Below are 288,358 nucleotides of genomic sequence, written 5' to 3'. Positions count from 1 at the left end.
TTTGGTTAACCTATCCAATTCAATGGAATTGCAACCCTCCACATGCACAGTGCAGTCTTCCATCACATGTACAGCTGATTCTCAAGATCTTGCACACTAATGAGATGTTATTGAGCCCACACTTCTACACTGTCTGAGCCAAGAACTACATGCTTTCTGGTAAGTTTTGATTACAATAATGGGTGGGGTGAATATATTTTATATGACATACATTATTTTTTGTTAACTAGTAAATAGTAGCCTACAGCAAAATCATTTCTAACTCTAATCTAACTGCTTAACTATTTATCTGTACATGGAACTGTATTTGAGTTTTTCTTCTTAATCTTTACAGGAAAATGCCACAGGCACTATCTGATGTGTGGAGACATTTCACTGCAGCTAATGTAGAAGGAAAAGCTGTGTACATTTGCAAACACTGTGCCAAATCATATGTAAAGAATGCAACAAAGATGCAGAATCATCTGGCCAAGTGCATAAAGTTTCCTCAGCGCTCCCAACAAGCAACCTCTGACAAGTCCCTCTACTTCTATTTGAGGTGAAAATGTTAAATCAGACACCTTATCGATAGCAACAGCTCATGGTCCTCCGGAATTCCATTTTTTTTTACTCAATGAAACGTAGTCAGAGAAATACTGACAAATGTCTTCCTCGAGCTGTGTATGCAACTGGTTCACCTCTGATGCTCACAGGCAATGTGTATTGGAAGAGATTTCTGAATGTTCTTCGCCCAGCAACCACCCCACCAACCAGACATGCTTCATCTACTTATTTGCTGGATGCAGAGTTCAACAGAGTTCAAGTGAAGGTCAAGCAAATCATAGAGAAGGCAGACTGTATTGCAATAATCTCCGATGGGTGGTTGAATGTTCGTGGGCAAGGAATAATTAACTACATAATCTCCACACCTCAACCAGTATTCTACAGGAGCACAGACACAAGGGCCAACAGACACACCGGTCTCTACATTGCAGATGAGCTGAAGGCAGTCATCAATGACCTTGGCCAACAGAAGGTATTTGCACTGGTGACAGACAATGCTGTGAACATGAAGGCTGCTTAGTCTAAAGTGGAGGAATCCTACCCTTACATCACACCCATTGGCTGTGCTGCTCATGCATTGAATCTGCTCCTCAAGGACATCATGGCACTGAAATGGATACACTCTACAAGAGAGCCAAGGAAATGGTTAGGTATGTGAAGGGTCATCAAGTTATAGCAGCAATCTACCTCACCAAGCAAAGTGAGAAGAATAAGAGCACCACATTGAAGCTGCCCAGTAACACCTGTTGGGGTGGTGTTGTCATCATGTTTGATAGTCTCCTGGAGGGGAAGGAGTCTCTCCAAGAAATGGCCATATCACAGTCTGCCGATATGGACAGCCCCATCAAGAGGATCCTCCCAGATGATGTATTTTGGGAGAGAGTGGTAAGCAGCCTGAAACTCCTGGAACCTATAGCAGTAGCCATTGCACAGATTGAGGGAGAAAATGCCATCCTGTCTGATGTTCAGACTCTGCTTGCAGATGTAAGAGAAGAAATCCGTACTGCCCTGCTCACTTCACTGTTGCTCCAAGCAGAGGAAACTGCAGTTCTGAAATACATCAAAAAGCGTGAAGACTTCTGCCTGAATCCCATACAAGCCGCAGCGTACATGTTGGATGCCAAGTATGCTGGCTAGAGCATCCTGTCTGGTGTAGAGATCAACAAGGCCTATGGTGTCATCACTACCGTGTCTCACCACCTTAGCCTGGATGAGGGCAAGGTTCTTGGCAGTCTGGCGAAGTACACTACCAAGCAAGGGCTTTGGGATGGAGATGCAATATGGCAGTCGTGCCAACATATCTCATAAGCCACCTGGTGGAAGGGACTTGGTGGATCCGAGGCTCTTTCCCCTGTTGCCTCCATCGTCCTGAGAGGAAGACATCCAAAGCTTTAGTTTGTAGACTATCATTTTACAGATGTATGTTGAAAATGTTTTTGAGAGATGTAATGGATCATTGGGGATCATTCAATATTCCCTTTCTTTTGTTGTTCAGTGAAATCATCCCATGTGAAGAGTCAACTCATTTAATTAAAGTTCAATTCGTAACAATTTTTTTTATTTTTTTTTTTCTATTGGAAGGATTTAATCATTTGCAATTATGTCTACTTATGATCAGGTAAAAGGTTTATGTCTCCCTATGATATGGTAAATATATCCAATGCAAAAAACATATACATTTAAATGGTATTAATTTGCATATATTTCAGTTAATTCCCATATATTCCCGTTAATTCCCATGGAAAGTTTCCACCTCTGTATATTCCCCAAAATGTGCAACCCAATTTGAGATGATTGCTTGATGTTGAATATGTCCTCTAAAATGTCTCTGGTCACAACACTGGCACAACTACACACACACTAGTAAAATAATGACGAGGCTGGATAATCTCACAATAATAGCAGAAAAAATACATTTCATCATCTAGTTTTACATTTCAAAACAGAATGTGTGTCTTCTAAGCTGAGCTGCAGCGGCCACCAATATGTTGCATAAAGGTTGAAGGAGTAAAGAGCGAGATACATTACTGTATTCTATTTTAGGGACAGAAAAATATTTTGTTTGGTGGGATAGTTTATTTTCTGCAGAGTAATACTTTTTTACCATATGATTGATGCAAAAATTAGGATCTATGACTTGAGTTTCACATCAGTGATTTGAAACAAACATGGGCATCAAAATAGACAAAACATTTAAAAAAAAATGAATTCCGGTCATTAATACTAAATAACAAGCCTGTAACAGTGTTGATTTTTATATTTTCCATTCACACAGTCTTTATGAAAATCACTGTTATTGAGACATTGAGACGAGCCCCCAAAACCCATTCTCTGAAGAAGCACCATTCTCTGAAGAAGCACCATTCTCTGAAGAAGCACCATTCTCTGAAGAAGCACCATTCTTTGCTTGTTTTAGATTTTTCCGTGTAAACCCATGCTTTCCTCTACGGATGATTATCAGTTTAGCTTGGTCCAGTTTGTTGTTAGGGGATGTCTTCCTCTGATTTCGCTCTGCACTCTTGGTCCTGTCAAAAGCCTTGTCCTAGGACAGAGATTGACACAGACAGAGGGTTAGGGTTACAGGAAGGGATGTTAAGGCAGAACCCATTATTGAAAGACAGCAGAGCATTCAAGTTCCAGATAAAAAGTCAACAGAACCCCTACCTGTCTCTCAGCAGCTTGTCTTTATAGTTTCCTGTCCAGTCCAGTTGTGGGTAGGAGGGAGGAATGGGATGGACTAACTTCATTGCATCTGTTGTATGTACCACCACAAACAGACATAAACACAAGAACAGACAGACAGAAACAGATTTGTGTGACAGGAATAGTGCATTTGTGTTGTTGCTAATGTTGCTAACGTGTAGCATATTCACCTATATGATGGGGGATACAGGGGAGTTTTCCTCTGTCCCTAGGTCCTCTTCTGAGAGCACTCCACTGGAGAAGCATCCCTGGGGTTATACAATAGGTGCACCATTACACATGACCAGTGAAGCCTCTATCTATTTGACACACAAATATAACCTACCTGGTAGTCTCGACCCGAGGAAACAGCAGTGACTAGGTTCTGTTTTCAATTACTCTTTTGGCAACTTCAATAAAGCTTTTTTTTTTTTTTAATCCGGGGAGGGCCCTCTTCAGACAGACAACTCTCCCAACAAATCACGAGGAAAAGAACGTCACATTCCTGAAATCTCTTCCAATACACATTGCCTGTGAGCATCAGAGGTGAACCAGTTGCATACACAGCTCGAGGAAGACATTTGTCAGTATTTCTCTGACTAGTTTGCAGGCCAAACCTTTGCAGTGGTTTTAATTGATGTAAATTAGCCACTTGCAAAATGAACTCATTCAAATGAATGTCTGTGATCTCCATCTTGCTAGGTAGTATTTTATATTTTATTCAAGCGGATAAGGTAGTGACATAGGCAGTGACGTAGCTCCTCTATGCCAAACTGACGTTCTATTACGTATAAACGTGTTAAGCCGGAACATTAGAAAATTGTGGGAGACAACCAGGATGTCTAAACAGACTACCTACATGGGCTTATTTGGGCCCTGAGGCATGAGGGGTCTAAAGGCTGGTCCATGCCACGGTGGGACTGCCTCTCAAGCAGGTTTTCCTCAGTCTTAGCCTGGAGATGGAGCAGGGGCCGGACTGGAAGCCCAGCGTGGCAGACGGATACTCCTGCCCTCTCTTTGGCTCTCCTCCATAAGGCCTTTGCATCATATCCATTCACCAGCCCCATGGTCATCTAGAACAAAGAAATACAGTAAAACAGGAGAAATCATTAGCACTTGGAATCCCCTCAAAATTGCTTTGTTACTGCACTGTCTAAGATATCAAAGTGTAGGTAGGCCTACCTCAGATGATTCTATTTTGCTGCTTTCACAGCCAGCAGATGAAGTGGAGACCAAAGGTTGCCTGGAGGAAGGAAAAGAAAAGGACATAAAATCACAACAAATCTACACATCAAGATGATCTCTCACATGACATAGCTTAGTTTCAGATGAGGGTAACCTGTGTCTCTCTCTGTCGTGATCAGTCCCTCTGTATCGCCTGCTGGACAGATGGACCTTGGTCAGATGGTCGTGTGCAGAGTGGGGTTTCTTGGCCTTTTCCCCGATCTCTGTGACCTTTCGTCTGACCTCTGTTGCCTCTGTGACTGATGGGGGTGATGAAGGAGTCTTAGGAGGAGGCTGACGGCTGGAGGAGTACAGACACCTGATAGACAGCCAGACGGACAGAATATAGCAAAACTGTGGCTTGTGATATGGACCCCACACACGGGAAAGAGCATTACTTGAGATGGAGCACTCTTAATAAAGTCCACCCTGTCAATGGATAGATTCAGTCACACAAGCTACGTTAGAGATATAATCTGATTGTCTCTCTTCTCACCTCTGTGTGTACGGGTACTCGTCGCGAGCGGTCCTCTTAGTGACGGACCGGCTCTGAGAGCGCCCTCTGGTGGTGATGGCCGTTACAGTACAGGTGTAGGCCGTGTTGGCGGCCAGACGGCGGGCAGTGTGAGCACGCGCCGTGCCCAAGTAAGCCACGCGACCGTTCAGCCTCAGCTCGTAGTTGAACAGGCGACCCAGCGGCACCAGGGGAGCCCCCCACATGATCTGCAGCTCATGCCTGCCCAGCACCACCATGGTCAGGCCGCTGGGTGCGTGGTCCTGGTCCTTGGCTGTACGGACCTCCACCTCCGCACAGGGGCCCACCTCTTCCCCAGGCCCCACTGCGCACACACCCAGCTGGAAAAGGGTTCCCGGGGACAGACCACCCACTACAGCCCTGGCAAATAACATAATATAAGTTTGGTGTTATGGTTAATATTCCAGGCTTTTGTGTGGAGGAGGATGATAACTCTTTACTCAAAAGGAGCTGTTTAAAAATGGACATTGATTGTTACAGCATCATTTACCTCAGCTCTGTTGTGGTATCTAGTAGTGTTTCCCCACGATACAGCTGATACACCTGGGGCTTCAGCTCACCCGCCGGCGCAACCCAACTCAGTTGCACATGAGAGGCTGTGCATCCAATCACGCGCAGCTTCTGTGGAGGACCAGGCCTTGTCCCCGTCTCCTCTGATTCTATGACCAATAGCACGGGCTCGCTGCAGGGGCTGGTGTCTCCATCGGCGGTAGAGTGGATCAGTCGGAGTGAGAACTCATGTCCAGGTTTGAGGACTGATACCGGTAAAGTCACGTGACATTGGGTTCCACGATACAGAACTGTCTCTCTGTCCAGAAGGCTGAGGACAGTAAAAGAGACCACATATCAGCTTATTGCTAAAAAAAATACCTTTTAGTATTTGTTCGTTATTTCTGCAATTCTATGTTAAATGCCAGTATGCCACAATGTGAAATAGGTTGTTTGTTATCACACTTTGATATTTTCTGGTTTCCTCTGAGAATATTATGAGGGTGTATTTGGTGAAAGGGTCCCTATAATAAAACTCCTTAACATTCCTGCATCCAGCTGACCTGTAAGTGACCTCTAGGCCACTCTCAGGGAAACACTTCTCCCATGACACAGTGCAGGCCCCAGATGGGAGGCGCCTAGTTGTCGGGGGCAATGGCTTGACTAGTGGCTCCAGCTTCCTAAGACATGAGGTCACTTCCTCCCTGAGATCCTTGCCAATGGAGGGAGAGCTGGAGAGAGACTGGAGGAGAGAGTCAGAAAGGGATTGAGACAATGTAATGAATGCAAGTAAGATAATTTCATTTTCATGAATTGCTTTTGTCACTTTAATGTACAGTTATACCACCAACAATTGATAACTGTTAATGGATATTGACATATATAATACAACTTTTATATAGCAATATGATTGATGTAGTAATAGACATCCTATTGATATTGAAAAAAAGATCTATAGGCTATGTAATAACTGACCAACCAAGCAAACACTGCATTCCAGGCACATTAGCATAAACTGGTTCAACATAAATGCTCCAGAGAGTACTGTAATAAGACAACCTTCAGCCGCTCCCTCAGAGACCTGTGCTCTCGCACGTGTAACACTCCAGCCGGTCGTGACACGAATACTTTCACTGCCCTGTGAGACAGAGAGAGGGACGGCAGGGTGAGACGGTGTGCTTCAGCTAGCTACCTAACCTGACTTCACTATGATAGATTGAAATATTTTCCATGTTCTCTAGTGGTACAGCGAGACTATTAATGCTTCTTGATCATGGAAGGAGTTAAGCCCCTAGGCTGTAAGATGGAGGAGTGAGTGACATACGTACATGGCAGCAAACCAGGCACTGTCCTGGTCCTCTGTTTGTAAGCGGTAGAGAAGAGCATCAAGAAGGCTGGGAAGGGATGGGCTACCCAGCACCAGAGCGTGTCCATCTTCTTCTGTTACTAGGCAACTCAATGCAAAACAGGCTGTCTGTCCTGCCTCTGGCCCAGCCACCTCACTCATAAGGGCTTGTAGACTCTGAACCTGGAGAGATGAAAATTACAAGACCCTTTTGAATGACAGAGCTTGGTGTGGATTCAAAATCGACTATTTATTCCACCATCCACTGTTCTCCTCAACAGATGTGTATGGTGTCTTACCAGTTGGTACTCTGGCGCAAATCTCAGAATGAGACTCCTGCCTCTTTCACTTCCACACAGACGACCCAAAGCAAAGGCTGCATTCATAGCAGTGTCTATTACAAGTGAAAAACAGCCATTAGAAGCATGCAGCTAAACGTTTATCAGTCAAACAAGAAAACCTGTCACTGTCAACATTTGACGAAACATCCCGACTAGCGAAGCAATAAAACCATTCCTACTGGTATTTTGGGTTCAATAGTGCAGAGCATTGGCAGCACTATGTTTTGCCACACAAGACCTTATCCCCCCTGCGTCCTTAGCTCTGACCTGTATGGCTGTGTGCCAGGCATTGTACCAGGCAGCCCAAGGTGCTGGGGGCTGAGGAGTGGCGTAACAGGCCTTGGCAGGCCACATCACACAGGGACAGCCTGGCCAGGATCAGGGCAGCAGAGTTCACCATGCTCTCCGGTCCCTGGTCCAGCAGGGTCAACAGGCTGGTCAAGACCTGCCCAAACACAGCCTGGTCTCTCTGTAGCCACCCACGTCCAGCCGAGCTCTCAACCTGAGAGAGAGGGATGATTCAAGACAGAGAGGGTCTCTGGTAAGGCTGCCCCACACACTCTCTTTTACACACACACACACACACACACACACACACACACACACACACACACACACACACACACACACACACACACACACACACACACACACACACACACACTATTACCAAAGAGGCTAAGGCACCAGCAGCATTCATCACAATGTCTGGATCATGTCTGGTTAGGAGCTGCCCTAGAGTCCCAACAAGGCTGTTGCTGCCCTTTGAAGCCTTGGCCTTGAGCTGCTGCACAACCTCCTCTCTCTCCACCAGGACTCCAAGAAGATAGGCTGCGGTACTGCAAAGCCTGAATGAGCAGGGGGAAAAACATTAACCACCGGTCAGTGTAAAGGCTGATATTAATATGCGTTTAGAGGTTTACGTAAATGCGTCTCGGAACCATGGTTGTGTAAATTACAAACAGCAGTAAACATGATTTTCTTTAGTAGTCACATTCAGTGGTCACGTTAAACTCAGGCATATTCAAGGGCAGCCAGCCTCCATATCACTTATTGGAGTTCAGGGTGGGGACCTTGCTGTTATGGGAACGCAAAGCGAGTCCCGTACAAGGCAGGGAAGACTTTCTCTCACTGCACTGGAGAGGATGGACAAACGTTTACTTGGAGGAAAGACGTGCATTTTGCCTTAGCAGCACAAACGTTGATGTGCAGGGACTAATTACTTCTTTATTTCAGTAAAATAAAACATTGTACTGTATAGGTACACATACAAACACCATAATGCATCCTTGATCACAAGGTATGTTTGCATGACACACCTTTAGGAATAGAGTACATGATGGGTTGTTTGAGAGCTCAGGTGTAAACAGGGCAGTTATTTTGACAAAACTGTAACGTGTCCACAAGTAGTATCAACCTGTACTCACCATGAGTCTGTTGAGCTGAGTAAATGTTCTAGTGTCCTGATGTAGCGCTCTCTGTTAGGAACCTTCAGTATCTCCACCACCAGCTGCTTTCTGCTCTCCTGAGCAGACCTACTCAGAACTTCCAACGCAGCCTTCACATGAGTGGGCTCTGGACACAGGAGCATGGACAGTGATCTCTCTGAGGGACATTGGCAAGGACAGGCCATCAATTGTCAGGAGTAGTTTTACTTCAGGACTTCAGTACCTTTTGGGGATAAAAGGGAGTCCCGAGTTAGGATTTGGTTATGATTGCCTGTGTAGCTCTCCGACGCGGTCTGTTCTTACAATAATACAAATGTAATTATATGAACATATAAGCTTGAAATACTCACCGGGTTGGTGCTAAGTGAGTTTTTTTTATACATCCATATAAGCTGTCCAGTAAGTAAATCATAGTCCACTGGGCACAGTGGAGCAAGCCATCCTTTAGCATTCCGGTAACACTATTTGAGCCTCTGGGCCAATTGTAACTCAACTAAGACAGACTTTTGTGACATTTTCTAGTAGCAGTCGTAGTGTTTCTCTAGCAATTTTTCCTTAATCCGCTATTTCACATAGGCTCTAATTCAATATGGTGAGGGTTTCTCACTCCTTTGCCTGGGTTGGCTTTGGGAATGTGAAGGAGAGGGAGGGGATAAACATCACAAGCTCCTTGTGCTCCTATCTCTTGTCCCAGAGAGCTGCACCGTACCAGACCAGCCCACTGATCACCATGGTGACGTTGAGTAAAGGTTATTCATTCCACTTTACTGAGACACACATTAAACTGTCCAGGCTCCTTTATTTGTATGCCCCGTCTGCTGCCTCTTTAACTTTTTCTTCTAGTTTATTCGCACCGCTGCCAATGGAAGTAAAGATCTAATTTTACAAGCTCCACAATAAATTCCCGGCTATTATTTCCTGAGCCTAACCCTCATATGCAGCACCTTCGAATTGCCTCTGTCACACTGTTATTGTATCAGGCTAAATGAACACGCAGACCATTTCCTCAATATCTAAATGAACAACCAACAAACATTTTTGAGGTGTCATACCATGAGGGCACCTTAAACTCCCACAACAGTCATACATCCATGGGAAACATTTTATTCTTTTATTTGATCATTTTACAGTGAAACGAGATAGCTAGTTATCCCCAACTGTACTCCTCTTCAGATACTGTAGCTTTTTACTCTGTGATTAATGCTTTCATTCTGTAAAAAAAAAAGTATAATAATTTTTTACACCCAACAGTCAACTCTCCCTACCTCTAAACTCCCCCCATCTCTATGAAAAAGGTAACGGTGGGGTGTGTTAAAACTATTCAGTGCACAGTGTTATGAACCAGTCCACATAAACTACCAATGTGCGCTGCATGTATTATGTCAATCTGCTTGGTACATGCATTATCTGTGAGCGTGTCAGGATTCCTCATCGCCACCTAAGACACAACAGGAAGACAAACTTTGAGCAGGTGTTCACCCATCACTCTTAGGGAGTGATCATTGGGCATAGAACAAATATCTCTGATGACTGACGTGTAAAAAAAAAACTATGGAATTGAATTCGGGCCATTTCATACAATCCCAAGACCCGAACTGTCCAAAGGCCAACCTGGGTTTCCCAAGCTTTTCCCCAGTATATCCCTTGAACATTAGTGACAGGGACTGTGTTTGTGGGCATCTGGAAAGGCAACCGACCAATCGCAGATTCATTCAGGGATGTTTAACACAGGAAAGTAAATGCCTGATCAAGCCCAAAGTTGATGACCCCTTCACAAACCTCCCAACAAAGAGGGACACTTATATATATATATATATATATATATACACATACATACACACACACACACACAGAACAAAACACCCTTCCCCCCAATGTTCAGCACTTCATCCATGTCCGTCAATCCAAAATGGCAGCACACACACAACACTGCTAGTGCGAAACAGCAAAGTAAATCTATCTGCTGTATGTTGGTCTTAGAGCATAACAAGGAGATGACTGAGTGTGTGCAGCAGAGGTCCAACAAGTAGTACAGTGAAAAGGTCCATGTCCCATTGTACCAGGTGAGCAGCAGGTACTGTCCTCCCTAGATCCCTGTACACAGCATTACAGGTTGGTGGGTGGCAGGAAGGAGAAAGCTGATGACGACAACTGTCGATAATCAATTGCTGTCCAAAAGAAGCAATTTATCCCTGTGACATCATCTTACTCAAACATACAAATCCATAGCAGCAGGTAGAGCTCGAGGAGGATCTCCCTCTCCGAAAATAATGATATATACACTTCCCCACCATCCCCATTGACATATAAAGAAAGTATATGGATTTTTTTTTTTTTAAACCCTACCAACCAACATTGTCCTCTCATCATTCTCTGTTGGCAGATTTTTTTTCTTTGCACTTCATTCCCAATCTTCCCCTATCCTGGTAGTTGATCCAGAGATCATCGCTCTGGTTCAGACTCCAGGGCCAGGACTCTTTTGCGCTCGCGGCACTGCTTCTTGTGGGCGGGCCAGTCCCTTTGCTGGCATTGAGAGCCACAGTAGCGAGCCACCTGACAGCGACCACAGATGTTGAACTCTCTAAGCTGTGGACGGATGGAGACAAAAATCAGACTGGTGGAAAGACACCTATATGGGTTTGGTGACACTGTTCTGAGACTACCATATTAAAACGCCTAAAAATAGCAACAATATCTATGTCAGCCTCGGAAGTAAATGGGATCACAGAAATCCTCAAAGCCATGTACTTCAATACTCCCTTGCTTACAGTGAAAGTATATGGAGTGTGAAAACAACTGAAGGTAACTGACTATATGATGGTAGCAGTACGTACTCTCCTCTCGATGAGCGAGCAGGGTGGGTAGTGACACTCGTAGTAAGTACAGGAGCACTCCTCCTCCTCCACCAGCTCTCCGTTAGCGTTGTAGTAGCGGGTACGACTGAGCTCCAGGTACTGCTCCTCTACGGGGTCAGCTGGTACCTGCTGGATGGCCAGCCAGTACAGAGACTGCTCTCTACAGGGGGAGAAATAAAGACCATTAACATACCTTTATGACAAGTGAAACATTTAACGCACAAGTCATACTGAGCTAAGTCTGAATATCCTCGTCTTTCCTCAGTAAAGACGTTGTATTTTCCTCAGTAAAGACGTTGGATTTTCCTCAGTAAAGACGTTGGATTTTCCTCAGTAAAGACGTTGGATTTTCCTCAGTAAAGACGTTGGATTTTCCTCAGTAAAGATGTATTTTCCTCAGTAAAGAAGTGATGAATGCTAGGAGAGCTGAATGTAGCTCTAGTAATTGTAGTGGAGAAGTGCACAGCTGTAATACCTTTGTTTGCTGGAGATTTCCTCTGGTTTGGGGCTCCAGCCCAGGGGGACCAGTCGCAGGTTGTCCAGACGGTTATCCACTGTGACAGAGTTGATGTGGACAACTTGGAAGCTGGGAGCTATGCCTCCTCTGTGCTTCTCCCTGGAGAAACATTGAAATCGCCTTATGACAACCAGTCTGCCAGCATCACACACAATATGAACAATGGATAGTTTGTTTGATAAAAGGCAAAAAGCTGCCCTTACCAACAGACTACGATGATGTATTCAGGAGTAGATTGTGGGGATGGGACATCAACTCACCAGAGCAGCTCGTGCAGTGGCCTGCCAGCCCAGCGCCCTTTGCCAATGTCGAAGGCATAAGCAAAGATCTTTGCCCCATTGCCGTCTGCATCGACATCCATGCGTGCCTGAAAAAATAATGGTGTGACATTTTTACATCCCAGACCATTTCCTCAAGAAAAGTCCAGTTGTTCTTTTGTTTTGTTTACTGGGGCCAGTCTAGTGTGGGAATGGTCTTTGACTAGAATGACCCTCCCCACACCCTCCTCGTAAATCCCCACACTCTTACCTCGAAGGCATAGTTCTCCACCAATGGTATGTCCTGTTCATCGATCAGTGTGTACTTTGTCTGCAAAAGAAAGGACAGATAATGCCACCTGGAATGTGGGTTAACACTATTATTGTGTAGTGTAAAGGTCACAACAGTGAGGTGTGACACGACACTGAATCATGTGATGGTATGAGGGCGTGAACGTTACTTATAATAAAAGGGTTAAATGGAGAAAATTGGACTTCATTGAAATGAAATTGGAGGGTCCTTTTACCTCAACCCTCCCTGAAACTATGAAAAAAAAGAGTAGAGTGGACAAGAGTAGGGCTGGAAAGATATCCTTGATAGTAAAAGTATTCAGACCCCTTGAATTTTTCCACATTTTGTTACGTTGTCTTAATCAAAAATTATTTATTTTCCTCAAATCTACACACAGTACCCCATAATGAAGCGTAATGAAAGCGAAAAACAGGTTTTTATAAATATTTGCACAGTTATTACAAAGCAAGAACAGAAATACCTTATTTACATAAGTCTACAGATCCTTTGCTGTGAGACTCGAAATTGAGCTCAGGTGCATCCTGTTTCCATTGATCATCCTTGAGATGCCCACCTGTGCTAAATTCAATTGATTGGACATGATTTGGAAAGGCACACACCTGTCTATATAAGGTTCCACAGTTGACAGTGCATGTCAGAGCAAAAACCAAGCCTTGAGGTCAAAGGAATTGTCCGTAGAGCTCCGAGACAAGATTGTGTTGATGCACAGATCTGGGGAAGGGTACCAAAAAATGTCTGCTGCATTGAAGGTCCCCAAGAACACAGTGGCCTCAATCATTCTTAAATTGAAGTTTGGAACCTGAAGGACACTCAGACCATGAGAAACAAGATTCTCTGGTCTGATGAATACCAAGCGTCACATCTGGAGGAAACCTGGCAACATACCTAGGGTGAAGCATGGTGGTGGCAGCATTATGCTGTGGGGATGTTTTTCAGCAGCAGGGACTGGGAGACTAGTCAGGATCGAGGGAAAGATGAACATCACAAAGTATAGAGAAATCCTTGATGAAAACCTGTTCCAAGGAGCTCAGGACCTCAGACTGGGGCGAAGGTTCACCTTCCAACAGGACAACGACCCTAAGTACACAGCCAAGACAACGCAGGAGTGGCTTCGGGACAAGTCTCTGAATGTTCTTGAATGGCCCAGCCAGAGCCCGGACTTGAACATCTCTGGAGAGACCTGAAAATAGCTGTGCAGCGACGCTCCCCATCCAACCTGACATAGCTTGAGAGGATCTGCAGAGAAGAATAGGAGAAACTCCCCAAATACAGGTGTGCCAAGCTTGTAACGTTATACCCAAGAACACTCGAGGCTGTAATCGCTGCCAAAAGTGCTTCAACAAAGTACTGAGTAAAGGGTCTGAATACTAATGTAAATGGGTGTTTATTTTATACATTTGCACAAACAAAATTCAAAAAAAAAGTTTTTGCTTTGTCATTATTGGGTATTGTGTGTAGATTGAGGGGGGAGGAAGCAATTTAATCCATTTTAGAATAAAGCTGTAAAGTAACAAAAATGTGGAAAAAGTCAAGGGGTCTGAATACTTTCCAAATGCCCTGTAAATGTCATGCAATTCTACATAATTTTTAAATACCGCACAATTTACCAAAATTACTGGCTAAGAATGGACATAGATAAACACATAGGCTTATCATATTTCTCCAATGCAAAATCAGTGTCTTGTTTGCAACAAAACTGTCCCCGTTTGCAAATAATGAAATTTGAGACGTCATTAGGAATCTGGGCATGGTACTTTCAAAAGTTAGGTCTACCTTTCCACCCCAGACAGAGGCCTACCAAGGCAGAACAATGTAAGCTTTAACTGCTGGCTACTCTTCTACTGTGAATTAACCCAACGAGAGGTTACAAGTGTTAAAAAAAAGTTTATCAGCAAGAGCAGAGCATGCTGGGGCTCACGGTTGGAACATCCATTGCATGTGTAATGCAGCCTTGTTTTATTTATTCCTTCACCATCCCAGCAGCTATCATAGAAATATAACTTTTCTCTGTGCTTCTCCGAGCATGCATTTCATAGCCTAGAACTAGACCACACTAAATAGCCTATAGGCCTGCTGTTAAGTTCAAACCCAGACTAATTTAGAGGGTATTGCATAGGACTACCTATTTTTACCAATGACCTGCCACTGGCATTAGACAAAGCATGTGTGTCCATGTATGCTGATGATTCAACCATGTACGCATCAGCAACCACAGCTAATGAAGTCACTGAAACCCTTAAGAGTTGGTCTGTTCTGGAATGGGTGGCCAATAATAAACTGGTCCTGAACATCTCTAAAACTAAGAGCATTGTATTTGATACAAATTGTTCTTTAAATTCTAGACCCTAGCTGAATCTGGTAATGAATGGATGAACAAGGACACTAACTGACTTGCTGTTACCTTAGATTGTAAACTGTCATGGTCAAAACATATAGATTCAATGATTGTAAAGATGGGGAGAGGTCTGTCCGTAACACCACAATCCTGCAGGCTCTAGTTTTCTCATATCTTGATTATTGTCCAGTTGTACGTCCAAGTAGTGCAAGGAAAGACCTAGTTAAGCTGCAGCCACCCTTTGCCTTGATGACAGCGCTGCACACTCTTGGCATTCCCTCAACCAGCTTCACCTGGAATCATTTTCCAACAGTCTTGAAGGAGTTCCCACATATGCTGAGCACTTGTTAGCTGCTTTTCCCTTTACTCTGCGGTCCAACTCATCCCAATTGGGTTGGCGTCAGGTGATAGTGGAGACCAGGTCATCTGATGCAGCACTTCATCACTCTCCTTCTTGGTAAAAAAAAAATCCTTACACAGCCTGGAGGTGTTGGGTCATTGTCCTGTTGAAAAACAAATTATAGTCCCACTAAGCGCAAACTTGATGGGATGGTGTATTGCTGTAGAACGCTTTGGTAGCCATGCTGGTTAAGTGTGTCTTGAACTCTAAACAAATCAAGTGTCATCTGCAAAGCACCCTCTGACCATCACACCTCTTCCATGCTTCAAGGTGGGAACCCCACATGCGGATATCATCTGTTCACCTACTCTGCGTCTCACAAAGACATGGCGGTTGGAACCAAAATCCAAAATTTGGAAAGGACAGATGTCTACCGGTCTAATGTGAATTGCTTGTGTTTCTTGGCACAAGTAAGTCTCTTCTTATTGGTGTCCTTTAGTAGTGGTTTCTTTGCAGCAATTCAACCATGAAGGCCTGATTCACAGTCTCCTCTGAACAGCTGATGTTGAGATGTGTCTGTTACTTGAACATTGAAGCATTTATTTGGGCTGCAATTTCTGAGGCTGGTAACTAATGAACATATCCCTCTGCAGCAGAGGTAACTCTGGGTCTTCCTTTCCTGTGGCGATCCTCACGAGAGCCAGTAATCATAGCCCTTGATGGTTTTTGCGACTGCACTTGAAGAAACTTTCAAAGTTCTTGAAATTTTCCAGATTGACGGACCTTCATGTTTTAACGTAATGATTGACTGTCGTTCCCCTTTGCTTATTTGAGCTGTAATATTGCCATAATATGGACTTGGTCTTTTACCAAATAGGGCTATCTTCTGTATACCACCCCTACCTTGACACAACACAACCGATTGGCTCAAACGCATTAAGGAAAGAAATTCCACATATTAACTTTTAACATGGCACACCTGTTAATTGAAATGCATTCCAGGTGACTACTTCATGAAGCTGGTTGAGAGAATGCAAAGAGTGTGCGAAGCGGTCATCAAGGCAATGGGTGGCTACTTTGAAGAATCTCAAATCTAAAATATATTTTGATTTCTTTAAAACTTTTTTGGTTACTACATGATTCCATGTGTTATTTCACAGTGTTGATGTCTTCACTATTATTCTACAATGTAGAAAATAGCAACAACAACAAACAAAAAAACCTGGAATGAGTAGGTGTCCAAACTTTTGACTGGTATTTTATTTTATTTATATATTTCTTTCTCTCTCAATCATTATACATTTGGTTAACCTTAACTAAATGAAAATGATTAAAATCTAAAAAGACAAAATTCAATTCGAGTGTCCTTAGATTGTGGGAAAAGGCCGCCCTTGATTCGGAATTATTCAAGTGCGGCCTTTCGAGCTGTCATGTTACCGAATGCTTCAAACAAAGCATTCAAGGGTCACTTGAGGAGTTTTGTTTCCTGAATCAAAGGGAATACCCTGCCATTTCCCTCAGAGGATTAAAACTTATGGTACCCTTTGCCAGCGCATCTCTTTGTGAAGCTGGATTCAGCAGTGCTCTCATCTGCATTAAAACCAAATATCGATCCAGGTTCGATTTGACAGCAGAGATGAGGTGTGCACTGTTGACCACACCCATTGACTTTGAGAACCTGACAACATGCATCATACACACCCATCTCATTAGTGGTGGTGAGATATGAGACATTATGTAATTGACTGTCATAGCCCCACATTAAAAGTACGTGATTGTGAGCTGAGAAGACAATCAGAATTACTGCTTGAATGTTTTGCAATTGACTGCCATAGCCACAAATAAAAAAAGTTAACATGGGCTGTTAATTACAACAACAAAAAATCACATGGATATTACACGCCCAGCAGAGAACGAGGGGCGGCATCGGGCACACATCAATATGTAGCAACTAATTATAAAACAGAAATATCTAAAATGTCATTAATTATATGACCCTCCCCTGGACTATATATATTTTTTTAACTCCCTTTGCCTTAAAAAGCACAAGGCAGGTAGCCTTGTGGTTAGAGAGTTGAGCCAGTAACCGAAAGGTTGCTGGATCGAATCCCCGAGCTGACAAGGTACAAATCTGTCGTTCTGCCCCTGAACAAGGCAGTTAACCCACTGTTCCCCGGTAGGCCGTCATTGTAAATAAGAATCTGTTCTTCGCTGACTTGCCTAGTAAAATAAAACAAATTAAATAATGACCCTTCCCCATTTTCCTTCAGGTAACCATTCTCCAAGTGTCGACCCATCCCTATTTAAGACCACGAGTCAAGTTAGATTTGCTTTGAGTAAGTTAGCAATCACGAAACAAGCATTTAGGGAAGGCATGGCAGTGGCATGCAACAGCACCGCATTGTGGTGTTGACTAATGTTCCTGGGGGTCACTCCATAACACGTGATATGTCCAAGTGGTTCTCATTTATAAGTGACACACCCATTTCAATGTTCACCAACTGCCCTCGGTGCTGAAACTATGGCTAAAAGCAAGAGCGTACCTAAATATTCATGTCACCGTTTCAATTCGTCAGGTAAAAGTAGATAATGACGTAGCTACTGTCGCTAGCCTAAATAAAACGTTAGCTAGCTAGAAAAAACCACGAACGTTAGCTAGCTAGCCCTAGTAACATTACATGTCAACAATGATGACACATAGAATTTGTATCAGCCGTCAAGTTAAGATAAAAAATAAGCTAGTTTAAAAATACCGTTGTCGGCTAAAATATGCCGGTGCTCAATCACGTTGTAAGGGGTTCCTGGACGGAGCGTGGCAATGCAATGGCTTCCTCATTAAGACTAGAGCCTTGGCATAACTATCTATACCAGTTAACAAACGTACATTACAATTGATGTACCATTACTAATGTGTGCATTTAGATATTTTAACTTTCAACATTCAAAGACATCGTTGCTTCCAGAAATTAACTAGCTACGAACGTCGGTGAAATCTAGCTAGCTAGCTATTAGTAATTGGCTTGAGCTGGGCGGCTTCGTGAGAAAACGAATTTAGCGAAACATTTGGGCCACCTTACGTTAGCTAGATAGCGAACTTATGCATGCTTCTTTTCCTACAGGTATTCCAAATTAAAACCTTTTCGATGCCATCACCCATCTCAACGAGCCATTTTGTACGCGCTTTTTGTGATCCCCTCCCCTTCTTGTCGCACATGGCAGCCCTCGGATCCAGCTCACCTTCCCGGCCACACGGCCAAGTCGAACAATCCCAAGCTTGAAATCCGACATTGGAAGACCAGTCGATCAATGGGCAAAATATGAGGCGATCTACACGTTTAAAACTCGTCAGGGCGACCCCCCAGCCCCGATGTACCGCCAGTTAAGTTAAACAGGGTCAATCGTTGCCCGATTCTGGTCCTCCCCACCCGCTAACAAATCTCCATGACACGCCGCTGGATTTTGGGGAGGTACAAAGAGCCTAAAACATTTTCAACCAATGAGAATAGAGCTTTGAAAACCTTTGGTCCAATCCAAAAATCTGAACATATTTCGCGTTCTTGTAATTCTCTTGACGTCCTATCCGATTCGCCAATCAAGACGGGGATTTCTTTGGAGCGACACCCAAGCGCCATCACGTTAACGTCTGTGCTATTTGGGATCCTTTGGACGTCCATGCCCTAAACCTTAGTAACCATAACTCTTACCTAACATTAACCATGCCAGTTAACCAATGTACATTACAATAATAAGGATCCCGGATAGCACTGACAATTACATTTCCATAGAGGACCACAGTGAGTCTTAATATCCATAACACCTAGCGGTCAAACAATGAAATGGTTCCAATTGTTTTTCCACGATAATTTTTTTTCCCATAGGGGTTTTAGAAACTTCAAATAAGAGCTATGTTTCGTATAGACTTACACTGGCGTGACAAGGTTACTTACCAAGATATTTGCGTATATTTACCCGCAAAAATGAAATAATGTGGCTATCAAAGAACTTAAAATGCCCGGATGAACTGGACAAGACTGCCACATCGAGGCAAAGGTAAGAATCTCTGAAATTGTCAAAATTTCTTTAAATTGACAATTCTGTTTACTGTCTTGTGCAAGATCAAACAGTTGACACAATACCTGTTTGCAAAAGTTCAGCTAGAGATGAGATGCAGGGATTTGTAATCTTGCGTCTACTTTTATGCTAATTACAATTTTTGTATCTGAGAGTAAATAGAGCCGACTATATAATAAAAGTCACCTTGTCAGAGAGAGATTTTCATGGTTATCAAAACGTCATGCCAGGGTAAGCCTACACAAAACACAGCCCTTAATTTAAATGTTTCTAAAATTCCCTATGGGAAGACTAATTGGAACGATTTCCCTGTTTGACAGCTAGGTTTTATGGGTATTATGACACCTCCATTGTGGGGCTCTATTGCTTCTTCCTCTGTACTGGGGTGTTCAAGACAACTGGGAACTCGGAAAAAACGAGATCAGACTGAGAATAATCGTGACGTCAGTGGTCTTCAGATCGGAGAAGACTGATCTCTGGGTAGAATGATGTCAGAGTTTCTGACTTGTATTTCCCGAGTTGGATGACAGTTCAAACCGATTTTTCCCAGTCGGAGCTCTTTAAAAAAAAAAACATGTAATATTTTTTTAATCTTTATTTTATTTATATTTTTGTATTTTTTCCAGGGGATGGATCAGCTTTAATATTGCGGATATATTGTTGCTTCCATCAATGTAATTGTCTGCATCATTTACAATCCCCCATATATCTATATAAATACCCAAAATATATCTATATATATATACCCAATACATATACACACACATAGATAGATAGATATATAGATATATAGATAGAGAGAGAAAATTGGGGGAGAGATGGTAGGGTTTGCGGGGAATAATAAAGGAAAATGGAAAATATATTCTAAAAAGTCGTGTGTGTGTGTGTGTGTGTGTGTGTGTATATATATATATATATATATATATACACACACACACATGAATATACAAATATTTTTAGAATATATTTTCCTTTATCATTCCCCGCAAACTCTACCATCTCTCCCCCAATTGGCGTAAACTAATAAACAATAACACTTAAGCTTCTACTTCCAGCGTATACATACTATATACATTTTACAGACACAATCTATTTTACAATGGTTATATTTTGTTTGTTTTTAGTCCTGACCTTCCTCTATTTCTGATGTCCATCCAGTTTGATTTCTAGTTGTCATATATTTGTAACTGTGCTATTTTATAAAAGTTCTGAACCTTTTTACATTTTACAGACCCTGTATGTTTTACATTTGTTATCTTGTTGTTATTAGTCCCACCCTTCAGCTCCATTCATCTACCTCTTAACACCATCCATATTGGATTTCTATTTACCATATATTTGTATATAACTGTGCTGTGATGCGTCACAAAAGTACTGAACCTTTCTATTCTCATAGTTTCTACAGATTGTAAATTAAAGATAATAATTTTAGCAAAAAATGTTATTATATTATTGATCGATTGACTATGACTTTTCAAATCACCCAGTATTGCTATCTGCAGCGTTAGCTCTAGGTAAATGTTGTAATGTGTATATATATATATATATATATATATATATATATATATATATATATATATATATATATATATATATATATATATATATATATAAAATGTGTGTGTGCATATAATAATACAGTTGAAGTCAGAAGTTTACAAACACATTTTTCAACCACTCCACAAATTTCTTGTTAACAATCTATAGTTTTGGCAAGTCGGTTAGGACATCTACTTTGTGCATGACACAAGTAATTTTTCCAACAATTGTTTACAGACAGATTATTTCACTTATAATTCACTGTATCACAATTCCAGTGGGTCAGAAGTTTACATACACTAAGTTGACTGCCTTTAAACAACTTGGAAAATTCCAGAAAATGGTGTCATGGCTTTAGAAGCTTCTGAAAGGCTAATTGATATCATTTGAGTCAATTGGAGGTGTACCTGTGGATGTATTTCAAGGCCTACCTTCAAACTCAGTGCCTCTTTGCTTGACATCATGGGAAAATCACAAGAAATCAGCCAAGACCTCAGAACAAAATTGTAGAGCTCCGCAAGTTTGGTTCATCCTTGGGAGCAATTTCCAAACGCTTGAAGGTACCATGTTCATCTGTACAAACAATAGTACGCAAGTACAAACACCATGGGACCCAGGGGCGAAAATCTGATATCAACTTTGGAGGGGACAATTACATGAAATTTTCTCAAGAGCAATTCCTGAGGGGGACACCAAAAGTAGTGCTGTAACACATAGCCTACATTGTAATATGGTAAATGTATATTGAGGAACCAAAGAAATAAGGTGTTTGCCGTACTCCTAACTACCGGTACCCAAAACTACACAACTAATCACAACAGCAATACCATTGCCTTTAACAAATCTTAGTTCAGTCACCAGTTTAAGTTGAGAGTGGGGGTATCCATGGCATTTTCCAATTATGTTCCTATTTTACAAGTCAAAAAAATTGAGAACCTTTCATAATGTTGCCAAACAAAGACTCAACAAACTTACCTGAGACTCCCTGTCTCTGCCAGTCTGTCCCTGCATATCTGTCCCCAACTCTGCTGTCTGTGTGCCATCTGTTGCCTGCTCTGCCTAATGACATTATTGTGAAACATTTCCATTAGAATTTAATTTCTTTCTTATTAACATTTTTATCAACTAGTCTTTGAGATATTAGGCTACTAGGGTTCTTACTATGCGTTTTGGTGTATTGAAAAATACTCTGATGTCCGTCTTATTTTTATGCCATTTTTCTACCTGGCTGGCTGGCTGGCTACATATACAGTGTGTAGGTTATTTACAGTAGGAGATGGGCTTCTATCATCTTCAATCATTCTATTTGGGCTTCGATCTAAAAGGTAGCTAGCAAATGTGAAACGGATTAAAATGACAAGAGTTGACAGCTGTATGAGTTCACCATTTACACAGCATATGCTGCAACCTTTTGTAATTTTAATAGTTTGTTTCATATTGGCTGGCTTCCAACAATAGCTGAATTTGCAAAGCTAGCGAGCACCAATTCAGTTTCAGTGGTGTTTGCTATAATCTTTGCTACCCGGGTAAAATAAAGGTGAAATAAAATAAATAAATAAATGTTCCCTTGCGACAATTTAGCTTTTGCAACGAGACCATTAAATATATTTAAGACAATGGTAGAAGAGAGTGTAGTTCTGTTCAGTTTGGATTTCAGTTTATCGCTAACCTTATCACATGGACTTTGAAGCACTAACTTACATCATCTGCATGCTGATCTTGGAATAAATTGACGATAGCAAAGATTCCATCTTTGACGACGCCACATAAATGGAATAGGTACTAGCTAGCTTAATAGTTAATATTTGCGCGCTAGCTCTGCATATTCAGCTAGTGTGTGTGCGCGATTGACTGGATTAACCTCACGTCAGTTACGTGCATTGAGTGCCTTTCAGACAGTAGATACGACCTCTCTGTTACCTAGCAAGCTAAGGAACTGGCAGTGGATCAAACCATTGTGAGGCAAAGGGTGGGGGGGGTCGCAATCTTTTGAAACTTAAAAACGCGCTATTAAGTGTCTATAATCAGCACAATTGCTTTCATTGCGTATTATTAATATTATTTAAATTACATAGTTATGTTTCAGTGATATATTGGGGGGGACAAAACATATTTTTCCCAGGATGGGGGGGGGTCGTGTCCCCCCCGTCCCCCCCGGGATTTCCGCCCCTGATGGGACCACGCAGCCGTCATACCGCTCAGGAAGGAGACGCGTTCTGTCTCCTAGAGATTAACTTACTTTGGTGCGAAAAGTGCAAATCAATCCCAGAACAACAGCAAAGGACCTTGTGAAGATGCTGGAGGAAACAGATGCAAAAGTATCTATATCCACAGTAAAACGAGTCCTATATCAACATAACATGAAAGGCCGCTCAGCAAGGAAGAAGCCACTGCTCCAAAACCGCCATAAAAAAGCCAGACTATGGTTTGCAACTGCACATGGGGACAAAGATCATACTTTTTGGAGAAATGTCCTCTGGTCTGATGAAACAAAAATAGAACTGTTTGGCCATAATGACCATCGTTATGTTTGGAGGAAAAAGGGGGAGGCTTGCAATCTGAAGAACACCATCCCAACCGTGAAGCACGGGGGTGGCAGCATCATGTTGTGGGGGTGCTTTGCTGCAGGAGGGAGTGGTGCACTTCACAAAATAGATGGCATCATGAGGCAGGAAAATTATGTGGATATATTGAAGCAACATCTCAAGACATCAGTCAGGAAGTTAAAGCTTGGTCGCAAATGGGTCTTCCAAATGGACCACGACCCCAAACATACTTCCAAAGTTGTGGCAAAATGGCTTAAGGACAACAAAGTCAAGGTATTGGAGTGGCCATCACAAAGCACTGACCTCAATCCTATAGAAAATGTGTGGGCAGAACTGAAAAAGCGTGTGCGAGCAAGGAGGCTTACAAACCTGACTCAGTTACACCAGCTCTGTCAGGAGGAATGAGCCAAAATTCACCCAACTTATTGTGGGAAGCTTGTGGAAGGCTACCCAACACGTTTGACCCAAGTTAAACAATTTGAAGGTAATGCTACCAAATACTAATTGAGTGTATGTAAACTTCTGACCCACTGGGAATATGACGAAAGAAATAAAAGCTGAAATAAATCAGTCTCTCCACTATTATGACATTTCACATTCTTAAAATAAAGTGGTGATCCTAACTGACCTAAAACAGGGAATTTTTACTAGGATTAAATGTCAGGAATTGTGAAAAACGGAGTTTAAATGTATTTGGCTAAGGTGTATGTAAACTTCCGACTTCAACTCTATATATGTGTGTGTGTATACAGTGCCTTGCGAAAGTATTCGGCCCCCTTGAACTTTGACCTTTTGCCACATTTCAGGCTTCAAACATAAAGATATAAAACTGTAATTTTTTGTGAAGAATCAACAACAAGTGGGACACAATCATGAAGTGGAACGAAATTTATTGGATATTTCAAACTTTTATAACAAATAAAAAACTGAAAAATTGCAAAAAAATTATTCAGCCCCCTTAAGTTAATACTTTGTAGCGCCACCTTTTGCTGCGATTACAGCTGTAAGTCGCTTGGGGTATGTCTCTATCAGTTTTGCACATCGAGAGACTGAAATTTTTGCCCATTCCTCCTTGCAAAACAGCTCGAGCTCAGTGAGGTTGGATGGAGAGCGTTTGTGAACAGCAGTTTTCAGTTCTTTCCACAGATTCTCGATTGGATTCAGGTCTGGACTTTGACTTGGCCATTCTAACACCTGGATATGTTTATTTGTTAACCATTCCATTGTAGATTTTGCTTTATGTTTTGGATCATTGTCTTGTTGGAAGACAAATCTCCGTCCCAGTCTCAGGTCTTTTGCAGACTCCATCAGGTTTTCTTCCAGAATGGTCCTGTATTTGGCTCCATCCATCTTCCCATCAATTTTAAACATCTTCCCTGCCCCTGCTGAAGAAAAGCAGGCCCAAACCATGATGCTGCCACCACCATGTTTGACAGTGGGGATGGTGGGTTCAGGGTGATGAGCTGTGTTGCTTTTACGCCAAACATAACATTTTGCATTGTTGCCAAAAAGTTCGATTTTGGTTTCATCTGACCAGAGCACCTTCTTCCACATGTTTGGTGTGTCTCCCAGGTGGCTAGTGGCAAACTTTAAACAACACTTTTTATGGATATCTTTAAGAAATGGCTTTCTTCTTGCCACTCTTCCATAAAGGCCAGATTTGTGCAGTATACGACTGATTGTTGTCCTATGGACAGAGTCTCCCACCTCAGCTGTAGATCTCTGCAGTTCATCCAGAGTGATCATGGGCCTCTTGGCTGCATCTCTGATCAGTCTTCTCCTTGTATGAGCTGAAAGTTTAGAGGGACGGCCGGGTCTTCGTAGATTTGCAGTGGTCTGATACTCCTTCCATTTCAATATTATCGCTTGCACAGTGCTCCTTGGGATGTTTAAAGCTTGGGAAATCTTTTTGTATCCAAATCCGGCTTTAAACTTCTCCACAACAGTATCTCGGACCTGCCTGGTGTGTTCCTTGTTCTTCATGATGCTCTCTGCGCTTTAAACAGACCTCAGACTATCACAGAGCTGGTGCATTTATACGGAGACTTGATTACACACAGGTGGATTCTATTTATCATCATTAGTCATTTAGGTCAACATTGGATCATTCAGAGATCCTCACTGAACTTCTGGAGAGAGTTTGCTGCACTGAAAGTAAAGGGGCTGAATAATTTTGCACGGCCAATTTTTCCGTTTTTTTATTTGTTACATTTTTTTCAAATATCCAATAAATTTCGTTCCACTTCATAATTGTGTCCCACTTGTTGTTGATTCTTCACAAAAAATTACAGTTTTATATCTTTATGTTTGAAGCCTGAAATGTGGCAAAAGGTCGAAAAGTTCAAGGGGGCCGAATACTTTCGCAAGGCACTGTATGTATATATTTATATTCCGGTCTCTGACATTGCTCGTTCTGATATTTCTGAATTAATACATTTTTCAGGATTATGTCTGTATTGTTTATATATATTTTTATATTGCTAGGTATTACTGCACTGTTGGAGATAGAAACACAACCATTTCGCTGCACCTGCGATAACATCTGTAAATCTGTGTGCGCAACCAATAAACTTTGATTTTATTATTTATAAAGTAGTTTTTATCCTATTTTGCCTAACCGCCACCATGGGCTATGCTACATGTTAAAATGTTTGTGTTGCTTTTTTTACTGCAAATATTTGTATCCCCTTTTCCCTTTTTGTGTCTTTTTTCTGTCAAGGGAAATATACATTTGATATTTAATTTATTTAGGCCTAATTAAAATTAGCCAAAAGTGCCAGTACGGTGCATTCGGAAAGTATTCTGATGCCTTGACTTTTTCCAAATGTTGTTTCGTTACAGCCTTATTCAAAAATTGATTACATTGTTTTTCCCCCTCATCAATCTACACACAATATCCCATAATGACAAAGCAAAAACAGGTTTTTAGAAATGTTGTTTTTATGTAAATATCACATTTACATAAGTATTCAGACCCTTTACTCAGTACTTTGTTGAAGCACCTTTGACAGCGTTTACAGCCTAGAGTCTTCTTGGGTATGACCCTACAAGCTTGGCACAGCGGTATTTGGGGAGTTTTTCCCATTCTTCTCTGCAGATCCTCTCAAACTCTGTCAGGTTGGATGGGGAGCGTTGTTGCACAGCTATTTTCAAGTCTCTCCAGAGATGTTAGATCGGGTTCAAGTCCGGGCTCTGGCTGGGCCACTCAAGGACATTCAGAGACTTGTCCCAAAGCCACTCCTGCGTTGTCTTGGCTGTGTGCTTAGGGTCGTTGTCCTGATGGAAAGTGAATCTTCACCCCAGTCTGAGGTCCCTTTGTACTTTGCTCCGTTCATCTTTCCCTCAATCTAGTCTCCACATCCCTGCCTCTGAAAAACATCCCCACTGCACAAAGCTGCCAGGTTTCCTCCAGACGTGACGCTTGGCATTCAATCTCATGGTCTGAGAGTAATTTAGGTGTCTTTTGGCCAACTCCAAGGGGGCTGTCATGTGCCTTTTACTGAGGAGTGACTTCCGTCTGGCCACTCTACCATACAGGCCTGATTGGTGGAGTGCTGCAGAGATGGTTGTCCTTCTGGAAGGTTCTCCCATCTCCACAGAGTAACTCTGGAGCTCAGTCAGAGGGACCATTGGGTTCTTGGTCACCTCCCTGACCAAGGCCCTTCTCCTCCGATTGCTCAGTTTGGCCGGGCAGCCAGCTCTAGGAAGAGTCTTGGTGGGACCTTATATAGACAGGTGTGTGCCTTTCCAAATCATGTCCAATCATTTTTATTTAAGACAGGTGGACTCCAATCAAGTTGTAGAAACATCTCAAGGATGATCAATGGAAACAGGATGCACCTGAGCTCAATTTCAAGTCTCATAGCAAAGGGTCTGAATACATATGTAAATAAGGTATTTATGTTTTTAATTTTTTATAAATTAGCAAAAATTTCAAAAAAAATGTTTTGGCTTTGTCATTATGGGGTATTGTGTGTAGGTCGATGAGAGAAAAAATGATTTAATCCATTTTGAAATTAGGCTGTAAGATAACAAAATGTGGGGAAAGGGAAGGAGTCTGAATACTTTCCGATTGCACTGTATATACGCCAACAAATTAACATTACTGTGGGGTTTGCACAAAGGGATTTACCTCCAATATCATCAGTCATGTGCATTTGTCTCAAGAAATTGGCATCATTGTCATATAGGCCTATAGACTATATTTCAGCCTAACCAATAGGCTAAATGTATCCTACATTTTAAAATCCTGTAGTCAAATATATTGCCCCAACTATGGTTAACCTATTTAGCCTATTCTAAACTATGATACATTTAGCCTAAAATTAGACTAGAAAGGGTCATTGATGATTGAGGATGTTATGAGGTCAAATGACAATATGGAAACACTGTGTCATCTTACAGGTAAAGAGGTAAAAACAATGGTAGGCTATAACAAGTGCAGGGGAACCAAAAACCTTATCATTGAAACGGCCTTGTTGCTGTAGTTGCTAAACTTGCTTTTCAGCTCTGACCTCTAGTGTCGGTGTTACTTCCGTGTTCATACCTTGATACACCTGTGTTATAGGTGCGGTAGATAGTGATACTTAAGCCACCTGCTACGTTCTATTGCTATTACACTTGTAGACTATTTTACGTATCATGAGCGCCGAGCCAGGATCATGTCATTCAACACCTGGGTGCTCTTTACAGGACGACCGAGACACTGAAGTAGAAGTTACAGAAAGTTCGAGAAACTTGAATATGGATTTACAACAGCCCATTTTCTCCGCGTTGAATGTACTCCGGGATGAAATTCGATCGGCGAAAGAGGACTCCGGGTTGTCTGGAAAGGCTGCGGTGACCTCCTCCGACTCAGAATCGGGTATATTCTCCGGTGAATCGGAACTTTGCGTGGAACATGAATCAGAGCTGGACTGGTTCTGCTGCTCCGAGCAGAAACTCATATGCTCGCACTGCACCATAGTGGGATCCTGCCAGGGACACACGGTGACAGCCCTGGCCAACAGAGTGACAGCAGTCAGGGTGAGTGCCCCGACTTTTCCTGAAAGGAAATTATCTCTTGTATAGCACTATATTAGAATATACCACCTATAGGCTCAGTAATACCAACTCATTTTTGAGCAGTTACAAGCTGATGCTTGTGTGTCATATGGACCTTTGTCACAGTGAATGGGGCATGGGGCCAGGAGACTGTTGACCTACAGTTAGGAGTTAGAATTGACCAGGCAAACTGAGTTTACCTTAGGGCACCTGGAGTACTACAGTACAAAGGGCCAGCTGGTTTGTGTTAGGAAAGTGTGTGTTCACATGCCTGGTGGGTGTGTAGGGTGTGCCACACTTTTTTGACACCACACTGAGGAGTTTCCCCTGTTGATTTCTCATGGAATGTGAGGAGACAGGAATTTCAAGCTGTTGGGAAGATACGGGAAGCCTTTACATAAATAGTGTCCATATAAGCAGCATAAATTGTCATCAGTGCTCTTCCAAGTTATTATTATTTCAGGATACACAATGACATGTTGGTGATGGCAGTTCGACACTACAGGAATAGGCCTGCCTTTTGAAACTGTACCTGATCAACTCTGTGGTTTTCAAGTCCAACACTGCTCTTCTTCATGCCAGTCACTGTGAGTGTTGTCCTGAACAGAACCAGCTGGTTGACGTGTGTGAGAAAATGCAGCTGCAGGCCCGGCGCATCGAGCACTTTATCAACAAGACTCTGACTGCCAAAGAGCGGGCACTGCAGGTGAGCACCCAGGCTCTGTGACACATACTCAGTCCCTTATGTGCTCTCACTCCGCACAGCCTTGGAATCACAAGCTCTACACACAGATATGTAATGGATTCCATCATATGTCTTTTTGCTGTGACTCTTGCCCCCTCTGCCGTGTGTCCATGCAGGTGGAGGCGAGCGGGGCTCGGGAGCGAGTGGTGGCACAGGTCAGTGTGGTGAGGGAGGCGGTGGAGGAGGAAGAGCAGCGGCTGCTGGAAGCGGTGCAGAGGGAGGAGGAGAGAGTGGAGCAGTGCCTCCTCACTCAGAGAGCCCACTGGGGCCAGGCCCTAGCTATGCTCACACAGACACGCACACGCCTGGTGCACACTCTCACAAACACACCGGACTTACAGCTGGCGGTGAGTAGGGGAAAGATGATGGCCACAGGGAGGGACAGAGGATGGGAAATTGGAGAATACAGTGGTGGAAAGAAGAAGAATGAATAGAGAGAGGGTCAAACAAGACTGAATGGAATGCGCAAATGATGATGATGATGATTAACCCTAACCCTAACTTCATGTCCACACCTTGGCTCAACCCTAACCCTAACTTCATGTCCACATCCTGGCTCAACCCTAACCCTAACTTCATGTCCACATCCTGGCTCAACCCTAACCCTAACTTCATGTCCACATCCTGGCTCAACCCTAACCCTAACTTCATGTCCACACCCTGGCTCAACCCTAACCCTAACTTCATGTCCACACCCTGAGCTCAACCCTAACCCTAACTTCATGTCCACACCCTGGCTCAACCCTAACCCTAACTTCATGTCCACACCCTGGCTCAACCCTAACCCTAACTTCATGTCCACATCCTGGCTCAACCCTAACCCTAACTTCATGTCCACATCCTGGCTCAACCCTAACCCTAACTTCATGTCCACACCCTGGCTCAACCCTAACCCTAACTTCATGTCCACACCCTGACTCAACCCTAACCCTAACTTCATGTCCACACCCTGGCTCAACCCTAACAATAACCCTGATAATTATAATGATGATCATCAACGCTAACTAAGTATCATCATCATAGCCATAACCCTAACACTAGGTTCATGTCCACACCACTGCACAACCCTAACCCTAGCCCTGATCATTCTGCTGATGATGATGTAATTAAGATCAATTTCATTGTCAGAAATTAATGTTGACTCTGTGTCCTGTGTTTTCAGACCTCTGGCCAAGAAATAGCTGACAGGTAAAAAAAATGTTTCATCCATTTTTAGTATTTTTTGCAAGTAGTAAGAACACATAGTTAAATAGTTCACCCACTGAAGCAATCCTGCCGGTGAAGTTGTTCATTAGCCAGATTCACATGAGCTCTCTCTTGTGTGTGGCGATCAGGGTTGAGGATGCAGAGGGGGTGGGTGAACCCTGTGACACTGACCGGCTCAACCTGAATGCAGGTTGCAGTGACAGCAAACTCATGAGGGGCCTGTGGGCCAGCGCCATACTGCTGGGGCCAATTGGTAACTAGTACTACTGCTTTTATCCATATCTCCATGATACAGGTCAGGACAACCTTGATTCGTTCAGGTTACAGTTGTTCCAAATAGTTGCAGTTATGCATTGTTGCCAGTTGTTCAGACACTATTACTATGTTATTAACAAAGCATAAGTGCTTAATTAAGGATGAATAAAAATACATTCTTCTCTCCCCTTTAGCTTATGGTTCAGCACATCTGACATTTGACGAGCGCACCGTCAGCTCCCTACTGTCCCTCTCAGAAGACCTTTGCACTCTGACCTTCCTGCCTAAGAGGTCACGCCAGTCCCCGCCCTACGACCCGGCGCGCTTCGACAGCTGGCCCAATGCACTGGGCACCCTGTCAATCTCCTCCGGCACCCACAGCTGGGTGATGGACGTGGGTGAGAGCGGGGCCTTCAAGTTGGGGGTATGCTACACCAGTATGGGGCGTAAGGGCTCGGGCAACGACTCCCGCCTGGGCTACAATGGCCAGTCCTGGGTGCTCTCCAAATACGATGGGGACTTCTCCTTCTGCCATGCGGGGAAGAACACACCCCTGCATGTGGTTCACAAGCCCAAGAGTCTAGGGCTACTCCTGGACTGGCCTAGTCAGACCCTGGTATTTTATGACCCAGACTCCAGTGCCGTGTTGCACTCTGTCAGACACGCCTTCAGTGGCCCGCTGCTGCCTGCATTCGCCGTGGCTGACCGCAGTGTCACCATACTGCACTGACCTCTGACGTAACCGTCTGTAGTGCCATTGATATAGAATTACGGATAACACTTTCATAAGACATATCTTATGAGTTGATAATATAACATTGTAAGGGCCTATTAATGCTTATAACAAGTAATAATGCATTATACCTCCTGATTAAATCTGACTGAATTACTAATATTTGTACCTAATTCTAATAGAATAGAATACTATCAAAGCTTCACAATGTATTTGAATGTAATCAAATTTCTGTCTGCATTGATGAGGTATGCAGTCAGTTCTCCTTTGTTGAGGAACACATTTCTAATTTATTCTTTGTTTATCAGAAGTACTGCTTCTGTATAGGTTTCTGTAGATCAAATTATACAGTAGTCCTGTGTCCGTGATTCATTTGTTGTGAAGTCTGTCCCAAACTCTTCATTTAAGTTTTAGAAGTATGCTATTTATATTTATTGTACTTTTATGATCTGATAATCATTTTTGATAACTTAAGTGAAGTGAATGTTTTCTACCTTTTCGAGAGACACCTGTTTGCGGAACTGGTTGATCCAGAAGTTGCTCAGTGTGCTACCTGTCAAATGTATTAAAATATTTTTGATTGTCTGATATGCAATGTATGCCTCTATTGAGTGAGTATGAACTCACATCCCGCTTTCCATCCATTCCTCAGTGGAAAGAAAATTAATGAAATGCCCGACGCAATACAGACAACACAATCTAAAAATTAACAGCAGGGGGCAATGTAGTGTTTTTTTTTTTTTCCATCAATGGTGTCAAAAGTATAGCCTTTCTGCTAATGTAGGTTCAAGCTTTTACCTTTGCGTTCACGCTGAATATTCTGTTTCACTTTGGACCAATCTACTGTGGGTGCCAAGTTATGGCAATGCATGATCAATGCCATAATATCACTAGTACTTTTGTTTTGACTGAGGTTCAGAGGGAACCAGGAGAGGGCAGCATAATTGCAAATATATTTATAACTCTCCCAAGATAGTTAATCGGTGTCGTTTTCAATGGGAGAAAATGAAGCATAGTGGGCAGAACAACGAAGGAGGTGGGCAACGGCAGAGCCAAGCGCGAGCTAACGAGATCCTAGTGGCGTGTTAAATGATATATCTGCATATTTCCGTTAGGGAACGCCTTTTCTGTAAAGTGTGCTTGTGCAATTACTCAATTCGCCGTTGCACTCCTTGTAAACAATGCCATTTTTTTTTGTTTTTGGCAAAGGGTCACGTCTACTAAACCTAGTGGACTCTGTCCATAACATATTCTAGTTTTAGGAACAGAATACTGTATTGAGATCGGCCTTTTCTTCGATGAGAAAATCAGCAGAATGTCGACCCAGTTCCATCTCTCCATACTCTCCCACCGCCGGCCACTGGTCTTCCTCTTCTTTTTTAAACTAATTTCTGAAGTAAAAAAAAAAATAGTAGGCCATAGCTGTAGTTTCATAGGGTTAAAGCTACAATATAACTTTTGGCCGACCTCAACAAAATTCAGACAGAAATGTGTGTTATAGATCTGTCATTTTCAGATCTGCGTCCATAATGGGTCTGCGGTCAAGCGACCACCCCTTATCACTGTCAAACGCTCCCTAAAACACTTCAGCGAGCAGGCCTTTCTAATCGACCTGGTATCCTGGAAGGATATTGACCTCATTCCGTCTGTAGAGGATGTCTGGTTGTTCTTTAAAAGTGCTTTCCTCACCATCTTAAATAAGCATGCCCCATTCAAAAAAAATTGAACCAGGAACAGATATAGCCCTTGGTTCACTCCAGACCTGACTGCCCTTGACCAGCACAAAAACATCCTGTGGCGTACTGCATTAGCATCAAATAGCCCCCACGATATGCAACTTTTCAGGGAAGTTAGGAACCAATATACACAAGCAGTTAGGAAAGCTACGGCTAGCTTTTTCAAACAGAAATTTGCATCCTGTAACACTAACTCCAAAAAGTTATGGGACACTGTAAAGTCCATGGAGAATAAGAGCACCTCCTCCCAGCTGCCCACTGCACTGAGGCTAGGAAATACTGTCACCACCGATAAATCCGCGATAATTGAGAATTTCAATAAGCATTTTTCTATGGCTGGCCATGCTTTCCACCTGGCTACCCCGACCCCGGTCAACAGCCCTGCACCCCTCATTGCAACTTGCCCAAGCCTCCCCCATTTCTCCTTTACGCAAATCCAGATAGCTGATGTTCTGAAAGAGCTGCAAAATCTGGACCCCTACAAATCAGCAGGGCTAGACAACCTGGACCCTCTCTTCCTAAAATGATCTGCCGAAATTGTTGCAACCCCTATTACTAGCCTGTTCAACCTCTCTTTCGTATTGTCGGAGATTCCCAAAGATTGGAAAGCTGCTGCGGTCATCCCCCTCTTCAAAGGGGGAGACAATCTAGACCCAAACTGCTACAGACCTATATCTATCCTACCCTGCCTTTCTAAGGTCTTCAAAAGCCAAGTTAACAAACAGATCACCGACCATTTCGAATCCCACCGTACCTTCTCTGCTATGCAATCTGGTTTCTGAGCTGGTCACGGGTGCACCTTAGCCACGCTCAAGGTCCTAAACGATATCATAACCGCCATCGATTAGAGACAATACTGTGCAGCTGTATTCATCGACCTGGCCAAGGCTTTCGACTCTGTCAATCACCGCATTCTTATCGGCAGACTCGACAGCCTTGGTTTCTCAAATGACTGCCTAGCCTGGTTCACCAACTACTTCTCTGACAGAGTTCAGTGTGTCAAATCGGAGGGCCTGTTGTCCGGACCTCTGGCAGTCTCTATGGTGGTGCCACAGGGTTCAATACTCGGGCCGACTCTTTAATCTGTATACATCAATGATGTCGCTCTTGCTGCTGGTGATTCTCTGATCCACCTCTACGCAGACGACACCATTCTGTATACTTCTGTCCCCTCTTTGGACACTGTGTTAACTACCCTCCAGACGAGCTTCAATGCCATACAACTCTCCTTCCGTGGTCTCCAACTGCTCTTAAATGCAAGCAAAACTAAATGCATGCTCTTCAACCGATCGCTGCCCACACCTACCCACCCGTCCAGCATCACTACTCTGGACGGTTCTGACTTAGAATATGTGGACAACTACAAATACCTAGGTGTCTGGTTAGACTGTAAACTCTCCTTGCAGACTCACATTAAGCATCTCCAATCCAAAATTAAATCTAGAATCGGCTTCCTATTTCGCAACAAAGCATCCTTCACTCATGCTGCCAAACATACCCTAGTAAAACTGACTATCCTACCGATCCTTGACTTCGGCGATGTCATTGACAAAATAGCCTCCAACACTCTACTCAGCAAATTGGATGCAGTCTATCACAGTGCCATCCGTTTTGTCACCAAAGCCCCGTATACTACCCACCACTGCGACCTGTATGCTCTCGTTGGCTGGCCCTCGCTTCATATCCGTCGCCAAACCCACTGGCTCCAGGTCATCTATAAGTTGTTGCTAGGTAAAGTCCCTTCTTATCTCAGCTCACTGGTCACCATAGCAGCACCCACCCGCAGCACGCGCTCCAGCAGGTATATTTCACTGGTCACCCCCAATGCCAATTCCTCCTTCGGCCGCCTTTCCTTCCAGTTCTCTGCTGCCAATGACTGGAACGAACTGCAAAAATCACTGAAGCTGGAGACTCATATCTCCCTCACTAGCTTTAAGCACCAGCTGTCAGAGCAGCTCACAGATCACTGCACCTGTACATAGCTCATCTGTAAATAGCCCATCCAACTACCTCATTACCATATTGTTATGTATTTGATTTATTTTGCTCCTTTGCACCCCAGTACTGCTACTTGCACACTCATCTTCTGCACATCTATCACTCCAGTGTTTAATTTGCCATACTGTAATAATTTCGCCACTATGGCCTATTTATTGCCTCACCCCCCTTATCCTACCTCATTTGCACACGCTGTATATAGACTTTCTCTTTTGTACTATTGACTGTATGATTGTTTATTCCATGTGTAACTCTGTGTGGTTGTTTGTGTCGTACTGCTTTGCTTTATCTTGGCCAGGTGTCACGTCCTGGCCAGTAAAAGGTTAATTGTTTTTGTAGTTTGGTCAGGACGTGGCAGAGGGTATTTGTTTTATGTGGTTCGGGGTGGTGTGTTTGTGTAAAGGGTGTTTGATTTAGTATTTCCGGGTTTTTGGTTGATGGTCTATGTGTTTGTATTCTATGGTTAGTCTGGTGTGTGTGTTTCTATGTTTGGTTAATTGGGGTTGGGACTCTCAGTTGAAGGCAGGTGTTGTCTATCTGCCTTTGATTGAGAGTCCCATATATTAGGGTGTGTTTGTGTGTGTGATTTGTGGGTGATTGTTCTGTGTTGAGCTTTGCTTTGCCAGACTGTTTGTTAGTTGTTCGTTTTTCGGTTTTGTTATTTTGAATGTTCATTTTTGAAGATAATTAAAAATCAAGATGAGCATTCACGTACCTGCTGCGTTTTGGTCCTCATTCACCGACAACAACCGTGACACCAGGTCGCAGTTGTAAATGAGAACTTGTTCTCAACTAGCCTACCTTGTTAAATAAAGGTGAAATACATTTTTTACAAATAAATAAAATTGAAAGCAAGTCTAAGAAGTGGTAGATCTGTTCTATGTGCACTATTTCTATTCTTTCCGTTCTTAAATTTAGTTTAGGCATTTTGACTTTCGGTTTTGTACCAGCTTAATTAAGAACAGCTGAAAATAAAATATTTTTGCTTATGGAAAATATATTTCATAGCCGTTTAGATGGTACAATAATTCTCGACACTATACTTGCTTGTTTTGTCATATAAACAAAAATTAGGCAAACTATTAGGATTTTAGCAACCAGGAAATGGCGGAACGATTTCTGCATAGTGCATCTTTAAATAGCTGACTAAGGGCCCTCAAATAAAATTGTATTTGTTACATACGCCGAATACAATGGGTGTAGATTTTATCATGAAATGCTTGCTTACGAGCACTTCCTAACGACGCAGAGTTAAAAAACGATACAAATAAAAATAGTAACATCAAGAGTACAAAACAATGGGAGGGAGTACAGGGAGTACCAGTTCAATGTGAAGGGTTGCGAGGTATTTGAGGTAGATATCAAATAACATTTTATTGGTCACATACACATATTTAGCCGATGCAATTGCGGGTGTGGCGAAATGCACACACACAAAATATTTACATGACGGCAGGGTAGGTGTGTGTGTATGTGTTGTGTCGGTATGCGTGTGTGTGTATGTGAATGTGTGTGGGTTTTGTGTGAGTGTGTACAGTATATAGTGTGTATACTGTACATAGTCTTATGAGCGTGCATAGAGTCAATGCAAGACAGGGTCAGTGCAGATAGTCCAGGTAACCATTTAGTTAACTATTTTGCAGTCTTATGGCTATTTAGCAATCTAATGGCTTGGAGGTAGAAGCTGTCTCACCAATGCCTCGGAACCGTTTGCTGTACAGTAGCAGAGTGAACAGTCTACCGCTGGAGTCTTTGATAATTTTTTGTGCCTTCCTCTGACACCGCCTGATATAGAGGTCCTGGATGGCAGGGAACTCGGCCTCAGTTATGTACTGGGCTTCCACACCACCCTCTGTAGCGCTTTGCGGTCGAGGGCGGTGTACTTGCCATACCAAGCGGTGATACAGCCAGTCAAGATGCTCTCGATGGTGCAGGTGTAGAACCGAGGGCCCATGTCAAATCTTTTCAGCGGGAAGAGGTGCTGTTGTGCTCTCTTCAAGACTGGCGGTGTGGGTGGACCATGTTAGGTTCTTAGTGATGTGGATCGTAGGATGGGTGCGTGCTCTCCCCTCTTTCGTCTGTAGTCCACAATCAACTCCTTTCTTTTGCTGATATTGACGGAGAGGCGGTGGTCCTGCCACCACACTGCTAAGTCTCTGACCTCCTCCCCATTGGCTGTCTCATCGCCATCAGTGATCAAGCCTACCACCGTCGTGTCATTAGCAAACTTGATGATGGTGTTGGAGTCGTGCGTGGCCACGGAGTCATGGGTCAACAGGGAGTACAGGATGAGACTAAGCACTCACCCCTGATAAGCCTCCGTGTTGAGGGTCAGCGTGGCAGAGGTGTTGTTGCCTACCATCACCACTTGGGACCGATCCATCAGGAAGTCCAGGATACAGTTGCAGAGGGAGGTGCTTAGTCCCAGGGACCCCAGATTAGTGATGAGGTTTGAGGGGACTATGGTGTTGAACACTGAGCTGTAGTCTATGAACAGCATTCTCACATAGTTATTTTCCCTCTTGTCCAGGTGGGAGAGGAAAGTGTGAAGTGCAATTGAGATTGTGTCATCTGTTGGGTGTGGTATGCGAATTGGAGTGGGTCCAGGGTGAGGATGTTGATATGTGTCATAACCAGCCTTTCAAAACACTTCCTAATTATAGATGTAAGTGCTACAGGGCGATAGTCATTTAGCAAGAATTTTAGACCACCAATCTGTTGGAATATTAAATTAGGGATTATATTCCAAATGCAATCTTTATTTCTTAAATAGTGTTGTGTCCATTTGATTTTAAATATTATATTAGAGATTTTAAAATCCAGAGCATTCAACCCCCCTCACTTTGGGTGCTACACATTGCCTCTTTTCTTAAATAATGAGGTTTATTCCTCTGTCATGACGTTGGCCTGTTGGGGGAGGTTTATGACCCCCATAAATACCTTTCCCCGTTTCTCTCTCTCTACTTTATAGAGTTGACTCTTGTAAAGCCTTTGTAACATAGAGAGTCTGGTAACATCAAAAGGTGGGAAACGGAACCATATTTCGGTAATCCAACCAGTTGAAAATATGCGTTGGTACTTAATGAATATGATGTCAGATCAGTTGTTGTCTGAGTGTCACGACTTCCGCCGAAGTCGGTCCCTCTCCTTGTTCGGGCGGCGTTCAGTGGTCGACGTCACCGGCCTTCTAGCCATCGCTGATCCACTTTTAATTTTCCATTTGTTTTGTCCTTGTCTTACACACCTGGTTTCATTCCCCCAATTACTTGTTCATTATTTAACCCTCTGTTCCCCCATGTTTGTTTGTGAGTGATTGTTTGTTTGTAATACGGTCCGTTATTGTGGGCTCGAATTATTGCGTTGTATTTGTGATTATTTTAGTAAATTACGTTTATTACTCATATCTGCTGTCCTGCGCCTGACTCCTCTACACCAGCTACACACAGGCAATATTACACTGAGACATTACTACTAATGATAGTATGACATAAACTGTATCTTGAAAAGTCTACACATTCTAGTTATCAGATTCACATGGAATTGTTGTGCAGGTTAAATGTTTAAATATGAAACTATTTGTGAAAAGATGAAATGTAATTTTAGCTTCTTAATGAGAGAACGGTTTGTCATAGAGAAACCCGCCCAAGTGAACAGACATTCGTTGTAAACTATGAAACACGCCCTTCTCTTCACCACGATATAAGCCCGTTGACAAAAATCCAACTTTCTGTCCCAAGGACGTGAGGACTTGCAGTCCCTGCGTTAAAAGGACGAGATCACCTACAGAACTAAGCCAACCTCAGCGTGAGCTCTGGTTGAACGACAAGAACCTAACAAAATTAGCATCGAATTTCACCGTGAAGATGACGATCCACACGCCGAAAGGATGAATTTCGACTATACCAGCCAGAATATAGCATGAGCTTAAAGTATGGCAACTTGGTATGAACTTTGAACTCTTATTCACTAAAGAAGTGATACCTCCTAGCCGATTGAGTTAGCCGCAGCAACTGTAAACGTGGGCTAGGAGAGGACGGACAGAGTATCCATTCTACCATGCTCCAGTTCACCACTAGACATTCTTCAGAGGACAAGAGATCCATGCTGGACAACCCAGCCTACTATCTATGACCAATCTACCGAAGCGCAGCTCAGAGTAAATATTTATTGCATTTTCCTTTTCCAAATGGGTGGTTATTTAGAATGCTTAAGATACTGTATTTACGATAGCATAGCTGCCTACGGCCCGATAGAGACACAAAACCTTTTTGTTCCTCAGTCTTCCCGCTCTTTCCCTCAAACCCAACCCCCTCTCTATGTGTAACCAGCCATCATATCTGTTCCGTCCGCTAGGGACGTTTTCCTTTATGACATAATTTGTAATCAATGTATGATCCATTCTGTGTAGATGTAATTCTGTGTGATTATTTAGGTATTTAGTAAATAAATAATTAAACCAAATTTTGTATTGATGATTCAACTTGTTAGCCAGGGTTCGTGAAGATAACCAAGAATTTACAACTTTCAGATGAGACTGAATAAGGTGACGATTAATAATTGACTGCTACTGATGTAAAAGACTACCAGGTCTTTAAGAGTTTATTCAGAAGATAACAGCTCTATAAACATTCTTTCGTGGTGCCCTGACTTTCTAGTTAATTACATTTTCTCTGTAATATTAATTACAGAGAAATGATTTTATAGAATAGCATGTCATATCACTTAATCCGGCATAGCCAAAGACACGACACCTCCAAATGAAGTTAATTTAGTATCAACCATATTAGTTACTGACAGAGGAACATCCAAGGCAAGGGAGGTATAAACTAATCTGGACAGACCTTCAGATTTTGACAAAAGTACACATCCAGAAAAAGAAAGAACTCTTAATAACCAGGAGTTAAATCTCTTTCCAATTTTCTTTACATTTAAGTTGGCCCTTTCTTTCTGATCTTTGCTAACTTTAATACCAAGATATGTGATCACATCTTTTACAGTGATATTACATACTGAGTTTAAGTCACATCTTTTCAATTCACATTTCCTAATATTCAGAGATAAACCAGATACATGTGAGAATGCATTACAGGTTTTTACTATCGCTTACACACTAAAAGTGGTACTTGAGGCACACTCAGTGAAACCATTAACTCATGTCCCTAATCTTCAGACCAAATCTGCAAAACTGCAAGCAGATTATCTGCTTTACCCTCAGTTTGCAATTGTAAAACACACTTTTTGCAAAACACTAAACACAGTTCTCTACATTAGAAACATCATTCAAAACTAACAAGTCTTGTGCTTCGTTTGGAAAGCACTGCCATTCAAATTGCCACACTCATTTACCGATTACCTAAACCCAGCGCTCACATGTGAAAACACTTATAGCTCATTTCTTCACTTAGAAATCAGAGCTTGAGCACTATAAATAGGCTTCAGGTTGGCTTTCTTGGTTTGGACAATAATGGAGGCCAATATTGAGTTTGAGTTTGAGTTTATTTTATTTTTACAGGGACAGTGCACATTAATCAACGTTTCAGTAAAAGTGCCGGTTTTAGCCAGCCGGCTAATTTTCAACCGCAGTCCCTGGGCAGGTTATTAAAAACAATTACAATATAGACAATCATTGAACAGTGAGCACACGCAGAGTAACATAGGACAAGCAAGACATAGCATACAGACAGAGCAACATAGACAGCAAGAGAGCACGCAGAGCAACGACAAAAGCCGCTCCATAAAAACAACAAAGTGTTTCCACACCTCACAAGCTACAGACAACAGACAACATGGAAAGCGGCAATACACAGCTAGGGATTATGTTCACAAGTCTGATTGACCTTTAGCCATGTCTTCATGTATTTTGTGAAAGTGTGATATGTGGTGCAGTTATGTGTGTCTGATGGCAGTGTATTCCAGACATGGGAAGCTCTCACAGAGAAAGCAGATTTACTAAAGGTGCTTTTCCTTAAGGGAACTATACAGTCACCTCTCATGGCAGACCTTGTGGATCTGCTGCCATATGTTTGGGTTTTCTGTTTTACAAAAATACTGAGTGGAGGGGGAGCTAGGCCATTTAGGATCTTGAATACAAGACATGCGTCGGTGTATTGCACAAGATTTTCCCAACTCAGGAGCTCATGCTTTCTGAGGATGTAACAGTGATGAGAGAGAGTTAGTAGAAGAGGAGTGAGAGTAAGAGGGGGACAAGGACAAGGACAAGGACAAGGCCTGTGGTGACATAGACGAGGGGGCATGCCAGGGCTGGACATGCTACTCCAGATTCTACTTCCCCCGCTGTTTAGCCAGACAGAACATCGCTTGGGATGTTGATGAGGTGCTCTGGCCAGACCCAAATATCAAATCAAATCAAATTTATTTTTATATAGCCCTTCGTACATCAGCTGATATCTCAAAGTGCTGTACAGAAACCCAGCCTAAAACCCCAAACAGCAAGCAAAGCATGTGAAAGAAGCACGGTGGCTAGGAAAAACTCCCTAGGAAAAACTCCCTAGAAAGGCCAAAAACCTAGGAAGAAATCTAGAGAGGAACCAGGCTATGAGGGGTGGCCAGTCCTCTTCTGGAGAGGATAGGAGACAGGATGCACCCTAATTGTTTTTTTCTTTATAGTAACAATCCTATTTGTTTATCTTCTATTGTATTTGTTTTGTCTGTTACTGTTCACCCCGAAATCTGGATAAAAATACAATGTTTTGAGAAAGAAATACATCCCCCCCCCCCCCCCTTGCATTTCTGTTGATAGTGTAAATATATAATAATTATGCATACATACTGGATATATTTGTGCACATACAGTTGAAGTTGGAAGTTTACATACACCTTAGCCAAATACATTTAAACTCAGTTTTTCACAGTAAAAATTCCCTGTCTTAGGTCAGTTAGGATCACCACTTTATTTTTCAGAATGTGAAATGTCAGAATAATAGTGGAGAGAATGATTTATTTCAGCTTTTTTTTATTTCATCACATTCCCAGTGGATCAGAAGTTTACATACACTCAAATAGTATTTGGTAGCATTGCCTTCAAATTGTTTAACTTGGGTCAAGCGTTTCGAGTTGCCTTCCACAAGCTTCCCACAATAAGTTGGGTGAATTGTGGCCCATTCCTCCTGACAGAGCTGGTGTAAATGAGTCAGGTTTGTAGGCCTCCTTCCTCGCACACACTTTTTCAGTTCTGCCCACAAATTTTCTATAGGATTGAGGTCAGTGCTTTGTGATGGCCACTCCAATACCTTGACTTTGTTGTCCTTAAGCCATTTTGCAAAAATTTTGGAAGTATGCTTGGGCTCTTTGTCCATTTGGGAGAACCATTTGCGACCAAGCTTTAACTTCCTGACTGATTTCTTGAGATGTTGCTTCAATATATCCACATAATTTTCCTGCCTCATGATGCCATCTATTTTGTGAAGTGCACCAATCCCTCCTGCAGCAAAGCACCCCCACAACATGATGCTGCCACCCCTGTGCTTCACGGTTGGGATGGTGTTTTTCGGCTTGCATGCCTCCCCCTTTTTCCTCCAAACATAACGATGGTCATTATGGACAAACAGTTTTATTTTATTTTCATCAGACCAGAGGACATTTCTCCAAAAAGTAGAATATTTGTCCCCATGTGCAGTTGCAAACTGTAGTCTGGCTTTTTTTATGGCGGTTTTGGAGCAGTGGCGTCTTCCTTGCTGAGCGGCCTTTCAGGTTATGTTGATATAGGACTCGTTTTACTGTGGATATAGATACTTTTGTACCCGTTTCCTCCAGCATCTTCACAAGGTCCTTTGCTGTTGTTCTGGGATTGATTTGCACTTTTCGCACAAAAGTACGTTCATCTCTAGGAGACAGAACGTGTCTCCTTCCTGAGCGGTATGATGGCTGCGTGGTCCCATGGTGTTTACACTTGCGTACTATTGTTTGTACAGATGAACATGGTACCTTCAGGCGTTGGGAAATTGCTCCCAAGGATGAACCAGACTTGTGGAGGTCTACAAATATTTTTCTGAGGTCTTGGCAGATTCTTTTAGATTTTCCCATGATGAAAAGCAAAGAGGCACTGAGTTTGAAGGTAGGCCTTGGAAAACATCCACAGGTACACCTCCAATTGACTCAAATGATGTCAATTAGCCTATCAGAAGCTTCTAAAGCCATGACATCATTTTCTGGAATTTTCCAAGCTATTTAAAGGCACAGTCAACTTAGTGCATGTAAACTTCTGACCCACTGGAATTGTGATACAGTGAATTATAAGTCAAATAATCTGTCTGTAAACAATTGTTGGAAAAGTTACTTGTGTCATGCACAAAGTAGATGTCCTAACCGACTTGACAAAACTATAGTTTGTTAACAAGAAATTTGTGGAGTGGTTGAAAAACGAGTTTTAATGACTCTGACCTAAGTGTATGTAAACTTCTGACTTCAACTGTACATGTAGTGTGAGTGCTATGACAAACTGAAGTGGACTCCGACTGTACACTGAACATACACTGTAAAAAATGACCCACGGGCTTAGTAAATATTGCAAAAGAAAATCAATGATTTTTACTTAAAATAATAGGTTCCTGGTTTTACTTACATTTTTGAATATAGTACTTCATTTATATGTGTTGAAAAAAACGGGCATTTGCAAATAAAAATCCAAGGTAATATGCTGCTAAATTTGAAGGAATATTTCTAAGTAACAACCACCAACTTAAAAATATGATATTCAAATGATCATATTGTGTTGGACTGGCATGCTAGATCTAGTAATGAACGTCAATTGTGCTTGGAACATATCAACGGATGTCGTCTTGATCTTTCTCCTCTGGAATGGCCATGCGGCAGGTAAGGACCAAATTATAGCTTGGAATGTAGTTTGGATCTCTCTACACATCTTTCAACGAAATGTCAAAAATAATCATTAAATAATATTCTTCAAGTACGAAAAGCCTTTAGCTATCTATATTGCCAGAGTACGTTAACGTTATATATTTGCACGTTGATAAGCTAGCTAGTTAACGGCCATGATATCTGTATAGTTAGCTAGTGGTGGGCATGCGAGTAAGTTAGCAGTGCATTTACTCGCCTCAGCGCTGTTTATAACTTTTGTCATTTTTGTGTAAGTTTTATATTAACCGAAATAGCTATTTAACATATTACCTAGCTAGCTTACCAAAAAAATGCGTCGTCAGCAAACATTACAGTAGAACTGAACACATCTGCCCATGCAAGGTAATTTTGCCTGCTAGGCAAGCTACCCAGGAAGAGACAGGTAGGAACAATACGTAGCTAGCTAACTACACCTAGCTATCTAACTACACCTGTCCTTGCAGAAACCTTCTTGTTGTTCACGTATTCACAACATGTTCAAGGCAGCACAACAAACGTTGACCTTGTGCTGTCGTTGTCTAGTCAATATCTAACATTAACAGCCAAACTAGCTGAATGAAATAATTGGACTGGCTAGTAAGATAGATAACAAGCAACTCTTCCAAGTCAGCGTGGATTTCTGTTTTTTAGCTATCTAAAGCTGAAGTCATTTGAGTGTTATTTTCCTGACATTGTCATAGATTTTAATACAACTTCTCTTCTTTAGGTATAATTCAGGTATTCAGACGTTCCTGAGTATTGGACATACCATATTTTCCAGAATTCATTGACAAGGTATGTCAATATATTCAAACGTCTGTGTGTTTTCATTGTAACTCGCATAAGGGCTTATAGGGCCCTATTATTTCCACAATGCGGAAAACTCAGACGGAATCCAGAAATTTAAAGAGAATACAGGTACCCCTCACACAGGATATTTTTATTACAGTAACCCAACATTAGTGTGAATAATAGGTATTAGATATATACTGCATTGTTAAATCAACCAAATGGATTGAACACGTTAGGCAACAAAAAGTTAACACGGAATTCAGGAAAAAAAACAGCATTTGTGGGGAAAAAATAACAATAATTTCATAGGGCCCTATTAGTGTTTTACTCAATGCGTTGGCGCACAGGCAGGTATTGACAACGTGTGACTTCCTTATTTTAGAATGAGATAGCATTTGGGGGCAGCGGGTAGCCTAGTGGTTAGAGCGTACTCAGTAAGCTGAAAAGCTAGTTGCTAGGTGGTATAGGAGCTACAGTTTACATGATGCTCTTTTTCAGGTGAAGTCATAAGAGACATTGTCAATTCCTGGTTAAAAAAACAGCTTTGTTTTAAAACTTACTCCATATGCACTAGTGGATTTCTGAGATTATTTGTAGTCAGGTGAAAGCTATCTGGATGTAACTTTACCTAAGGAGGAAAGGTGGAGTTATAAAAGAATGCTTATACCTGTCAAAATATTATGTCCATATGGGCTTCACTAGTGCAAATGGAGTCAGGTTTAAGAGACAATTTGGCGTATATTTTTTAACAATATCTGCAATGTATGTTTTGAAAACCCATGTTTTGATTCATCTAAAACAGTTTGAATGAGGTTGTATTTGAGCTAAAGTTCATATTGTGCTACGTGTGAAGTCTATTAAGATAAATCGTTAATTTACGTTTCTGTTAAAATATCGCTTTGATGTTAAGGGGCACACAGACCACCGGAGAATTCTTGCCAAAATGTACAAGATGTGAGGTCAAAGTGCTAATCCCAAACTAAACCTAAACTTTGTGCAGTTGTGAAGATCTGAAATCTTTTGTAGTCAGGTACATGCTATCTGGATGTAACGTTACCTAAAGAGGCAAGGTGGAGTTATACCCAGAATGCTTACAGATTACACAATAATGAGCTCTCCACAAATGTTTGAAGATTAGGGTTTAAGGGGCAATTTGAGATTGAATTTTGAAGAAAACCTTTATTCAAAATAAAGGTTTTGAAGTTGAACACTGTTTCTTTTTTATATATTCCCTTGTATAGAAATAGTAATTTTTATTAAATTATCCCAAGTATATTGAGGTAACTATTTGCATCAGCTTTTTAAGTGTAGTTGTGAGTATATATTTGAGTAGTAGGAACCCAATTTAAATACATTTTACTAACCTGAGTACCATAAGTAACTGAGCAAAAAACATTTGTAGATTAAACATAGAATATCAATTACAATACTGAGTAAATTCAGCAAATTAAACTTAGAATATTAGTTCTGTAACTGATTGACATATTTAATGTATAAAACTTATAACATTAGTTTTCGGACTTAAAGGACTTAAGCAGGTCAAACTATAAAAAAAAAAAATGTTCTGAACCTGATAAAATTAAATTGAATGAAAGGAATTTGAGATCCTGTTTGCACATAATATACACTGCTCAAAAAAATCAAGGGAACACTTAAACAACACAATGTAACTCCAAGTCAATCACACTTCTGTGAAATCAAACTGTCCACTTAGGAAGCAACACTGATTGACAATAAATGTCACATGCTGTTGTGCAAATGGAATAGACAACAGGTGGAAATTATAGGCAATAAGCAAGACACCCCCAATAAAGGAGTGGTTCTGCAGGTGGGGACCACAGACCACTTCTCAGTTCCTATGCTTCCTGGCTGATGTTTTGGTCACTTTTGAATGCTGGCGGTGCTTTCACTCTAGTGGTAGCATGAGACGGAGTCTACAACCCACACAAGTGGCTCAGGTAGTGCAGCTCATCCAGGATGGCACATCAATGCGAGCTGTGGCAAGAAGGTTTGCTGTGTCTGTCAGCGTAGTGTCCAGAGCATGGAGGCGCTACCAGGAGACAGGCCAGTACATCAGGAGACGTGGAGGAGGCCGTAGGGGGGCAATAACCCAGCAGCAGGACCGCTACCTCCGCCTTTGTGCAAGGAGGAGCAGGAGGAGCACTGCCAGAGCCCTGCAAAATGACCTCCAGCAGGCCACAAATGTGCATGTGTCTGCTCAAACGGTCAGAAACGGACTCCATGAGGGTGGTATGAGGGCCCGACGTCCACAGGTGGGGGTTGTGCTCACAGCCCAACACCGTGCAGGACGTTTGGCATTTGCCAGAGAACACTAAGATTGGCAAATTCGCCACTGGCGCCCTGTGCTCTTCAGATGAAAGCAGGTTCACACTGAGCACATGCGACAGACGTGACAGAGTCTGGAGACGCCGTGGAGAACGTTCTGCTGCCTGCAACATCCTCCAGCATGACCGGTTTGGCGGTGGGTCAGTCATGGTGTGGGGTGGCATTTCTTTGGGGGGCCGCACAGCCCTCCATGGGCTCGCCAGAGGTAGCCTGACTGCCATTAGGTACCGAGATGAGATCCTCAGACCCCTTGTGAGACCATATGCTGGTGCGGTTGGCCCTGGGTTCCTCCTAATGCAAGACAATGCTAGACCTCATGTGGCTGGAGTGTGTCAGCAGTTCCTGCAAGAGGAAGGCATTGATGCTATGGACTGGCCCGCCCGTTCCCCAGACCTGAATCCAATTGAGCACATCTGGGACATCATGTCTCGCTCCATCCACCAACGCCACGTTGCACCACAGACTGTCCAGGAGTTGGCGGATGCTTTAGTCCAGGTCTGGGAGGAGATCCCTCAGGAGACCATCCGCCACCTCATCAGGAGCATGCCCAGGCGTTGTAGGGAGGTCATACAGGCACGTGGAGGCCACACACACTACTGAGCCTCATTTTGACTTGTTTTAAGGACATTACATCAAAGTTGGATCAGCCTGTAGTGTGGTTTTCCACTTTAATTTTGAGTGTGACTCCAAATCCAGACCTCCATGGGTTGATAAATTGGATTTCCATTGATTATTTTTGTGTAATTTTGTTGTCAGCACATTGAACTATGTAAAGAAAAAAGTATTTAATAAGATTATTTCTTTCATTCAGATCTAGGATGTGTTGTTTAAGTGTTCCCTTTATTTTTTTGAGCAGTATATTTAGTTTGTAATGCACTAAAAGCGAAGTATATTATACTTAAATGATCCTCCTTGTTGAATTTACTTAAAAGGCTGATGCAAATAGTTACCTCAATTTTTTTAAAGTAAAGGGCACAATATTTTTTACAGTGTAGTAGTGTTTTACATTTGTCACATCCGTGTGTAGTTGGCGTGTATAAGACCTAATCATTTGATGGTTTGTGTGTATAGTTTTGATGCAAGAACACAATTTTCAGGCAAATTAAAATAGTTTTGAATTAAGTGTTTGGTTTTGCAAGAGATTTGAGGTTTTGTGTGTAGAGTCTAGAGAAATGGAGCCATAGTTTCAGAAATCATGTGGAAGCAATTGTCAAACTGTAATGCACTCAATAGCTTTCCTGACTTCATTATGAACTTTAAAAAGAATGGTGGTGTCAGCCAATTGTGAACACTTTACCTCTTTATCTTCTGAATACCCCTAAAGGTATCCTTATTGATATGAAGTGCAATAACTTGTGGGACAAATAAAAATAAGGAAGGAGATATTGGGCATCCTTGTTTCATTCCGAGTCTAATGTCAAATCTCTGAAGTTCCATGGGATCATTTAACAGAGCTGTTACTATTATTGTAAAGTGTCTTAATTACTTCCGGTTTGGAGCGAGCAGTCGCACCACGCTTCGCTCCACAGGTAATATTCCACTTCGCTACATTACAACGGCTTGATTTGTTTGATCTGAGCAATTCTTCTTAGCTAGCTACATAGCCGTCTTTGTATCAAAGATAATTGTGTAGTTTAGAGTAACTGAGTAATTATCGAGGCTAGCTATCTTCGTCCTCCTAACGTAGTCAACACTGCTAGCTGCTAGCTAGCTAGTCATCACTGTTAGCTAGCCAACTTCTACCGACTAACAGCACCGCAGAAACTATTACATTACAACGCAACGACTTGATTAGTGTGGTGTTAGTGTTAGTTAGCCAGCTACATAGTTGTCTGTGCTGTCTCTGTATCTAAGATAATTGTGTAGTTTGAGTTTGAGTATTATCGAGGTGTGCTAGCCAGCCGCGACGCGGCGCCAGACTTACTCAACACACCTAGTCATCATTAACCCACTGCCAGATAGCTGTCCGTTACCGACTAGCAGCGCTGTAGTTACTAATACTTCACAACGGAACGATTTGACTAGTGCAGTGTTACCTAGCGAGCTACCTAGTTGTCTTTGTCATAGCTTGATAATTGTTAATTGATAATTGTTAGCTAGCCAGCCATCGAGGTTAGCTAGCCAGCTATTTCCGTCCCCCGCGACGCCATTTTTCCTAACCTAGCCAACTATTACCGACGAGCAGCATTGTTGAAACTAAATACACTACAAGGAACGTCTTGATTAGTGTTATGTTAGCTAGCTAGCTACAAAGTTGCTTTGTATCATGACAAGGTGTAGTACTGAAACTACCGAGGTTACCTAGCCAGCTACACGTTCAAAGTCAACAACGCAGCCACTGCTAGCTAGCCTACTCCACCAGCCAGCAGTACTGTATCATTTTAGTCAATAACATTTTTGCAACGTAAGCTTAACTTCCTGAACATTCGAGACGTGTAGTCCACTTGTCACTCCAATCTCATTTGCATTAGCGTAGCCTCTTCTGTAGTTTGTCTACTATGTGTCTGCCTATCCCTGTTCTCTCTCCTCTGCACAGGCCATACAAACGCTCCACACCGCGTGGCCGCTGCCGCTCTAACCTGGTGGTCCCAGCGCGCACGACCCACGTGGAGTTCCAGGTCTCCGGCAGCCTCTGGAACTGCCGGTCTGCGGCCAACAAGGCTGAGTTCATCTCAGCCTATGCTACCCTCCAGTCCCTAGACTTCCTGGCGCTGACGGAAACATGGATCACCACAGATAACACTGCTACTCCTACTGCTCTCTCCTCGTCTGACTACGTGTTCTCGCATACCCCTAGAGCATCGAGCCAGCGGGGTGGTGGCACTGGAATCCTCATCTCTCCCAAGTGGACATTCTCTCTTTCTCCCCTGACCCATCTGTCTATCTCCTCATTTGAATTCCATGCTGTCACAGTTACCAGCCCTTTCAAGCTTAACATCCTTATCATTTATCGCCCTCCAGGTTCCCTTGGAGAGTTCATCAATGAGCTTGACGCCTTGATAAGTTCCTTTCCTGAGGATGGCTCACCTCTCACAGTTCTGGGTGACTTTAACCTCCCCACGTCTACCTTCGACTCATTCCTCTCTGCCTCCTTCTTTCCACTCCTCTCCTCTTTCGACCTCACCCTCTCACCTTCCCCCCCTACTCACAAGGCAGGCAATACGCTTGACCTCATCTTTACTAGATGCTGTTCTTCCACTAATCTCATTGCAACTCCCCTCCAAGTCTCCGACCACTACCTTGTATCCTTTTCCCTCTCGCTCTCATCCAACACTTCTCACTCTCCCCCTACTCGGATGGTATTGCGCCGTCCCAACCTTCGCTCTCTCTCTCCCGCTACTCTCTCCTCTTCCATCCTATCATCTCTTCCCTCTGCTCAAACCTTCTCCAACCTATCTCCTGATTCTGCCTCCTCAACCCTCCTCTCCTCCCTCTCTGCATCCTTTGATTTCCTCTGTCCCCTATCCTCCAGGCCGGCTCGGTCCTCCCCTCCTGCTCCGTGGCTCGACGACTCACTGCGAGCTCACAGAACAGGGCTCCGGGCAGCCGAGCGGAAATGGAGGAAAACTCGCCTCCCTGCGGACCTGGCATCCTTTCACTCCCTCCTCTCTACATTTTCCTCTTCTGTCTCTGCTGCTAAAGCCACCTTCTACCACTCTAAACTCCAAGCATCTGCCTCTAACCCTAGGAAGCTCTTTGCTACCTTCTCCTCCCTCCTTAATCCTCCTCCCCCTCCCCCCCCCTCCTCCCTCTCTGCGGATGACTTCGTCAACCATTTTGAAAAGAAGGTTGACGACATCCGATCCTCGTTTGCTAAGTCAAACGACACTGCTGGTCCTGCTCACACTGCCCTACCCTGTGCTTTGACCTCTTTCTCCCCTCTCTCTCCAGATGAACTCTCGCGTCTTGTGACGGCCGGCCGCCCAACAACCTGCCCACTTGACCCTATCCCCTCCTCTCTTCTCCAGACCATTTCCGGAGACCTTCTCCCCTACCTCACCTCGCTCATCAACGCATCCTTGACCGCTGGCTACGTCCCTTCCGTCTTCAAGAGAGCGAGAGTTGCACCCCTTCTGAAAAAACCTACACTCGATCCCTCCGATGTCAACAACTACAGGCCAGTATCCCTTCCTTCCTTTCTCTCCAAAACTCTTGAACGCGCCGTGCTTGGCCAGCTCTCTTGCTATCTCTCTCAGAATGACCTTCTTGATCCTAATCAGTCAGGTTTCAAGACTGGGCATTCAACTGAGACTGCTCTTCTCTGTGTCACGGAGGCTCTCCGCACTGCTAAAGCTAACTCTCTCTCCTCTGCTCTCATCCTTCTAGACCTATCTGCTGCCTTTGATACCGTGAACCATCAGATCCTCCTCTCCACCCTCTCCGAGCTGGGCATCTCCGGCACCGCGCACGCTTGGATTGCGTCCTACCTGACAGGTCGCTCCTACCAGGTGGCGTGGCGAGAATCTGTCTCCGCACCACGTGCTCTCACCACTGGTGTCCCCCAGGGCTCTGTTCTTGGCCCACTCCTATTCTCGCTATACACCAAGTCACTTGGCTCTGTCATATCCTCACATGGTCTCTCATATCATTGCTATGCAGATGACACACAATTAATCTTCTCCTTTCCCCCTTCTGACAACCAGGTGGCGAATCGCATCTCTGCATGTCTGGCAGACATATCAGTGTGGATGACGGATCACCACCTCAAGCTGAACCTCGGCAAGACGGAGCTGCTCTTCCTCCCGGGGAAGGACTGCCCGTTCCATGATCTCGCCATCACGGTTGACAACTCCCTTGTGTCCTCCTCCCAGAGTGCTAAGAGCCTTGGCGTGACCCTGGACAACACCCTGTCGTTCTCCACCAACATCAAGGCGGTGACCCGATCCTGTAGATTCATGCTCTACAACATTCGCAGAGTACGACCCTGCCTCACACAGGAAGCGGCGCAGGTCCTAATCCAGGCACTTTTCATCTCCCGTCTGGATTACTGCAACTCGCTGTTGGCTGGGCTCCCTGCCTGTGCCATTAAACCCCTACAACTCATCCAGAACGCCGCAGCCCGTCTGGTGTTCAACCTTCCCAAGTTCTCTCACGTCACCCCGCTCCTCCGCTCTCTCCACTGGCTTCCAGTCGAAGCTCGCATCCGCTACAAGACCATGGTGCTTGCCTACGGAGCTGTGAGGGGAACGGCACCTCCGTACCTTCAGGCTCTGATCAGGCCCTACACCCAAACAAGGGCACTCCGTTCATCCACCTCTGGCCTGCTCGCCTCCCTACCTCTGAGGAAGCACAGTTCCCGCTCAGCCCAGTCAAAACTGTTCGCTGCTCTGGCACCCCAATGGTGGAACAAGCTCCCTCACGACGCCAGGACAGCGGAGTCAATCACCACCTTCCGGAGACACCTGAAACCCCACCTCTTCAAGGAATACCTGGGATAGGATAAAGTAATCCTTCTAACCCCCCCCTTAAAAGATTTAGATGCACTATTGTAAAGTGGTTGTTCCACTGGATATTATAGGTGAATGCACCAATTTGTAAGTCGCTCTGGATAAGAGCGTCTGCTAAATGACTAAAATGTAAAATGTAAATGTAATTACACTTTGAAAATATTGACAAAATAAAAATGGATAAGTCTCACAAATAAAATAATTGTTCAACTGTATCAAAAGCCTTGTAAAAGTCTACAAATAAAATAAAGCTATCTTCCATTGTAATGAGTGCGCTGAGAGTCAGGAAGCTAGTTCAGGGAGTGAGTGTTTTAGTAAATAAAAGAACCAATGAACACGAAAAACAAACAACGCACCGACATGAAAACAGTCAATAACACCTGAGGAAAGAACCAAGGGGAGTGACAGATATAGGGAAGATAATCAAGGAGGTGATGGAGTCCAGGTGAGTGTCATGAGGCGCAGGTGCGCGAGACGATGGTGACAGGTGTGCAGGATAATCAGCAGCCTGATGACCTAGAGGCCGGAAAGGGAGTATATGTGACATCCATAACGTGCTCATTGTAGTCTATCAAGACCAATACTAGTCGAATATTATTACATATGTCTTTATATATTTTTTCTTATGTAACTAGGCAAGTCAGTTAATAACAAATTATTATTTACAATGACGGCCTACCAAAAGGCAAAAGGCCTCCTGCAGGTATGGGGGTTGGGATTAAAAATAAAACATTTTAATAAAAATATCGGACAAAACACACATCATGACAAGAGAGACACTACATAAAGAGAGACCTAAGACAACAATATAGCATGTCTGACCTTCATAAAACCAGACTGGGTATCATCAATGATTTGGTCAAAACCTTTTTTTAAGTCTTTCTGCAAATATAGATGCAAATAGCTTTCCATCATTGTTCATTAATGTGATTGGTCTCCAATTTTCTAACAATCTTTGTTTGGTTTGGGGATTGCCGAAAATAGGCCTTGTGTCATAGAAACAGGCAGGACCCCTAAATCATTTGCCTCCTTAAAAACATTAAATATAAATTCAACAATGTCCTCCTGAAAGTATTACTGGTGTAAAAATGACCATAGAATTCTGAAACATATTTTGAAATATCTTTGGAGTTTTCATTTTCTTTGTTCATAAACTTAATATAGATGGCAGAGAGAAATTCAGAATTTTCTCTCTAATTGTAAAAGTATTTAAAAAAAAATCACCTTCCTCCCACTATCTCCTTGATCTGACAAATGCCCCCTTTGCTCTCTCGTCATACGTTCGGTCCATTTCTAGTTGTAAAGGAAAATAACTGACCCTTTCCTTCTTCATCAAGGTCCTCCATTGAGATTAGAGAATGTATTTCCTTAATAAGTTTCTTCCCTCAATTTTTTAAGTTCAGCCATTTCTTTACCTCTCTTCATGGCTGTTCATCTTATTTCATACTTCATTAATTCCCAATATTTTCCATAAGACTTAAATAGTTGGGCTTTCCTACAATTTTCTTTTATAATATCTTTGGCATCCATCTTGAAATTATCATCTGCCAACAGTCTACTATCGACTTTTCAAATAACTCTGATTCGGTGTATTAACTTCAGAGCCATTAATGTTTAAAGATAAGAATATAACTTTATGATCAGAAAGAATTGATGGTTCAATGGATACCTTGACTACAGTGTTATCTGATTAATTAGAAATCAACCAGAAGTCAATTCTTGACTGTCTGGACATGTCCTTGTTACTCCAAGTGAAGTCCTTTTTATCAGGATATTTAGATCTCCAAATATTGACTAATCCAAGACCAAAACAGGTTATTAAACTCAGGATTAACAATGATGGATCTGTTAGGAGGGGGATATCTGTCAATCATCACATTAGATACAGAATTAAAATGTCCATCTAAGATAATTTTGATATCCTGAAATACACCTATAACTATTCATCTCTTCAAATTCTTGAAATAATATCCTGTTGTTTTGTTTGTTGTTGGATGCATAGATATTCCCTAATAAAAAATGTCACGTTTGAAATATACTGTTAAAATTAACCAACATCCAGAGTGGTGAGTCTTACTACTGATGACCTCCTCTTTAAACGCACCTCTTAAAACTGCTACACCTGCAGAGTGGTGTCTTACTACTGATGACCTTCCCTTTAAATGCACCTCTTAAAACTGCTACACCTGCAGAGTGGTGAGTCTTACTACTGATGACCTTCCCTTTAAATGCACCTCTTAAAACTGTTACACCTGCAGAGTGGTTGTTGCCATATGATAATCAGATATCGTTACCCCATAGATTCTTCCAAAAAGCTAGATGGGAAGAACAAGCATGAGTCTCTTGTAGAAAGTAAAAGTCTGCATTAAACTGTTTGCAATACAGGAAAGTAGTCTTACGCTTAAGTAAATTACGAATACCTCTGACATTAATTGAACAAAGAGATAAAGACAAACTTCAACCAACAACCTTGTTATCCTAATATAATCTTTTCCTAAGGATATGTAAGTCAAAAGGGTTTCCATCCCATTATTAACCCCTCCAACAAAAAACAAGAAATAATGGTCATAAAGTTACCAAATTATTCTTACTCCCACAAGGGGGAGACATTGTGTAGACCTTACAATAAGCAGTTATTCACCCATAGTGTTTAGTTTACCAGTTTTCAGGTCAGCCTTTTCTCATTCAAGTGTTTGTGTACCGTAATTTCCGGACAATAAGCCGCAACTTTTTTTCCCAGGCTTTGAACCTCGCGGCTTAAACAATGACGCGGCTAATATATGGATTTTTCCCCGCTTTCAATTTTTTTCTCTCCAAAAAAACACATTCTGTGACGTGCTCAGTTTTTTGGCGGCATGAAGCTTTCATTAGACCAATGAAATTGCCGAATGGGTTAAGGTCAAACAACTTTTTTGTTTACTGTTTAGATTAAATCGAGCGCTCTCAAACTTCCCATCATTCTGATTACGGTAGTCATTTTGTCACCCTCATCATGGCAAAGACACGGAGAAATGCATATGATGCAGCTTTCAAGTTGAAGGCGATTGATCTGGCTGTTGGAAAAGGAAATAGAGCTGCTGCACGGGAGCTTGGTCTTAATGAGTCGATGATAAGACGTTGGAAACAGCAGCGTGAGGAATTGACAACTAAAGCTTACTGCTAATTTTTTATTTTTTGTTACAAGCCGTGTTTCGTTAAAGCCTATTTATTTTTGTTACAAGCCGTGTTTGGTTAAAGCCTGTGTAAAGTTCATTTGTTTCAATGTACCGGTAGGCACCTGCGGCTTATAGACATGTGCGGCTTATTTATGTTCAAAATAATATATTTTTTCAAATTCAGTGGGTGCGGCTTATATTCAGGTGCACTCAATAGTCCGGAAATTACGGTAAATTCTTTACAATAAAAGGCTGCTTTTCACCTGGCAATTAGGCAGTGTTTAGGCCTACCAGTTCTGTCCAAGTTAGACTCTGGCTCTCTCTCAAATGTTCTGATTTGGCCACATTTCTTTCCCATCGATGATCACTCTTGCACCGACAAAAATGCTGTTTTCTGTGCCTTTCGAGCTGCAGCCACCATCGGCCACCGTTGCTCTCGTGTTACTTTGTCTGCTGAGGAGTCCTCCGTGAAGCTCAATTTTTGCTTGATGAGGAACACATCGTTTTTCGCTCGCCTCCAGAGAAGATCCGTGTAGATCTGTTGGTGAACCGGATGATGGTTGTCCTCGGTCTCTTGTCTTGATACTTGAGTCTTCCCAAAGAATGAACGATGTCCACATTTTCCTGAAGTTTGGCTTTTGATTCGGGAATGACAGCTCCACAGATGTCAAAACTCTGCATTTGATGTCCTCACCCGCCTGCTCTGGAATTCCATGGAGCCTCAGGTTCCACCTGCGCTGGTATCTCTCCGCCTCATTCACCTTTTGCTCGAGTTCAGTCACCTTTTTATTTTTCCTGGCAGATAACTTCCACTTTCTTCATGTCACTTTTGAGGGTTCTCACTTCTCCAAAGATAAAGTCAACTGATTTTTTTTATGGCCTCAATTTTCATTGTATTCTCCCTAAGCCATTTGCCCTTTCATCTATCTTTGCTGTCAAAAGCATCACAATATTGTTTCGCATCTCAAGAAGTGACACCCTATTGCCTTCATCTTTTTCCCCTGGGGCTTGACTGGAGTGCCAGGGTCGTAAGGTAACGGCCCGAGCTGGGGACTGGATGGGCGAAAGTAATTTTCATCACACATAGCAGTATTTCCCCCCAGTTACATTCTGAAGAGGAGTACCCAAAACCATACCATCTTTTGCTGTTAATTGTCCATCTGATGATTTCTCAATTTCTTTTCATTTGGTTTTGGAAGTTTACATGTAGACAAGCTAGTTTTTGAGCTAGCTAGCTGATCTGGCTATCTAGTGTTGTCGCTAACTTAATAGTTTTAGAGGGGAATACATTTAAGAGGGTAATCAATTACTTTGGTAAGCAAACTAAACCATATTCATACAGGGTTTTATGACCTTAGAAATGACCAAATGGTCATATTTGGGTGAGGAAATCCAATTATTCCTTCAGCTACCAAAAAAACACATCTGCACTGACCACCATCTTGCGCGCACCCCAGTTCATTAGTTACCAGCCTCAGAAGTTGCAGCCCAAAAAATGCTTCAGAGTTTGAGTAACAGACACATCTCAACATCAACTATTTAGAGGAGACTGAATGAATCAGGCCTTCATGGTAGAATTGCTGCAAATAAACCACTACTAAAGAACACCAATAATAAGAAGAGACTTGCTTGGGCCAAGAACACGAGCAATGGACATTCAATGGAAAGGTGGAAATCTGTCCTTTGGTCTGATGAGTCCAAATTTGAGATTTTTTGCTATTTGACCAAGGAGAGTGATGGAGTGCTGCATCAGATGACCTGGCCTCCACAATCACCTGACCTCAACCCAATTGAGATGGTTTGGGATGAGTTGGATCACAGAGTGAAGGAAAAGCAGCCAACAAGTGCTCAGTATATGTGGGAACCCCTTCAAGACTGTTGGAAAAGCATTCCAGGTGAAGCTGGTTGAGAGAATGCCAAGAGTGTGCAAAGCTATCATCCAGGCAAAGGGTGGTTACTTTGAAGTATATAAAATATATTTAGATTTTGTTTAACACTTTTTTTTGGTTACTACATGATTCAATATGTGTTATTTCATAGAATGTAGAAAATAGTAAAAATAAAGAAAAACCCTAGAATGAGTAGGTGTGTCTAAACTTTTGATTGGAACTGTATATATATAAACAAAGTTTACATTCTACAAGTGTAAAAAAAAAGTTATACTGTATCAACTACATGGTATGAGATACTATTAATGGATGTTTCTTCTTTGTGGATAATAAAAACCTGCCTTCCTAGAGAAAGAAGAAAATACAGAAAACTCCCCACAATGATAATCAAAGATCGTTCTGTATAAGTGAGTAGTAGTTTGGAAAACTTAAAGTGCTTCACAGAATGTTCCCATCTTAGTGACACATTGCTAGTTCTGACTTCAAACAAACCAGAAAAAAACATCCAAGCAAACTTCAGCTCCAGCTGACTGAGCAACAAGTTAGACTAGTAGTAATTTGCATAATACAGTACAGCATTATCGAAAAAAGGTTTCAACAAAGTGCAAACAATTTATTGATAAGTGACATCTCACGCCAGAGATGCATGAACAGTGCTGTGCTTGTCATGAACACACACATTGTCAAATAAAACTCAGTCAATGATTGACAGTCATTACAGTACCAGGTGGGTGATGTACCATGAGTTATAAGAGAAGGAAATGTCAGATAGAACCAGTCTCAGCGTCTGAATGATACCAGACATGACTAAGCCACCACTTGTGTAACCAGCAGCAACAGGCTCTCTCATGTCCTTGGTTTGCCCAACCTAGGTAATGACTTGGCGCTTGAAGAATGGCAGTGGGTAATACAAGACCCTCAACAAGGTTTTGTTCCAAAAAAGTCCCTTCTATTCAATGTCAGGTCATACTGTACTTAACCATTGTCGAGGGGAAATGATCTCAAGCTTGTTAAGGGGGTAACAATCTCTCTCTGGAAATCCCCTGCCCCCATTGTGAATATAGGCCTTTCCTTCCTTCACCATTATTCACTTTGAAACATGGGGAAGCTTGACACAATTGCCATTATACAGTCAGCCCACAAAATTCCAACATTACATCTCTCCAAAGAGTCCCTGCATCCTCTACCATCTGGTTGCACAGTGGTAGCTCTGACATCAGAGGGGGTGCTCGATGTTCAGCTCCAGTCTCAGGTCCTGCAGACTCTGCTCCCAGCGTCGCTCCTAGAAGATGCTGAGGACACAGCATGCCTGTCGGCCATTCCTCACAGCCCGCAGCCCCAGGGACGTCACCAGGGATTCCAGACGACTGTGGGAGAGCCACAAGGAAACAGTCAGGCCGAAATAATCACATTACTTTACAAATACCAGACTGATGCCAATAGTTACTGTATAACAGAGAAGGAAGCATTTACAGCTGATGTTAATACTCAGACAATACCCCCTTTAAATTCATTATGCCACTTTCAGGAAATTCAGTTTCAGGAAGTATTTCATTTTCATATGCAATTTGATTTCCATTCTAAAAACCTACGAAGTGATGTGTCATTGACGGGACTGAAAGTCCCACCTAATATTAGTGGAAATCCTAGACCTGCAATAGCACTAGGTCAGGGGATCGTGTGGGATTCTCTTGGCTACTTCGAAAAGGGAGAAATAAATGTTCCGGGGAGGGTGCTCTTCAGACAGACAACTCCCAAAAAATCATGAATTTAGGTAGACAGAGCTTAAAAGGCGGGCGGGAATTGTGCTCATAAAAAAGAATCCCCTGGGAAACATGACAGAAGCGGACCCAATGCAGACGCAGATAGCTAGGCTAAGCCACAACTGATACATAAGAGGTCATGGAGCACCATCCTCCCACTAAAAAATGGTCAACTACAGTACGCCCTCAAAAATGTGTGGGGAGCTTTCTAACAAGCAATGACAAGCACCGTTTGTTTGTGGAAAGTGTCAGCAGGCCCGACTACACTTTGTCATTAGAAATTATGTCCGGGGGCCTCCAAAGTGGCACAGCGGTCTAAGGCACTATATCGCAGTGCTGGAGGCGTCACTAGAGACCCGGGTTCGGTCCCGGGCTGTATCACAATCGGCCGTGATCGGGAGTCCCATAGGGCGGCGCACAATTGGCCCAGCATCGTCTGAGTTCGGGGAGGGTTTGACCGGGGGGCTTTACTTTGCTCATTGCGCCTCGGTCATGAGTTGAACAGTGCTTCCTCTGACACATTGGTGCGGCTGGCTTCCGAAGTGCGATATGGAATATTGTTAACATTGTGGGAAGCAACAGTTAACTTAATAGTTAAGATACTGTATCTAGCTGTCAAACATTTAGTTGTGAATTCCATACTGTACTTAGATCACCTGGCGCGTACTGCACGAACAGTGCGTGATTCTCATGTTGTGTTCTTGTAAACCAACACCACGTGACATGTGACTGGGGACTACGCTAAGCTACATAAATATTGTGACAGGTGAAATGAAGAACGCAAAAAAAAATTCTGCTAAAGTATTGCACAAGTTGACAGCAGATATTTATTTACTTAAAGTATCTACAAATATTCAACTGTATTAAAAAAAATGTAATATATAGTTTAAACAGCATTGATGGTATTGAAAAACCATCCTATGGCTTTTTCCAAATACCCCGATTTATGGTATACCGCCCAAGACTAGTATCATCCGCATTATTGTAGAAGTGTTTAGAAACATTCTTATTTACAATACAAGTGACTCCATAATGACAAAATACATTATTTGTATTTATATATATATATATACACCATTTAGCATAAACCCCTCCAACCAGACATGCTTTATCTACTCATTTGCTGGATGCAGAGTTCAAGTGAAGGTGAAACAAATCATAGAGAAAGCAGACTGTATTGCAATCCTCTCTGATGGGTGGTTGAATGTTCGTGGGCAAGGAATAATTAACTACATAATCTCCACACCTCAACCAGTTTTCTAGAAAAGCACTGACAAGGGACAACAGACACACCCGTCTCTACATTGCAGATGAGCTGAAGGCAGTCAATGACCTTGGACCACAGAAGGTATTTGCACTGGTGACAGACAATGCTGTGAACATGAAGGCTGCTTGGTCTAAAGTGGAGGAGTCCTACCCTCACATCACACCCATTGGCTGTGCTGCTCATGCATTGAATCTGCTCCTCAAGGACATCATGGCACTGAAAACAATGGATACACTCTACAAGAGAGCCAAGGAAATGGTTAGGTATGTGAAGGGTCATCAAGTTATAGCAGCAATCTACCTCACCAAGCAAAGTGAGAAGAATAAGAGCACCACTTTGAACCTTTTGGGGTGGTGTTATGTTTGAAAGTCTCTCCAAGAAATGGCCATATCACAGCCCCATCAAGAGGATCCTCCTGGATGATGTATTTTGGGAGAGAGCGGTAAGCAGCCTGAAACTCCTGAAACCTATAGTAGTAGCGATTGCACAGATTGAGGGAGACAATTCCATCCTGTCTGATGTTCAGACTCTGCTTGCAGATGTAAGATAATAAATCCGTACTGCCCTGCCCACTTCACTGTTGCTCCAAGCAGAGGAAACTGCAGTTCTGAAATACATCAAAAAGCATGAAGACTTCTGCCTGAAGCCCATACACGCCACGGCATACATTGGACCCCAAGTATGCTGGCAAGAGCATCCTGTCGGGTGCAGACATCAACAAGACCTATGGTGTAATCACTACCGTGTCTCACCACCTTGGCCTGGATGAGAGCAAGGTTCTTGGCAGTTTGACGAAGTACACTTCCAAATAAGGGCTTTGGGACGGAGATGCAATATGGCAGTTGTGCCAACATATCTCAATCGGCCACTTGGTGGAAGGGACTTTGTGGATCTGAGGCTCTTTCCCCTGTTGCCTCCATCATCCTCCAAATCCCACCAACATCAGACATGGAAGCCTGCGAGGAAGACAACCAAAGCTTTAGTTTCTCGACTATCCAATGCAAAAAACATCTACATTTAAATGGTATTAATATTAATTTGCATATATTTCTGTTAATTCCCATATTCCCGTTAATTCCAACTGAAAATGTACACCTCTGAATATTCCCCAAAATGTGCAACCTTAGTGCTACTTTAAAGAATCTCAATTTGAATACCTTTTGGTTACTACATGACTCCCTATGTGTTATTTCATAGTTTTGATGTCTTCCCTATTATTCTACAATGTAGAAAATAGTTTTACTATAAAGAAAACCCCTGGAATGAGTAGGTGTGTCCAAACTTTTGACAGGTAAAACATTTTTCTCCCCTTTTTCGTGATATGCAATAGGTAGTTAGTCTTGTCTCATCACTGTAACTCCCGTATAGACTCGGGAGAGGCGAAGGTCGAGGGCCGTGCATCCCCCGAAACACAACCCCGCCAAGCTTCTTGACACAATGCACGTTTAACCCGGAAGCCAGCCTCACCATTGTGTTGGAGGAAACACCGTACACCTGGCGACCGTGTCAGCGTGAACGCGCCCGGCCCGCCACAGGAGTCGCTAGAGCGTGATGGGTCAAGGACATCCCGACCGGCCAAACCCTCCCCTAACCTGGACGACGCTGGGCCAATTGTGTGTTGCCTCATGGGTCTCCCGGTCACGGCCGGCTGCAACACAGCCCGGTATCGAACCAGGATCTGTAGTAACGCAGCTAGCACTGCAATGCAGTGCCTTAGACGGCTGTGCCACTCGGGAGGCCCATTGAATATCACTTTGAGCATGGTGAAGTTATTAATGACACAGTACACCCAGTCACTACAAAGATACAGGCATCTTTCCTGCCGGACAGGAAGGAAACCACTCAGGGAGTTCACCATGAGGCCAATGGTGACTTTAAAACAGTTACAGAGTTTAATGGCAGTGATAGGAGAAAACGGAGGATGGATCAACAACATTGTAGTTACTCCAGAAAACAAACATAAATGACAGAGTGAAAAGAAGGAAGCCTGTACAGAATACAAATATTCCAAAACATGCATCCTGTTTGTAACAAGGCTCTAAAGTAAAAGTGCAAACAATTTGGTAAAGAAATAAACTTTATGTCCTGAATACAAAGCGTTAAGCGTTTGGGGCAAATCCAACACAACACATCACTGAGTACCACTCTTCATATTTTCAAGCATGGTGGTGGCTGTATCATGTTATGGGTATGCTTGTCATCGACAAGGACTAGGGAGTTTTGTTAAAATAAACAGAATAAAGCTAAGCACAGGCAAAATCCTAGAGGAAAACCTGGTTGTCTGCTTTTCAACAGACACTGGGAGTCAAATTCACCTTTTCAGCAGGACAATAACCTAAAACACAAAGCCAAATATACACTACAGTTTCTTACCAAGTCGATAATGAATGTTCCTGAGTGGCCTAGTTACAGTTTTTATTTAAATCTGCTACAAAATCTATGGCAAGATTTGAAAATGGCTGTCTAGCAATGATCAACAACCAACTTGACAGAGCTTGAATGCACATATTGTACAATCCAGGTGTGCAAAGCTCTGTGACTTACCAAGAAAACCTCAGCTGTAATCGCTGCCAAAGGGTATTCTAACACTATCGACTCAGGGGTGTGAATACTTATGTAAATTAGATATGTGTATTTCATTTTCAACTAATGTTTTCACTATGTCATTATGGGGTATTGTGTGTAGATGGGTAAGAAACAACATTATTTAATCCATTTTGAATTCAGGCTGTAACACAACAAAACGTGAAATAAGTTAAGAGGTACAGTTGAAGTCGGAAGTTTACATACACCTTAGCCAAATGCATTTAAACTCAGTTTTTCACAATTCCTGACATTTAATGCAAATAAAAATTCCCTGTCTTATGTCAGTTAGGATCACCACTTTATTTTAAGAATGTCAGAATAATAGTGGAGAGTGATTTATTTCCTTCACATTCCCAGTGGGTCAGAAGTTTACATACACTCAATTAGTATTTGGTAGCATTGCCTTCAAATTGTTTAACTTGGGTCAAACGTTTCGGGTAGCCATCCACAAGCTTCCCACAGTAAGTTGGGTGAATTTTGGCCCTTTCCTCCTGACAGAGCTGGTGTAACTGAGTCAGGTTTGTAGGCCTCCTTGCTCGCACACGTTTTCTCAGTTCTGTCCACAAATTTTCTATAGGATTGAGGTCAGGGCTTTGTGATGGCCACTCCAATACCTTGACTTTGTTGTCCTTAAGCCATTTGAAAGAACTTTGGAAGTATGCTTGGGGTCATTGTCCATTCGGAAGACCCATTTGCGACCAAGCTTTAACTTCCTGACTGATGTCTCGAGATGTTGCTTCAATATATATCCACATCATTTTCCTCCCTCATGATGCCATCTATTTTGGGAAGTTGCACCAATCACTCCTGCAGCAAAGCACCCCCACAACATGATGCTGCCACCCCTGTGCTTCACAGTTGGGATGGTGTTCTTCGGCTTGCAAGCCCCCCCCTTTTTCCTCCAAACATAACGATGGTCATTATGGCCAAACAGTTCTATTTTTGTTTCATCAGACCAGAGGACATTTCTCCAAAAAGTACAATCTTTGTCTCCATGTGCTGTTGCAAATCGTAGTCTGGCTTTTTTATGGCGGTTTTGGAGCAGTGGCTTCTTCCTTGCTGAGCAGCCTTTCAGGATATGTCAATATAGGACTCATTTTACTGTGCATATAGATACTTTTGTACCTGTTTCCTCCAGCATCTTCACAAGGTCCTTTGCTGTTGTTCTGGGATTGATTTGCACTTTTCACACCAAAGTACTTTCATCTCTAGGAGACAGAACACGTCTCGTTCCTGAACGGTATGACGGCTGCGTGGTCCCATGGTGTTTATACTTGCGTACTATTGTTTGTACAGATGAACATGGTACCTTCAGGCGTTGGGAAATTGCTCCTAAGTTTCAATCAGACTTGTGGAGGTCTACAATTTTCTTCTGAGGTCTTGGCTGATTTATTTTGATTTTCCCATGATGTCAAGCTAAGAGGCACTGAGTTTGAGGTAGGCCTTGAAATACATCCACAGGTACACCTCCAATTGACTCAAATGATGTCAATTAGCCTATCAGAAGCTTCTAAAGCCATGACATCATTTTCTGGAATTTTCCAAGCTGTTTAAAGGCAGTCAACTTAGTGTATGTAAACTTCTGACCCACTGGAATTGTGATACAGTGAATTATAAGTGAAATAATCTGTCTGTAAACAATTGTTGGAAAAATGATGTGCTAACCGACTTGCCAAAACAATAGTTTGTTAACAAGAAATTTGTGGAGTGGTTGAAACACTTAGGTTGGAGTCATTTAAAACTAGTTAATGTAAACTTCCGACTTCAACTGTATGAATACACTAAGGCACTGTATGTACAAAAAGTGCTGTAATTTCTACATTTCTAAACGGTTCACCTGATATGGATGAAAATACTCTCAAATTAAAGCTGACTGTCTGCATTTTAATGGCGTGGTCATTGTATCTGGAGTAGAGAAAAAAAAAAAAAAGTTCACTGTTCCAATACTTTTGGAGCTCACTGTATGTAATCGATGAATCCTACTTCTATGGTGGCAGACTCACCTAGCATGTTAGTGGGCAAGCCTAGTAAGCTGTGCAGTAAATCGTGGACCTCTCTGCATAACATACGCCAACTCTTCATTATCCACAAACTTAACATCTGCCCTTGAGTCAGGGGTCACCCTCTGAGAAAGAGAGGGAAAGAGAAATAGAGCTAAGCAAATACACTACAAAAATCACCACACTCCCTCTGCAAAGAGATCAATGTCCTTCACAAACTCACATTGTCTTCAAGGAAGCACAAGTACTCTCTCCCTAAGGATCCATCTGGAAGAAAGGCCATCTTGGACAGATCCAATGTGGATAGCCTGATCCGTGGGCGCTCTTCTAACACAACAATAGATGAAACATACACACAAGAGCATTAATGGACAAACACATGTTCCCACAGAACTTATCCCAATTGTAGAGATGTATATTTCAGGAATCAGGATGGACATAAACACTGAGTAGGACAGACAGCAGAGGTTGTGCCATACGTTAGAATGGTATAGCCCTCAGGGTCTCCTCTTATTCTGTCCCGGAGCGTATTGAGGGCCAGGTGTCCTGTAGTCTCGCCGAGAACGGCCACCATGTCTACAATACATGGGGAACAGGGATTACTGTGAGATAAATATGTTCCTTTTTATTGAGAAAAATGCAGTGTATGTTACACCAAAAGAGAAACTTAAGTTATTTCTCACCCTTTTGAATAATTGATATTTCAATTAATTGTTTTAAATCAAACTTTTCATCTAATTTCACTAAGACTGTTTCACACAGTTTTAGTTCTTGTTTTACCAGACCTGGTAACAAAGGATCTAAATGACACAGGAAACCCACTAAATAACTCTGCTTGGTATCGATTACTGAGTAATGAAACTTAATCACCTACTTTGAATTTCCAATGCAGACAGGAAAACGAAACAGGGAACACCCCACCCACACCAAACTCATTATGGATCAGTATTATGGTCTTCCATGAAATAAGTGCCTTTTGCGTCCCTTTGATATTTTTGTTAGAAATTGTGCACCAATATTGGATTTAAAACCCTGTTATATTCAATGAAGTGCCAATTAATATAGAACACATGGATATATGAATAAAGAGTTGTTAAAGTGCCAAAATACAGCATTTTGACATGTCCCCTCTGTGACTTCGAGGAACATTTTTATCCACTTAAGTTTTCCCCATCATTATAAAGCCCTAGTTATTTTGTTGCTTTGAGAAAGTACATTCTGATTATTATTTAATGTGATTAGTGATTCATTTTAAGGTAAAAAAACCTGTCCCTTATTTTAACCCTGTTACAAAAACTGAACTTTCGTTTTAATATGGTGAACCTATTCCTTTTTAAATATTTTTTTCTCAAAAGAAACACTGAACATCTAACAGTCAAATCATAGTGTAAAAGCAGTTGAGCTGGTTCTACTCTTTTTGTAAATTGTCTGGTGTTTTGTTGTGGAAAACTGATTGGGTCAAGCATAACTATTACCCATAGATAGGCAGGCTAGAAATGTTTTAATTTCTTTTTTTTTTTTTTCATTCACTTGCCCCTCCCTGTTGTACACAACAAGCTTCCATTCCCCCTGTCACAAGGGGAGTTATGGCTGGTTTAAGATGAACTTGTCAACCCTGTTACGGTCAACCCTGTTACTTTATTTGCCACTTACTATAGTTATTTTGATTATTTTACCTCTTGAGATGGATATTTTTATTATTTTACCTCTTTTATTAAGTTGAACATGCTTTTTATGACAGAATATTAAAATGGTGAAATCAAATGTTTTTTTTTTTTTTTTTTTACCAAAACATCTTAAAAGCACCGAATTGGTAGAACAACCCATTGCCTGCTCTGGGGTTAATATCAGCGCTCTGGGGTTAATATCAGAGTCATACAAACTGAGTACCATTATATTTAGCCAAACTCTTGGTACAATACACCTTTGGCTCTGTTTTAATAAGGAGTTTGTCAGTGCTAAATACTCTTGATGATGTCTAAAAACTACCTACACATGTAAATGCCCATGTGAACATATCACAACTGGAAGTGGGCATCCTTCTCACCATGTCTGTAGGGGTCCTGCAGGGCTGCCACCCCGGGGCCCACAGCCAGCAGTGCTTTCTGGATGACGTCGGTAGGGATGTGGCCCGGGTAGTCTGTCATAGTGGCTGTCTGCAGAGTCTAGACCACTATGCTGCTGTCGGACACACAGGGCTGTGGGGGAGAGCAAACACCATCAGACATAATGCAGAACACCTGACTCTGAAGCAGTCATTCATCCCATCCACAATGGCTCATCAATTACCACTGCTCAGATGGGGCCACAGGTAGTTTCCAGTGCTCTAGTTTACTGTCAAACAGTGATGAAGTTTCCTAGTAAATGAGTAGTACATGAGGCCAGCAAGGAAATTAGTGTGATGGGAATCTTGAACGCATTTTGAGTTTCACATTAACTGTATGTTTATAAAGCACACATGACACAAAAAAAACATTTTACAAACAGGACATTATTATCAGTGTTGGGGAGTAGTGAACTATATGCAGTTCAACTAGTAATTTAACAGCTTAGTGGTAGTTGAACTAAATTCAAATCTAGGTAGTGTTTTCAGTAGTTAATACGTTTTTTACTGTGTAACTTACTACTGGAACTACACACTACTTTTTTGGCTAAAATAAAATGTGGGTGAAGAACAATCATTTCCTTTCTTTTTCAGCATAACACATGCCAAATTCTCACTTGAAACATATTATAAATTATGACCCCGAATTAATCTGTCTTGCAATTTGTAGTCTGACATTTCAGATTTACATATGATCATTTTTCAGAGACTAGTCTCAGACTAGGACACTGACATTAGTATGATATGTTACGTTTAGTATGGTTACATAAGATAGAAGGTTACTTAAAGCAAAAACGAAACGTCTAGCATGGTTGCGTGTTCTAATTTCATCAAGGACAACTTCAGCATTTTGGTTACTTTGCAACTACTTACCATGTTAGCTAACTCTTTCCCTAACCCTTTTAGCTAAACCTTTTCCTAACCCTTTAACCTAACTCCTTACCCCAAACCTTGCCTCGTTAACGTTAGCTAGCATTAGCAACCTAGCCATCTAGCTAACATTAGCCAAAACAAATGTAAATTCGTAAAAGATCATATGTTTTGCAAATTCGTAACATACTGTACAAATTGCAATTTGTATCATATTCTACAAATTGTAATTCGTAACATATACGGAGTGGATGGACATCCACAAATTAATACATACCATACAAAATGTAATATATCATACTAAATGGAGTATCTCAGAGTTACATACAGATTAATATGAAATGCTCTGTGACCATGATGTTTCACAAAGTATTTTGAATGTAGTGAACTACTTTTTCAAAGTAACTTTAGTTATGTAAACTATATTTTTCTTAAGGGTAGCTTTAGTGTGAATTACTGTATTACATTCTATTGTATCTTAGTCTATGCCGCTGTGACAATACTTAGATTTGTGTTTATTGTGTATATGTTGTGAAATTATTAGATATTACTTGTTATATATTACTGCACTGTAGGAGCTAGAAACACAAGCATTTCGCTACACCCGCAACAACATCTGCTAAACACGTATATGTGACCAATAACATTTTATTTGAATGAATTGGTAGCTTGGTAAACTAGAATAGCTTCGCAAACATTATTATAGCATAGGCATTCAAAAATACCGGGCACAAAACGTTAGGTGGGTGGGGTTTACACCTCACCCTGGTGCGCAGAGTGAGATAAAACGAGTCCAGCATGGCCTCGTCTAGGTGGTGTTTTATATAAATATTGACAGGTTGAGACCGCGTTATGGGGCTTTGAAAAATAAATAAAAGCTGGACAACCACGAGTACAGGCTAAATATGGAATTTCAACGAGACAGCGGTGGGTTGTAGGTGAAGTTGGAGGACGTCGTCGACACACAGAGAGCTGGTCAAACTAAAACGACATTGGCAGACAAAAGAAGATAGATAGTCCTCCTCACTGACTTCTTATCCATACACACACAAGGGTACAAGTCCCACATGTATACCTTCGTAAACAAACAGGCCCTGGCTGGCGAGTACGCGTAGAAGTGACGTTCTATGTAGCGAGTACAGAGAAGACCAGAGCACGCGCAGAACTGTGTATTTTCTTGTGTGTTCCTGTGTAACCTCTTGCTGTGTGGTCACAAAATCCGTGACATGTCCTTCAATTTACGTTTGCACATTGTACAGCGTGGAGAAAGTTCTTCTTCGATGATGTTTAAACGGCGGTTGAAATCTAATATGTTGCATTACCGCCACCGACTAGACTGGAGTAGAACTCCCATATATACTTTGCTTGAATTTTTTTTTTTTAAATACCCTACCATCTAACACTACACTCTCAAAAAAATTATACAAATAAAAACACCCTACCCCACTATTTAAATATATTTAGTCCTACCTCATGCCAACAACCTGAAAGGATGGGACATCACCACTTAACACACCCTGTAACTCTTCTGATCTCAAGTCTCGCACACCCAACTACCTCTGCAGCTGCCACCACAACCTCAATTTTCTGAAACTTCTGTTCCATCCCTGCAGTACAGGTGATAACCATTGCTATAAATGCTAAAAATCCAATCTTACTGAAACATATATCACTTGTTGGTTTATCCCTCTGTACTGGTACAGATCTACTACTCACACGACTCTTCTCAGGATCCCTTCCCCTTGACCCATCTTTCTCTACTTTCTTCACTGCCTCAGCATATGACAACTTCTGCACTACTCTAACCCTGGAAACCTCAACCTGTCTCTCTCGCAACGGACATTTCTGATCCCCAGCCCCATTTGGCACCCCTGCAATTAACACAGACCACTACTTTCCCCAATGCTACACATCCCTTTGTATCATGCCCTTCTGCACAGTTCTCACACCTAGGAACCTCCCTCCTACACACTGCTGCCACATGCCTATAAGCTGGACACCTGTAACAACGTAATGTATTCAGCACAAAGGCTCGTACAGGATAACTTATATATCCTAACATCACTTTGTCGGGCAAAGACTCAACATCAAAACTCAGAAGAACAGACAATGACTCTTCTGTTTCACCACTCTCGCCACCCTGCATGCGTCGCATCAAACGACGGGCATCACATACACCGGGACTCTTCCCCTTCAGTTGGTAAACTTTTACATTTACTTCTACCCCAGTAATCACTCCTTTCAATGGCATCCTTTTCTTGAGAGGGAAACAATTCACATTTCTTTCCCCCATTCGTTTAAACCTCTTACGGCTAGGTGTCCCGCTAGCGTTCCACTACGACAACATCCGGTGAAATTCTTCTTTAACAAACCATCTCCTTTTTTCCCGCCATTTTTACAGACTCAAGCTCACCGTCTTCCTCCCGCTCTTTTCCCCTCCGTATATGTCTCCTTATGATAATACTGCACTACTCCTGACAACCATTTTGTTTTTGCTTTCTCTAGGGACGCCATTTAACCGTCTGTCACAATCTCCATACAATCAGCACGAACCCCTCGGATGCAGCGCTCAACAGTGCATCCCACTTATAATACAGCTTCTTTGTCTTGATGTTCTTCTCTATCGAAAGCTACCACGACACTTATCCATTTCAAACAAGCGCGCTCTTCAGACCACCATACCTGTCTCTGCAAAAGCTCATCCTTCCGCAGCTTCGTTGAGAAAGTTGTCACTACTCAATATAGCTATACATCTCCGCAAACAGCTATGATTTGAAATGTGTGTAGCTAGCCATATAGCCTATCACCTCAGTTTCCAAACAAAAAGCATATGTTTTAAGCGAGAGAACGAGCGTGCTCAACAGCATCATTTAAAAAAAGAAAAACAATGCACCTTTTATTTAACCAGGTAGGCTAGTTGAGAACAAGTTCTCATTTGCAACTGCGACCTGGCCAAGATAAAGCAAAGCAGTTCAACACATACAACAATACACTTCAGCAAAACGTTCGACAAACATAAGCGCCGCAACTCTGTCACCCGGCGGGAGCTCCTCGCTGTTGTGGCTTCCATCAAACACTTCAAGTACTACCTGGGTGGCCTGCCCTTTACTGTGAGGACTGATCACTCTGCTCTCCAGTGGCTCATGTCTTTCAGAGAGCCAAAGGGGCAGATTGCACGCTGGTTGGAGGAGCTTCAGCCGTACGACTTCAGTGGTGCACAGGGCAGGGGCACACCACTCCAATGCCGACGCTATATCCTGTCGGCCTTGTACTGCAGACGGGTGCCGCCACTGTGAGCGTAGAGAGGCTTGTGAGAGAGAGCTGTGTGGGGAGGAGGGGGTCTGTACCACAGTGTGTTGGGCGAGCGGGCCTGTCTGCTGTGAGCTGCGGACTGTTGATGTGGCTGAATGGGGGCAGCAGCAGGGATGGGACACAGACCTACAGCCAGTGCTACAGTGGGTAGAGGCGCAGCTGAGACCCGTGGGAAGAGGTGCCAGTTCTATCACTCGCAACCAAAGGGTTGTGGTCAAAGTTTGAGAGACTGAGGCTGGCTGATGGCGTGCTACAGCGGGTATGGAAGGAGCCAGCTACGGGAGAGAAGAGGTGGCAGGTGGTGGTCCAAAAAGCACTGTGGGAGGCTGTGCTCCAGGGCACTCATGGGGGGGGGGGGGCCTGGACACTTTGGGGTCACAATAACCCTCTGCCACCTCTGTCAGGGCTTTTAATGGGGGCAGCACAAGAGGCATGTGGAGGACTTTTGCTGCCGCTGTGACAACTGCACAGCGGGAAAGGGTCCTCCAGGCCGTTCTCATGCTCAGCTCCAACAGTTCCCAGTTAGGGCTCCCATGGAGAGGGTAGGAGTGGATGTGGTTGGGCGTTCCCCACCACAGACAGTGGTAACCACTGGGTGCTCACGGCCATGGACTATTTCACAAATTGGCCCGAGGCATATGCTCTGCCTTACCAGGAGGTACCAGGACCATCGTCGACGCCCTGACAGCGGGAATATTCAGCAGGTTTGGAGTTGTGGATTCCACAGCAACCAAGGCAGAAACTTTTGAGTCCCGTGTGTTTGCCACCATGTGTGAGAGTCTGGGTATGCACAAGACCCGCACTACTTCTCTCCATCCTCAAAGTGATGGCCTTGTGGAGCGCTTCAACCAAACGCTTAGACAGCAGCTGGCCATCATATCTGCCAAACACCAGTGTGACTGGGAAAAGCACCTGCCCATGGCCCTCTTGGCATGCTGCTCCGCTGTCCAAGACTCTACCTCCTGCACACCTGCCCTCCTTGTGCTGGGCAGAGAGATCTGCACCCCTGCAGAGATTACGTTTGGTCGGCCCCTGGATAGCCCTCCTGCTCCTCAGGGGCCGGAATATGCCCAGAGACTCCAGGACCACCTTCGCCAGAGAGCAGCTGGTGAATGCAGGTGTGAGGCAGAAGAGGAACTATGATGTGCACACCCGGGGAAGGCACTTTGTGGCTGGGGAGCTGGTCTGGGTCTACAGCCCCCTGAGGAAGAAAGGCAGATGCCCCAAGTGGGACAGCCACTGGGTGGGGCCCTGCAGCGTCCTGGAGAGGGTAGGGGGTTGTGTACCAGGTACAGCTTCCTCCCAGGGGGAGAAAGGTGGCACTGCACCGGGACAGGTTAGCCCAATAGAGGGGCTTCTTCTCCTCAAACCCCAGGGACCCCCAAAATCCCCCCCCTCTGGCAATGACATTCCCCAAGCACCCACACCCAGGCACTGCAGACCAGGCTCCAGACAGCCCAGCATTACTATACATTTTGAAAATGTAAAAAAAAAAAAAACTGATGTATTATTAGCTAACTAGCTACAGTGCAGGCTAACTCAAATGAGCTGCTAACGACGTAGCTAGTATGCTATCCAGCCAACTTTACATACTGTATAGCTAGCTAGCTAAGTGAATTAAATATCACCAGCTACCTAACTTCATATTAGCTCGCTATCTTGATGTATTTATCATTGTAAAAAACAAACTTCAAATGCATTTGTAGGTAGCTACCTAACAGCCATGGAGGAGGGTGAAAGGATAGCAGCCCCAACTGTCAAAGTGAGAGTAGGCTATTCTGGATAAGGCAGGTACTTTTGTGTGGTTCCTGTCCCTAGAAGTGAGGACAGAGATGATGGTAACATAATATTCAGTGCGGTGTAATTTGAGTATAATGAAGTATTTTTCTTGTGATATTTTATGTCCTCTGATACAGAGAGCTGTGAAAACTTGTCTGCAGATGAGGTCCCAATGAAGAGCAGTGGTTCTCAGTCCTGGTCTTGGGGACTCAAAGAGGGGCACATTTTTGTTTTTGCCTTAGCACTGCACAGCTGATTCAAATGATCAACTCATCAAGCTTCAAGTGGTATTCATTTGTGATGCTATCCTTGATATGATCCTGCTGTTGCCACATGCTACACGTGTGCACATGCATCTATCTATCTATCCATCCAATGTTATCATTTGTTATAAAATATATTATACTTCAGTAATCCACAATGACCTGGTGATGTAAATGTCTAATAATGACATTTCTTCCATATTCCTACAGATACCTTGCAATTGGAGATTCCTTCAAAATGATTGCCTACAGTTACTGTGTAGGGCACTGCAAGGTTGGGTGACCAGGGCCATCTGGGACTGCCTCTTGGGGGAATTCAGGCGTGTGAAGGCTACCTGTGTCCTGCATAACTTAATGAGGATGGACACGAGGACCAGGAGGGAATATGCAGCTCGCCGCCGCGTGCCAGAGGAGAGGTCTGCTGCTCTGCAGGATATTTCAAGGATGGGGGCCAACAACACAGCACGGGAGGCAATCTTCACTTCCCACTTCTTCAGAGGGTGCTGTACACTGGCAACACCATAGACTACACTATGCACAACCAAAGGCTCTTTTTAAGAGCCATCCACATTGCAATAAGAGTATTCTTCCATTTACTTAGCTATGTCAACTTCAGTTATTCAATTCCCAGTTTCTCTCCCTTTGATTTCTACTTCAGGTAAGTGTGATGTCTGTATAAAAGCAAAACAGGCTATTTTAAGTCACCCATATTGAAAAAATGTAGAACAATTAGACACCCTATAACCCACACCTACACACTAATGTATCAATCTGATTGATGGATTGTGTTGTACAGTAAGCAGGCTCAGGTGTAACTGTGGCTCCTTCCACCTTTAAAGAATAGGCAAAAGGACCAACCATGGACAATAGCAAGACACTTCATTATTTCGAATTATATAACTACGCTATATTGTCAGTTCTCGTGTCTGCATGCTTTTCGGTATAAAGTACTAGTGTGGACACCAGGTGAGGCCACACACACAGATTCCTGTTGAACACCGTCTCTTTAACTAGCTTATTTTCTCAATAACAGTCTCACCTTCACTTCATCCCTCTCCTCCCTTCTCCCTAAATCGTCTAGGTTATATCAGCTGTGTCGGTGAACCCCTCCCGCATCTGAACTGGCTACATACAGCATGATCAGAGGTTAGAGGTCACTTGGTCAGGTCAACAGGAAGTGTTATGCTTAACATTGAAATACAGATAGAGATGTAGTAGTCCCAGAGTTAATGATCCAAGGTCAGTCTTGCATGTCACCTTATGATTATAATGACCGACAGTGTTAGAATAAAAAAAACATAAGGCTTAATAATGCAATCTCTCTCTCTGTCTGTCCTCTGCAGGTATGTTTTGATGTGAGAGAGGTTGCCAACCCCCCAGTCCCATCATCGCCACCTGCTCTGAAGATGACCTTTGGGCCAACTGGGGGCCCAAGGCTGGTTAGAAGACACCATGTAATTGTGATGAACTGAGAGAATATTAAGTTTAGTAGCACTATAATTCATTAATCATATGCGGTCTTCCCTGCTCCTCACTTACCAGTCCCTTTGTCTTTTACACCACCTTTCTGTTTTATAATGCACACCAGATGTGCATTGCAGTACTTCTTTCAATAAAGTGTTTCACATTCTCTGCTGGTTGAAAGTAAGTCTCATTTGATGAAACACTACACCTATCCTGTGTCCTCAGATCAGTGCAGATGAAGGAAATTAGATAGTGAGATGAACCGGTTTTAGAGTATTTACATGACGCATAGCAAGTTTAGTGTACTGTTTATATGAATTACAAATCAGTCTTTAACTAGTTAAATCATATTTATAGTCTTGCATAGTTACAGTATGTAACCATTGATGTCCCAGGACCAACATTGGTAAACACTTAGTGTATAATTGTGATAGATACAGCATCATTCAAAGACTGGAATTGGATATGACTGAAAAATAACGTCTCCCACACATTCATACATGAACTGCACCTTTATATGCCAAGGTAGAGTACATGATCAGTGAATATATTAAATGTACAGGCTACAATGTGGGGATCTAATGCTTGGTTATAACTACATGTATTTACAACTTGCATCCTTGTCACAAAGTTATTATACTCAATCCAAAGGCTTCATTAATGCCAAGTCGATACAACCGGCTATGATAGCTAGGTTCTGACCTTATATTTAAGGTTCCCTACACAGATCGGCTACATAGCTAGCTATACATCCACAGGCATACAGGTATTTTTTTCCCTCCACTACACAATAAGCAAGAAAATAGTTAGCTATGTTACTTCAGCTGCATTGCATGGCAAATATCAGCAAGGCAAGCTTCCAAAATTATACATTAAAATTTGCAGTAAATATACTGCTCAAAAAAATAAAGGGAACACTTAAACAACACAATGTAACTCCAAGTCAATCACACTTCTGTGAAATCAAACTGTCCACTGAGGAAGCAACACTGATTGACAAAAAATTTCACATGCTGTTGTGCAAATGGAATAGACAACAGGTGGAAATTATAGGCAATTAGCAAGACACCCCCAATAAAGGAGTGGTTCTGCAGGTGGGAACCACAGACCACTTCTCAGTTCCTATGCTTCCTGGCTGATGTTTTGGTCACTTTTGAATGCTGGTGGTGCTTTCACTCTAGTGGTAGCATGAGACGGAGTCTACAACCCACACAAGTGGCTCAGGTAGTGCAGCTCATCTAGGATGGCACATCAATGCGTGCTGTGGCAAGAAGGTTTGCTGTGTCTGTCAGCGTAGTGTCCAGAGCATGGAGGCGCTACCAGGAGACAGGCCAGTACATCAGGAGACGTGGAGGAGGCTGTAGGAGGGCAACAACCCGGCAGCAGGACCGCTACCTCCGCCTTTGTGCAAGGAGGAGCAGGAGAAGCGCTGCCAGAGCCCTGCAAAATGACCTCCAGCAGGCCACAAATGTGCATGTGTCTGCTCAAACGGTCAGAAACAGACTCCATGAGGGTAGTATGAGGGCCCGACGTCCACAGGTGGGGGTTGTGCTTACAGCCCAACACCGTGCAGGACGTTTGGCATTTGCCAGAGAACACCAAGATTGGCAAATTCACCACTGGCGCCCTGTGCTCTTCACAGATGAAAGCAGGTTCACACTGAGCACATGTGACCGAGTCTGGAGACGCCGTGGAGAACGTTCTGCTGCCTGCAACATCCTCCAGCATGACCGGTTTGGCGGTGGGTCAGTCATGGTGTGGAGTGGCATTTCTTTGGGGGGCCGCACAGCCCTCCATGTGCTCGCCAGAGGTAGCCTGACTGCCATTAGGTACCGAGATGAGATCCTCAGACCCCTTGTGAGACCATATGCTGGTGCGGTTGGCCCTGGGTTCCTCCTAATGCAAGACAATGCTAGACCTCTTGTGACTGGAGTGTGTCAGCAGTTCCTGCAAGAGGAAGGCATTGATGCTATGGACTGGCCCGCCTGTTCCCCAGACCTGAATCCAATTGAGCACATCTGGGACATCATGTCTCGCTCCATCCACCAACGCCACGTTGCACCACAGACTGTCCAGGAGTTGGCGGATACTTTAGTCCAGGTCTGGGAGGAGATCCCTCAGGAGACCATCCGCCACCTCATCAGGAGCATGCCCAGGCGTTATAGGGAGGTCATACAGGCACGTGGAGGCCACACACACTACTGAGCCTCATTTTGACTTGTTTTAAGGACATTACATCAAAGTTGGATCAGCCTGTAGTGTGGTTTTCCACTTTAATTTTGAGTGTGACTCCAAATCCAGACCTCCACGGGTTGATAAATTGGATTTCCATTGATTATTTTTGTGTGATTTTGTTGTCAGCACATTCAACTATGTAAAGATAAAAGTATTTAATAAGATTATTTCATTCATTCAGATCTAAGATGTGTTATTTTAGTGTTCCCTTTATTTTTTTGAGCAGTGTATTTTAGCTAGCTGGATTCTTTACATCCACTGTTTCACAAGACGAGAGCCTGGTTTGCTGGTTCTCTCAGGAGTCCGTAAAACATTAAACACTAATTACAATTCTATGTAGCCAGTTCAGATGCAGGAGGGGTTCACCGACACAGCTGATATAACCTAGAGGATTTATGGAGAGGAGAGAGGGATTGTGAAAATATGGCAGTGTTGAACAGTAATCTGTGTGTGGCCACCACACCACACTAAGTGGCTGCAGAGTACTTTATGCTGAAAACCATGAACGGACACACGAGGACAAACAATATAGCATAGTTATATGCAGGACTGCTCTTCATATGTAGCCTTAACACACCTGAATTCCCCCAAGTGGCAGTCCCAGATGGCCCTGGTCACCCAACCTTGCAGTGCCCTACACAGTAATTGTAGGCAATCGTTTTGAAGGAATCTCCAATTGCAAGGTATCTGTAGGAATATGGAAGAAATGTCATTATTAGACATTTACATCACCAGGTCATTGTGGATTACTAAAGTATAATATATTTTATAACAAATGATAACATTGGATAGATAGATGCATGTGCACACATATGTGCATGTGTAGCATGTGGCAACAGCAGGATCATATCAAGGATAGCATCACAAATGAATACATAAATACCACTTGAAGCTTGATGAGTTGATCAATTGAATCAGCTGTGCAGTGCTAAGGCAAAAACAAAAATGTGCACCCCTTTGAGTCCCCAGGACTGAGAACCACTGCTCTTCATTGGGACCTCTTCATATGTAGATAGGTTTCATAACTCTATTTGAGGACAGAAAACCTCACAAGAAACAGACTTTACTATAGTCAAATTACACCGCAATGAATATTATGTTACTATTAACTCCATCCTCACTTCTAGGGACAGGAACTACACAAATGTACCTGCCCTATCCAGAATAACCTACTCTCTCACTGACAGTTGGGGCTGCTATCCTTTCACCCTCCTCCATGGCTGTTACCTAGCTAACGTTACCTACAAATGCATTTGGAGTTTGTTTATCACTGTAAAAAAACCACATCAAGATAGCTAACTAATATGAAGTTAGGTAGATAGTGATATTTAATTCACTTAGTTAGCTATCTATACAGTATTTGAAGTTTAAGCTAGCTAATGTTAGCTCGTTTAGCGGCTCATTTGAGTTAGCCTGCACTGTAGCTAGTTAGCTAAGAATACGTCGTTTTCTTTTTTACATTTTTGAAATGTATTTACTTACTTGAACAGGTTCTCCCAGACATGTGGATAATTGGAAACAGGGCAGTAAAGTTTGTTTGTTACCAGAGCGTTTTAAAGGATATTACTATTGAACTATGTACCCATAGCATAACGAGACAGTCATACAACACGCCTACAAGCGAGTCACAATTACTGCTGTCTATTGTAAGTTCACGTAATAAGTGACGTAGTTGTGTTGCAAAGCAACAGAAAAAGTACAGCACAAAAAGCTGTAGTACATTGGGCCTTAATTTGGTAAGTACAACACTTCCTTATTTTTTTGTAGCTTGGATGAATGGTCATGATATTTGGGCTCGCTCACCCCGAAAACCTTTTCAGTATGCAGTTAGCGCACTGCTGAGAAGAAAGTCAACGTTACGCTGTAAATTCATGGCTCCATAGCTAAGCCTAGAGTAGTACGACAGTTGAGCAAGATGTCCACTGGCAGGGAAAAAGGAAATGAACAGACCTACCTTGAAAATGTTTTCTGTACCTTGGCTGCATCTCTACGGTACATGCAGTTTAAAGTCGTTTTTTTGGATCAGCGTGCGTTTGCAGTTGTCAAAACAAGAACATTGTTTCAGTTAGATTTCTCAAATTGCCTAGGAGGGGGAGTTGGACATTGAAGCTGGAGCTAATTTACTTCATTGCTACACACTGTATTAAAGGTGCAATATGCAGAAATCGCTCTGCCATTTACTGGTTGCTAAAATAGTTGGCCTAATTTCAGTCTTTGTGACAAAACAAGCAGTAATCGTGTAGAGTATCATTGTACCAAACAAAACTTAAGAATGGAAGCATAGGAATAGCGCACATAGAACAGATCTACCATGTCTTAGACTGGCTTTCAATGAGAATGACAGATCTATAACATTTGTATGTGTATTTGATCAGGTAACCCAGAAAGTTACATATTGCAGTTTTAAAAACTCAAAAATACTATTTGGAGAATAGCAAAAACAAACAAAAAGGACCCCATCCATTAATTATTATGTTTAAAGGTCTGTGGAAAGGCATATACAATTTCAAGCACTGCTCATTTACTTGTGTAACAACATCACCTTTTAAATCTCTTTTCTCTTTCTCTTGAAGTGACTTCACTTTACAATTTCAAACTATTACAAGAATCCTCTCTCTCTGAGACTAAAAGGATTAAGCGTCAGTTCAATCTGTCCATACTAGAGGTCGACCGATTATGATTTTTCATTACCGATACCGATTATTGGAGAACCCCCCAAAAAAAGCCGATACCGATTAATCAGCCAATTTTTATATATATTTGTAATAATGACAACAATACTGAATGAACAATGAACACTTTTATTTTAACTTAATATAATACATAAATAACATCTGTTTAGTCTCAAATAAATAATGAAACATGTTCAATTTGGTTTAAATAATGCAAAAACACAGTGTTGGAGAAGAAAGTTAAAAGTGCAATATGTGCCATATAGTTTAAGTTCCTTGCTCAGAACATGAGAACATATGAAAGCTGGTGGTTCAATATTCCCAGTACTTCAATATTCCCAGTTAAGAAGTTTTAGGTTGTAGTTATTATAGGAATTATGACACGTCGACTATTTCTCTATACCAGGCACTTTAGTATTGCCAGCCTAATCTCGGGAGTTGATAGGCTTGAATTCATAAACAGCGCTGTGCGTCAAGCATTGCTAAGAGCTGCTGGCAAACGCAATACAGTGCTGTTTGAATGAATGCTTATGTGCCTACTTTTGTGTATTGATTTTAAGAAAGGAATTGATGTTTATGGTTAGGTATGATTGTGCTTTTTTCGCGAATGCTCTTTTGTTAAATCATCACCTGTTTGGTGAAGTTGAAGTAGGCTGTGATTCGATGATAAATTAACAGGCACCGCATTGATTATATGCAATGCAGGACAAGCTACTTAACCTAGTAATATCATCAACCATGTGTAGTTAACTAGTGATTATGTGAAGATTGATTGTTTTTTATAAGATACATTTAATGCTAGCTAGAAACTTACCTTGGCTCATTGCAGCCACAGGGTCCTTTTGACACTGCACTCGCGTAACAGGTGGTCAGCCTGCCACGCAGTTTCCTCTTGGATTGCAATGTAATCGGCCATAATCGGCATCCCAAAAGGCCGATTATCGATTGTTCAAAACTTGAAATCGGCCCTAATCGGTTGACCTCTAGTCCATACTGCAGGTCTGCCTGCCAAGCCACTCCTGTCCTGTCTCTTTTTGAATTATCTGTTGATTTCTAATTACTGCTACTCTATATTGCATTTATTTGTTGTTTTGGCCTGAGGTGAAAGGTTGAATGACAGAAATGTGCTTAGACGACATACAACAAAGTTGGCTTTTAGACACGCTAAACTGTGCATGTATCCCATGTGCAACAGCTGCAAATAAACAAACAGAACAGCTGCCTCTACCCCATATTTCCTGTGAGTTATGTAGGTTACCTATCTTTGCAGCGGCCTGGGACATAGGGTGTGGTTAATCCATCTGCTAAATAATAAGGTTTGATATTTGTTTACACAGGAAGCTGTATGAGACGTTGATGGAGAGGCATGGCCCGCATATCTCTACCCTCTTTGGACTCCTCCCTTCCAGGGATACCCCAGAGTGTGCTGGCTGTTTCCATGGAAGCTAAGTACCAATGCCAGCAGTGTCACCAGGTCCTGAGGAAGCCAGTCCAGGCTCAGTGTGGACATCGTTTCTGTGTCCATTGTTTCAAACTGCTCACCAGGTAGATTACTGTAGCTCTTCACCTCATTCCCACTACAGGCTCTGCAACCCTCCACCCTTCCTCAAGTTCCCCTTACTTTAATTAACCCTTTCTCACTGGGCATGCTGCTTCAGCCCACAAAGTCCTGCTGTAGCTATAGCACTGCAGTGTCTCTCTGTGGTGGGGGTGTTGTTGGTTCCTTTGCTCCCATCAGCATCTCGCCCTTCCACTTACCTCAGCCACTGTCTGGATGAGTCAGCACAGGATTCTGTGTTTCGGTCTGCGGTGGGTGTGTGGTAGGGTTGGGCAGTATACACATTTCCATCCCTCCATACCATGCCTTTGCCATGCAAATATTATCTTAATCCAGGAGTAGATTGTCTCTGCTGCTGTTACCAAGAAGCTTGATCTTGCAAGCTAATGTTAGCCACTTAACTAACATTAGCAAGTTAGCAAAACCCAGCTGGAGAGAATTTATTTGGCACATGTTAGATAGTTAACTTAATAGTTAAAAGATATATAGCTGGCAAACATTTAGTAGTGAATTTCATACAAGTGTAACTTGATCACCTCACTTAAGTTGCGCTGTAGAGATGACTCCCCTCACAAAGCTCCCATTTTGCTCGTTGTGCTTATTTGTAAATAAACGCACATGACTGGTTCAAACCGCTGTTTTGGGAAACTAGTACCGGTAAGCTTCATAATGAAAAATGATGAAGCGCGTGCTGCATGACAGTGAGTGACTCACAAGGCTCTGGTCTCTCATCATTGTGTGCTTGTAAACAAACACCACGTGACTGGGGACTACTGTAAGATGAAATGAAGAACGCTATGTTCTTTATCTCCTAACATATTGCACAAGTAGCTACAAATATTCAAATGTGTATATATATTTTTTTAAATAAATAGTTTCAACGGTTTTGAAAAATCATCCCGTGGCTTTTTCCAAATTCCCCGGTATACGGTATACCGCCCAAGCCTAGTGTGTGGTAGCCAGTCAAATTAACACCAATACTGGTCCAGCCTCGACTGGAACTATCTGGAATGGATCTTACCTCTGGTGGTGCAATACTGGACTAGAGGTCGACCGATTAATCGGAATGGCCGATAAATTAGGGCCGATTTCAAGTTTTCATAACAATCGGTAATCGGTATTTTTGGACACCAATTTGCTGATTATTATTATTTTTTAGATTTTTTTAAATGTATTTTTTTGTACATTTTTTTATTTTAATTTAACTAGGCAAGTCAGTTAAGAACACATTCTTATTTTCAATGACGGCCTAGGAACGGGGGGTTAACTGCCTTGTTCAGGGGCAGAACGACAGATTTTTACCTTGTCAGCTCAGGGATTCATTTTTGCAACCTTCCGGTTACTAGTCCAATGCTCTAACCACCTGCCTTACATTGCACTCCACGAGGAGCCTGCATGGCAGGCTGACTACCTGTTACGCGAGGGCAGCAAGAAGCCAAGGTAAGTTGCTAGCTAGCATTAAACTTATCTTATAAAAAACTATCAATCTTAACATAATCACTAGTTAACTACACATGGTTGATGATATTACTAGTTTATCTAGCGTGTCCTGCGTTGCATATAATCGATGCGGCGCCTGTTAATTTCTCATTGAATCACAGCCTACTTCGACAAACGGGTGATGATTTAACAAGCGCATTTGCGAAAAAAGCACTGTCGTTGCACCAATGTACCTAACCATGAACATCAATGCCTTTCTTTAAAATCAATACACAAGTATATATTATTAAACCTGCATATTTAGTTAATATTGCCTGCTAACATGAATTTCTTATAACTAGGGAAATTGTGTCACTTCTCTTGCGTTCCGTGCAAGCAGTCAGGGTATATGCAGCAGTTTGGGCCGCCTGGCTCATTGCGAACTGGGGACTTAGGGATGCCATCCATTAGATGAAATACGGAACGGTTCCGTATTTCACTGAAAGAATAAACATTTTGTTTTCGATATGATAGTTTCCGGATTCGACCATTTTAATGACCAAAGGCTCGTATTTCTGTGTGTTATGTTATAATTAAGTCTATGATTTGATGGAGCAATCTGACTGAGCGATGGTAGGCACCAGCACGCTCGTAAGCATTCATTCAAACAGCACTTTTGTGCGTTTGCCAGCAGCTCTTCGCAATGCTTCAAGCATTGTGCTGTTTATGACTTCAAGCCTGTTAAAAGGAACCACCAGCTTTCATATGTTCTCATGTTCTGAGCAAGGAACTTAAATGTTAGCTTTCTTACATGGCACATATTGCACTTTTACTTTCTTCTCCAACACTTTGTTTTTGCATTATTTAAACCAAATTGAACATGTTTCATAATTTATTTGAGGCTAAATTGATTTTATTGATGTATTATATTAAGTTAAAATAAGTGTTTATTTAGTAATGTTGTAATTGCCATTATTGCAAAAAAAAAAAAAAATTGCCGATTTGATCGGTATCGGCCTTTGGTTTGGCCCTCCAATAATCGGTATCGGTATCGGCGCGGAAAAAATAAAATAAATCATAATCGGTCGACCTTTACACTGGACCAAGCTGCTCTTGCTGATTCATACTAAATATGTCTTCTCACTGGGAGTTTAACTATGTCACCATCTCAAATTGCAGCTAATTCTGTTTATTTGTGTTTTGTTCATTTCATTATAACACATTTTAGTTCTATTAACTTTGGGCACATTTTTTCTTCTGTGATTATGGGAAATATATTTCACAGTGGTTTAGATGGTACAATGATGCTCTACACAATTACTGCTTGTTTTCACACCTTTAGTCCTTTAAAGTAAAGTGGAACCATGTACGTTTTTATACTTCACCTGCTGCTAGAAATAGAGATATTTTTGCCTCTTCATTTGCTAACTTGAGTAAAAATGGTGCAGTGGAATGAAAAGAAGGTGGAGTGAAGCTTCAGCTTTTCTTAGTTGCAGGATGTCCTGATTATCATCTGATTATAATCGGAGTATGTTCAAGACTGGACATGCATTTTTTAACTTGCAAAGTGACATTGTCAGAGATCAGACTATGTAGAATCTGCACGGGAAAGAACAACAATAAGTTAAAGTGTACGTGGAAGCCTGGAAGATTGTCACGTCCTGGCCAGTATAAGGGTTAATTGGTATTGTAGTTTGGTCAGGACGTGGCAGAGGGTATTTGTTTTATGTGGTTAGGGGTGGTGTGTTTGTTGTAGGGCAGTTGATTTAGGTATTCCGGGGTTTTTGGGCACTGTTTGATTTTCATGTATTCTATGTTTAGTCTAGTGTGTCTGTTTCTATGTTTGGGTTCATTGGGGTTGGGACTCTCAATTGAAGGCAGGTGTTATATGAGGGTGTGTTTGTGTTTGTCTTTTGTGGGAGATTGTTGTGTACACTGCGTTTGTTTGAGCCTGCCACACTGTTGCTGTTGTATTGTTTGTTGTTTTGTTTTTTCTCAAGTGGATACCTTACATGTTTTTATCAGTAATAAACATGAGTGTCCACAATCCCGCTGCATTTTGGTCCTCCTTTCCTCAACACGACGAAATACGTGACAAAGATAATTTTAAATACTGGATGGGCGATTAGTTGTTTTATAAGGAGAAACGGACATTCAACTACAAGCCCTCACTGTCACAGTCTTAACTCATTTAATATGATACATTTCACTACAATTCAGGTCAAATACGTTGTACTTGAAGTGCTGTATTGGTGCTGATGTTGAAATTCAAGGGTCAGTAATTTGGTAATTCCTGGAATTTGTACAATTTTGTAATCCTGTTTCGCTTTAAACTCACTAGAAATTCCAGTTGCCACATGTCATTTTCTCAGAATTGAATGGGGAGTGGTTTCAACATAGAGCTAGCTGGTCATGGTTGGTTATCTAAATGCATACCACATAGTTAGTGGTTTCTAGTGGGACCACAGTATATTTCTGAGTTATGAACCCACACAGAAAACTCAGGGGAACTATTATCTCCATTCACAGCCCTCCTCCGTCTACTGGTGGTCTGACTCCTCCTTCACACTAAAGCCTCTCTCTGTGAATTTAAACATCAACCTTTTAATTTGTTTGCATCTTTGTGTTGCCTTGCATACTGATGCGCCTGTCGTTGTATGTCTTCCCAGTCCCCACTAATTATAGTATTCTTAATACCTATTATTACAATGTCTTTGCAATGGATCTCGTTGGGCAAGTCTTGAAGTGACTTGCCCATTTGTGTTTATATATGTTTATCTGTATACTCCAAAGTGCTATATGTGCTACATAATTACATGATTCATCTTTCTAGTTTAACCCTGTACTCTGTAGCCTACTGGTAATCATTGTAAATGCTGGTAGTGGTTCAGGTGAGGCTAAGAGCCCTCTAGTCGTTGGCCACTGAAATCATTTTGTACTGTAAAATCACATGAAGTGTGTCTCCATCATCAGCTCCGGCCCAAAGCCCTGTGAAGCCTGTCGACAGGAGGAGATTTATGAGGAGCCACAGTCCATTCTCAATAGTAACGAGGTAAGGCTCTGTTCCATTCATTTAACTTCTAACAACATCTCTGGTGAATCATGTTGCTCCTGGCGAAAGAAGGATATGGATTTAATTCACCTAAAGTATTTATTACAGTTCAATGTTTATTACAGTTCAATGCAGTGAATTTCCCTGCATGGGAAGTTGGCCAGATACCCAAGTACAACCTTCAACCAGACCCCCCCCCCCCCCCCCCCACAGTCTGGTTGAACAGTAACAGTGAATGTGACAACTACTGTATGTAATTAGAGTACTCTTTGTTCTTGTCAACTCCCTCAGGCTTTTCCAGACAATGCAGCTGGTAGAGAAATCGCCAGCCTGCCTGCCAAATGTATCAGTGAGGGATGCTCTTGGACTGGTTGCATAAAAGAATATGAGGTATAGTATGGAGTTAATGCTTATGTTTTACTGGGTTGTCATTGGGTGATTCAAATGAGAATATCTTGTGCATGTTTTGAATTTGAGTTATCTGATTGGACGTTCTTCATGTCTCTCGTGTTGAGAGCCAATAGCAAAGCACACAGTAGCAATCTGACATGCTGACCAGACTGCCCCCATTGTGTGTGTGAGCGTTGCAAAATAAATGTACATATACATGTTATTTAATAATTGTATCTGCGTAGCCAGGTGCTAAAATTGAACTTGGTCCCGCCTCTCCCATCTACTCATTGGTTTTTACAAGCGTATACCCACATGGGTGGTTGAAAGATGAACGAGGTCCACACTCCAGCACAGTTGGTGGCGATTAATGCACCTTAAAGTTAGTTGCCAACCATCATATCAAATCCACAGAAGAAGAATGAACAGGAGAGATTAATCAAAGAAAACAAACTAAATAATACCTAGGTTTCACCTTTTAGCTGGGAATTAATTGTCGGAGAACACATGATTTTGTGTGACTCAGAATGGGTGAAAATTCTGCAAAGATCCAGCACACAAAAAAAGGGACTATGTGTATTTCAGGTTAAACATCAACCCATGTTTATCTCCCAGGACAAATTAGCTAGCAATGCAAGCTAGCTAAATGTCCATGAATGTTTCATACACTATGTATTTTATCCTGCACCTAAATGAATATAGTTGGTTCACAGTTGGTTTTAGTATTTTAACCTGCGTGTCATGAAGGCGTCTGGTGGGGACAGATAAAGTCAACATGTGGAGCGGGTTTGGTTGTCATGTGAGAGTGAAACAGGATCTGCCTTTGTTATGTAACTTGGAAAGTCCCTGGAGTTTTTTTAAATGAATCCTGTTAGGCGGAGAGTGGAAAGTACCCAAGACCTGCAGGCTTAATTTACATTCTGTTTACCATCTGTCTTGAGTAGTCTGAGAAATTCATAATAATAATAATACTGCTAAACTGCAAATTATTGTATTGTTGTTAGACTAATTTAACTGTAAATCCATTTGTCCATTGATTGTAGAGACTGAAAACAGGAAGAGGGGGGGATTTTATGAGGAAGCAAACCTTGGCCTTCTGCCAAGAGTTAAACTAACATGTGCTGTTGTATAACAGGGAAGGTTGGGGAGGGGGAAAGTTTTAAGTTCATTGCTCTTTTATTTCTTCAGTTTGATAATTTGTATCTAATCGTAGGTTATAACTGTATGTTTTGTGGGGGATGTTTAAAGACTGTCAACTGTAAATATGTCTGGTAATTCAGTAAAAAGTTTTTTTGGGGTTAATGTGCTTCCTCAGAACTGTGGATAGAATTATATTTACTTTCACAAGGGGGGGAAAAAAAAGAAGTGATACTGTCTATGCTACATTTCTAGGACCGATTCAGCAGAACGTTTTTGTGTTGATGAAGATTGTGCAGTTGAATGTCATGCTGACAACCAACTTGATGGTTAGCACAACTTGTGCTAAAAATGTTTTATCGTGTAGGCGTTTCGTGTTGGTTCAGTGGCCTTTTAATGTTGTCGTTGACTGTGGGAGATTGTGTGATTGGAGTTAGTAACACGTATTCAGTGGACTATAAAAAAACAACCTGTGTTTACTGTATCGCGGGGACTATTCGATGCTACTGCAGTCCGCCACAGGATGTTTTTGTATTTGGAGGGCAAGTTGGTCAGGATAATATCTATGAGGGTGCCCATGTTTCCGGATTTATATTGACATAGGCTTAACCGTTTCGTGAGTTTCCAAATTAGGAAAATACTTTAGACAAGTCGTTATTGTTTTTAGTTATGGTTAAGTTTGGCTTGGGGATATTTTAGAGAAGGGTTGGTAAGGGTATGTGGAAAAACATGCTCACTTACCTGCTCTGCTGCCTTCTTGAGCCTTGAGACTGAATGAGAAAAGACATGGTGGTAGATGGCAACACTCTTCTCCCCCCCCCACCCCTTTCCCCTCCCACCTGCTTTAAAAAAACTCAGCTAGAGCAGGACTGACATTTACTGTAACAATTCATAAGTAGATGGATTCATTTGAATTTGACTTTGTATTTTAACTTTTGTAGTTGTGAGGCACAATGAATTCAGCCCTTGTCACACAGTGGTTGAATAAGCAATTTTGAGTTCTTGCTGCACAACCGCAAGCAGTTTTAATGTGAAGTTTCATGCAACACCAAAACAACCACAATAGGCCATACTCTCACAAACACATACAATGTTTCCAATCTCACACAACACCTTTTTCTATACATTAGCAATATTTAAGTAGAGCAGTGGTTCGTATATGGATCTGTGGTGTCACTTTTAGTTTACAACCATAAAGAGTTTCACATTTTCAAAAAACTATTTTGGCACCACTGTCTAATCATACTTCCTGATCCGTTGTGGCCGTTTTCAGTTAAACTAGATGTACTTCTTCTAAATGCCATAACTGGCTGCTTATAAACTCGTATGCAACAGACTGGTTAACCATCAACCCAACCGTTATTTTAATCTTGCAAGCTATGACTTGCATAGAACTGTGTTTACTGAATAGACAGGTTGTCCCTCTTAAGCCAAGGAAGTAGGAGTAGGCTATAAAACAGCTATTGTTTTGGCTTATCATTGATTTTAAAGGATTACTTATTACTGAGAACCAGTATTAAAATATATGCACTCACTACTATAAGTCACTCTGGATAAGAGCGTCTGCTAAATGACTAAAATGTAAAAAAAAATGTTGCAGTCATGCCAAGTCTGCTCCTTTCATAACACAATGCTTTTTTAAAGATCTTTTAACTTTAAATGCAAGTTCAGAAAGGAAACGCCACATAGAAACATTTATAACCATTTATTAAGCAATGAATAATGCAAGTCTTGGAACTATAGGCTCACTGCACAGGCAAAGCGTCAATATATAATATAGCCTATGGACAGTGAGTGCGGTAAGCTATACCAATCCCCCGGCAGAAACACAGAACCTGGTGGTGCGAGCAAGAAGCCGGCGTATAGTTGAAGTAGCAGCATGATGAGTGAGGGGACCTGGTCAGCTTAAAATAGACCACCAAATAATGTAGGCGTGATTGATACTAGCCTCTTTGGTACCATCTCAGCAGGTGTGTCAGCTGAGACTGGCCACTCAGGTTTCCATTCTGAACTGGCTCCGCTTCATTTCAGAAATATAGCGCCACGAAGAAATATGTTTAACCATTTATTAAAGATGCACTATGCAGAAATCGCTCCGCCATTTTCTGTTTGGAAAAATGTTAATAGTTCGGCTAATTTCTGTTTGTGACTAAACAACTGCATAGTGTAGAGAATCATTGTACTGTCTAAACTGCTGTGAAATATATTTTCCATAACCACAAATATTGTATTATCAGCTGTTTGAATCTGGTGTACAAAACCGAAAGTAAAAGATGCAAAAACGAAAATTAAGACTGGGAAGCGTAGAAAGAAATGGAGCACATAGAACAGATCTACCACTTCTTAGACTTGCTTTCAATGAGAATGACAGATTTCTAACTAACATTTCTATGTGAATCTGGTCGGGTCGCCCAAAAAGTGACATTTTGCAGCTTTTATGCAATGAATAATGCAAGTCTTGGCGATATAGGCTCTGCTCCTTCAGGGTAGCTCACTGCCTAAGCAAAGCGTCAATATATAATATAGCCTATGGGCAGTGAATGCAGTAAGCTATACCAATCCCCCAAAACAGCAGAACCTTACACCAGACGACTCTGTAGCTACGGCAGAAGCGCCATTTAGATATTATCGAATAGACCAGTTAGGTAATCTTACCATCGCAACAATGAATCCTATGTGAGAATGTTAACCATGTGTGGCATAAACTGAGCAACGTGTGACTTCTATCCCTGGTGACGTACCGATGGCATGATGAGCTTGAGGCATGATGATCTTCCTCTTGGCACGTGAACTATCTGCCTATCTTGCCAACACACACTGAACAAAAATATAAATGCAACAATTTTACTGAGTTACAGTTCATATAAGGAAATCAGTCAATTGAAATAAATAAATTACTCTAATGGCCCTCTATGGATTTCACATGACTGGGCAGGGGTGCACTGGGAAGCCATGCCCAGACTATCATAATTAGTTTTTCCCCACAAAAGGTCTTTATTACAGATAGAAATACTCCCCAGTTTCATCAGCTGTCTGGATAGCTGGTCTGAGATGATCCCGTAGGCGAAGATGTCGGATGTGGAGGTCCTGGGCTGGCGTGGTTACACGTGGTCTGTGGTTGTGAGGCCAGTTGGACATCCTGCCAAATTCTCTAAAACGATGTTGGAGGTGGCTTTTGGTAGAGAAATTAACATTCAATTATTTGGCAACAGATCTGGTAGACATTCCTGCAGTCAACATGCCAGTTGCACGCTCCCTCAACTTGAGACATCTGTAGCATTGTGTTGTGACACAACTGCACATTTTAGTAGCCTTTTATTGTCACCAGCCCAATAATGATCATGCGGTTTAATCAGCTTGTTGATATACCCCACCTGTCAGGTGGATGGATTATCTTGGCAAAGGAGAAATGTTCACTAACAGGGATGTAAACAAATTTGTGCACAGCATTTTGTACGTATGGAACATTTCTGGGATTATTTTATTCAGTTCATGAAACATGGGACCAACACTTTACATGTTGCATTTATATTTTTGTTCAGTGTGTGTGTGTACGGTAACTGTTAGATATTGGGGGCATCCTGGGATGTGCTTTTGTATGTTATTGCTGTAAGAGGGAGTTAGCTAGCATGCTCTATAATGGTCGCATTAGCCCCTGCTATTTCAGTTATTTCCATGCTGACAGACAAATCACGAATCTATAGCCATCAACATACTATTGTCCTGCACATCTAATGTGCTTCCTTGTGTCTATCGTCAGAATAAACACCAATCAACTGGGATCGCTGGCTGGACAGTTCTTTCTTTAAAAACACAACGGAAGAGTTACGAAGTACGAACACAATCTTTTATACTGGGGCCGAGACCAGTCTTCTTGTCTTTGCTGGACATCTGTTGCATCAGTGATAAATAATGGATCGCCCAGCGTGGCCAGTGGTCGGCATTGCAGATAGCGTAACATGGAAGAGAAAGCGGTGTTAGTTCGAGCAATGACAACTGGAGTACCTTTACCCTTCGTATTCGTTTTAGAATGAGTTAATAATTGGTTACATAAACTTTTGGCCTCCCATCCCATTCTAAACACCTATCGCCGACTTTGTATTCATGTTACCTGATGAAATTGCTTTACAATATGATCTTGTTGCCATCTGATGCACATTCAGATGTCATAAATCAGCACTGCAGAGCTCTCCCTGTACTATGCCTTGCCTTGGTTGTATTACTTTTGATGATATCTGGAAATGTGCATGTACACCCTTGCCCATCTACTGTTGCTTGCCCCAATTCTGACTTGTGCTCTGATATCTGCTTCACTGATTTCTGCTCCCGTAAAAGCCTGGGATTTCTGCACGTTAACACTAGAAGCTTATTACCTAAAATGGATTAATTGAAAGTGTGGGTTCAGAGCTCCAATCCAGATGTGTTGGTCACTGAGACGTGGTTAAGGAAGAGTGTTTTGAATACTGGTGTTGAACTTTCTGGTTATAACCTTTTTCGGCAAGCCAAATCTTCCAAAGGTGGGGGAGTGGCAAACTTTACCAATGATAACCTTCAGTGCTCGGTTGTCTCCACAAAGCCTGTCTCCAAACAATTTGATTTGCTGGTTTTAAGTATTAAACTTTCAAATAGCTCTTTGTTGCTGGGTGCTATCGTCCTCCATCAGCACCGGCCTGTACCCTACCTGCCCTAAGCTCTCTCCTGGCCCCTTACACCAAGTCTGAATTTGTCCTGCTAGGTGACCTAAACTGGGACATGCTTAAACCACCTGACCAAGTCCTAAAGCAATGGGATTCCCTAAATCATTCTCATATTATTACCAACCCTACTAGGTATGACTCCAACACCCAGAAAAGGCTACTCTTCTTGATGTTATCCTCACAAATAATCCTGGTATCAGTCTGGTGTTTTCTGTAATAACCTTAGTGATCACTGTTTTACAGCCTGTGTTCGTAATGGCTGCTCAGTGAAATGACCTGTCCAGATATGTCATAGATGCTTGCTAAAAAACTTTCATGAGCAAGCCTTCCTTCATGACCTGGCCTCTGTACATTTGGAAAGAATCAGCTTGATCCCCTCTGTCGAAGATGCTTGGACCTTCTTTTATAATATTTTCAGTGGTATTGTTAACAAACACGCCCCCCATAAAGAAAATGAGAATTAAAAACAGGTTCAGGCCCTGGTTCGACCGTGATCTTGCAGAGTTACTCCACCTCAAGAATTGCATTTGGCGAAATGCTCGGCACACGCATACTCAGGCTGACTGGCTCTCGTTTAGGCAAATGAGAAATAAGTGCACTCAGGCTATCCGGAAGGCCAAAGTTAGTTACTTCAAGGAGCAGTTCTCTCTCTGTGGGTCTAACCCCAAGAAGTTCTGGAAAACGGTTAAAGACCTGGAAAATAAACCCTCCTCCTCACAGCTGCCCATGTCCCTTAAAGTTGATGATGTGGTTGTTACTGACTGAGCTCTTTAATCACCACTTCATTTAAGTCAGGATTTCTATTTGACTCAGCCATGCCTGCTTGCCCGTCCAACATTTCCTCATCTCCCACCCCTTTTAATGCGACTATCCCTGATGCTTCTCCCTCTTTTTCCCCTGCCCTGCTACAAAGTTTCTCCCTGCAGGCAGTCACTGAGTCCGAGGAGCTCCTGAAACTTGACCCCAAAACAACATCTGGATCTTTAAGGTTGCTGCCCCTATCATTGCCAAGCCTATCTCTGACCTTATTAACCTGTCTCTACTTTCTGGGGAGGTTACCATTGCTTGGAAGGCAGCCACAGTTCGTCCTTTATTTAAAGGGAGAGATCAAGCTGATCCTAAGTGTTATAGGCCTATTTCTATTTTGCCCTGTTTATCAAAGTGTTGGAAAAACAACTGACTGGCTTTCTTGGTGTCTATAGTATTCTCTCTGGTATGCAATATGGTTTCTGCTCAGGTTATGGATGTGTCACTGCAACCTTAAAGGTCCTCAATGATGTCACCATTGCCCTTGATTCTAAGCAATGTTGTGTTGCTATTTTTATTGACTTGGCCAAAGCTTTTGATACGGTAAACCATTCCATTCTTGTGGGCCGGCTAAGGAATATTGGTGTCTCTGAGGGGTCTTTGGCCTGGTTTGCTAACTACCTCTCTCAAAGAGTGCAGTGTATAAAGTCAGAAAATCTGCTGTCTCAGCCACTGCCTGTCACCAAGGGAGTACCCCAAGGTTCAATCCTAGGCCCCACAATCTTCTCAATTTACATCAACAACATAGCTCAGGCAGTAGGAAGCTCTCTCATCCATTTATATGCAGATGATACAGTCTTATACTCAGCTGGCCCCTCCCCGGATTTTGTGTTAAATGCTCTACAACAAAGCTTTCTTAGTGTCCAACAAGCTTTCTCTACCCTTCATCTTCTTCTGAACATCTCCAAAACAATGGTCATGTGGTTTGGTAAGAAGAATTCCCCTCTCCCCACAGGTGTGATTACTACCTCTCAGGGTTTAGAGCTTGAGGTAGTCACCTCATACAAGTACTTGGGAGTATGGCTAGACAGTATACTGTCCTTCTCTCAGCACATATCAAAGCTGCAGGCTAAAGTTAAATCTAGACTTGGTTTCCTCTATCGTAATCGCGCCTATTTCACCCCAGCTGCCAAACTAACCCTGATTCAGATGACCATCCTACCCATGCTAGATTACGGAGACATCATTTATAGATCGGCAGGTAAGGGTGCTCTCGAGCGTCTAGTTGTTCTTTACCATTCGGCCATCAGATTTGCCACTAATGCTCCTTATAGGACACATCACTGCACTCTATACTCCTGTAACGACTGTCGTGAGAGAGAGTGGACCAAAACGCAGCGGAGTTAGTGTTCATCATATTTAATTATTAACCGGAACACTATACAATTACAAAATAAGAAACTGACAGCCAAACAGTCCTGTCAGATGAAACACAATGACAGAAACAATTACCCACCACACCCCAACGGAAAAACATGCACTTATGTGTGACTCCCAATCAACAACAACGAACTTCAGCTGTGCCTGATTGGGAGCCACACACGGCCCAAAACAAAGAAATACAAAAACATAGAAACAGAACATAGAACGCCCACCCAATGTAACACCCTGGCCTAACCAAAATAAAGAACAAAAACCCCCCTCTATGGCCAGGGCGTTACAACTCCTCTGTAAACTGGTCATCTCTGTATACCTGTCGCAAGACCCACTGGTTGATGCTTATTTTGCTCTTAGGCCTCACTCCCCCTATCTGAGATATCTACTGCAGCCCTCATCCTCCACATACAACACCCGTTCTGCCAGTCACATTCTGTTAAAAGGTCCCCAAAGCACACACATCCCTGCGTCGGTCGTTTTTTCAGTTCGCTGCAGCTAGCGACTGGAACGAGCTGCAACAAACACTCAACTGGACAGTTTTATTTCAATCTCTTCATTCAAAGACTCAATCATGGACACTCTTACTGACAGTTGTGGCTGCTTTGTGTGATGTATTGTTGTCTCTACCTTCTTGCCCTTTGTGCTGTTGTCTGTGCCCAATAATGTTTCTACCATGTTTTGTGCTTGTATGTTATTTAAAAATATATATATTTTTAATCCCAGCCCCAATCCCAGCAGGTCTTTTGCCTTTTGGTAGGCCGTCATTGTAAATAAGAATTTGTTCTTAACTGACTTGCCTAGTTAAATAAAAATGTAAAAAAACAACACGGTGAATGAAAGTGCACACGGGCTCCAACTAGCTAGCTTTTAGCTAGTTGAAAAGCGAAGCACGTGCGTCAAGTACAGAAAATCCGGCAAAACAAAACGCATATGCATCTGGTAGACATCGGGTGGAAGGCTGCAACTTGCGTGATTCGAAGCAGTGAACAATAAAGGCACACACCAGGTATATATTGACAGTCAAGTTGAGAAAGCAGCACAAAAATAATACAAATAATACCAGGCAGAATCATAGGCTGTCAATGTAGATTTTGCCAACCCATTCTCATGTAATGAGAAGCTTTGCTCAAATATGATGCAGGGTGGGGTCTAGTCTAGCACGGTAAGTGGGAAGGCTGGCCATGGCAGACCGATTGGCAGGGAATCTGGGTGCAATTCGGGGAACTCCTGAAATTTTAAAGCGAGAGAGGGCGTCAGCTGTGTTATTTTTTAAGACCCCGGATATGCGTGGCTTTTAGCAAGAAGTTATCTAAAATGCAAGTCCAAGTTAAGCACCTGAGAAGTCTATTGATAAAGGGAACTGAGGGTCTACCCTTATTAATCATATGAACTGTAGCTTCATTCTCAAAGAACACAGAAATCCTTCTCTTAGACCACTGTCTGCCCCAGAGTAGACATGCTATAACAAAGTGATACAATTCGAACAAGGCTCTGAGTACGGGGATTACATTTCAATAGGCCATGTTCCATAAAACCATTCGATTTTTATTTTTTTTAATTAAAACTGCAGAGGGATCAGCCTCAATGTAGAATTCGAGAGAGGCTGATGTTTCCACAAAGTCATTATAAAAGAAAGAAATTCCAATTATCGCACATCATAGACCATAGACCAGAAACGCAGGTCGGATTGGCATCCCTCATCCCTCATCCAGAACAATGACGTCGTGGAGATTTGCCACCGTTTTTGCTAAATCGAAAAGCCTAGACACGTCCATGGGGAATGATACATATGGTGAAATTTAAAATGACCTAAAAGGGACCGTAGTTCACGCATGGTGACATACGGTGTTGACAAAATATTTAATGATGTCTCTAATGCGAGAGCGTTTCTCTCGCGGTAGAGAAGCCTGCATTGACTTGCTGTCTAGGTTAATACCTAAACACTTGAGGGGTATAGTTCTCATCAGAGCGGGGCATGCCAAGAGATGAGAATGTGTCTAAGCTTGGAGATGGAGTGAGCCGGAGGAGAGCTAGGGAAATCGACTACCAAAAAATAGTCTAAATGGTACAACACGAAGGGCAATCTAGATGTCTAACTTTGTTGTCTACGAGGGCTGAAAGAACCGGGTGGGAAGGCTAACTGGACCCAGGCGTGGGCTGAAGCTTAGAATGTTTTACTTTCTTCGCCTGCTTGCCAGTGTTGGAGCACCCACGTTTCTTAGCTGGAGCCTTACCCGGTGGTTCGGCTGGGGCAACCAACTCATCGGAAATCCCCACGGGAGTGGATACAGTGCTTTTTGAAAAGTTTTCAGACCTCTTCCCTTTTTCCACGTTAGTCTTATTCGAAAATAAAACATTTTCCTCAATCTACACACAACACCCCATAATGACAAAGCGAAAACAGTTTTTTTTTTTTTACTTTGCACATTTATTACAAATAAAGAAACATATACCTTATTTATATATAGTATTCAGACCCTTTGCTATGAGACTCACAATTTTGGTCAGGTGCATCATGTTTCCATTGATCATCCTTGATGTTTCTACAATTTGATTGGAGTCCACCTGTGGTAAATTCAATTGATTGGACATGATTTGGAAAGGCACACACCTGTCTATATAAGGTACCACAGTTGACAGTGCATGTCAGAGCAAAAACCAAGCCATGAGGTCGAAGGAATTGTTTATAGAGATCCGAGACAGGGTTGTGTCAAGGCACAGATCTGGGGAAGGGTACCAAAACATTTCTGAAGCATTGAAGGTCCCCAAGAACACAGTGGCCTCCATCATTCTTAAATGGAAGAAGTTTGGAACCACCAAGACTCTTTCTAGAGCTGGCTGCCCGGCCAAACTGAGCAATCGGGGGTGAAGGGCCTTGGTCAGGGAGGTGACTAAGAATCCAATGGTCACTGACAGAGCTCCACAGAGTTCCTGGTTTTGGTTGTCCTTTCTTAACCTCTTCAGTCCCGAGATCCCAGCAAAAATAGGCTTTTCATTTATCTGACCTTCATTTATCTGCATGTCCAGCTCTTATATTTAGCTTCACAATGAAGTGTTTTACGATTTTATTTTCAGGAAAAGCAGGGCTACCAGTAGAAAACAAAACAACTTGACATAAACAGCTGCATTCGTGAGTTTTAATGGCAAATGTCAATATAAAAATAAGGTTTGCCAAAGCAAAAACCTTATAAAAATGAATGTATATGAATGCTGTAAGTAGAGAAATTGTTTGCTCACTGGGAAATGAATGTCCAACTAGTCAGTGACAAGTGTTTGGAGTTTGACAGCAACTATGTGAGCTAATTACGGTACTATAGACACTATGTCCTGGTATTTCCTATGATCTATGTAGAATAACCCCTTCCTTACCTTCTAACCACTGTTAGGTTCTAATCTTTCAGAGTAAATAACTCACGGACACTAGAGAAGCTTAACCAAGTTTAATTCTTCCCAAAGGGTCGTTACAGCTGTAATTCAGACAAAAACCTGTTCTCACCATCACAAGTATATATACTCCACTTTAGACACTCCTCGTTCTCTCCAATCCTTACATCTTATGGTTCCACAGGAAGAGGGTAATAGGATGTAAACCCTTATTACTCCCTCCTGACCTCAACCCCTCCTTCGCCTAATCCACAGATGTCCATCCACTTCCCCTATAGCAATCCTGTGATCTCCTCCCGTCCACCCAACACATTCCAAAGTCATCTGTCTTTCTACAGAGACCCATTTATCTTTCACTCCTTATACACAATGCGTCTGATCTATCATGTCTTTAATATCTCAATGTTCAAAGTTTACCCCGAATCCAACACCACTTGTTTAGCTTGTGAGCACCATAGAGCAGAACATGTTGCATGTTGGTGAGAGTCTCAGCTTTTCATAGATAGCTTTTAGTAGTTTGTAGCTCAAACCATTAGGACTACAGACGTTTTTGTGAAAAAAAGACCTGGCCCGGGCCCCTTCGGGATCCGCCATTGTCTCAAAAAGACTGGTCTCGTTTAGCCCCTGTTAATCCCACAGATTAATGGTTGGTATCTATGGATGCAGAAGAAATCCAATAGTACAACCCAAACGTCTGTAGCTCAAACACATTATGTTTAAAAGGGGTTAAAGTAAAAAACGCACCGGTGTTATGGTGGGACTCATTGGGTTAATACTGCTACACATTTCTGCAAATGGTCAGTGGTAAAACTTTGTTTTTGTTTCCCAGGCACAACACGAGGGCAAGTGTGAGTATGAGCGAGTACCATGTGAAACCTGCCAGGTCCTTATCCTGCGCAGTGAAAAAGAGAGGCATAATGAGAGAGAATGTGAAGCAAGGACATTGAACTGCAAGTACTGCAAAGTCTCCTTCAACTTCAAGGAAATCAAGGTGAGATGCTTATCTGGAGAACACCAATGGCCAACAAATGTACAAGTGGAGACAGTACTCCAGAGAGTCAGATTCCCTGTGGCTCAGTTGGTAGAGCATGGTGTTTGCAACGCCAGGGTTGTGGGTTCGATTCCCACGGGGGGCCAGTACGGAGAAGAAAAAAAAGTAAAAAAATGTATGAAATGTATGCATTCACTACTGTAAGTCGCTCTGGATAAGAGCGTCTGCTAAATGACTAAAATGTAAATGTAATGGTTATGGAATGTGTTGATTCTGAGATGAACTGTTATTCTCATACCAACTCCCACTCCTTATCTATTACAGGCTCATGATGAAATCTGCCAGAAGTTTCCCATGCAGTGCAAGGACTGTGGAAAGAAAAAGATCCCACGGGAAAAGGTCTGTCCTCTACTGTGTCCTTTTAAAAGTCTTCATTTGGCTTGCTTTCTAGGTCAATTAATCATATCTTATCAGCCTTGGTGCTATATAGTTTCTGCTTTCAATAAATATACATTGTTGCCTAGTCAAGTGGAGTAGGCCAGAGCATGAACAGACTCATTTATCACTCTTTAGTAGAAGTAGGTCTCACTATGAAGTCTTCTCATAACAGAACTAAGAAGGTAGTTGCACTTTGTTTGAGTTAGCCCTTTGAACTTAGGTTATTTTATTCTGTCTCAACAGTCATCTACTTTCACATTTGAAATAATGACGGTTATTGTCAGGGTTAAGCCCCAATTTAATCTCCATAACCCTGATCTTTCTCTTTCTGTTCTCTCCCTGCAGTTTCTAGATCACAGCAGATCCTGTGCCAAGTCTAAGACTGCATGTCCGTTCAGTGAGGTCGGCTGCAAGGTTGTGGTGTGTATAGAAGATCAATTATATCTATTCAGATAAGGTTTTATCTACAGTATATGATGATGGCCGCCTTAGATATTTGAAAAATGCATATCTTTGATTGTAATGTCCCAGACAGCTCTTGAATACGGTTTCCTGTTTGTCAGAGGAAACTGGTTTGTATTTCTCAGTATTTTCCTATGACTTGCCCTCATTTGACAGTCAAATGAATCTGGCTAAATTTGTAGTCATTTGGATCAAGAAAAATCCCCTCTTTCCTCTTGTTTTTCTGAGTCACCTTGACTACTCCATGGCATGCAGACAGTGAACAATGTTCTGTTGATTGTTTGGTTTATAGTTAGACCTTTATAATTAGACACTTGTGGCAACTTCTTGGTTGAGGCACAAGTACTATCCAACTTAGTAGTACGTACAGCATGATCTGACATCTACCTGGCCATTGTTGGGGTGCAAAAATCGTCTGTCCTCGGTTGTAACACTCACCCTAACCCTACCGCGTTCCAAACTGCCTCTAAAAGCAACATCAGCACAATAATTGTTTGTTGGTGTAAAGCTTACCTCCATTGGACTCTGTAGCAGTGGAAACACGTTTTCTGGAGTGATGAATCACGCTTCACCATGTGGCAGTCCAACGGACGGATCTGCGTTTGGCGGAATGCTACCTGCCCGAATGCTACCTGCCCGAATGCAACTGTAAAGTTTGGTGGAGGAGGAATAATGGTCTGGAGCTGTTTTTCATGGTTCGGGGTAGGCCCCTTAGTTTCAGTGAAGGGAAATGTTAATGCTACATCATACAATTTCATTTGAGATGATTCTGTGCTTCCAACTTTGTGGCAACAGTTTGGGGAAGGCCCTTTCCTGTTTCAGCATGACAATGCCGGCGTTCACAAAGCGAGGTCCATACAGAAATGGTTTGTCAAGATCGGTGTGGAAGAAATTGACTGGCCTGCACAGAGCCCTGACATCAATCCCATCTAACACTTTTGAGATGAATTGGAACGCTGACTGCGAAACCAGTCCTAATCTCCCAACACCTCATTAATGCTCTTGTGGCTGAATGGAAGCAAGTCCCCGCAGCAATGTTCCAACATCTAGTTTAAAGCCTTCCCAGAAGAGTGGAGGCTGTTATAGCAGTAAAGGGGGGACCAACTCCATATTAATGCCCATGATTTTGGAATGAGATGTTTGACGAGCAGGTGTCCACATATTTTCTTGGGTATTAGACACACCCTCAACAGAGAGACGTCTCAAAAGAGACATCTAGTGTTTGAGAGTAAATGTTCTGAGCTTTATGTGCAGTCCCCTACAATTGAATTCCAGCTTGAATCTCAATATTGAAGGGCATCTAAAATTGACACTGAACAGTATGATACGGACTAGTTAACTCATTGTGCTTAACGCCTTGTGTTGTGTCACCACAGATTGATAATGGGAAGCACAGTGACCACGAGCAGACTAGTGTCATGGAGCACATGCGTCTGATCCTGGCGACTATGTCTCTGGTGCGGCTTCAGCGTCCAGATGCCCCAGGGCTGGGGGAGTGGCAGGAGGACTCTGGGCTGGGCTTGTACCGCGCTCCCGAGGATGGAGCCACAGCTACTGCAGCCACAGATGGGGGAGGAGCCGCTGCCTCTGGACAGACATTTGGTCTTGACCACAAGGTGGGCTTCATTTGGTCTGATGCGTTTGATGAATAGGAAATACTACGGAAGCTATTGTTGTCTTATATATTGTTTTAAAGCTTCCCTTATTTAACAGGACTATGTCAACCAAGCTGTTAAATGATCAAATGGATTGGCATCCTACTTGTTATTGAACTCTTACAGATGGCCTGAATACTACCGTAATTTCCGGACTATTAAGCGCACCTGAATATAAGCCGCACCCACTGAATTTAAAAAAAAATATTATTTTGAACATAAATAAGCCGCACATGTCTATAATCCGCAGGTGCCTACCGGTACATTGAAACAAATTAACTTTACACAGGCTTTAACGAAACACGGCTTGTAACAAAAATAAATAGGCTTTAACGAAACACGGCTTGTAACAAAAATAAAAAATTAGCAGTAAGCTTTAGTTGTCTTTTTGCACTGAGTCAATTCCTCACGCTGCTGTTTCCAATGTCTTATCATCGACTCATTAAGACCAAGCTCCCGTGCAGCAGCTCTATTTCCTTTTCCAACAGCCAGATCAATCGCCTTCAACTTGAAAGCTGCATCATATGCATTTCTCCGTGTCTTTGCCATGATGAGGGTGACAAAATGACTACCGTAATCAGAATGATGGGAAGTTTGAGAGCGCTCGATTTAATCTAAACAGTAAACAAAAAAGTTGTTTGACCTTAACCCGTTCTGCAATTTCATTGGTCTAATGAAAGCTTCATGCCGCCAAAAAACTGAGCACGTCACAGAATGTGTTTTTTTGGAGAGAAAAAAATTGAAAGCGGGAAAAATCCATATATTAGCCGCGTCATTGTTTAAGCCGCGAGGTTCAAAGCCTGGGAAAAAAGTTGCGGCTTATAGTCCGGAATTTACGGTAATCCATACAGAGATGTTGCAGATGCAGTAACACATAATGAAGGACTTGTCTTCGTTGTATTCTCTGTGTTGTGGTCCTGCAGGTGAGAGCACTGGAGAATATAGTGTGTGTACTGAACAGGGAAGTGGAGAGGAGTTCTCTCACTTTAGAGGCCTTCTCACGGCAACATCGTCTAGACCAAGACAAGATTGAGAACCTCGGCAACAAGGTACGTCAACTAGAGCGTACTCTCACCATGCGGGACCTACAACTGGCTGAGACAGACCAGACTCTGCGAGAACTCCAGTTTTGCACCTTTGATGGTGTCTTTGTCTGGAAGATCGCCGACTTCTCACGCCGCCGCCAGGACGCTGTGGCCGGGCGAACACCCGCTATGTTCTCACCAGGTTAGATCTGCCCTGATTATTTTATTCTTATGTTATTCACCAGTCCTTAAGGCCTGCAGTTACAAGTTGACTGGCTTTAACTTGAAAATCCTTCTATTTTCATTTAGGAAAATCTGATTTGATATCTTTCTTTTTATGTCCTTGCTCTTTAGTGTATCATAAGTATACCATACTCTATGGAAATGCACATTTTTGGCAGTCTAATTCCACAAGCATGCACTCATTTTTACCACAAGTGACTCAATAAGTCACAGATGCCCATACTGTGATTCTAATATAGTTCCTCTTATCCCGTAGCATTCTACTCAAGTAAATATGGCTATAAGATGTGTCTGAGACTGTATCTGAATGGGGACGGAACAGGTCGAGGGACTCACCTTTCTCTCTTCTTCGTGGTGATGAGGGGCAAGTGTGACGCTCTTCTCAAATGGCCATTCAGTCAGAAGGTAAGACTTGAGTAAATAAGGGATACAAAGTGTATTGAAAGCATGAGCTTTCCAATAGAATTCCAGGCACTAGAATCTATGCCAAGGTGCATTGAAGCTGTTCTGGCTCGTAGTGGCCCAACAGCCTATTAAGACACTTTGTTTGTGCTTCCTTTATTTTGGCTGTTACCTGTGTCTAACATTAGTAACTACAACAAAATGCATTATAGTAAAAACGAAATATTAAATCTCCGTCCTCTTTCCTCGTTCTCTTCCCTGTAGGTGACACTGATGCTGCTGGATCAGAATAACAGGGAGCATATCATTGATGCCTTCCGGCCTGATGTAAGCTCCACCTCTTTCCAGCGACCAATCAGTGAGATGAACATAGCCAGTGGCTGCCCACTCTTCTGCCCATTGGCTAAACTGGCAGGCAAGAGCTCCTACCTTAGGGATGACACCATTTTCATCAAGGCCATTGTAGACCTCACAGGCCTGTAGTGACTGTGGAAGTCACTACAGTACAAAAACTACAGTACAAAAAACTACAGTACCAAAAACAAAAATACAGTACAAAAAAATGCATGTATTCACTACTGTAAGTCGCTCTGGATAAGAGCATCTGCTAAATTACTAAAATGTAAAGGCTTTTAGAAACTGGAAGTGGTAGTTAAAGGCCCAAAAATGCACAGCAGAAGAACACACAAAATGATGACTTATGACCATAAAATACATTAAATTATATAATACTATTAAATAATATAATATAATTATAAGCAGAATCTAGGCAGTGTCTATTTAGCCAGCTAACAGCATTTGAATGAAAACCTTTTTCAAAAATTCTCTCAGGGAGAGCGCTATCTCAAGAATTCGGTCCAATTTTCAGATCTGCAGGATTATATAGATATTGTGAATTGTATTCATTGAAGGCACTGGGAGTCACATTTGTGGAACCATCAAGTGTGCAGGAGGCACCACCAGTTGCATGATAAGGCATTTACAGGGGATTTCCAACATATTGGTAATCAGATTGCAATGGAGGGTCTAGCCCACCCCATATGGGCCATCTACGATTGGCATATTGTTCACCATAGTTCACACTGTAATATTTAAAGTAATAGTTACAGAGACTTATAGTGGATGTCAGGAATAGATCTCGCATATGGGACAATGGAGCGCCCTTCACTGGTAACAAAAAGAGAGATCAGTAGATTGGACACCATTGCCTTGAATTAATAAGTCTCAACATCCTTTACATAAACATGCAAATTGTGGTGGACTGAACCAATGCTTGAATAGAGGACCACAGTATGAGTCATAATACCCATAAAACCTAGCAGTCAAACAGGGAAATGGTTCCAATCTTTTTTTTCACCATGAATTTTTCCCATGGGGGATTTTAGAAACACTTAAAATAAGGGGTTTGTTTCATGTAGGCTTACCCTGGCGTGACGTTTTGATTAGAGGTCGACCGATTAATCGGAATGGCCGATTTCAAGTTTTCATAACAATCGGTATTTTTGGCCACTGATTTGCCGATTAATTTTTTTTTAAATAATAAAATAAATAAATAAATAACAAACAAAAAAATAGTAATAATAAAAAAGTTATATATATATATAAACATTTTTGCATTATTTAAACCAAATTGAACATGTTTCATTATTTATTTGAGGCTAAATTGATAGTATTTATGTATTACATTAACTTCTATGGGCTAGCGTCCCACCTGCGGGACACAGCCAGTGAAATATCAGGGCGGAAAATTCAAAAACAACAAAATGTCATAATTCAACTTTCTCAAACATACAACTATTTTACACCATTTTAAAGATAAACTTCTCGTTAATCTAACCACATTGTCCGATTTCAAAAAGGCTTTACAGCGAAAGCAAAACATTAGATTATGTTAGGAGAGTACATAGACAAAAATAATCACACAGCCATTTTCCAAGCAAGGACATGTGTCAGTTAAACCCCAAACACAGCTAAATGAAGCACTAACCTTTGACGATCTTCATCAGATGACACTCCTAGGACATTATGTTACACAATACATGTATGTTTTGTTCGATAAAGTTCATATTTATATCCAAAAACAGCATTTTACATTGGCGCGTGATGTTCAGAAAATGTATTCCCACCAAAACGTCCGGTGAATATGCACATCAATTTACAAAAATACTCATAAACGTTGACAAAATATATAACAATTATTTAAAGAATTATAGATAGACTACCCCTGGATGCAACCGCAGTGTCCGATTTTAAAATAGCTTTACGGAGAAAGCACATTTTTCAATATTCTGAGTACATAGCTCAGCCATCACGGCGAGCTATTCAGACACCCGCCAAGTTCGGGGCAACCTAAACTCTGAATTAGTATTAGAAATATTCTCTTACCTTTGCTGATCTTCATCAGAATGCACTCTCAGGACTGCTACTTCCACAACAAATGTTGTTTTTGTTCGAAATAATCCATATTTATGTACAAATACCTCCGTTTTGTTCATGCGTACAGATCACTTATCCAAAGGCATAACGCGCGAGCACGGAACGAGAGACGAAAAGTCAAAATGTTCCATTACCGTACTTAGAAGCATGTCAAACGCTGTTTAAAATCAATCTTTATGGTATTTTTAACGTAAAATTTCGATAATATTCCAACCGGACAATAGCATATTCATTCAAGAAGAAAAAGAAGGAACGGCGTGCTCGTGTGACTGCACATTTCCAATCCCTTTGTTGCCAGGCAGACCACTCAGTAACTGAGCTCCTATTATCTGCCCAGTGACAGGAAAATGCTCAAACCACTTTCTGAAGGCTTTAGACAGCCAATGGAAGCCTTAGGAAGTGCAACGTCACCCCACAGACACTGTAGCTTCGATAGAGAATCAAAAGAAGAACTACAATTCTGACTTTTCACTTCCTGCTTGGATTTTTCTCAGGTTTTTGTCTGCCATATGAGTTCTGTTATACTCACAGACACCATTCAAACAGTTTTAGAAACTTCAGAGTGTCTTCTATCCAAATCTACTAATAATATGCATATTCTAGTTTCTGGGCCAGAGTAGTAACCTGTTTAAATTGGGTACGTTTTTCATCCGGCCGTGAAAATACTGCCCCCTAGCCCAGATAGGTTAAGTTAAAATAAGTGTTCATTCAGTATTGTTGTAATTGTCATTATTACAAAAAAAAAGCAAAAAATTATAAAAAAATCGGTCGATTAATCGGTATCGGCTTTTTTTGGTCCTCCAATAATCGGCATCGGCGTTGAAAAATCATAATTGGTCGACGTCTAGTTTTGATAACTATGTAAATCTCTCTAGGACAAGGTGACTTTTATAAATATACTCACCTGTATTTACCCCCCACTAAATTCTATGCTAATTAGCTGCTAATGTGGCTATCATAAAGGACTACAAATGCCATGATGATCTGGGGAAGACTGACGAATCGAGGCAATGATAATAATGTCTGGATTAACTAATTTTAGCGGAATGTAGTAATGAATAAATTGGCTACATTTCTTTAAATGGACAATTCTGTGAACTGTCTTGTGCAAGTTTTAAATTGACACAATACCTGTTAGCAAAGGTGTAAGCTTGAGATGACGTGCAGGAGCTTGCAGGGATTTGTAGTTTTGCATTATGTCTAAGTTGATGCCAATTAGTAATTTATTTTCTGCAAGTAAATGGAGCAGAATATATTGATAAGTCACCTTGTCCAACAGAGATTTATGTGGTCGTCAAAATGTCCCGCCAGCGTAAGCCTACACGAAACATCCCTGAGTTTAAGTGTGTCTAAAATCCCCTATGGGAAAAAAGAATAGTGTGAAGATGATTGGAACCATTTCCCTGTTTGACCTCTATGTTTTATGGGTATTATGACACCTTCACTGTGGGGTTCTATGGGCCCTCTCGCTCAGCCTATTTCTCACTGATTTTAAAAGATCAGTAGTGTTATTTGCTAATGTTTTATAAAAATGTTTGCTAAACTATTCTTCACTAGCGGCATAATATACTTTTAACATTAATGCTGTTTGCCGGCTAGATAACCACTGCCTCTAAATAATATATACATACATATCTCACACACAGTGCATTCGTAAAGTATTCAGACCTCTTGACTTTTTCCTCATTTTGTTACATTATAGCCTTATTCTAAAACTGATTAAATTGTTTTTTTCCTCATCAATCTACACACAATACCCCATAATGACAAAGCAAAAACTGGTTTTTAGAAATATTTGCAAATGTATTAAAAATAAAGCTTAAATATTACATTTACATTAGTATTCAGATCCTTTACTCAGTACTTAGTTGAAGCACCTTTTTGCAGCGATTACAGCCTTGAGTCTTCTTGGGCATGACGCTACAAGCTTGGCACACCTGTATTTGGGGATTTCTCCCATTCTTCTCTGCAGATCCTCTCAAGCTCTGTCAGGTTGGATGGGGAGTGTTGCTGAACAGCTAATTTCAGGTTTCTCCAAAGATGTTCAAGTCCAGGCTCTGGCTGGGCCACTCAAGGACATTCAGAGACTTGTCCCGAAGCCACTCCTGCGTTGTCTTGGCTGTGTGCTTAATTAAGGTCGTTGTCCTGTTGGAAGATGAACCTTTGCCCTAGTCTGAGGTCCTGAGCACTCTGAAGCAGGTTTTCATCAAGGGTCTCTCTGTACTTTGCTCCGTTCATCTTTTCCTTGATCCTGACTAGTCTCCCAGTCCCTGCCACTGAAAGAGCAGATGCAGCATGATGCTGTAGTGCCAGGTTTCCTCCAGACGTGACGCTTGGCATTCAGGCCAAAGAGTTCAATCTTGGTTTCATCAGACCAGAGAATCTTGGTGTGAGAGTCCTTTAGGTGCATTTTAACTAACTCCAAGCAGGCAGTGGGACCTTACCAAATCATGTCCAATCAATTGAATTTACCACAGGTGGACTCCAATGAAGTTGTAGAAACATCTCAAGGATGATCAATGGAAGCAAGATGCAGCTGAGCCCAATTTCAAATTGCATAGCAAAGGGTCTGAATATTTATGTAAATCAGTTATTTCTGTTTTTCATTTTTTATAACTTTGTAAAAAAAAATCTAAAAATCTGTTTTCGCTTTGTCGTTATAGGGTATTTTGTGTAGATTAATGAGGATTTCATCAATTTTAGAATAAGGCTGTAACGTAACAAAATGTGGAAAAAGGGAAAGGGTCTGAATACTTTCCGAATCCACTGTATATACACTACTGTATGGTGTGCATAAGTACACCACAGCATAGACATATAAAGTAAAGATATGATTCAATACATTATTATTTATATATATATACATTATCATATGATAAATTAATTATATAAGATAACTATGTTATAAAGTGATAAGCTGAGGAAGCTCCTTCTCTTTTCAAATACTAAATGCATCTTTACTCTCAAATAACAAGCTTATTTCTAGATAGTGAGCTCACTCATAAATACCCTTTAGCAAGCTATTATATAAGCCAGGGATGGGCAACTGGTGGCCCGCGGTCCTAATTTGTAGGCCTGCGGACCAAAAAATAAATAAAAATGGTTCGGGTGGGTGCTGTATGTATGGATGTGGGTACGCAGAGCCACAAGGAAACTGTGGACCCTCATTAGTTCTGTTTTTTTGTTGGCCCCACCCTCATCAAAGTTGCCCATCCCTGATATAAGCAATTGTATTGAATATAACAATGGAGTGTTTCTGAATGTTATTTACTTGTGACAGGCTCTCTTTCTTGTGTAAAGTGAAGAAAGACAATATAGATCTTAACATTAACACATGCTACAAGTAGATCGCCTTCACTTAACATTATTCTGGGTCATTCGTTATCTATGTGTGATTTACTGAAGCATTTATGGTTAAGCATTTATGATTACGTTTCTGCATGTGTTCATGTAGATCTAGTATGAATCTTTAATTATCACATCCATTAAATAGAAATACAAAGATTTTTTTGTGTGGGTGTGTGTGTGTGTGTGTGTGGTGTGTGTGTGTGTGTGTGTGTGTGTGTGTGTGTGGTGTGTGTGTGTGTGGTGTGTGTGTGTGTGTGTGTGGGGGGGGGGGGGAGAGATTATGTTCCAAAAAAATGTACTGTTGTACCTGATTAGGACTGTTGCAGTGACATTATTACTGCCACACCAGCAGTAAAATTCCACTTGACCATTGAATCACCTCAAGGTGTTTTCACGCTCGGTCCCTTTCAGACAGTTTTTGTGAACTAAGTGCAGTTTGCTTAATTTTTTTTCAGTGTGCACACTCCAAAATAACTCATACCCCTCTAAAGAGCCCCAGAAGCGAACCGAACTGAGACCATCTCGAGATGTGGTCTGAGTTCGGTGCACTTGAATTCCTCGGTCCGGTTGCCTTTTTTAGGGCAATATGAACACAAAGCCTCTCAGGTTCGCTTGTCATTGTTCCCGCAGCAGACACTAGAATACTGCAACACCGTTTCCTCCAATATAGTAGCCATATCTAGGAAAACCAAAGTTCCAAAGGCTGGGCCTAATATAGTGTATAAGAGGTCATACAATAAGTTTTGTGGTGATTCATATGTTGATGATGTAAATAATATTTGCTGGTCTGTGGTGTGTAATGAGGAACAACCAGACGCTGCACTTGACACATTTATGAATCTACTTATTCCAGTTACTAATAAGCATGCACCCATTAAGAAAATTACTGTAAAAACTGTTAAATCCCCTTGGATTGATGAGGAATTGAAAAAGTGTATGGTTGAGAGGGATGAGGCAAAATGTATGGCAATTAAGTCTGGCTGCACAACCGATTGGCAAACGTACTGCAAATTAAGAAATCATGTGACTAAATAAAAAGAAACTACACTATGAAACAAATAAATTATATAAAGCATGATAGTAAAAAGTGTTGGGGCACCTTAAATTACCTTTTGGGAAGAAAAGCCAACTTGACTCCTTCATTCATTGAATCAGATGGCTCATTCATCACAAAGCCCACTGATATTTCAAACTACTTTAATTACTTTTTCATTGGCAAGATTAGTAAACTTAGGCAGGACATGCCAGCAACAAACGCTGACACTACACATCCAAGTATATCTGACCAAATTATGAAAGACAAGCATTGTACTTTTGAATTCCGTAAAGTGAGTGTGGAAGAGGTGACAAATTGTTGTCTATCAACAATGACAAGCCACCGGGGTCTGACAACCTGGATGGAAAATTACTGAGGATATTAGTGGACAATATTGCCACTCCTATTTGCCATATCTTCCATTTAAACCAACTAGAAAGTGTGTGCCCTCAGGCCTGGTGGGAAACCAAAGTCATTCCGCTACCCAAGAATAGTAAATCCAATCAAAGTTTATTTGTCACGTGCACCTAATACAACATGTGTAGACCTTACAGTGAAATGCTTACTTACAGTTCCTAACCAACAGTGCAATTTTTAAGTAAAAAATAGGTATTAGGTGCACAATAGATAAGTAAAGAAATAAAAAACAACAGTAAAAAGACAGTGAAAAATAACAGCGGCGAGGCTATATTCAGTAGCGAGGCTATATACAGGCACCGGTTAGTCGGGCTAATTGAGGTAGTATGTACATGTAGGTATGGTTAAAGTGACTATGCATGGATGATAAACAGAGTAGCAGCAGCGTAAAAGAGGGGTTGGCAGGTGGTGGGGGGGACACAATGCTGTTAGTCCGGGTAGCCATTTGATTACCTGTTCAGGAGTCTTATGGCTTGGGGGTAAAGATTGTTGAGAAGTCTTTTGGTCCTAGACTTGGCGCTCCGGTACCGCTTGTCATGCAGTAGTAGAGAGAACAGTCTATGACTGGGGTAGCTGGGGTCTTTGACAATTTTTAGGGCATTCCTCTGACACCGCCTGGTGTAGAGGTCTTGGATGGCAAGCAGCTTAGCCCCGTGATGTACTTGGCCGTACGCATTACCCTCTGTAGTGCCTTGCGGTTGGAGGCCGAGCAGTTGCCGTACCAGGCAGTGATGCAACCAGTCAGGATGCTCTCGATGTTGCAGCTGTAGAACCTTTTGAAGATCTGAGGACCCATGCCAAATCTTTTTAGTTTCCTGAGGGGGAATAGGCTTTGTCGTGCCCTCTTCACGAAAGCCCCCTTAACTGGCTCAAGTAGCCGACCAATCAGCCTGTTACCAACCCTTGGTAAACTTCTGGAAAAAATGGTGTTTGACCAGATACAATGCTATTTCACAGTAAACAAATTGACAACAGAATTTCAGCATGCTTATAGGGAAGAACACGCAACAAGCACAGCACTTACAAATGACTGATGATTGGCTGAGAGAAATTGGTGATAAAATGATTGTGGGGGCTGTCTTGTTAGACTTCAGTGACTTTGAGTAAAGCCAGAGTGTCTATGTATGCGGATGACTCAACACTGCAGCGACTGAAATGACTGCAGCACTTAACAAAGAGCTGCAGTTAGTTTCAGAGTGGGTGGCAAGGAATAAGTTAGCCCTAAATATTTCTAAAACTAAAAGCATTGAATTTGGAACAAAACACTCACTAAACCAGGCAGCACGGCTGGCCCTTGGATGTACACAGAGAGCTAATATTAATAATATGCATGTCAATCTCTCCTGGCTGAAAGTGGAGGAGAGATTGACTTCATCACTACTTGTATTTATGAGAGGTATTGACATGTTGAATGCACCGAGCTGTCTGTCTAAACTACTGGCACACAGCTCGGACACCCATGCATACCCCACAAGACATGCCACCAGAGGTCTCTTCACAGTCCCCAAGTCCAGAACAGACTATGGGAGGCACACAGTACTACATAGAGCCATGACTACATGGAACTCTATTCCACATCAAGTAACTGACGCAAGCAGTAAAATTTGATTTAAAAAACTGATAAAAACCTTATGGAACAGCAGGGCCTGTGAAGCAACACAAACATTGGCACAGACATATACACACACAATAACACACACACTGTACATACACATGGATTTAGTACTGTAGATATGTGGTCGTGGTGGATTAGGGGCCTGAAGGCACACATTGTGTTGTGAAATCTGTGAATGTATTGTAATGTTTTTAAAATTGTATAAACTAGCTTAATTTTGCTGGACCCTAGGAAGATTAGCTGCTGCTTTGGCAGCAATCAATTCTAGCTCTTAAAGGGACAGTAGCCTATGGGTGTACAACTTTCAATTTAATCTGCAGTCATTCTTTTGCTATGTATTCTGTTACTATTAACATGTAAATATTATTATCTTCTGATTGCATTTAGGTAAAAGATAAGACATAATTGTAATCTATTAGCTTCCAAAATGTTGTTCAAGTAAACAACACACTGCCATCACGCACAGATGCGTGCGACTCTTGGCGGCAGTAAGAAAGCCATCGACATCTGCGCCCATTCAACATAGCCTTGATTTATTACTTCTAATCAAAGTCACTTTTTGTGGTTCTTATACGCTTACAATGATTTTTTAAATTCTTGCTTGAACAGTCGCTAAGGTTATATTTGGTTATGATCTTGGCAAAATAACTATTTTGGATGCATTACACACCCACTTCTCCCTGCGGCTCCCGACCCATGATTGTTGTTCTTGGTTTTTACTAAGAATTTTACTTCTTCTCTCCCACCACCCCTTCACAGGCAATGTAAATGTAATGGATGCAGCAGTTGTTAGCTAGAATGCTAAAGCTCATTGATATAGGCTGTAGCAAAAGCTAGCCAAAGAGCCATTTTACTGGTTGAAGTTTTTTTAAAGTATAATGTTAACTCAGCAAAAAAAGAAACGTCCCTTTTTCAGGACCCTGTCTTTCAAAGATAATTCGTAAAAATCCAAATAACTTCACAGATCTTCATTGTAAAGGGTTTATACACTGTTTCCCATCCTTGTTCAATGAACCATAAACAATGAATGAACATGCACCTGTGGAACGGATGTTAAGACACTGACAGATTACAGACGGAAGGCAATTGAGGTCACAGTTATGAAAACTTAGGACACTAAAGAGGCCTTTCTACTGACTCTGAAAAACACCAAAAGAAAGATGCCCAGGGTCCCTGCTCATCTGCGTGAATGTGATTTAGGCATACTGCAAGGAGGCATGAGGACTGCAGATGTGGTCAGGGAAATAAATTACATTGTCCGTACCTTGACTAGATTCCTTCAGAGACGTTCAGGGCCTGTTGCATGTATTCACATATTGGAGTCAGATTGATAAATGGAGTTTATTATATTCTACATAATGGTTGGATAATTTCCACACATCTACAGAATGATGACCCCCTCATTCTCAGTGATGGGGATTTCCACCAACCTACACAGGTGCCATTATACAAGTAATAGCCTACCTCACAGTACACGTGACAGAAAAAAAAATGAAAAGACAAATTTAAGATGTCTTTGGTACATACTTTGTCTAACCTATTCCTCAAATTAAACAAATTCTAGTAATCGCCTTTGAGTGTAGACTGTATTATTATGCATACTGGATGGACTGGTTACCTTATGCTACGGTCCAAACGTTCTATCCATGAGTCTGGGAGAGAACATATAGGCCTAAGTGATATTGTTGGTTCATTGATTGTGCAGGGAGGCTTAGTTAGCCTACAATTATAGTAAATTAGTATTTGATTTTGAATAGCTCAGTAATAGAGAATTGTTATATTTCTAAGACATTTTAAGTTTTGTATCATTCACAATTAAAGTTGCCAAATAACTAAATCTGTGTAGGACCTGTTTCAAATAATGACTTTTCACACCCAACATAGCCACACTCGCTCTGGAATGGGAAAAATAACATTTTTTTATTCAGCTAAGTTCAATTATATTCTTACAATAAAATAATGGCATGGAACTTTAGCATATCCTGTCAGCTAAACGAACTAGCCTACATCCCATAGCCAAATAACACAGTAGGCCAACTCATTGTCCTTATGAAATACATTCTCTTTAGACCAGCCTAAAATGTATGTATTGTGGTATATTAAATGGATTTTACTTTTTTTTTTTACGTAGACGTTCCAAAGGCTTGCATCTCCATGAAAACAACGTGTTTAATTAACAGACCATTACCATGAGAAAAGCAGTCATTTGCATGACAACCAGCTGACTAAATTTCATGACTGCCAGTCCTATAGCTGATACAGCTAAATGACTGACTGACTGTGGAGAAAATACAAACTACCTGAGACATAATGGATCTTTTGACAATGAAACCTATTTTGCATCTGTCCTAAAGAAATTGTGGTAATTTAATATGTTGAATCTGTCTTTGGTTGAGTACTTGTGTGTTTGGCTCTGATCATAACTGAAGACAAGGAACTCGCAGATTGAACCCATCATGAAAGTGATAGGAATTTCTTATTTATTACAAAAAAAAGGTCACTCAAAGCTGGCGGAAAGTTGCAGAATAGCCAGTGAAAAAACAAAAAAAAACTAAGACATTTAAAAACAAACTTTTACAACATGTTTTTATGCATGACGAAAGCTGGGATAGGTTGTAGTTACCTTACCTCCAATGAGAGGTCATTTCAGATATCATGATTGCAGATCTGAGGACATCACTGATGTGATGGTACAACCCAACATAAAAAAACGTGAAAGAATATATATAAATCACTCGTATTGACACAGAGCAAAATACTTAAAAACCGAAGACAAGAAATGGGGTGATCTTTGACCATATTTGAGTGTCCACATCTCTCCTCTTCCTTTAGTGAACAAACTATCATTTTCTCTCCTGAAGTCCTCTCCAATGTTTCTTCTCTAGTAGTTCATTCAATAATTGGAAACATGACCATTATATCAAATGAATGCCCCCCCCCCCAGACTCTGCAAAGGTCTAGGAGGAACTTGTCTGTACAGTATGATCTTCACCTTGCTAGGTGTCACCTTAAATAATGAAATTTATGGAGAGGACTGTTGCACCTCCTTCTGGCTTACCCCAGCTCTCACACGTCCTTGGTGATTAGTGATGTCATATGTACCACATTGTGTAGGCAGCCATAACACAGTGAGTTCAAGGTAAAAGTGTGATTTGCCCACACTGAAGATAACTACTGGAGAGTGCGTCACCCATGAGTCTTTCCCCCCCACTATCTCCAGTCCCCTTCCACCTGTCTCAGGGTTTCCCGTTGACAGAGGTGGTCTTCTTGTTGCGGCCCAGCCAGGAGAGGAGGCTGCGTGGGCGCGGGGGGCGGGCGGGCGTCTGGGCCAGGCGGACCATGCGTGGCGAGCGCCACACCTTGATGGTGGAGTCGTCGCTGGCGGAGAGCAGCAGCTCCTGGTCGGCCGGGCTGAAGGCCACAGAGTTGACCACGTCGTCATGCTGCAGCCGCGCCAGGCAGATGTTGTAGTGGCGGTCCCAGATGTAACCGTGTTTGTCCTCTGCGCCACTAGGGGGAGAGCGATAGACCAGTTACTGGTGAATGACTAAAGTAGGTGATTTCTGTGCTCAGGTCAACGTCATAAAACTAATTCTGAACAGGATTATGGTGTTATCAAATGAGAAAATCTGCATATGGTAAGACATCTCCTTAATATAATCCACACAATTTCTCCCTGTTAGTATCGGACACAAACGCCCAATATATTTACACAGACAACTTTTAAAAAGGGATCTGAAATTCTTTATAAAACACAACCATAGCGACCCCATACTGCATGTAAATGTTAGAGCAGACTTGACATGCGTACCTAGCCACAAAGTCTCTGCTGACGTCCAGGAAGATGAAGAAGCACTCGTCGTTGGGCGTGAAGGCTCGGTGGGCCCTCAGGCTCCGTCTCTCCTCCCGCAGGCTTTTCAGGTCAATAACGTGCAGGTCGATCTCCTCGGCAATGGGGGGCGGAGACATGGGGTCAGAGATCACGCAGCCCGCCGGCCACGCCCGACTGTTCACATACAGATACCTGGACAGACAGACAACAGCATGGACATACTTGTTAAAGGTGTACTTGTTCAGCATTAAAAACAAAGTGAGGAAAGCAAGGTGATTTTGCAAGACAAATAGTTACTATGACAGTCATTCAAGGGGTTTCAGGTACACTCCTCCTGCCGCATCTTTGCCCCGTAGCCATGCAACCAAGTTATCCGCCTCTTCACACTGCTACTCATGACCAACACTCACTCACCTGTGGTCTGGAGACAGGCCCATGCCGATGATGTGGCCGTGAATGTCGATCACATGGTCCAGAGAGTCAAAGAACTCGTCAGTGCTGCGCTCCTCCCCCAGGACAGGCCCAGACGTGGTCATCTGGTCAGGCATGATCCGCTTGATGCCGATCTGGTGGGGGGAGTAGGTAAGGCTGCCGGTGGTGAAGAGCAGGTAGGTCTTATCCTCTTCGTCCCCAGGGGCCGAGGAGAGCACGTTGGGGTCTGGGGCCTTGGTGTGGGCTCTAGCCATGAGCCGGGCCCACTTGGTCTCCAGCTCCCTCGCCTCTGAGGCCTCACTGTTACGACCCTGAGGGCACCAGAGGGAGAGGGGTGAAAAGATCAGCAAATATCAAATCAAGATTAGGGATGGGCAGGGTTCATCAAATATCCTAATAGATGTTAGTATTGGATTACTTGAGTGGGTGATAATTTTTTTTATTTTTTGGGCCCTATTTTGACAATGAAAAAGTTGTTACAAATGTAATTACCCTTGTGACATTGTTACCTAAAAGGATATACCATGACATTTGAAATACTTAAATGGCTGCATTGGACTTTTTATCTCAAAGTCAAATAATTTCTGGATAACAATTAAAGTTGCTACATCCATTTTTGGACTTATGAATTAATTATACTCATTGATTTTTAAAAGAATATGTAAAAACGTATAAATGCCTCATGAGCTTGGTTCAACTGTCATTACCCATCAGAACCCAAAATATAAGCTTGTTTTACTCCAATGTTTGTTTACAATTTCTTACAAACTATAGCCTCAAAACATGGTTAAAACTATCATTTTGATATAATGGATGGTCAGTCCTTGCATCCATAGCTCTCTATGAACTTGAGTGGTTACATTTCACCAGGCCCAGCCATCAGCTTTTTACTGAACCAGGGAGACAGCTTTGTTTTCGTTTCTACTGCAGATTGCCGCGTCAGGTACCTTACTGTGAATTTGACCATTTTAATTGAAAACAAAAGAAACACAATTAGCTTCTCAGCAAAGAGCAATTTCTCAAGCATGAATTTTGCTAGGACTGTCAGAGTGGTCTGAGTGGGGAGGGGAAGACTGAAAATGAGATGTTATTGGCAGAGAGGTTTGGAACTTTCTTATCGGTCTATTAATGAATTTACCGGCTGGTGACATCACAAGACAGGCAAAAACTCCATCTCATCAAAACAGGCTGAAATGTCAAGCGGCATTTTCAAACAGCTCTTTCACCAAAAGGGATCATCATTTTTGCAGTATTATTCCAACCTCATTATTGTGGAAATATACATTGAGTGTACAAAACATCAGGAACAACATGCTCTTTGCATGACAGACTGACCAGGTGAAAGCTATGATCCCTTATTAAATCCACTTCAAATCAGTGTAGAAGGGGAAGAGACAGGTTAAAGGATTATTAAGCCACGAGACATGGATTGTGTATGTGTGCCATTCAGAGATTGAATGGGCAAGACAAAAGATTTAAGTCCCTTTGAAGGGGGTATGCTAGTACTGTAGGTGCCAGGCGCACCAGCTTGAGTATCAAGACTGGTCCACTATCCAAAAGACATCCAGCCAACTTGACACAACCTTGGGAAGCATTGGAGTCAACATGGGCGAGCATCCCTGTGGAATGCTTTCGACACCTTGTAAAGTCCATGCCCTGACGAATTGAGGCTGTTCTGAGGGCAAACGGGGATGCAACTCAATATTAATGTTTTGTACACTCAGTGTATATAAAAGACAGTAAATCACATTTGACTGCACTGCGCCTTTAATAAAACATTTTGAATGTAGTTTTTATAACGTGCGTTGAGCTACTGCTGCGCATTTATATCACGTTCACATGCTATCGGAGTTATCGGAAATTCCTAGTTCCAACAGGGAAGTTTCACTTGAACGACCCTCCAAATCAGAATTATAAGTGGACCGAGTTGCGACGTGTCACCACTGACTTTTTCAACCCCAAAAAATGAAACATTTTGACTGCTACAACCTAATCGATATGGATGATGTAGCTAGTTTGACCATATTGTCAATGTGAAGCAAGCTAACTTTATTATTAGAAATGTTACCTAGCTTATCAAGTTTGCTAGAATCTTATTGGTTGAAGAATTGTCCCTGACAAAATGCATATGAATGAAACAATCACATTTGCGACATCACAACTAGGAAATGGGAAGTTCTGAGGAGCACGTGAACGCGGCATTAGCCCCCCAGTCTGCCCTGACATTGGTATGCTATTTTTCCCGTTCCAAATGGCAATTACAGACGCGCACCTAACAGAGTTTGCACAAGACCTGAGACCGATCAATGCAAAACACTCACCAGAAAACCTTAACTGAATCAGTTCCATCATGGTAAAAATCTGACTTCTCACTAGCAGAGAAAAGCAGCCTGTTCTCTGCCATGTGCATTTCTGTCATTTTGATTGGTCAAGAGAATCCAGAACATACATTTATATTACATTTTTTGTAATTTCAACTAGCCGAATAGTGAAATAATGTCCATTCCTCATCGAGATGAAGTCATAAAGTGCATGTGGACAAATGACTATTTTGTAGAGTTTCCATTTGTTACACAGAAATCCATGTTTTCATACTGGCCTTCTCTACTGTAACACACAACCTTTGGGAGTGCTCACCTGTATGACATGCTCCAGCCCAGAGGGGGTGAGCTGAGGGAGGTGGGCTGTTGACAGACCCTGCAGTCTCATCTCCCTCCGGCGCTCTTCGTCGTCCTCCTCGTCCTCCTCGCTGTCAGTGGTGCCCAGGTCAAAGAGCTGGGGTTGGTGACTCAGGGGCTGGCTCTGAGCCTGGGCCTCGTAGTCCAGCAGCAGGTCTGGGGAGTCGTGGCGCCGGCAGTGGGCCACCATCACGGTGCGGATGGTGCTGGCGTTGATGTTCTGGATCTTAAAGAGCCGCTTGACCACGTTGACATTTTCAGACTCCACATCCTGGGGAGAGAAAGGATCATGCATGAACACACATGGCACAGTGAAATACATACAGATCATTAGACTGGAAGGAATCTAAGCAAATATACTTAGAGGGTTGATAGCTCTGACTAGGGGAGAGCTGACATGGACCAAATCTCCAGACAAAGAAACGGATTAATTCACATTAATTCTGTGCGAAACATCCACAATTTAGCTCAGTTTGACCAGTCATACAATGATCCAGTCAAAATGGTCACTATATAAATTGTTCAATAACTGTTGTCCTCTATCAAACATAACATTTTGACCATGTATGGGACCGACCTGAAAGGCTTTGTTGAGCCAGAGCACAGAGCAGGAGGTCATGTTGCCAATCCAGTGCAGGTTACCAGAGATGAGGTGGGTTTCGTTCAGCCAGCAGCCAAACACATCGTAGGGCTTGTTCCTCACACGGGACAGGAGGGTGTAGTTCTCTGTGGAGGAGGACAGGACCAGACACAGTTATGGTTCTCCATGTTATCCACATCGGATAATGATCACTTAAACTCAATCACCGCATGGGCCATACTGAAAAAACAAGAACTAATTTGCGGGCCAGACAGACTGTTTATTTTTACAACTGCGACCCAAACTCATAAAATGTCCACTTATGTACATAGGATGTTCTATATAGCATAACAAATTATAATAATAGCATAACAAATTATAATAATAGCCTACCGTAAAACTTCCATTAATATCCCCAGCATTTATTTACTTAAATCACTGAACACAACAGGCGCTTAAAGACAGGTTTTATTTGAGACAGGCAACCATTTCCTTAATGCACACAGCTTTTCCTAATTCGCATAGTTAATTGTTTAATTTCAGAATTTTAAATCAATTTCTTCATTTCCTGCACCAATGTGCTTATTTTGTCTTAGTATGCCTCTAATTATTCTGTCAAGGAAAGTTATTTTCTCCTCCGACTTTGCCTTTTTGGCCAGTTCTTACTTTTGCCAATAGAGGGCGATCAGACAATTTATACGGGTCTGTACCAGACATGCCATGTCCACAGTTTTTCGGCCAAATAAGGCGACTTTGAAAACGATGTTGCGGGTAAAAATGTATTGCTCGCGGGTTTCGGGTTTTTGGGCTACTTCTAAAATGCACCGCGTCCGCCATGGCGTTTGTCATTATTATATTTCACTGTGACCTGCTGCTGCTGACTATCAGGCAGTGAGAAGGCTGTTACTGAATGAGTGAACGAGTGGTGGGGAAGGCCGGAAGGGTGGGTGTGTGTGTGTGTGTGTGTGTGTGGGGGGGGGGGTTGAGAAAGCACTGTAGTTGAGTCACGGAGATCGAGCAGCACGCGCGCATGTCGTGACATCTATTTACCAGTTGTAGGTAGGCTATTTAGATTGTCATTATGGAGACACCTATTTCCAACCCCTTTTCCAGAAAACAATAAAACTCTAGAACTGATGCACATCAAGAAATAATGGAGACAAAGCACGGGAAAATGACTTTAGGCTCACTAGAGCGCATTAGATACATTCGCTCTGTGGTGGTTTAAAGTAAACTGCATTTTAATGTCGCCTTTTCTTATGGAAACCGTATCAAGCGAAGGGTTTTACGCGTGCTCACTAGTTCTTCGGTCTCGAGAGCTGCGCGAGTGGAAATTTGAAATGAAAGTTATGGAACTCCCTCGAGCTTCTGTTATGGGGAATGAAATGTATTAAAATGTGGAGAATGATACATCTGCATCTGTTGGCCATCTAGTCGGCTATTCATTTATATGCCATTGTAGACTACTGTAGCCTACCATTTAATACAATAAATATGTTGAAATTACAATATCGCAGGAGTCATTGCAAATCAATTTGTGCCACTTCTGTAGCCTACATGGAGCAAACTGATTTAATAAATAGTCTATAACTTCAGTTTGTTGTTGTTGTAGACTTGTGTTATTATGCAGTTATGAAATGGCAATGTTTAATTAAATTGGAAGTTATCCATTGTGATCATGGTGACAGATCTATCGCAAATGTATAATTCTCCACATTTACTGTCGGTTCGTTGTGGATTTTTCCCTGAAATTAGATGTTGGCCTATAGGCTACCTGCATCTAGCACAGCAAACCACAGCAAAGCTGAATTGCAATTATAAACCCAGATTTTAGTCAGTAGCCTATGCCTATTGAAATAAATCTAACAAATAGGCCATTTATAATGGTTTGTAGTCTTAACATCTGGCATATGACTGCCAGAAAATAGCCTAACAATCGTTCATCCAAGTGATTTTTTATTATTTATTTTTCTTGCTCAGAGATTGACATTCTCTGTCCAACTTTCATCACTCAAACTCTCCTGTTAGATGCATCTATAGTAATGCACGTGCAAACAGAATTATCAACGTAATTAGAGCAGTAAAAATAAATGTTTTGTCATACCCGTGGTATATGGTCTGATATACCATGGCTGTCAGCCAATTAGCATTCAGGTATCGAACCACCCAGTTTATATTTATGAATGCTGATTGGCTGACAGCCGTGGTATATCAGACCGTATACCATAGGTATGACAGATTAAATATTAAAGATGCACTATGCAGAAATCACTCCGCCATTTCCTGATTGCAAAAATGCTAATAGTTTGCCTTATTTCAGTTTGTGACATAATCAAGTATAGTGTAGAGAATCATTGCACGACTCTACTAATCCCGGTGTCCGTCCTATTGTCCTGTAGTGGTAATTTACCCGTGTGCGAATCCTTTATCAAATCATTTTGACAACCAAGATGACATTCTCTGTAGGCTATAGCAATGACCCACTGCAACTGAAACTTGGCATCTACATTTAGCCTACAACACATTTCAACTCCTCTATAAGAGGACAGGCTCATTGTAATGGCTGGATGGAATAAATGAAACGGTATCAAAACATATGGAAACCACGTTTGACTCCGTTCCATTTATGTCATTACAATGAGCCTGTCCTATAGCTCCTCCCACCAGCCTCCACTGGTTGTAATAGATATGGTCTGGCTTGGGTGTGTCAGAGCAAATATGTAACTTTAAAGACCTGTTTTGCATGTAAAAAGACAGTGTGAGGAAATGTTTGTTGCCCAACTGTTAGGGTGAAAATTAAGGTGCGCCTGCGTATGTCATTTAGTGCGCCTGCATATGTCATTTCTTCCACATTATGTCCCACACGAGTCACAACGTCGGTGTGTCGTAACGGCATTTTGTGTCCCCAAACATTTCTAATGAGAGAATAACTTGTGTTTTGAATTAAGACATTGGCCTTTAACAAAGGAAATTGGGCTTTGTGATGCACATTCCAGAAAAATGACCAATGAAAGCACAAGAGAAAGAGCGAGTAGAGGAAGAGAGACAAGGAAGGAGACAAAAGCGAGTGAGAAACAGCAGGAGAGAGAGAGTGTGTGTGTGTCCTACCCAAGCTTATGACAGCAATTTCCCCAGAGGAGGAGTGATGAGAGCCCAGGTAGACTCCAGACACCAGTAGCAGGGTGTCGTCAGCGTTGAACTGGGAGAACTGGGTGTAGCCCCAGTTGAACTGGCGCATGCTGGAGCTGTGCACCATGGTGATGGTGCCATCGAGCCGCTCTGTGTCCCAAAGCTGACCAGCACAGGCAGGAGAGAGGAGGATGTTAGATAATGAGAAAAGCAGTATATTGGGGTTGTTAACTGGATTCATCCTGACATTCGTGATTTATAGTTTTAGATTATTATTAATGTACTTGTTTGACATTTTTACTGCACTGCTACGAGCTAGTAACAAGCATGTCTCTGCACCCACTATAACAAGTGCTAAACTGTGTACGCGACCAATAAACTTTGATTTGAGATGTCAAATCTACAGCTACGATGTGCAAATCTCAACAATCACATTTTTGGGCACTACAAACTTGAAACTAAGGTCCACAATGGCTCCTGTGCTGTAATATTGATTTTGCATAACAGCAGTCAATGATCCATTTGGGCCATTATGCTAACATTGGTCTTGGGGCAAAAATGTATCCTTGCAACTGTTGTTGTGGAATACAACATCTTTATTTGGCTTATCCCTGGCCCTAGGCTAAAGCTACGGTCTTCTCCAGTCATATAATGTGACGGACCTTGACGGTGCAGTCTTTGGAGCAGGAGGAAAAGCGGTGTCCGCGATGGGAGAAGGCCAGGTGGAGGACCTGGTCATGGTGCTCTTTCAGAGTCTGGACCTCCACACAGGGGATACAGTCAAACAGACGCTTGAACTCCCTGTACCATGACAGAGAAGCTAGGGACAGAGATAGGAGGAAGAAGTCAAACATCTATGCAAATCGGCGACGACGGTACTTCAAGCCACTGCGCAACAGTTAACACGAGAACACAAGATATCAGTGACTCAGTACTGCAATAATTCATACCTCAAGTAGGAGCTGGACAAGGGCACTGTGTGCTGGCCTGGCACATTCATTTTTACAGTACAATACTTTCCTCCTTTATAAGTTGAAAAATGTCCTTTCCTATGATGGAACCATTAATTTGCTGAAATCAACATAATTTCCTGTATTGGTTGGGTTTAAAATGGAATTAATCCAACCCTACTGCCTGGTGTTCTATGTGACCTACCAGGGTGTCTGGGCACAGAGCGGGGGATCCTATAGTAGCTGTAGAACAGCTCCCTCCACAGGAACTCATCTCTGGACACTGCCAACCACTGTCTGCAGGCCAGGCCAGCACTCAGCACAGTGTCATGGGGGAGACGCAGGAAGATCTCCAGCACCAAGCTGTCTGGCAGGGCTGGGCCATCATCCATCCTGACATCCTGCATGGGAACAGCACAGGTAAAAGTGTTCTTCTGATACATACTTTAGGTCAAAGTATTGTTATTAGGCTTTACTGTAACACATGCATGACTGCAGCACCCTAAATGTGTAAGAACCTGCCCCACAAAATAACCCTACCTCTCACTCGTTCTATATTAAGTATGACAGCTGAGAGTTTGACAGGAGATCACCACATGGCATGTTTTCCCACTGAGGCCCAACAACCACTTCACTGGACTGGTTGCATGATATGAGTTGATTCAATGAAGTGGAATTAACCAGTCATGTTGATAATTAATATTGAATAATGACAACAATGAATGGGGGCTATATCTATAAATTAATCATTTCCTGAAGAACTGCTAGCTAACGTCTATCTTGCATTCGCAAGTAAAATAACCCCCTTCCTGTAAACGATAGCTAGATACTGTAGCTAACTACATTGCCAACAACAGACAGCTATTTTCAACGTAATTAGCTAGTTAGCTAGCGAGGCTAGTTGAGAATTCTCAACTCACGCACCGTACTTCATTTACATATCGTCCGAGTTCAGAATTATCAGCGATGATGTTAGCTAACTCGCTACATAGGCTAGCTAAAAGGAACAGTCACATGAACACTGACAACACCGTTACTGTTTGTTTCGAAATATGTTAGGAATAATACATATCATAAAAGGTAACGTTACCTAGCCAGCTTAGTTACTGGTTAACGTTACGTCTCGGGATGCAAAACGGTCACCTCACCAGCTAGCTAACGTTAGCGACCTTACGTAAAAGCTAACTTAGCTAGCAAATTGCTAATCTAACGTTACAAGCTAGCTGTCATTCGTTCCTAAATGTTACTTTGCAACGTTATCCTTCCATTACCACATTATTTCAATATAAACTATTCTGGTTTTATTTCCACAAAATAAATTCTAACAATAATATAAAACCGTGACCCACCTGCCCTTTGACAATCTGTATGGAGAAAAATCAAATGGCCAGCAGAGGATAGCTAACGTTAGTCAGAAGCGAGAAAAACAAAACGCAACAATCTTCTGCCCCCGGCGAGACGTCTGGCCGCCCATTAAAAGAACCAACAAGTCAATTTCAGAACACTCGCTACATCATAGGAAGGGTAACCCAATCAAATACAGAGTGACAGCCTGCCATTTCCAGTCTGTGGACAACGAATCCCATTGTTAGAGTGGAGACATACAGTGCCTTTAGAAAGTATTCATAACTCTTGGCTTATTTCCACGTTTTCTTGTGTTACAGACTGAATTCAAAATTGATTAAATATTTTTTTCTCTCTCACCCATCTACACACAATACCCCATAATGAGAAAGTAAAATCATGTTTTTTTTTTAGTTTTTGCAATTTTTTTGAAAATGAAATACAGAAATATTATTTTCATAACTATTCACACCCCTGAGTCAATACATTTTAGAATCACCTTTGGCAGCGTTTACACCTATGAGTCTTTCTGGGTAAGTCTCTAAGAGCTTTTCACACCTGGATCGTACAATATTTGCACATTATTCTTAAAAACAAAAATGTCAAGCTCTGTCAAGTTGGTTGTTGATCATTGCTAGACAGCCATTTTCAAAGTCTTGCCATAGATTATCAAGCCAATTTAAGTAAACTGTAACTAGGCCACTCAGGAACATTCAATGTCGTCTTGGTAAGCACCTCCTGTAGATTTGGCCTTGTGTTTTAGGTTTTTGTCCTGCTGAAAGGAGAATTTGTCTCCCAGTATCTGTTGGAAAGCAGACTGAACCAGGTTTTCCTCTAGGCTTTTGCCTGTGCTTAGTTTTATTCTGTTTATTTTTATCCCCAAAAAACTCCCTAGTCCTTGCTGATGACAAGCAGAACCATAACATGATGCAGCCACCATCATGCTTGAAAATATGAAGTGTGGTACTCAGCGATGTATTATGTTGGATTTTCCCTGAACATAATGCTTTGTATTCAGGACATAAAGTTACTTTCTTTGTCTATCTTCCGAAAACATCAGAAACCCTACTTCTTCAAAAACGGTATACTCCCCCCAAAAAATACTAACACTCGCTTTTATCAGATTTTGCTGATAGCTACTTTATTGAGGAAAATGTACTTACTATGACTGAGATCGGTGGTTGTTCCACCTAGCTATCTTAATATGAATGCACTAACTAAGTCGCTTCGGATAAGAATGTCCGTTAAATTACAAACATGTAAATGTAGGTAGCTTGTACAGTCCCAAGAGCTAAAGAAAATTGCTCAGTTATAAGTGAGTGCTCTGTAGCTGTTGGAAGCATGTGCACTGTGCAGACTGCACTGACAAGCCAATGAGAGAATATTCATCATCACAGATGTCTGCACCAATAATTATGGATGAATAATGCAGAGGACACTCACTCTGGCTGTCAACAAATTCCTCTGTCAACAAATAGCTACATGGTTTTGCACATTCCATTTTCCTGTACCCAAGACGACCTTGAGTAGGCCCACCTTTTACACACACAACAGATATAGTATATTTTGTCGCTTCTATGAAGGATCTCTGGTTATTTTTATTTAACCTTTATTTATACAGGGAATCCCAATTGAGACCATGGTATCCTTTTCAACGGTGCTCTGCACAATAGTTCACTAAGGACTAAGCTGTCAAGCTCTGGCCTATTCCTCTCTTTGGATTGGTGGATACATCTCGTTATTTTAATACTTTTTGAATATTCGATGGTGGTGTTGACGTCAACCGCCTGAATTCAATGGAGAGAGATGCTATGCTATGCTTAGCTATGCTACGCTATGCTTGTGAAGAAAAAAATCTTATTGCAAGAACTGGGAGCTCTTTAAATTTGAGGTGTCCAAATACCTCAGAAAATATGGTAGTAATCTTGCTAAGACCAGAAGAGCTGAGGAGGAAAAGGTGATCATTAAGATAACTTCCCTTTCTCAGAGGTCCCCAGCCGGCCTCTCGGGGGAGGAGAAGATGAAACTGATTGAGTTACAAAATAAACTGGATAATATACACTGCTCAAAAAAATAAAGGGAACACTTAAACAACACAATGTAACTCCAAGTCAATCACACTTCTGTGAAATCAAACTGTCCACTTAGGAAGCAACACTGATTGACAATAAATGTCACATGCTGTTGTGCAAATGGAATAGACAACAGGTGGAAAATGATAGGCAATTAGCAAGACACCCCCAATAAAGGAGTGGTTCTGCAGGTGGGGACCACAGACCACTTCTCAGTTCCTATGCTTCCTGGCTGATGTTTTGGTCACTTTTGAATGCTGGTGGTGCTTTCACTCTAGTGGTAGCATGAGACGGAGTCTACAACCCACACAAGTGGCTCAGGTAGTGCAGCTCATCTAGGATGGAACATCAATGCGAGCTGTGGCAAGAAGGTTTGCTGTGTCTGTCAGCGTAGTGTCCAGAGCATGGAGGCGCTACCAGGAGACAGGCCAGTACATCAGGAGACGTGGAGGAGGCTGTAGGAGGGCAACAACCCGGCAGCAGGACCGCTACCTCCGCCTTTGTGCAAGGAGGAGCAGGAGAAGCACTGCCAGAGCCCTGCAAAATGACCTCCAGCAAGCCACAAATGTGCATGTGTCTGCTCAAACGGTCAGAAACAGACTCCATGAGGGTGGTATGAGGGCCCGACGTCCACAGGTGGGGGTTGTGCTTACAGCCCAACACCGTGCAGGATGTTTGGCATTTGCCAGAGAACACCAAGATTGGCAAATTCGCCACTGGCGCCCTGTGCTCTTCACAGATGAAAGCAGGTTCACACTGAGCACATGTGACAGATGTGACAGAGTCTGGAGACGCCGTGGAGAACGTTCTCCTGCCTGCAACATCCTCCAGCATGACCGGTTTGGCGGGGGTCAGTCATGGTGTGGGGTGGCATTTCTTTGGGGGGCCGCACAGCCCTCCATGTGCTCGCCAGAGGTAGCCTGACTGCCATTAGGTACCGAGATGAGATCCTCAGACCCCTTGTGAGACCATATGCTGGTGCGGTTGGCCCTGGGTTCCTCCTAATGCAAGACAATGCTAGACCTCATGTGGCTGGAGTGTGTCAGCAGTTCCTGCAAGAGGAAGGCATTGATGCTATGGACTGGCCCGCCCGTTCCCCAGACCTGAATCCAATTGAGCACATCTGGGACATCATGTCTCGCTCCATCCGCCAACGCCACGTTGCACCACAGACTGTCCAGGAGTTGGCGGTTGCTTTACTCCAGGTCTGGGAGGAGATCCCTCAGGAGACCATCCGCCACCTCATCAGGAGCATGCCCAGGCGTTGTAGGGAGGTCATACAGGCATGTGGAGGCCACACACACTACTGAGCCTCATTTTAAGGACATTACATCAAAGTTGGATCAGCCTGTAGTGTGGTTTTCCACTTTAATTTTGAGTGTAACCAAGGCTGAAGGTTTCTCTAGACTAACATATGGCGCTCTATATTTATATCTTGACAGTAAAATAAGCAAGGAGATAGACCAGATGCTTTTCAACTTTCTGTGGACCCATTACATTAGGAAAACTGTTGTAATGAACACTTATGAGAATGGTGGGCTGAATTTTCTGGACTTTACTACCTTAAATAGTACTTTTAAGATCAATTGGATAAAACAGTTCCTAAGAAGACCCATTGTATTTTATTCCTCATCATGTCTTCTCTACTTTTGGTGGCCTTAACTTCATGTTAGTTTGCAATTATAATATTTACAAAGTTCCAGTGAAACTTTCTGCTTTTCATATGCAGGTTTTCTTGTCATGGTCCTTAATTTATAAGCAGAATTTTTCTCCACACAGATATTATATATGGAATAATCGGGATATATTGTATAAAAATACTTTTGTTTTTATAATATTGGTTCCGAAATAATATCCTATTGGTGAGCCAACTGGTAAAAGCTGGTCTTTTACTCAGTTATAAGGATTTCTTATCACTTTACAAGGTCCCTGTAACACCTAAAGATTTTGCAGTTGTTTTAGATGCCATTCCCTCAGGTGTTGCTTTATTATTCAGGAACGTGTCAAGACCTGACCCTCAGAGCCTACCTTCCGTTGACCCTGTTGACTTATCAGTAGATAAGATTTGTTTCTTTTTTGGTCCATTCAACAACAGAGCGATACGAACCTTGTTTCAGCAGGATGTTGTATATATACCTTATGTCATGCCTTATTGGAATGGATTTATTGATATCTGTTGGAAAAAAGTTTGGATGTTGCCACACATTCCTACTTGTTAACAAAATTAAGGAAGTTTCCTTTAAAATTATTAATAAATATTATCCTGCCAACCACTATGAAGAAAAGGAAAACATCAACTCAAATTACTCCTTTTGTAATGACCACCCATAAACAGTGTTGCATCTTTTTTGGCATTGTATTCATGTAAGAAAACTGTGGCAAGACATTAGTATATTTATAATTGAACACATTTATGAAGATCTTACACTATTGCAGAGAGATGTACTGCTTGGAACCTTTACTTATGATAGAAATAAGCTGAAACATTATGTAATTAATTTCATTATTCTTTTTGGCCATATTTCATATTCACAAATGTAAATTTACAAAATTAACAGCACATTTTCTTACCTTAAAATACAGTTCAATTTCTTTTTGTAAGACAATTAAATAGTCTACTAACAAAAAAAGCTGTTAGAACAATAAGTGTATGTATGTCCAGGGGCGAAAATCTGATATCAACTTTGGAGGGGACAATTACATGAAATTTTCTCAAGAGCAATCCCTGAGGGGGGCACCAAAAGTAGTGCTGTAACACGTTGTAATATGGTAAATGTATATTGAGGAACCAAAGAAATAAGGTGTTTGCCATACCCCTAACTACCGGTACCCAAAACTACACAACTAATCACAACAGCAATACCATTGCCTTTAACACATCTTAGTTCAGTTACCAGTTTATAATGTTGCAAAACAAAGACTCAACAAACTTACCTGAGACTCCCTGTCTCTGCCAGTCTGTCCCAGCAAATCTGTCCCCAGCTCTGCTGTCTGTGTGCCATCTGTTGCCTGCTCTGCCTAATGACATCATTGTGAAACATTTCCATTAGCATTTCACTTCTTTCTTATGAACATTTTATCATCAACTAGTCTTTGAGATATTAGGCTACTAGGGTTCTTACTTTGCATTTTGGGGTACTGAAAAATACTCTGATGTCAGTCTTTTTTCTGCCATTTTTCTACTTGGCTGGCTACACACACACACAGTGTGTAGGTTATTTACAGTAGGAGATGGGCTTCTATCATCTTATCTTCTATCATTCTATATGGGCTTAGATCTAAAAGGTAGCTAGCAAATGTGAAACGGATTGCAGTGACAAGAGTTGACAGCTGTATGAGTTCACCATTTACACAACATATGCTGCAACCTTTTGTAATTTTAATCATTTGTTTCATATTGGCTGGCTTCCAACAATAGCTGAATTTGCAAAGCTAGCGAGCACCAATTCCGTTTCAGTGGTGTTTGTTATAATCTTTGCTACCCGGGTTAAATAAAGGTGAAATAAAATAAATAAATAAAAGTTCCCTTGCCACAATTTAGCTTTTGCAACGAGACCATTAAATATATTTAAAACAATGGTAGAAGAGAGTGTAGTTCTGTTCAGTTTATCGCTAACCTTATCATAGGGACTTTGAAGCACTAACTTACATCTGCATGCTGATCTTGGAATAAATTGACAATAGCAAAGATTCCATCTTTGATGACGCCACATAAATGGAATAGGTACTAGCTAGCTTAATAGTTAATATTTGTGCGCTAACTCTGCAAATTCAGCTAGTGTGTGTGTGAACCCTGCCAACATAAAACAAAACATTGCTATGGCGCGATTGACTGGATGAACCTCACGTCAGTTACGTGCATTGAGTGCCTTTCAGACAGTAGATACGAACCCTCTGTTGCCAACTAAGGAACTGGCAGTGGATCAAACCATTGTGAGGCAAAGGGTGGGGGGGTCGCAATCTTTTGAAACTTTAAAACGAGCTATTAAGTGTCTATAATCAGCACAATTGCTTTCATTGCGTATTATTAATATTATTTAAAATTACATAATTATGTTTACAGTGATATATTGGGGGGGACAAATCATATTTTTCCCAGGATGGGGGGGGGGTCGTGTCCCCCGTCCCCCCTGGGATTTCCGCCCTTCCGTCCCTTATTAAGGTCCTTGTGTAATGTGATATTGTACCCCTTAGCCCCGCCCCCAGCCCAATTGTCCTTTTTTATATATACACACACACACTTGTGTTCCCACATGTACTTCCTGTATTGCTTTGTTGTTAATAAAAAAAAGATGCTATGCTACTATATGCATAGCCATCTTGAGATAACTCCGATGTAGTGTTTTTTTTTCTGAAAGTTGCCGGGATGTCACGTGACCTACTTATGTCAGTACACTCATAACAGCCTAAGCATTACGATACATATATTCGATCAAATAAACATCACGTAGCAAATAAGCTATTACTTTTTTGTTTTTGACCAAATTCGACACTTGACCTCCACACAACATCTCCTCGCTTGGTGACCGAAAAGAACGTTTTTTGGCGTAATTATACCTCCCGCTTCGCCTTTTCCTCTCTGGGATGAGCGGGAGCAGCGGAACTTCCGTAGGGGTGGTAGGGCCAAGAGACCAGGGGCCTTATTTATAAACGTTGCGTAGGCACAAAAGAAAGCGTACGCCACTTTCTAAGCAAACTTGGGGATTTATAAAAACGGGAGACTTACGGGAGAATGTGCGGTCCTCCACGGACACTTTGACCCACAGGTACGCACATTAATTGGAGAAATTATAACCCGCGACTACGATGGCAAAAGCATGAAACTCGAGAAACGCTTTGAAATTGGTATCATTGTGTAAAATAAATCGAAATATTACATATGAGTTCCCTGGAGTGCACACAAAAAAACCATGACTTAGGATAATAAATTAACGGAGATATGTTTTTGCAAAAGAACCCCTCAAATATGTTGTACAGTTTAATCGGGAATCATATTTAATTGGCTCTGTAATTATTAAACCATACTTGCATGTTATGAAATGTATTCTCATAAATAATAAGGTGAACAGTAGGACAAATTACGTTTCAACTGATGCTGTTTTTGATGCTTCAGTCGGGCAGATACGAGTGCACAGTTTCATATATTACGGTCACATGTTCGTTGCGCAGAACTGTCAATGTGATAATGTCCCTGTCATTGTCAGTTACAATCTGGGTAATTACCACACCTGAAGGTGTTACGCAATTGGGTAGCTTTGACAATGAAATGGGTGGGTATAGAAAGGTATGCAATTACAATGCGTAATGACGCACAATGGCTGCATTAGCACGGTTAGAAGATTTGGCGAATGGAAGATTTACTGGCCAATGATGAGTGGCTTATGAGCCGGTTCCAATTACCAAGAGCTGTTCTCTTGGATCTCTGTGCTGTACTGGGCCCCAGCTTTACAGAGAAGCACCCATGTAACAGTATAGCTTCCGTCCCTCTCCTCGCTCCAACCTGGGCTCGAACCATGGACCATCTGCAACTACTTCAAGGTCTGAGCTAGTGACGTCACCGATTGAAACGCTGTTAGCGCGCACCCCGCTAACTAACTAGCCATTTCACATCGGTTACACCCGCAGAAACCAAGCCGTGCCTGTCCCACTTCAACTCCTTGGCAACCTCGTTAATAGCGTCGATGGTGTCTGAGTTCGCAGGACTGCTGTGAGGACACTGCCGCTGGAGGGTTGTGACGCACGAGGTGCAGTGGAGACGCCAGGGCTGGGCGCACTCAGCTCTCACTCAGCTGCAGCACCACCGACCCCGCTGGAACACTCAGGGAGTAAAAACAATAGTAAATTGTTTGTTTAAATAAACGGTTTAAACAACTTGAATGCATTTGGTTTACGTTTTTCAAACGAGGGAATACTAATTACATACCCGGATCATCCGGTGCGTCCTGCATGTCCGTGTCCTCCGTCGCTACTCCACTCAGGTGGGATTCCCCTATACTACTGCCAAGTCGCCCATCAAGGGGGTTGAGCTCCGGTGTCCCCTTTCCTCCGCTCGTGGCACAAAGACTTTGTCTGTGTAAGGCTATGCGCCTTTTGGCCTCCACTTATGTCGGACCACGTCTTTTTTACCTTCTGAGCCAGCAGCATTCACAGCGTCCGCCACATACCCACTAACGCCTTTTTGGCATTTGTAATGGCCCACACTGTGTCCACCAAACAAGATATTTTTTTTCTTGCTTAACCTCCCTTACAAGACTTACAAGGCTTTTTTTTTTTTGCCTTTCTGTTGGGATTTGCCGTCATGCAGTCAGTATGGCTGAATATTAATTAGGGGCGTGTCACTGACTATTTATAGGCAACTATGAGCGTTAAAAGGGTGGGACAAGACGCTCGCTCACGTGGTCAAATGTCGAGCGTGGGACGTGCGTGGGAACTGTGTTATAAATCACAATATTTTTTTGTGCGTAAGCACTTTCTGTGTTTCGTCCGTACGCTACCTTTTGAGTGAATCCTCCGCACAGTTTTGAGGCCCCAGAGGTGGCAGAACGGAGTACTCGGGTCGGGGTGTAAACAGTCTATAACCAAAACCATCTTCTGAAGCCAACCACGCCATGTTGTGACTCAGCGGTAAGAAAATTACGATTATACAGCTACAGCAAATAAATCTAATATACCATAGTTTGGTTTACTCAATATGTAACCAAAATAAGAATTGTATGCACTATTAGATGAATACAATAATTTAACAGTCTAAAGAGTCATTCCTTTTCATGCTCATTAAAACAAGACCCCTATAAGAGAATGGTTTGTATTTTCTTTCTCCATTGGCCAAGGAGTTACAACCTGAAACGTGATCGGAGTGGTATTTTACCAGGCTGTCATATAGCTTTGCCGGTTGTCCTTGTAGGTAGACAAACTTGCAGGATTGTGTTAATAATCTGAACTGTGATCTACTGTAAAGGTCTACTACACAATTTCGTGTATGAAAATGTAGACTGGGCGATTTATAGATGACAAATAGAGCTTTGAATTTCACTGGAGGCAAAATAAAATGATTTGCTCTCCTAGCGAAGGGCCCTAGTATATATCATATAATAATGTTAAACATAGAAGGATGAGCTTAAAACGTTCTGTGCCCAAGAATGCCAAGGTAACCTGTCTAAATCGCCCCATAGCACTCACATCTGTAGCCATGAAATGCATTGAATCGCTCACATCAACACCATCATCCCAGACAACCTGGACCCATTCCAATTCTCATACCGCCCCAACAGTTCCACAGCTTTCTCTGCCCTTAATCTTGTTCTGAACACCTCCAAAACAAAGGTCATGTTGTTCGGTAAGAAGAATAGCCCTCTCCCCACTGGTGTGATTACTACCTCTGAAGGTTTAGAGCTTGAAGTAGTCACCTCATACAAGTACCTGGGGTATGGCTAGACGGTACACTATCCTTCTCTCAGCACATATCAAAGCTGCAGGCTAAGGTTAACTCGACTTGGTTTCCTCTATTGTAATCGCTCCTCTTTCACAAAAGCTGCAAAATTAACCTTGATTCAGTTTACCATCCTACCCAAGCTAGATTTTTTTTGATTTGATTTAACCTTTTATTTAACTAGTCAAGTCAGTTAAGAACAAGTTCTTATTTACAATGACAGCATACCCCGGCCAAACCCGGACGACTCTGGGCCAATTGCGCGCCGCCCTATGGGACTCCCAATCACGGTCGGTTGTGATACAGCCTGGATTCGAACCAGGGTGTCTGTAGTGACGCCTCAAGCACTGAGAGGCAGTGCCTTAGACCGCTGCACCAATCTGGAACCCAATTTTGGAGATGTAATTTATAGATCGGCAGGTAAGGGTGCTCTCGAACGGCTAGATGTTCTTTACCATTCGGCCATCAGATCTGCCCCCAACCCGTCGCAAGACCGCAAGACCGATGCTTATTTATAAAACCCTCTTCGGCCTCACTCCCCCTATCTGAGATATCTACTGCAGCCCTCATCCTCCATATACCACACCCGTTCTGCCAGTCACATTCTGTTAAAGGTCCCCAATGCACACGTCTGCCTGGGTCGCTCCCCTTTTCAGTTCGCTGCAGCTAGCGACTGGAACGAGCTGCAACAAACACTCAACTGGACAGTTTTTAATCGCAATCTCTTCATTCAAACTCAGTCATGGACACTCTTACTGACAGTTGTGGCTGCTTCGCGTGATGTATTGTCGTCTCTACCTTCTTGCACTTTGTACTGTTGTGTTTGCCCAATAATGTTTGTACCATGTTGTGCTGCTGCCATGTGTACCCGCAAAACACCAGTCTCAACGTCAACAGTGAAGAGGCGACCCCGGGATGCTGGACTTAAAGGCAGAGTTGCAAAGAAAGAGCCATATCTCAGATCGGCCAATAAAAGTTAAATATTAAGACGGGCAAAAGAACACAGACACTGGACAAAGGAACTCTGCCTAGAAGGCCAGCATCCCGGAGTTGCCTCTTCACTGTTGACGTTGAGACTGGTATTTAATGAAGCTGCCAGTTGATGACTTGTGAGGCGTCTGTTTCTCAAACTAGACACTAATGTACTTGTCCTCTTGCTCAGTTGTGCACCGGGGCATCCCACTCTTTCTATTCTGGTTAGAGACAGTTTGCACTGTTCTGTGAAGGGAGTAGTATACAGCATTGTACAAGATCTTCAGTTCCTTAGCAATTTCTCACATGGAATAGCCTTCATTTCTCAGAATAAGAATAGACTGACGAGTTTCAGAAGAAAGTTATTTGTTTCTGGCCATTTTGAGCCTGTAATCAAACCCACAAATGCTGATACTCCAAATACTCAACTAGTCTAAAGAAGGACAGTTTTATTGCTTGTTTAATCAGAACAACAGTTTTCAGCTGTGCTAACAATTGCAAAAGGGTTTTCTAATGATCAATTAGCCTTTTAAAATGATAAACTTGGATTAGCTAACACAACGTGCCATTGGAACACAGGAGTGATGGTTGCTGATAATGGGCCTCTGTACACCTATGTAGATATTCCATAAAAATATTATTCCATTTCCAGCTACAATAGTCATTTACAACATTAACAATGTCTACACTGTATTTCTGATCAATTTGATGTTATTTTAATGGACAACATTTTTTGCTTTTCTTTCAAAAACAAGGACATTTCTAAGTGACCCCAAACTTTTGAATGTTAGTGTATATATTTTTAAAGATGACGCAATCTCTACATTGCACTCCACACTGCCCTTTCCCAAAAGGAACACCTATGTGAGAATGCTATTCATTGACTACTGCTCAGTGTTCACCACCATAGTGCCCTCTAAGCGCATCACTATTGCTAAGGACCCTGGGACTGAACACATCCCTCTAACTGGATCCTAGATTTCCTGACGGGCCGTCCCCAGGTGCTGAGGGTAGGCAACAACACATCTGCCACACTGACCCTCAACACAGAGGCCCCTCGGGTGCAGGCTTAGTCCCCTTCTATAATCAGTTTACCCACAACTGCGTGGCCGCGCATGACTCCAACGAACAGAGCGGCATGTCTTGCTCTTTATTGTAATCAGAGGGCTAATATAAATACTATGCATGCCAGTCGCTCTTGGCTAAGAGTTGAGGAGAGACTGACTATTTTTTTTTTTTTTGTAAGAAATACAATTCCAAATTGTTTGCATACTCAATTTACACACACACACTTACCCCACATGCCACCAGGGGTCTTTTCACAGTCCCCAAATCCAGAACAAATTCAAAAAAGCGTACTGTATTATATAAAGCCATTATTGCTCAAATGAACAGAAAATCTGGTTTAAAAAAACATAAAGCAACACCTTACGGCACAACGCCTCTCCCCTATTTGACCTAGATATTTTGTATGTATTTATATGTAGACTACGTTTTGAAACGTATATAGTTATGTTGTCTATTAATGTTCTGTATTATGTCATGTTACTTGCTTTGTGTGGACCCCAGGAAGAGTAGCTGCTGCTTCCGCAACAGCTAATGGGGATCCTAATAAAATACAAAAATCATTAAGCTTGCTAATGACAGCTGGTGGTAGGCCTGATCACTGATGACGACGAGAGCCTATAGGGAGCAGGTTCTGTCACGGTCCAAACACAGCTGTAAAGAGGGCACTAGAATGCCGCTTCCCCCTCAGGAGGCTGAAAAGATGGGCTCTCAGACCCTCAAAGTTATACAGCTGCACAATTGAGAGCATCTTGACTGGCTACATCACTGCTTGGTATGGCAACTGCTTGGCATCTGACCGTAAGGTGCTACAGATGGTAGTGCGTGCATATGTTCCAGTACATCACTGGGGCCTAGCTCCCTGCCATCCAGGACCTCTATAACAGGCGGTGTCCGAGGAAGGCACTTAAAATTGTAAAAGACTCCAGCCACCCAAGTCACAGACAGTTGTCTCTGCTACCACATGGCAAGTGGTACCAGAGAGCCAAGTCTGGGACCAAAAGCCTCCTGAACAGCTTCTACCCCCAATCTATAAGACTGCTGAACAGTTCATCAAATGGCTACCAGGACTATTTGCATTGATCCCCTATTTATTTTTATTTTTTGCACTGACTCTCTTGCACTAGCTCTATGCACTCAATGGACACAAACACTTTTATATACGCTACATCTATCCTGATTGCCTAGTCACTTTTACCCCTACCTACATGTACACATTACCCCAATTACCTCAACTACAAAAGTACCCCTCCTGCACATTGACTCGGTACTGGTATTCCTTCTATATACTGTAGCCTCGCCATTGTTACTTTATTATTTCCTTTTTTTAAGGAAACATTTAACGGTACATTTTTTATTTTTTACAAAGTTATATGTAATAAAACAAAAGTAAGCCTAAGGACCATATTTCAAACTCGATTGTAGCTTTATTGTTGTTATCCAAAAAATATATTTTATTGGATAGGACCATTTACCCTGGTAAATAAGAGCTTTACAGGTTTCTTAACCCAACCTTACAAACATGAGTAAATGTCAGTGCTGAAGCCAGAGTGGCTATTACAGAAGGCACAGAATAAAATAGAAGTAAAATAAAAGTCCATAATTACTCAATTTGGAATAGTAAAAAAATACCCATAAACCAACAAGACAATCAGATAGCTTTTACAGTCCCATTTTTTTCATCTAACATTACGCTAACCCTTCAAACCTTATTTGATATGCTTTACAAGTGGTTACGAGCTAGAAGAATACCATCTTTGGTGAGAATTTGTGGTTGCAGCACATGAAAAAAAAGAGTCCCAGAACAATATTAAGTATCAATGTTATAGAAAAAGAAACTGTAAATGAATGTATGAAGATAGATTGCCTGTTCTCACATGTCAGTTTGGTTTCAGTAGACCCCATTTGTCAGTGTAGTTCAGCCTTGAACAGCTTGGTAAAAAGGAGCTAATCGCATGTCAGTCCGTAGGTCCATCCTTCTGTCTGTTACTCTTTCAGCCAGGTGAGCAGTTGAGGTGCGTAGTAGGTGATGATGATGTCAGCACCTAAAGGGAAGAATATAGAACTAGAGCAGTAGAACTCAATCTTTCTCTATAGAAAACAGAGCACGGTTCCTCCAGACCCAATGACTCCCTTCCCCTCTCACCTGCCCTGCGGAAGGCGGTCATAGATTCCAGTACAGCGGTGCGCAGGTCAAAGGCTCCAGCCTGAGCTCCATGCCATAGCATGGCAAACTCCCCTGACACATTATACACCGCCAGTGGGTGATTGGGGTGCTGGAAGGGAGCAGAGGAGGGTGGTGAGAAAAACAGAGCAGGTAAAAGCAGAAGGGTTTTGTAGTCTTCATAACAACTGATGATAGGCTTGTTTGTGTACCCTTGGATGTGAACTTAGTGTTTGGTTATTTAGCTGAAACTATCGATACTGATCCTGAAACTTTGTAACCATGCAGAGAAAAATGAGTCATAACATACTAACCTTGTCTTTGACCTCCCTCACTATGTCCAGATAGGGCAGTCCTGGCTTCACCATCAGCATATCTGCCCCCTCCTTGACATCTCTGTCCTGAGAGAGAAAAAAAAACCTCAACCACCTGGGTAAATTGACTAGCTCTGACAAAAACACACTCTCTCCCTACCTTTCATACACATGCATGCAATTCACAGACACTCTTACCACAGCTCGCAGTGCCAGGCCCCTTGCACCAGGTGGCAGCTGATAACAACGCCTGTCTCCAAATGCTGGTGTGGACTGTGCTGCATCTCTACACACACAAAAACAGAGCTTCCTTAGAGCATCCTGTCAAATAATAACTGGTTAGTAAATACCTTTTCTGTCCATACTTGGTTTTACAATCATTAGTTACCTGAAGGGACCATAGTAACAGGAAGCAAATTTAGCACTGTAGCTTAGTACTGAAACCTGGGGGGAAGGAGGAAAAACATTACTTTTTTCCCCCAGGTGATTCGGCCTTAATGGCTTCTTCACTAAGGGTTTCCTTATGGCAAATGCTTTCCTTTCCTTATTGAGTTCATATGAATATAAGGTTATGTACAAACTAGTGATCCCATCTGTTACCTTGTTGCCCATGTCGTTGGACATCAGTGATTGTTTGATGGCTCCCACTCGCCCATCCATCATATCAGAGGGTGCAATGATGTGACAGCCTGTACAAGACGAACAAGAGATCTTAAACTATTGACATGGGTGTGGTGCCCTTTTGAGCAGTATCAACATCGGTCCAGTACCCTATTTTTAGAAGTGCGAGTAGATAACAGAGAGGGGAGGAGAGACCAGACTCACCAGCACGGGCGTATGCCAATGCCACTTCTGCCAGACGCTGGCAACTGGCACCATTGTCCAGAGTGCCATCCTCCCGCAAGATTCCTGAGGGCCAATCAGAGTGCAGTCTTATAACACTATAGTGTTAATCAAAGGAAATCAGATTTGCATTAGTTGTAGATGAAAAGATGTGATAGAGTGACTGACCACAGTGTCCATGTGAGGTGTAGGGACAGAGGCAGACGTCACAGGCCATCAGCAGGTCAGGGAAAAGAGAGCTTATCTTCTTCACAGCCAATACTGCCGGAGTATCACCTGTGTCTGCACCCGAACCCCTCTCATCCTGAGAAGAAAGGTCAAAGGTATGACAGTGTGCAAGTGTAACCGATGTGAAATGGCTAGTTAGTTAGCGGCGGTGCGCGCTAATAGCGTTTCAATCGGGTGACGTCACTCGCTCTGAGACCTGAAGTAGTTGTTCCCCTTGCTCTGCAAGGGCCGTGGCTTTTGTGGCGCGATGGGTAACGATGCTTTGTGGATGTCAGTTGTTCATGTGTGCAGAGGGTCCCTGGTTCAAGCCCAGGTTGGGGCGAGGAGAGGGACGGAAGCTATACTGTTACACAAGGTTGGAGTTATAAGCCCTTCAGAGTTGATGTAATGGCAAAAAAATTTAAAACATTTTACGAGTGCATATACTTTACTGTACCTTTGCGATTTTGGCAGGCACACCGAAAATCAGCACACACTTCAAGCCTTTCTCCACAAGGGGGCGGAGCATGCCTTCGAGTTTATTCACTCCATATCTGTGAGGAGAAAAAGAGATTGAGGGGGACACAGGGAATGGACAAACTAAAGTGCTAATTCAATACCACTTTGAGGCAAGCAATTACAAAGTGGCACTTCATTATCAATGCACTGGGATGTATTTGATCTCTATAGCCTAAAATCATGTTTGTTTTGGTCAACAAACCAAATCAGACTGAGTGAGAACTATTAACAGTAATTTCAACACTGACGCATAATAGTACCAAGGCTTAGGCCTCAGTATTACATCGCAGCCTATTTTATTGTAACCAAATGGTGCATGAGCAGGGAGGGTTGTGTGGGACAAACAGCTAACGGATTCTCTTCTTATCTGGATCCACCCTGCCTCACAGTATTTATCTGGAGGTCACAGCCTTGATCTCAATGGTTCCCATCCCCCACTCATTCTCACTCTTTCAGATGACTTTGAAACAAAGACTTCGAATAAAAATCATCTTTCAAAGTCATTTATGTTGTAAAATATGATTACAACAAATTACACATTAACAGCACATTGTGGGTATTCAACTACTGTACCGAGTGTAGATAAGCAATTACCATAGATGAGATAATCAACCACATGAACAAGTTATCTGGAGTCATTACCTGGCCTGGCCTGGTAGACTAGCGATGGGCTCCACTGCATCAGGACTGTCACTGTTGGAGAAAAGAACCAGAAAGCTGCCATGTCATAAAAACACATAGCCACTCAGATACATTTACATTTACATTTTTTTACATTTTAGTCATTTAGCAGACGCTCTTATCCAGAGCGACTTACAGTAGTGAATGCATACATTTTTTTTTTGTACTGGCCCCCCGTGGGAATCAAACCCACAACCCTGGCGTTGCAAACACCATGCTCTACCAACTGAGCCACAAGGAAGGCCAGATACAGCCCACAGTATAACTGACTATGACACAGGGGAATATGTCATTTGTATCACAACATCAAGACGACATCCTTGTGTGTGTGTGTGTGTGTGTGTGTGTGTGTGTGGGGGGAGAGGAGAGGAGACATTACGTGACGAAGATGGGGTAAATAAGATTCTCAGGTCTCAAGTCTGAGGCGCAGCTCTGCCAGCATCTGAGTGTTGCGTGAAAATAGCCACTGTGGAGGAGAGAATCGACCGGCTGCATCTTTGCGCTGAGAGAAAGAGAGAGGGTTGTTAATGTCACCCCCACATTTCTGAGATGCATTGGAATGAGAGAGTGGTTTAGGCTATAACCTGACTTAAACTAAACAATTGGATGACCCTGAGTGACAGCAGTGATAATGCTTGCATTCACACAGCTTGAGGATGAATAATTGCTCACATTTATGATAGCCCATGCCAGATCCCTTTAATTCTAGAATTTCAAGATTGACATTCAAGGTCTACATTTATGAGAACTAAGCTAAATTGGATGTAACGAACGACAGACGTAATGAACGACAGAAAGCTAACTTCGACTATCAACAATCATGTGCTCAAATGGGCCAATGATATGCTCCATGCGCCACACGACTAGAAAACACACTTGCAACTCCTCCTGGTCATATTCCGCAGATTTGTCCACCTTGCAACATCAAAAACGTAACTAGTCAGCATGAATTAACATACAACAATGTTAAATTGACTAAAATAAATACATGGATTTCGGTGTTCTTGCCTTGTACAGTCCGTCTGTCCTCCTTGGCTTGCACTAGACGCAGACACTGAACTGCACAAATTGTTCCGTAAACGTGCAAGTTCCCGCGATAGTACGCGGTAGATTTAAGTGAAGGAATGAAAACATTATGAAAAGGCTAACCTGACACTTGAATCGGAATTGAGGTAAAAACTAAAAGGAGAAAAAAAAAAAGCTAAACCTTGTCATGTCCTATAATAACCCATATTATTTGACACATACACAGATGGATAACGTATATGTAGCTAGTATGAGACGGTAAGGGCTACGAGGTAACGTTAGCTGTTGATTGTGCGAGCGCTGTAACGTTACTGTAGCTCAGCTAACGTCAGCTACTAGGTAGCCTAATGATCTGACAATAACAGCATTTTACCAGCTAGCTAGACCACTGTAACATTATCGGGAATCGTTTGTGAGCGATTGTTGTCCGTTAAAACCATGAATGTAACCAGGCAGTTAGCTAGCTGGCGAACGATTTCAACTGTCACCACAGTACAGTAGTCTTTGATCATGACTCAGTCCCATTACATTACACATAAGTCATTGGACAAAAGGCGTCTTGTAGGGGGGGAGTTTTGTGAAGATCCCCGACGCTCGGTCTGAACACTAACATGCATTGCTTGCGGTACGGTTTTGGACGCATAAGGACTTATCTTTCATATCAGCAAGAAAGAAAAAAAGGTTACATTGATAGAGAGTTGGGCCAGTAACCGAAAGGTTGCTGGATCGAATCCCCGAGCTGACAAGGTAAAAATCTGTCGTTCTGCCCCTGAACAAGGCAGTTAACCCACTGTTCCCCGGTAGGCCGTCATTGTAAATAAGACGCTGTTCTTCGCGCTAATTAGCTATCTAGCATGCTCCGAACACCTGTGTAAGCATTAGGCCATATGTCCACTAGATGCACATGTATTTTGCCATATGTTGTTTTTGACAGATGTCTAGCCCACATTTTCCGTACTTGATGCACATGCGCTTCGCAAGGCTGGAGAATGGTTTTCAGCATGGAGCACATCTTCGACCAAAGCTAGCTAATAATTAAAACAGATGAAAGTTATTCTCCTATTGACCTACTGGTTTCATTGGCTGGTAGAGCTGCCGACTGATTGGGGCGCACAAAGGCTCACTGCGACAGTTAATCTAGTTCGTTTCTATTCCTCTGTCACATTCATCTATAGCAACATCAATACATGTAACTGGTTGTTCCCAAATAGAGTATTACTGATTTCACTAGTTTACCCTCACATTTCTATGTGAATTTGGTCGGGTCGTCCAAAAAGCTACATATTGTAGCGTTAAATTAAGACCTGTTTTCATGAATTTTTACAATATAACGTCAGACAATTTTTTTTTATTTTTTTAATACAACTCCCATCTGATGTTGACATTAGGATACTATTTGAGAGCACTAGTTTGCTCCAAAAGTGGTTATAGCTTTGACTGCATGCTGACAGTGAATTCAGTGGCTAACTACACTACAAACATAATTTTGCCAGGTTCCTGTGAAGCAATTGTAATGTCCATCACAACGTACAAAAGAGTTTCCTGATTAGCAAGGGGTAGTCTGTTTTAATTTAATTTTGTATGAGAAACATTGTTTCGGATCATTTTGAGGGGATTTCACTAGTTATTTAATGGGGAATTGGGCTTGTTTATTTAGAATCGATTCACGTTTAGATGGAGTATTTGGCTGTTTTGGTTGCCAGAACCAATTAGATTCTAAACAGAACATATAAGGTCCTCGGACTATAAGGAGTAACGATGGGCTCCTTTAGTCCATTATTGGGATACTGTCATACACCCTTGATACATTGTAGGCTATTTGTGAAGGACACATACATTTTCACTTCTAGACTAAGATTAGTCTAGAAGACAGAATGAGATTCTAACAATGTTTGCAACGTTTGATAGTTGTTTCAATCAACTTCACGCTTGTTACAATATAGCTTGGTAAAAGGGAAGTGAAGTAAATACTGTCACTTTGTTGATGTTTACAGTGTAACATTAGGTCAATTTCAATACGTAAACTGTTGTCATGCTCTGAATAAAATGTCTCTGTTTCTAAATAAAGGCAGAACAACTTGATTCCATGAAGACATCCTCCACATGTGAAGGTCTTCATTGGCTCACAGTATTTCGTCCTCTCTGCCCCCACTGTCTTCAATGATGTAGGTGTGCTTGATCGTCTGTGCAGCAGTTCCTTGTTAAGGGCCATTTCCTATTGCCTTCTGTGGATTTCTGCCCAGACCTCAATGTCTCCCTTCCCTCACACTTTACCACCCTGAGTCTGGAAACGTCACATCTCCTGAGTCGAACCAGTGAGTCTACCCCATTCGGTCCCTGGTTGAACAGTCCACCAGAATCCACTCCCTCCACCTTAAGGCCATGCTGTTCTCCCTGCGGGAGCTGGTCCAATGGCTGGGCTTTGCCACGTTCGAGCTCTTCCTCCACCTGGGGGCTCTGCTGGTCTTCAGTGTGCTAGTAGCTCTGCGGGCTGACCTGTTTGCCCCTGGCATGAGCTGGTGGCTGGTCTTCGCCCCTCTGTTTGCCGCTGATGGTCTCAGCACCTACTTCACGGCCATTGTATCCATCCGGCTGTACCAGGAGAATGAGAAAAGGCTAGCAGTGCTGAGGCTGCTGTGGGTGCTGATGGTGCTCGGCCTCAAGCTGGTGTGTGAGGTGCTGCTGTGCCAGAAGTTGGTTGAGCAGGAACAGGCACGCGACCTGTGGTTCGGTCCTATCATCTCACCGCTCTTCATCCTCCTGCAGCTACTGATGATCCGCGCCTGCCGTGTCAACTGATTCCAAGGGCGGTGTGATGAGGGCAGGAGTAATTTATCAGCCATAGAAGATCAGGGTTTATTCATACTAGGGGACTGTTTTAATTAACTGACTATTGAGAAATAGTTGTTGGACTAATGACTGGAGATATGAGGGTCACAGGCTTCCCCTCCATTTCTAACCTTGTCTGAGGACAGTGTGACAGAATGTGTTTTCCATGAGCAGTCCTTTGTCAGTATGGCTCTCCTGGACATTGCTTCCTGTGGATACCTTTTTTTGTATTAGATCTGTTATGGACCTCTTGCTCAAGCATGTATTGATGGCCTCATTTTATCCTTCTTTGTAATTTATTTCCTGATGTGATGCTGGGGAGGGACATTTGAGAATTGAAGTAATCTGTCTTTTGAATTTGGTAAGACTGTCTGCAGCTTTGTTTGTTTTAGTCCATTTATTATGTTTTTGTTTTTGGTACCCTTGTTGTGTTTCTATATACAGTATCAAAGTACCTTATCCTCTGCAGCAGTGGTAACTCTGGGTCTTCCTTTCCTTTGGCGGTCCTCATGAGAGTGCTTGATGGTTTTTGCGACTGCACTTGAAGAAACTTTTCCGGATTGACTGACCTTCATATCTTAAAGTAATGATAGACTGTCGTTTCTCTTTGCTTATTTGAGCTGTTCTTGCCATAATATGTACTTGGTATTTTACCAAATAGGGCTATCTTCTGTATACCACACCCCTAACTTGTCACAACACAACTGATTTCCTCAAATGCATTAAGGAAAGAAATTCCACGAATGAACTTTTAACAAGGTACACCCGTTAATTGAAATGCATTCCAGGTGACTACCTCATGAAGCTGGTTGAGAGAATGCCAAGAGTGTGCAAAGCTGTCATCAAAGTGTGGCTACTTTGAAGAATCTCAAATATAAATTGTTTAACACTTGTTTTGGTTACTACATGATTCCAAATGTGTTATTTCATAGTTTTGATGTCTTCACTATTATCCTAGAATGTAGAAAATAGTAAAAATAAAGAAAGATCCTTGAATGATTAGGTGTGTAAATTTTTTATTGTCACTGTATGTGTAAATAAACATTTTGAGCTGGTAAAGTTTATCATGCAATATTATTTCAGCTCCTCAAAAATCTATGAAACATGAATCAGTCAACTTTGGATCAATTCTGAACAGACACAATACCGTTGTGTATTTTGTAGACTTGGATATTTGGTACAGTATGTCGTCCACTGTTATCCCTCGTGATGACGAAGTGTGACCACGTTGTGTCGCTATTTACATTGAAGATGAGAATGGTGACCTCTTCCTCAATTTCCGATGCCCAAGTCAACATTGGGAAGGAAGGACATTCAAGTAATAAAACTAAAGCAAAGTTCACATGGGCGTGAGTTCATGGAAGGAAAAGTCTTAACCGTAATAAAATGTTTTATTTAGCTGTTTGACCATTTTGGGCTCATCAAGCACTAATCGACTTTTTTTTCTCTCCTGTTATTACGTGGATGACGGTGAATCCAATATGATCCACACACCAACTATAGTCTAACAGGATTCCATCTAAAGTTCTTCCTAAATAACTTGTAGATTAATAGCAGGCATAGCCTGTCATAATGAATTAGATTATATCTAAGACATTTTTCTTTAGAGGCAACAGCAATGACTTTTTTTGTGTCTTGGACTTTCCTCAGATGAAAACCTCAGAGCTTTGTTCTTTTTAAGCAAAGCATATCAAAAACAAGTTTAAAATATGGAATTGAACTCTTTCTCGCTCTTTCTCTTTTTAAAAAAAAAATCCATTGCATATAGGATGCATTTTTACAAATCATTCTATAACAGAATTTACGACTGACTGAGACTGCTCCATATAACACACTATTTTCTTCAGTGTCCGTCCGTATGTTAATGACTGTTTGGGATTCACGGCTCGTAGTGACAGTGCGGTGATGAATGTTTGATGAGGAACAATAGTAATCTCGTACATGCTGTACTCAGAACATACCTCTGTAATACCGCCTCATTTATTTCGTAATGCATTTATCTCAGCAGGATTATTTGTCAGGTGGTATCATCATCCTCTTGCTGAATAGATTTGAATAACTATGCTATAACATGGGTCGATATTCCATAGGATGCTACAGCAAAGCCTACACGTAACTAACGAGTGACTGATAGGCGACAATTTTCTCACCCTGCTTCACAATCACTATCTTTACATAGCCTTTCATCTGTTAAAACCATTTGTTGGTATACTTTCCATGTTTAGTTCATGAATTCAATTGAACATGAAATGCATAATGTTATTATAAAAAAAAACAATGTAGTGGTCGATACGGGATCTTAAAATAACATGTATTCACTGAAAGGGTTAAGCAGTAAAAGGGGGCTGACCTGAGTTTCCTTGACTGACAGGTCCTCTTCGCCTACTCAACAATAGAAAGAGGGAGGGATTTCCTTTAGTGGGTGTTCTGTGAAAAGGGGGTGTATTCTAAATCGATATGAGCAAATGAGGTTGCTTCTTGGGGCGCATTTCTGAAGACTGAAGGATGACGTAGGTTTACAGGTGCAGAGGGCGGGTCAGGAGTCGCGGAGGGAGGGAGGGAGGGAGGGAGAAGAACGTAGAAAGACTGAAAGAGACCGTGGGGATGTATGTGTGTATACTATAATCGGCGCTGCAGGTACAGCGACAGACAGCGGATACAGCTTTCCGTCCCAGTCGGGGAACACCATCTCCCAAACCCCGGAGATATTCAATTTCTCCCCAAAATGTCTGGTGGAGGAGAAGTCCGTGTGCTCCGCCAGGAGGCTGGACAGGAGAGCCCGAGGATGCCGGCCTGGAAACGAGAGATTCTCGAGCGGAGGAAAGCAAAGGGCGGCGCGTCTGGAGCAGGTGCAACTGAGCCTTGCCCTAGCGCGATCTTATCGCGGGTTAATGGCGAAGTAACGGGAAACAGCAGCGCCTCAAAAACAGACAATGGAACCAGTGCTAATTCAGTTCGGAACTACACCATTACTCCAGCGAGCCAGCATTTTGCAGGCAAGCGTGGCAGCGCCCCCACCTCCCCAGAGCTCTCGCCGGTGAAAACAAACAAAGACCCCTGGACTGCCACCGACCCTTATGATTCGGAGAAAATGGTAAGCGATGGCGAGGGACAGGAAAGCCTGGTTCTGCAGGACAGTCTAGGCCCATTGCAGGAGAACCCCTTCATCAAACTGGAGAAGGAGCGAAAGAAACAACAGGACAGGGAGAACGCCACTCGTCCGGTTCAGCACATACTGGAATTGTATGGCAGTGTTCCTGGAATTCGGACTATACGCGCTGAGAATATCATTATCATAGAATCCGATCCGGATTACTTTCCGGAGGCGAGTGGAATAAAAAGCGAGTCTTATCTGCAGCAGAATGGGGTGAGCAGTTACAGCTCCCTCAACGACCTCTTGGACCGGAGAGGCAGTGGGGTTACCGAGATACGGGCAAAGGAGGTGGTCATTTATGACACCGCACTAAGCCGGAGCGAGGAGAATTTGAGCACGTTGGGTCGTCCTGGTCACGAGGCCGCATTCGAGACAGGAGAGGGTCATGGCAGGGTGAGCCGCATGCTGCAGAAATTCGACAGCAACTATGGAAAATTGCAACCCAAGTCTCGCAGCACAGAGAACCTCCTGGACTTGGAGACCAGTTCAAGCAGGCCAAGACAGCGACCCAAGCCACAGCCAGATCTGGTGCCAAAATACAAGTCACAAGCCCAGCCTAGCTCACCAGTCCGCAACCTAGGTAACGCACAGTTGTCATCCTCAGTCTTCCTGAGCTCCCAGTCTTCCAAACCAAAGCCACAGCCCACTCTGTGTGAGCCTGACAGCACCACGTGCTCTGCTGGACCCGCTCAGTCAGTGTCTTCCTACCGCCAGCATTTTGAGGTGAGTGGGGGCCGCAGTTCGGTGGTCAACCCCATAGAGGAGGCAGAGGGGTCCCAGACCAAGCCTTTCCGAGAGAGAGACTGGGAGCGCACAGAGGTGCCCTCCAAACCCAAGGTGCCATTCTCTCCGGATACCAGCCGTGTCGAGTCCCCCGCCAGTCCCACCACGCCCCCGATGTCCCCCCCCTCGCCTGGATTCGAGATCTGCCCCTCACCCCGCCCTGATCTCTCCCTGCTGCCTGCCGGGGACATCCAGGCCCGTGCCCTTGCCAACCTGCGTCTCCAGTCCCGCAACTCCTTCACAGTCTTCCCCAAACGCCACAGAGCTGCCTCTTCCCCGGGCAGCACGGCCCCCTCCAGCCCCATTAAGTCTCCTCCCTCCCAGAGAGTGGCAGAGATGCCCACCCCAGGAGTGCCAACCCCTGTCACCCCTCCACCCAACCCAGCAGTCTCCAAGAGTAAAGAGGAAGAACGGGACGAGGTGAGGGCAGCCGGGCTAACCAAACCAGACCCACCCACCATCACTGCTACCCCCTCCCCTCCAGCACCCTTCCCAGTCCCCTCTGTCCAGTCGCCAACTCCAGAGGAAGCCCCTGCTGACCAGCTTCCTGTCACCAACATAGATGACATAGACGTGGACCCCTCGCAGCCCGTTGCCCCCAGCCCCACTCCAGTGGTGCAGAGGCGGAAGGGGAATACCTTCACTGTGGTGCCTAAACGTAAGTCAGAGCCTCAGTCTGGCTCTCCAGAGCCCCAGGAGCCCTCCGGAGGGGCCCAGACGCCCTCCACGCCACCACAGGCCCCTTACTCCCAGTTGGGCTCACTGCTGAAGAAGCGCTACCCTGCCGTGGAGGATATCGAGGTCATCGGTGGGTACCAGTCCCTGGGACGCTCCTGCCTGACCAAGACAGGCACCACTGGCAAAAAGGTGAGAGATGATGCCCAACTGAGTACTTCTATTATACATCAAGCTCTTTTTACACCGATAATGTAACACTCATTAATTCATTTCTCCATTCAAGATTTGTCATTTAGTATAATTCAACACAATATGTGTGTATGCATATGAATGGACTAGGCTAAGCTTCTAATTTAGGGCTGTTTTTCTGCCCATCTCATTACCGCATGCCTCCGTAGATTAGATTGTTTAGTGTGTGTGTGTGGCGCACTTGTATTTTGCAGTGTTTTTTGTTTGGATAAAACGGGTTGCTGAAATGTGCGATATTCAACATGACGTTCTCCTACAGGATCTATTGCATCTGTAGTAGTACAGTTGAACAAGGCAGAAGCTGCTGTTCATAGCACCAGCCTTCAACATGGTTTGCAGCATGGAGATGTTGGTGTTTTTGTGACCAGGGTTGGAATCAATACCATTTCCTTTTATACCCCCCTATACATTTCTGTGTGTGTGTGTGTGTGTGTGTGTGTGTGTGTGTCCAAGATGGAGATCAGTGTTTATTGGCATTTACCTGAGATCTAGCCTATGTACTTGGCAGTGCAGCACTGTCTCTGTCATATCCTAATCCTTTGGTGTCTAGGTATTACCAGTCTCCTGCCCTCACTCCTTTCAACCTCAGCTTCCGTCACACCCAACCAGGTCGAGCGTGTGTGTGTCACTGTGTTTGTCCCTGGCCAGATAGAGAACACAGACAGTAATGAGGCCAGGCCCCTCAGAAGCATTGTGTTTTTGTCCTGGGAACTCTATTGAATTCATTAGGCGTGCTAAGTTTGGGTTCACCGAATTCCCTCGCCTTTATTGTTTGTGCATGCTTGCTTCTCCTCCCGGTCATCATTTCACATGACCAAGGTTTCTCTGGTTTTGAAGCTAGGGCAGGGCCGGAAGCAATTACAAAAGCATCAAGTGTAGGCCTATGTTATTTGTGTGGAATTCCATGGCTATGTGAAACCAGCCTGGCTGAGTTTGGTTTCCTTTTCAGCATTGTTTTTTATTTATTTTTTAATGCTCTTTTTTTCCCATTCTAATTTTAAGAGGTTCTGAGCTTGCCGGATATATATATTTTTTCAAACACGTCAATATGACGAGAGAAGAACTTGAACACAGTGTATCGCTTCCTACTAGGCTCTTATGTTTCTCAAAATAACTTCCACTCCCTCATTTATTGGCCGTGGTTGCTGGTTCAGTTCCAAAGGTTGGACTTCTGGTGTTTTGTTGTGTTGATTCCGCAGAATGTTGGAGTTAAATCTCTGCAGCGCTCTCAGATCTTTGACTCACTCAAATAAGGCCCTTACGTGTACCTAGTCCGACTGTAACCATGTGTTCTTTGTGTTGGATAATCAAGCTGTCCTTTGTTCCTTTACTGTTTGTTTGTTTGATCTTCTCTTCAAGGAGTGATGGTTGTTTATGAAGGTCAAGTGCAGCTTTGATTTGCATGAGGAGAAATCTAGGAAGTCCTTAAAGTATGGTACATGCCTAGATTGAATTTATAATTTAATTGGCCTAGATTCTCTAGGAATTATAATGGATTGTGTTACAAAGTGTCTAGCCCTAATAACATGGTTATAGACTAGTGTTCAGTACCTTTTTAGAACAGCTTTTGTTGTATTTTCTCTTAAGGTCTACTACATGGTACTTCCCTGTCATTGAATAGGGATGGAGCTGGCAGGAAGACATGACAATGGAAAGGGGAGGAGTGGCTGGTTGGTTGTGAGGTTGGGGACCAGTTAGTATGGGAAACAGGAGACAGCCCATGTATGTGTTTGTGACGTAACAGGCAGAGACCATTCTTGCCGTTTATGTTCTTTCTGCATATCCATGTTGCTGTTTCCATGTGTTTGCTCAGTGGAAGGCCTGGGCCTTGCCCTGCTCAGCTGTGTAATTGATACAACACATTAGGTAATTATGTCTAAATTCAAGTGGATGATTTAGAGGTTTGGTGACTGTGCAGTTCTGACAAGTACTGTTGAACTCTGGTAGTAATGCCAGTCATTCCAGACTACAAATACTGTATTCAACTTGTAAATAACCTTGGTTCAAACGGAAAATAGCCTGTGACAAGCTGATAATACCCACTTTAACCTAAATACCCATAGAGGTAAGCTCCTGGCTGTGCTAACGAGATGTTCTGGTCGTAGCCTAACGGATTCATCTATTTTCAAATGTACATGCCTCTCATAATAAGGCCTAAACCTTTTCCACAAACGTATCGCTGAAAACGTATAACCTTCTTTTAAAATGCTTTGATCCCTGTCTCTTTTGCACTGATTTCCATATTTAGCGATCAGTAAACATAAAATAGCAGTCCCACTAAAACCTCTAGCTCGCTTCTCCTTTTCTCGAGGAATCATCATATTGTTGTCTCTCAGCAGAAGGCCATGTCACTCGGCATCAGGAAGTGAGTGGAGGGGCCTGTGACTGTCAGCTGTGTTGGCTGTCTGATAGTACACTCATAACGGCTGTTTGTCTTCCAGGCTGATCAGGTAGCAGCTGTCTGTCAGCCCGGTTTGTTTACTGTTCATTACTGCTGAGTTTAGGGCCTGTTATCTGGATATGGGACTGCTGATGAGGAGTATAGGCTACTGTAGTTTAGACCTATGCTGTCAGCGGCAGGTAGCCTAGTGGTTAAGAGCGTTGGGCCAGTAACCGAAAGGTCGCTGGTTCGAATCCTCGAGCCGACTAGGTGAAACATCTGATATGATCTTAAGCAACACAACCCTAATTGCTCCTTTTTAAGATGCTCTGAATAAGAGTGTCAGCTAAATTACTAAAATGTAGTATGTGTGTGTGCATACAGTTGAAGTCAGAAGTTTACACCTTAGCCAAATACATTTAAACTCAGCTTTTCACAATTCCTGACATTTAATGCAAGTAAACATTCCCTGTCTTAGGTCAGTTAGGACCCCCACTTTATTTTAAGAATGTGAAATGTCAGAATAATAGTAGAGAGAATGATTTTATTTCAGCGTTTATTTATTTTGTCACATTCCCAGTGGGTCAGAAGTTTACATACACTCAATTAGTATTTGGTAGCATTGCCTTTAAATTGTTTAACTTGGCTCAAATGTTTTGGGTAGCCTTCCACAAGCTTCCCACAATAAGTTGGGTGAATTTTGACCCATTCCTCCTGACAGAGCTGGTGTAACTGAGTCAGGTTTGTAGGCCTCCTTGCTCGCAAACACCTTTTCAGTTCTGCCCACAAATGTTCTAAAGGATTGAGGTCAGGGCTTTGTGATGGCCACTCCAATACCTTGATTTTGTTGTCCTTACGCCATTTTGCCACAACTTTGGAAGTATGTTTGGGGTCATTGTCCATTTGGAAGACCCATTTGCGACAAAGCTTTAACTTCCTGACTGATATCTTGAGATTTTGCTTCAATATATCCACATAATTTTCCTACCTCATGACGCCATCTATTTTGTGAAGTGCACCAGTCCCTCCTGCAGCAAAGCACCCCCACAACATGATGCTGCCACCCCAGTGCTTCACGGTTGGGATGGTGTTCTACGGCTTGCAAGCCTCCCCCTTTTTCCTCCAAACATAACAATGATCATTATGGCCAAACAGTTCTATTTTTGTTTCATCAGCCCAGAGGACATTTCTCCAAAAAGTACGATCTTTGTCCCCATGTGCAGTTCTAAACCTTAGTCTGGCTTTTTCATGGCGGTTTTGGAGCAGTGGCTTCTTCCTTGCTGAGCGGCCTTTCAGGTTATGTCGATATAGGACTCGTTTTACTGTGGATATAGATACTTTTGTACCTGTTTCCTCCAGCATCTTCACAAGGTCCTTTGCTGTGGTTCTGGGATTGATTTGCACTTTTCGCACCAAAGTACGTTCATCTCTAGGAGACAGAACGCGTCTCCTTCCTGAGCGGTAGGACTGCTGCGTGGTCCCATGGTGTTTATACTTGCGTACTATTGTTTGTACAGATGAACATGGTACCTTCAGGAGTTTGGAAATTGCTCCCAAGGATGAACCAGACTTGTGGAAGTCTACAATTTTCTTCTCAGGTCTTGGCTGATTCTTTTTGATTTCTCCATGATGTCAAGCAAAGCGGCACTGAGTTTGAAGGTAGGCCTTGAAATACATCCACAGGTACACCTCCAATTGACTCAAATGATGTCAATTAGCCTATCAGAAGCTTCTAATGCCATGACATCATTTTCTGGAAATTTACAAGTTGTTTAAAGGCACAGTCAACTTAGTGTATGTAAACTTCTGACCCACTGGAAATGTGATACAATAAGTGAAATAATCTGTCTGTTAACAATTGTTGGAAGAATTACTTGTGTCATGCACAAAGTAGATGTCCTAAACAACTTGCCAAAACTCTAGTTTGTTAACAAGAAATTTGTGGAGTGGCTGAAAAATGAGTTTTAATGACTCCAAAGTAAGTGTATGTAAACTTCCGACTTCAACTGTACATGCATACATGCATACATGCATACATGCATGCATACATACATACATACATATTTGATTCTTCAAATAGCCATCCTTTGCCTTGATGACAGCTTGGCACTTTCTTGGCATTCTCTCAACCAGCTTCACCTGGAATGCTTTTTCAACAGTCTTGAAGGAGTTCCCACATGCTTTTCCTTCACTCTGCGGTCCAACTCATCCCAAACCATCTCAATTGGGTTGAGGTCAGGTGATTGTGGAGGCCATGTCATCTGATGCAGCACTCCATCACTCTCCTTCTTGGTCAAATAGACCTTACACAGCCTGGAGGTTTGTTGGGTCATTGTTCTGTTGAAAAACAAATGATAGTCCCACTAAGCGCAAACCAGATGGGATGGCGTATCACTGCAGAATGCTGTTGTAGCCATGCTGGTTAAGTGTGCCTTGAATTCTAAATAAATCCACGTCACCAGCAAAGCACCCCCACACCACCACCTCCATGCTTCGCGGTGTCTCACAAAGGCACAGCAGTTGGAACAAAAAAAATCTCAATTTTGGACTCATCAGGCAAAAGGACAGATTTCCACTGGTCTAATGTCCATTGCTTGTGTTTCTTGGCCCAAGCAAATCTCTTCTTATTGGTGTCCTTTAATAGTGGTTTCTGATTCATGCAGACTCCTCTGAACAGTTGATGTGTCTGTTGCTTGAACTCTGCAGCAGAGGGAACTCTGGGTCTTCCTTTCCTGTGGCGGTCCTCATGAGAGCCAGTATTTTATGTTTTATTTTTGTGGTATCCAATTGGTAGTTATAGTCTTGTCTCATCGCTGCAACTCCTGTACGGACTCGGGTGCGGCGAAGGTCGAGAGCCATGCTTCCTCCTAAATACCACCCAACCAAGCCGCACTGCTTCTTGACATAATGCCCGCTTAACCCGGAAGCCAGCCACACCAATTTGTCGGAGGAAACACTGTGTCAGCGTGCATGCGCACGGCCCGCTTTGGGCGTCGCTAGAGCGCGATGGACCAACCTCCCCTAACCCGGACGACGCTGGGCCAATTGTGTGCCGCCCCATGGGTCTCCCGGCTGTGACAGAGCCTGGACTTAGTGGCACAGCAAGCAACTGTTATGCAGTGCCATAGACCACTGCACCACTCGGGAGGCCCATGAGTGGCAGTTTAATCATAACACTTGATTGTTTTTGCGACTGCACTTGAAGAAACTTTCAAAGTTCTTGACATTTTCCGTATTGACTGACCTTCATGTCTTCAAGTAATGATGGACTGTTTTTCTTAGCTTTTTTTGAGCTGTTCTTGCCATAATATGGACTTGGTCTTCTACCAAATAGGGCTGTATACCACCCCTATCTTGTCACAACACAACTGATTGGCTCAAAAGCATTAAGAAGGAAAGAAATTCCACAAATGTAACTTTTAACAAGGCACACCTGTTAATTGAAATGCATTACAGGTGACTACCTCATGAAGCTGGTTGAGAGAATGCCAGGCGTCTGCAAAGTGGTCATCAAGGCAAAGGGTGGCTACTTTGAAGAATCTAAAATAGAAAGAATATTTTGATTTGTTTAACACTTTCCAGGTTACTACATGATTCTGTGTATTTCAATGTAGAAAATGGTTCAAACAAAGAGAAACCCTTGAATGAGTAGGTGTGTCCAAACTTTTGACTGGTGCTGTATATGCCTTAATTTCTCAAAAATATAGACTAGCTTTCATTTGACACCCAATATGACGTGCTCCATTGAACTCATGGGTCCTTTAGCATGAAAATGACCATATGCCATTTAGCAGATGCTTCTATCCAAAGCAACTTAGTCATGCGCGCATACATTTCTTTACATATGGGTGGTCTCGGGAATGGAACCCACTATCCTGGAGTTGCAAGCACCATGCTTTACCAACTGAGGTACATGCAATGTTAGACTGACCCATAGGGTAGAATTAAGTAGGATGATATGATGAATCAGCAAGGTATCAAAACTTTCTAGCATAGACAATCTAGGCTTACTACCAAACACTAGATCCACTTTTTACTGCTGCATTTCAGAAAGGTTCTTGTACCATATCAAAAGTTATGAAGTTGCAATATGCCATAAATTGAAGAACTAAGATCCTAGCAGCAGTCGTTGTGGTTTACAATAGTACAATAGTGTTTAGAGAAACCACTTTTTAATTGTTGTGAAAATGCCATGCGTAGGGGAAGTAAAAAATATGCAGACTTAAATAATGCCAATGCACCGTGTCTGTCACACAGGAAGGCCAATGAAAGGACACACTCCTACATGTTTTTGTAGTACTTTCTACCCCTTTTTCTCCCCAACTGGTAGTTAGTCTTGTCTCATCGCTGCAACTCCCGTACGGACTCAGGTGAGGCGAAGGTCGAGAGCCATGCGTCCTCTGAAACAAGACCCTGCCAAGCCGCACTGCTTCTTAACACGATGTGTCGGAGGAAACACCTTACAGCTGTCGACCGATGCCGGCGTGCACGCGCCTGGCCGCCACAAGGAGTCGCTAGAGCGCGATGGGACAAGGACATCCCAGCTGGCCAAACCCTCACTTAAATTGTGTCTCCCGGGCGCGGCCGGCTGCAACACAGCCCGGGATCGAACCTGGATCTGTAGTGATGCCTCTAGCACTGTGATGCAGTGCCTTAGACTGCTGTGCCACACGGGAGGTCCCTCACTCCTACATTCTTATCGCGTTCTTGGGCTCCAGGTGTGAAAGTCCATTGTGTTTTAATTATTTACCACATCGAGTCATTCCTCGTCCCTCATCACACTTTCTGTAACCACACCCTTCTCTCCTCTTACCTCACGTCTTCGTTTTCTCCTGCATTCCTCCCTGTTGCGCTCTCCTTGCTCCCTCCTTGACTGTGTGTGTGTGTGTGTGTGTGTGCACCTTTTTGTGTGTTTGTCATAACCAAGAGGCGCAGTGCGGTTTAGATGAATCGTTTAAGTCACTCTCCTCAGCATCTTTTTCAACATGACTGTGTCTCACTGTCTCAAGCATGCCTGCCTGTGCCTCTCCAGTAGGTCTGTGTTTAATGTGCAGCTACTGCAGTGTAGAACAGTGTTTCCCTCCGGACCCATGGAGAGGTATAATTATGACATTGATACTGGGGCTACAGCTTAATTCTGGCGCGCCTGTGACAAGTGTGACATTTCCAGTAAGTGTTATCTGGCTGCAGGGTTCTTCTGTGAGCCTGAGCGGGCACGGTGAGAAACGGGACGATTGGAATGGGGCCATGCCAACAGGATGATGTCACAGTCTCACACACACACACACACACACACACACACACACACACACACACACACACACACCACACACACACACACACACACACACAGTCACACATCACATCACATGCATAACCTTCACAAATGATTATAGGCTACTTATTGTAATGAACGATATCAGCAAAATGGCTGCAATTTATCGACACCGACAATACCTTTTACGTTTATTGTCCCAGCTCTAGCACAAACACACACACACACACACAGACTCATACAGCCCCATGTCACTTTTACAGCCCTGCTAGTCACTGTAATTGGAATTGTCAGCAAAGTGCCATTGTCATGTTTTAATTCAGGCCTGACCCGTGTGTGTGTGTGTGTGTGTGTGTGTGTGTGTGTGTGTGTGTGTGTGTGTGTGTCAGAGATTTTAAGAGAGAGGAAAAGGGAAGAGAAAGTGTTTGAGAACAGGATGGACAGAATTCTGCAGAGGTGGTTTCAGAGGTGTATAAAAAGATGGCGCGATCATGTCAGGTGGGTAGATGGACCTATTAATATCACCGTCTCTGAGGGCTGTATTTAACAAACCTAACACAATGGTACGTCTTAGCTCTGCCGGTAGGGCTGTATTTAACAAAACTAACACAATGGTACGTCTTAGCTCTGCCGGTAGGGCTATAGGACCAGGGGTGTGTCAGAAAAATGTGGGCTATTTTCACAGCAGGAATTATGAGCGCAAAGGCTGGCGGTGGTGCGAAGGGGCTGGGTTTTGATAAATAAGCAATAGGTGTGACGAGGGTTTGGCCACTCACTGGCCAATCAGCTTGTTTCATGGCTTAATACTGCGTGCCGTTGTCTCAAGTTCTGTAGGTTATTGATGGTCTTTGCATTGTCATTCACTCCAATTCGGCTGGGGGCACGGAATATTCTCTTCCTAGTCCATTGTGGATTGATACAGTTTATTAAATAGCATCGGCTACAGTAACGAGTAATAGCAACAGTAAAAAAACATCTAGTGTTTGCTCAATAAGTTTGTTGACCGACAGTCATAATTATTGTAATTGGTTTCAACAAGTAAAGGCCTTCTCCTCAAATAAAGAAATACTAGGCTTCCCTAAATGGTATGTGTGAGGCACGTTCTAACTAAGTCAAGATCTAGCCTAGGCATACCGTTGATATGGTGTTTATAGGACTGAATTATTTTAATATGTTTGGAGGAGCATGTCTTTCGTAACCCGGAAAAGAGTTGTTCTTTGGAAATGGAGATGAACGCCGAATGGAGTAGCCTATGTAGGTAGACCTTTGTGAATAATGCAAAACCATGACAGCGAAAGAGTCACGAGTAGATCATTTTTAAAAACCTTTTTATGTATAGGCAACTTGACAAATGCTACTTGACAAATGCATGGTTAGGATAAGAAAAACACCACACTCATTGCTGTTGATCGCTATAGTAGGGTAAATGCTTTTTTTTTTTAATCTAAAGAAACTGAAAAAAAGCAGTTATTACAGGAAAAACAACTTAAATGTTTATAAATACGAGTGTCACCAGATCTTCTCATCTCTCGTTCCATGATGGGCATATAGCCTACATGGAGGGGTTTTACACACATGCAAAATGAGAACAGGAGCTGGCTAAAATAATGTACAATAACCTACATAAATAAAAAGGGGCTGTTCCCAAATTTGATATTTGAATAAAGCTTTGGTGATTTAAGATTTATCACAAGCCAAATCCTTTATGATAGTCTTGACTACTTGGCTAATGCATTGGGCAGGACAACAAAATAGCCTCCATTGAGAGGCTATGCTTGGTTTTTAATCAAATGAAATGGGGGAAGAAATGTTCTTTATGGGCACAAAAAGCACTCTCTTTCCATGTGCATATGGACGCTGTGCATCACGGCTGGATAGGTTGCGCTTCCACTGTAAAAATCTGTCATAGCCAGTGGGGATTTTAGCATGTAAATCTTGGTCGGGCAAAAAATCAACTATGTTTTAGATGCATGCCAGCAAAGCCACACATCTAAACAACACATTAATTGCACTTTAACAGTGACAAATGGTGCCTACAAACTGTTAGGTCCTACATAAAGCTGTCACAACAGCAGAGCTTTCTTTTCAGCACCATGAAGTGAATCCTTACCACCACTACACCTGGCTATCAGAGGAGCCTGGTCTGGCATCAAAACAGTTCATTCAGCCTCATTTACTGACTTAAAAAAAAAAAATTGTTGATATGGCTGACTTGCTAAAACAAATGTGGTTTCTAATGACAATTGAGATGTACCAACTAAGGCATAAGGGGACGACGAGTAGCGATGAGGCAACCCGTAATTTAGATTAAGAAATTAATGAGCGAGCTAGGACGGACGTAGTCAATATAACCATTTGTTCAGCCCTTTTGAAATGTACAGCGACAGAATTCAGAACATGGGCCGTTCTTAGTGTTCTCCCTGTACACCTAGTCAGAACCGTAGGATAAAAAAGGGAGCATGTAAGCAGACAATGAAAGTTCTCACAATATTAGATTATTACATTTCTCTAAAACAGGTTATAGGCTACATGTGCACCACCAAGTCAGAACAGTAGGCTGAGTTATGAGGGGAAAATATACCAAATTATTAGTGAGGCACATGGGCTACAGCTTATTACACAACATACACTTAGTACTACTTTCTTAGCTATAGTGTACATATCTCCCTTGCATATTACATTTATGCAGCAGCATACAATATATTTTTGGACTCACCTTGTTGTGCTGTGCTCACTTGAACAGGAAGGTGGTGAGGCGGTTCTTCGTGGACAATTTGTTATCAAATGTTGTCATTTCTGGATTTATGGTGCTTTCAAGACAACTGGGAACTCTTGGGGGGGGGGGGGGGGGGGGGGTGACGACAAGGTTGAATCATGACATCAGTGATCTTCAGGTTGGAGCTCTAGAAAGAGGCCCGAGTCCCCGACTTGGAATTCTGACATGGATGACCGTTCAAAATGTATGTTCCCAGTCGGAGCTCGTTGACGGGTCACCATTGGTCATAACCAACCGCGTTACCGCTAAGACCAGCTTTTGATGGGTTTTTAAATATCCCCACCAGCGCTGTCTGAAATTGGCACTTTGGCACAGGTTTTTAAGGACACGCCTCAGATATTGCCACCTCTGTGCAAGTGAGCTCATATACGAAAGGTAAATTACCCGTCGTGGGGTTTTAAAACAGAAGAGCTCCGGCTTTAACAGGTCGAAATTGCAAGCGAGCGCGCGTTTGACGATTGCGCTGGCTTACTGCCAGCCAAAAATAGAGCCCTCATTGTGTTCCTGTAGATAATCGTGCCGGACTGTATATGTCACACTGTGGGTGTTCAGTTCTAATGTCTATTTGTATACAAACAAATAATATTCAAATTCCCCTCCAACCCACGGACAGTTGCAGCGCCAACCACATGTAATTAGTCTTTCTCGCCGATGTCTATGTTGACATTGTGTGCTGTGGGTTATTCTATTCTTGTACTATGTGTTTCTGTGTGAAGTGTATGATCAGAGTCCGTTAATTCTCTCTCACACTGTGCCCTGTTTCTCCCTTTTTCAATGAGCATATACAATACGGTCTGTCTTGTCTCTAGTAGCATGCCTGTTCCTCTCCCTCCCTCGTTCCCTCTCTCTCTCTCAGCCCTGTACAGCCTGCTTGTACTCCACTTTCGCTCTCCCATTTCTTTCACTCCCTCACATACAGTGCCTTGCAAAAGTATTCAGACCCCTTTGGATTTCTTCACATTTTACTGTGTTACAAAGTGGGTGTCAACAATCTACACAAAATACTCTGTCAAAGTGGAAAGATCAAGATTTTGAAAGATCAATAGAAATTAAAGAACAAAAATATAGTTGTTGCATAAGTGTTCAACTCCCTGAGTTAGTACATGTTAGAAACACCTTTTGGCATCGATTACAGCTGTGAGTCTTCTTAAGTTGTCTAAGAGCAGTTTCATTCAATACTTGTCTGAGGGAACTTGCAGATGTTGTATGTATGGGTAACAGGAAGGGGTTAGTCATTCTAAAATCATGTCTACCGCTATTATACATTTTACTCCTTAACTAATTTAGGCTTGCCTAGACATAGGGGTTGAATACTTACGCAACAACTATTTTACACTGAACAAAAATATGAACGCATCATGTAAAGTGTTGGTCCCATGTTTCATGAACTGAAATAAAAAATACCAGAAATGTTCCATACGCACAAAAATATTACACTACATGACCAAAAGTATGTGGACACCTGCTCGTCGAACACCTCATTCCAAAATCATGGGCATTAATATGGAGTTGGTCCCCCCTTTGCTGCTATAACAGCCTCCACTCTTCAGGGAAGGCTTTCCACAAGAAAGATGTTGGAACATTGCTGCGGGGACTTGCTTCCATTCAACCACAACCATTAGTGAGGTCGGGCACTGATGTTGGGCGACGAGGCCTGGCTTGCAGTCGGCGTTCTAATTCATCCTATAGGTGTTCGATGGAGTTGCGGTCAGGGCTCTGTACAAGCCAGTCAAGTTCTACACCGATCTTGACAAACCATTTCTGTATGGACCTCGCTTTGTGCACGGGGGCATTGTCATGCTGAAACAGGAAAGGTCCTTCCCCAAACTGTTGCCGCAAAGTTGGAAGCACAGAATCGTCTAGAATGTCATTGTATGCTGTAGTGTTAAGATTTTCCTTCACTGGAACTAATGGGCCTAGCCCGAACCATGAAAAACAGCCCCAGACCATTATTCCTCCTCCCCCAAACTTTACAGTTGGCAATAAACATTCGGGAAGGTAGCGTTCTCCTGGTAGACTGCCACGTGATTCGTCACTCCAGAGAACCCATTTCGAGAAGTTCCTGACGAACAGTTCTTGTGCTGACGTTGGTTCCAGTTCCACTCGGTAGTGAGTGTTGCAACCGAGGACATACAATTTGTACGCGCTTCAGCACTCAGCGGTCCTGTTCTCTAAGCTTGTGTGTCCTGCCACTGTGCGGCTGAGCCATTGTTGCTCCTAGACGTTTCCACTTCACAATAACAGGACTTACAGTTCACCGGGGCAGCTCTAGCAGGGCAGAAATTTGACAAACTGACTTGTTGGAAAGGTGGCATCCTATGACGGTTGAAGTTGAAAGTCACTGAGCTCTTCAGTACAGGCCATTCTACTGCCAGTGTTTGTCTATGGAGATTGCATTGCGCTAAACATTACATTTTTTATTTTATTTAACCTTTTATCTAACTAGGCAAGTCAGTTAAGAACAAATTCTTATTTACAATGACGGCCTACCCCGGCCAAACCCTAACCCGGACGATGCTGGGCCAATTGTGCGCCGCCCTATGGGACTCCCAATCTCAGCCGGTTGTGATACAGCCTGGAATCGAACCAGGGTCTGTTGTGACACCTCCAGCACTGAGATGCAGTACCTTAGACTGCTGCGCCACTCGGGAGCCCTGTCAGCAATGGGTGTGGCTGAAATAGCCGAATCCACTCATTTCAAGGGGTGTAGACAAACTTGTGTGTGTTTTCAAATTTTGTGCACAAATTTGTTTACACTCCTGTGTTTACATCACTTTGCCAAGATAATCCATCCACTTGACAGTTGTAGCATAAATAAGCTAATTTAAACAGCATGATCATTACACAGGTGCACCTTGTGCGGGGGACAATAAAAGGCCACTCTAAAACGTGCACGTTTGTCACACAACACAATGCCATAATGTCTCAAGTTGAGGGAGCAGTACAATTGGCATGCTGTGACTGCAGGAATGTCCACCAGAGCTGTTGCCAGATAATTGAATGTCAATTTCTCTACCATAAGGGATTTGTTTTAGAGAATTGGGTAGTATGTCCAACCAGCTTCAAAACCGCAGACCATGTATATGGCGTCATGTGGGCGAGAAGTTTGCTGATGTCAACGTTGTGAGCAGAGAACCCCACCGCCACAAGGGGGCAATGGTATGGACAGGCATAAGCCACGGACAACAAGGTCCTGAGGTCCATTGTCGTGCCATTCATCTGCCGCCTTCACCTCATGTTTCAGCATGATAATGCACGGCCCAATGTCGCAAGGATCTGTGCACAATTCATGGAAGCTGAAAATGTCCCACTTCTTCCATGGTCTGCATATTCACCAGACATGTCACCCATTGAGCATGTTTGGGATGCTCTGGATTGATGTGTATGACGGCGTGTTCCGGTTCCCACTAATATCCAGCAACTTCGCACAGCCAATGAAGAGGAGTGGGTCAACATTCCACAGCCCGCTATCAACAGCCTGATCAACTCTATGCAAAGGAAATGTGTTGCGCTGCATGAGGCAAATGGTGGTCACACTTTTATGGACTTGTTTTCTGATCCACGCCTTTTTTTTAAGGTATCTGTATTCCCGCTTGTGTGAAATCTATAGATTAGGGCCTAATGAATTTATTTCAATTGACCGGTTTTTCTGTGTAATAATTGTAACTCAGTAAAATTATAGAAATTGTTGCAGAAAGTGTTCACACCCCTTGACAAAAAAATAAATAATACGAAGTGGGATTAAAATTGATTTAATTGTCTTTTTTTCCCAACTGTACCTCGTCCACTGAGTAACATTCACTGTCTTCGTGGTAACAGACAAGTTTTAGAACACCTACTCATTCAAGGGTTTTTCTTTTTTACTATTTTCTACATTGTAGAATAATAGTGAAGACATCAAAACTATGAAATAACATATGGAATCATCTAGTAACCAAAAAGTGTTGAACAAATCAAAATACATTTTATATTTGAGATTCTTCGAATAGCCACCCTTTGCCTTGATAACAGCTTTGCACACTCTCAGCTTCACCTGGAATGCTTTTCCAACAGTCTTGAAGGAGTTCCCACATATGCTGAGCTCTTGTTGGCTGCTTTTCTTTCACTCTGCGGTCCAATTCATCCCAAACCATCTCAATTTGGTTGAGGTCGGGGGTGATTGTGGCGGCCAGGTCATCTGATGCAACACTCCATCACTCTCCTTCTTGGTCAAATAGCCCTTACACCACCTGAGGTGTGTTGGGCCATTGTCTTGTTGAAAAACAAAACAAATGATAGTCCCAATTAGCCCAAACCAGATGGGATGGCGTATCGCTGCAGAATGCTGCGGGAGCCATGCTGGTTAAGTGTGCCTTGAATTCTAAATAAATCACAGATGGTGTGGGGATGATTTGCAGGTGACACTATAACACCTCTTCCTCCATGCTTTACGGTGGGAATTACACGTGGAGATCATCCGTTCACCCTCACCAAGTCTCACAAAGACACGGCAGTTGGGACCTATAAATCTCCAATTTGGGCTCCAGACCAAAGGACAAATGTCCACCGGTCTAATGTGCATTGCTCGTGTTTCTTGGCACAAGCAAGTCTCTTCTTTATTATTAGTTTCCTTTTAGTAGTGATATTTTTTTTTCTTCAGCAATTCAACCATGAAGGCCTGATTCACACAGTCTCCTCTGAACAGTTGATGTTGAGATGTGTCTGTTACTTGAACTCTGTGCAGCATTTATTTGGGCTGCAATTTTTGAGGCTGGTAACTGTAATGAACGTATCCTCTGCAGCAGAGGTAACTCTGGGTCTTCTATTCCTGTGGTGGTCCTCATGAGAGCCAGTTTCAACATAGCACATGGTTTTTGCGACTGCACTTGAAAAATGTTTAAAAGTTCTTGACATTTTCCGGATTGACTGGCCTTCATGTCTTAAAGTAATGATGGACTGTTGTTTCTCTTTGCTTATTTGAGCTGTTCTTGCCATAATATGGACTTGGTCTTCTACCAAATAGGGCTATCTTCTGTATACCCCCCTACCTTGTCACAACACAACTGATTGGCTAAAATGCCATAAGAAGGAAAGAAATTCCACAATTTAACTTTTAAGAAGGTACACCTGTTTAATTTAAATGCATTCCAGGTGACTACCTCATGAAGCTGGTTGAGAGAATGCCAAGAGTGTGCAAAGCTGTCATCAAGGCAAAGGGTGGCTATTTGAAGAATCTCAAATATAAAATATATTTTATTTAACACTTATTTGGTTACTACATGATTCCAAATGTGGTATTTCATAGTTTTGATGTTTTTCAATATTATTCTACAATGTAAAAATAAAGAAAAACCTTGAATGAGTTGGTGTTTTGGAACATTTGGCCTTGTGTTTTAGGTTATTGTCCTGCTGAAATGTGAATTTGTCTGTTGGAAAGCAGACTGAACCAGTTTTTCCTTTTAGGATTTTGCCTGTGCTTAGCTTTTATTACGTTTCTTTTCATCCTAAATCAAATCAAATGTATTTGTCACATACACATGGTTAGCAGTTGTTAATGCAAGTGTAGCGAAATGCTTGTGCTTCTAGTTCCGGCCATGCAGTAATATCTAACAACTAATCTACCAATTCCACAACAACTACCTTGTACACACAAGTGTAAAGGAATGAATACGAATATGTACATAAAAATATATAAATGAGTGATGGCAGAACGGCATAGGTAAAATGTAATAGATGGTATGGAGTACAGTATATACATATGAGATGAGTATTGTAGGGTATGAAAACATATAAAGAAGCATTGTTTAAGGTGGCTAGTGATACATTACATCAGGATGGCAAGATGCAGTAGATGGTATAGAGTACAGTATATGCATATGAGATGAGTAATGTAGGTTATGAAAACATTATATAAAGTGGCTAGTGATACATCTAATTACACCATCTACTGCATCTTGATGTAATTAATGTATCACTAGCCACTTTAAACAATGCCACTTTATATAATGTTTTCATAACCTACATTACTCATCGCATATGTATATACTGTACTCTATACCATCTACTGCATCTTGCCATCTTGATATGGCGTACAGTATATACATATGAGATGAATAATGTAGGTTATGTAAACATTATCTAATATAAATAATATAAAGTGGCAAGTGATAAATTGATTACATCAATTTTCCCATTATTAAAGTGGCTTGAGTTGAGTCAGTATGTTGGCAGCAGCCACTCAATGTTAGTGATGGCTGTTTAACAGTCTGATGGCCTTGAGATAGAAGCTGTTTTTCAGTCTCTCGGTTCCAGCTTTGATGCACCTGTACTGACCTCGCCTTCTGAATGATAACGGGGTGAACAGGCAGTGGCTCGCGTGGTTGCTGTCCTTGATGATCTTTTTGGCCTTCCTGTGACATCGGGTGGTGTAGGTGTCCTGGAGGGCAGATAGTTTGCACCCGGTGATGCGTTGTGCAGACCTCACTACCCTCTGGAGAGCCTTCCGGTTATGGGCGGCGCAGCTGCCGTACCAGGCGGTGCTACAGCCCGACAGGTTGCTCTCGATTGTGCATCTGTAAAAGTTTGAGTGTTTTTGGTGACAAGCCGAATTTCTTCAGCCTCCTAAGGTTGAAGAGGCGCTGCTGCACCTTCTTCACCACTCTGTGTGGGTGGACCATTTCAGTTTGTCCGTGATGTGTACGCCGAGAAACTTAACTCTCCACACAAAAACACTCACTAGTCCTTGCTGATGACAAGCATACCCATAACATGATGCAGCCACCACCATGCTTGATAATATGAAACTGTGGTACTCAGTGATGTATTGTGCTGGATTTTCCCCAAACATAATGTTTTTTATACAAGACAAATGGTACATTTCTTTGCCACATTTTTTGCAGTTTTACTTTAGTGCCTTGTTGCAAACAGGAGGAATTTTTTGGAATATTTTATATTCTTCCTCTTCCTTCTTTTCACTCTGTCAATTAAGTTCGTATTGCAATTTTGTTCATCCATTTTCAGTTTTCTCCTATCACAGCCATTAAACTCTAACTGTTTTGAAGTCATCATTGGCTCATGGCGAAATCCCAGAGTGGTTTCCTTCCTCAACAGCAACTGAGTTAGGAATGATGCCTGTCTTTGTAGTGACTGGGTGTATTGATACAGCATCCAAAATGTAGTTAATAACTTCACCATGCTCAAAGGGATATTCAATGTATGTATTTATTTTTTTACCCATCTACAAATAGGTGCTCTTTGTGAGCCATTGGAAAACCTCCCTGTTCTTTGTGGTTGAATCTGTTTGAAATTCACTGCTCGACTGAGGGACCTTAGAATTATCTGTATGTGTGGGGTACAGAGACGAGGTAGTCATTTAAAAATTGTTACTCACTATTAGGGAGTCCATGCAACTTATTATGTGAGTTGTTAAGCACATCTTTACTCCTGAGCTTATTTAGGCCTGCCATAAAAGGGGTTGAATACCTATTGACCCAAGACATTTCAGCTTTTAATGTGTAAACATTGCTAAAAACATAATTCCACTTTGACATTATGGGGTATTGTGTGTAGGCCAGTGGCACAAATCTCAATTTAATCAATTTTAAATCCAGGCTGTAACAACAAAATGTGGAAAGACTCAAGGGGTGTGAATAATTTCTGAAGGCACTGTGTACACATTTCTTACTCCAGTCTTATATTCACCTTAGCTTTGACATTGTAATGAAGTAATGGATGATTCATCTTGAGACTCATATTTCTGCATTTCATTTCTCTTAATTGGGGCTGGGCACAGTAGCTCACTTTTGTCATTCATTTGACATCTCTCACCCGTACACTCATTCTCTTTCTTCGACTATCTAAGAGACAACTCACACGGCAGCAAACAAACACTGTAATATCTTCCATCCCTCTCTCGGTCTGACTCACTTCAGCTTCATAACACTGTAATCCCTCTATGATAGCCCGGAGAGAGACACCTTATTCTCTGCCCAACAGGTGTACACACACACACACAAACATGGACGGACCGACCGAGACACACAGCTACAAAAGGGCAAACTGTGGAGGAGTGACTCACACTCTTGAGTAGGGTTGTCACGATATCCTACGATACCTGATTTTCCTTTCGAAAAAAAAAAAAGGTAAACACAAAGCAGACAACTCTTTTGGTCCTTTAAAAAAACCTACTTTATGTAAAATATTGTGTGCTATAGCTTGGAAAAGAAACTGGATTCTGGATGACAACATAAAGCTGCGTGTTTCCAACAACGCCGTCCAGTCTTCAGTCAGCTGTTCGTTCCACCATTTAAATATAAATAAATGACATGTTTTAAACGGTTATGATTGTTACTTTATTTTCATCACCGTCTTTATCCATAATTGTAATTTACATGATTTATACAGTAATTCTACCAGTCTTAAGATTTTCTAATGCTTGTTTGAGTTCAGAAACAAATTATTCCTGATGCTATTTTATATTCAGGTTAGTAGAGCTGGTCTCCCTTTTTGAGGCTTGTTTAAAATTGGAATTGAAATGAACATTTTTAGGTGGGCGATAGTGGAGTAACTCCAATCCATGCTCAATCTCCTCTTTACTTATGTGACAATGTATGTGCGTGGCTGCCTGGGTCCTCGAGTGTAGTAGGATTCTAATAGCAACTGCCTGGCAGGAGATTAGCTTTAATCAGGCATCTGGTCAGTCTGTCACCCACCTCAATGAGAGGCATTAACAAGGCAATCCCTCCCTCCCTATCACAACACACACCCACACAAACCCTGTACTTACTGCTGCTGTAGCTCCTTCCCAACTTCCACAGCAGAGCTCACCTCCAATCTGCTGCCAGACTGGAGGAACTCGACCAGACTCTACCCTCGCTTGTTGGTGCGCGTCTGTCATTGGGCAACATGTCTCTCTATACCCTCAACCAAACTAGGACAGAGCATGTTTGGGTGGCCTGTAAAATTTCAATTCTGTCTCGATTCCCATCTCGCCTATTTGCCAAGGCACATTCATACAGACAACCCACGCTCTCCCTCTGTTGCTTTGTTACTCTTTCTCGGTTGTTCTCGTTCTCTCCCGCACAAAGATTTGCAAACAAAGAAACATGATATTCAACACACCACAATTATACACTCTCACTACTCTCTTGAGGGAAACCAATCACGAACAACCAACACCAAACATACTCAAATTGGCCATTTCTCTTCCGCTGAGTCATTTCTTGGGCATTGTCCCGTTATTGGAGAGCGAGAGTGCTCAAACAATCCGGTTCTGTGGTGTCCGTCCTGCTGAAGTGTGCATTGGTGAATGGGAAGAGTCTGGGGCCTGAATCGGCCCTCTGTTGGCCTGACTCAGTGCCCAGAGAGGAGGAGGGCAATCGCTTCTGCTTCAATAATACAGGCCTTCATAGCCACGGGTGGGCAGAGCGAGAGGGGGGGGGGGGGGGCAGCCTTGAAGTCTCAGCCCAGATCTACACAGAGAGGAAGCTAACCCAGCGGCTAGTCTGATTTTATTGATACACTCCTCTGGCATGGAGACAACTAAAGCAGTACATTAATCTCACCAAAATGCTTTGGCGAGATTACGTTGAGCAGAAACCTTGGGTGAGATGGAGGGTTTTAGACAGAGCTGATGGTGTTTTTGGGGCTAGAGATCCAGTGATATGGGTTTAGACTCCAAAGGAATGGATTTATGTGCCCCGAAATAGTATTTGTGCACCTCATTTGGTCGTTGTCACTGATAGGCCACGGCTGTCATTTTGGATCAGCCATGGCCATTTTAGGCCAAACACACAGCAACTGAATGATAGGATCACAGGATTAAAAAAGTGTTTTTGGCTTGGGCGGTATACTTTAATGCTGGGGTATTTTGAAATACCCATGGTATGGTTTTCAATACAGTTTTGGTTGGGGCCTCCCTAAAGCTCAGGGGCCCCTGCCTCGCTGGGGTATGGAAAGACATGGTGCCCCTTGTGTGCACTGACCTTTTTTTAAATTATTATTCAAAAACATAAAATACTGTGTCATCATCAATGTGAAAAATATTGTGATAGAATATTTCGGCCTTATCGCCCAGCCCTATAAATCCACAGTATCGAATCGGAGTACATATAGAATTGTGAGAATCGCAATACATATCATGTCTGGACCTATGTATCGTGAGAGCCCTGGCAATTCCCAGCCTTATTTTCTAGGTATATATCTGCAGTATGACTAACAATACATTTTACAAATCTTTCTCTTCTTAATCATACACCGACACATCCAGAAGAGTGTACCGCCAACTACATCGAGTCACTATCAGTCAATACTTTTAAAAATGTCCATTCTTTAACGCTTACCTTTTAAAAATGACTATTTTACCCAACCTCTGCCAAGGTGTCTCTGTTAATGTATTTTTTGGTATTAAAAACTATGGATTCCAACTCTCACTGACCACTCTAACAATCAGGACAAGTACAGGTACACAGTAAACATTCCTGTATATGAACAGGTTATGTATTTTGTAAAATAGCAGAAAACAAATCATTCAGTCAACATTGATACCGGTTATAGACTGTCTATTAATGCAGCTGCCACTGTATTGACGCTATTGGACACAGTTTATCATAGCTTTATTACGGGCGATAGGTTCAGTATACATCACTGCATTCTGTACCAGAAAGAAGGCTGGCCCTACTTTGAAGTCTCGTAGATCAATGCATTGCACTCTTTATGTTTTATAAAGCCGTCTTGCATAAACCTGCCATATGTTACTTCGTTATTAATCTACAGACGTACGAGCTACCAGACCCGGTCTCAGGGATGGCTAACTCTTCGATCTCTATTGAGTTAGGTAAATCTGCTTTTAGGTTTTTTGCACATTACTTGTGGAATAATCACAAACTCTGATTTGGTGCCCCTAGGGCAATTCAGATGGCTCATTGAGGACTTTTTTTTTTTTTTTACTGAGGAATGTGTTTTGTTTTCGATGATTTGTGTTTTGAATCTCTGTTTTGCTTTTCATAATGTAAAACAGTGCTTTTTCGTATCTGTAAAAGAGACCTTCTCAGCATGACTCCCTGTCAAAGTACAGGTTAAATAACATTAAGTATGGAGTGGTAGTGCACGTTTGAAGTCACTAGTTTTTATAAAGAACTAAGGATATCAGCACCCAAAGAAAAGTTTGCAGTTCCACATGACAAGCGTAGGTACAAGGTACGTATTAAATAAGTAAAAATGTTCAAAGTATCCACTGATAGTGACTCAATGCAGTTGGTGGTACACTTTCCCAAATTAGCGATGACCTCTAAGGCAATATGCATCAAATTGTGTTTCATCAAATGACGAGTTTGATTAAAAGGAAGCCATTTTAGAACAGAGTTTAATCCATCTTGTAAATTCTGTCTGTAGAGGAGAAAAGTTTAAATCTCTTGTGATTGCATTGACGCAATGCTTAGCCCGTGTACATTTTAGTTTTCCCTGTCTGGCCCCTATATCCATAAGTCTAGCAGGCCAGACTGGGTCTGAAGCTGGGGTAGGGGCTAGAGAAGGGTAAGGGCTGGGCTATGTGATGGAGATTAGGGGTGATTTAGAGCAGTGCCTACTGAAGGGGATGGGGGAGAGGGGTTCATCAGATCCTCAGCACTGATATCAGCTGACTCCTGGGAGATGCAGCAGTACACTCTGTGCACTGTCTGCATTGTACACTTAACTGTCACAGCTTATTGGACGTTGAAGTTAAACATTGTTTTGAGCTTCTTTAAGCCTTAGGACCATTGTTTGCCGTTGTGAAGTTGACAGTCGTGTTCCGCAACATATTGCAACAGTCTCACCCCACGGTGGCATGTTTGTAGAACGCTGGAGTGTTGCCAAATGGAGATGTTTTACGAGCTCTCCAGCCGTCAATCACAATGCCAGCAGCTCCTGCAAGGCTGCCACCTGCCCTGTGCTATGGCACTAGAGACAGAAACTGGGAAATGAAACACAGATTATCATAAATTACAAATGCCTTTAAGGTAATCCCAATCAATAAAGATATTGTGCTTGGGTTCAGTTTGGTTCATACATACATGCATACATACATACATACATGCATACATACATACATACATACATACATACATACATACATACATACATACATACATACATACATACATACATACATACATACATGTTTAAATGCATCCAATCAAAGTAGGCCAGCCTGATTTTATGTGGTCATAAAATGATTCTGTCATCATAGGCGGGTAAAGTTAAGTATTCAGAATAAACCGGGGGTGCTGTCATACTGAACTAGTATTGTAGTGCTGATGAAGAAATGCTTCTTGTGGTAAGCTAAGGGAAATCCCAAGCATCGAGTTAGCCTAATGATGTCAAGCTTTGTACATTTAATTAAACTGAAGCAGACATTTTCCCTCTGGTACACTTACTAATTAAAAGTGCTGAAATGACCTGATATATTCAATTCCTAGCACTAAATCCTAAAGAAAACAACAGTCCTAGCATTTAACCACAGAGTCTTATGTTTGAATGTTTAAACACTGAGTCACTTCTCCTCCGTTCCCTCTCTTTCAGCTGAATATCTCGTTCAACGAGTCGAGCATCCAAAGCACCTATGAGTACCCCTCCGAGAGCAGCGTATGGGACAGCGAAGAGGAGGATGAGGAGGACGTGAAGGGAGGAGAAGAGGAAGATAAGCCCAGCATGGTGGGCCGTATCCACATCCCTCGTCCAAGCTTCACCAGTTCCCCAACTCACACCAGCAACAGCACTGGTGAGAGAACTAGAGGGAATGGGGGAGGGGGAAAGGAAAGCAGGAAATGGATAGCGTGAGAGGAAGAGAGAGGGGATGGAATCGGAGGAGTGAGAAGGATAAATGGTTAGAGGAAAATGAATCGAACAGACTAAACAAAACCTATTCTCATGGTAAGGAGGGTAAGATAAGGAAAGGGAGAGAAATGAATTCCGTCCACCCTATTAGTAATCTGGAAATGGCTGAATGGTGCTGAACTGCTCATGGTTATAATGTAGCATGGGAGACACCTACTGGTCAGAGTTAGCTTTACATCCAAACACATAGGAACTCTGCTTTTTATTTTTTATTTAACATTTTATTTAACTAGTCAAGTCAGTTAAGAACAAATTCTTATTTACAATGACGGCCTACTCCAGCCAAACCCTAACCCGGACGACGCTAGCCAATTGGGACTCCCGATCACGGCCGGTTGTGATATAGCCTAGAATCGAACCAGGGTCTGTAGTGACGCCTCTAGCACTGAGATGCAGTGCCTTAGACCGCTGCGCCGCTCGGGAGCGGTCAATTCAGCAGGCAAGAGCAATCTTTTAGTGGGATCTAACTGAACAAGTTGCTATTTATCTGCTCTCCCATAAAATCGATCAACAGTAAACAGTTGCCATGCAGTATGTCTCTACATTAGTTATTCATTACACAGCTTATTTCCAATCTTTAACTAACCCGTACATGAGCTCATGTTCTTGCAAGAATTCATGCGGAATATGTAATCCCATTGTGCTACAGATTTACATTGGGCTTTGCCCCATTTCCTATGTCTTCAGATCTGTCCAGTTACATTCCCAAGCACACTGTGGATTTTAACACCTGGCAGGAACATAAGCTTGATGACCCTGTTTACCAGGGGGGCACCAATTCCCAGCGCGCACAGATGTCAGAGGAAGTTATGGTGAGGCTTCTTTTTAAAGTATATGATGTGACTCATTCATTCATCATCCTTAACTTGTACAGGGATACTTGTACACTATAAGAATGACCTAACAGCACATGATTTACAAAGGTAGCAATATTTTTTTTTTCCCACCCTTTCCCTGCTCTTCATTCCCCATCTATCTCTCAGCTCACCCCAGCAGACAGCTCCTCTCTGTCAGACTTCAACAGTGAACCTGCGCTGTACTTCTGATTTGCCTGGACCAAACAGGACTGACCACTGCCCTCCAGTACCAGCAGCCGGAACCACAACCCCCACCTGGGACCAGTGAGACTAAGCAGAACTGGACATCAAATCGCACTTCAAAGCACTCCTCTTTTTCAAGTTTAGTTTGACACCCAGACATCAACCAACCAATCAACCACCACAGATTCAAGCAGCTGGACTGTCCTCACCTTGCCTGTACAGTTGATCTGTCTTTCCCCTCCACCTCCGCCTACTTTCATTGACTGCCATTGAGCAGTGATGTCTGAACCAGATCTGACAGACTGTATTTGATTGTCAAAATAAATCAGAGTTTAAGATTTAACATGCATTGTAATGCAGTTTCCCAGGCTTACGGTCTCCAGAAGAAGCCAATCTGTCTGCATCAATGTCTCTAAGGCTGTGTTTTACGGGCAGTCCAATCCTTATTTTTCTTCTCCATTAATTAGTCTTTTGAACAAGCACATCAGATCTTTTTATATCAGATCTTTTTCAGAGCTGATCTGATTGGTCAAAAGACCAATTTAGTGAAAAAAAAGATCAGAATTTGGCAGCCTGTCTAAACGCAGCCTCTGTGTCTCCCATCAGTCATAATGTGTTTGTGGTCTCCATGTGTCCTTCTGAAGGGGATGTATGTAGTGGTGGAGATCACCTTGTGAAGGTAAGTGACCAAATTCCTTCAAAACAAGGAAGCCATCAGTGCCCGTCCTTATCATGGTGAAGAAGAGACTCAGCGTTATCGTGTCCTGGAGTCCCAGGACGTAGGCCGAGGACTCCACACTCCGTAGGGGATGGCAGACGAATAAAAAACGGAAGACTTAAATAGTGAAAGGGTGCCACAAGCCTAGTTTATTGTTGTTTTGTACCTGCATGTTCTGATTTCTATTGACTTGGTTCCTCGTACTGTATGTTCTTTTTCTGTATGCTTTTAGTTTTGTATGTTTCCGTACAACAATGCTGTGTTGGAGACTTTGCCTGAAGAGTCCAGGAGCAAGCAAACTTCAACACTTCCCCCTTTAAGATTATGCAAAGCTCTGTAGACCTGCTCAATTTAATGTTTTATCGTTAAAGATCTGAGATGTACTACTTAAAAGATTGCCTTGGCAGGAAATTTGATACTATGAATATCTTCTCCGAGTACTTCATGTCAAAAGCATAGAGTATAAATGCCTTGGTGTTGCCTGGAATTAGACTCACTGTCTACAATGTTATTAGAACAATTTCACCTTTTCAGTGTTAATGTTTGAACACCAAGTGTGAAAGATAAAAATGTCCAACATAAACCACGAATAGCAAATATTGAGAGAAACCATGCGCCAGCACGTTGGTTTGTGAAAGCTTGAGTTATCGTAATGTTGAAGTTTGCATGTCGGAGACTCGTTCATGTATAGTATATGGATCAAATAGCTGGTATAGAAGGGAAGGGTGCGTCCTCATGGCCGTGTGTGTTTCCTTCACATTGACCATTGAATATCTTTTGACCTTTACAGCCTGACCTCATAAACCTTCACGTTCCATAGAGCGTGAGCTGGTCCATTTTAGTAATGAAGACGACATTGATTATGAAACTAATGATTGTGTGTGTGTATCTAAGACCTGTGGTGAAAGATTAACAAGTAAAAAGCTTTTTTTCTTTTTTCTTAAAAAGGTTGCTCCCATGTCTTTGAAATACTTTTGACTTAAAATGCCAATTGACTCAAGTGTTCCATCTATTGCTGTGGTGGCCACCTCTCGCATTCTCATAATTTTCCAATGTTCTCCTTTGGCCAGTATTGATGTCGTTTCTATAATCTACAATGATGTTTTCATAAGAATAATTTATTACTTGCATCTCTTAGGGATTTTTCTTCTTCATATCTTCAATCAAAAGAACGGGTTTAGATTGAACAGACGCACTGCGCTATTTGGAGACTACATTTTTCTGTATACTGTAACTGTATCATGGTTAGACAGACTTGGATTATGTTTTATGTCAAGATTGTATTTTCATTTGCACTGTCATTGTATTAGCTTTGTTTTGCACCTCAAAAGAAATACAGTGACGGTGAAAGTGGTGCTCATCAATCCATATATGCATCATCTCATCAGATAGAAATAGGTGAATAAGAAGAGTGCACTGCCCAATAATACCATGATCTCTTAAAATGTTTGCCACAACCTTGAAACGTTATTGGAAGACCAGAGAATGATCACTGGTTAGTGTCTACTGTTAGTCCTTCGATCAGTCTCACACAGCATACAGAGCACGCATGCCATTCATCTGTGTTAACTGCTGCCTTTGAGGACCAAATCCCTATGTAGGGCGACAGCTTTTCCTGGGAATCATGCGCTTCTAATGTTGGCTTTCATCGAAGCGGAGGCCCAAAAGCCAGGGCTTTATCATTGGATGTTCCAGTGGTCATACTGTATGTGACACAAGCAAGACTGAGATGGCTATTACCGTGATGAAGACTGATTCACTTGAAAGATTTGATATTGTCCTATTTGTCTGGTCCTGTTGAGAAGAAACAGTACTTGTCTGTCATACTGTAGCTAGAAGCCCCATCTCATCTCGTTTTTCTCTTCCTCTGTCTATAAATCTCCAGCATCAGAGAGATGTGCTTACTGTAAAATGTGTACTTGTTAATGCTTTGGGCAAAAAAAGATGTCAGAACTGTACAAATAAAAGCTCAATAAATAGATGAAGCCTTGAAGGACAGTGTGAATAGTCTGTTATCGTGTTTCTGGTGACTCTTCATCCCTCATGTGAAGGCAGAATCTCCCAATTGCAAAACATTACCCTGCCAAAACTCATAAATGCATTATTAAACCTGACCTAACAAACAGAACATCAACAAAGTGGACAAAAAGCTTCAGAAATCTCAGAGAATAGCTTTTATTCGATGTGAAGGCGATTTACTAGTAGAAAGAATAGAGCAGTGTGCTTCCACCTAAACCTGCATTGTGCTATATTTATCCTGTAATTACATACCAAAGTGTCAGACAGCATCTCACCGGGAGTGTGTGTGTGTTTGTCTCGTGTACCGCTGTTGAAAGACACTAGCACTCAAGAAAAACAACCCAAGGAATGACTTCTGGGCGTGTCCCATATACTGCAATAGGCAAATGAGAACGGATTCTTCACAGATCATCTTTATTAAAATGATTCAATTGATATAAAATAAGTATGCCAGTAAACAGCAGTATTAGACAAAGTCAAAACATTTTACATAAATATACTGTATATATAAATATTAGGAACACCTTCCTAATATTGAGTTGAACTTCCCCCATTTTGCCTCAATTTGACAGGGCATGGACTCTACAAGGTGTCAAGCATTCCACAGAGATGCTGGTCAATGTTGACTCAAGTGCTTCCCACAGTTATGTGAAGTTGGCTGGATGTCCTTTGGGGGGGTGGACCAGTCTTGATACACACGGGAAACTGTTGAGTGTGAAAAACCCAGCAGTGCTGCAGTTCTTGACCAAACCAGTGCACCTGGCACCTACTACCATACCCCGTTCAAAGGCACTTAAATCTTTTGTGTTGCAAATTCACCCTCTGAATGGCACACATACACAATCCGTGTCATAAATGTCTCAAGGCTTAAAGATCCTTCTTTAACCTGTCTCTTCCCATTAATCTACACTGAGTGAAGTGGATTTAACAAGTGACATTAATAAGGGATCATAGCTGTCACCTGGATTCACCTGGTCAGCTTATGTCATGGAAAGAGCAGGTGTTCTTAATGTTTTGTATACTCAGTGTATATTATACTGAACAAAAATATAAACGCGACATGTAAAGTGTTGGTCCCATGTTTCATGAATTGAAATAAAAGATCCCAGATATGTTCCATACACACACAAAGCTTATTTCTCTCAAATGTTGTGCACAAATTTGTTTACTAATCCATCCACCTGACAGGTGTGGCATATCAAGAAGATGATTAAACAGCATTACAAAGGTGCACCTTGTGCTAGGGACAATAAAAGGCCACTCAAAAATGTGCAGTTTTGTCAAACAACACCACAGATGACTCAGGTTTTAAGGGAGCAATTGGCATGCTGCCTGTAGGAATGCCAGCCAGAGCTATTGCCATATAATTTCTGCACAAACTGTCAGAAACCCGCTCAGGGAAGCTCATCTGTGTGCTCGTCAGTCTCACCAGGGTCTTGGCCTGACTGCAGTTCGGCATCGTAAATGACTTCAGTGGGCAAATGCTCACCTTCGATGGCAACTGGCACGCTGGAGAAATGTACTCTTCACGGATGAATCCCGGTTTCAACTGTACCGGGCAGATGGCAGACAGTGTTTATGGCGTGGTGTGTGCGCGAGCGGTTTGCTGATGTCAACGTTGTGAACAGAGTGATCCATGGTAGCGGTGGGGTTATGGTATGGGCAGGTATAAGCTACAGACAACAAACACAATTCCATTTCATTGTTGGCAATTTGAATGAACAGAGAAACCGTGACGAGATCCTGAAGCCCATTGTCATGCCATTCATCCACCGCCATCACCTCATGTTTCAGCATGATAATGCTGTCACAAGGATCTGTACACAATTCCTGGAAGCTGAAAATGTCACACTTCTACGGCCTGCATAGTTACCAGACATGTCACCCATTGAGCATGTTTGGGATGCTCTGGATCGACGTGTACGACATTGTGTTCCAGTTCCCGCCAATATCCAGCAACTTCGCACAGCCATTGAAGGGGAGTGTGACAACATTCCACAATCAACAGCCTGATCAACTCTATGCGAAGGAGATGTGTTGAGCTGCATGAAGCAAATGGTGGTTACACCAGATACTGATTGGTTTTCTGATCCACGCCCCTACCTTTTTTTAAAGATATAGATTAGGGCCTAAAGATTTTATTTAAATTGACTGATTTCCTTATATGAACTGTAACTCAGTAAAATCTTTAAAATGGTTGCATGTTGCATTTATATTTTTGTTCAGTGTACAAACAGTGCACAGTTACAAGGGTGAGGGGAAATGCTGGTGTCTGGGTTAGAGGTTTAGGGGCGGTAGTCTGGACGTCAGTGGTCTTTCCTTCCGGGTTCAGTGGCTTTGCCGAGATTTCCTGCTTCCTTCTTTATTACACTCAGCAGTGTTTGACAGCTCTCCAGAATCTTAGAGAGAGTAAGACATGAATCAACATAAGATTCATTGCATTTAAGGTATGAAATACCATAGACTGAGTCAAGTGGGATCGGGATACAGCTAGACAACCACTTAATCAGACAATCTGCTGTGCAACAATTTGATTGGAAGAGTCTGACTCTGAGCACTCAGTGGTTTTTAATTAACAACACTTACGGGCGTTTGTTTGCTCTGCTATTATATGCTCTTAGTAACACCAAGGGAGCTGGATACTAAGATAACACGTGGGGATGTTTGCTGTCTGGAATTGCAGCAAATAATTCCATCCAGTGTTCTTTGAGAACAGAAGACATGGAGAATGTTATCTTACCCAGTACATTTACAGGTCCTTTTGCAGTCAAATTGATATGTACTGTAAAGCTCACATAATATGCTTTCATGGTTTTGTGAGACTAAAATAACACTGAAAAACATACTTTTTTTTCTCATGAAAAATAGAAACCCTAAACCCTGGCTGGTCCTGACCTTCATAAAGGCACCCTCGGTCTCGCCGATGGTGTGGTCAAAGTCAGCGCGGACGGAGAGTCGTCGGGCCAGGCTCTCATTGACGCGGCTTAGTTTCTCGGTGAGGACACGGATGTCGTGCTGCAGACGACCCTTTTCCTTCTCCTCCTGCTGGATCTGACGGTTCAGCTCATCCCTCTTAGAACATAGCTCCTCGATACCTGAGGTAAAAGAAACAACACTGGCTGTTAAGAGGTGGAATGTGGAAACAACCAAGGTACTCATGGAAACAACTTCTCGGTTTTTACAGTTTTGAGCTGTAGCCTAGATCAATTATTTATAATTATGAATGCTTACCATCAAATATAGCCTGGGCCTGCATTCCTAGTCCGAACATCATGAAAATGGTTGAAAATCTGGGTATTTCAAAGAGAAAACAACCTAGAGACCTATAGCCTATCCTCCTAAATACGTGTCAGACTTGTTGTGCACAATGTAAAAGGGAGGCGGAAGTCTAAGCTGAGGTCCCACTCACTCAGCAGTGATTCCTACTGAATCAGCCCATTCCAACCTATGATGGATGAAGGAACGTGTGTGTGTGACAGAGAGTCAACCATACATTAATTCAATCCCACTGCTAGAGGTCACGTCTAATTCAAACCACAGCTACTACCTAAGATCTTCCCAGTTTAAGAGAGGCTCTATTCGCACCAACACTCCATCTAACCAGCTCCATAACACTAGCCTATCTTTTCAAAGCCATTCATTATGATTCATAACAACTGCTGACATGAAATATAGCAAAACTGTAAATAACTGGGATTGAGAATCAAGGGGACAATTGATCTCACAGACAATGTCATTGAAAATTAACAAAGAAGATCACTTGGGCTAAACTTGACAGGAGACATGTCTGCATGGTTAGATAATTTATCCTGGTTAATTTATCCAGTCATGTCAAACAGATAAATCTAATGGGCTTCTGATACATGGACTCTTATTGAAACACAGTTACTCCGAGTTGGAAGAATTTAAATTATAAATAAGCAGAATGCCTTGTCTTGATTTAAACCCCAAGTGTCAGGGGTTTTATGGCTGTGCTACAGCAAGGTGAAATATAGTCTGTGGGTATTTCCCAAGGGTCTGCTGTAGCATAGAAGGGCTGCAGTGTATATTTCCCAAGGGTCTGCTGTAGCATAGAAGGGCTGCAGTGTATCTGCAGTCCACACACACACACAAGCATACTACTTGGATGATACCAACATTCTTGAGTTATATCCCCTCCCACTAAACCAGGTGTTACCTAACTTTCTTGGCCCGCGACCACAATTTGGCTCCAATTTTCCGACATGAAGATCACTGATGTTATGATGATTTGACCTCGTTTTTTTCCGAGTTCCCAGTTGTTTTGAACGCGGCACCAGTTGTACTGAAAGCACCAAATGTACTGATGCTCGTTTCAAAGTAACATTATCACGTAATTAATGATTTTTAAACCACCGCTAAAATGTGTGTAAACTCTTCATAGTTGTGCTCTGGATCGACATCCCATTTCATGTACCCAAGATCCGCAGGTAAAGCTGTACATTGCAATACGAATTTTCAATATGTTGAATAGTGAGGTGATTTCACACAGTTTAAGTCCTTCAAAAAGAGCTACGACGCTAATATTTGTGTAAACTCTTCACAGTTAATAACATTTTGTGAGGGAAAATGTATCGTGTGAAGAGACAGCCTTAAATGTTCATCTTGTCTTTCGTGTCATATATAATCCTTGTTTCCTGCCTGTGCTTGGTAAATATATGGGGGGGGGGGATGATTTCCGCCTCCTTAGCAGGGGCGGAAATCCCGGGGGGGACACGACCCCCCCATCCTGGGAAAAATATGATTTGTCCCCCCCAATATATCACTGAAACATAACTATGTAATTTAAATAATATTAATAATACGCAATGAAAGCAATTGTGCTGATTATAGATACTTAATAGCGCGTTTTTAAGTTTCAAAAGATTGCGACCCCCCCACCCTTTGCCTCACAATGGTTTGATCCACTGCCAGTTCCTTAGCTTGCTAGGTAACGTAGAGGTCGTATCTACTGTCTGAAAGGCACTCAATGAACGTAACTGACGTGAGGTTAATCCAGTCAATCGCGCACACACACTAGCTGAATATGCAGAGCTAGCGCGCAAATATTAACTATTAAGCTAGCTAGTACCTATTCCATTTATGTGGCGTCGTCAAAGATGGAATCTTTGCTATCGTCAATTTATTCCAAGATCAGCATGCATGTAAGTTAGTGCTTCAAAGTCCCTGTGATAAGGTTAGCGATAAACTGAACAGAACTACACTCTCTTCTACCATTGTTTTAAATATATTTAATGGTCTCGTTGCAAAAGCTAAATTGTCGCAAGGGAACTTTTATTTATATATTTTATTTCACCTTTATTTAACCCAGGTAGCAAAGATTATAGCAAACACCACTGAATTGGTGCTCGCTAGCTTTGCAAATTCAGCTATTGTTAGAAGCCAGCCAATATGAAACAAACGATTAAAATTACAAAAGGTTGCAGCATATGTTGTGTAAATGGTGAACTCATACAGCTGTAAACTCTTGTCACTGCAATCCGTTTCACATTTGCTAGCTACCTTTTAGATCGAAGCCCATATAGAATGATAGAAGATAAGATGATAGAAGCCCATCTCCTACTGTAAATAACCTACATACTGTGTGTGTGTAGCCAGCCAGGTAGAAAAATGGCAGAAAAATGGCAGAAAAAAGACGGACATCAGAGTATTTTTCAGTACACCAAAACGCAAAGTAAGAACCCTAGTAGCCTAATATCTCAGACTAGTTGATAAAATGTTCATAAGAAAGAAGTGAAATGCTAATGGAATGTTTCACAATGATGCCATTAGGCAGAGCAGGCAACAGATGGCACACAGACAGCAGAGTTGGGGACAGATATGCAGGGACAGACTGGCAGAGACAGGGAGTCTCAGGTAAGTTTGTTGAGTCTTTGTTTGGCAACATTATGAAAGGTTCTCAATTTTTTTTACTTGTAAAATAGGAACATAATTGGAAAATGCCATGGATACCCCCACTCTCAACTTAAACTGGTGACTGAACTAAGATTTGTTAAAGGCAATGGTATTGCTGTTGTGATTAGTTGTGTAGTTTTCGGTACCGGTAGTTAGGAGTACGGCAAACACCTTATTTCTTTGGTTCCTCAATATACATTTACCGTATTACAACGTAGGCTATGTGTTACAGCACTACTTTTGGTGTCCCCCTCAGGAATTGCTCTTGAGAAAATGTAATGTAATTGTCCCCTCCAAAGTTGATATCAGATTTTCTCCCCTGCTCCTTAGGACCATCTGGCAGAATGCCCAGAATATGTTATTTAAATCAAGATAGGAGACGTGCCAGACACATGCAGGAACCAATCCCCCCCCCCCCCTTTTTTTTGCAGGAACCAATCCTATGAACCATGCCAATGTAACTTGTCTGTGTAAGTAGTATATAAGAGATCTAACGGGACTGCCCCAACAGAGCTCACTCCGGTACGTTATGCATCTAAGTTTGACTATGACCTCTCCAGCGTGCTGTTGATAAACAATGATTCATTTAATAGCCCCACCTGTTTTGAGCCCACACTTTTTCATTTTTTTTAGCAATTGTGAAGTCTAATAAATCCACAGTGCGATTAACATCATTTTTTGAGGGTAAATTAACAAATTGTCTTTTGTTGAATTGATATAACATTCCAAACTCGTTAAGTTAAAATATGGCATGATTCCAGTATTTGTATCTGTCTGACAGTTTCAATGCGGGGCTTTTATTTTGAAGGCAAACCGCAAATTCTACTATTGTGGCTAATCGTTATTGTGGCTAGCTTCACATAGGTGGTGCAAAAGAAAGAAAAAGCAGTGGAGAAACACGTGACATTGATCAACCAATAGTTTGTTAGATACCACCTACAGACGTTTGACAACCCTCATTATCATATTGGAGGAAGAAGTACAGAAATAAATATTTAATAAAATGAATTAAAGTTTGAATAATTATAATACATAGTTAAATAATTAAATACATACAGATATGTAGAGAAAATTAATTACATTTGTCCGTTTTTTTATTTCCTTGGTCATTTATTTAATTATGTGTGGATTTATATATTTATTTGTGTGAATATATTTAATTCTAATTATGGCAGGTTTGGTCCTCCATTGTGCTTCTTGCCTGCATATTTCCCCTCCCTAATCAAGATCCAGAACCCAGCTCTAGCTCACGGTTCCTGCTGGGCTCCAGTGCTAGTGTGCATGTAGTAATCTGTATATTATTTTGTACAATGTTCATGTCAGTGGTGTAAAGTGAGAACTTGTTCTCAACTAGACTACCTGGTTAAATAAAGGTGCTTTTTTAAAAGTACTTCAGTAAAAATACTTGAAAGTACTACGTAAGTCTTTTTGGGGGGGTATCTGTACTTCACTTCACATTTTGGACTACTTTTACTTCACTATATTCATGTACTTTTTACGCCATACATTTTGACTGATAGCCAAAAGTACTTGTTACATTTTGAATGCTTAGCAGGACATGAAAATGGTTTAATTCACACACCCTTGTTTTTTTTAACTAGGCAAGTTAAGAACAAATTCTTATTTTAAAATGACGGCCTAACCCGGACGACGCTGGGCCAATTCTAAGCACATGCTTCATTTTTAAATCATATCTTAGTGTTGGAGCGGCCCCTGCCTATCCGTAAATAAAAAAATAAAATGAGGCTGTCTGGTTTGCTTAATATAATCCTTTTTAAAACGATTTATACTTTTGATACTTACTTTTGATACTTGAAAGCAAATACTTTTACTCAAGTAGTATTTTACTGGGTTACTTTAACTTGAGTAATTTTCTATTAAGGTATCTTTACTTTTACTCAAGTATGACTCTTAAGTATTTTTTCAACCACTGGTTCGTGTGATCCAATAAAATAATAATAATGGACTTCTGAAACCATAACTAACAAGATGTCAGCCCCCACGAATCGGCGTATGCGACCGTGAGTAAAGTATGTTGATAACGGTCGGCCATCTTGGAGGCTGTCTCTAGTTCTTATTTATTACCTTTATTTAACTAGGCGAGTCAGTTAAGAACAAATTCTTATTTACAATGACGGCCTACCAGAAGCCCTCCTGCAGAGACGGGGGCTGAGATTAAAAATAAAAATATAGGACAAAACACACCACAGCACTACATAAAGAGAGACCTAAGAGACGGTAGCAGCACAAAACATGGTACAAACCTTATTGGGCACAGACAACAACAAGAAGGTAGAGACAACAATACATCACTCGAAGCAGCCACAACTGCCAGTGTCCACGATTGGGTCTTTGAATGAAGAGATATGACTCTGATTGGAGATAAACCTGTCCAGTTTGAGTGTTTCTTGCAGCTCGTTTCAGACACTATCTGCAGCGAATTGAAAAGAGGAACGATCCAGGGATGTGTGTGCTTTGGGGATTATAGCTCAATGGTTGCAAAATCACACTGATTTCAAGTTGTATCTGTCACATGTGTCGAATACAACAGGTGTAGACCTGACAGTGAAATGCTTACTTACAAGGCCTTAACCCAAAATGCCGTTTTAAGAAAATACCTACAAAAAAGTAAGAGATAAACAGATAAAGATCAGCAGTAAAATAACAATAGCGGTGCTATATACAAGGGGTACCGGTGTCGAGGTAATTGGGGTAATATGTACATGCAAGTAGAGTTATTAAAGTGACTATGCATAGATACGAGAGTAGCAGCAGCGTAGAATAGGGGGGCAATGCATGTAGTCTGGGTAGCCATTTGATTAGCTGTTCAGGAGTCTTATGGCTTGGGGGTAGAAGCTGTTTAGAAGCCTCTTGGACCTAGACTTGGCGCTCCAGTACCGCTTGCCGTGCGGTAGCAGAGTGAACAGTCTATGACTAGAGTCTGATCATTTTTAGGGCCTTCCTCTGACAGCATATTCAACGTGGTTCCGTTTTTTTCTTCGATTTCAAGCTGCTTCCAAACAACGACCTCTACTGGACACCGTACTTCAATGAAGTTCGTATTTTTTCATCCAGGGTTTGTTACCTGAACAGCAGGTAGAGTTGGGGTCTTGTGGACCAGACTAGGTATATTTTGAGAATCGTTTTGTGACACCACCCTTTCAGCACATTATTTAAACAATTCGTTTTGAGAAAAGTAGACGATTCTGTTTAAAGCATTCTAAATAATGGCATATATTCCGTTTTTGACAGCAAAAAAAAGTTATTCACAGCAAAAGAGGGAAGCATGATGGAAGGGGCAAACCTTCAATGGCAATTGATTATGGGGAGATTTACTTATATATTGTAGAACAATATATACAAAAGTATGTGGGCACCCCTTTCAAATTAGTTAATTTGGCTATTTCAGCCACACCCGTTGTGTACAACTGTATAAAATCGAGCACACTGCCATGCAATCTCCATAGACAAACATTGGCAGTAGAATCGCCTTACTGAAGAGTTCAGTGACTTTCAATGTATCACCGGCATAGGATGCCACCTTTCCAACAAGTCAGTTTGACAAATTTAACCATCTGGCAGTCTGACGGACAAATGCATAGTACCAACTGTAAAGTTTGGTGGATGAGCTAGGCCCTTAATTCCAGTGAAGGGAAATCTTAACGCTCCACCATACAATGACATTCTAGATGATTCTGTGCTTCCAATTTTGTGCCAACAGTTTGGGGAAGGCTCTTTCCCGTTTCAACGTGACAATGCCCCCTGCACAAAGCGAGGTCCATAAAGAAATGGTTTGTCGAGATTGGTGTGGAAGAACTTGACTCGCCTGCACAGAGCCCTGTCCTCAACCCCATCAAACACCTTTGGGATCAATTGGAACTTGACTGTGATCCAGGCCTAATTGCCCAACATCAGTGTCCGACCTCACTAATACTCGTGGCTGAATGGAAGCAAGTTCCAACATCTAGTAGAAAGCCTTCCCAGAAGAGTGGAGGCTGTTGTCGCAGTAAACGGGGACCAACTCCAAATGAATACTTATGATTTTGAAATGAGATATTCGACGAGCAGGTGTCCACATACACTACATGACCAAAAGTATCTCAACATCAAACGCTGCTTTTCATTGCCGACTAGCAGATGTCACTAATGTGCATGGTGTTAAAAGCTCCGAGTAATGAACCATTTTCTGCACAATTTGGTGAAATGCCGCGTTGACATGCTAGTCGGAACTAGGAAACTCCGACATTTCTGACTCGCTAAATGGATGAACGCGCACGTGTATAAGTGCAAGTCGGAAGTTTCCTATTTCGGACTAGCACGTGAATGCTTCGGTTTCTCATCACTAGTTTGAAGTCAATATTGCTACAGTTAACTCTCTCTCGCGCTAGGTTTAACTAGTTGACAAATTGGCTATTTTGTGCAAAGACTGAGGCAGTCGAAATAAAATCCTTCTCGTCACCCACTTCGTTGCTTCAAAATCCTCCTACTAACTGGCACGTACACTTCCGCCACACTTTTATAAATTCCGCAACCACACATACGTCAGTATTATGCGCCACAGGCTTCTGCGAGAGCGCAATAACTTCAAATTGTATCTGTAATTCAGAGACATATTAGTATTATGAGCCATACTAGATACACCTTAATATGGGTGAGTGATATAACACAGACGATAACTTTGACAATACACAATCGAATGGTTCTCGCTGAGTAATTTTGTCCAATCGTGGTGATGATGGACTCCGCTGAGAGGTTATTCTCTGTACCACAGGGGCTACCTTCTGCTTGGGACACTGTAACTGCAGCTCTGGTGAGTAGATGGACCTAACTTGCCTACGCACGGTACTTTGTGTTGTTGACATAAGTTGCCTTCCTTTTATGTGAGAATGAAATTAGATCAATTGCACTACTGTGGTTGATTGCTGGACATGTAGCTAGCTAACACATTCACATGCCATTAGGAATTACATAGCTAGTTAAGACCAATGTTAATCTAGCAATGTACCTACAAACCATAGTCCGTGTCTGTTTATAAGAACATTACCAATTTCCTCTGTCTGTAGGTGTCTCCAGTGTCCAATGATGACACAATGTCTGATGGGTCTCTCTGTGAGGGGCTTAGCCTGCTGTGCTCAAACGGTCTGGGTCAGTTTCTGGAGGGATGGCTCCTGGAGACCCTGCAGGTGCGTCTGACCACTGCAGTGACCCCTGAGTTTTGGGCTGGACTGAAGCAGCCAGAGAATGAACTTGGGGAGAAGGATAGGACCAGGATCCTACTCATGGCCTTCCGTACCCTTTTGGACAGACTGGAACCTTTCCTAGGTGGGTTCAAACATTCAGGTTACAGTTGACTACACCCTTAATACTGGAATTTTGACTGAACAGAATGCTGTCAAATGCGTAAAAGAATTGCCCTCTGTCCCTCTTCACAGGAGGGTTGGAGAGGCTGGGTACCTGGCAGGATGAGGGACGGGGTGGTCTGTGTGGCCCTGGGGCCAGGGGTCTCCGGGAGAGGGCCTTCTCCATCATCAGGGCCATTCTACTGTTCTCCCCCTCGGCTGTGCTCCAGATGAGAATACTGGAGTTCTACAGCAGGACCTTCTCTGTACACATGAGCCAGGAGGGGGAGGCAGGGGAGGCTGAGGAAGGGGGCAGGGTGCCTGATGGGGTCGTCTGTCAGGGCTGCACTGTCCCCACTCAGCAGTGCTGGTGTCAGGAGGCCCTGGAGCAGCTGCAAGAGCTCAGCCACATACTGTGAGTGAATAGAGGGGTGGCCATGTCACTGTATGCTCTATCCGTTGTGCTAGAACAACCATTGTCTACATCTGTGCCAGCCATGTTTGTAATGTCTCTGCAGCTGTCTTTACCCACTTTTCCCACCCTCCAGGTCCAGGTTGCAGCTATTGGAGCGGGTTAGTTCAGAGGCAGTGACGTCCATCTTACACAAACTGATTGAGCAGCGGATGGAGCAGCACTGCAGGGGGGAGTACGAGAGCTCTTTCCTCTTCAGCTTTCAGGAGGTACAGTATACTAGAGAGCCTGTCTATGGGAGGACCACTTCACATAATAAAGTGACATGATCTATCAATAAGTTCTTCTTTTCTAGCTTGCATTATTTAACAGAAACAATTTACTACACCAAGTCCAAATCTCAGAAATGTGATAATTTATCTGTTTTACTCTTACTTACAAACACTCTCTCAAGTCTCTCTTTCGTTCTCTCTCTCTCCAGTGGCTAGAGCTGGTGTTAGGCTGGTTGAGCAGGGTGTTTGCCAGTGAAGAGGGTGGACTGGGTACGGTGCCCAGTGGCACAGGCAGCAGGGCTGGGGAGGTGGGCCAGCCAGCCAACTCCGTGCTGCAGCGCTGGAGGTGTCACATGCACCAGTTCTTCTGCAGGATCTACGTCAACATGAGGATCGAGGAGCTCTTCAGCATCATTAGAGGTGAGGGGTTAGGGAACAGAGAGAGGAGATAGGGTGATGGATTATGAAACGGAGAGTAATAACATAAAGCTGTCACCTGTGGGTGTCGAGGAAAGAAGGTAGAAAGCGTTTTGTCATTTCTTCCGCCCTCACATTCTTTCCCTGTCAGATTTCCCTGAGTCAAAGCCTGCCATTGAGGACCTCAAGTTCTGTCTAGAGAGAACCAATCAGAGGCAGCAGCTCCTCACCTCCCTTAAGACAGCTTTTGAGACCCGTCTGCTTCACCCAGGTCAGTGAACCAATGATGGGTTAGGAACAGTGATTGGTGTTTGATGTGAAGACTAAGTTTTGTTTGCAAATACAGTGTTACAGAAGAAGCTGGAGTGATAAGACTTGGGTTAGTTAATCCCTTCTCAACAACATTCTTCTCCCCTTCTAGGAGTCCATACCTCTGACATCATCACTGTATACATCTCGGCCATAAAGGCCCTACGGGAGCTGGACCCATCTATGGTCATCCTGCAGGTTGCCTGCCAACCAATCCGCAAGTACCTCCGGTGGGTTCACGTGTATTATCGTAATCTGTATTTAGTTACCGGTATCTATTATTTTATTCCCTCATGAGTATTTATGTACAAAGCAAACCTTTATTGGGAGGCAAAATGTTAGAGAAGATTGTTCTTTACTTACTGATTTGACTCCCATAGCATATTGTGTTGTTGTTGACGTGACATTGATGTGACGTCTGTGGTTCGTTGCCAGGACGCGAGAGGACACGGTACGTCAGATAGTGGCCAGCCTTACTGGGGACGCGGAGGTCTGCAGTGACCTGGCCAATGAGCTGTCCCGTGCCGACCCTGTGACCCTGGAGACCCAGGACAGTGAGGACGAGGGCAGCGACCCAGAGGAATGGACCCCAGACCCTAAGGATGCTGTCACAGGTCAGTACCCTCAGTGGACCCACAAAGGTCATCACACTAGACTAGACAAACTGTGTCCGTTGCTTTTTCCTGTTTCTGCTGTCACGTCTCTTTGACTAAATACACTCATCTTTCTTTCTCACCCTTTAGACAAGACGGGCTCCAAGCGGCGTTCGTCTGACATCATCAGTCTTCTGGTCAGCATATACGGCAGTAAAGAGATCTTCATAGATGAGTACAGAACTGTCCTGGCAGACAGACTTCTCCACCAGTTCAACTACAATACAGCCAGGTACGCAACACTCATTTACAGTAGCTAGTACCAGCATCTGTATCTCCACACTATACAGTACATTACTCAACTTTTTGCAGTCACTCTTAATATTATGTGCATATCGTTATACTGCTGTTGGCATTTCTGTGTGGACATTTTGTTTAAATGAAATCAATATATATATTTTTATAGTAATGAACTTTTTCTCATGTGCCTCCAGGGAGATACGTAACGTGGAGTTACTCAAGCTGCGATTCGGAGAGTCCCACATGCACTACTGTGAGGTGATGCTGAAGGTAAAGCAGGGCGTGACTTTGAAACCTTGAGTTACCATTTATGTTAGAATGAGCTATGACAACATGATTCTCAACTTGACTTCCTAGTATCTTTGAAAATATATAGTCCTTTCACCTACCAGTGTCTTTCATAGAATAAGGCATGAAGACAGAAGTTAACGAACCAAGACAAAGAACAGAGACCATTGAAACACTTTAGGACAAAGCCATACTCTCTCTCTCTCTCTCTCTCTCTCTCTCTCTCTCTCTCTCTCTCTCTCTCTCTCTCTCTCTCTCTCTCTCTCTGTCTCTCTCTCTCTCTCTCTCTCACTCTCTTTCTCTCTGTCTCTCTCTCTCTCTCTCTCTCTCTCTCTCTCTCTCTCTCACTCTCTTTCTCTCTCTCTCTCTCTCTCTCTCTCTCTCTCTCTCTCTCTCTGTCTCTCTCTCTCTCTGTCTCTCTCTCTCTCTCTCTTTCTCTCTGTCTCTCTCTCTCTCTCTCTCTCTCTCACTCTCTTTCTCTCTCTCTCTCTCTCTCTCTCTCTCTCTCTCTCTCTCTCTCTCACTCTCTTTCTCTCTCTCTCTCTCTCTCTCTCTCTCTCTCTCTCTCCCTCTCTCTCTCTCTCTCTCAGGACGTGGCTGACTCACGGAGGATCAACACCAACATCCGTGAAGAGGAGTCCACGCTAGGTGAGGAGGAGCAGCCCCCCATGGCCCTGAGTGCCATGATCCTGTCCTCTGAGTTCTGGCCCACGCTGAAGGAGGAGAAGATGGAGCTCCCGCCCCTGGCCTCCCAGGCCATGGAGGCCTACACACACCGCTATGAGAAACTCAAGGTACCTGATGATGAAGATGTAGCATAGGTGCCAGTCTGTTTCTGTTTTACTCAAGTCTTTATAAACAGAGAATAGGGAAATTGCATTTTGATATCAAATTCCATCATTCAAATGGTTTCCCAGGCGATGAGGACCCTGAGCTGGAAGCCTCATCTGGGCTCGGTGACACTGGATGTGGAGCTGGAGGACAGGACTCTGACTAACCTGACTGTGTCCCCCATCCACGCTGCCATCATCCTGCACTTCCAGGACAAAAGTCAGAACTCCGGCCGTCACAGGCTGCCTTTTGTACAACTTATCATTGTATACAGACATTGTATGAGTAACTACGGTTAACTTTTGCCATCTCTATCTGTCTCTCCTTCTGTCTCTCTCTCCTGAAGGCTCGTGGACTCTGGAGGAGCTGAGTGGGGTCCTGGGGGTGCCGCAGGAGATGGTGAGAAGGAAGCTGGCTCTGTGGCAGCAGCAGGGGGTCCTGAAGGAGGAGGCTGGGGGCCACTACTCTATCCTGGAGACCGGCTCGTCCCGGGAGAAACCTGAGAGAGGGGAGATGCTGATCGACAGCGACGAGGAGGGAGACTCCAATACCACTACCCAGTCAGAACAGAGGGAAGAGAAACTACAGGTATGCAGGCAGACACACATTGGAGGCATGTAATTAAAATATAAATACACATTTCCTGTCAAATACAAATCAAGCTAGCCCTAACAGCACAGGTTCTCTCTCCTCTTTGTGCAGTTGTTCTGGGCCTACATCCAGGCTATGCTGACCAACCTGGAGACCATGACCCTGGAGCGCATCCACTCCATGCTCCGGATGTTCGTTGCCACGGGACCCGTTGTCACAGAGATGGACGTGAATGAGCTGCAGGCCTTCCTGCAGAGGAAAGTGCGAGACCATCAGCTCATCGTGTCCGCAGGTGTCTACAGACTGCCAAAGTCCACCAACTGATGGGGAGAAGAGATGGTGAGGAGGAAAGAGGTAGAACTGAAAAACGGAGGTATCTGATTTGTTTTCTAAATGTACATGATGCAGCATTGCAGCCAGAGACTACAGTTTCCAAGATGAACCTGTTCAGGAATAGGTTTGGAAGGCAACTGAAAACGCCAAGCATTGTGCTGATTACTATGTCTTACAATACAAATGGCTATAATGAGCATGAACCAATCATTCTCTCTTTATTGTTGATCATCCAGGTTGCTTGACTTTGTTTCGGACTGCTTGTCATGACTTTTGGGGACTCTGAATCATATGGTTTTTCAGCATATTGAATTGACATGTGTTTGGACTTTGTCATTTGGGGTTCCCTTTTGATAACATTACAATTGCCTGAGCTAATAAAACATTGATTGTTATGTAGTAGGATTGTATTTGTTTAAAGAATCTTGTCGAGCTTGCTGAAATGAAGTCCTGTGAGGAACTCCTGACCTCTAGTGGATCATTGTGGAATCTTAGATTTGTGAATATGAAATTCGTCATCGGAGTTTGTCATGTGTACTACTTGCTTGGATTTTGGTTTATTCAACTCATGGATTTCAACACAACTCCTAAATTGTCTTTCAGATTATTGTCAAAGCCAGTTTAGGACCAGGAAAATAGATAATCAGTTAAATATAGAGAGCCACATGGTGTGCAGGTTTTTGTTCCAGCCCCCAGTACTCACACCTGATTCAGTGGTAGTTGAATCCGTTCTGTTAGTGCTGTGGCTGAACAAAAGCTTGCCCACTCTGTGAGTCTCCAGGACCAAGATTGAAGAGCTGTGAGAGCAGGCAGGGGGCGCCTCATCCCTGTCTTTCTCGGACCTGTGATATCACGTGTGGGGGGTGGGGGGTGTACTGAAGGTTGCGGTGATTATAGTCATATGGATGGATGTTATCACACTTAGAGGGGGGAGTTGAGGAACATCAGTCCGAAAACTGCACCGAAGTGAACAACTCAAGGAATCACGCTGCTGGAGAACAATTAGAACACAATTATGGAGGATAAATTACACATGGATTACCTATGCATTTCTTATTTTGACTGAAATTGCATTTCAATCGAGAACCATATGGTTCGGTTTCAGGACAGTGCCACTTCCCAGGTGAACCCACGAGGTCCGTTTTCTTGGATTTATTTGACTTCAATTTTGAGCAATGGGATATAAAACGGAACTTGGATATTGTTTCTTTGTGTTATTCACATATTCTCTCATATCCAGGTGTCGAATGAATATGCAAAATAATATCACAGTTGCGGTGATGCTTCCCGATAATTACCACAAGTATCCATGGGCTTTGCCACGGGTTTTCCCAGCAATTCTTATGGCGAACGAGAATCTCCAGAAGAAGCACGGACTTCTCAAAGGCCACTCTATTCATCTGTTGAATTTCAGCACGGAGGATTCAACCGGTGTCTGCGCCGAAAATAAGGCACAGATTATCGCCGTGGATACCAAACTTTATAATAAACCAGATGCTTTCTTTGGACCAGGGTGTGTGTATTCAGTCGCCACAGTTGGAAGATTTGCATCCCATTGGAAACTCCCATTGATAACTGCGGGAGGAACCGCATATGGGTTTGATAAAGGGGACGAGTACAATACGATTGTGCGCACCGGACCCTCGACCACAAAACTGGGAGACTTTGCTAACATTATTCACGCGCACTTTAATTGGACCTCTCGTGCCGTTCTGATTTTCCACGATTTGAAAAAAGATGACCGACCTCACTACTTCCTCTCTGAAGGAATTTACCTAAATTTGAAGGATGAAAATGTCACAGTTGATGCCTTTCCATATGAAGACTCACCGAGCTTTTATAAAGACATGATTACTTTCATGAAAGACCAAGGAAGAAGTAAGTCTATTAGTTGGATATTTCCACACCTGCAATAGCAGGTTGACTTGTATTGTCACGAGTCTGGTCCTGGAGCAGAACGGAGCAATTTCCCCTAAGCTAGGCCAGCTGCAAAGTCAAAATTGGCTATATTGTAAAAAGTCATGAAAACAAAAATGTGCTTTTTGACCAGCTGTGCCATATGGAAATGTGGATGTTGCCATAATAGCCTAGCTCCAAGAATCTGATCAGATTTCCAAAATGCATGCAACATTGTCTCGACAGTAATGAGATAGTAGTTTTGGCCTTTAACTAGCCTAGTACAGTTGGTGTTGGTGATTGGTAAGCATATTAGCCAACAATAATATTCCGTTTTGAGTTCTTGTTTTGACATAGGCCTACAGTGGATTTTAAACCTGTTCTTGCCATTATTATCTAAAATAACAGGTAAACGATAAAGAATACACTTTTATGCACCGTGTGTGACCAGACCACTGGTTTATTGCTCTTGTCCACCTGCGTATTTTCTGAAGAAAAAGTGTGTGTCTGTCTCTGTGATGGGCTCGTGGGTTCTTCTCTTTTTCAAGGGTCCCTGCATGCATTTTATTTACAACATATATTCCAATTTAGTAGACAGCCATTTTAACCTGAAATGTGAATTATTGTTGTAAATATGATGTATCTAGTGTTAACGTTAATTAATTACAATGGCCCCATGTTAATTTACAATATCTTGGAATGTTGATTCGCAATCATTCATTTTTTTTAAATTTGCAGCTCATTCTATTTAAAAGTAAGCCATCCATGTCCACAGTACAGTCATGCTTATTTCAGAGCAATTTATAAGAAATGCTTAGAATTAGACAATTAGTAGGCTAGCTCAATATATTCAGATTGTTTACCTAGTCTATTATCATATTGACACATGGTAGTGCTTTCTGTAGGATAGGTTATTATATGTTATTACATGTTTATTAAAACTGTAATTTTTTAAATTACTTTTATTAACCCAAAACCGTTTTAGAAATGGTAAAATAATTCAAACTTTTAATTAGTTCAGAAAACCATATCCTATACACATCACAGTACATTTAAATTATTTCAATGTTGTGATAAATAGCAAAATATTGTCATTAGTTATGTTAAGAAATGTCTCTAGAGAGGGTCACAATGAGACCAGATGAAAGTGACAGTGCTGTTCCCTGATTTATTGTTGGACATGGCAAATGGCCAGTTGTGTTGGCAAATCAAAGCTTGACATTGGTTAAATTGTTTGATACCTGCCATTTTTGTGTGTTTGCTTTCTGTTAGTCATCTCTCACGTCAACATCTTCCTTCTTGTTTATCTTATCAACACGATCCAGTGGCTTCAATATGGGTTTATTTGAACCACGATTTCACACATTTTGGCTCCATGATTTCAAGAATTGGTAGCTTTGAATTTTCAAATAATATTTGTTGGCAACTCGGGAATCCTTCAAAATTGGAATGAATGATGTTAATGATACTGACATGGTTGCATAAATCACCTTGGACCTTAGCATTATACTGTAATATAAACATATTGATAAAATACCAGTAGATGAAAGTTCAACAGAGAAACATCAATGCTGCTAAATTCTATGTTCAATGTTCAGAAGCAGGCAAGTGATATTGGACGTGTACTTTGGCCCAGAAATGTTCTGTTTGTTGGAAACATCTAATGATCTATGTTGATTTTAAAGTGCTTTTGGAAGAAGTAAAGGCACTGAACTCTTTCACATCTTCTGGGAAGATACTGACTTCCAGTGCTCTCAATAACCCTAAAACATTACTCTAACCACTAAATGTTACTCTTGGCACCCTGTTTTCATCCATAGTTGTTGTCAGGGTACTGATTTAGAAATCAGTAGATCAGAACATTATAGAGTGACTCTGCACTAAACAACATAGCACAGATGGGACTGTGTGGCCGACGAGTGACTCATGTAAATGACTGGATTTATCCACTTGAAAAAACTTTTTCCAGCAGTAAGATGAATAAAAAACACTGCATATGGGGGTACCAAACTGATGTTATATCAGGAACAGGCACTCTGAAAGCTGCCAAACCTCTTAGTCGAATTATAGGCACGCCCATGGTGAGCTTGGGGTCACAGAAGCGAATGGTTTTGTTAGGGCTTGTCCAGGCTTGGAGTTCTGGCTCGACATTCCATTCACTTTTATCCCGATGAGATCACCAACAGATAACCCCTGGGCTGTCAACCTTTACCTCAACTGTGTGGTCTCTTCTTTTTAGTCACCGTCTTGGCAATAATGTCTAGTTTTGAGTTCAATTGGGGGTTTTTTTCAGCCTCTTGTTGTCGGGTACAGATGTGAAATGTATATTGATGCACTCTAACACAGTCCATCCTATTTCGTCTTCTGATGGGGAAACCTGTCTGATTATTGAAAAACGGAATGGCCTTTGTTCATGAAAAAAAAACATTTACCTGCTTCAAATGGACAAACCTTAACTCCTAGACTTAATATGAAGCCAATTATGTTTTAAAATCCCACCAGGTTGCCTCTGGAAAAGCTTGCAACTTAATGCTTGTAAGACTACTAAAAGCATACACACAGAGAAAGGAAATGCCACATGGCTGAAGGGAAGAATACATCAAGCTGTGTTTTGTCTTTTGTGGAGGTACATATGTGAATGTTTTGTCGCAGACTTGAAAAGCTACATGAGTGCTAACAAGGGTGCCCACATAATGGAGCGGAGGTAAGGTAAAGACCCCTCACTGAGTTTCCTCATAGTTGGAAATGTGTTGATGGAAGAAGTGTACGATCTTCCTGGAAGAGAACAAAGAAATGCGATGAAGGGGTACAGTATACAAGTCCTCTTACAAGAGTTCTTAAAGTCCCTCTAACATGATACCATAATGGTTATACCATAATACCAGAATGCTCACATGATACCGTAGGTTATAGGTATATCTAAAATGCTCTCTGTCATATTTGTATAACACTAAGTAAGATAAACATTACACAAAACACTAAAGTTGACTACATTCTTAACATGCAATTTTGTAAAGACTTTTATTGGTCTTTTTTCAAGCGTCTCACCTGGAGAAAAAAAAATACTGAAATTGAATGTATTCATTGTACAGGCTATGATGTTCTTGATTATGAACAGATTATGGGATGTGTTGAATAGTGCAGCATTATCCTTCTCTGCATGTAGATGTTGTGAGTCATGGGAGAGAATGCAGCCTTGTACTAGACATTTTAAATGAAGACGAGGTTGGTTGTTTGCCATCTTTGTCTGCCACGAAGTGAAATAAAATGTACCAAACAATTTGAAGTGCTTTGTATTAACTTAAGCCCAGGCAGATCCTTATGATTTCTACAACACAGGAGGACTTTTTCCTTGCCTTTTTGTACATTTGTTTTGGACGATGTCCAGGAGACAGCAGGACTACTTGGCATGGCTCCTTTTGAGCTGTTTTGGAAGAGATGAGAGTTGAGGTCTGAGCGGTGTTCTGTGCCGACTTTGGTCTAACACTTTAGAAAATGTCTGCTAACTGGGGGGACTGTCTTAGACCTGGCAGAAGTCACTCTGACATGCAGTGAATGGAAATAATGCCTACAGACATGCTGTCCATGGAGTAGACGGAATGCAAACAGAATGGGATTGTGTAATGTAGACAGGCATACAGCACAGACGGCTTTACACACTGTAAGCACACATGCACACTCCCCCTAAATAGTGCACGCACGAATGTGCACCATCAGTAGGTCTACCTACACATGCTTCCTCATAACTGCATTTCCCAAAAGTTACAGATTTGGGTTGATTTCATATCTATGGTTTATATCTAAATCTAGTCTAACAATGATAAGAGGAGCAATTTTCCTGAATAGTGCGAACATAATTCCTATAAAGAGTGATAATAAACCTTTGTGTCGTGTTTTTGTCTTCCCTACAGTTGTGTATATCTGCGGGCCTCCGGACACGTTTCTGAGTATCATGAAGCTTTTCCAGAGTGAGATCCTAGACCCTGAGAACTACGCCATCTTCTATCTGGATGTGTTTGCCGAAAGCCTAACGGAGCGCAAACCCTGGCTGAACAACGACAGCCTCTGGATTGATCCCATCAAGGTCTTCAAGGTAAACTGCTCAGACAGAGAGTTGGACAGACAGAGACATGGAGACAGAGACATATTCCTGCCGTTGTTCCCTTTCATTCATTACGTTTTGCTAATTTAATTGATCACAGAAACCTTTTTTTAGTAATTGTGTCCAAATACTCTTGTCACTAATTTGATGTTGAACTGTCAGTGCCTTTCCCCTTCGGTCATTGGAACCAGATAAGTTTACTAATCTGAAACTGCCATTTGGCCTGTGAAATGGATGTCTCTCACTGAGGAAATTCAATTCAAAGCCTCTACTTCATGTGTGCATCACTAACCTGTCCATCAACAGTATCATTCCACATCCCTCTGTTCCAACTGAACCTGTATCAAAGGCAACACAAAGTTCACCGAGTTGAGTGAAGGTTTACCGACGTGTATGAATTACTGTAAGGTAGTGCTGAGCGATTAACCAACATTTCATTTGAACCGAGCGACGTCGGTTCAATTACTTGAATTCCATTTAGTGATTTTTTTTGGGGGGGGGTGAACCCAAGGCGCAATTTCTTTAGAGAGAAATCAAATAATTCACGAGAGAAATCATGCCAATAACTATGTGGGACACTGGGCAGAAGGGAGTTCTAGTTTTCATTAAGCAAAGATTCAACCTAATTCAGAGCAACAACGTGGTAATTAACTACAATGACCATAATCCATTGTGCCTGTTTTTTCCAGCTCTGACCGAGATGGATACACTTTTACACCTGGTATGTTAGGTTAGATACACACAGACCGCATGAGAAAGGAATGTACACAAGACAACCAAAAGAGGGCTAGAGAGAGTGCTTGAAAGTATGCATTATTTACTTTGAAGAAGTACAATTATTTAGTCAAACAGCTTTGCAGTATACGTAGGCAGGTTAGCCTTAGTAAATAAGATGACTAAAGACAGTACAGTATGGGGGGGCACGTAGAACGTTGTCTGGCTGCTACTGCCTGAGCAGAGATGTGATGATGACCTAAGGAATAAAAAAAATAAAGTAATCAAATAAAAATTCATTAATATACACAACTAAAATGTTTTTTTTAAATTTCATAGTAACTTCCTATTTTTCTATTCATGTCTACCCAATGCGGACCTGACAGAGACAATGGAATATTTTCAAGGTTTTTGCTTTGGAATTTCCATTAAAAAGCTAACAAATAATTATCATTATTTCATAAACATTAAAAGCATTAAAAAAATATTTGAAAACGTGGTTATTTTCTAATAATCTAACCCAAACCGAACCAACTTCAAAAAACACTAATCGCTCACCACTACTGTAAAGTTTTATTATAAAACATTTAGGATGTTTGTACCTCATGCAAATGTGTATTTGTTTACAATGCATGTTTTTGTTCTTCAGAGGTAGAGATGTTTTCCAGGCATGTTTGTCACCAGCCATTGACAACCAGCTTGGGACAATTATGGCTCATTGTTCATAACCTAATGAGGATGCTAACGAGAACCATGTCCCTCTCTCTACAGTAGGGCTTCAAGGCATCTTCTCAACCTAACCCAAAAACTTTCCCTAAACCAGTCTAACTCACTGCATTAGTCATCCAATCAAATCATAACTGACCTTTGCCTATGATAACAATGCTTTGTCCCACAAATTCCAAATGGAAATTGCATTGTGCAGATGGATAAAGCTTTTATTTTAATCACAGTTATGTAAAATGAACGCGCTTCTCTGATCAACGTGATAACGAACTTCATAATGGTTCTGACTCGGCAGGCAATAATCTGTCTCTGCTCGGAGGACTTTAATGATTGGATGGGAGTTAATAAAGGAGAGCATGTGTTTTCAGCTAAAAGCAACTGAGTCCTGCATGTTGATGTGTTGAGAAATAAGTAAGTGTGGGGGGGGGGGGGGTACAGATGCTTCTCTTCCATTTTAGTTGTTAAATGTCACTGATTACGCTGCAGTTACTGTCGTCTCTTAGTATTGGAAATTCCGGCGTAGAACTCCTAATGAAAGGCGCTACTAATGGCTTTGGATTGATAAAGACAAGTTAAGCTTATTAACTTGACTGAAAAAGTGTGTGCTGTTGTCTGGTTATTGCAAGTCATTTTTTCTGAAGCGTTACAATAAAAAGGCTAGATATAACAGACACAATATGAAGGCACTTCGATAAGCTATTTGTAAAAGCACTTTGTTGAGACCTAATATTTAGTTCAAATGGATGCCTCTGCTCGTGATATACTTCTACCTTATATACGATTTTGGCCCCGTTTTACTGATTATACAGCGTCTTCATTTGACTACAAGCAGTAAAAGGATTTATGGCAATATGCAGCTCATAGAACGTTGATTGCTTTTGGAACTTACTTGTCGATTGTTCATCATTACTGAATCTGACCGCTCAGCCGGATTTAGCTTATATCAGTAATAACAAGGCAAAGTCCAAGTCAAAACTCAATTGATTACCATATAATAAATCTTAGGCCGAAACGGTGCTTTTCCATCCAAACAATATGCCTCCATCCAAACATAATTAATCAAACAACGTCACAACTGTGGTCTAATAGCAATTTGTAACAAGTCGTGCAAATAGAAAATTAAATATAACATAAGCAATATATTTAGTTACCACAGCTGTTTTTTTGTACGTTTTTGCCCTAGTCTTCAAGACATGTCCATGCGTTTAAGTGGATTTGGACACAGCTAATTGTGCATTCTTCACCATAAATATTGTTTCCATTTACTCACAAGGGACTGTTCATTAGACTGTTTAGATTATAAAACAGGATAAATCTGCTCATTTTTAATCCTACTTCAAAGCATTTCAAATTACAATTGTATCATTTACATTTCCACCCAGTAGGAAATCCGTCTGCATGCCATGATTATAAATCTGTCATAGTTGGTACATGTTTATGATGCTCTGGGTGTAATTCCCCAGTAATGTTCCACTTTCTCAATGTTGTCTCTCTTTCTTCCAGTCTGTGTTGGTAATAACATACAGGGAGCCTGATAATCCAGAGTATAAAGAGTTTCAAGATGAGCTCCACATTAGAGCTCAGAAGGACTTTGATGTGAACATAGAACCCTCTCTGGTAAGTTGTTTGAAATCCTGCCACATCTAATCCACTGCTATAAAAGAGATCATTTATACATAGTAATTAATGGATTTCTTTGATTCATTAAAAACTTGACTCCTTCTTTGTGAAGATTAATGGCGTTTTGGTGTCTAACTGGGCTCAACCAGATATTTAAATCGAGATAGAAAGGGAGTAGAGCCATGCATATAAGGGTCAAGATATAATTCCATGCAAATAGTAAACAAAAGCTGCATTTGTGAATGAAGATTATGAAGACTACTCTCTTGCTGGCTGATGTACAGACCTCCATTCCTTTCAGATGGATTTCATCGCTGGCTGCTTCTATGATGGCTTTGTGATGTATGCTAAGGCCTTGGAGGAGACGATGGCGGAGGGGGGCTCCCAGAACGATGGAATCAACATCACACAGAGGATGCAAAACCTGCGATTTTGGGGTGAATATTATGAGTCGATCGTGGTGCTGCTTTTAGTTGACTTTGCAATCATCCTTTTTGTGTCAGTTGGGTAGGAAACCCATTTGCATTATGACAGATATGAAAAGTCTAAATGTGAAGGTTTTCTGTGTTTTTAAGGGGTTACAGGACTTGTGACCACAGACAAAAACAATGCTAGGAACACTGATTTCAACCTCTGGGCAATGACAAATCAGGAATCTGGAGAGTATGGGGTAAGTGATACTTCTGCAGGTAGATCTATTTATTTAACCTTTATTAACCTTTATTTAACCTTTATTTAACCTTTATGTAACTAGGCAACACATCTAAAGCTTTGCTATTTTAGAAGCCACTCACAAAAAGACAACTTGCTATTTTGCTATCAGGCTTTTTTTTTCAGGCAAGTTAACGTTACAGTCACTTTAAAGTCATGGTAGTTATTACTATTCCAAAAAGGACCAATCGTTTATCAACATTACACAATTTGTTGCTAATTTACCCTAGTGGTAGACAGTGGACCATTTTATTTTATACTTTATGCAAATATGTTTGGATGAGTGGCCATAGGTTCACTATGACGAAGGTACTTTCAGGTTAGTTTTGAGTGTGACTTACAAGATAATCATTGAGTTCCCCAAGTAAACACTTGGCATTATCAATGTGTTTTCCTATGTGAACATTCAATAACAGTGTTCATTTTCAAATTCCTGCTTTTACAATATCCCACAGTGGAGATGGATGCAGAGCTATTCTTTTAAAGCCTCTTGTTTATTTATTGTTAATTGCTGTAGCCAACATTTCAATAGAAATGTATATTTCTAAACTACAAAAATATCTGTTGTCAAAATATCAATTTGTGCACTTTATGATTTATAAAATGGATCTGAATAGTAAACTCAGTGACAATAAATAATAACAGTGAGTGAGAGCAGTACTTTCGGGGGACCGATCTAATCCGTTCCAGATGTTAGTTTCCTGTAATTACTGTAACAAGAATTTCCCTCAATTACTCTCCGCATACTGAATTGGGGAGCTGAAAACCCAATGCTTTGCTTGTGCATTGCCAATTTGCCATCAATGCATTTAAAAACAAATGCTCAACATCATGCAGAGACTAAGGGCTATTACGGTTTGGGAGATATTCTGGGGTCATGACTCTTAATGATAAGTTGGGTATTTGATCAGAGTCCACTAACCTAACCAAAACTCCTTGATGTGAATAAATCACTGATTTAGAAAGACACTATTCTATTGAAACCAGCAGCTATTGAAGCCATTGATGACTGGTTGAGTTGAATGGCCCTCCTGCTCCTCAACAAACTTTTACAACCTGCATAGTTTTTATGGCCCTCTCAGTGGGGCTGCCCTTCTCCTTCACAGACTGAGTAGCAGGGAGGATCCAACCCAACATGCCTGTCTGGCCCTCCACTAGGGAGGCAGGCTATATTGACATTCTCCAGCGGCTGGTTAGAGACGTAGGAGTCATGTTTCACAATGCCCTTCTGTGACAAGGGAAGCTATTAACAGGGCTGGCAAATGCCATATCATCAAACAATAAAGCTCCTGCCGCCTGAGCTGAAAGAACACCGTTTCTCAGACAACCTTTTCAAAACTACTAATTTGTCTGAGAAGGTCAACGATAACCTGTCTTGCTTTATACATGAGTATATTGTAATGTTTAACATTTTAGTCATATAGTTATTTATTATGGGCATGCCCCCAAAACATTCAGGCCAAACTTTTGCTTTCTTCACTGATGGGCTTACATGTTTTAAAGGCATTGAAGGAGAGTAGCAGCAATTTTAATATTCAGCTTTAATGCTACTGTGAAATTTAAACAGGCTCTCATTTTCATAATACTCTGCGGTGTGATATTTATTGGAAGTGGGAGAAAAAGGGCTCATTTTGATTATGTAACATGCTTCTTATTCATCCCTCTGAATGTATCATTTGGCCATGGGAATCGAGTTTGTAAACAAAGCAAAAACTTTTTCTTGGTGTTTTGCAGCTTGTGGCCCATTACAATGGAACTAACAAAGAGATCATCTGGTCCTCAACGGAGAGGATTCATTGGCCCAAAGGGAGCCCACCTCTGGATAACCCACCGTGCGTCTTCTCTTCTGATGATCCCATCTGCATTGATGGTAGGTCAAGTAGGCTGGCTCCTGTACAAGTGATTTAATGGTTAAGTCAGGTGCTTATATAGTATTACAGCAGTTTGAATAATTATGTGAAGTGTTGTACCATCTTTGTTGATGCTACAGTTGAAGTCGGAAGTTTACATACACTTAGGTTGGAGTCAATAAAACTCGTTTTTCAACCACTCCACAAATTTCTTGATAACAAACTATAGTTTTGGCAAGTTGGTTAGGACATCCAAGTAATTTTTCCAACAATTGTTTACAAACAGATTATTTCACTTAAAGTTGACTGTATCACAATTCCAGTGGGTCAGAAGTTTACATGCACTAAGTTGACTGTGCCTTTAAACAGCTTGGAAAATTCCAGAAAATTATGTCATGGCTTTAGAAGCTTCTGATAGGGTAATTTACATCATTTGAGTCAATTGGAGGTGTACCTGTGGATGTATTTCAAGGCCTACCTTCAAACTCACTGCCTCTTTGCTTGACATCATGGAGAAATCAAAAGAAATCAGCCAAGACCTCAGAAAAAAAAATCTGGTTCATCCATTGGAGCAATTTCCAAATGCCTGAAGGTACCACATTCATCTGTACAAACAATAGTACGCAAGTATAAACACCATGGGACCACGCAGCCGTCATACCGCTCAGGAAGGAGACACCTTCTGTCTCCTAGAGATGAATGTACTTTGGTGCGAAAAGTGCAAATCAATCCCAGAACAACAGCAAAAGACCTTGTGAAGATGCTGGAGGAAACGGTACAAAAGTATCTATATCCACAGTAAAACGAGTCCTATATTGATATAACCTGAAAGGCCGCTCAGCAAGGAAGAAGCCACTGCTCCTAAACCGCCATAAAAAAGCCAGACTACGGTTTGCAACTGCACATGGGGACATAGATCGTACTTTTTGGAGAAATGTCCTCTGGTCTGATGAAAATAAAATAAAACTGTTTGTCCATAATGACCATCGTTATGTTTGGAGGAAAAAGGGGGAGGCTTGCAAGCCGAAGAACACCATCCCAACCGTGAAACAAAAGGGTGGCAGCATCATGTTGTGGGGGTGCTTTGCGGCAGGAGGGACAGGTGCACTTCACAAAATAGATGGCATCATGAGGCAGGAAAATTATGTGGATATAATGAAGCAACATCTCAAGACATCAGTCAGGAAGTTAAAGCTTGGTCGCAAATGGGTCTTCCAAATGGACAATGACCCCAAGCACACTTCCAAAGTTGTTGCAAAATGGCTTAAGGACAACAAAGTGAAGGTATTGGAGTGGCCATCATCACAAAGCCCTGACCTCAATCTTACAGAAAATTGGTGGGCAGAACTGAAAAAGCATGTGCGAGCAAGGAGGCCTACAAACCTGACTCAGTTACACCAGCTCTGTCAGGATGAATGGGCCAAAATTCACCCAACGTATTGTGGGAAGCTTGTGGAAGGCTACCCAAAATGTTTGACCCAAGTTAAACAATTTAAAGGCTATGCTACCAAATATTAATTGAGTGTATGTAAAATTCTGACCCACTGGGAATGTGATGAAAGAAATAAAAGCTGAAATAAATAATTCTCTCTGCTATTATTCTGACATTTCACATTTGGCACATTTGAAAATACGATGTAACAAGTGGTGTGTTGAATATATCTTCAAGAAGCCACAAGTTTGAGTTTAATTTAGGCTAGTGTGGCAGTACAATTAGTTATTTTTTAGGAATTTCAGGATTGTTGAAATGTTACTGGTGGATATTATGCCTGAAAGTGCTGGCAAAATAGCATACCCAAACACAGAATATATTAATTTCAGGAATGTATTGTGTGGTTTTTGAAAGCATAATTTGGTTCCCTGTATTTTCAGCTCACCTTCCAGTGCTGGGGATTGTAGCTGTTGGGTCTGGCTTAGCCCTCATCATTTTTGGAATCTCCAGCTTCCTCATTTACAGGTGAGTTGTTTTCTTCACGCAGGCTTGTGCTCTGAAGACGGAGTAGTTAAAATAAATATATTTCATCTTGGAGGGAGGGGTAGACAGAGAGAGAGAGGGAGCGATAGAGAATGAGATATTTATAAGGAACACAAAAGGTACCAGCATGGAATTGACATGACTGTTGCCAGGAGCAACCGCTCAGCAGCTGATTGTGCAGAAGTATGTCAGTTGCCAAGGCAAACTCCGTTACACTACCTGGCCTAAATACAGTGCCTTCAGAAAGTATTCACACTTTTTCCACATTTTGTTGTTACAGCCTGAATTTAAAATGGATTACATTGAGATTTTCTTGACACTGGCCAAAATACCCCATAATGTCAAAGTGGAATTATGTTTTTAAAATTATAATTATTTTCTTATAAAAAAAAGTATTCAAGTATTCAACCCCTTTTTTATGGCAAGCCTAAATAAGTTCAGGAGTAAAAATGTGTTTAATAAGTCACAATAAGTTGCATGGACGCTGTGTGCAATAATAGTTTTTAACATGATTTTTGAATGACTACCTCATCTCTGTACCCCACACATACAATTATCTGTAAAGTCCCTCAGTCGAGCAGTGAATTTCATATACAGATTGTACCACAAAGAGCAGGGAGGTTTTCCAATGCCTCGCAAAGAAGGTACAAAAATCTGACATTGAATATACCTTTGAGCATTGTGAAGTTCTTAATTACACTTTGGATGGTGTATCAATACACCCAGTCACTACAAAGATACAGGCATCCTTCCTAACTCAGTTGCTGGAGAGAAATGAAATCGCTCAGGGATTTCACCATGAGGCCAATGGTGACTTTAAAATAGTTACAAAGTTTAATCATCCAGGCTGTATCACATCCGGCCGTGATTGGGAGTACCCTAGGTACAATTGGCACAGCGTCGTCCAGCTTTGGCCGGGGTAGGCCGCCATTGTAAATAAGAATTTGGCTGTGATAGGAGAAAACTGAGGATGGATCAACAACATTGTAGTTACTCCACAATACAAACCTAATTGACAGAGTGAAAAGAACTCTGTTTAGCAAGGATCAAGAAACCATTGAATGTTGAAAACAATAATGGGCAATCCAGGTGTGGAAAGCTCTTAGAGACTTCCCAGAAAGACTCACAGCTGTAATTGCTGCCAAACGTGCTTCTACAAAGTATTGACTCAGGGGTGTGAATACTTATGTAGAGTTGAAGTCGGAAGTTTACATACCTTAGCAAAATACATTTAAACTCAGTTTTTCACAGTTCCTAACATTTAATCCTAGTAAAAATGTCCTGTCTTAGTTCAGTTAGGATCACCACTTCATTTTAAGAATGTGAAATGATAGAATAATAGTAGAGAGTGATCTATTTCTTTCATCACATTCCCAGTGGGTCAGAAATTTACATACACTCAATTAGTATTTGGTAGCATTGCCTTTAAATTGTTTAACTTGGGTCAAATGTTTCGGGTAACCTTCCACAAGCTTCCCACAATAAGTTGGGTAAATTTTGGCCCATTCCTCCTGACAGAGCTGGTGTAACTGAGTCAGGTTTGTAGGCTTCCTTTCTCGCACACGCTTTTTCATTTCTGCCCACCAATTTTCTATAGGATTGAGGTCAGGGCTTTGTGATGGACACTCCAATACCTTGACTTTGTTGTCCTTAAGCCATTTTGCCACAACTTTGGAAGTATGCTTGGGGTCATTGTCCATTTGGAAGACCCATTTGCGACCAAGCTTTAACTTCCTGACCGATGTCTTGATGTTGCTTCAGTATATCCACATCATTTTCCTTTCTCATGGTGCCATCTATTTTGTCAAGTGCACCAGTCCCTCCTGCAGCAAAGCACCCCCACAACATGATGCTGCCACCCCTGTGCTTCACGGTTGGGATGGTGTTCTTCGGCTTGCAAGCATCCCCCTTTTTCCTCCAAACATAACGATGGTCATTATGGCCAAACAGTTCTATTTTTGTCTCATCAGACCAGAGGACATTTCTTCAAAAAGTATGATCTTTGATCCCATGTGCAGTTGCAAACCGTAGTCTGGCTTTTTTATGGCGGTTTTGGAGCAGTGGCTTCTTCCTTGCTGAGCGGCCTTTCAGGTTATGTCAATATAGGACTCGTTTTACTGTGGATATAGATACTTTTGTACCGGTTTCCTCCAGCATCTTTACAAGGTCCTTTGCTGTTGTTCTGGGATTGATTTTCACTTTTCGCACCAAAGTACGTTCATCTCTAGGAGACAGAAGGTGTCTCCTTCCTGAGCGGTATGACGGCTGCGTGGTCCCATGGTGTTTGTACTTGCGTACTGTTGTTTGTACAGACGAACGTGGTACCTTCAGGCAATTTGGAAATTGCTCCCAAGGATGAACCCAGACTTGCGGAGGTCTACAATTTTTTTCTGAGGTCTTGGCTGATTTCTTTTGATTTTCCCATGATGTCAAGCAAAGAGGCAGTGAGTTTGAAGGTAGGCCTTGAAATACATCGACAGGTACACCTCCAATTGACTCAAATTATGTCAATTAGCCTATCAGAAGCTTCTAAAGCCATGACATCATTTTCTGGAATTTTCCCAACAGTTTAAAGGCAGTCAACTTAGCGTATGTAAACGTCTGACCCACTGGAATTGTGATACAGTGAATTATAAGTGAAATAATCTGTCTGTAAACAATTGTTGGAAGAATTACTTGTGTCATGCACAAAGTAGATGTCCTAACCGACTTGCCAAAACTATAGTTTGTTAACAAGAAATTTGTGGAGAGGTTGAAAAACGAGTTTTAATGACTCCAACCTAAGTGTATGTAAACTTCCGACTTCAACTGTACATACATGCATGCATACATACATACATACATACATACATACATACATACATACATACATACATACATACCTACATACATACATGCATGCATGCATGCATGCATGCATGCATGCATGCATGCATACAGTACCAGTCAAAAGTTTGGACACCTACTCATTCAAGGGTTTTCTTTATTTTTACTATTTTCTACATTGTAGAATAATAATGAATACATAAAAATTATGAAATAACACATATGGAATCATGTGAGATATTTTTCTGAGATATTTTTGTATTTAATTTTCAATAAATTAGCAAAAACATATTTTCACCTTGTCATTATGGGGTATTGTGTGTAGATTGGTGAGGAAAAACATTTTATTTAATCAATTTTGAATGCGGGCTGTAACACTGCAAAGTGTGGAATAAGTCCAGGGGTATGTATACTTTCTGAAGGCACTGTAGTTGAACGCCTGCATAGTTACACTCACATAATAGTCATTAACACGTTACTTTGTTATTTTTCTTTACACTGAATGTAGACTGAGATCTTTGGTTGATCCCCACTCGCATTGTATGAACTTTGCTACAAACCTGTTTGTGAACTGATATAGAGTTGTAGTCAATTTTCAGAAATAAGTTATAGTTTTGCATAATTGGCTTTTTAATTGCGGTGGCAAAAAAAAACACCCGTGTGCTTATGCATCTGCTGGGAAAATAATTGGTACTCTGAACCCTGTCTATCTAGAGAAACATGTGAATGTTTGCACGTGCTCTTGGTGCAGTTGGAGTTTTGAGCTGTAAATGAAAGCCTCTACTGTCACCCCAAATATTGATGTTAATATTGTTCGTCACAGGTGGAACCTTGATCATTCATATTAATTATGTTTTAAATATCAAAACATTAATTGGCCTCTCTATTTCTCAGAATGTTAATGACCACATCTTTATCATTACTTATCACAGTTTCTTTAAAATGTATGCCTTAGGAAATAGAGACTGAAAAGTGAAACAGTGCATATAGACATATTTTTGGGGCATTGGCTTTAAATGAAACTCTATGGTTTGGTCATATATGGGGTTCTCTTATACAAAATGTGAACACACATTTTCTCACAGACGTCACCATTTATTGTGTGATTTTCTTCCATGTGTATCGTACACCATTCAAAGGAGGGTCAGCTTGGCTTTCTAATGACGTCTGACTAGGGTTTAAATGTGTGTGCAGTGTGAGGGGGAAGTTGAGCAGAACCTACTAGGCTATGTAGTTTAATGGAGAGTTGGTCCAGCAAAGGTATTCACATATGGGATTTATGAAACAATAGAGCTAGTGTGGAGCCCCACACTCTGGTGCTGCGGCTGCCAGAGGCCTGCAAACGAAGGCCTTTAAATAGAAAAATACTTTTTGGGAAGAGACAATTGGTTTAATGGTGTTTCCTGCCCTGAAAGGTTGCGCTGCTCCCCTGCAATGATGTGAAATTTCCATTCTTCCATACGGGCACAGTCCAGAGAGCTTATATACCCACCGGCATGGAACAAATAACGTTCCACAAATCAACAAACAATCCATTTTGTATCTGGCTTTTGTTTTTACTAATTGTAGCTGATCAGACACTAACTTATCTTGTAGTTCTTATTGTTTGGTACAACTTATCTGTTTTTGAAGTTTCTGAATTTAAACCCAAGTTTCAGAATTTAAAACAAACTTACAGTTAATACAGTTTCCTGCTTAGTCAAGGAGTCACTTGAAAGCCCAGTGCCTTTTTTATACTCTGAACTGGCTGGAATGCAGGGCCATGGAGGTTTTCAATGTTAGGACCCAGCAAAAGGTTTTTGGACTGTTTGACTTGAAAATGTGCTCTAAAAGAAACAAATAATAGTCTCTTTTGGGGCCAACTCGGGTGGCTCAGTACAAGCATAAAATCCACCAATATGCAAACGCTGCAATAATCCACTGCCACCATCTGGAAGTGTTTTACACCTTTTTAGATTGGCCTGGAATGTGTGGGCTCTGCTCTTTTCAATGTGTCAAACTAATAAGGATTTCCCCCGCAAAATGCTCACTTTCTCAACATTTGAGCTATGCTTGAGGAAAATAGTTTGATTTTAAAAACATGGACTTTTCGCAGCAAATCGGTGAATGCTGAGAAACACCAGGTCCTGAGAGATCTGCACCAGATGTGTTGATTCACTTGGATATTTTTTTCCAAGTCTCGGAGTGACTGCCAGTTATACTGGTGTTTAAAAATAACACCAGAAAAAACGTACTGAAATCGGTGACCTGAAAATTAAAATGTCAATAAATATTTAAGTGGGCTATTTTTGGTCACATAGTATTTACTGTTGGCCTGTTAACTTGCAGTTATAGTAACTTGCAGTTCGATCAACATCATGGAGGAAGCATTGTAGCATTACATCATTACAGAGTTATTATTCACTATACCAAAACTTCAATTTGATCATTTGGTTTTAGTAGAGCTGTTTACAATTCAAACTATACCCTCTGACAGTGTTAGACTACTAAACCCAAATCATTCAACAACTGCATTTAACAGATAGTATCTGAGAAAATATCACTAACAAAAAGATGAATATCTCATTTGAAATGGCAAGTTTCAATTCTGTTGAAAAATCACAAATGCATTGCTCATCAGTAATGATTCTGTCATTTGTGTTTTACCAATCTGATGGCAACCATTCCATGCATACTGCATCTACATGTGAGCGTTCAGTTCTGTGCCTTTGTTGTAAACCCCTTTATTAATGTGTCCTCCTGCTGTTCCTGTTGAAGGAAACTGAAGCTGGAGAAGGAGTTGGCTGGAATGCTGTGGAGGATAAAGTGGGAGGACCTGCAGTTTGAGAGCCCCAACAAATACCCCAAAAAAGCAGGCAGCCGTCTGACCCTCTCACAGGTACGTTTGTCTCTGAAATATCCTGCCAAGACTCAAGAGTTCAAACCAATGAATGATCTGTAGTATGCAGTGTATCAGTCATTCAGAGCAATCTCATATTATGACATGCTGGTGGCCTAAAAGAGTTCCTCACAATTTGATCATAATATTGTTTTTCAATTTATCAGTAGTCCTGGCACTGCAGTGCGTCAGCGATTAAGACGTTGTTGTTTCTCTGTCAGATTAGAATTCCATTTTAGTCAGTGAAATGAAAGGCTCATCCTCTCTATAGACCTACAGTATCACAGAGGATAGATATCTGTCTCTGGGTGCTACTATTGATGTCATTATTGTTTAGTAGCAAACAAAATCGCAAACATGGCATTAACATGTATCTATTGTGTAGTTGCATGTCAGTGTCTGTACATACAGTATACCTTTTACACTGAGAGAGAAAAAGACAGAGAAGGAGTGAAAGACGGTCCAAATCATTTGTTAGTTTACACATTCTTGAAAGTCTTCCCAGTGGTTTATTGAAGGTAGCTGGGTTTGCGGTGGCAGACTCATGTTAAATGATTGTTAAAATATCCCCAAGTCTCTCCCATACATACATACATACATACATACATACATACATACATACATACATACATACATACATACATACATACATACATACATACATACATACATACATACATACATACATACATACATACATACATACATACATATGTTTTTTTTTTTTTATATTACAACAGTTGCTTCGAGAAAGAGATTTTGTTTAACAAAGTAATAGCTTGTCAACAAAATGATTGGCACCCCTGTTCTATTTTCATGTAATCTGACCACAGCACCACCTGGAGTTTGACAAACGGCGTCGGCACTTGGATTGGAACCGGTGCTTTGGTCAGGTGACATGAAAATAGAGCTCTTTGGCCACGCACACCAGTGGTGGGTTTGGGGTTGAAAAACACAAGCATATGCAGAAAAAGAAAAATGTGGTGGTGGATCTTTTTGATGTTTTTTCATCCACTGGTCCTGGGGCCCTTGTTAACAGTATCATGAACTTTACCAAGTACCAGGACATGTTAGCCAAAACCTGTTTGCCTCTGCCAGGAGGCTGACACTTGGATGCAAGTGGATCTTGCAGCAAGACAATAACCCCAAGCACTAATCAAAATCCACAAAGAAATGGTTAATTGGCCACAAAATCAACATTTTGCAATGGCCATCTCAGTTTCCGGACATGAACAACATTGAAACCCTGTAGTTTGAATTGAAGAGGGCAGTCCATAAGAGCAGAGGAGACCAAATAATATCAAGGATCTGGAAAGATTCTGTGGAGGAATGGTCTAATATCCTTTCCAATGTGTTCTCCCATTTCATAAAACATTATAGATAAAGGCTAAGTGACGGTATCCTCGCAAGGGGAGGGTGGGAGTATTGCAAACAGGGGTGGTACTAATTTTGACACGTTTTATAATATTTGTATTTTATTATTTGTTAAACAAAATCTGTTTCTCTGAGCAATTGTATTAGTATAAAATAACATCATTTCAATTTTTTGCATACAGTATAGCTCAGTATTTGTATTATTTTATAGTCTTTTTTTGCTCGTCTTTATCAAGGGTGCCAATAATTACACACTTACAGTACACATGTGCAGGCATTCATGCACACACATACACACACTTTCTTCATTACAAGTTTTCAGTCCAGTTCCTGGGATAAAACTGTGGAAAACATGTTGATTTTCAAAACCAATTTATTTTCCAGTATGCCATGTGTTGCCAATATTTGCATTATTTACAAATATGTAGTGCATGCTTACACTTAATATATTCCCTCACTCCCTTTTCATTCACTCTGTCCACACTCGTTCCTACACGTACATCTCCCCAGAATTCTGTTTTGCATATGAAAACATGCCAATTCTTCATTTACCTGGCAAATATACACTGAGACTTTTTCTAAAATGTTTTGAGATATGAATAAAATGTTAAAGCTATGAAAAGAACTCAACTGAATTGTAATAGTGAACATTGTATATTTGTACATTTAATAATAACCAAACTGAACCTAATTGTAGTGTACCTGAACATTTCTCTGACTGTATCTTATCTGAGAAAGGATACTTGTTACTCCTTCCAGAGAGGCTCCAGCTATGGCTCCTTGATAACTGCCCATGGAAAATATCAGCTATTTGCTAAAACAGGCTATTTTAAGGTAAGGCTTTCTGAGTTCTGATATTTTCAACTCCTGCTCACTCCTTCACACCCACACATGTGCATGCTCACAGACGAGATGGATAGGAGAGTGGGCGAGCTCCGCAGAGCTCAGCTCAGATGGCTGCTTTTAATGTGAGACACAGTGTGGTTCACATCCCACCTCGCATTATGGACACCACTAGCAACTTGTTGTTGTTGTTAATGTCTCTGTTTAACGAGAGGGTGGAGGAATATCATATAAATGTCAGGCTTTCAATGTTGATACGTGGTTGTTGGCTACATGTAACACTTTAGTTTGTTCTTCTATTCAACCACATAGGATTATATCCCTATGATAAAGTATCCGAAGTTTGTGTATTTTTCTCGCTTTTTCCAGTTAGAATTCACACCCTGGATTTGATGGTACCTTCTCTGTAGATTGACTTATCTTTACATATCAAAGTGACAGATATAACTCTCCATCTCAGTAGCATAGAGCAGATGTTATATATACCTGGCACATATACCATACACTATTATATCTACACTATAGTCCACCTATTGACCCTTGTGTTTTCCCCTTTACCTTTCAACAATTCTGTGAATAATATGTGTAGATATGTTCCCATTACCATTATATTTGTCCTTTTCATTCTTCCCAATGAAAAGATGCCTGTCTGTCACACAGATCCCATAGAGGGTCACATTTAGGTCTCTCCTATTGAATTGTCACAGTCATAGAAAAATAATACTATAGGCCAGGGTTTCCCAAACTCGGTCCTGGGGCCTCGCAGGGGTGCCATTTTGTTTTTGCCCTAGTACTACACAGCTGGTTCAAATAATCAAAGCTTGATGATGAGTTGATTCTTTGAATCAGCTGTGTAGTGCTAGGGCAAAAACCAAAACGTGTACCCAGGGGGGTGACCCAGGACTGAGTTTGGGAAACCCTGCTGAAGGACATCTCTATCATCACAGTACAGTACACAGTAGTCTGTCGCTCTATCTGCAGTAGAAGGTTTTTAATCTCCATCTCTTTATCTCTTTGACACAGAGCAACCTGGTGGCCATCAAACATGTGAACAAGAAGAGGATCGAGCTGACCAGACAAGTGCTGTTCGAGCTCAAACATGTAAGTCCAGACCAGTACCCAATGATTTACTGTGTATGTCTGCTGTTATTACTTAGAGTTATTGTCATAAAGTCTGGTGGGTTCTCCTCACTGCCTCACTGCTGAGGGGTATCCATTCCTGAGGTGATTATTAAGATTAGTCCAGCGAGTTGTCTTTTCCCTCTTATACATCGTTGATGATTTAGTGTTATTGTCTGCTATAGAGACCACTCGCCTGATTTCCCCAGGTTTAAACCAGTCACCGATGAAAGGACTTGGGTCTAAACTAGTAAACAGTCTGACCCTCCAGGACTAGAGTTGAAGGTCCCTTTACCAGGGCCCTGCCTCATGTTGTTTTAGGCGAGCATGCCTCTGTTTATGACCCCTCTGCAGCAGCAGTATTAGAATGAGGCTCTCCCACTGAGGTGGTTAAACCAGTGTGGGCGTTGGGGGGGGGGGGGGGGGGGTGTCCTGAATCATTACCAGGTTGTTCAAAGGAGGGCCTCTTTCACGCCGCAACAGTAGATGTCTTATTACTGAACCTGTGCTGCTGTTGTTAAAGACTCAGATCCTCAAACGTCCTCCAACATCAGCTGCAACAGCTGTGGATGAAGAAAATTGTCTCCATTTTGGGAATTACATTTTATGAGACAGTGACAGAGAAATGTGAGAAGAAAAAAACAAGAATACGTCCGACTTGAAACACGATGTGGGAAAGACAAAACATTGCTGAAACACATTAGTTTGAAGCTAATGAAAAGCCAGACGTTAGTCAGTGCTATTATCGGATCTCTGGGTCTGTATTAATTGAGTTATCATATGTGCCATGGATAAGGCTCTGGGCAGCCTAGCCCCCCACCCCCCCTCGCTCTCTCGCTCTGAACTGTGGCCCATTGGATGTGAAGGCCCTGGATGCCTCTACTCAGCGACGGCGGGTGGGCGGCGCACTCAGGAGAGACACCAGTCTGAGCTGGCGGCTCATCAGAAGCCCCAGGGGCCTGATCGGCTGTCAGTTCCCCGCTCATGAAAGAGCCAACCAGATGAGGGAGAGAGGGGCCTGCCAATGGAAACTTAACCGTTTGTCTTCGAGTCTCTCCTCCCCCTTTTCTCTCCTATCCTCCCTTAGCTAGTGTTCCGCAGGGGAAATTATATAGGCCAAAGGGTATGCTAACTTCTTCTGAGCTGTGAAACAGGAGCAACCGACTCCCTGGTTTTGGTGTTTCAGCAGCTGTCACTCACCTCTGTTAGTGAATCGGCCCCAAACCAAAACACACTGTACAGGTTATTCTCACTGTTTTTGGAAGTTTCACGCTGCTCAGAGATATTATATACATCCTCCCTGCCAGGGCATGGATGTATTGAAACAGAGGATGTGTGGACTGGATTCAAATTTCGCTCTGTTGTTTATACATACACATCATATGGAAGGTTTAAATACAGAGCACGCAACGCTTTCCTATGTGACAAGCCCAAACATCATTTATAGGATTTTGTTTTGTATGCTTTTATTTGACATGATTCATTTTTGGATGAGATCCCAGGTTGTAAAAAGAGGACATGGAATGAATGATAATTTTCCATGTTGTGCCTTTTACACGTTTTGACTGCTATGCACTCATATTATAGCCTGTACCTCCTTTCAACACCTCTGCATTTTTTCACATGCTGTAAGTTCCCACAACACTGCCTCATTCATAACCTCCCGGCCCAATGTATTCACATGCACGTGTCAACTGGATGGCCAATGAGGGAAAGCTATACTCAACGTGTAGAAAAGACACTGTGCCAAAACCTGCACGCTGTAAATAGACTATTCTGATGAGGTTTTTGGTTGCTTTTCTAGAAAGGAAAATCTATTGCCATATAATCTGGAGAGAATGATATACTGATTTGAATGTCAATGCGTTTGTTTACAGATGAGAGATGTGCAGTTCAATCATTTAACCAGATTCATTGGTGCCTGCATTGACCCTCCCAACATCTGCATCGTGACTGAATATTGTCCCAGAGGTAGTCTTCAGGTAAGACCTCACAATTATTCCGTTTAATGGAATTTCAATTGTTTTTGCATGTTTTGCCAAGTATAATCACTTGGACCGACTATAATATTGAAATGACCATTCGGTGTGGTCTTGCTAATGTATTATTCATTCATACTCTTTCTGTATAAATGTATGGTTTAAGATGCCTTGAGAGACATTTGGAAACGAACTCTGGGCTTTCAAGTTTAGTTTGAAATGCCAGCCTGATGCACTGCCAAAATGGAAGAATGTGAAGCTATTTGAAACTTTTAATAATGGAGCTTACCTTTGTTTAACTAGGCAAGTCAGTTAAGAACAGATTTTTATTTACAATGACGGCCTACCGGGGAACAGTGGGTTAACTGCCTTGTTCAGGGTCAGAACGACAGATCTTTACCTTGTCAGCTCGGGGATTTGATCTAGCAACGTTTCGGTTACTGGCCCAGCACTCTAACCACTAGGCTACCTGCCGCCCTTATCACGTGAAGACATTTCAAACTGACTGTTACTGTAAAACTGTGTTGCTGTTTAAAAGATGGATACGTGATGTGAAACAGGGAGATGTCAGACGAATTAGAGCGATGTCAGGATTAGAGATGTCAGCTGAAAATTGTACTTCTACTTTCAGGACATTTTGGAGAATGAGAGCATCAATCTGGACTGGATGTTCCGCTATTCACTCATCAACGACATAGTCAAGGTATGTGTCCTGTTTGACTGCAGCCAACAATACATGTACTATCATTATAACTGCAGTTGGGTTGTTTTGAGGTCACATTGGTACCTTATTAGGGCGGCGCACAATTGGCCCAGCGTCATCCGGGTTAGGGGAGGGTTTGGCCGGGGTAGGCTATCATTGTAAATAAGAATTTGTTCTTAACTGACTTGCCTAGTTAAATAAAGGTTAAATAAAACATTTTAATGAAATATTAGAGAGAGTAGGTATTGATGTAGCACATGTGGATGTGTGAAACTTACTTCTCAAGTGTCCCCACTTACACCAGCGAATAGCTAGCTTTTTGCGTGGCGCCGACTGGTAACACGTTTCAGGAGGGCTGTCACGTGTGCTAGCAAGACAGAGGTCCTGGGTTCGAGCCTCGTCATGAGCTGAATCAGGAGGAGGTGTTGCTCGCTAATCAAGCAGCGTGACGCCCTTTACATTGGCATCACACTTAGTATGACTGAAAACTGCACTCTGGTCTCATAGACTAGACGTAACATAGTAAATGTAAATCCGGGACACTCAAATTAGTATGATATGTTACGTTCTGGTATAGTTACATAAGACAGACGGTTACTTAAGGCAAAAACCAGCAGTGGCAGGGCGTATAACGCAAACGTCTAGCTACCCAAAGCGTGAACGTCTAGCTACCCAAAGCGTGAACGTCTAGCAACCCAAAGGTTGCATGTTTGAATCTCATCACGGACCACCTTAGCATTTTAGGTAATTAGTAACTTTGCAACTATTTAATACTTTCTAGCTACTTTACAACTATTTAACATGTTAGCTAACCCTTCCCCTAACCTTAATACTGCAGTGGGCTAAAACAGGGTCACACAGAGTGTTTCTTGGTAGTCTTAAACAAATCTACTTTGAAACAAAAGTATACACCTCACACACATGGTTATGGGCTTAAAAAAAAGAAGACACCTGTACCATGTCAGATATAGAGTTGAAATGTATTACATTTATAATTTTAATCCCAATATTACACTTTATATACAGGATCAGTCAAATGTTTGGACACCTACTGATTCAAGGATTCTTCTTCATTTTTACTATTTTCTACATTGTAGAAGAGTAGTGAATACATCAAAACTATTAAATAACACTTATGGAATCATGTAGTAACCACAAAAGTTTTAAACAAATCAAAATATAGTTTATATTTGAGATTCTTGATGATAACTTTGCACACTCTTGGCATTCTCTCAACCAACTTCATGAGGTAGTCACCTGGAATGCATTTCAATTAACAGGTGTGCCTTGTTAAAAGTAAATTTGTGGAATTTCTTTCCTTAATGCGTTTGAGCTAATCAGTTGTGTTGTGACAAGGTAGTTGTGGTATACAAAAGATAGCCCAATTTGGTAAAAGACCAAGTCCATGTTATGGCAAGAACAGCTAAAATAAGCACAGAGAAACGACAGTTCATCATTACTTTAAGACATGAAGGTCTGTCAATCCGGAAAATTTCAAGAACTTTGAAAGTTTCTTCAAGTGCAGTTGCAAAACCCATGAAGCGCTATGATGAAACTGGCTCTCATAAGGACCACCACAGGAAAGGAAGACCCAGAGTTACCTCTGCTGCCGAGGATAAGTTCATTAGTTACCAGCCTCAGAAATTGCAGCTCAAATAAATGCTTCATAGAGTTCAAGTAACAGACACATCTCAACATTAACTGTTCAGAGGAGACTGCGTGAATCAGGCCTTCATGGTTGAATTTCTGCAAAGAAACCATTACTAAAGGACACCAATAAGAAGAAGAGACTTGCTTGGGCCAAGAAACACGAGGAATGGACATTAGACAGGTGGAAATCTGTCCTTTGGTCTGATGAGTCCAAATTTTGGATTTTTGGTTCCAACCGCTGTGTCTTTGTGAGACGCAGAGTAGGTGAACAGATGATCTTCGCATGTGTTGTGCCAACCATGAAGCATGGAGGAGGAGGTGTGGGGGTGCTTTGCTGGTGGTGACACTGTCAGTGATTTATTTAGAATTCAAGGCACACTTAACCAGCATGGCTACCATAGCATTCTGCAGTGATACGCCATCCCATCTGGTTTGCGTTTAGTGGGACTATCATTTGTTTTTCAACAGAACAATGACCCAACAAACCTCCAGGCAGTGTAAGGGCTATTTGATCAAGAAGGAGAGTGATGGAGTGCTGCATCAGATGACCTGGCCTCCACAATCACGTGACCTCAACCCAGTTGAGATGGTTTGGGATGAGTTGAACCACAGAGTGAAGGAAAAGCAGCCAACAAGAGCTCCGCGTATGTGGGAACTCCTTCGAGACTGTTGGAAAAGCATTCCAGATGAAGCTGGTTGAGAGAATGCCGGGTGTGCAAAGCTGTCATCAAGGCAAAGGGTGGCTACTTTGAAAAATCTAAAATATATTTAGGTTTTGTTTTTAACACTTTTTTTTTTTGTTACTACATGATTCCATATGTGTTATTTTATAGCTTTGATGTCTTCACTATTATTCTACAATGTAGAAGATTGTAAAAATAAAGAAAAACCCTTGAATGAGTAGGTGTATCCAAACTTTTGACTGGTACTGTACATGACAGAAGACTCAAATATAATAAAACCGTTCTACAAAGAAACACTGGAGTTTTGGCGGCTTTTCAAAATTATGTTGAGTAATTATGGAATTCTTAACATTTAACATTCCACCCATGAGGCCACTAGCTCGTTTGACTGCAGGAAAGGACTACCCCTTTAACCTAACTCTTAACCCTAACCCCTTACCCCTAGCCTTGCTAATGTTACCCACCTAGCTAGCGTTAGCCACCTACCTAATATAAGCCACAAAAAAATTGGAATTCGTAACGTATTATACGTATTGTAAATATAACGTATTGTACGAATTGCAATTTGTAACATATCGTACAAATTGTAATTCATAAAATCATATGTAATGTAACATTTCATGCTAAATATAGGGAGACAGATTTACATTTACTATGTTACATCTACTCCTGAGTCCAGGTTGAAAACTTGGAAAGCGACATAATGACAATACAAAATTCCTTCCGCTTAATCAAATGTAATCATCCATGTATTTTCAATAATTATTTTTAGCCTGCTCTAACAAAAGGGCTTTTTTTACGTGGATCATGGAGTAAATCAACCAAATTGCTGTTAAAATAACAGTCCGCCAAGCTGTCAACAACAGGGACTTTCTAACAAGCAAAGGGCACTATAAGCCACATTCTGACATACGCTCCGACAAATATTAGACGTATACATGACAGTGCAGTATCTTTTTGTGTCCCCGTAGGAATTAGATTTCCCATGTGAAATGTACTACTTGAAACACTTGGCTCCATGCAGAATTTTCATCACATTTCGATCAAACTCAAAACACATTTCCACATGATCAGATGTGTATGTTTTCGTGTATGCTATACTGTAGGATATTTCTTTTTGAACGGTCAATTTAATGCTTGCTTCGTCAGGGAATGAACTATCTGCACAACAGCTACATCGGCTCCCATGGAAATCTGAAGTCATCTAATTGTGTGGTGGACAGTCGATTTGTGTTGAAAATTACGGATTACGGACTGGCCAGTTTCCGTTCATCATGTGAAAATGACGACTCGCACGCACTCTATGCAAGTAGGTCAACATTGTCAGCAGAGGTGATCACTTTGCCTCTTCACCCATGGAAGAAAACAAAATGGAGGATTGGATTAAGGAGAAGATGCTCAGTGGTTAATGTGAGTTTGTTGTGTTTCTAGAGAAGCTGTGGACGGCCCCCGAGTTGTTGATCTACGACAGACACCCTCCACAGGGCACCCAGAAAGGAGATGTGTACAGCTTTGGCATCATACTCCAGGAGATAGCCCTGAGGAATGGACCCTTCTATGTGGACGGCATGGATCTGAGCCCTAAAGGTAAAACTAATTATGCTAATAAATGCAGGTTGGCATTTATTGAAATTACTCGTGAACTGGAGGCAGCTCTGCGGAGTGGTCACTAACTGGCACAGCCATAAAGTCATAAAATCTGATTTTAAACCTAACCTTAACCACTCTGCTAACCCTGATGCCTAACCCTTACCATGAATTAAGACCAAAAAGTATAACTTCTTCGCCCCATTTCCTCCTTCATGCATGTTCCCTAATGCATAAAGAATATCATCTTCAGGGTTGGATCACTCCAGTCCTTGGCTCAAGGGCTGCAGTACTGCTGGTTTCAGTTCTCCCTAGGACTTTATGGATCGATCAATTTCCCAGAGACTGCAGTGCGCACACACACACACACACCCTAACACTCCCCTATCTTGACTACTACAGAGATAGTGCAGAAGGTGCGTAACGGCCAGAAGCCTTACTTCCGGCCCACCACAGACAACAGCTGCCACTGTGAGGAGCTGACCATCCTGATGGACAGCTGCTGGGCCGAGGACCCCGTCGAGCGGCCCGACTTTAGCCACATCAAGATCTACATCACCAAACTCAACAAGTGAGCACTGATCACCACCATGCCCCAAAATGGCAGCCTAGCTCCTCCATGTAGATCATATTTTCTTTGGATTTATTTTTATCAAGATGTTTGAAAAGGAGAATGGAGGAAATAATTGAATGAAGTTGATATTATCAAGAGATGCTAGAAAAGGGATTAGCATTAATTCAAATAAGATGAAAGAAAGTGATGCTGTTTATCACACACAAATAATTTCAGATCAGAGCGATAGGAAGTCTTCACCCTCCAAGTGTGGAATTTATATTTATCTTGTTGTTCTTCATGGCCTACCCTATGCATTATTCAGATGCATATTTTGGTTTCTGTGTGGGTGCGTGTTCCCTTGAGCTGGGCAGACCTGTCACAGAAGGACAAATATGTGATCTACCTGCTGATCAAAATCCAGAAAACCTTGAAGATTTGGAGTGACCTCTGTGACCAAGAAAACCCAAGTGCTTTATGAGCTGTGGGAGGAAATCAGACCCTGGTGTTTGTTTTGTCGCCGGATCAAGCTTTCATGGCCATACTCCTTTTCCCTACAACACCCCCACTATCAGATGTGTCCCCTTGCTGCAGAACTGTTTTCATGTCATTCAACGCTTCTGTATTTCTTACAAGTACAAAGGCTATTTTTGTTTCGGCATGGTAGATGTACTCCGTTTGAATTCTGACAGTTGTGACAGGGAGATCACAACACAGGTTGTGGTTCATTATATTGACTGGCGGCTTGGCCGTGTGGCTCAAAGCAGGGCTCTGGATCTGTCTGTCTGTCACGTTAACATATAGCCACTGGCACCGCTAGCCTCAGTGATACTTCTGGCCAATTCCACTGGCCTGAGGTAAGAGAGACATGATTGATATCTCTCAGAAGCACTTCATTTCATTCCGTAAATATATTTTATTGACATAGTGACTGATGGCGTGTTATTTTTGGTGTGTGAAACCCTGGCTGAAGGACACAAGAACATAGAGTGTCTTTAGTAATCAGTGTCGTAAACGATCTGATGTAGCCCACATCAGGGGCTCTCACTTTGTGTATTACAAATGGCTGAATTGACTTCTCTGTAAGTGACCTTGATTACTATGATTACCATTTGGCTGGGTAAAGAATGTGAAATCTCTCTTCTCCTATGGATCCTCAGTCCTCAGTGACAATCCTTATGATTCAGGGCTGGGGCCAGTCTATAGTGTACTTTAAGAGAGTAAGCTGTGTATCCTTCACATGATTACCCCTGATGCACTGCTATTTACCACCGTCTTGATTTATCGTTGTGTTCTTCTACATGTGGGTGTATGATCTATGACCCATTAGAGATGTGGGAAAGATTCCAAACGCTGAGTGTACAGTACCGTACAGCTACAGTATAGCCCTGAATGACTCAACCACCGTGCTGTATAGACAAAGGGTCTGAAAAGTACAACCATGACGTCACTTTTGAAATATGCATTGAATAGACCATATTAGGTGATGTTAATGGAGTGGAAAGGTTTTTCATTTAGAATATCAACAAATGAATGGGTATGTCATCTTTCTGTCTGTTTGTCTCACAGGGAGGGCAGTACCAGCATTCTGAACAACCTGCTGTCCAGGATGGAGCAGTACGCCAACAACCTGGAGAACCTGGTCGAGGAACGAACGCAAGCCTACCTGGAGGAGAAGAGAAAAGCCGAAAATCTACTTTACCAGATCTTGCCACAGTCAGAATATTTATTATTTGGATTCTCCTCTTGCTCTATTATGTTTATACGTCTGAACTTCTGATTATCAAACCCGAGAAAATGACACTCTTTTCTGTGTTGTGCCGTTCCACCTATTCATTGTTTCAATTCCACGGCAATGGAAGAGTGCATCAGCTTTCTCTTCTATCTCACACTTTAACAAATATACACATTTAAAGTTACGTAAGCAGAGAGGAGATGAAAGGGCAAGGCAAGATGGGAGCTGACAAGCAAACTTCTCATTAACCAGAACTAGGAGGAGAAATGTGATAGGGGGTTTAAGCACCTCTGATAACACGAAAGCAGCAAATGACAAGCCATGTCCTCAGTCTATTTAAGCTGTCTGTCTCAGTGGTGTAGTCACACTCATTTACCATCCCATTGTCTGCCCAAATGTCTCCCCCCCAACTTTAAGCCCTTTTGACAGACAGAAAAGGGCCTGAGAAAACGGAGCGATATCTTCTCTCACTGCAGAATTCAGCCTATTTGACCAGCGTCCTGGGTTAACCTAGCTACCAGTGCTACACTGTGCCTCTGGCTCTTTAATGTAATTACTGTACTTTAAAATATTAATGAAAAGGAAGTGATAGTGTTAGAATCTGCTTATACTGTAACTTCCCTTATTCACTGTGGACCGTAGCTGCCAAGCTTACTGTCACTGTTGATTCATAGGTCTGTATTAGCATTTCGCTCTGCATTGTTTTACTAAATTTGTGTTCTCTTATCCACAGCTCAGTAGCAGAGCAGCTAAAGCGAGGAGAGACGGTTCAAGCGGAGGCATTTGACAGTGTGACAATCTACTTCAGTGACATTGTGGGCTTCACGTCAATGTCAGCTGAGAGTACACCACTGCAGGTAAAAAACTGTCAGTAGAGATATCCACTACTAACCAACAACAGATACATACCTTACACAATGGTATTCAAACTTTCTTACCGGGAGCCTCATTATTATTATTATATATATTTTTTGCAATAATTTCTTGCGACCCCACCCCAAATCTAAGGACTCAAACTTAAAATCGGTAGATTAACATTTTTACATCAACAAATGACCTTTAATTCATTGCATTTTCTTCTCTCTCATCCAAATTAAGAGAACCAATAAATACATTTACTTATTTGTGAATATTTGTCTCTTTTGTGTGTGTGTGTGTGTGTGTGTGTGTGTGTGTGTGTGTGTGTGTGTGTGTGTGTGTGTGTGTGTGTGTTTTATGTTTTTTAAATGTGTCGACCCCGACTTTGAATACCGTATGTATGACCAGTTAGTTTTGCTAAGTAAAATGCACTCAATATTTATTGAGTCAAAGTATTAATTCACAGTGGGAAATTAAACTTCCTGTACGGGTGGCGTTTGTTTATTTTTATTGAACCTTTATTTAACTAGGCAAGTCAGTTAAGAACAAATTCTTATTGACAATGACGACCTAACCCGGACGACGCTTGGCCAATTGTGCGCCGCCCTATGGGACTCTCAATCACGGCCGGTTGTGATACAGCCTGGAATCGAACCAGGGTCTGTAGTGACGCCTCTAGCACTGAGATGCAGTGCCTTAGACCACTGCGCCACTCGGGAGGATAAGAATGTTGTAACCGAAAGGTCGCTGGTTCTAATCCCGAGCCGACTAGGTGAAAAAAATAAAGTTGATGTGCCCTTGAGCAAGGCATTTAACCCTAACTGCTCCTCTAAGTCGCTTTGGATAAAAGTGTCTGCTAAATGACTACAATGTCAACTCTCTCCCAAGACACTGAGGTAGCTGACATGAAAGCTTGAAAATATGCTGATCCAACAGCTCATTATAAGAAAAGAAGAGAATGTGAAGAGGAGCTTCTTTGTGACTTACGTAACCTCACAGAGCCTATTAGAGCACCTACCGTATGTCTCCTAGTTATAAAGCATTCCCACACTGAGGCCACAACTCAAAATAGTACTGAGAGTGTATTGACGCATAGTTGAGTCACTGGGTGCTATAGCTGCAATGGAAATTCTTTCTCAGATGAAGAAGATTTCAAGACCACTCATATCATTGAGAGACTCCCTTCAACAGAGTCTAAATGTACTGTATGATGATGAAAGGCCGATGGGATGGTTGTAATGGTCTCAATGGTTTTAAGTGCAGTGCCCCAACATGTTATTTTTTTCCCCAAACATTTTGGTCATTCAGAACTCTGAAATTTATCAGATAATACAGATAATACAATTTTGCCCATATTCGTGATAAAGAATCTTAATAAACTCACTGGTTTAAGACCATAAATTAACCAAAATAGTACTGCTAACAGAACTATATTGAAAATATTGTGATTGAAGACTTTTTTTTCCTAAATCAAATTATTTTAAAATGTAACCTCATCATTTCTACACACTTTCTACTTGGTTTAAGTTGCTTCAATTCAGACTTTTATTTTTTACTCTGACAACCACAAGCCACTCTTGATGCAACTTATTAAGATGGTGTTACTGGAGTGTTTCTTCTAAAGTTGTGAAGATACTTTACAGCAGCGATTCTACACTGGTGTGTTGCGGGAGGTTTTGAGTGGCTTGCGGGTGTCAGAGTAAAAAATAAAATTACTGAAGTCTGAATTGAAGCAACTTAAACCAAGTAGAAAGTGTGTAGAAATTATGAGGTTACATTTTAAAATAATTTGATTTAGGAAAAAAAAGTCTTCAATCACAATATTTTCCATATAGTTCTGTTAGCAGTACTATTTTGGTTAATTTTGTGGTCTTAAACCAGTGAGTTTATTAAGATTCTTTATCACGATTATGGGCAAAATTTTATTATTTACAATGAAAGAGGTGGGAATGTTGTTCCCTTGTCATATAATTGCTACATTTAGTATCTGTATAGCATAAAAATAGTTTTCCAGATTGCATTTTGGCAATTATTTTTCATGATGCGAATATTGTGTCGCAACTGAGACAACCTGGTTCAATTTGGGTTTGTGATTGTGGAGGTCAGGTCATCTGATGCAGCAGTACATCACTCTCCTTCTTGGTCAAATAACCCTTACACATCCTGGAGGCGTGTTGGGTCATTGTCCTGTTGAAAAACAAATGATATTCCCACTGAGCACAAACCAGATGGGATGGTGTATTGCTGCAGAATGCTGTGGTAGCCATGCTGGTTAACTTTTTAGGGTATAGGGGGCAGTATTTTCGATTTCGGATGAAAAGTGTGCCCAGAGTAAACTTCCTAATACTTGGGCCCAGAGTCAAATATTTGCATATTATTAGATTTGGATAGAAAACACTCTGAAGTTTCTAAAACTGTTAGAATGATGTCTGTGAGTATAACAGAACTCATATGGCAGGCAAAAACCTGAGAAAAATCCAACCAGGAAGTGTGGAAATCTGAGAATTGTAGTTCTTCTTTTGAATCCCTATCGAAACTACAGTGTCTGTGGGGTCACGTTGCACTTTCTAAGGCTTCCATAGGCTGTCAACAGCCGTAGAAAGTTTTTCCATCATTCTCCTGTTACTGGGCAGAGAATAGTAGCTCAGTCAATGAGTGGACTGCCTATGGACAAAGGGCTTGGTGATGTGCGAGCCCGACAGGGCGCCCCTCCTCCTTTTTTTTCTTGAATGAATACGCTATTGTCCGGTTGGAATATTATCGACGTTTTATGTTAAAAAATACCCTAAGGATTGATTGTAAACAACGTTTGACATGTTTCTACGACCAGTAATGGAACATTTTTTACTTTTCGTCTCTGGTACTGCGCTCGCGCGTTATGCCTTTGGATAGTGATCTGAACGCACGAACAAAACGGAGGTATTTGGACATAAATATGGAGTATTTCGAACAAAACAAACATTTCTTGTGGAAGTAGGAGTCCTCGGAGTGCATTCTGACGAAGATCAGCAAAGGTAAGAGAATATTTATAATACTAATTCAGAGTTTTGTTGATGCCAGAACTTGGCGGGTAGCTGTATAGCTTGCTTCGATGGCTGAGCTATGTACTCAGAATATTGAACAATGTGCTTTCTCCGTAAAGTTATTTTGAAATCTGACAAAGCGGTTGCGTCAAGGAGTAGTGTATCTATAATTCTTTCAATAAATGTTGTACATTTTATCAACATTTATGATGAGTATTTTTGTAAATTGATGTGCACATTCACCGGAAGGTTTGGTGGGAATACATTTTCTGAACATCACGCGCCAATGTAAAATGCTGTTTTTGGATATAAATATGAACTTTATTGAGCAAAACATACATGTATTGTATAACATGAAGTCCTATGAGTGCCATCTGATGAAGATCATCAAAGGTTAGTGAATATTTTAGCTGGTCTTTTGGTTTTTGTGATGCCTGTCCTTGCTTGGAAAATGGCTGTGTGGATTTTCTTGTGAAGTTTATGTCCTAACATAATCTAATTTTATTATTTCGCCGTAAAGCCTTTTTGAAATCGGACAATGTGGTTAGATTAACGAGAGTCTTTTAAAATGGTGTAAAATAGTTGATTGTTTGAGAAAATTAAATTGAGATTTTTGCTGTTTTGTATTTCGCGCCATGCTATTTCACTGGCTGTTGAATAGTGTGGGACGGTCACGTCCCACCTAGCCCAGAGAAGTTAACTGTGCCTTGAATTCTCAATAAATCACAGCCAGTGTCACCAGCAAAACACCATCACAACTCCTCCTCCATGCTTCATGCAGAGATAATACGTTCACCTACTCTGTGTCTCACAAAGATACAGTGGTTGGAACCAAAAATCTCAAATGGAACCAAAAATGTCCATCGCTCGTGTTTCTTGGCCCAAGTAAGTCTTCTTCTTATTGGTGTCTTTTAGTAGTGTTTTCTTTGCAGCAATTTGACCATGAAGGCCTGATTTTCACAGTCTTCTCTGAACAGTTGATGTTGAGATGTCTGTTACTTGAACTCTGTGAAGCATTTATTTGGACTGCAATTTCTGAGGCTGGTAACTCTAATGAACATATCCTCTGCAGCAGCGGTAACTCTGGGTCTTCCTTTCCTGTGGCAGTCTTCATGAGAGCCAGTTTCATCATAGCGCTTGATGGTTTTTGCGACTGTACTTGAAGAAACTTTACATTTTCCGTATTGACTGACCTTCAAGTCTTTAAAGTAATGATTGGCTGTCATTTCTCTCTGCTTATTTGAGCTGTTCTTGCCATAATATGGACTTGGTCTTTTACCAAATAGGGCAATCCTGTATATACCACCCCTACCTTGTCACCACACAACTGATTGGCTCAAACACATTAAGGAAAGAAATTCCACAAATTAACTTTTAACAATGCACACCTGTTAATTGAAATGCATTCCAGGTGACTACCTCATGAAGCTGGTTGAGAGAATACAAAGAGTGTGCATACAGTAGCTGTCTTCAAAGCAAAGGGTATATGTCGTTACTGACAACTTACATCAGCCTCGTAAACTGTGGAAAATTATAAAGGACATTGGCTTAAAAACTCCCCATAAGGTAAAATCCTCTAGTATTGGCCTGGATATTGATGATGTTTTATGCTATCAGCAGGTAAAGGTTGCAAATTATTTTACCACATTTTTTACCACTATAGCCTCATCTCTGGTTAAGAAGTTACCCATCTGCTCTGGACACTATGGCCAGTCTTTCATTAATAACTTTTACCATAGCAAAGATATCACAAATGATTTGTTTGAGCTGTGCATGGTAACAGAGGACAAAGTTTCCAATCTACTATGCTTAATGAGCACAAACAAAGCAATTGGGCTGAATAATCTTCCTGCAAGATTCATAAAGGATAGTGCTTTTGTCACTGCTAAAATGATAACACATATTGTAAACCTTTCTATTAGTAGTGGTACATTTCCCAAGGATCTCAAAATAGCTTGGGGGGTTCCACTCCACAAGAAGAGCAGTAAAATAAATGTAGGAAACTACAGGCCTGGGTCAATCCTTAGCACCTCATCCAAAGTTGTTGAGAGATTTCTTTTTAATCAACTTGAGGGATACCTTCTTGAGCACAAACTACTTTATGAACTACAATCTGGCTTTATAATAGCTCAGTCCACTGATAGTTGCCGTATCCACCTTTTTGACCACATTAAGCAGGAAAGTGAGAAGGGGAACTGTACAGGTATTGTCATGTTAGACTTGCAGAATGCTTTTATCACTGTAGACTATGATATTTTCCTGATGAAACTGAAATGCATGGGTCTAAATGATGTAGCAGTGAATTGGTTTAGGTCTTATCTGACCAACAGAACACAAGTATGTAATGTTGGTGATGTTCTGTCAGAGGCCAAAGAAATATCCTGTGGAGCACCGCAGGGATAAATTTTAGGGCCTCTCTTATTTCTTATATATGTTAATGATATGCCAGATACAGTGAAGTGCAAAACTCCTGCTTTATGCTGATGACTCAGCCACACTGGTATCAGGGAAGGATACAGGAATTGCATTTTGTTAGAGATCGGTTGTCTGACAACAAATTGTCATGTCATTTGGGAAAAATGTATCTATTTTGTTTGGAAATAAACGTAACTTGCTTAGGGCTGACAAGATAACAGTAAACTGTACTGGCAAGGAGATTGAATCTAAAACCTATGTAACTTATCTTGGTGTGTCCTTAGATCAATCCCTTTCTGGAGACCTGATTGCTGCTAAAATTCTTTCTAAAATGGCAAACAAATTCAAATTTTGATATCGTAAACACTAGATATTTTAACATTAAAGTTAAGAAACTGCTTGTCTCAACCTTGATTCAGTTTCATATTGATTTTGACTGCTCTGCTTGGTATAGTGGGCTATAAAAAAGCTAAAAAAGAGAATGCAGGTCATGCAAAATAATGTTATCAGGTATATGCTGAATGTCCCCCCTAGGATCCACATAGGGGTACAAGAGTTCAGGGAGGTGGGCTTGTTGCCTTTGGAGTCCAGAGTGGACCAACTTCAACTTAATCATATGTTTGACATTTTAAATGACCGTGCCCCAGGTTACATGAAAAACCACATTGATATGGTCTATAATCAACACAATCACAATACCAGAGCTAGTGTTATGTCTTGTAAAATCCCAAGAGTAAACAGTACTGCGAGGAGCACTTTCTTCCATACAGGCATTTGTCTATGGAATAGCCTTCCCTTGGAGATCAAGCAAATAAATAATGGCTTTAAAAAGAAGGCATTGTTTTTTAATTTGGACAATGTTGTCTAAGTAAGGGAAACCACTCCACTGCCCCTTGTGCCCCTACTGCTGGTCAGGTGTATTATTTGAAGGATCGGTATGATGCGCAATTAATAGATTGTTTTAATGTGAAATGAATATGGTTGATTTTTAAGGTTAGGGAGAAGTGCAGTGAATAGTGCCACTTTTTAGCATGTCAAAATAAATGAATGTATTTATGGTTGTTTGTAATTTTCTCTTCTCTTTTAATCATGTTATTGTTTTTACCATCAAGGACCACTTTGGAAATAAGCGTTTTAATTAATACTTTGATATCCTCTGGGTCCACATTGTGCATTTTGTTGTAAATATCTGTAGCTCAAAATAAATTAAATTCAAAAAGGTGGCTACTTTTGAAGAATCTCAAATATTAAATATGTTTTTGATTTGTTTAATACTTATCTGGTTACTATTGAATGGGTAGGTGTGTTCAAACTTTTGACTGGTACTGTATATAATGAAATATTAGATTAAGTCGAAATGGTTTAACAAATAATGATAAGCCCATCTGAAACTTCAGCTACAGATAACAAACAGATCACCGAACATTTAGAATCCCACCGTACCTTCTCCACTATGCAATCTGGTTTCAGAGCGGGTCATGGATGCACCTCAGCCAAGCTCAAGGTCCTAAACGATATCATAACCGCCATCGATAAAAGACAATACTGTGCAGCCGTCTTCATCGACATGGCCAAGGCTTTCGACTGTCAATTACCGCATTCTTATCGGCAGAATCAACAGCCTTGGTTTCTCAAATGACTGCCTCGCCTGGTTCACCAACTACTTCTCAGATAGAGTTCAGTGTGTCAAATCGGAGAGCCTGTTGTCCGGACCTCTGGCAGTCTCTATGGGGGTGCCACAGGGTTCAATTCTTGGGCCTACACTTTTCTCTGTATACATCAATGATGTCGCTCTTGCCGCTGGTGATTCTCTGATCCACCTCTACGCAGACGACACTATTCTGTATACTTCTGGCCCTTCTTTGGACACTGTGTTAACAAACTTCCAGACGAGCTTCAATGCCAAAAACTCTCCTTCCGTGGCCTCCAACTGCTCTTAAATGCAAGTAAAACTAAATGCATGCTCTTCAACCGATCGCTGCCCGCATCCGCCCGCCAGTCTAACATCACTACTCTGGACGGTTCTGACTTAGAATATGTGAACAACTACAAATACCTAGGTGTCTGGTTAGACTGTAAATCCTCCTTCCAGACTCACATTAAGCATCTCCAATCCAAAATTAAATCTAGAATCAGCTTCCTATTCCGCAACATAGCCTCCTTGACTCATGCTGCCAAACATACCCTCGTAAAACTGACTATCCTACCGATCCTTGACTTCGGTGATGTCATTTACAAAATAGCCTCCAACACTCTACTCAGCAAATTGGATGCAGTCTATCACAGTGCCATCCGTTTTGTCACCAAAGCCCCATATACTACCCACCACTGCGACCTGTATGCTCTCGTTGGCTGGCCCTCACTTCATATCCGTCGCCAAACCCACTGGCTCCAGGTCATCTATAAGTCGTTGCTAGGTAAAGCCCCTTATCTCAGCTCACTGGTCACCATAGCAGCACACGCTCCAGCAGGTATATTTCACTGGTCATCCCCAAAGCCAACTCCTCCTTTGGCCACCTTTCCTTCCAGTTCTCTGCTGCCAATGACTGGAACGAATTGCAAAAATCACTGAAGCTAGAGTCTTATATCTCCCTCACTAACTTTAAGCATCAGCTGTCAGAGCAGCTTAGCGATCAGTGCACCTGTTCACAGCCCATCTGTAAATAGCACACCCAACTACCTCATCCCCATATTGTTATTTATTTTTTTGCTCTTTTGCACCCCAGTATCTCTACTTGCACATTCATCTTCTGCACTATCTATCACTCCAGTGTTTAATTGCTATAATGTAATTATTTCGCCAGTATGTCCTATTTATCGCTATCTCCCTAATCTTACTACATTTGCACACACTGTATATAGATTTTTCTATTGTGTTATTGACTGTGTTTTTTTATCCCATGTGTAACTCTGTTGTTTGTGTCGCACTGCTTTGCTTTATCTTGGCCAGGTAGCAGTTGTAAATGAGAACTTGTTCTCAACTGGCCTACCTGGTTAAATAAAGGTGAAATAAAAAAATATATAAACTAGAACTGAAATAGTTTTCTGAGCCCCATTTCTCTCCATGAGCACACTGAATCTCCTAACTAATAGTTACTCAGGGGCATTACAACAGCCGTTTGACGAATGAGAACATGACACTTCATATCTTCTTTTGAGTAAACAGCTGATATTTTACGTAATTATTTATCTTAAAATTCTGAATCCTTCTTTTGAAAATGTGTTCCCAGTATTTAGTCTGTTGCATTGTTTTACTTATGCAAATGCGTTTCTCAGTAATCTGAGGTTCTGGGAAGTGGCCCAAGGCGGGGAACAGACACATGTTTTCATCTGACTGGGGGAATCATTGGGAGTTCATGCAGAAACACATCTCCGTCAATCACAGGGGCAAACCAAATGAAACATGCCTCATGAACGCACAAAGTGGAATTTACTATCTTTGGGCACTTTCTTTGAAATTGCTTCGTTTCACAAAAGTTTGCCACTAGCTAAATGAAGTATTTCTGAAATAGAGACTGAGGGAGCAGAAGAGTAACGGCAATATGCTTTTAGTGGTGGTGTTTCCAATCGTTTTAACCTTAAAACAATTGTTTGTAGTTTACCTGAGTACTGTACCTAAAGTATTTTTAAATTCTCCGTAGGTTGTGACGGTGCTGAATGATCTTTACACTTGCTTTGATGCCATCATCGATAATTTTGATGTGTACAAGGTAAGTCAGAGTAATCACGTTTTTTGTTATTTTCAACCAGTGATATAATCACCTGTTTTACCTGCTGACACGTTGTCTTGTATATCTCAGGTGGAGACCATTGGTGATGCGTACATGGTGGTGTCAGGGCTTCCGGTAAGGAATGGTAAACTCCACGCAAGAGAGATTGCTGGGATGTCCTTAGCCTTACTAGAACAGGTGAAAACATTCAAGATTCGACACAGACCCCAAGACCAGCTACGGCTAAGGATAGGAATCCACACAGGTATCATTTCACACGGAGTTTGGAATTATTGTTAAAATGTTTTATGCTTAACTACTGTTGGAAGCTGGCAGTTAAAAAAAAAAAAAAAAGGGTTGTGTCCAATTGAATTAATCTGTGTCTTTGGGCACTGCCCAATCCTACTCCCAATCCTTGGCTTCTACTAGTTACCGCCTAATAAAACTTGAATAAATCATATAAAACTTCAATCTTTCAATACCTCCTAAATGTTACATGATCTGCCCTAGCCATTGACAGTTTATTTAATTCTATGACAAATAGCTTAACTATGTTATGACACACTATTTATTATATTGTAAATCAGGTAAGGGCAACTTTGATGGAGGTGGGGGCCACAAAAAAAAACTACTCATGAGGGGTCGCAGTGCCTCATGGGTTTTAAAGTACATTTCCTGCAATTCTACTTGTTTTGCCATTGGGCGTGGAGAAGATTTTGCAATTTTCTAACTCATTTCATGCAATTCTACACATTTTTCCATGGAGCGGAGAGAAAAAATGTGCAGTTTTACAGCTAATTTCCTGCAATTCTACACATTTTGCCATAGGGTGGAGGAAAATGTTTGCCGTTTTTAATATGATAACTGACTACAAGTTTAGATAGCTGGCCGCTAGACTAACTTACCAATAAAACATTTTTTGCTGATATGGGCTAATTATGTGATCGCTGATGCACAACCAAGTTTTGAAATTGCACATTCTATTATTCTAACTCTCAACAGTAAGTTGAGACCCCTACTGAGTAAAAATGTTTAAATGATAAAACGTTTTATTTTTATCACTGTAGCAAATAGTCGACTAGCCAAGAACTCATCTGTGATTCAATTGCCCACTTATGTATCCTGCCTATTCCTGCTTCATGATCGCATGGGGCTTTTGCTTAGTCATTTTTATAAACTGTTTTGAATGGTTATGACCGTTGATTACAATATCTAGGTTTCAGGACATACTGTATTTCAGTTAAGAAATCTCTGGCAATTTCTCCAGTAGTGACAATATTTGAACAAGTACAGGCAGTGTTGCACGCTCAGGCAGATCAGGTCAAGCTTTTCAGAGGTTTTTTTGTCCATAGTTCTCAGACATTATCTCATGCAGGCAGAATGTACAGTATAATATTCTTATTCAAACACTTGACATGAACATCACTGATAGGTCTTTCAACAGTCTGCGTGGGAGGTGCTCAATCCCATCATTTTGTGCATGCGTTGTTTCAAATCAAATTTATTTTTATATAGCCCTTCGTACATCAGCTGATATTCTCAAAGTGCTGTACAGAAACCCAGCCTAAAACCCCAAACAGCAAGCAAAGCATGTGAAAGAAGCACGGTGGCTAGGAAAAACTCCCTAGGAAAAACTCCCTAGAAAGGCCAAAAACCTAGGAAGAAACCTAGAGAGGAACCAGGCTATGAGGGGTGGCCAGTCCTCTTCTGGCTGTGCAGGGTGGATATTATAACAGAACATGGTCAAAATGTTAAAATGTTCATAAATGACCAGCATGGTCAAATAATAATAATCATAGTAGTTGTCGAGGGTGCAACAAGCACGTCCGGTGAACAGGTCAGGGTTCCATAGCCGCAGGCAGAACAGTTGAAACTGGAGCAGCAGCACGGCCAGGTGGACTGGGGACAGCAAGGAGTCATCATACCAGGTAGTCCTGAGGCATGGTCCTAGGGCTCAGGTCCTCCGAGAGAAAGACAGAAAGAGAGAAAGAGAGAATTAGAGAGAGCATATTTAAATACACACAGGACACCGGATAAGACAAGAGAAATACTCCAGATGTAACAGACTGACCCTAGCCCCCCGACACATAAACTACTGCAGCATAACTACTGGAGGCTGAGACAGGAGGGATCAGAAGACACTGTGGCCCCATCCGATGATACCCCCGGACAGGGCCAAACAGGCAGGATATAACCCCACCCACTTTGCCAAAGCACAGCCCCCACACCACTAGAGGGATGTCTCCAACCACCAACTTACCGTCCTAAGACAAGGCCGAGTATAGCCCACAACGATCTCCGCCATGGCACAACCCAAGGGGGGGGGGGGGAGGCGCCAACCCAGACAGGAAGACCACGTCAGTGACTCAACCCACTCAAGTGACGCACCCCTCCCATGGACGGCATGGAAGAACACCAGTAGGCCAGTGACTCAGCCTCTGTAAAAGGGTTAGAGGCAGAGAATCCCAGTGGAAAGAGGGGAACCGGCAAGGCAGAGACAGCAAGGGCGGTTCGTTGCTCCAGCCTTTCCGTTCACCTTCACACTCCTGGGCCAGACTATACTTAATCATAGGACCTACTGAAGAGATAAGTCTTCAGTAAAGACTTAAAGGTTGAGACTGAGTCTGCGTCTCTCACATTGGTAGGCAGACCATTCCATAAAAATGGAGCTCTATAGGAGAAAGCCCTACCTCCAGCCGTTTGCTTAGAAATTCTAGGGACAATTAGGAGGCCTGCGTCTTGTGACCGTAGCGTACGTGTAGGTATGTACGGCAGGACCAAATCGGAAAGATAGGTAGGAGCAAGCCCATGTAATGCTTTGTAGGTTAGCAGTAAAACCTTGAAATCAGCCCTTGCCTTAACAGGAAGCCAGTGTAGGGAGGCTAACACTGGAGTAATATGATCAAATTTTTTGGTTCTAGTCAGGATTCTAGCAGCCGTATTTAGCACTAACTGAAGTTTATTTAGTGCTTTATCCGGGTAGCCGGAAAGTAGAGCATTGCAGTAGTCCAGCCTAGAAGTAACAAAAGCATGGATTAATTTTTCTGCGTCATTTTTGGACAGAAAATTTCTGATTTTTGCAATGTTACGTAGATGGAAAAAAGCTGTCCTTGAAACAGTCTTGATATGTTCTTCAAAAGAGAGATCAGGGTCCAGAGTAACGCCGAGGTCCTTCACAGTTTTATTTGAGACGACTGTACAACCATCCAGATTAATTGTCAGATTCAACAGAAGATCTCTTTGTTTCTTGGGACCTAGAACAAGCATCTCTGTTTTGTCCGAGTTTAAAAGTAGAAAGTTTGCAGCCATCCACTTCTTTATGTCTGAAACACAGGCTTCTAGCGAGGGCAATTTTGGGGCTTCACCATGTTTCATTGAAATGTACAGCTGTGTGTCGTCTGCATAGCAGTGAAATTTAACATTATGTTTTCGAATGACATCCCCAAGAGGTAAAATATATAGTGAAAACAATAGTGGTCCTAAAACGGAACCTTGAGGAACACCGAAATTTACAATTGATTTGTCAGAGGACAAACCATTCACAGAGACAAACTGATATCTTTCCGACAGATAAGATCTAAACCAGGCCAGAACTTGTCCATGTAGACCAATTTGGGTTTCCAATCTCTCCAAAAGAATGTGGTGATCGATGGTATCAAAAGCGGCACTAAGATCTAGGAGCACGAGGACAGATGCAGAGCCTCGGTCTGACGTCATTAAAAGGTCATTTACCACCTTCACAAGTGCAGTCTCAGTGCTATGATGGGGTCTAAAACCAGACTGAAGCGTTTCGTATACATTGTTTGTCTTCAGGAAGGCAGTCAGTTGCTGTGCAACAGCTTTTTCTAAAATTTTGGAGAGGAATGGAAGATTCGATATAGGCCGATAGTTTTTTATAATTTCTGGATCAAGATTCGGCTTTTTCAAGAGAGGCTTTATTACTGCCACTTTTAGTGAGCTTGGTACACATCCGGTGGATAGAGAGCCGTTTATTATGTTCAACATAGGAGGGCCAAGCACAGGAAGCAGCTCTTTCAGTAGTTTAGTTGGAATAGGGTCCAGTATGCAGCTTGAGGGTTTGGAGGCCATGATTATTTTCATCATTGCGTCAAGAGATATAGTACTAAAACACTTTAGTATCTCCCTTGATCCTAGGTCCTGGCAGAGTTGTGCAGACTCAGGACAATGGAGCTTTGGAGGAATACCCAGATTTAAAGAGGAGTCTGTAATTTGCTTTCTAATGATCATGATCTTTTCCTCAAAGAAGTTCATAAATTTATTACTGCTGAAGTGAAAGCCATCCTCCATTTGCGAAGGCTGCTTTTTAGTTAGCTTTGCGACAGTATCAAAAAGAAATTTCGGATTGTTCTTATTTTCCTCAATTAAGTTGGAAAAATAGGATGATCGAGCAGCAGTAAGGGCTCTTCGATACTGCACGGTACTGTCTTTCCAAGCTAGTCGGAAGACTTCCAGTTTGGTGTGGCGCCATTTCCGTTCCAATTTTCTGGAAGCTTGCTTCAGAGCTCGTGTATTTTCTGTATACCAGGGAGCTAGTTTCTTATGACAGATGTTTTTAGTTTTTAGGGGTGCAACTGCATCTAGGGTATTGCGCAAGGTTAAATTGAGTTCCTCGGTTAGGTGGTTAACTGATTTTTGTCCTCTGACGTCCTTGGGTAGGCAGAGGCAGTCTGGAAGGGCATCAAGGAATCTTTGGGTTGTCTGAGAATTTATAGCACGACTTTTAATGCTCCTTGGTTGGGGTCTGAGCAGATTATTTGTTGCAATTGCAAACGTAATAAAATGGTGGTCCGATAGTCCAGGATTATGAGGAAAAACATTTAGATCCACAACATTTATTCCATGGGACAAAACTAGGTCCAGAGTATGACTGTGGCAGTGAGTAGGTCCAGAGACATGTTGGACAAAACCCACTGAGTCGATGATGGCTCCGAAAGCCTTTTGGAGTGGGTCTGTGGACTTTTCCATGTGAATGTTAAAGTCACCAAAAATTAGAATATTATCTGCTATGACTACAAGATCCGATAGGAATTCAGGGAACTCAGTGAGGAACACTGCATATGGCCCAGGAGGCCTATAAACAGTAGCTATAAAAAGTGAGTGAGTAGGCTGCATAGATTTCATGACTAGAAGCTCAAAAGACGAAAACGTCATTGTTGTTTTTTTTTTTGTAAATTGAAATTTGCTATCGTAAATGTTAGCAACACCTCCGCCTTTGCCGGATGCACGGGGGGTATGGTCACTAATGTAACCTGGGGGTGAGGCCTCATTTAACACAGTAAATTCATCAGGCTTAAGCCATGTTTCAGTCAGGCCAATCACATCAAGATTATTATCAGTGATTAGTTCATTGACTATAACTGCCTTGGAAGTGAGGGATCTAACATTAAGTAACCCAATTTTGAGATGTGAGGTATCACAATCTCTTTCAATAATGGCAGGAATGGAGGAGGTCTTTATACTAGTGAGATTGCTAAAGCGAACACCGCCATTTTTAATTTTGTCCAACCTAGATCGAGGCACAGACACGGTCTCAATGGGGAAAGCTGAGCTGACTACGCTGACTGTGCTAGTGGCAGACTCCACTAAGCTGGCAGGCTGGCTAACAGCCTGCTGCCTGGCCTGCACCCTATTTCATTGTGGAGCTAGAGGAGTTAGAGCCCTGTCTATGTTCGTAGATAAGATGAGAGCACCCCTCCAGCTAGGATGGAGTCCGTCACTCCTCAACAGGCCAGGCTTGGTCCTGTTTGTGGGTGAGTCCCAGAAAGAGGGCCAATTATCTACAAATTCTATCTTTTGGGAGGGGCAGAAAACAGTTTTCAACCAGCGATTGAGTTGTGAGACTCTGCTGTAGAGCTCATCACTCCCCCTAACTGGGAGGGGGCCAGAGACAATTAATCGATGCCGACACATCTTTCTAGCTGATTTACACGCTGAAGCTATGTTGCGCTTGGTGACCTCTGACTGTTTCATCCTAACATCGTTGGTGCCGACGTGGATAACAATATCTCTATACTCTCTACACTCGCCAGTTTTAGCTTTAGCCAGCACCGTCTTTAGATTAGCCTTAACGTCGGTAGCCCTGCCCCCTGGTAAACAGTGTATGATCGCTGGATGATTAGTTTTAAGTCTAATACTGCGGGTAATGGAGTCGCCAATGACTAGGGTTTTCAATTTGTCAGAGCTAATGGTGGGAGCCGTCGGCGTCTCAGACCCCACAACGGGAGGAGTAGAGACCAGAGAAGTCTCGGCCTCCGACTCCGACTCGCTTAATGGGGAGAACCGGTTGAAAGTTTCTGTCGGCTGAATAAGCGACACCGGTTGAGCATTCCTACAGCGTTTCCCTCCAGAAGCCATGAGAAAAATGTCCGGCTGCGGGGACCGTGCGAGGGGGTTTATACTAACGTTACTATCTGTACTTACTGGTGGCACAGACGCTGTTTCATCCTTTCCTACACTGAAATTACCCTTGCCTAACGATCGCGTCTGAAGCTGGGCTTGCAGCACAGCTATCCTTGCCGTAAGGCGATCGTTCTCCTGTATATTATAAGTACAACGACTGCAATTAGAAGGCATCATGTTAATGTTACTTAGCTTCGGCTGTTTGAAGTCCTGACGAACCATGTCCAGATAAAACCTCCGGGGTGAAAAAGTTGAATGAAAAAAGTTGAGTGAGGGAAAAAGTAAAAATATACGGTAATGAAAAAGTAAAAAACCGTCAGGTATCAAAGTAAGATCGGCAACAAAAACGCACAGCAGCGTAAACAAGTCTGCAAGTTGTGACCGGAAACAGGAAACACCCTCAGGCACTTTGTTTGAGTTCAATCTAATCTTTCATGCTTTTAAGTACACTTAACTTATCATGTGAGCTTCTGGTAAGGAAAGAAATGCTACTTTATTTAAATGATGGTTTTCCATGGAGTATATTTCCAGCATAATTCACTGCCTTTCTTCTGTGCAGGACCTGTCTGTGCTGGGGTGGTGGGTCTGAAAATGCCCAGATATTGTTTATTTGGAGATACTGTCAACACAGCGTCTCGGATGGAATCGAATGGAGAGGGTGAGTGACAGATTCGGATCTCTGTTGTTCTATTTTAGTGGCTGTCAGCGTTTTTTAAATAAATAAATATTCAAACGAAATGCTGCTGCATGGAACAATGGTCACATTGTAGAATTCAATTGGGGAAAAATAAATATGTTTCAGTTGACACACACTGACTACTAAGTACTCATTATTTGTTATTTATGTGGTATTTGCTCGGATTTGGATTTTGTGGTTGTTCGTCCACCGAGTATTCCCTGTTGTATTGGTCTTATGTAATGGTGTTGTGAAAGACTGGTTCCCGTCATTATTTGTCTTAACTAAATCTGACTGATATCTTGTGTCTGAGAGTCCATGACCATCCAATTATACAAATTGTGGACTAGCTCTTTGCACATACTTCCCTGTAAGAAACGTAAACGTCAAGGGATACAGAAAGTAGACATGGGATATTTATAGTCACAAAGCAACAGACAGGATGGAGGTTGTCATTGTAGTTTAAGAGTGATTATCTGGACTGGTATTGCTGGCAGCTGTTCTTAACTGGTGTGGTGCTAGTGGGACCACTGGTGTTGTGCCAGCCGGGAGGTTTTGTGAGTGACTCATCACGTTATTGATTAACCCACTCCCTTCCTGCTCATTTCCTGCTCTGTGCTTTCACGTCCATTGAGAAATAGTTAATAACACTTATACCCATGTCATATCCGTAGTGATAAAACTGTATACCATCAAATATCCTATAGTGGTAGGAATCACCTCTGGGACTGCACTGTCAGCTGTTTCTAGGCACTATTTCCACAGCACCAGGAAGGATTTCACTGTTCATTTCTACTTTTGACCACCTAACATAGACAGATCTACTTGGTTAACATGCATGTGTATTATAATTGTTATTGTCTGCCCAGTGCATATGGCGGAGGATAAATGCTTGTATGTAATGCAACTGGGTGTCACTCCCTGCAAAAACAAACACTCACTGTGATTTGTCTCTTGTCCCATTGATGTGTTTCACAGCCTTGAGGATCCACCTCTCCTCTGCCACCAAAGAAGTGCTGGATGAGTTTGGCTATTTTGATCTCCAGTTAAGAGGGGACATAGAAATGAAGGTGAGGCCCCAATGAGTAATGAATGTGTTGTCAGCATTATCTTTAATGGCTTCACTTATTCAGTATTGTTTGATAGACGACGGAATGCGAAAGAATGGTAAATGTGATCTTGTGATTCCCATCCTGTTTATTCTCTTGGTGGAGGACTGCATTGCATGTCAGTAGATGTGGAGCTCTGGGCCTCTCAGATTACGAGTGTCGTGAAGAAAATATGTCCGTGCTCTCCTGTCAAAATGAAAGAGAACCATAATATCTGGTTATGTGGAGTAGTATACTCTCTAGGGATGTCAGATGAGTTCTAACAGGACCTGCAAATGTCAGGGTCACCCTTTAAGGAAGAGAAGCCCTTTTGTGTAGCCATCACTCCCACTCGTCTCCATTGATGACACCTATTGATTTCTGTGTTTTTCCAGGGCAAAGGCAAAATGAGAACCTATTGGCTTCAGGGGGAGAAGACTGACATGTACGTTATTTGAGAGGCGCTGCTGTACTCACATTGGAGCCAACCGCAGAGGAGGCTACACAGTGGCACAGCCAGCCACTGCTTTATTTGTTTTAGAATAAGTCCTAAAGGTGATACCCTCCTAAAGTACGAAGAGAAGGGATGTTTAATGGTATGTTTAATACCTGTGTACGGTAACTGCAAAAAGTTGTAAAGATGTTTTGTATGAAGAATCTTTCTGTCCTGAGAGTGAGTACTTTTCGATGATGATGATAAATTCATATTTTTTGTGCTTTATATCAAGATTTGTATAATGTGTTTGGAAGTCAATGACGTATTAATAGTTCCATACGGCGTTCATAACAGATGGGCACAGTGTAATGATCAATGTCAATGCAGAGGTTAGAGTTCCACAGTGATGTCATACAGTACAAGATGATATATGTATATATGTACATCCAAGATATTGTAAGATATTTTGTTCAATAAACGGAGTAAAATACAACAAATCATTGTTCGGAGAATATTATTTATGGTTTAACCTAGTGTGTTTTCATAGTCCTGTGTGAGTCTGTGCACTGCACTGTTAATGTCCTTTTGATCAAAACATTTCATGATTTAGTATTGTTTACAAGACGATAACACTTTGAAGTGTCATGCTTGACGGTATAAGGGGGACATTCCTTGTAGCCAGCTAATTACTTATTTCTGGCTGTACCTCATAACTTTTATAACTGGGCCATATTCCCCTGATAATGCTTAACCAAATATTTTCTCCTAGATTTAACTCCTACTGAATTAAGTTTCCTTATGCCGTCCTCTAAAAATGGAAGAGAACTTGCTTGAATGATTTTGTCTTTTTTAAGAATGAAAGTATATGCTATTCAGTTGAAGGGAAATCCAACCAATTGTATGCACACAGCATAACCTGTTGGGAATCTTGAACGGACCATCTGTTGAAATTGCTATGGTACCTTAGAGAGCCTGAATTCTAATTATAGCGTACCACTTTAATATATTGCATTTCACAAATGAATAACAGAAGTTTTGCCAAACTAATTAGTGTTACACGTTTCTTTATTTTATTAAACCAAAGGCCCATGATACAACCATCCATAGCCTAGTATTTGCATTGTCTGACAGTGTCGGAAACCTTCAATTACATTTTAGAACACCACCATATGCACCATTGAGAAAAATCTTGTCTTTTCACATTGCAACGTTGTCAAAAACTGCACATTAAGCACCTACAATGAACTGTTTGCATGTCAAAGATGCAGAGTGAGAAGAAGCTCATTCAAAAGCAACAATTAATCAAGAAATGACAGCCAATATCAGGGGGTGCAGGATGCAGTTGTGTTAAGCTGCAATGACATCACCAGTCCATTATCACCTGTGGCATGGCATCATGTGTGTCTCTTCATCTCTGCAGGGAACAGCTTCCCTCCGGGCCTGAGTCGTAATTACCGCCCACCCACTCCCCTCAGCTCTACTGCCACACTGAATGTGCCCGTTAGCAAGTCGCACAATGAAGTGAGGAGGTGGTGGGTCCCTTAACAGGACTAAATGTTCAGTCGTTCCAATCCACTTATCAACCAAGTAACAGTCTCATAAGACTATCATCACTTATGTTTCCCTTTCAGGGAGTGTACATTTTGCTATTCTGTTCGTGTGTGCGTCCAGATATGTAATTACTGTAAATTGACAATTTATTTGCCATAGACTGACTTCTGGATTTTTTACTGTAGAATTAATTAAGGAGAAATGTTACTTATTGTTGAGTCAACAAGGGCTCCTGGTTTTATCTTTTTGAAGCGAGGGAGAAGAATTTCACAAGCAATTTTGTATGCTGCTTGGGAGGATAGACAACAACAACTTAGAAGTGAGCTTTCGATGGGGAATGCACTGACTGAATTTGCACTGCAGGTATGTTCACAATTGGTCTCTGACAAAAGCACCACATCCATTTTAAGCAGAGCAGTATTCCCCTTCACAGGGAAATACAGTGATGTAAGTACTGTAATACATCATTTATAAACCTAAACAAAGGTACATTTATGGATAGATCAACAGACATTATTAATCTAACCAAGGGGAAAATGAGTAGTCACATTTACTCAAGAAGGGAATATTTACTTAATCACATTTAATTTGAATTAGGTGGCAACATATTTCACTTGACAGTAAGTAGCTAAATGGCATCTGTTTCAGACACCAATTGTTTCCCCATCTAATCCCATAAGGTAATGAAATGTTTGGGAAAAAGCTGCATAAATGTAGTCTAAAATTACTTGTTGCCATAGCTACCTCCTCCTAATCTCTGCTGAAAGGGAGAGGAGAGAGTAACACCATGTAAAATTGTCCTCTGATCAACAGAACACGTATTTGAATCGAGCCCTGCTCTCTGATGTAAGGAGGCTGCATGAACATCAGTATGTCTGACATCGGTACAGTGGAGGCTTCTGTGTGCCTCTCTTGTTCCTAAAGGTGGAAAAACAGTTTCCTCGTCTAAGAAAATGTCTGGCTTCTGGCATTTGTCGAAGGTCAATAGCCAGATCAATTTTTGCCTAGCGCAGGAGAAAGAGGAAAATGTTGCTTTCTGTTGTTCAGCAGTGCTCCATTGTGGTAATTTGGGGTTGCAAAATGAGACCGCGTAAGTGGAGAAAAAAGAACCTACAAGCAAAAATAACAGCATGAACAAACAGAGATAATTGTATTGAGACAAAGCCCTGGTATGAAGAAAAAGATAACTGTAATTCAACAAGGCGATAATAACCCTGGGATATAGTCACAATCCAATGCCTTTCATCTGTCTGGTTGTGTTAAATCATGTGCAGAACTTACACAAATCATAAGAACATGATTAAGCATTATTAAGGCTTTCAATTAAATTGTGATATAGAATGTATTCTCACTAATGTTTTATTGTATTGTTTCTACATAATTGCTTGGCTATGGAACCACTACAGTGGAGAAAATGCTTGATGAACAAAATGTATACCATATGCGGTGCAGAGACTTGACATAATTTGTCTTATATAGCATAGTGGAAACATAATTTAATACCACTATTCATAAAATGCATGATATGTCCAATGCTCGTAACAGGTACAGTAGAAGTCGGAAGTGTACATACACTTAGGTTGGCGTCATTAAAACTCGTTTGTCAACCACTCCACAAATTTCTTGTTAACAAACTATAGTTTTGGCAAGTTGGTTAGGACACCTACTTTGTGCATGAAACAAGTACTTTTTCCAACAATTGTTTACAGACAGATTATTTCACTTACAATTCACTGTATCACAATTCCATTGGGTCAGAAGTTTACATACACTAAATTGACTGTGCCTTTAAACAGCTTGGAAAATTCCAGAAAATGGTGTCATGGCTTTAGAAGCTTCTGATAGGCTAATTGACATCATTTGAGTCAATTGGAGGTGTACCTGTGGATGTATTTCAAGGCCTACCTTCAAACACAGTGTCTCTTTGCTTGACATCATGGGAAAATCTAAAGAAATCAGCCAAGACCTCAGAAAAAACATTGTAGACCTCCACAAGTCTGGTGCATTCTTGGGAGCAATTTCCAAACGCCTGAAGGTACCACGTTCATCTGTACAAACAATAGTACGCAAGTATAAACACCATGGGACCACGCAGCCGCCATACCGTTCAGGAAGGAGACACCTTCTGTCTCCTAGAGATTAATGTACTTTGGTGCGAAAAGTAGAAATCAATCCCAGAACAACAGCAAAGGACATTGTGAAGATGCTGGAGGAAACAGGTACAAAAGTATCTATATCCACAGTAAAATGAGTCCAATATAGACATAAGCTGAAAGGCCGCTCAACAAGGAAGAAGCCACTGCTCCAAAACCGCCATAAAAAAGCCAGACTACGGTTTGCAACTGCACATGGGGACAAAGATTGTACTTTTTGGAGAAATGTCCTCTGGTCTGATGAAACAAAAATAGAACTGTTTGGCCATAATGACCATCGTTATGTTTGGAGGAAAAAGGGGGAGGCTTGCAAGCCGAAGAACACCATCCCAGCCGTGAAGCACGGGGATGGCAGCATCATGTTGTGGGGGTGCTTTGCTGCAGGAGGGATTGGTGCACTTCACAAAAAAGATAACATCATGAGGTAGGAAAATTATGTGGATATACAGAACATCTCAAGACATCAGTCAGGAAGTTGAAGCTTGGTCGCAAATGGGTCTTCCAAATGGACAATGACCCCAAGCATACTTCCAAAGTTGTGGCAAAATGGCTTAAGGACAACAAAGTCAAGGTATTGGAGTGGCCATCACAAAGCCCTGACCTCAATCCTATAGAAAATTTGTGGGCAGAACTAAAAAAGCGTGTGCGAGCAAGGAGGCCTAGAAACCTGACTCAGTTACACCAGCTCTGTCAGGAGGAATGGGCCAAAAGTCACCCAACTTATTGTGGGAAGCTTGTGGAAGTCTACCTGAAACGTTTGACCCAAGTTAAACAATTTAAAGGCAATGCTACCAAATACTAATTGAGTGTATGTAAACTTCTGACCCACTGGGAATGTGATGAAAGAAATAAAAGCTGAAATAAATCATTCTCTCTACTATTATTCTGACATTTCACGTTCTTAAAATAAAGTGGTGATCCTAACTGACCTAAGACAGGGACTTTTTTACTAGGATTAAATGTCAGGAATTGTGAAAAACTGAGTTTAAATGTATTTGGCTAAGGTGTATGTAAACTTCCAACTACATTTTCAGGTGTGTACAGCATATGCTCGTCATCCATGCGTTCACTGATAGGTGTGCTGAGTATTTCTGGTACTCACCACTGTCACACCCTGAGACATGGAAAAACACGGTACATGACATACTGTAAGTGATATTTTCTTGCTTTTGTTTCAAAATAGCTTTTGTGTAGACCAGAGCCATGTATTTAGAGAGGTTTCTGCATTAGGATGCATTTACATGACACTACAACATTCTCAGGCAGCCATGTTAGCTCCCCATTAACATTACAAGAAGAATATATAAAAAGTGCTATGTAATTAAATGTCTAGAACTACAAAATTTGAAAAGTTGGCTCTAAATATATGGGTCTGGTGTAGACTGAGTACTATCAGACTATGTATGCTATGTTTACAGTATCTTCTTTCTCATTCCAAATCTTAAATGAACTGAACTGGATAAAAGTGGATGAGATGCAGCATCACATTCAGAATTGGACAATACCCTGTACCAGCTGTGCTCTCTAACACTATTGGCAGAATCTACTAAGATGTCTTTTTGAAGGTCTTCTTGAAACCAAATTCAAAATTGAGGCTTGTAAATAGTAATCAAATATGACACCAAAATGACAAACATATGCAAAATAATTTTCATTGGTTCTTATCTTACATATCAACAGCCATCAAATATTACGATTCAAGGGCCAAGTGTGCAATAATGTTTAGATGGTTTTATTGCGATAATATAAGACAGATTGTGCAGCAGAGATTAAATACAGGGGTAGGAGTGGGTCACACAGAGTATGTCCCTAATAGTATGAACCGAATAAGGCTATGGTCCTCTAACCTTGATATGGTAAATTAAATCCTTTTGAAAATGTTTGCTTTAGTCACAAGCTCATGTAATGTTTTACTGAGGTCTGGGTAAGTGGGAGCTCTCTTAAATACATTTGTTGTATTCTCTTTTGTAAGAGGAAGAGCAGGATAACAAATGCTTCACAAAAACAGAGAGACCACTAACATTACAGTCACTTTACTATAGCAGACAGAGTTAATGACACATCACACAAAATCTGATAGAAAATATACTGTATTATATGATATTATATGAAAATATGTAAAGATGATTCAATATAATGTACATATGTTGGCTATAATGTTAATCGGTCGTAATAGTGAAAACATGGTGCTCTGTCCATTTATCATAATGTAGAGAGGGTTATGTACACTGAGCAAAAATATAAACGCAACATGTAAAGTGTTGGTTTCATGAGCTGAAATAAAAAATCCCTGAAATTTTCCATATGCACAAAAAGCTTATTTCTCTCAAGTTTTGTGCACACATTTGTTTAAATCCCTGTTATTGAGAATTTCTCCTTTGCCAACATAATCCATACACCTGGCAGGTGTGGCACATCAAAACACTGATTAAACAGCATGGCCATTACATAGGTGCACCTTGTGCTGGGGAAAATAAAAGGCCTCTCTATAATGTACAGTTTTGTCACACAACACAATGCCACAGATGTCTCAAGTTTTGAGGGAGCGTGCAATTGGTATGTTGACTGCGGGAAAGTCCACCAGAGCTGTTGCCAGAGAATGTAATGTTAATTTCTCTACCATAAGCCACCTCCAATGTTGTTTTAGAGAATTTGGCAGTAGGTCCAACCGGCTTGAGAACCGCAGACCATGTGTATGCCGTCGTGTGGGGAAGCAGTTTGCTGATGTCAACGTTGTCAAAAGATTGCCCAATGGTGGGGTTATGGTATGGGCAGACATAAGCTACGGACAATGAACACAATTGCATTTTATCGGTGGATATTTTTATGATACCGTGACAAGATCCTGAGGTCCATTGTCGTGCCATTCATCCGACGCCATCACCTCATGTTTCAGCATGATAATGCACAGCCCCATGTCGAAAGTATCTGTACACAATTCCTGGAAGCTGAACATTTTCCAGTTCTTCCATGGCCTGCACACTCACCAGACATGTCACCCATTGAGCATGTTTGGGATGCTCTGGATCAACGTGTAAGTCAGCGTGTTCCAGTTCCCGCCAATATCCAGCAACTACACACTGCCATTGAAGAAGAGTGAGAGAACATTCCACAGGCCACAATCAACAGTCTGATCAACTACGTGAAGGAGATGTGTCGCACTGCATAAGGCAAATGGTGGTCACACCAGATGTCTAGTTTTCTGATCCACGCACTTTCCTTTTTTTTAAAGGTATCTGTGAACAAGAGATGCATATCTGTATTCCAAATCATGTGAAATAGATAATTAGGGCCTAATTCATTTATTTTTATTTACTGATTTCCTTATATGAATTGTAACTCAGTTAAATCTTTGAATTTGTTGCATGTTGCGTTTATATTTTTGTTCAGTATAAATGGAGGTGTAATGGAATAATCAGACCAACCTGTATGTGCTGATGATTCTCACTCCAAAAAGTAACTGCCTGATCGCCTTTGTAGTCATGCTCCTAATCACAGCAAACAAAGAATGCATTAGAAATGAAGTCTGTTGAAGTTTGAGTTGAATACTACTGATGTCAGTTTACAGTACATATACAAGAGACAGGAAGACAGTTAGCTTGTCCCAAAGAGGGGCATTTTGTAATCATGTTCATAGAAAATCATTGATCTAGTAAGTAGACCTTTAGAGGCGGAGCGAGGGAAGGCTGAAAGCCTTCGACTTTGTAGTCCTCTTTGGTGGTGGAGCAGAGCTGTGTTTCGGGAGGCTCGTGGTTGAATTCCGCATGTGTCCACTCACTGTGAGATAGAGGAGGAGGACCATATCAGCATGAGAACCTACAGCAACATGCATTCTGGTGTGCTGACATTGTTTTTACACATTTTAAATTATTGCTGAACAACTTAAGATGTCTATTTTTACATCTATCAGTAGATGCCGTGCTGTGTGTAAGGTCTATGTAGTGATATGAGAAAAATGAGAGCTATGCTTAGGTTTGCATGATTAGTGCATGAATATGCATAATAATACATTCATTACCATGTGCATTATATTGTTCTACTGTTCCAGTTATTCTACATTATTCATTTAGCGAAATGTCGGCACAGGGACAAGGTGGAGTCGCAATTCAATGGCTCAGACACGAGACGTATGTGGCAGGCTCTACAGGAAATCACGGACTACAAAAACAAAAACAGCCACGTCATGGACACCGACGTCACGCTTCCAGACAAACTAAACACCTTCTTTGCCCGCTTTGAGGATAATACAGTGCTGCCGTCGCGGCTGGCCAACAAAGACTGCACCCCCCCTTCTCCTTCTCCGTGGCTGATGTGAGTAAAACATTTAAACTTGTTAAACCTCGCAAGGCTGCTGCCCAGACGGCATCCCTAACCGCGTCCTCAGAGCATGCGCAGACCAGCTGGCTGGTGTGTTTACGTACATATTCAATCGCTCCCTATCCCAGTCTATTGTCCCCACATGCTTCAAGATGGCTACCATTGTTCCTGTACCCAAGAAGGCAAAGGTAACTGAACTAAATAACTACCACCCCGTAGCACTCACTTCTGTGATCATGAAGTGCTGTGAGAGGCTAGTCAAGGATCATATCACCGCCACCTTACCGGCCACCCTAGACACACTTCAGTTTGCATACCGCCCAACAGGTCCACAGATGATGCAATCGCCATCACACTGCATACTGCCCTATCCCATCTGAACAAAAACAATATCTATGTAAGAAGGCTGTTCATTGACGACAACTCAGCATTCAACACCATAGTACCCTCCAAGTTCATCATCAAGCTGGAGGCCCTGGGACTCTTCCTGCCCTGTGCAACTGGGTCCTGAACTTTCTGACGGGCCTCCCCCAGGTGGTGAAGGTAGGAAACAACATCTCTGCTTCGCTGACCCTCAACACTGGGGCCCCACAAGGGTGTGTGCTCAGCCCTCTCCTGTACTCCCTGTTCACCCACGACTGCGTGGCCACGCACGCCTTCAACTCAATCATCAAGTTTGCAGACGACACAACAGTAGTGGGCTTGATCACCACCAACAACGAGACAGCCTACAGGGAGGAGGTGAGGGCACTCGGAGTGTGGTGTCAGGAAAACAACCTCTCACTCAATGTCAACAAAACAAAGGAGATGATCGTGGACCTCAGGAAACAGCAGAGGGAGCAGCCCCCTATCCACATCGAAGGGACAGCAGTGGAGAAGATGGAAAGTTTGAAGTTCCTCGGCGTGTGACAGTGTGGTGAAGAAGGACCAACAGTGCCTCTTCAACCTCAGGAGGCTGAAGAAATGTGGCTGGTCTACAATTCAAATAAATGTTAAATCAGATCATAAAGTCTAATAAAAAAGCACAACGTTTTCATAGAACTGTAAAACTAACCAAGACTTGTAAATTACATCACTTTCCTCCTACCAGTTCTGCTCAAGACATGGAATGAGCAATGTCATGTCACATCTCGAGCAAGTCACATCCTAAAAAAAAAATATTTCAAAGAGTTATGATAACTGTTATGAAATGAAACTTTTATAAATTAGGCCTACCTTATTTACTTGATTAGATATTTTTCCAAAAGATCTCCCCTGAGGCCTGAACAAATGAAACATAGAAAACCATTTAAGATGTGAAAACATCACAGTTAGGAAGATGAGCAACACACCAACTCAAAGACTTGGCCTCTATTGGTTGGCCTAACTATAGTTAGGCGACTCAGGGAGATGTAATGCTTGTTTGTTTTTTGCTTTTGAAGTGCTTTGAGATTCTTATGAAAAGCACTATAGAAATGTAATAAATTATTATTTTTATTAAAGGCAACTCTAAAAGGTTTGAGTGAATTTGAATCAAGCCAGCTAGTGAGACATCACTAAAGTATGCTTTTCAACAGCTCGCACAGTAGTAAAGTCAGCCTTCCCTGTAGCTCAGTTGGTAGAGCATGGTGTTTGCAACGCCAGGGTTGTAGGTTCGATTCCCACGGGGGGCCAGCCCATGGGGGGCCAGCACAGAAAAAAAAAAAAAATGTATGAAATGAAATGTATGCATTCACTACTGTAGGTCACTCTGGATAAGAGTGTCTGCTAAATGACTGAAATGTAAATGTAAACAGAATGTTTGAACACTGAATCTCAAACTCATTCCAGAAAAAAATCTATTCAAGGTTAGGCTGGATGAAGATGTTTCTTGACATAAACTGATCAATGTTCTTATACTGTACCTACCCCTTTGTCTCACCCCATGACCCTTGGGATGACAGATCCAGTAAGAATCCCCTTATGTCTATTGTTGTGGATGTGCGCTCTGTGGCTCTCGTTGTCAAGGACTGCAGTGGCCTGCTGAATGAATGTAATTCCACAGACTAATCAAAGCTGTGCCATGTGTGACAACATATTGTTGCATTCAATGATTTGTAATTAGCTAGAGCTGTGACTTATACTAATGACCTATTAATGATGGCACACATTCATAGCTAACTGAGATAACAGGACGGAGAACAAAGGTTACGTATGTAACCACGGTTATGTGAGCTACGGTATATGGATCACTCCAATATATTGGTATCACTTTGAGGCGCCTCTAGCACCGTAGAGGATTGGAGTGATCCATATAGCTCAAATAACCGTGGTTACATACGTAACCTTGGTTATGTTTCACTATATTGGATCACTCCAATATATTGGTATACCCCTACCAGATTAGTCGGTGCTAGAGGGGCCTGGCCAGCCAGCGGCAAAGTCCCAGCGCAGGCCCGAGACGCAGAGGCCGTCAATGTGGAAGGGGGGTCCCGGGAAGAGGAGGCGCCGCCCAGGACTGCTGAACCAATCGCAGAGGCAGGTGCCACATTTACCTGATAATACCTAGTAAAAAGGTGCAAGAGGAAGCCCAGCTGTCCGCAGCACAGATATCAGCAAGGGGCACTCATTTCAGTAGTGCCCAGGACGCAGCCACACCTCGTATTGAATGTGCCACCACAGATCCCAGCACTGGCCTCCCAGCCAGGTGGTATGCTGTCGTTATCGTGTCCACGATCCAGTGAGAGAGCCTCTGCTTTGATAGCCCAGCCCCCAGGAGTCTCTCACTATAGCATACAAAGAGCTGGTCTGTTGTTCTCACTGACCGTGTCCGCTCCACATAGGCAGCCAGTGCCCGCACAGGGCACAGCATGCTGGAGGGAGGCCCAGACTCCCCTGCCACTGCCAGGGGGTCGTAAGCAGAAACTTCGGGAGGAATGAAGAGTTGGGACGGAGAGATACTCCTCCCACCGGGGTCCACCCGGTAGAACTTACCGAAAAAGCATGGAGCTCACCCACCCTCTTCATGGAAGTAATCGCTACCAAGAAACCCACCTTCATAGAGAGGTGTTTCAGGGAGGCAGACTCCAAAGGTTCAAAAGGGGGCTTTGCCAAAGCTGCCAAGACCACATCCAGATCCCAGTTCGCCATTGAGCGGGTCCTAGATGGACACAGGCGACGAACCCCCTTCATAAACCTGGAGACCAAGGGATAATGCCCCACTGGCATGTCCATCCACCCCACATGCCTGGTAGATATAGCGGCCAAATACCCTCTCAGTGAAGAGGCTGCCAAGCCCTCATCCAAGCATGACTGCAGGTATTGGAGGACATACTGCACCCCGCATGACTCGGGCACAACCTCAATACCAGTGCACCAGGAGCAGAACAACCGCCAGCGCAACTGGTATGCTGCGGTTGTAGCCGGTGCTCTTGCGCTCTGCATGGTGTACATTACACCCTCCTGTAGCCCTAACATGAACCATTGGTGCAGTTCAGTGGCCAAGCCCACAGACTGAGGTGGTGCGGTCTCAGACGCCACAGACGCCGGCAGTTCGGGTCTCACAGGCAGTTGCCAAGGTGTCCCAGACAACAAAGACAGGAGAAGGCTGAACCAGGGTTGTCTGGGCCAGTATGGGGCCACCAGCAGCTGACAATGCTCCGCCATCCTGGTCCTGTCCAGCACAGCCTGGATCAGGGGAAAAAGAGGGGGGAATGCGTAAAGCTCCAGCCCTGGCCAATCGTGAGCCAGAGCATCCAAGTTCAGAGGCCCTGGTGGGCAGTGTGCATTGCCCAGGGAGGCAAACAGGTCCACCTCCAAACTTGTCCCACAGGTGCTGCACGACCTGGGGATGTAGGCTCCAATCCCAAGGTGGTGCGCCCTCCCTCGAGAGCATATCCGCTGCCACATTCAGGATGCCAGGTACATGTGCTGCGCGTAGAGACACTAGACGTCCCTGAGCCCAGAGAAGGAGCTCCCGTGCCATAAGATGGAGGCAATGGGACCTCAGGTCACCCTGATGGTTGATGTAAGCCACCACTGTGGTGTTGTTCGTTCTCACCAGGACATGTCTTCCCTTCAGATGTGGAAGGAAAGACTGAAGGGCCAGCAGTACAGCTCAGTACTCTAGTGTATTGATGTGCCTGCCGCTCCAACGGTGTAGCCAACAGCCGCTGGCCGACCTGCCCTTGGTCACACCCCCCCAGCCGATCTGGGAGCGTCTGTACTGACCAGCTCCCGGCGATACATCCTCAGCATCCCCACCCCACCTGAGAGAAAGGAGCAACAGTGCCACCCCACCTCGAGGGAAGATAAGATCACCTGAACCCTTCTGGTGGGCAGGCGTGCTCTCATGAGGACTGAGTCAGACGACTCTTCTTGTCATTTACAGTAATGCCTAGCCCGCCGATGTGGGTCAGGAGCATGTTTCTGTCTGACAGGTCCTGGTTGGGGTACAAATCAGCCAATCGTCCAGGTAATTGAGGATCAACAATCCTCGGGACGTGAGAGGTGCCAGGACAGTGTCCATGCACTTTGTGAAAGTGCGGGGTGCCAAGGAGCTAAGCTAACTCACCTCCTCTACCCAGTTATCCAGCAAACTTTTTCCAATTGCTTTTTGTTCAACAGAAGCATCCAAAGCAGTCATTATATTTGCACTACTAGTTAGCAGTGTAAAATTGATAATTTATCATGTGAAACCAAGATAAGTGAGCTAGCTAGCTTGCTTGCTGGCAAAATGAACCGCTACTATTTACTATTCTGTTGTCAGAAGTGTAACCATAGCAACTGTAAACAAATGACATTGTTACATCATTCCAAGCAAAGAAAAGAAAAGTTACAATGTTGCATCCACAGAATTAAGAATTAGAATACATAATATGCCATGGTTAGAGGTTCCAACTTCCAAGCCCGTTCTATTTCATCTATTTTTATGGTTGCAGCTGTTTGACGATTTTTTGTTACACAAGCAAACTTCACAACCAGAGTGAAGAAGACCGTGTTCACAGAACTAGAATGAGATTTTATTTATATGACCATGTTTGAGCTGTAAAAATATCTAACAATAGTTAAAGGGGCAATCTGCAGTTGAAACAAATAGCTACCACCTGCCTCTGTCTTGGTAAAAAGCTGAGAGATGGGGCTGGAGAAATGTAGGCTAAAACCACTCTCAAATTCATAGACAGAGCTATGGATGCAAGGACTGACCATCCACGGTATCAGAATTATATAGATTTAGCCATGTTTTAAGGCTATACATACAGTGTTTGTTTAAATGTGTATTGTTTACAAACATTGGAGTAAAACAAGCTTATATTTTGGGTTCTGATGGGGTACAACAGTTGGAGTAAAAGAAGCTTATATTTTGGGTTCTGATGGGGGTACAACAGTTGAACTTAATGTAGCTTGATTAGTGTTTAGGCTATTATCTGGCCTAAAGTAGGTTACATGACAAGTGCAATACTGTTAATATAACTGTGTTAGTGTGAGTTTTCAGGGAATTTATGTAAATCACAAGGCTCATCTGAGGTGCAGGAAAATTCTTAGCAACAAAAGAGTGCTCAAATTAAGATCCTACAGTCCAAAAATCCCAAAGTCCAAAAATGGATGTAGCAACGGCAAGTTGCAGTTGTTGTTGTTGTAGTTAGAAACATGCTTCACAAAATGAAATTATATTTAGGCTAATTGGTTTTAGCAGTTTGGAAAATAGTAAATAAAACTTCAATAATGTTACACAAGAGTCCATTCATCATGGGGTATCACGTTTTCCTTTGATGAAATCCTTGGTGTAAAGTTGTAATATAATTTGGCACATAAGGCGCTATTTTACGCAGCAAACATTCACATCACTCAATGTGCATTTGTGTCCACACCCTTATTTCATACCCTATTTTCAGTATTTGCACTGAGCAACTACATGACATATAGTTAACACATGCTCTAAAAAGGATGGATGGATTTGTCCTCAGATGTGCCCGTTGGTTGTGCACAAAGCAGTCAGTCACTGTGCGTTTTCTCTCGAGACCCTTGGGATGTGGAGAGGGATGGGAGGGTAAACACTGATTCTTAACAGCTGTCCAGAGAATGGAATAAAGTTTAAATGTTGTTTCCTGTCTATTCACTAGACAGCCATTTCATCCAAAAATGTCAACACTTTCTGCTCTTGAAGAAACCACATGTCTCTGGCAAAAAAATTATCAAATCAAATGTTATTTGTAATATGAGCTGAATACAACAGCTGTAGACCTTACAGTCAAATGCTTACTTACACGCTCTTCCTTAATGATGCAGAGTTAAATAAAGATACAAATAAAAACACTTGAGAAATAAAACACAATAATTAAGCTATACACAAGGACTACCACTACCATATCTATGTATGTATACATGGTAGTTCAGGCAGATATAGATAGTAGTATCTTAAAACTGTGTGTGTGTGTGTGTGTGTGTGTGTGTTGGCTGTGTGTGTGGGCTGTGTGTGTGGGCTGTGTGTGTGGGCTGTGTGCGTTTGCGTCCATGAGTGTGTTTGTGTCTGATGCAGACAATGTTTATAATTGTTTATAATACAGACCACGGTGTCTCTTGTGAGAGGAAAGACCAATGAAAAGGTTATGTAGAGGATGGAAGGTTTAAAAAAATATATAATAATAATTTCCCCTTTATTTAACCAGGCAGGCTAGTTGAGAACAAGTTCTCATTTACAACTGTGACCTGGCCAAGATAAAGCAAAGCAGTGCGACAAAAACAACAACACAGAGTTACACATGGGATAAACAAACGTACAGTCAATAACGCAATAGAAAAATCTGTATACAGTGTGTGCAAATGAAGTAAGGAGGTAAGGCAATAAATAGGCCATAGTGGAAAAGTAATTACAATTTAGCAATTAACACTGGAGTGATAAATGTGCAGATGAGGATGTGCAAGTAGAAATACTGGTGTGCAAAAGAGCAGAAAAACAAAAACAATATGGGGATGATGTAAGTAGTTGGATGGATGGGCTATTTACAGATGGGCTGTGAACAGCTGCAATTATCGGTAAGCTGCTCTGACAGCTGATGCATAAAATTAGTGAGGGAGATATAAGTCTCCAACTTCTGTGATTTTTGCAATTCGTGCCAGTCGTTGGCAGCAGAGAACTGGAAGGAAAGGCGGCCAAAGAAGGTGTTGGCTTTGGGGATGACCAGTGAAATATACCTGCTGGAGCGCGTGCTACGGGTGGGTGTTGCTATGGTGACCAGTGAGCTGAGATAAGGCGGGGCTTTACCTAGCAAAGACTTATAGATGACCTTGAGCCAGTGGGTTTGGTGACGAATATGTAGCGAGGACCAGCCAACGAGAGCATACAGGTCGCAGTGGTGGGTAGTATATGGGGCTTTGGTGACAAAACGGATGGCACTGTGATAGACTGCATCCAATTTGATGAGTAGATTGTTGGAGGCTATTTTGTAAATTACATCGCTGAAGTCAAAGATCGGTAGGATAGTCAGTTTTACGAGGGTATGTTTGGCAGCATGAGTGAAGGAGGCTTTGTTGTGAAATAGGAAGCCGATTCTAGATTTAATTTTGGATTGGAGGTGCTTAATATGAGTCTGGAAGGAGAGTTTACAGTCTAGCCAGACACCTACGTATTTATAGTTGTCCACATATTGTAAGTCAGAACCGTATGAATGTGAAATGCATTGTTTTGGTTCCAGCTGGTATACTGTCTCCTGTAGAAGAAACGGTCCACTGAGGGACAATTACAATGAATAAAGAAGATGCTATTGTGATTGGAGAAACACTGTCTGCATCTGTGTCTAAATCTTGACATTTGAGCAATATTGTTCAATCCAAAGCGTCGCCCCTAGAAATTAATGACAACACTCTTGCCGATGTTTCTATAACTCATGTAAGGAAAGAAGAGATGATTAGATATAGATATCGCCTTTCACAGCTTTACTTTTGAACATCATTTTCATGCATTATTCCACTCCACCGTCCAGAATACCTTTTAATTGTCAAATAGTGAATTGTAGGTACGATTTATACATTTACTTAAGATCTATACCAGCTTTACTCAGCCCAGGTGTGAGGCAAAACAATGACATGCATTGTTAAAAGAAATATGTACCTGCAGACTTTTAATATCCCCTAAAGGTGAAACTTCACAGCACAATCATCCCCAAATGACTAGACCTTTCAAATCATTGCATGAGTGATTTCAGTGAAATAATACATATTTTAGTCAATGGCTGTTTGCAAGTATGTCCATAGATTTAGGCTATAAGTAGTATGGCCTTGGTGATTCTACAGTATATTAATACATTTATGAGTAGCAGCTCCATTGAAAATACAATAGCATATAACAAAAACACATGTAACGAACCGACAAATCACTGAGTTACAGCATGGCTCCTGTTACTGAGCAACACAACAGAGGAGTTTCTTGTTAAGGCTTAACCGCTCCAGTCTTTTTTACATGAGCAATCAGACAGCCCATGTGCCTGGAATGGTCTATCTCCACAGTATAAACCGTGGTCAGAAATCAACCAATGTTTTCTTGTAGCTAGACAGCCAAACTGCGATGTTTCATACGGCACAAAACGATCCTCCCACTGAGATTTATGAATACTTTTGTTCTATGACAACTTTTTTTGCGTGAAATCATCAGTATTGCTTGAGACATTTTCTCTTTGTATCATTTCCACATGGGAGCACAATAACAATTTGGCAACACATCATGCCATGAACGTTGACCTTACACTTAGTGTTACGTCAGTCGTTCAATGAAGACCAAGGTGAAGCGTGGTAGGCGTACATTTTCTTTAATTTTAAATGTACCACCAAAAAACAATACAACGAACGTAAAGCTCGGAGTGCAAACACATGCAACACAAAAGACAAGATCCCACAACTGAAGGTGGGGAAAAAGGGCTGCCTAAGTATGATCCCCAATCAGAGACAACGATAGACACCTGCCTCTGATTGGGAACCATACTTGGCCAACAAAGAAATATAAACATAGATTTCCCACCCTAGTCACACCCTGACCTACCAAATAGAGAATTTAAAGGATCTCTAAGGTCAGGGCGTGACACTTAGATTGGAACTAATTAGTTGAATTAACACTTTGATAACAAATGTTTTGCCCTAAAAAGACAGTGAAAAGCTCTCACACAGTACAAACCCTTTACTCTTTCCCAGTAAAAAATTGTCTAAGCTTTAGACTCAAATGTGCAAAGCCCTTTAGAAATACAACATTTCATACTCCAGAGGCTTGGAACAACGTCACCCCATCCATTATTAACAGTGTGGCTAATGTGTGGTCACTTTGGCGAGTGTGATTTGGAAAGGGATCAGATTCTTCCGAGCATGTTCATATCATTAATTATTCCGTCGCTTCACTAAGAACAAAAATGTCACATTCTTCAAAATGTTATGTTTTTTCTCTTTCTTACACAACTCCCTGGGTGCTTGTGTTGCTATATATACTCCACTTCTTGATTACATGTCTGACCATCACCATGGCTACTGGTATCTCTGTAGATCTCTTTGTGTGACATGTATGTGTGTGTGGGGGATTTTATATCCTTATGTGCTCAAAGATGAGAAGATGGCTTTTCGTCTGTTATTGCATTAAGCGACCCCCTCACGGTTCAGACACTTACAGTTGGGCTTTAGATGGAGGTGGCCTCAGATATAGGATTAGCTTTCATCCACCGATTTCTGTCCAAGCTTGACCTTATCCATTAGGTAAGGATAGAGCTGACCTTACATCAGATCAGCACTTCTGTCTTCCATTTAGACCCTAATGAGCCACTGTCTCCGATACCTGTCACCAGAGCCGTACTGTCACCAAAGCCCAGTCAAAGCCTGTAGTTTCTTTTCATCTCTAAATCTCGATACAATGGTCCATGCTGCATGAAAGTTCTCTTAAGCCCATCCTAAGAAGTGTGCATGTCAATACTTAACCCTGGTGGGCTGACAGTTATTATCTTTAACTAGGATGTACCTAGATGTCTTTGTCTAGGTACTTCACCGGGCTACATAGGAGACTGGAGGGCAATGTCATCCCTACTAGTGGCTTCTTTGAAAACTTATTTTAGAAACTCCATGCTGTTCCTCTGGAAGGGGAGTCCTCTGTGTGTGTCTTGGTTTCAGAAATCCTCATGCCGTATGCGGAAAGACGCGAAGATTTCAATCACTCCAACCTCAAACTGGCCGGCAGAATGCACTGCCATCAAATTTCAACAACATAATTCAATTTGTGCCTGTTAATATGTGGCATTCATCACTGTTAGATCTGTGCCCTGTGTTTACCTAGCTGGAATAACACTTTAGCCTGTACGGTGCGGCCTGCCTCTTGGTGTTGTTTTAAAGAGGTGCGCTGCTGTGTGCAGAAGGGCCCTGCGTTATGTGAGAGGCACTGTCTCCCCTCGGTGCGCGGCTGGGGTCTTTTCCCCCCCTCAAAACCCCTGAGCTGAGGCCTTGTGTTTGGGTTGGCACCCGTCAGCATAGTCAGCTGGTCTGCACATCTTGGCCTCGCACTTTGAACGTTTTTTTTCTTCTTTTGAGGAGGTGTAGCAGTGCTGCACTTATGGATGATTCTCTGTAACACACAAACACCTTGAGCGCATTCTCTGGACCGGCAGCTGCACCTTCTCCTTGGTCAAGGGGCAAACATGGAAGGGGTACCCTGTCCCCTTCTCTGCCACTCGACTTTCCAGGAGAGGAAAGTCAGGAAAATATCTGGATTTTTAAACAAAATGCATAAGGAGGAGTTTAAAAAGTCTGCAGTGTTTCATGTTGCCTTGACGGCCTATTTTATCAGGTATTTATGACAGAATTAAATAGAATGGTGTCCAAAGTATTGGATGGGCACATAAAACAAGAATCCCAGCTATGTTATAGTCAGGTCTGTCATGGACATGTGGCATACAGCTGTAATCCAATAACCACACACATCACCAAGCAAACACCTGGTGAGAGAGAGGCCTGAAACACACCGGCCACCAACAGATAAACACCCCTCTTTCTGTTCAACCTGGAGTCAAGGATAGACGTAACATAGTAAGCATAAATCCATGACACTCCACTTAGTATGATATGTTATGTTTTGTATGGTAAGTATTCATTTGTGGATGTCCATCATCCGTTTCATACAATATGTTACGAATTGCAATTTAGCTAGGCTATGGGTTAGGGTTAGGGGTTAAGGTTAGGGTTAAGGTTAGGGTTAGGAGTTAGGTGAAAGGGTTAAGGTTAGGGGAAGGGTTAGTTAACATGCTATTTAGCTGCAAAGTAGTAAGTAGTTGGAAAGTTTCTAAAATGCTAAAGCTGTCCGTGATGAGATTCAAACATGCAACCTTTGGGTTGCAGACCTTCACATTATACACCTATCCATACACCCCGACAAACCACCCTACTTTCATTTTTGCCTTAAGTAACCTTATGTAACCATCAGTTTTATGTAACCATACCAAATGTAACATATCATACTCATTTGAGTGTCCCAGATTTGACTATGTTACGTCTAGTCTATGAGACCAGGCTGCTCTGTTATAACTACAGTATCTACAACACTACTGGACACATACAGAGGTCAATACAGTTCCATACTCCGAATTAATAATTAGGTGGGGTTCGGACTGTTTGTCTTCACGTGGTTTATAAGGAAAGTCATAAATGAATGGATCAACAATACGATTTGGAAGGTTCTGTTTTATCATCAGTTCAATCATAGGTTATAAAAGATCAATGCCGTTTCAGTTACAACTTCACCATGTCATTACTCTGTGTTTTCCACAACTTTCAGTGATGTCAGTCTGTTTGAGCGGTTTCTCCACTTGTCCTGATTCCGGTCACCCTCCCTGGATTTTCAGATAGTGATAGCTTTTTCCATCCACAAACAAAAGGAGATTTATAGTCATGATATACTGTTTTATAGTCATTTATCTTCATGATATCCTGTTTCAGTCACCCTAGCTGTAGTCACCCCCCCCATGGATCCATCTGGTGCTTACATGTTCTCGTGTGGAACAGAAGGCCTGCCAAACATGCTTTACCCCATCCCAACCACCTCCTAAAAATGGAGCATGTTAGTTACTTAGAAATGCTTGAGATAAGAATTATTAGTCTAAATGTAGGTCCCAGGATGTGAGACAAATGCAGTACATTAGGACTGTAAGCAATAGCAAAAACAAGGTGAAGAAATTGTAAAATGCCAGGCATCACAGATTTGCCAGCTTTGACCATGCATAACACAGACACGCTTTTCAATAACAAATGGTCCATGGCATGTCCCATCTGGCCACACTGGTAGTAACAGTACCAACACTAAAATAACTTATGCAATTTGTTCCAGACTAGAAGCCATTAAAGGTAATAGTTTTAGAAATTGCACACATTTCAGAATGGCCTTAATGTTTTTAATGTGACTATGGACTGTGTGACCCATGATAAACTGTTGGCCTATTTGAAAATATTTAATCTAAGAAAGTACATGCCTACTGCTGTGGCTAAGTGCTTTTCATATAAATTCGATATTCATTTTAACTTCATCGGGGTAGGGGGCAGTATTTTGACGTCCAGATGAAAAGCGTGCCCGTAGTAAACTGCCTGATACTCAGGCCCAGAAGGTAGGATATGCATATTATTAGTAGATTTGGATAGAAAACACTCTGAAGTTTCTAAAACTGTTTGAATGATGTCTGTGAGTATAACAGAACACAGATGGCAGGCAAAAACCTGAGAAAAAATTCAACTAGGAAGTGTGGAAATCTGAGGTTTGTAGTTTTTCAAGTGATTGCCTATCTAATACACAGTGTCTGTGGGGTCATTTTGCACTTCCTAAGGCTTCCACTAGATGTCAACAGTCTTTAGAACGTTGTTTCATGCTTCTACTGTGAATGGGGAGAGAATAAGAGCATATGGAGTCAGATGACTGAGAAAATGACATGAGCTCAATCTCGCGCGCTCCCGTGAGAGTTAGGTGTGTTCCTTTTCATTTCTGAAGACAAAGGAATCGTCCGGTTGGAATATTATGGAAGATTTATGACAAAAACATCCTAAAGATTGATTCTATACATCGTTTGACATGTTTCTACGAACTGTAATATATCTTTTTTGACTTTTCGTCTGAACTTACTGCGCGAGCAAAGTCCATTTGGATTACTCCACTGAACGCGTGAACAAAATGGAGGTATTTGGACATGAAGATGAACTTTATCAAACAACACTAACATTTATTCTGTAACTGGGATTCCTGGGAGTGCATTCCGATGAAGATCATCAAAGGTAAGTGAATATTTATAATGTTATTTGTGACTTCTGTTGACTCCAAAATGGCGGGTATCTGTATGGCTTCTTTTGGTGTCTGAGCGCTGTACTCAGATTATTGCAAAATTTGCTTTCGCCGTAAAGCTTTTTTGAAATCTGACACAGCGGTTGCATTAAGGAGTAGTGTATCTATAATTCTTTGAATAACAGTTGTATATTTTATCAACGTTTATGATGAGTATTTCTGTAAATTGATGTGCTCATTCACCGGAAGTTTTGGGAGGCAAAACATTTCTGAACATTGCACGCCAATGTAAAATGGGGTTTTTGGATATAAATATGAACTTTATCGAGCAAAACATTCATGTATTGTGTAACATGAAGTCCTATGAGTGCCATCTGATGAAGATCATCAAAGGTTAGTGATTCATTTTAGCTGTATTTCTGGTTTTTGTGACGCTCTCCTTGCTTGGAAAATGGCTGTGTGGTTTTTCTTGTCTAGGCGCTGTCCTAACATAATCTAATGTTATGCTTTTGCCGTAAAGCCTTTTTGAAATCGGACAGTGTGGTTAGATTAACGAGAAGTGTATCTTTAAAATGGGATATAATAGTTGTATGTTTGAGAAATTTGAATTATGAGATTTTTGTTGTTTTGAATTTGGCGCCCTGCTATTTCCCTGGCTGTTGGCGAGTGTGGCCCGCAGGTAGCGTCCCACATACCCCAGAGAGGTTTTAAGGTTGTTTTGATTTAGAAGAAATATAAAGCGTTTAAATTAATGTTTTTTATTTGTTTGAGGACAGTAATTGCATTAAGAAGTGGAGTTTTGCATCCTGATAATCTCTTTCCTTGTCTATCATACAAAACTTCCATGAATATCATACAAAACTTCTTATGAAATTTAGATTTTATATTTGAGAAGGAGAAGGGATAAGAACATTAAAGGAAGCCATTAAAGCATTTTTTCACACACATATACCCTCTACTTCAACTTTATTCCTCTTAATTGGGGAACAGTGAGAGAACTTTCAGGGTGTAATTTTTATATATATATATGCGTTCTAATGATGTATGAATATCAAGAACAAAGCACATATCTTTAAGGATCAATTTCTTTAAAATGTCTTGTGAAACTACCCCAAGAGACAAAAACATCTTCCACGTTCAGGTGTGTTACAACTGGGTTCAACCACTGGACAAAAACCAACCCTTGTCAAACAAAAGCTGAGAACTGGCAACAGGCAAGATTTCCAAGATGGGCTCTGCCCCAAAAAGACACACTTCTTCGGAAGAGTGTTGCATACTTTAAAAGTTCTTACGCAGGAACATTATTTGACCTGAGGTCATCACTATAAATCACCAAAGCTCATCAAGGCAAGCGAAACATTGACGGTCTACCAGCCAACATCTCCTTCTTTGTGCATGTCTCTTGCCATGCTGACTTTGAACACGACAGTGTCACACCGAGGGCTATGTGAGCAGGTGTTCTGACCTTTAACTCCCTATCTGCTATTCCTAATTAGGTAAGGTTGTAAATATGCATGTACCAATAAGTGAGCAAATAAGGCTTTAGGGCTACTCCATGCCAGCTGAAAATATTTTTGTGATCTCAGATTGTTGGCAATTATCACATAGAAACTTTATTGGGAGGAAGGTTGTTTTACATTTGTATCACAAACCACTTTAGAGAAAATCATGTTAATTGGCAATTTTAGGCCCTTTTTAGACCTATGCATGCCTCGAAATACCCAATGATCTGTGAATCATACACGATACAGACAACATCTTGGGTTCTTTATACTCCTCACAGTGTGCTCTCAAATATACACTTTCACATTCATTTCTTTTTAGGCATATTGTTTGTAACAATATACTCTTCAAACATGTAATATTTCCAGAGTGGTGCTTTAGATTTAGACACCAAGATGTTGTCTGTGTCATGTATGGTTCACAGATCATAGGTTTCTTACAGGAGGTATCTATACAGTGCCTTCAGAAAGTATTCAGACCTCTTGACTTTTTCCACATATTGTGAGGATAGAGCCTTATTCTAAAATGTATTACATAATTTCTTTCCCTCATTAATCTACACACAATTACTCATAATGACAAAGCAAAAACCGGTTTTAGACATTTTTGCTAAATCACATTTAAATAAGTATTCAGACCCTTTACTTGAAGCAACTTTGGCAGCGATTACAGCATCGCGTCTTCTTGGGTATGACGCTATAAGCTTGGCACACGTGTATTTGGGGAGTTTCTCCCATTCTTTTCTGCAGATCCTCTCAAGCTCTGTCAGGTTGGACAGCTATTTTCAGGTCTCTCCAGAGATGTTTGATCGGGTTCAAGTCCGGGCTCTGGCTGGGTCACTCAAGGACATTCAGAGACTTGTCCTGAAGCCACTCCTGCTTTGTCTTGGCTGTGTGCTTAGGGGTTGTTGTCCTTTTGGAAGGTGAACCTTTGCCCCATTCTGAGGTCCTGAGCGTTCTGGAGCATATTTTCATCAAGGATCTCTCTGTACTTTGTTCCGTTCATCTTTGCCTCGATCCTGACTAGTCTCCCAGTCCCTGCCGCTGAAAAACATCCCCACAGCTTGATGCTGCCACCACCATGCTTCACTGTAGGGATGGTGTCAGGTTTCCTCCAGACGTGACGCTTGCATTCAGGCCAAAGAGTTCAATCTTGGTTTCATCAGACCAGAGAATCTTGTTTCTCATTGTCTGAGAGTCCTTTAGGTGCCTTTTGGCAAACTCCAAGTAGGGCTGTCATGTGCCTTTTACTGAGGACTGGCTTCCGTCTGGCCACTCTACCATAAAAGCCTGATTGGTGGAGTGCTGCAGAGATGGTTGTCCTTCTGGAAGGTTCTCCCATCTTCACAGTGGAACTCTGGAGCTCTGTCAGAGTGACCATCGGGTTCTTGGTCACCTCCCTGACCAAGGCCCTTCTCCCCTGACTGCTCACTTTGGCCGGGCGGACAGCTCTAGGAAGAGTCTTGGTGGTTCCAAACTTCTTCCATTTAGGATGATGGAGGTCACTGTGTTTCTGGGGACCTTCAACGCTGCAGATATTGTTTGGTACCCTTCCCCAGATCTGTGCCTCAACACAATCCTGTCTTGGAGCTCTACGGACAATTCCTTTGACCTCATGGCTTGGTTTTTGCTCTGACATGAACTGTCAACTGTGGGACCTTAAGTAAACAGGTGTGTGCCTTTCCAAATCATGTCCAATCAATTGAATTTACCACAGGTGGACTCCAATCAAGTTGTAGAAACATCTCAAGGATGATCAATGGAAACAGGATGCACCTGAGCTCAATTTCGAGTCTCATAGCAAGGGGTCTGAATACTAAGGTACTAATACTAAGGTATTTCTGATTTTTAGTTTTAATACATTTAGCAAATATGTCTAAAAGCACAGGTAGCAGATGTAGCGGATATGCTCTGAATTAAGTGATGTTTCCTATCTTCTCCAAAGCCTTACATCAGTGAAATTGTGAATTTCCTCTCAATACGTCTACAAAGAACCCTGCTGGTTTGACATGCACACTAAGCTCTTCAATGATTATTTGTTTATTTTTCAACTGTAATCCCACCTGAAATGCCTTATTGGACATTATTGTAAGACATCCATGAGAGGGGAGTACGTATCATTAAGTGGCCTTAACCACAAGGTAGTCAACGGGTGGGTAATCCAGTCTAGTTCTTTTAAAGGGCAAGGTTTTTGGAATTACGTCTTCCCACTGTTTCATTCGAACAGACTTTAGAAAGACCAGCCACAGAGAAGCTTAATTAACTCTCCACCAGACAAAACACTTCAGCACTGTTAAGGATCTCATCAACCATGTCTTCATACCTTTGTTTAATATCCTGACCCACAACAAGAGGAACAGCAGTGATTTAAAAAATGTCCAACGTGGCTAATCCTGGAGGTCCAAACGGTATAAAAGAGGAAGACGGACATCTCAGAGTCAGAACAGCCTGAACGAGCTTGAGATCACGTCGCCCTGCAACATCAACCTCTACGAAGATCCTCATTCTCCAAGATGAGAGACTCGGTCCTCTCCGTCATCTTTGCCTTGGCACTTTCCTTGGAGTGCTACACACCATCCATGGCGATCCCCATGGGCAAGATGGAGGACACAGCCTTGGAGCAAGATACTCTAGACTCCCTACTGAACGAAGAGGTGGCCGAAAAAAAACCGGATTCAGTCAGAAGCGGGAGCTCCAAGATCATCGTGTTGGCAGACTCAGGCCTGTGGAAGAACCTGAACAGAGGACTTCCTCTCTACAAGCTGAAAGCTGCAGCTGCAGGGCTTGACAGAGCCCTGACCCTGGACCGCAAAGAGGCCGACCAGGACCTGAGCCCCAGCATCTCCATTGTCAGGAGGGACACCATGAGGTGCATGGTGGGAAGGGTGTACCGGCCTTGCTGGGAGGTGTAGATGTGACCAATGAGCTCGTCCCATCTCGTCATTCATCTGCCAGCCAGATCTACTATGCTGCATCTTGTCCTGCCTCATCTTGAGTTGTATGATATGATCTTTCGAGTATGTATTAATGTATTTAGACAAATTGATATCGGTCATTAAAAAGACAGAACACTGAATTTGACGTCTTGTGTATGTTTGACTGCATGTTATTATTTAGCTGCCTTTATCAGTCGTAATAAGGTTGTGACAGCCAATGAAACACAATAGGACTTGTCCTATGAGGCTTTTAAAATATTACCATTCTGGAATTAACCACAGTATAACATTTACAACAGCCTTTTGTTATTTGGTCTGTAACGTTTACATCACTCTGGAGTGGGAAGTAAGTGGGAAGTAAGCCTATAAACTACACAAGAGACTTGCATCATTCAGGGAATAAAATGGTGTTTCTAACAAACCAGTATGATATCAGCATTAATACGCTGAACTCCTATTCTGTTTGTTCAGCTTCTGAGTGGATTCTGTCCAGCTTTCAGATAAAAAAGGGAAGTGTATTTATTGCTGTTTGATTGTGGAAACCATTGATAATCATTCCCTCTTTTGGAAGTGGACATGACTGCATGTCTCAAAAGTTGTTGGGGTGAGCTGAGAATTAACATGGTAATGAGTTTGTTTAAAGAAGCAATTATTTGGGTTGATGATGATTGCTCAAAGATAGCCTTTAATCACTGGTTAGGTGATAAGTTAAAATACAAAAATTATTTCTCAGTTTCTTGAGAGAAGACATCAATGTTAATATGGTTAATCTTGTTGGTTTTCAAAACATTTTGTGTTTTTCAACACACTTTGTCCTGTTTCTCCTCTGTATACTGTGTCCTCTACCGTTTTCATCTTTCCACTTTTGCATCTTTCTTCCTATAGCCCATACACTACTGCTTTCCTTTGACTACATTGTATAACTAGATTCTTACTTGTTAGTAGTATATTGCTAATTACTGAGGGAGCAGCATGTAAATAAAAAATACTAAATTAAAGTCAATGAACTGATGAGTGAGGTTTCTCCAACAAAGCTTGACATTTTGGAACAATATATCAGACTTTGTCTCAAAGTTTGACATGCTCTCATGGTAGACATGCTAGTCCCCATGTTTACATTACTAACATGTCTAATGGCTGAGTGTCTCCTTATTTACGATATAAACCTACCTTAAGCAGACGTACTTAAACTTTCAAAGCATTAGGCTGTATATGATTTCCATTAAGTGCTGCAGTAAGATTGAGAAAACTCCTGAATACCAGTATGCTGTCTGCCTCTTGTATGTCCGCCATTCTGAGGCACACTTAAATTGAGAATGACTTTTATGGTTTATAGTTCAATTAAGAGATGCATTAACCTTCTTGTTATTACATGGGCATTAATTAAGTGCCTTAAGGCGTTGGAATGGGACTATTGTATCTGCAATGTTTTGATGTAGCCACTCTGTCAAACGCAGATGCAAACGAAGGTCTGAAGATTTGTACGGAGATAGTCTGTGCAGCAGGCTAATTAAAGTCCTTTGTAGCGTTGATTATTCAAAAGAACACAGCTTACTATCATTTATATTTGTTAGGTTTAATTGATGCCTTTTTTGCTGGCCCACCTGGAGTGTGTTTTGAATGTGTTCTTTCTAATGACCTTGAAAGGGAGGTATCAAATGATTATAAACATCATAATGATGCCAGATGATTCAACCTGGACTCAAGGGTAGACATAACGTAGTAAACGTTAATCTATCTCTCCGTTTAGTATGATATGTTACGTTTCGTATGGTATCTATTCATTCATTTGTATGATATGTTATGAATTTGCAAGTTGTTGTTGGCAACATTAACTAGGTGGCTAAAGCTGATGTTAGCTAGGTGACTAACGTTAAGAGCATCATCCATTGGATGTAGTGATCACAATATCGTGGCCATATCTAGGAAAACCAAAGTTCCAAATGCTGGGCCTAATATAGTGTATGAGAGGTCATACAATAAGTTTTGTAGTGATTGCCATGTTGTTGATATAAAGAATATGTTTTGGTCCGTGGTGTGTAATGAGGAGCAAACAGACGTTGCTCTATCCCAGTTACTAATAAGCATGCACCCATTAAAAATATGACTGTAAAAATGGTTAAATCCCAGTGGATTGATAAGGAATTGAAAAAGTGTATGGTTGAGAGGGATGAGGCAAAAGGAATGGCAAATAAGTCTATCTGCACAACTGATTGGCAAACGTACTGCAAATTGAGAAATCATGTGACTAAACTGAATAAAAAGAAGAAGAAACTACACTATGAAACAAAGACAAAGATCAACAGTAAAAATTAGACATTTTGACTGAGAGAAATTGATGACACAAATATTGTGAGGGCTGTTTTGTTAGACAGCTTTTGACATTATCGATCATAGTATGCTGCTGGAAAAACGTATGTGTCTAAAAATGTGTCTACGTATGCGGATGACTCAACACTATACACGTCAGCTGCTACAGCAACTGAAATGACTGCAACTCTTAAGAGCTGCAGTTAGTTTCAGAATGGGTGGCAAGGAATAAGTCAGTCCTAAATATTGAAAAACTAAAAGCATTGTGTGATGTACATTTTTATGTTTGTGCTTTTCTAAACAACCAATTTCTGTGTTCTGTTTGTGCTTTTCTATAAACCAATTTCTGTGTTCATGCAAGTGACTGATTGAACGCCTGGGAGAAATCCTCACCGTAGTATCTGCAACGCCCAGACCCTTGTTTTGAGAACGATCTCTCAGTTTCAAGGTCTCAGCTTGGAGAGAAGAAGCCTCATGAGGTATTGGTCTGTCACATGCATGAACCAGTATTAGTCAGTCACATGAATGAAGTAAATGTTAATTAATGATGAATGATGAATAAGCTAAATCATGCAAATATTACTTGTCTGCAGTACATATGAGAACTAACGGGAGTGCCCTGAGAGAGCTCCTGACAGATGTGGTGCATCAAGTTTGTTGGAACCTCTCCAACACGCTGACAATAAACAATGATTATTGATTCTGCCTGCTGAGCTTTCCAGTGGGGGTCTGAGAGGAAAACCAGTGGCGCATTTTATGAAGCGTGAGAGAAATTCCTCTCTGACCAAAAGAGGATGAGGACCCGCCCAGACCAGACCCTTACTGTGAGCTGCCCAGGAGGAGACACATCATCTGCGAAAAATTGAGGGACGGCAACTGATTTCAGTAAGTCAGTTTAAATGAATTTGTATAAAAATGTAAAACATACACTACCGTTCAAAAGTTTGAGGTCACTTAGAAATGTCCTTGTTTTTGGTCCATTAAAATAACATCAAATTGATCAGAAATACAGTGTAGACATTGTTAATCTTGCAAATGACTATTGTAGCTGGAAACAGAAGATTTTTTATGGAATATCTACATAGGCGTACACTTGCCCATTATCAGCAACCATCACTCCTGTGTTCCAATGGCACGTTGTGTTAGCTAATCCAAGTTTATCATTTTAAAAGGCTAAGTGATCATTAGAAAACCCTTTTGCGATTATGTTAGCACAGCTGAAAACTGTTGTGCTAATTAAAGAACCAATAAAACTGGCCTTCTTTAGACTAGTTGAGTATCTGGAGCATTAGCATTTGTGGGTTTGATTACAGGCTCAAAATGTCCAGAAACAATGAACTTTCTTCTGAAACTCGTCAGTCTATTCTTTTTCTGAGAAATGAAGGCTATTCCATGCGAGAAATTGCCAAGAAACTGAAAATCTCGTACAACTCTGTGTACTACTCCCTTCACAGAACAGAGCAAACTGGCTCTGACCAGAATAGAAAGAGGAGCGGGAGGCCCCGGTGCACAACTGAGCGGAGGACAATTACATTAGAGTGTCTAGTTTGAGAAACAGACGCCTCACAAGTCCTCAACTGGCAGCTTCATTAAATAGTACCCCGCAAAACACCAGTCTCAACGTCAACAGTGAAGAGGTGACTCCGGGATGCTGTCCTTCTAGGCAGAGTTGCAAAGAAAAAGTCATAACTCTGTCCAGTGTCTGTGTTCTTTTGCCCATCTTAATCTTTTATTTTTATTGGCCAGTCTGAGATATGCTTTTTCTTTGCAACTCTGCCTAGAAGGCCAGCATCTCGGGGTCGCCTCTTCACTGTTATCACACAAGTGATAGGAGGATGGAATGTGATGGCCATTTTTATGTTTGTGCTTTTCTAAATAACCAATTTCTGTGTTCTGTTTGTGCTTTTCTATAAACCAATATCTGTGTTCATGCGAGTGACTGATTGAACGCCTGGGAGAAATCCTCACTGTAGTATCTGCAACGCCCAGACCCTTGTTTTGAGAACGATCTCTCAGTTTCAAGGTCTCAGCTTGGAGAGAAGAAGCCTCATGAGGTATTGGTCTGCCACATGCATGAACCAGTATTAGTCAGTCACATGAATGAAGCAAATGTTAATTAATGATGAATGATGAATAAGCTAAATCATGCAAATATTACTTGTCTGCAGTACATATGAGAACTAACGGGAGTGCCCTGAGAGAGCTCCTGACAGATGTGGTGCATCAAGTTTGTTGGAACCTCTCCGACACGCTGACAATAAACAATGATTCATTTCAAAATGTACTTTGAGTGTCCCTGTGTAGTATTTCCACGACAACTGTATTTGGGACAAATCATTCACTAAACCCTAAACCTCAACTAAATCTTGAAAGAAATCATGTGGAAATTTAGCAAGTTGTGGAGGACTAAACTGCTTGGAGTAACCCTAGATTGTAAACTGTCATGGTCAAAACATATTGATACAACAGTAGCCATGCTATGGAGAAGTCTGTCCATAATAAAGCGCTGCTCTGCCTTCTTAACAGAACTATCAACAAGGCAGGTCCTACAGGCCCTAGTTTTGTCGCACCTGGACTACTGTTCAGTCGTGTGGTCAGGTGCCACAGAGGGACTTAGGAAAATTGCGATTGGCTCAGTACAGGGCAGCACGGCTCTCTGTACACAGAGAGCAAACATTAATAATATGCATGTCAATCTCTCCTGGCTCGAAGTAGAGGAGAGATTTACTTCATCACTACTTGTATTTGTGAGAGGTATTGACATGTTGAAAGCACCGAGCTGTCTGTTTAAACTACTGGCAAACAGCTCAGACACCCATGCATACCCTACAAAACACACCACCAGAGGTCTCTTCACAGTCCCCAAGTCCAGAACAGACTATGGGAGGCGCACAGTACTACATAGGAGCCATGACTACATGGAACTCTATTCCACATCAAGTAACTGATGCAGTAGAATCAGATTTAAAAAACATAAAAATACACCTTATGGAACAGCGGGTACTGTGAAGAGGAACACACATAGGCACAGGCACATGCATACACACTCATGATAACATATGCACTATACACACGCGTACACATGGATTTTGTGTTGTAGATATGTGGTAGTTGAGTATGGGCCTGAGGGCACACATTTAGTGTGTTGTGAATTCTGTAATGATTGTATTGTAATGTTTTTAAAACTGCCTTAATTTGGCCGGACCCCAGGAAGAGTAGCTGCTGCCTTGGTAGCAGCTAATGGGGATCCATAATAAATACAAATACAAAACCTTGTGTTGTCAGGGATATTACAGAGTTTAACCGATGCTGCACCCAGTTTGGGTAAGAGCATGGGAACAAATTGATGGTTAAATTAAAGTGCAATACCCTACAGATGAAAGTTCCATTTTGTCACATATCAACTCTCCTAGTACCATACTTCTCTTTTAAAAGATGAAGTAGACGATGTTATGCCAATGAATTGATAAATTGCCAAATAAGTCATTTACTCAAACGTCAGCATAGGTTACAGTTCATGGTTCTTATTGATATGCGTTATTATGTTGACTTTCACAGGTCCAGTGTGGCTCAGTTGGTAGAGCATGGCACTTGCTACGCCACAGTTGGGGGCTTGATTCCCAAGGGGGACCTGTATAAACTAAAATGTATGAGCCTAACAACTATAGTAGCTAAGTTGTAGAAATGTAAAGAGAACTGAAGGCCATTAGGTTATCCCTAGACATCTGAAATATCTTCATGCCTAGAAGAGGATCCAGGATCTAATATTAGTCCTGTGTGAATAGGGCTTTAAATAATCCCACAGCACCCATGAATTTGCTGATAGCTATTTAGGAAAAATGTACTTAATAGGATTGCGATATATGAAATCAAATTAAGATGAATGCACTGTAAGTCGCTCTGGATAAGAGTGTCTGCTAATTGACTAACATTTGCTAAAATGCTAAAGTTGTCCGTGATGAGATTCGAACAAGCAACCTTTGGGTTGCTAGATATTTGCATTATATAAATCTATCTCCCACCATTTAGTATGATTTGTTACATTTTGTATGGTATGTATTCATTTGTGGATGTCCATCATCCATTTAGTATGATCACTTACAAATTGCAATTCATATGATATGTTATAATTTGCAATTCATACAATATGCTACGAATTTGCAATACATATGATATGTTACGAATTCCAATTTGTTGTTGCTAATGTTAGCTAGGTGGCTAAAGCTATCGTTAGCTAAGTGGCTAATGTTAGCTAGGCTAAGGGTTAGGGGTTAAGTTTACAGTTAAGGCCAGGGCTTAAGTTTAGGGTTACTAGAAGGATTACTTAGTCCTATCCCAGGTATTCCTTAAAGAGGTGGGGTTTCAGGTGTAAATAATTCATGGAGTGTTTTTTAAGAGGTACTTGTATGAAAGGACAGGGATAATGAAGCTTGTCTTTTGTATTTTTACCCCAATAAACCTTGGTTTGAACCGTCAATCAGACATTTATCATTCGCAGTGCAGTCCACCAAAATGTTCTATTGTTATATTGTTGTAAGTCTGTCAAAGCAGCTCAGCTGACAAAGCTAGAACTTGCGGGAAATGAACAATTACGTAAAATACAGAGTTAGGGAAATGAGTCAGCAAAAATACATTTTGTTATGAAAGTGAGCACCTCCTCAGTATGAAGGAGTCTGGCCCTCCTCAGCGGTGAAGAATTCTATTTATTCACCATTAATGCAGCAACATGGAACAGCACTATGCTATTCTGAAGAGAGGATATCAGTTTAACTCTGTGCTCAGAGGACAGTAATTGCAACGGCATTAGGATATTATGTCACCTAATTTCAATAGCTCTTTCTATTAAGGAGTTCTATTACCTAGGAATGGATGGGTCTGAATCCCTCTAGGAATCACTGTGTACAATATGTGCAAACATTTACTTACAAATACACTTCCCTTAGGCAGCATGGGGACACTTTGTAAACAGTGGTGAGTGTCTGCTGTGCTGCTGGTTCACTGCTGTGCTGCTGGTTTCTCAGAATTATACTGGAGATAAATGGAGTCTGCAGTGTGCAGTGTGCTCTTCCCTACATACTTCTCCCTGGCTGATATCATGAATGGGTCATGAACATACTGACCACGCACCACAAACACTTCTCCCAATCCCCTTCTCTGTGCAGTAACATAATGTCAGGGTTTAGTTACCAAAGCCTAGCTCTTTCCAAAGGCAAATTACCAAGCCAGTCTGCCTTTTGACATTTACATACCTCATAAGCATACACACAATGGAGATAAGTGTTTTATGGGAAAGTGTTGTTCTTTACAGATGGCCTTGCTGGAGAAACATCTGGAAACTGTTGAATGGAAGGCTGTAAGAATCACTTGCAGGGCTGATAAAAGGGGGCTCAATTTTGTTTTCATTTAAATTACTGTGGATGTTATCGCACTAAAATACATCTGGAAAGGTTGTTTTTCATATGAATAATTAGAATAATTGAATCAGGACGCATATTCGAAACGGTAACATGACTGACCAAGGGCCAATGGTTAAAGTATAATCTCTAAATGCCTTTGTTGAACTAAACTGGACCCAACAGTTAAATGTTGCATGTATTGTTGTCTTGGCCTTTTTCCCTTTCTTCAGTATATAGAATACATTTTCTGTTACATGTTCGGTTTATTCTACAGCATAAACAGATAAATCCAGGTATAATGGTTTCTGACTCCTTGTTTTAACAGATATTCTCTTCATCTTGTAATGTCCAGCGGCTATACAGTAACTATTGCTACATTAAGCTTACACAAAACCCTTTGGTTTCTTTATAGGGAGACATGATAAGGCCTTGCCTGAGCTGCCTCCTCTGTATTTTCTTCCTGCAGAATGGTGCTATTAAGAGGTGAGAAACAGCAGGGGAAAGGTTAGCTGTCCATTGAAATTGTCATAACGACTCCATTATCAAGGGGTGTCAAGCTCTATCACGATTTTGCTGCCTACTTTGTGCCCATGCCCCAGAACAATTCCAGTTCAAAAGAGCCAGGCCTTCTAATAGCTCTGATTTGACACACTCAATGAAAAGGGGAAAGGATCAGGCCATTGGTTTGTTTTGTCTTGTTCTCATGACAAGGAGATAATGATTGAATGGTGCATATACTGAATGGGTGTATCCTACTGACTTTGTTAAGATGAAATGTGTTAGTCTTGAGAGTCCAAACAATGACAATTGAGGAGGCTTAACATCTTAATTGTGAGATGGCACCACGTGATGTAGTGTTTTAAATTACAACCACTAAACCCAAGTGTTATGCTGGCCCAGGTACAGTGTTGGCCCAGGTACAGTATGTCGCTACCACAGTCCCACACTCACAGTCCGATTCCCACACTCACATTGTCAATGCTTCCTTCACCATCTGCCCACTAGCGGTTCTGGGGGGGGGGGGGGGGGTTAGGCAGTGCCCCTGTGACAACAATTTTGGACCCCCTTGTGGCCCCCCTAAATGTGGAGTATGAAATAGTTTTGACATAACACATTTTTGCTATCGTTCTTTTTTTACATCCGTTTTTAGACAGTGGCAACGATGATGATTATGAACATGGTCTTTTGCCTGCTAATGCCTGCAATGCAGTGAAGAAAACGATATGACAACATTAACGTCTAATGTAACTGGCCCCTCTAACAGTACAACTGGCCCCAGCTTGGCCCCCCCAGTTGAAATGGTCTAGAACCGCCACTGCATCTGCCTGAAACAGAACAGAGTGCGAGTTCATTTATTGTGGTATTGCTTGTCCTTGTTCATTGTTTAACTCATGTACAGTAAAGTGGCTCTTTCGCTGCAGTTGAGTTGAGGTGAATGCCTTGTCTCAATCCCCATATAGGACTTGGTCATGGACAAAAAGTATAGATTTGGAGATCACAGGAACCTTGCCAGGAGAGATCGTGCATGTGATGATTTTTTTATGCAGAAAGCTGCCGGTACCTGTGAAGAATTTTGGTCATTATGTTACTTGGAGCTGGGCTCCTGCACCTTGGGTCAAAAGAAGAGGCAAGTGGAGCTGAGCTCCACCATGGGTCCAAAGTGATAAGCACGATAAAAGGTACAATAAAAGTAGAATAAATCAAGATTAGGGTAATGCAAAAAGTGTGTCAGGCATAACCCTTACTCTAGCCTTATGTTGGACACCTGAGTGGCGCAGCAGTCTAAGGCACTCCATCTCAGCACTAGAGGCGTCACTACAGACCCTGGTTCGATTCCAGTCTCATAGGGCTGCGCACAATTGGCCCAGCATCATCCGGGTTTGGCTGGGGTAGGCCGTCATTGTAAATAAGAATTTGTTCTTAACTGACTTGCCTAGTTAAATAAAGGCTAAATAAAATACAAATTAACCCTATCCTCCCAAAATAGGTCTCCCCCACCTCTGAATTCACAATTTAACCCCTGATTATTGCCTTAAAAACACATCAGAGCAAAAGACAGACTCTTGTGATTTATGTAATTAGAACATAGATAATATTTTAATGAACTCAGTCAATCATTTGATAAAGTGAAATCTGATGGATAACACTCTGATGTTTTGTCTTGGGCAAAGGGCAGAGGAACAAGAGTTATGTTCAACAGATGGGGGAGACCATTTGGATGGAGGGAGGCATTCTTTGCAGTGGGGGTGGAGCCATGAGCCAGTCTGAAATGCTTGAAACAGCTGACATAGTGAAAGAAGGTTAGCACGTAAAGCCTATTTATAGTATAGTAGGCCAGGAATTGTCTTTAAATTGTCTCACCTGGCTTTTGCTCGTTTTGCAGTTGAAAAATCACATCTGGAAAAAAATGTTAAGGAAAGAAAGAAAAATGTATGCTCTCAATACTGTAGCTATGTTGCTCTGGATAAGACTGTCTGCTAAAGGACTCAAATGTAAATGTAAATGTAAGAAATCAATGGTTAAGTGTCTGGTCAAATCCTAAACAGATACAAATCTTTGCATTGTTTCACCAAATTTTTACAAAATTATCATTTCTTGTTTCAGTCCAGCAGGAGGGAACTGTCTGTAAATCAATATTTGTATGGCAAATTTCCAAGTGAAATTCATCATAAATAACTTTTTTAACGTAATCAACTTCAATGTATTCCTTTTTACTTCATGAAAAACCCAATTATATTACTTAACCTTAACACCCTGTATATAGCCTCGTTATAATTATTTCATTGTGTTACTTTTTTTAACTTTAGTTTATTTAGTAAATATTTTCTTAACTCTATTTTCTTAACTGCATTGTTGATTAAGGGCTTGTAAGTAAGCATTTCACAGTCAGGTCCACACCGCTGATTTGATTTGAGGTGAGTTGAAAGGAATAGAAAGAAAAGAGAAGGGAACACATTTAATGAAAAGAATGGTCCTTGAAACAGAGACGTCTATTGGTGGTCTTAAAATGAACTGCAAATTGGATTTGTACTCCATGAAAGGGTACATTCCCTACATACTTTTCATCAGTAGGAGGAAAAGGAAACTTTCCTTCTTGGCTACAAATAAACAAAATATGCATAAATGAAGCATTATCTTTAAACCTGGTGGTCCAAGTATTCAATTTGATATGGTGCTTTCTATTTCAGCTAATCATGTTTATGTGAAGGAAAATATATATAATTTTGGATGGATTGTTGTTAACAGAATCCAACCTTGGCGCGAGACTTATTGTGGAGAGGGGATGCATCTACAATGATATGAGACATCCACTGCTTTCAAATGTGTTCATATAGTGCCAAGGCCTCAATGTTCTACAGCTTCAATAAAAGTAGTTGTTAAATGCACACACACATTTTGGATAGATTACATTAATATCTCAGGTTATATCTCAGTCTTCTTCTTTTCAGGGGGCAAAAACTTGTCATGGTACTGAAGAGTGGGAATTTGATTTAAAGCACATTACATGTCTATTTGAGACAACCCTGTCTCATTAGCCCTGTTTGTACCTGGTTCTCTAACTTGCGTCCTTTGCCCTCTTCATGTTCACATTCGGATTGTGGCCAGATTTTTAGAAAGGTGTAGACACTCAAAAGACACAATGTCATCTGATTGTGATCAGATCATCCTGGCCCGCCTCCGGAGGATAGTGAGACACATTGTGTCTGGATATCTTACGAGTGTAGACAGCTCGTGAGAGAGAAACCATTTAAATCATAAATATTCCGCCCTCTAAAATCATTGGCAGGTGGCATCATTGACTGATTACATCAATATGTGTCTTACAATAAATAAATAAATAAATTGTATTTGGAAAGAATAGCTGTGAAATCATTTGCATAAAGGAAGGGACCAGGAAATCTGGTCACAATGCAGACACAGTGGACAGATAACAGACACATTTTAATACCATGTGTAGACACATTTCTGGAAATTTGGGCATAATCAGAATGTAGACAAGATAAAGACAAAGGACCCATGTTAGCACCAGGTATAAACGGGGCTTTAGTAACTGTCACTCGTTCCCATCGAGCAACAAACGTTTCCAAAACTTTAGAGAAATGTCCCTTAAACTAACGTTTTCATAGGAATGTTCCAGTGATGTGCAAGGACTGTTTTCAAGAGACCATTCCTTTAATGTCAAATAGAACTTACCCAGAACATGGTTACCATGTTCACAGAATATTTAATATTAATGTTCTCCAAATGTTTCATTGGAACGTTGCAAGAGTCTTCCAGTTTTCAGTCTTCTGTGGGTTAGGAGAATATTCCATCAACGTCACACCAAACATACACAGAACATGGTTGTCATGTTCTCAGAATATAAGATATTAATGTTCTAGACACGTTTCATGGGAATGTTGAAAGAACATTCATGTGTCCAATGATGTTTGAAACAAAGGATGTTCTGTCATGGTCCCCTGTAGGTTTTTGTCTAGTTTCCAGCTTGTTTCGGTGACGTCCATAAAGACGTTTTGCAGTGGAGAGGGTCAAAAGCCTCAAGTTCCTCAGCGTGGACATCACTGAGGACCTGAAATGGTCCCTCCATAATATATATTTTACTTTTTGGTTATTGTATTGCTGAATATTACTGCACTGTTGGAGCTAGAAACATAAGCATTTCGCTGCACCTGCAAATAACATCTGAAGATCTGTGTACGCGACCAATAACATTTGATTTGGTTCACCAATCAGGGCCTTGATGGGCTCGGCAACAGTTATAAGGGGTGATCTGTAATGAAACACGTTTTTTGGGGGGGAGAACGCCTCTTTGGGACTATCAGGCGACGTCCTAAAAACTTACTTAGGGAAGTCACTGGAACAAGCCGGGAACTAGACAAAAACCTCCAAGGTACCAGGACAGAACGTCATATATTTTAAATGTCCTTGGACACATTAATGTTTTGGCAACATTCCAATGACTCATGTCTAGAACATTAATATCTTATATTTTGAGGACATGGCAGCCATGTTCTGTGCAGCCATGCACAGAACATGTTTGATGTGATGTTGATGGAATATTCTCCTAACCCTCAGAAAATTGGACACATGAAAGTTATTGCAAAGTCCCATGAAATGGGTCTAGAAAATGTATATTGGATATTCTGAGAACATGGTAACCACATTCTGGGGAAATTCTGTTTGACATTAAGGGAATGTTCTTCTAACTCTAATGCTAAAACATGATAAATAAGTCCTCAGGAGGTTGGTTTTTGCTAACATACAGTAACAGTCAAAAGTTGACACACCTACTCATTCCAGGGTTTTTCTTTATGTTTACTATTTTCTACATTGTAGAATAATATTGAAGACATCAAAACTATCAAGTAACACATATGGAATCATATAGAACCAAAAAAATGTCAAACAAATGTAAATATATTTTATATTTGAGATTCTTCAAAGTATCCACCCTTTGCCTTGACGACAGCTTTGCACACTCTTGGCAAACTCTCAACCAGCTTCACCTGGAATGCTTTTCCAACAGTCTTGAAGGAGTTCCCACATATGCTGAGCACTTGTTGGATGATTTTCCTTCACTCTGCAGTCCAACTAATCAAATGGCTACCCAGACTATTTGCATTGCCAGTACATCCTGTCCTTGGATCCTGTCTTAAACAAATCAGATGGATCAACACCCTCCCTATCTTTCCGTAGTCTCTCCAACACTTCTAGATCAACTACTGGAGGCGGGAGTAGTCAAGTTGGGTTTACAGGAATAGCTACCGTTGGACTAAACTCTCTTCCATACAGTCCATCTCCCTCGCCTGGGTATTACCCACCCACCCAAAGTTTGTGTTCTGTCCTTGCTCATGTTCCTAGCATGCCTGTAAAATCCCTTTCGAAGGATGAGACACCCCATGTCCCTGTAGGTTGACCCAATAATTAATTGCCAGCTGATGTCTCCTAATCTACAATGACATATCCCCCATCTCCACCTGTAGTGCAGACACTGGGGAGGTCTAAAACGCTCCACGACATATTCTGAGTCCTTGCCCCTGCATGACATCTAGCCTTTCCAATGAGGCCCGGGCTGCCTAAGCATACGCTATACTGCCATAGTCTATTAGAAATCGGATCAATGCAACATAAATAGTCCTCATACATAGTCCTCAACGCCCAGCCCCCAGTCCTTCCCTGTCACACAGCCCAGGTCAGCCTAGTGTCAAAGTATACCCCAAGGAACCTGATGGCCCCCACCCTCTCCAAGTTTCTCCCATATAACCTCAAGCATACCTCATCTCCCACCTTCCTCCTGGTAAAGAACAATGTCTGAGTTTTCTCTACAGAGAACCTGAATCCTCACATTAACGCCCACTGTTCTACCTAATCAATTGCTTCCTGTACCTTCCTGACTATGTATGGCACATTTCTTCCCCTCTTCCATAAGTCCCCATAATCTGCAAATAACGACCTCCCAATATCCGTCCTTACCGGAGAGTAAACAGCATTGATCATGATTGAGAACAACAGAGGACTAATCACGCTCCCCTGTGGTGTACCATTATCCACCAGCTGCCTGATAGACTTCCCCACCCTTACCTAGATAGACCTTCCAAACAGGAAATACTTTATCCAGTTGTACGTTCTTCCTCCTACCCCCATAATATCAAGCTTTATTAACAACCCCTCCTTCCACATCATATCATATGCCTTCTCCACTTCAAAAAAGACAGCTACAACAGTCTCCTTGTTCACCTGAGCCTTCCTGACCTCTGCTTCTAAGCAGAGCACTGGGTCCATTGTTCCCTTAACCTTCCTGAACCCACTCTGATGTGGCGATACCTGCTCTCCAGGAATGAAGTTAGCCTCTCCATAATCATACACTACATGATCAAAGGTATGTGGACACCTGCTCATCGAACATCTAATTCCAAAATCATGGGCATTAATATGGAGTTGGTCCCGCCTTTGCTGCGGGGACTTGCTTCCATTCAGCCACAAGAGCATTAGTGAGGTCGGGCACTGATGTTAGGCGATTAGGCCTGGCTCGCAGTCGACGTTCCAATTCATCACAAAGGTGTTCGATGGGGTTGAGGTCAGGGCTCTGTGCAGGCCAGTCAAGTTCTTCCACACCCTTACTGTGTAAGGGGGTATTGTCATGCTGAAACAGGAAAGGGCCTTCCCCAAACTGTTGCCACAAAGTTGGAAGCACATAATCATCTAGTGTGTATGCTGTAGTGTTAAAATGTCCCTTCACTGGAACCAATGGGCCTACCCCGAACCATGAAAAACAGCTCCAGACCATTATTCCTCCTCCAACAAACTTTACAATTAGCACTATGCATTGGGGGAGGTAGCGTTCTCCTAGCATCCACCAAACCCAGATTCGTCTGTCGGACTGTCAGATGGTGAAGCGTGATTCATCACTCCAGAGAATGCGTTTCCACTGCTCCAGAGTTGAATGGCAGCGAGCTTTACACCACTCCAGCCGACGCTTGGCATTGCGCATGGTGATATTAGGTTTGTGTGCGGCTGCTCGGCCATGGAAACCCCTTTCATGAAGCTCCCGACGAACAGTTCTTGTGCTGACGTTGCTTCCAGAGGCAGTTTGGAACTCGGTAGTGAGTGTTGCAACTGAGGACAGACAATATCTACACGTTACGCGCTTCATCAGCGCTCGGCGGTCCCGTTCTGTGAGCTTGTGTGGCCTACCACTTTGCGGCTGAGCCGTTGTTGCTCCTAGACGTTTCCACTTCATAATAACAGCAGTTGACCGGGGCAGCTCTAACAGGGCAGACATTTTTGTAACTGACTTGTTGTAAAGGTGGCATCCTATGACGGTACCACGTTAAAAGTCACTGAGCTCTTCAGTTAGGCCATTCTACTGCCAATGTTTGTCTTTGGCGATTGCATGGCTGTGTGCTCGATTTTATACACCTGTTAAGTGGCTGAATGGGTGTGGCTGAAATAGCCAAATCCAGTCATTTGAAGGTGTCCACATACTTTTGTATATATAGTGTACATTCCATAATCTTACATATATGCGATGTTAAAGCTATTGGCTGATGCAACATTTACATCCTCCCTCCTATCCATCACTCCAGGGTGCTCCGCTCTCGTTCTCTCTCTCCCAATCTGCCCCTGCTCTGACAAATTTGCTGATCTACGCACCTGGACAAACGCTTTGGCCATCATCTCTGCCTTCTTCTCATCTGTTAGTGCCATATCCTCCCCACTCGTCAACACTTGATAATCCCATTCCCTTCTGACCCCTCCCACAGGTGTCACCCTTCCAATGGTGTCACAGAACTGACGCCAACATAACCTGGAACTGCTTATACTGAATTAGATGTTGGAAGTTATGGGTCCGTTTCAGTACTCTAAATGCCCTGTACCTACTCCTCACCATTACCCCACATTCCTCTGTCCACCATGGGACTGCTTTCCTCCTCCTTCTCCTTGAATTCTTAGGTATAGCCTCAGTAGCTGCCCCACTAAAGCTGTCCTAACCCAGTTAATCATACTGTCCACATCCCCGCTCATATCCACCTGCTCACTCAGCTCCTGAAACTGATCCTACTTTGCCCTTCCAAACACCCACCTGCCTACTCAATCCACTGACAACTCCTCCTCCCTCCGGCCTACTGTGCATACTATGAGGTAATGATCACTCCCTACTGTCGACTCCTCCCATACCTCCCACTCACAGATTCCTGCCATCGCACTAGATACCAGAGTGAGGTCCCCTACAAAACTCCAAAGTCGGTTTGAGCAAATTTTCCTGCACACAAATAAATTCAAGCTTAACTGGCATATCCACAATGATCTGTTTGAACTCCTGCCCATTAGCCAACAGGCTTTGAGCATTCAATTGTAGTATTACCACCATAACTAAGATCCAGTAATACATGACTCCAGCCTCGGGGGATTGAGGTAATCTCAAACCTTTTCCCATGTCAACCCTGTCACTCAGATGTCTCTCAGCATATGACACCCTTCTCTACACTCTCACTTGCTGCACCTCCACTGCCTGCTTCATTGCCTCACACCCACCATATGCCACACTATGAGCACCCCGACAGCACTTTGGTTGTACACCATCCCCACACTTCCCATACGCATGTTCCCTGGCACACCTCTTTTTCTCTTTCCTTGCTGTTGCCACATGCCCAAACCTTTGGCATTAATCACAGCTTAAAGGCTTGGGTACATAAGCCCTCACATAATAACTCCTATATCCTATGGTTACTTTATTTGGCAGTATCCACTCGGGGCTCCCGTGTGGCGCAGCGGTCTAAGGCACTGCATCTCAGTGCAAGAGGTGTCACTGCAGACCCTTGTTTGATCCCAGGCTGGTTCCCATAGGGCAGCGCACAATTGGCCCAGCATTGTCTGGGTTAGGGGGAGGCCGTCATTGTAAATGAGAATTTGTTCTTAACTGGCTTGCCTGCTTAAATTAAAAACGGGCTATCTAACTCCATCTCTTGTTGCTTGCAATCTTTGAACATTCATTAGAACGCCTCCTCTGAAGTTGTCACTTACCTCCTTAGTGCTAACACTCAGAGGCACTCCTGTTATCACCCCTTTAATCCACTGCTTCCCTGTTTGATCAGTCCAGCTGCTCCACACCACTTTACACTTCCCTATTTGCTTCACTCTGAGAGTGTTTTCCCTCTGCGCCATGTCCTTACAGAACACCAACAAGCTCCCATCTCTTAACACTTTAGCATAGACAACATCTCCAATCAACTCTTTTATCACAGCTGTCAACCTTATCGGACTCATTGCCCCAATTCCCCCTTCCTCTCTAAACTTCAGAATCACTTTAAGCTCCTCCTCATCTCCATGCTCCCCTCGCGACTTATCTTGCCCTTCCTCGGCACTCTCTACCTCTGAACTGCTGTAGAGCTATGCTCCATACTTGCTTCACTTTCTTCTCCATCACTATCTCCTACCATCTCTGACCCAGTCCCAGCACAGCTGTCCCGAACCGCCACCACACCAAGTCAAGTTTGATTGTTTGCTTATCAACGATTGATACCAGAGCTCTGATCAACCCACATTACGTCTCCACCGAGTTCAGATTCCTATTCAGATTCCCCCAAGGGCATAAGTTAAGGGTAAGTGCACGAGGGTGTGTCTGTATTAGTTTGAACCGCAGCCCTTGAGTCTTATCTCCCTGGTGTTTCATGATTGCCTTCTTACAGCAACCAAATACTGCACAGAAATTGACCATGGTGATGAATCAACTACCGTAAATTCCGGACTATAAGCCGCAACTTTTTTCCCACGCTTTGAATCTCACGGCTTAAACAATGACGCGGCTAATATATGGATTTTTCCTGCTTTCAAATTTTTTTTCTAAAAAAAAACACATTCTGTGACGTGCTCAGTTTTTTGCCTGCATGAAGCTTTCATTAGACCAATGAAATTGCCGAACGGGTTAAGGTCAAACAACTTTTTTTTTTACTGTTTAGATTAAATCGAGCGCTCTCAAACTTCCCATCATTCTGATTCCTGTAGTCATTTTGTCACCCTCATCATGGCAAAGACACGGAGAAATGCATATGATGCAGCTTTCAAGTTGAAGGCGATTGATCTGGCTGTTGGAAAAGGAAATAGAGCTGCTGCACGGGAGCTTGGTCTTAATGAGTCGATGATAAGACATTGGAAACAGCAGCGTGAGGAATTGACTCAGTGCAGAAAGACAACTAAAGCTTACTGCAAATTTTTTATTTTTTGTTACAAGCCGTGTGTAACAGTGTAGGTTCCGTCCCTCTCTTCGCCCCAACCCGGGCTCGAACCAGGGACCCTTGCACACATCAACAACTGACACCCCACAAAGCATCGTTACCTATCGCGCCACAAAAGCCGCAGCCCTTGCAATGCAAGGGGAAACCCTACTTCAAGTCTCAGAGCGAGTGACGTCACTGATTGAAACGCTATTAGCGCGCACCACCGCTAACTAACTAGCCATTTCACATCGGCTACACTCACCCCCCCTTTGACCTCCTCCTTTTCCGCAGCAACCAATGATCCGGGTCAACAGCATCAATGTAACATTGTAGGTTCCGTCCCTCTCTTCGCCCCAACCCGGGCTCGAACCAGGGACCCTTGCACACATCAACAACTGACACCCCACGAAGCATCGTTACCCATCGCGCCACAAAAGCCGCGGCCCTTGCAACGCAAGGGGAAACCCTACTTCAAGTCTCAGAGCGAGTGACGTCACTGATTGAAACGCTATTAGCGCGCACCACCGCTAACTAACCATTTCACATCGGTTACACGTGTTTCGTTAAAGCCTATTTATTTTTGTTACAAGCTGTGTTTCGTTAAAGCCTATTTATTTTTGTTACAAGTCGTGTTTCGTTAAAGCCTATTTATTTTTGTTACAAGCCGTGTTTCGTTAAAGCCTGCGTAAAGTTCATTTGCTTCAATGTACCGGTAGGCACCTGCGGCTTATAGACATGTGCGGCTTATTTATGTTAAAATAAAAAATAAAAAATGAATTCAGTGGGTGCGGCTTATATTCAGGTGCGCTCAATAGTCAGGAAATTACGGTAGTTATCAAAGGCTGTTATCATGCAGCTTCAGGTAGCACTCAACTGTTGTTGAAAGAATTGATGCGGTGGTCTTCCAACATGGCCACCAGGAGGCGTCGTGCGTCAACTGGCAACCCTCTATTGAGGCTAAAACGCATATGGTACACTTCTCTATGGTCCATTTCCTGCTTTGACTTCCTGCTTTGATTTTCTGCTTCTACTTCCTGCTTTTACTTTCTGTTTTTACTTCCTGCTTTGCTCCTATGAGTACACTCCATAGAGAATGACAGAGGCCTCTAGTGGCCAAAAGGCTGTTTTAACATGAACGTAGCCATTGAGGGCCTCCACCATTTTAATGTAATCAACTGAGGGTGGGACAGACGGCTATATCAGTACGCTAAAACAGGACTATTAAATGCCCAGTGCACTACCCAGTGCACTACTTTTTTTCTCAAGTTTTTTATTATGTTTTTATTCATATTTTGTTTCAATTCAGATTTTTCAGGGGGTGCTGCAGAACCCTCAGCACTCCTACTTCCCATGGCTACGTAACATGGCCAAAGGCGTTAGAGCAGGTATTCCCAAACTGGGGTACTCGCAATGCCGTCGGGGGTATGCCAAATAGAAATGTGATTCATATTTTTAAACGGTCCATTTATATTTTCCAACGGGGCTATACATTTGGGTGAGGTTTTCTCACCTGAGTAGCCTCGTTTCACTGGCAAAAACAAAATTAAACCATCTAGTGTTTAGCGAAATAACAACACAATGTCAAATACAGGTAGCCTACTTAAATAATTAACATCCAATCACATTAACCGTTACTCTCTTGTGGGAATTCCACTAACGGCCCGTATGTAGCCAAATGTAGCTGCTGCTCATTCCGTTTGATCAAAAATGGA

The 288,358-nt window shown here is 42.0% G+C and overlaps 13 protein-coding genes and 1 long non-coding RNA gene across 36 annotated transcripts; 7 read left to right on the top strand and 7 right to left on the bottom strand.

The window, feature by feature from the left end:
* Window positions 1-2,599: 2,599 nt before the first annotated feature.
* Window positions 2,600-9,417, bottom strand: LOC106563300 (uncharacterized). The gene is made up of 15 exons (XM_082958161.1): window positions 8,587-9,417; window positions 7,830-8,007; window positions 7,427-7,661; window positions 7,118-7,212; window positions 6,802-7,001; window positions 6,533-6,611; window positions 6,037-6,215; window positions 5,475-5,804; window positions 4,946-5,344; window positions 4,565-4,768; window positions 4,408-4,468; window positions 4,085-4,298; window positions 3,417-3,494; window positions 3,208-3,295; window positions 2,600-3,085 (listed from the first exon to the last, which is right to left on the bottom strand). The coding sequence occupies exons 1-15, from the start codon at window positions 8,790-8,792 to the stop codon at window positions 3,001-3,003; spliced, it is 2,631 nt and encodes an 876-aa protein (XP_082814287.1). The 5' UTR covers window positions 8,793-9,417; the 3' UTR covers window positions 2,600-3,000.
* A 287-nt stretch (window positions 9,418-9,704) lies between these two features.
* Window positions 9,705-18,702, bottom strand: LOC106563301 (zinc finger MYND domain-containing protein 19). The gene is made up of 6 exons (XM_014128789.3): window positions 18,462-18,702; window positions 12,508-12,567; window positions 12,240-12,346; window positions 11,938-12,078; window positions 11,442-11,622; window positions 9,705-11,193 (listed from the first exon to the last, which is right to left on the bottom strand). Exons 1-6 carry the CDS (start codon window positions 18,510-18,512, stop codon window positions 11,050-11,052), a joined length of 684 nt encoding a protein of 227 aa, XP_013984264.1. The 5' UTR covers window positions 18,513-18,702; the 3' UTR covers window positions 9,705-11,049.
* Window positions 18,703-27,903: 9,201 nt separating this feature from the next.
* LOC106563302 (B box and SPRY domain-containing protein) lies at window positions 27,904-31,952 on the top strand. Its single transcript, XM_014128790.3, has 6 exons — window positions 27,904-28,405; window positions 29,031-29,129; window positions 29,285-29,515; window positions 30,331-30,356; window positions 30,503-30,627; window positions 30,824-31,952. Exons 1-6 carry the CDS (start codon window positions 28,022-28,024, stop codon window positions 31,357-31,359), a joined length of 1,401 nt encoding a protein of 466 aa, XP_013984265.1. The 5' UTR covers window positions 27,904-28,021; the 3' UTR covers window positions 31,360-31,952.
* A 26,221-nt stretch (window positions 31,953-58,173) lies between these two features.
* LOC106563305 (ubiquinone biosynthesis protein COQ4 homolog, mitochondrial) lies at window positions 58,174-78,856 on the bottom strand. Of its 13 annotated transcripts, none has more exons than XR_006757657.2 (8): window positions 78,707-78,842; window positions 78,108-78,270; window positions 77,802-77,911; window positions 67,245-67,395; window positions 65,677-65,773; window positions 65,421-65,524; window positions 65,201-65,322; window positions 58,174-58,948 (listed from the first exon to the last, which is right to left on the bottom strand). XR_006757657.2 is itself a non-coding variant. In XM_082958158.1 (8 exons), exons 4-7 carry the CDS (start codon window positions 67,342-67,344, stop codon window positions 65,209-65,211), a joined length of 414 nt encoding a protein of 137 aa, XP_082814284.1. In that variant the 5' UTR covers window positions 67,345-67,395; window positions 77,802-77,911; window positions 78,108-78,152; window positions 78,707-78,838; the 3' UTR covers window positions 58,174-58,948; window positions 65,201-65,208. The 13 variants fall into 13 exon arrangements, 7 of the variants coding, with proteins under 7 accessions (XP_082814284.1, XP_082814285.1, XP_082814281.1 ...); XR_006757661.2 differs by lacking the exon at window positions 78,707-78,842 and adding an exon at window positions 61,354-61,567 and having other exon boundaries at window positions 78,108-78,467; XR_006757663.2 differs by lacking the exon at window positions 78,707-78,842 and adding an exon at window positions 61,364-61,567 and having other exon boundaries at window positions 78,108-78,467.
* LOC106563303 (TNF receptor-associated factor 2) lies at window positions 78,835-108,874 on the top strand. Of its 2 annotated transcripts, none has more exons than XM_014128792.3 (11): window positions 78,835-78,960; window positions 81,234-81,441; window positions 85,847-85,925; window positions 86,217-86,315; window positions 98,547-98,708; window positions 99,033-99,107; window positions 99,492-99,566; window positions 100,985-101,224; window positions 102,187-102,490; window positions 102,788-102,936; window positions 103,198-108,874. In XM_014128792.3, the coding sequence occupies exons 2-11, from the start codon at window positions 81,263-81,265 to the stop codon at window positions 103,414-103,416; spliced, it is 1,581 nt and encodes a 526-aa protein (XP_013984267.1). In that variant the 5' UTR covers window positions 78,835-78,960; window positions 81,234-81,262; the 3' UTR covers window positions 103,417-108,874. The 2 variants fall into 2 exon arrangements, with proteins under 2 accessions (XP_013984267.1, XP_013984268.1); XM_014128793.3 differs by lacking the exon at window positions 78,835-78,960 and adding an exon at window positions 78,981-79,216.
* Window positions 108,875-114,223: 5,349 nt separating this feature from the next.
* Window positions 114,224-124,934, bottom strand: LOC106563306 (F-box/WD repeat-containing protein 5). Of its 2 annotated transcripts, none has more exons than XM_014128801.3 (9): window positions 124,736-124,934; window positions 123,592-123,787; window positions 123,099-123,256; window positions 122,416-122,599; window positions 119,305-119,453; window positions 118,687-118,998; window positions 116,032-116,360; window positions 115,597-115,809; window positions 114,224-115,295 (listed from the first exon to the last, which is right to left on the bottom strand). In XM_014128801.3, exons 2-9 carry the CDS (start codon window positions 123,776-123,778, stop codon window positions 115,022-115,024), a joined length of 1,806 nt encoding a protein of 601 aa, XP_013984276.1. In that variant the 5' UTR covers window positions 123,779-123,787; window positions 124,736-124,934; the 3' UTR covers window positions 114,224-115,021. The 2 variants fall into 2 exon arrangements, with proteins under 2 accessions (XP_013984276.1, XP_013984277.1); XM_014128802.3 differs by lacking the exon at window positions 124,736-124,934 and adding an exon at window positions 124,477-124,621.
* Window positions 124,935-131,767: 6,833 nt separating this feature from the next.
* On the bottom strand, window positions 131,768-133,118 carry LOC106563310 (uncharacterized). The gene is made up of 2 exons (XR_014379441.1): window positions 132,726-133,118; window positions 131,768-132,611 (listed from the first exon to the last, which is right to left on the bottom strand). It is a non-coding gene; the product is annotated as an uncharacterized LOC106563310 (long non-coding RNA).
* A 172-nt stretch (window positions 133,119-133,290) lies between these two features.
* Window positions 133,291-145,847, top strand: LOC106563308 (transmembrane protein 203). 4 transcript variants are annotated; one of them, XM_014128808.3, is made up of 2 exons: window positions 133,291-133,426; window positions 144,091-145,847. In XM_014128808.3, exon 2 carries the CDS (start codon window positions 144,405-144,407, stop codon window positions 144,819-144,821), a length of 417 nt encoding a protein of 138 aa, XP_013984283.2. In that variant the 5' UTR covers window positions 133,291-133,426; window positions 144,091-144,404; the 3' UTR covers window positions 144,822-145,847. The 4 variants fall into 4 exon arrangements, with proteins under 4 accessions (XP_013984283.2, XP_013984281.2, XP_013984285.2 ...); XM_014128806.3 differs by lacking the exon at window positions 133,291-133,426 and adding an exon at window positions 142,045-142,168; XM_014128810.3 differs by lacking the exon at window positions 133,291-133,426 and adding an exon at window positions 142,088-142,168 and having other exon boundaries at window positions 144,192-145,847.
* On the bottom strand, window positions 137,676-142,196 carry LOC106563307 (delta-aminolevulinic acid dehydratase). 4 transcript variants are annotated; one of them, XM_014128803.3, is made up of 12 exons: window positions 142,005-142,196; window positions 141,376-141,498; window positions 140,958-141,008; window positions 140,254-140,350; window positions 139,758-139,893; window positions 139,572-139,655; window positions 139,347-139,435; window positions 139,135-139,190; window positions 138,945-139,032; window positions 138,747-138,833; window positions 138,415-138,544; window positions 137,676-138,313 (listed from the first exon to the last, which is right to left on the bottom strand). In XM_014128803.3, the coding sequence occupies exons 2-12, from the start codon at window positions 141,489-141,491 to the stop codon at window positions 138,255-138,257; spliced, it is 993 nt and encodes a 330-aa protein (XP_013984278.1). In that variant the 5' UTR covers window positions 141,492-141,498; window positions 142,005-142,196; the 3' UTR covers window positions 137,676-138,254. The 4 variants fall into 4 exon arrangements, with proteins under 4 accessions (XP_013984278.1, XP_013984279.1, XP_082814280.1 ...); XM_014128804.3 differs by having other exon boundaries at window positions 141,985-142,107; XM_082958154.1 differs by lacking the exon at window positions 142,005-142,196 and adding an exon at window positions 141,873-141,907.
* Window positions 145,848-147,384: 1,537 nt separating the features above from the next.
* Window positions 147,385-176,749, top strand: LOC106563311 (taperin). The gene is made up of 4 exons (XM_014128813.3): window positions 147,385-149,655; window positions 172,684-172,882; window positions 173,686-173,810; window positions 173,982-176,749. Exons 1-4 carry the CDS (start codon window positions 147,460-147,462, stop codon window positions 174,042-174,044), a joined length of 2,583 nt encoding a protein of 860 aa, XP_013984288.3. The 5' UTR covers window positions 147,385-147,459; the 3' UTR covers window positions 174,045-176,749.
* Window positions 176,750-177,172: 423 nt separating this feature from the next.
* On the bottom strand, window positions 177,173-180,944 carry LOC106563314 (uncharacterized). Its single transcript, XM_014128819.3, has 3 exons — window positions 180,007-180,944; window positions 179,671-179,870; window positions 177,173-179,174 (listed from the first exon to the last, which is right to left on the bottom strand). Exons 1-3 carry the CDS (start codon window positions 180,047-180,049, stop codon window positions 179,082-179,084), a joined length of 336 nt encoding a protein of 111 aa, XP_013984294.2. The 5' UTR covers window positions 180,050-180,944; the 3' UTR covers window positions 177,173-179,081.
* Window positions 180,945-186,940: 5,996 nt separating this feature from the next.
* LOC106563313 (anaphase-promoting complex subunit 2-like) lies at window positions 186,941-198,323 on the top strand. Of its 3 annotated transcripts, none has more exons than XM_014128818.3 (15): window positions 186,941-187,498; window positions 187,752-188,010; window positions 188,121-188,442; window positions 188,576-188,708; window positions 188,921-189,131; window positions 189,280-189,399; window positions 189,550-189,667; window positions 189,873-190,051; window positions 190,181-190,322; window positions 190,525-190,600; window positions 191,209-191,412; window positions 191,536-191,668; window positions 191,796-192,037; window positions 192,152-192,379; window positions 198,181-198,323. In XM_014128818.3, the coding sequence occupies exons 1-14, from the start codon at window positions 187,421-187,423 to the stop codon at window positions 192,362-192,364; spliced, it is 2,430 nt and encodes an 809-aa protein (XP_013984293.2). In that variant the 5' UTR covers window positions 186,941-187,420; the 3' UTR covers window positions 192,365-192,379; window positions 198,181-198,323. The 3 variants fall into 3 exon arrangements, with proteins under 3 accessions (XP_013984293.2, XP_013984292.2, XP_013984291.2); XM_014128817.3 differs by having other exon boundaries at window positions 192,152-192,394; window positions 198,181-198,315; XM_014128816.3 differs by lacking the exon at window positions 198,181-198,323 and having other exon boundaries at window positions 192,152-192,772.
* npr2 (natriuretic peptide receptor 2) lies at window positions 192,916-243,020 on the top strand. Its single transcript, XM_014128815.3, has 22 exons — window positions 192,916-194,251; window positions 198,181-198,362; window positions 201,315-201,428; window positions 201,733-201,868; window positions 202,007-202,101; window positions 203,877-204,012; window positions 205,865-205,949; window positions 211,551-211,671; window positions 213,805-213,879; window positions 214,912-214,989; window positions 216,885-216,989; window positions 217,618-217,689; window positions 221,172-221,331; window positions 221,454-221,609; window positions 222,012-222,180; window positions 223,732-223,878; window positions 224,631-224,754; window positions 233,835-233,903; window positions 233,994-234,168; window positions 240,883-240,981; window positions 241,978-242,069; window positions 242,483-243,020. Exons 1-22 carry the CDS (start codon window positions 193,549-193,551, stop codon window positions 242,543-242,545), a joined length of 3,156 nt encoding a protein of 1,051 aa, XP_013984290.1. The 5' UTR covers window positions 192,916-193,548; the 3' UTR covers window positions 242,546-243,020.
* Window positions 243,021-267,732: 24,712 nt separating this feature from the next.
* Window positions 267,733-268,362, top strand: LOC106563365 (pro-MCH 2). Its single transcript, XM_014128867.3, has one exon. The coding sequence runs from the start codon at window positions 267,800-267,802 to the stop codon at window positions 268,196-268,198; it is 399 nt and encodes a 132-aa protein (XP_013984342.1). The 5' UTR covers window positions 267,733-267,799; the 3' UTR covers window positions 268,199-268,362.
* The last annotated feature ends 19,996 nt before the right edge of the window (window positions 268,363-288,358 follow it).

The sequence above is a fragment of the Salmo salar genome, chromosome 11 (assembly GCF_965601325.2).
Source record: "Salmo salar chromosome 11, fSalSal1, whole genome shotgun sequence".
In the NCBI taxonomy this organism is placed as follows: domain Eukaryota; kingdom Metazoa; phylum Chordata; class Actinopteri; order Salmoniformes; family Salmonidae; genus Salmo; species Salmo salar.
Note: the sequence above shows the minus strand (reverse complement) of the source record. Positions and strands in the feature narration are given on the sequence as shown.

Excerpts from the sequence above, each read along its gene's own strand:
- LOC106563300 (XM_082958161.1), bottom strand. The coding sequence starts at position 8,792 with ATGGCCTGTCCTTGCCAATGTCCCTCAGAGAGATCACTGTCCATGCTC. Across the intron at positions 4,469-4,564 it reads CACGACAGAGAGAGACACAG|GCAACCTTTGGTCTCCACTT; the intron begins GTTACCCTCATC and ends TCCTTCCTCCAG. Across the intron at positions 3,495-4,084 it reads CAGGGCCCAAATAAGCCCAT|GGATGCTTCTCCAGTGGAGT; the intron begins GTAGGTAGTCTG and ends GTATAACCCCAG.
- LOC106563301 (XM_014128789.3), bottom strand. The coding sequence starts at position 18,512 with ATGTCGGATTTCAAGCTTGGGATTGTTCGACTTGGCCGTGTGGCCGGG. Across the intron at positions 12,079-12,239 it reads CCACTGCACGAGCTGCTCTG|GGAGAAGCACAGAGGAGGCA; the intron begins GTGAGTTGATGT and ends ATGTTTCTCCAG. Across the intron at positions 11,623-11,937 it reads GAAATCTCCAGCAAACAAAG|AGAGCAGTCTCTGTACTGGC; the intron begins GTATTACAGCTG and ends CTCCCCCTGTAG.
- LOC106563302 (XM_014128790.3), top strand. The coding sequence starts at position 28,022 with ATGAGCGCCGAGCCAGGATCATGTCATTCAACACCTGGGTGCTCTTTA. Across the intron at positions 29,130-29,284 it reads CCAAAGAGCGGGCACTGCAG|GTGGAGGCGAGCGGGGCTCG; the intron begins GTGAGCACCCAG and ends GTGTCCATGCAG. Across the intron at positions 29,516-30,330 it reads CACCGGACTTACAGCTGGCG|ACCTCTGGCCAAGAAATAGC; the intron begins GTGAGTAGGGGA and ends CTGTGTTTTCAG.
- LOC106563305 (XM_082958159.1), bottom strand. The coding sequence starts at position 67,344 with ATGACAGACTACCCGGGCCACATCCCTACCGACGTCATCCAGAAAGCA. Across the intron at positions 65,774-67,244 it reads GCAGGACCCCTACAGACATG|ACATGGTGGCCGTTCTCGGC; the intron begins GTGAGAAGGATG and ends CATGTATTGTAG. Across the intron at positions 65,524-65,676 it reads GAGGGCTATACCATTCTAAC|AGAGCGCCCACGGATCAGGC; the intron begins GTATGGCACAAC and ends TGTTGTGTTAGA.
- LOC106563303 (XM_014128792.3), top strand. The coding sequence starts at position 81,263 with ATGGCCCGCATATCTCTACCCTCTTTGGACTCCTCCCTTCCAGGGATA. Across the intron at positions 85,926-86,216 it reads CCATTCTCAATAGTAACGAG|GCTTTTCCAGACAATGCAGC; the intron begins GTAAGGCTCTGT and ends CAACTCCCTCAG. Across the intron at positions 102,491-102,787 it reads ACCCGCTATGTTCTCACCAG|CATTCTACTCAAGTAAATAT; the intron begins GTTAGATCTGCC and ends CTTATCCCGTAG.
- LOC106563306 (XM_014128801.3), bottom strand. The coding sequence starts at position 123,778 with ATGGATGATGGCCCAGCCCTGCCAGACAGCTTGGTGCTGGAGATCTTC. Across the intron at positions 119,454-122,415 it reads AATTGCTGTCATAAGCTTGG|AGAACTACACCCTCCTGTCC; the intron begins GTAGGACACACA and ends CCTCCTCCACAG. Across the intron at positions 115,296-115,596 it reads AGCAGAGACTTTGTGGCTAG|TGGCGCAGAGGACAAACACG; the intron begins GTACGCATGTCA and ends CTCTCCCCCTAG.
- LOC106563307 (XM_082958154.1), bottom strand. The coding sequence starts at position 141,892 with ATGACCAGGAGGAGTTGCAA. Across the intron at positions 141,499-141,872 it reads ATGACCAGGAGGAGTTGCAA|CGCAAAGATGCAGCCGGTCG; the intron begins GTGTGTTTTCTA and ends TCTTTCTCTCAG. Across the intron at positions 140,351-140,957 it reads AGTCTACCAGGCCAGGCCAG|ATATGGAGTGAATAAACTCG; the intron begins GTAATGACTCCA and ends TTCTCCTCACAG.
- LOC106563308 (XM_014128808.3), top strand. The coding sequence starts at position 144,405 with ATGCTGTTCTCCCTGCGGGAGCTGGTCCAATGGCTGGGCTTTGCCACG.
- LOC106563311 (XM_014128813.3), top strand. The coding sequence starts at position 147,460 with ATGTGTGTATACTATAATCGGCGCTGCAGGTACAGCGACAGACAGCGG. Across the intron at positions 149,656-172,683 it reads CAGGCACCACTGGCAAAAAG|CTGAATATCTCGTTCAACGA; the intron begins GTGAGAGATGAT and ends CCTCTCTTTCAG. Across the intron at positions 172,883-173,685 it reads TCACACCAGCAACAGCACTG|ATCTGTCCAGTTACATTCCC; the intron begins GTGAGAGAACTA and ends CTATGTCTTCAG.
- LOC106563314 (XM_014128819.3), bottom strand. The coding sequence starts at position 180,049 with ATGATGTTCGGACTAGGAATGCAGGCCCAGGCTATATTTGATG. Across the intron at positions 179,871-180,006 it reads GGCCCAGGCTATATTTGATG|GTATCGAGGAGCTATGTTCT; the intron begins GTAAGCATTCAT and ends CTTTTACCTCAG. Across the intron at positions 179,175-179,670 it reads CCGAGGGTGCCTTTATGAAG|ATTCTGGAGAGCTGTCAAAC; the intron begins GTCAGGACCAGC and ends ACTCTCTCTAAG.
- LOC106563313 (XM_014128818.3), top strand. The coding sequence starts at position 187,421 with ATGATGGACTCCGCTGAGAGGTTATTCTCTGTACCACAGGGGCTACCT. Across the intron at positions 190,601-191,208 it reads ACTGTGAGGTGATGCTGAAG|GACGTGGCTGACTCACGGAG; the intron begins GTAAAGCAGGGC and ends TCTCTCTCTCAG. Across the intron at positions 192,038-192,151 it reads AGAGGGAAGAGAAACTACAG|TTGTTCTGGGCCTACATCCA; the intron begins GTATGCAGGCAG and ends CTCTTTGTGCAG.
- npr2 (XM_014128815.3), top strand. The coding sequence starts at position 193,549 with ATGGGATATAAAACGGAACTTGGATATTGTTTCTTTGTGTTATTCACA. Across the intron at positions 202,102-203,876 it reads AGGAATCTGGAGAGTATGGG|CTTGTGGCCCATTACAATGG; the intron begins GTAAGTGATACT and ends GGTGTTTTGCAG. Across the intron at positions 223,879-224,630 it reads CTTTACCAGATCTTGCCACA|CTCAGTAGCAGAGCAGCTAA; the intron begins GTCAGAATATTT and ends TCTTATCCACAG.
- LOC106563365 (XM_014128867.3), top strand. The coding sequence starts at position 267,800 with ATGAGAGACTCGGTCCTCTCCGTCATCTTTGCCTTGGCACTTTCCTTG.